A 270208-nucleotide genomic window follows, 5' to 3' on the forward strand; every position below is an offset into this window, starting at 1 on the left:
TATGCCAAAATAAAATGTTTACATATTACATAGGTTAGCTATTGTCATAGAATGTAGTGCAACAAAATACTTCAAAAATTAGTAGCTCAAAGCAACATTGATTCCCATTGATGCATCTTGGGGTCAGAAGATTTAGGCTGAGATCAGCCATGCTCCGCTTCAATATGTAGGTTGTGTCCAGTACTGTTCCACGTGTCTTTCATCATTCTTTTATCAATAGGCTATCCAGAGAATGTTCTTATGAAGGTAGCAGAAGAGCAAAAGGACAAGCCCAATTATGCAAGCACATTTCAAGGCACAACTTGCTTCACTCTGTGTATTAGTTTCCTTAGGGCTTCCATAAGAAATGACTACAAATTGAGCAGCTTAAAACAGTGGAATTTTATTCTCCTGCAGTTGTGGAGGCCAGACGTCCAAAATCAAGAAGTCAGCAGGGTTCCACTCCCCCTGAAGGCATAGAGGAAGATCCTTCCTTGACTCTACCAAGTTTCTGGTGGTTGTGGACAATCCTTGTAGCAGCATCAGTCCAACCTCTGTCTCTGTCATCATGTTGCCTTCTTCCCTATGTGTGTCCATGATTCTCCAAAATCTCTCTCCTTATAAGGACATCAGTCACTGGATTTGGGGCCCACCCTAATCAAGTTTGACTTCATTTTAATTTGATTACATTTGCTAAGACTCTGTTTCCAAATAAGGTCACATTCACAAGGACCAGTGGTTAGGATTTCAACATATCTTTCTGGGGGACAAATTCAACCCACAACACTCTTAACGTCCCATTGAGGGCCAAAATAACTCATATGGCCAACTCCAAAGTCAAGAGGTAGGGAAGTATAGTGAACCCGATGTAAAGTCAAAGCATATCATGCAGCTAAACTCAGCACCATTGGAGTGGAGAGGTATACATCTCCCATAAAAACTGAGGAAGAGATAACTATTTTTGAATAATGTATGTGCATATATATTATAATGTATTACATAATATAGTAATAGATAAATATGAAAAAGAAAGTATACAAATGTAGCAAAATTGATAAATCTAGGTGAAAGTAATATGGTCATTTATTATTATATTCAATGAAAACAAATCTGGATTTAGGTAAGGAGCAGCTTTATTCAAAAAAGACTATTACAGACCCTCTGACCACGGAAATCTTCAAATGTCTAAAAATCAAATTTAAAAAAAAGAGTTTAAAAAAGAAGACGTAAACAGGGCTAGCAGGAACTTTGTGTGGGAGCAGGGCAAAGGGGGTAGGATGAGCAGATGGCATGATCAGGGCACTTTAACTGGAGATATGATTTTCCCTCCTGTGGTTGGCCAGTTCTCAGAATAAACTGTTAAGTGGGAGATGTTCTGCTTTTTAGAGCTTGCTCAAGTTTTGGGGCCAGCTAAAGTTCAGGGACCTGTGGGGAGAAGAGAAGGCCTTATTAAAGTTTAGTAAGTCATAAGTGATTACAAACACTCTTGTAACTCTTCCAAAACTCTGAAATATTTCAAAATAAGATTTTTGAAGTTTAAAAGTTAGTACTAAGATACAGTTTTGAAATAAATTTTTGCTCTCCCAAAACTTCATGATATCCTACTAACTGTGGATTGTCCCTCTTCCCAACATGTAGGTTTTGATCCTGACTTTACAAGCTACGACGCTGTAGATTTAGTCTGTGGGCTCCCAATTCTACCTTCACCGGAAAGTATACAGGCTTTAAAAAAAAAAAAATTGCCACCAAGTTTAAAGGTCCTAACATTTTCCAAGGAAAAAGAAAATATTTTGGATTTTAATTCCATCTAGCAGATATTAATAAATCGCCTGGGGCTAACCAAACAGATTAAGATTCAGAGGAACTGAATTGAAAAGCAGCATTTCTGTGCCTGGCTTATTTCACTTAACATAACGTCCTTCATGTTCATCCATGTTGTGACAAATTGCAGGATTTCCTTCTTTGTGAAGGCTGAAGAATATTCCATTATGTACATATACTACATTTTCTTTATTCATTTACCCACCGATGGGCACTTAGGCTGATTCCATATCTCAGCTATTGTGAGTAATATTGCAATGAACATGGGAGTGCTGATATCTCTTCAACATACTGATTTCATTTCCTTTGAAAATATCCCCAGTAGTGGGATTGCTGGATTCTATGGTAGATCTATTTTTAATTTTTTGAGGACCTTCTATACTGTTTTTCATAATGGTGTGACCTCATTTATACATGGAATCTTAAAAAGTTGACCTCATAGAACTAGAGAGTAGAATGGTGGTTGCCAGGGGCTGGGATGAGGAAGGAGAGGTTGGAGAGCCAAAAGGATACAAAATTTCAGTTAGAAGAAATAAGTTCAAAAGATCTATTATTCAACATGGTGGCTATAGTTAATAACAATGTACCATATTCTTGAAAAATGCCCAAGACATGGATGGTAAGTATTCTCACCACAAAAATAATAACTACGTGAGGTAATATATATGTTAATTAGCTGAATTTAGTCATTCTACAATATAAATATGCTACAAAATACTATGTTGTCTATGATTAATTTTATCTGTCAGTTAAAAATAAACTAACAAAAAAAAGAAAATAAAAAAAGAAAAGCAGCATTGCTTAAACTTCACCTCATAAGAATTTTTTTTGTTTTGAGACAGATACTGACTCTGTCACCCAGGCTGGAGTGCAGTGGTACAGTCATAGCTCACTGTAACCTCAAGTTCCTGACCTCAAGCAATGCTCTCTCCTCAAGTAACTGGGACTACAGGCTTTGTCACCATGCCTTATGTATGTATGTATGTATGTAGAGACAAGGGTCTTGCTATGTTACCCAGGCTGATCTCAAACTCCTGGCCTCAAGTGATCTTCCTGCCTCAGCCTCCTAAAGTACTAGGATCACAAGCATGAGCCACCACACCCAGCCAAGAATGTATTTGTTAACTTACAATTTTTTTGATGAATTATTTTGAAATTGATTGTATTAAGACTTCCTAGGATGTGAGAAGCTTCTGCATAATTTGTGAATCACTAAATAAATATTTCCTTTTAAAAAAAACCTCCCCAATAGCCTTTTTGATGATGCTAAATAACATTAGTGGGTAGTATACTCCATTTTTTTTCTATTGAAATTGCTCAAGGCTATTCTCTGTTTATGTATATTGACTAAGCATAAACATCTTTTTTAATATATTCAGGACTCATAGAACATAAAGAAGTAATAGAAATTAATAGAAAAAAGGTAAACAATGCAATGTTAAAAAAAGGCAAGAGAACTGAACAAAAACTTCCCAAAAAATGATATTCCAATGACTACAAATATATTAAATAGTGTCTACTTCATCAATAATTAATGAGAAATGCAAATTAATCAATGAAATGTAAACACAGTCACTCACCAGAATGGTCAAAATTTTAAAAGACTAGTAATTCTAAGTGTTGGAAATAATTTGAGCAACTAGAAGTTGCACTGCTGATGACAGTGTAAATCAGTACAACTTTTTTTTTTTTTTTGAGATGGCGTCTCACTCTGTGGCTCAGGCTGGAGTGCAATGGCGCGATCTCTGCTCACTGCAACCTCCATCTCCTGGGTCGAAGTGATTCTCCTGCCTCAGCCTCCTGAGTAGCTGAGATAACAGGCACGCACAACCATGCCTGGCTAATTTTTGTATTTTCAGTAGAGACGGGGTTTCACCATGTTGGTCAGGCTCGTCTTGAACTCCTGACCTCATAATCAGTCTGCCTCGGCCTCTCAAAGTGTTGGGATTACAGGCGTGAGCCACCACGCCCAGCCAGTACAACTTCTTAGAAAGCAGTTTGGTGACATCACGTAAAGCTGAAAAGAACATATCCTATGATATCAATGCTACTTCTATGTATATATTACCCCCCCAAAATATGTGTATACATGTGCACAAAGTGACACGTACAATGATATGCTATGAGCAGCAGAATAATAAAATAGGTAAATGCATTTTGCTGCATTCATACTGAAAAAGACAAAAGCAGTCCATGAGAGCTAGGAGCTGGCCTGACACTCACAGCTAGGACATAGTGATCTTCTGTTGAACAAAAAATGATTTCATAGGACACCAGTATCAGACAAGGCCACACCATGACTATGATGGAGCAAGAGGAAAATGAGAGCACACCATAAGTGTGTCTAAATACAGACAAAAAAGAGTATTGTCCAATCCACAAAAATGCCCAAACATCTTCCTGTCCTGGCTAATACTAGTCACTACAGCTTACTTACCAATCACAGAGTTAGCCTCACCCCTTTCCTCTCACCTTCTACATAAGAATTATCAATATACTCATCATAGAATTAACTCCACTTATGATGACATCCAATCCAGAGCACTCTGCTTCAAACCTCCCCCAAATCATCTAACACAAGACCAAATATATGTTCTTTCTAACACCCTTTCACTGAGATGTTCCATGATTCTCTATGGTGTACAGCTTCCCTTGTTATAATAAGTCAGTAAATATAACTTTGTTCAACTACAGGTGTGTGTCTGATGGTCTCTAGCTAAAGGACATTGACAATATATTGGTATTTTATACGGTAATGGAAATAAATGAACTAGAGCTAAAGATAACACCAATCTTACACTGAGCTAAAAAATGAGGGAAAGAAACAAAATTCAAAGGATTACCTACTGTACACTTTACTTGATATATAGTTTTGTTTTATTTCTACTCATACTCAAGTAAGATATATAGTTTTCAAAAGAGGCAAAACTAAACTGTTTAAGGATGCACACTTAAGCCAGGTGTTAAAATAACTGACAGAGATTGAGAGATTCATTAATTCCCTCATGTCAGGATGTAATTAATGTTCTGTACACTTTCTACTTTCATTCTTTTTTTCCTATTGGAAAATATAGTTTAGATTTCTGTTAAGTGGCCATAATTTTATAGCACCTGGGACATAAAATATTGAGCACAAATGAGAAATCAAATGTTTTAGGTAATGAGCATGAGACAGCATCAGAAGACAAGTTCTAGTTCTTATACTGCCATGAGTAGCTGTATGAATTGGGCAAGTGACTTCATCACTTCGGGCCTTAGTTTCTTCATCTGTTTTTTTTTTTAAAAAGTGGAGGGTGGGTGAGAAGGAGACTGGATCTCATCTTTCTGAAATGTCTTATTAAACATTCTATTATCCTATGATCATAAAGGAAACTCTCAACAAATATCTCCTATATTTCTATTAGGTCATTTTCAATATGTGTAAGCAATCTTATTTTATTTGCTTTAAAATCCATAACCAAATATTTATCTTCATTTGATTTATTCATTATATTATCTGGGAAGCAGAGTAGTGTACTGCTTAAGAGCATAGACTTCGGAGTCAGACAAAATTAAATTGAGTTTTATTTCTAACATTTGCTAGGTAGGGGACCTTGACATAACCTCTCCCATCTCACTTTCTTTGTCTTTTTTTTTTTTAAATAATGTCTACTCCATATAGTTGTTGCAAGTATTAAATTAAATAATGCATGTAAATCACTTGTCATAGTCTCAGTACATGGAAATCATATCCAATAAATACTACTGCCATTATAATCATAAGTGACAAGCCAGTTGCTCCCTTTGTGCACGTGTATACAGATATTTGGGGGGGGGGCGGAGCGAATACGTAGAAGTAGCATGATGGCGTAGTGCAAATCAAGAGTCATTCTATCTGCTAGCTGTCTGGAGCTAGCCAACTGACCAGTTGGCTTAGTCCCCTGTCAGTGTACTTACTGGACCTCAAGTTTCTGAAGGAGAATGTCTGTTTGTTCCCTTTCCTTTTCCTACTGACCACTTCCTCCACATTCTCTAGCTCCCTGCCTCATATATTTGGTTCGGGCTTCGGAAGACTCTGCAGGATCCTTGTGCTTCTTTCTTGGTCTCTGGATGGACCGCAGAGTGTGCAGATGTAGCTTAAACTTGTTGCTGTTCGCCCACAGCTTCAGTGGCTCCAGACAGCTAGCAGATAGAATGACTTCAGCTTGAACGACTAATTTCATTGGCTTCTCAATTCCCAAGGACTTTTTTTCCTGAAAGGGAATTAACAGGTGAGTCTGTTGTTGCTTTGGCAACAAACTTTCAACCTCTACCTAACTCTCCGGAATGAGAACATATCTATTAATACATTCGCTAGACTGGGGAGTTGAGTCGCTCAATGCAAATTTTCTTTCAAGGGCAAAACAGTTTAATGGGCTCGGCTAGCCTTTGGTGGTGCTGCAGTTAGAGGCTAGTGAAGCGGGGAGCAGCTGTTGCAGTAACCTGTTGCAGAAAAGTGAAAGTATATCCCCAACAGTTGGCTCTGATTGCAGAGAGCGCGCTTGTGAGAACTGATGGCGGGTACGCGCAGAAAATCTTTGCAAAACAGGCAAGTGGGATCTCTTCTCATTTTTCTGTGCATATCTGTGGGGGGTGCGACAACTATCCGCTATTCAGTGGCAGAGGAAATGGAGAGCGGCTCGTTTGTGGCCAACGTAGCTAAGGACCTAGGACTGGAGGTAGGGAAGCTGGCTGCGCGCGGGGCGCGGCTGGTTTCCGAGGGCAACAAAATGCATTTCCGGCTCCACCGCAAGACGGGAGATTTGTTTGTGAAGGAGAAACTGGATCGGGAGTCACTTTGTGGCAAAGCCGACCCTTGTGTTCTGCACTTTGAAGTAGTCCTGGTGGAGCCGCTGCAGTCCTTCCGGGCCGAGGTCAGGGTATTCGATATCAATGACAATGCCCCAGTTTTCCTAAACAAGGAGCCGCTTTTAAAGATTCCGGAGAGCACCCCCTTGGGTTCACGTTTTCCTCTGCAGAGCGCCCAGGATCTGGACGTGGGCCTTAACGGTCTCCAGAATTACACCCTGAGTGCCAATGGGTATTTCCACCTGCACACCCGCTTCCGCAGCCACGGACCTAAATATGCTGAGCTGGTGCTGAACAAACCCCTGGACCGAGAGGAGCAGCCTGAAGTCAACTTGACAATTACGGCGGTGGACGGCGGGTCCCCGCCTAAGTCTGGCACAGCTCACATCCACGTGGTGGTTCTGGATGTCAACGACCACGTGCCCCAGTTCTCGCGACTGGTGTACAGAGCCCAGGTATCAGAGAACAGCCCCAATGGCTCTTTGGTGGCCACGGTGACTGCCGTGGACCTAGACGAGGGCACCAACAAAGCGATAACTTACTCTTTAGCTCAAAACCCAGAAGCAATTCTCAAGACGTTTCAGATTGACCCTCAAAATGGAGAGGTTCGACTAAGAGGACCCCTCGATTTTGAAGCCATTGAAACATACGACATTGACATTCAAGCTACAGATGGTGGAGGCCTCTCTGCCCACAGCAGAGTCCTGGTAGAAGTGGTGGATGTGAATGACAATCCTCCCGAAGTGATGGTCTCCTCTGTGTCCAGCCCACTCCCTGAAGACTCACCACCACAGACAGTAGTAGCCCTTTTCACTATCAGAGACCGGGACATTCGAGTGGGAGGAAAAGTCACCTGCTTCCTCAGAGAAGACCTTCCCTTCGTAATCAAACCTACATTTGGGAATTCTTACTCACTGGTCACTGACAGAAGCTTGGATCGGGAGGAGGTCTCAGGCTATAATATCACCCTTGTTGCCATGGATACTGGACCACCTAGCTTGTCCGCCGAGACTATGATAGAGGTGCTAATATCCGACGTTAATGACAATCCTCCAATATTTCGGGAAGATTCCTATATCTTGACTGTTCGAGAAAACAATAGTCCTGCGGTTTTTATTGGCAAAGTCCATGCTGAGGATCTTGATTTGGGTGAGAATGCCCAAATAACATATTCTCTGTTTCCTCCAAAAAACGGAGATCTTTCAGTCTTTGCTTACATATCCATAAATTCAGACAATGGGAAGCTCTACGCGCTGAGAACCATGGATTATGAGGCCATTCAAGATTTTCAATTTGTGGTAAAGGCAACTGATGGGGGCTTCCTGTCACTGAGTAGCCAAGTTACTGTCAGAGTGGTTGTCCTAGATGACAATGACAATCGTCCAATGATCTTATACCCACTGCAGAACGGCACCTTGCCCTGCAATGACCTGGTGCCCAGGTCTGCAGAGGCAGGCTACCTAGTGACCAAAGTGGTGGCTGTGGATGGTGACTCAGGTCAGAATTCTTGGCTTTCATATCATCTACTTAAGGCCACTGACCTTGGGTTATTTTCTGTTCAAAGACAAAATGGAGAAATCCATACATTAAGGCAGATATCTGAGAGAGACCCCATGATGCAGAAATTGATCATTCTTGTTCAGGATCACGGCCAACCAGTTCTTTCCACTACTGTCTCACTCAACATCCTGCTGGTAGATGGCTTTTCAGAGCCCTACCTGCAGTTCCAGGATCCAACCAAGCATTCTAGAAAGGTAAATCCATCCACTAAATATTTGGTCATTTCTCTGGTCATCCTTTCCTTTCTCTTTCTCCTCTCTGTCATAGTGATCTTCATTATACATGTCTACCAAAAGATTAAATATAGAGAAAAGTTCACAATTCAAGAGCATTTCTATGATGACTGTAATTTCTCTAACAACCTGGTACAAGGACAAGGCAATGGATCCTTATCTCGGCCTTGTCCATATGAAATGTGTTCAGCCACTGGCACTGGTAACAGTGAGTTTTGCTTTCTTAAGCGTTTTATGCCCAACTTCCCTTTCCCTCATGCCACTGGGGAGATAAAAATGGAGGCTGGCTCCAGTTTGCCCCCAAATTCTGATAGGAATAAGTCTCAGAGATTAGAGGGCCATGACCAGGTATCTGATGACTATATGTAGCTCCTATTTACAGGCTCAGTGAGAGAAGAGAAGCAAAATTTTATACTTGGTATGCAAAGATGTTACATCCTCATTAAAACAAAAACTGGTAGTAGATTGCAGCTTTAGTAAAGATAAGAGTACTTCGTTTGGTGAAAATGGGAAACCCAGAGTGAGGCTAGGCTTACTCAATACAAAGCAGTTATCCTGATCCCCAGATCATATATCTATAACCCTTTCTCCAGTTGGAATTCTGTTTAAAGAAATGTCACCCTCTATAAATGCATATGTGGTAGGAACTTCTGCTTTTCCATCTCTGTGCTAGCAAGTAATGAATAAGCCATTATTCACATTTTCCTTAGAAGTTCATTGGTCCTGGCCCAGGAAATACTTAGTTCCATAGAGAGATCCTTTTATTTGCCTCTAAATTATTTTCCAGTAGAAAGTTATGCACGCATAGGGAAGAGAACTACCTTCCCTTTTTGATATATTGGGAAGTGATTAGGTTTGACAAGCAGAGATATAGTTTATTATTCAGGAATCTCTAAATTCTTGTCCCTGATGAGTGATTATCTTTGATCAATACCTTGCCTGCAATCATTCATAATCATAATCATGGAAATGCCTGGTAAATGGTGATCTTCACAAATAATCATGGTGGGAGGAAGGGTGGAGAAAGAAAAGGATTTCACTTATTTGCAAATGTGAATAAGGGCAGACATAAGGATAAAGAGATTCAGTGTAGGAATGTTCTCCAAAATTAAATTAGATGTAGTTTTTTTTTTTTTTTTTTTTTTTTGAGACGGAGTTTTTCTCTTGTTGCCCAGACTGGAGTGCAATGGTACGATCTCGGCTCACTGCAACCTCTGCCTCCTGGGTTCAAGCGATTCTCCTGCCTCAGCCTCCTGAGTAGCTGGGATTACAGGCATGTGCCACCATGCCCAGCTAATTTTTTGGTATTTTTAGTAGAGACGGGGTTTCACCATGTTGGCCAGGCTGGTCATGAACTCCTGACCTCAGGTGATCCACCAGCCTCGGCCTCCCAAAGCACTGGGATTACAGGCATAAGCCACCACGCCCAGCCAGATTTGATTTCTTGATTGTTTGGAGCCATAGGCAAGTCTCAAATCTCCCTCTTTTATATCCAGATGTCTATCCTTGCAGTCCCAGAGAGAATCTATTTGAAAAAAGGGAAATGGAGGGTGGGTGAGGATAAAAATAAAGTATGACGGCTGGGCGCCGTGGCTCATGGCTGTAATCTCAGCACTCTGGGAGACGGAGGGAGGCAGATCACCTGAGGTCAGGAGTTCGAGATCACCCTGGCTAACATGGCAAAACCCTATCTCTACTAAAAATACAAAAATTAGTCAGTTGTGGTGGCACGCACCTGTAATCCCAGGTAGTCAAGAGGCTGAGGCTGGAGAATCGCTTGAACCTGGGAGGTGGAGGTTGCAGTGAGCTGAGATTGTGCCACTGCACTCCAGCCTGGGCAACAGAGTGAGACGCTGTCTCAAAAACATAAAAATAAATAAATACATAAATACATAAGGCCTGCTGTAGTTAATAAGTGTTACAGAACACTCTAAACTATTTTGTGCCATTAAGTGTATACAACATTTATTGTAAACCATTTTGTAGTTTGTAGAGCAAATACAAAATAAAAAGACATTAAAATTAAAAAGTTCATTAATACTAATTAAGTGGCATTAAGGAAAGACACATTTTCAGGTAGTACTAGATTTGATTGTAAGCCATTTTCCTCTCTGAGTATTCTGAAGTTAACACATGCAAACTGAGAAAAAGTGGCATTTCATAAAATGAAATGGAGTGGGGAGACAACTTAGGCTTCTCTTTGATCACCACTGTTTGCTTTCATAAGCTATTCTGAGCCCTCTCATTCTAAAATAAGCCAATTAACATATTTCAGGGATTCTCCCAATACTGCTAACTGTGCCTTGAAAGTCAAAAGTTTGCTTTAGAGAAGGGCATGGTGGCTCATACCTGTAGTCCCAGCTACTCAGGAGTCTGAAGGAGGAGGATTGCTCAAGCCCAGGAGTTCAGGGGTGCAGTAAGCTATGATTGCACTTCTGCACTCCAGCCTGGGCAAAAGAGTGAAACCTCATCTCAAAAAAAAAAAAAAGTGTGCTTTAATGAGGCTTTAATTATGTGCCTTATTTTATAAAAATGTGTGTAAATTCAGACTCACTAGAATACATCCTCTTGGTATTTTAAGGGTAGAGCATTATCTTTTAAAATACTTCTTAAATATACCAAATCATGTTTATTGATACAAACTTCATTCTTGGACTTAATGACTGATACCTAATGGCACCACCTGGCTGTTTACCTGTTGGCCAGGAATACACTAAAATTTAGTGCTGTTATTTTTTAGATGTTGGAGATGCTTAGGGCAGAACTGGTGTAACCTATGGCTGCCTTCAATGTTAAAATGTTAAAGAACAGATGAAGCAAATGCACTATATCAATGAATTGCTTTTATTTTTAATATTAAATATTTTACATACATTGAGTTATGATTCTGATTTAGAGTAAAGGTTTTCTTGCACAAAACATAGAATAAGTGTTCCAGTGTATTTGTGTTCCAATTGGTGAAGGCATGCTGAAATTTCTATTTCCTTTAAATGAAAAAGGAGACAGAATTTTTATTTATTTATTTATTTTTTGGAGACAAAGTCTTGCTCTGTCACCCAGGCTGGAGTACAGTGGCATGATCTCGGCTCACTGCAAACTCCGTCTCCTGGGTTCAAGTGATCTTCCTGCCTCAGCCTCCTGAGTAGCTGGGACTACAGGTATACATTACCACGCCCAGCTAAATTTCGTGTTTTTAGTAGAGACGGGGCTTCGCCATGTTGGCATTTCGCTATGTTGGCCAGGCTGGTCTCGAGCTCCTGATCTCAGGTGATCCACCTGCCTTGGCCTCCCAAAGTGCTAGGATTACAGCACCATGCCCAGCCTAGAATTAATTTTTATGGGTAAGCAATAATTAGTTAATAAAACATGCTTAAGTAAAAGCTACTGGATTAACTGTGTTTCATTACACTTAATGATGTGAACATAATCAATGGAACCTGGCTTAATGTCAAGGATAGGAAAAGAAAATAGTGTAGATTCATGATTTTAAGACTTTGATATTCAAATAGCAGTAAAGTTCATGAATACATATATACACACATACACAATGGTCAGAAGATGTAGATTTGTCAACTTTTTATTTTTTCACATTAAATGAGATAAAATCTACCACTTCACGCCACCATTTTTCCATAAACGAAATGGCATTTTAATATAAAAATGGTTAAGATAGGCTGGGCATCACCATGCCTGTAATCACACCTGTAATACCAGTACTTTGGGAGGCTGAGGCAGATGGATCACAAGGTCAAGAGATGGAGACCATCCTGGCCAACATGGTGAAACCATGTCTCTACTGAAAATACAAAAATTAGCTGGGTGTGGTGGTATGTGCCTGTAGTCCCAGCTACTTGGGAGGCTGAGGCAGGAGAATTGCTTGAACCCAGGAGGTGGAGGTTGCAGTGAGCTGAGATCATGCCGCTGCACTCCAGCCTGGCGACAAAGCAAGACTCTGTCTCAAAAAAAAAAAAAAAAAAAAAAGGTAAGATAACAATCTCATAAAAGAAACCATCCTTTAAATTTAAAAAAGTATCGATTTAATAAAAAATTATTTTGCCACCATTTTTCTTATTTTTGCCTTAGGTGAAAATTTTGTCACTCTAATTTTATTCAGACTTCAAGTTCGCAAGAAAATTCCAATCCTACCTGATAACTTAAAATAAGAATATATCAATTCACTGAATGTGAAGTAGGCCACTTGTTTTTGGAGAGAACTCTGTACACCAGCTGAGATTAAGTCCAGGTCTCTATCAGCAAATTAAGACAAAGAATGGAAATAATTAGGGCAATTACTCTCTCCAAAGTGTCAAGTGATATTAGAACTATTTCTATGTATTCAAAGCTATAACCTAAGAACCTTGAAAAGTGTCTTGTACAAAAAGGCTTTTTATTAGGAAATAATTCTAGACTCATAAAATTGCAAAAATACTACAGATAGTTCCTGTATATCCTTCACCAACTTCCCGGAATGCTAACATCTTATATAACCATAGTAGTTATCAAAATTAAGAAATTAACCTTGGTATAATTCTATGAAGTAAACTACAGATCTTATTCAAATTTAACAGTTTTCCCCCTAATGTCCTTTTTCTATTCAAGGATCCAATCCAGGATCCTGCAAAGCATTTGTTATGGCTCCTTAGTCTCTACCACCTGTGACAGTTCCTTACTCTTACCTTGTCTATCATGACTTGAGACTTTTGAAGAGTACTAGCCAGCTTTTTGTAGAATGCCCCTCAGTTTGGGATTCTTTGTTTTCTCATTATTAAACTGAGGTAATGCATTATTGGGAAAAGTACTGCAGAAATGATATTGTATCCTTTTCAGTGCATCACGTGAGCAGGTATGTGATGCCAATGTCACACTACTGGTGATATTAATCTTTTTTCTTTTATTGTGGTAAAGAACTTATAAAATGTACCATGTTAGCCATTTTTAAGTATGTTAGCCATTTTTTTTTTTTTTTTTTTTTTGAGACGGAGTCTCGCTCTGTCGCCCAGGCTGGAGTGCAGTGGCGCGATCTCGGCTCACTGCAAGCTCCGCCTCCTGGGTTCACGCCATTCTCCTGCCTCAGCCTCCCAGTAGCTGGGATTACAGGCGCCCGCCACCACGCCCAGCTAATTTTTTGTGTTTTTAGTAGAGACGGGGTTTCACCGTGTTAGCCAGGATGGTCTTGATCTCCTGACCTCGTGATCCACCCGCCTCGGCCTTATGTTAGCCATTTTAAAGTAATGTTAAGGTGATGTTAATTTTGATCGCTTGGTTAACATAATCTCTGCCATGTTTCTCTACCATAAAGTTACTTTTTTCTCTTTGTAATTAATAAACACTTAGGGGATATACTTTGAAACTATGCAAATATGACGTTTCTGCTTAAACCAATTTTAGTATCCATTGCTAGATATTTCCTGTGGCAATTAATATTGTGGCATTCTAATGGTGATTTTCTATTTCTCTATTTCCTTTTACATTAATTAAAATTCTTCTGGAAGGAAAACTTGTTACTTTCCCCCCCACTTATTTAGTTAGTTATTTCTTTACATAAGGATACCTGGATATCTCCTCTATTATTTGGGTTACAAACTAATCCTATCATTTACTTTGTTGTTCAGCAAACTCTTTTATCTGAGATGAAGAGCAGATTTTTAAGACTGGAATTATCCATATAGAATACATTTTTATCAAAATTAGTATTTCTTTGTAACTCTACATGTTAGATTATTTTAAACAATCATAAAGGAACCCCATTAAGGTTTATGCATAAAGTTTTAACTTTAAATGAAAATTATACAACATAATTTTAAATTAGTCATACATTTTAAAATAGATATAAACTGAAAATTTTAAAATTTGTTGTGCAGACATGTTTATATAGTTTAAGCTATATATACCTGAGATACTATTTAAAAATAGACTTATATGCTGAAATTAGACTTACAGATATACAAAAAATGGAATTGGTCTGTCTGATATTATGTAATTCTCCTAAAAATAAAGAATTTCTTTATCATGTTTGTGCATTTTGTGTTGTTTTCCATTTAGGGATGAATTTGTCTTATTCTTGGAAGCATAATTCATTCATATGATTATCCCATATAAATAGCTATTTTCTGTAGAGTTTAATATCTTCAAAGTATGTGACTAAGTGGACATTCATTCTTCAACCAAAAGTTTGACTTCATTTTCAAATATGTGTAACACTTTTAAAAAACATTATTAAAGTATTTGTTGTGTTTATATAACACTGAAACAGGCCGGGCATGGTGGCTCACGCCTGTAATCCCAACACTTTGGGAGGCCAAGGTGGGGAGATCACCTGAGGTCAGGAGTTCGAGACCAGCCTGGCCAACGCGGTGGAAACCCCTCTCTACTAAAAATACAAAAATTAGCCAGGCATGGTGGCTCACACCTGTAGTCCCAGCTACTTGGGAGGCTGAGGCACGAGAATTGCTTGAACCCAGGAGGCAGAGATTGCAGTGAGCTCACATCATGCCACTGCACTCTAGCCTGGGCAACAGAGTAAGACTCAGTCTCAAAAAAATAAACAAAAAAACCCCCAAAAACAAACAAACAAAAAAACCACTGAAACAGAATGTGAAAAAGTGAAAGTAACAAAAGTTTTCTGGTCAAGCTGGTGAAGTAAGTTTATGCTTCTGTGTACCACGCTCTGCTCTAAATACAGCAGTAACAGGTAAAAATTAAAAATTAAAAAAAAATGCGGCTGGGCGTGGTGGCTTGCACCTGTAATCCCAGAAGGCCAAGGCAGGCGGATCACCTGAGGTCAGGAGTTCGAGACCAGCCTGACTAATATGATGAAACCCCGTCTCTACTAAAAATACAAAAATTAGCCAGGTGTGGTGGCATGAACCTGTAATCCCAGCTACTTGGGAGGCTGAGACAGGAGAATCGCTTGAACCCAGGAGGCGGAGGTTGCAGTGAGCCGAGATCAGGCCATTGCACTCCAGCCTGGGCAACAAGAGCTAAACTCTGTCCCCCCCACTACCCGCCCCCGGCCAAAAAAAAAAAAAAATGCAAGGCCAGGCACGGTGGCTCATGCCTGTAATCCCAGCACTTTGGGAAGCTGAGGTGGGTGGCCAAGGTCAGGAGTTCGAGACCAGCTTGGCCAACATGGCAAAACCCTGTCTCTACTAAAAAATACAAAAATTAGCTGGGTGTGGTGGCATGCACCTGTAATCCCACCTACTCAGGAGGCTAAGGCATAAGAATCGCTTGAAGCCAGGAGGCAGAGGTTGCAGTGAGCCGAGATTACACCACTGCACTCCAGCCTGGGCGACAGAGTGAGACTCCAACTCAAAAAAAAAAAAAAAAAAAAAAACCAAAAAAAAGGAAAACCAGAAATGGAACAGACATAAAATGGTAAGTGGGGATAAAATCCTTGGATTTCCAAGCTATCAGGATGGGAAGTTGGCATAGGCTACCATTGGTTTGGCTCTTATGGGCTCTCAGGAACAAAATGTTCACCATGAAAAATGGAGAATAAAAGCCAGTGTCATTGGTTAGAGCCAAGAGGTAGGATGGGTCAAGGAAGGTTGAAAAGCCATTGCCAAAAAATTCCTGAAGCTATACATTATGGTATGTTGCAGGCCTATGAAGGCTGGAGGACACAGAAACAACATCCAGAATATGTACTGGGCTCTGTAGCCAACAGACTTAATGTAGTCTTCTGTACTATTTCCAGTACCTTGCTGGGTCAGAAGCCCAAATCATTACTATACAACCTGATTCTAGACCATGTCCAGGGTCTAGGAAATGGACATAAGAAGAGAAAGGAATGAAAAGGAAGACATTTTCAAAAAGTGTCATTCAAAATAAAACTGTTTAAGATGCTTGCAGAGATGAATTTAGAAGTTATACCCACCAAAGATAGTAAGTTATGAAATAAAAAAAAGACTGAAATAAAGTAAGAATGGATCCATATAAATATAGCCAACCAGAAATTTTAGAAATGAAACTTATTAATTGTAATAAAACCTCAATAGATAGTATAAACTTCAATCTGGAAGCTAATGAAGACTAAATTAGTAAATTGGTATGTAACTATGGAATTATATATGGACACATGGATATTTACTCTATTATTTAGGTTATAATTCAATTCTATCATTTATTTTGTTGTTCAGTAAACCCTTTCAACAACCCTTATTTTGTTGTTCAGTAAACCCTGTTTGTTCAGAACAACCCTTTGTTGTTCAGTAAACCCTTTTATCTGAGATAAAGGAAGATTTTTAAGATCTGCCCAATAACAGAACAAAAAGATACAAATTACGAAAGAGTATTTAAAGATGTTATCTACTGTGATAAACCACACTGAAACTTAAAGGCATAGAACAGACATATTATGCTCATGGACTCCATGGATCAGGGATTCAGATAAGACCCAATGGGGAGGAATTGTCTCTGCTCTGTGATGCCTGAGGCCTCAGGTAGAAAGGCTCAAAGGCTGGGAGTGACATAGTGGCAGCGAGCTAGTATCATTTGGAGGTGACCTCTCTTCCATGATTGATGCTGAAAGTGAACCATAATACCTGTCTATGTGGCCTGGGCTTCTTTAAAACATGGTAGCTGGGTTACAACAGCAAGTATCACTTTCACCATGCTTTCCATTGGTCAAGAGCAGTCACAGAGACCAAATTCAAGATAAGGGGACATATGTCCTACCTCTTGAATAAAGGAGTGGTAAAGAATTTGGAGAAAAGGTTTTAAAGCTGCCACAGGAGACACGGAAGACAGATGGAAAAACTCTAACATAGGTCCCAGAGACACTCCAGAAGAAGAATTGAGGAAATGGCAGAGAAGAGACATATATTGATTCTGGTTCTTGCCAAGACGGTAGAGTAGCATGGGTTACAGATACTACAAGAGCAGTCATGGAGGAACCATACATTGAAACATTATAGAACTTATGCGGTTGGGTGGTTGGCTTATGCCTGTAAGTCTAGCACTCTGGGAGGCCGAGGCAGGTGGATCACATGAGGCCAGAAGTTCGAGACCAGCCTGGCCAACGTGGCAAAACGTCATCTCTACTAAAAATACAAAAATTAGCCAGGTGTGGTGGTACATACCTGTAATCCCAGCTACTCAGGAGGCTGAGGTATGAGAATCACTTGAACCCGGGAGGTGGAGGTTGCAGTGAGCTGAGCTGAGACTGTGCCACTGCATTCCAGTGTAGGTGACAGAGAAAGACTCTGTTTCAAAAAAGAGAGAGAGAGAGAGAGACAGAGAACTTAGGAACTTAGGAAATAATGAAAAAACCCTAAGAAGCTTTTGAGGAGGATGGAGTCTGTTTAATACTGGTGTGTTAAGGCTTAGTGGTGGCCGCAGCCTGGGAAGGAGGGTAAGCCATCATGTTTGTGGTATGATATATTTAAAATAAATCTCCTATTCCCACCTTTGGACAGTAATTTCCTGCCTTCTCACTGGAAGTAAGTGGCAACGGTTCAGACTGCGGGTATAGTTTTCATCATGGGTAACAGTCAAGGCAATTTAAAAAATCTGCTTGGGTCAAAATTTATATTAATTAACTGTATACTGACTAGCCTTGGACATTCACCCTCCCCTTCCCCTCACCTCAAATCCCATTGTTGGTGAATTATAATTTACAGTAACTCTTTCATGTAATGCTTTTTTCTGGAAAAAGGTGAATGGAAGGTAAAATCCAAACCTGAAGAATTGTTTGATTAGGCGGCTATGAGACAGTAGTGATTAACTGGAATTCCCTGGCATTTAGGAAATTCCACCATAGACTGCACCCTCTCCATTCTTCTCTATCTCATCTTGGTTGACAAGGACTAGATCTGGTCCATGTCTCTTCTTCATACACATTATCAGAAAGAATAGCTGATAATATTGGCTCAAAATAAGTAGGTATATTTGAAAGTAAACCTACTTAGGTATAGTAGGTATATTTGAAAACATACGTACTTAAAAAGCAAAATAAACTTATACTGTTAATATCAGAACTGAGATATCATTACTGTAGAACCAAGAATTTAAAAGTAAGCATAATAAACTTATGAAAATAAGCTATACAAAAGAAGAACTATAAATAGTTTAAAGAATAAGGTGAAAATAGTATGCATAAAACTATAATTATTGAAGCAAAGTATATAATAGATGAGATAATAGAAAGGATATAGCTGAAGAACTACTTAGTGAGTTAGAAGATCACATTGAAAAATTCTCTCAGAAGGAAGTAGGGAAAGAAAAATAATTAGAAGATATATAATTAAAGTTAAGAGATATAGAGGCTAAAAGAAGTAGCAATGCACAAAAATTGGTGTCCCAGAAGAACAGAAATATAAAAATGGAGATAATGGTTTTTGAAGAAATTACAGAAACAAATGTCTAAGAATTAAAGAATAATGAAAGAAGGCCTCTGATTGGAAGGCTTGCAGAGTAGTAAACAAGACAAAGCCATGCCTAGACAAATTGTGGTGAAATTTATGAATAATAATGACAAAGAGAAAGAACACATTACATAAAATGAAACAAGATGAAACTGACAACAGACTTCTCACTAGCAACACTGGATGCAAGCAATACATGGTATTGGTTCTTGGAAAAGACTAAAAAAATAGAAAAAAAAAGCTGATGGCTGTGTGCCATTAACATCCAAGAGAACTACTGGGAAATTTCAGGGCTATGTGGCAAATACTCAGCCAATTTATAGTGTGGATATTTTCAGACATATGTTATTTTTCTTACACTTCTTCATGTGAAGGATGCTAGAGGAAAATTTCCTAGAACTGGTCATGTTGTCACTGCTTGCCTTATGCTGGAGCACTTCCTGAAACACATTTCACCTCTTTAAGGATCATAATCCCAGCATTCTGGGATCAAAGGAAAAATGCCTTGCAGATATTACACAAATAAATAAGACATAGGTAAGAAAAAGAAAGTTAGCATGGGTCTTAATAAGTTAGTAGTAACCACCAGAAAAATATAAATAGAATGCATGACTTTCCAGTTAGCAGAACAAAATCTTATCTAGCCAATAGGAATCAGGAAAGGGGTTAAAAACAATAAAGAAATATTGAAATGTGATGGCAGAGATATGTGCTAAAATAACAGTAACTAAAATAAACATACATAAGCTCACCCATCAGGAGTTAGAGAATTTCAGTTTGAATTAAAAATCAAGCCCTAGAAATGTGGAGCTTATAAGAAACAGATTCACGACTGTTGTTATAAAGAAAGGTTAAATGTAAATGGATGAGAAAAGAATTACATCCAAATATTAACCCAATAAAATATGGAATAATTTTAATAATATAAAAGACAAGTACAAAAAGAAATATAAATCAATAAGATATAATGATCATGAAAATATATACACTCAGTAATGGAGCCTCAAGATACATAAAAGAATACCCAAAAATGCTGAAAGAAATAGATAATCAGCAACTAACATGGAATTTTTAATACACTACGTTGAGAAACATCAAAGATAAGTAAAATTAAGGAACATTTGAAAATCATAATTGATGTACAGCAATATATTAAGAAATAATTCATCACAAGAACAAAAAATACATTCTTTTTGAGCACACAATAGAATGATCTTAAAAAATGGCTGAATACTAGTCTAGAAAGAAAGTGTCAAGAAATCTAGGTAAATCAAAGCAGATATATCTATCAAAATGCAAAAATATTTTTAAATAATTACCAAAAAATTTCTTTAAACATATCCTATTTTACTGAAACCTAAATAGCAAATTATTAAGTAATATTTGAGTTAAAGAGGAAATCTTAAAGAAAAGTACAATGTTCTTGGAACTTAACAACAGTGAAAATATAACTGGTCCACATTTTTGGGGCAGAGAAAAAGTAGAATTTAGATGGAAGTTTTTTATTTTAAATGCATGTGTCAGAAAAAAAAAGAAATATTTAAAGCAAATGAGTTCAAACATTTTTAAAAAGCAATAAGCAAACTCAAAGAGGAAAGCGGATGTAATAAAGGGCAGAAATCAATTAAAGTATAAATAAAGAATAGAGTGGCCAGGCGCGGTGGCTCACGCCTGTAATCCCAGCACTTTGGGGTGAGGAGATGGAGACCATCCTGGCTAAGGAGGTCAGGAGATGGAGACCATCCTGGCTAACACGGTGAAACCCCGTCTCTACTAAACATACAAAGAAAATTAGCCGGGCGTGGTGGCGGGTACCTGTAGTCCCAGCTACTCAAGAGGCTGAGGCACGAGAATGGCATGAACCCGGGAGCGGAGGTTGCAGTGAGCCGAGATTGCGCCACTGCACTCCAGCCTGGGGGACAGAGCAAGACTCCGGCTCAAAAAAAAAAAAAAGAATAGAAATTAGCCAAAGCAAATGAACTTATTTTGAAATATGTATATATATTTCAAATGTAATATATGTTATATTATATATGTATATATAAAATAGATTATCTATGTATATATAAAGTATAATTATATATGTATATATAAAACAGAAAAATTAGAGGAAAGCTGTCCAAAAAAGGAAAAGGTACAATAACTTAAAACACAGAATAAAAAAGAAGTAACTATAAAGACTATAGTAAATAAATAAGATGAGTGAAAAACTAAGTGCTTAGATAAATTTATATGAAAATAGAAATGACAAATTGGTACAAATGTCATAAAATTTTTGAATAGATAATAATTATTAAAATAATGGAAATGGTAATCACAGACCTGACACCCCCCAAAAAAAGAACTAGTCTGGATGGTTTTATAGTTTATCAAACTTCCAATAAACTGTTAATAGCAATAGAAAAAAATAAAGTTGAACACATATATAATAGATATATATGGAAACATTTATCTTTAAAAAGACTATATATCAAAAGTCTACTGTAAACATTATACTTAACGAGGAAACCTTAGAAACAGTCTCAATAAGATTAGGATGAAGAAAGGAATACCTACCAGAACCACTACTTCTCAGCAGAGTAAACAGACCCTGGCCACTACTACAAAACTTGAAAAAGGCTTAAGCAGTATAAGGTGTAGAAGAGACAAGATAAAAGCATTGGTATTTGCAGATGAAATAATCATCTATGAAGAAAAATCACTAAAATCTAGCACCTTTGCTAAAGTCATCTTTCTGAAGACTTTATCAAGGGTCCTACATATGGTATCAACCAACGGGGGAAAAAAGTGTTCCTCCATACCATAATAACCAACTAGAAAATACTATATAGGAAATGATTAAACAACAGCCAAAAAGTACATATTATAAAGCGAAAAGATTTATATATTTACTTCAATATTTATGATTTCTGCTCAAAGATGGGCAAAATAAAAAAATAAGAGGCAGATGGCATAATGCAGAAAATATTTCCAATGTCTAAAACCAACAAAAGATTGACATTTAGAACTCACAAAGAACCCATGCAAATAAATATTTAAAAGATAGTCAATGCTATAGAAAATAGAAAAGAGCATAGGAAGAAATGCCCAAACTCATGAGTAATCACATACATACAAATTAAAAATAAAATCACTTTTATATTCAGCAAAATGAAAAAGAAATACAAAGCTAGAAAATAGCAAGTGTTGGCAAGGATGTGAGGTAATGACAACTTATACACATCTGAAGGAAATAGCTACTAGTACAGTAACTTTGGAAAGCATTCTAGAGGTATTTAATGAAAATAAATGTATGTATTTATCCAGATTCTGTATAAATATATCAAAGAACTTCTTACACTGATTTGTAAGGAAACATATACAATGAGTCTATCATGGCCTTGTTTGTAATAGCTGGGTACTGAGTTAAATGTAGCTGTCCAACAACAGGAAAAATAAAGAGTAAAATGGTAATGGTAATGTACACTATTGAATGTCACACAGAGGTCATACGCAACAAACTTGATGTTCAAAAACAATGTGACTAGATCTCAAAAACACAATTCGAGTTTTGTAAAAAGCTAGAAATGGAATAAGAAACTTAAAATGAGTACCCGCATATTGACCATATTTTACAGGGACAAAAACAACAAAGCAATATTTTGTAAGCATAAACATACATATTTAAAGACACATATTAAACATATAGGCTAAGTATGTAAATAGAGAAACAGGAGTGCTGAAAGTTAGGGGAAAATGAAGTAATAAAATAAGGGGATTCCTGCACAGACCAAAGTTGATAATGTACTCTAAACTAAGAAATACAATTAACCATCTGCATCTGGGATTAAAAAGAAAAAGAATGTGTTACTTCCAAACAAGTGGAATAAAAAAGAAAGAAAACTTAATCCAGTAAAAAGCAGGAAAGTAGAGAAAAAGCCCCAGAAGATCGAAATTACAAAACAATATTAGAAAAATAAATCCAAATTTATCAGTAATCACAATAAGGACAAACAGTTTGTTTTATGTATGTATGTATGTATGTATGTATGTATGTATGTATGTATGTATGTATTTATAGAGAAATGGTCTTTTTATGTTCCCCAAGCTGGTCTTGACCTCCTGGCCTCAAGCAATACTCAGTCTCCCAAGTTCATTTATGAAAAGACAAAAATATCACATTGGATTAAAAATAATACAGCTAAATGCTTTTTACAAATGACATAACTAAAACTTTAAAACACTGTTTATCAGTTTTCTGCTTACTGTTTTAAAAAACTACTACAAATGTAGCAGCTTAAAACACCACATATGTATTATCTTACAGTTATGTAGGTCAGAAGTCTGACACAAGTCTCACAGGTCTAAAAACGTATCTGCAATACTACATTCCTTTCTGGAGGTTTTAGAAAAGAGTCTCTTTACTTGCTTTTCCAGCTTCTGGAGACCTCCTTCCTTCATCTTCAAAGCCACGAATGTTGCATCTCTCTACACCTTTCTTTCATATTCACATATCCACCTCACTCTGTCCCTTTCCTCTCTAGCCTCTCTTCCAATCTTAATGACCCTTGGGATTACATTGCACCTAGAAGGACAATTTAGGAAAATCTCCCTATTTTAAGGTCAGTTGATTAGTAACCTTAATTCCATGCACAACCTTAATTCCCTTTGCCATGTAACATAACATTCACAAGGTCCAAGGATTAGGATGGAGATGTCTTTGAGGGCTATTATTCTGCCCATCACCCAGTAAAATGAAAGCAAAGACATGGAAAACATACATGTACAATACTAAATATGAATACCAGTTATCAGAATATCAATATCTGAAAACCTGTATGAATATCAGAAAAAAAGTCCTAATGGCAAAAAGCATTATAGGACAATTCTGCAACTGAATGTATCTAATATAACCTCAAAATTTATAAAGCAAACAGCATTTTTTTTTGAGATGCTGTCTTGCTCTGTTGCCCAGGCTGGAGTGCAGTGGGGCCATCTTGGCTCACTGCAACCTCCACCTCCCAGGTTCAAGGGATTCTCCTGCCTCAGCCTCCTCAGTAACTGGGATTACAGGTGCTCGCCACCACACCTGGCTAATTTTTGCATTTTTAGTAGAGATGGGGTTTTGCCGTGTTAGTCAGGCTGGTCTCGAACTTCTGACCACAGGTGATCCATCCAACTCAGCCTCCTAAAGTGCTGGGATTATAGGTGTTAAGCCACTGCGCCTGGCAAACAGATTTAAAATAAAAATTGGTGAGTCCATAATCGTATGTGGGGTTTTAAACATACCTGTTCCTGTATTTGATAGATGAACCAAACAGAAAATAGCTAGGAAATCCAAATTTGGATTTGAAGAATTCAAGGAATGGGCTTGATCTAAAAGATACATATAGGGAGAGAACCCTATGCTCTATAGTTTAAATATCCCCATTATTTTAAAATACACATAAAATTTTTAAATAAGATGACAACATATTAGATCATAAATCTAACAGACACCAATAATTTATATTATAAGGACAACATCTTTTTTTTCTTTCTTTCTTTTCTTTTTTTTTTGAGACAAAGTCTCACTCTGTCACCCAGGCTGGAGTTCAGTGGCGCGATCTTAACTCACTGCAACCTCCACTTCCTGGGTTCAAGTGATTCTCCTGCCTCAGCCTCTCGAGTAGCTGGGATTACAGGCATGCACCAGGACACCCGGCTATTTTTAGTAGAGACGGGGTTTCACCATGTTGGCCAGGCTGGTCTCGAACTCCTGACCTCAAGTAATCCGCCTGCCTCGGCCTTCCAAAGTGTCAGGATTACAGATGTGAGCCATCACACCCGGCAAAGGTAACATCTTTTGACCTCAATTTAATTAAACTGGAAATCAATAATTAAAAATCATAAACCCCCCCATGTAAAGTTTTAAAGCTTAAACTTGAAGAAAATAGTTTATAATGAAAATCTGAAAATATTTCCTGAGTGATAATGAAAATGCTACATACCAAAACTTGGAGGATGCAACTAAAGTGCTACTTAGAAATACGTACTGTTAAATGCTTATATTATAAAGGAATCTTTATATAAGTAATCATGGCTGAAGCAGGGCTTATGCCTGTAATTCCAACACTTTGGGAGGCTGAGGAGGGCAGATGGCTTGAGCCCAGGAGTTCGAGACTAGCCTGAACAACATGGCAGATCTCTGGCTCTACAAAAGGTATGAAAATTATCCAGGCATGGTGGTGCATGTCTATAGTACCAGCTGTTCTGGAGGCTAAGGTGGGAGGATGGAGTGAGTCCAGGAGGTTAAGGCTGCAGCAAGTTGTGATCATGCCATTGCACTCCAGACTAGGTGACAGAGGAAGACCCTGTCTCAAAAAAAAAAAAAAAGATAATTATCTGATTGAGAAAAGAAAAAAAGGCATAAGTAAATAATATTTGGCATAGACAAAACTAAAGATATAGCAGAGATTGGCCTGGGCACAGTGGCTCATGCCTTTAATCCCAGCACTTTGGGAGGCTGAGGCGGGCAGATCATGAGGTCAGGAGTTCGAGACCAGCCTGGCCAACATGGTGAAACCCCATCTCTACTAAAAGTACAAAAATTAGCTGAGCATGGTGGTGCGTGCCTGTAATCCCAGCTACTCAGGAGGCTGAGGTAGGAAAATCACTTGAAACCAGAAGGCAGAGGTTGTAGTGAGCTGAGATGGCGCCATTGCACTCCAGCCTGGTTAACAAGAGTGAAACTCTGTCTCTCAAAAAAAAAAAAAAAAAAAAAAAGATATAGCAGAGATTAACAATTCAAAAGAAAAACCTATGAACAACTCTATGAGAATGAATATCCTGGAAAAACTGGTTGAAGAAAAATAGTAAAATTGAATAGACTTAATCCAATTAAAATAATTGAATCAGTAGTTAAGTATGTACCACACACATTTCCAGGGAGGAGAGTGGGCTCAAAAGGTTTCTGTCTTTTTTTTTTTTTTTTTTTAAAGACAGAGTCTCACTCTCATCCAGGCTGGAGACAGTGGTGCCATCTCGGCTCACTGCAACCTCCGCCTCCCGGGTTCAAACAATTCTCCTGCCTCAGCCTCCTGAGTAGCTGGGATTACAGGCACATGCCACCAGGCCTGGCTAATTTTTTTTGTATTTTTAGTAGAGACAGGGTTTCACCATGTGGGCCAGGCTGGTCTTGAACTCAAGTGATCCACCTGCCTCAGCTTCCCAAAGTGCTGGGATTACAGGCATGAACCACCATACCCAGCCTCAAAAGATTTCTCCAGCAAGGTGTGGTAGCTCACCCTGTAATCCCAGCACTTTGGGAGGCCAAGGTGGGAGGATTGTTTGCGGTTAGGAGTTCAAGACTTGCCTGGGCTGCACAGTGAGACTCCCTATCTCTACAAAAAAAAATTTTTTTTGATTAGCCAGGTATGGTGGTGCACACCTGTAGTCCTAGCTGTCCAACACGGTGAAACCCCATCTCTACTAAAAATACAGAAATTAGCCAGGTATGAAGGTGTGCACCTGTAATCCCAGCTACTCAGGAGGTTGAGGCACAAGAATCACTTGAACCCGGGAGGTGGAGGTTGCAGTGAGCCGAGATCACACCACTGCACTCCAGCCTGGGCAACAGAGCCAGACCCTGTCTCAAAAATAAAAATAAAAATAATAAAAATAAAAGTTGTATCATTTATAATAGTATTCAAAATACAAAGGTCCTGGGAATAACACTAGTAAAAGATGTGTGGCCTCCAAAAATAAAAATGTAAAACATTATTTAAAAATTGTATCATTTATAATAGTATTCAAAATATGAAGGATCCTGGGAATACTAGTAAAAGATGTGTGTGGCTTCCAAAAATAAAAATGTAAAACTTTTTAAAGAAAATTTAAAATTCTTGAATAAGTTGAGACATATAACACATGTAAGGATTAAAGACTTGATATCAATTCTCCCTGAATTTATCTATAGATTCTGTGCTGTCACAATCAAATCCCAACAGGTATTTTTGTTGTTGGTGGTGGTGGTCACATGTTGTCATGTTCAACAAGACTAAATTACACTAAATACTTGGAAATGCAAAGGACCAATAGCCAAGGCACCCTTGAATATGAAGAACAAAGTGAGAGGACTTGCCATTCCAAATATAAAAGTTTATTTAAATAAAGCTGCAGTAATTAATACAGTGTGGTACTGGTGGAGGAATAGAAAAATGAACTAATTAAGAGCCCCTAAAATAAACTAACATACATATGGACAGAGAGCACAGCTACGGGGAAAAGGCAGCATTCCCTTAAATGGGTGCTGGGACAATTAAGTATCTATATAAAAAATAAAATTTGGGTTCCTAATTCATACCATACAAAAGAATCAATTTTAGGCTATTTAGAAATCTGAAAGTGGGAAACAAAATGCAAACACTTAGAAGATAATATTGGACATCTATTCATGACTTTGGGGAAGAATGTTTCAAACAGGACACAAAAGCACAAATCAAGGAAAAGACTGATAAATTTCACTACCTTAAAAGTAAAAACTAGTCATCACAGAACACCATAAAAAGAGTGAAAAGAAAAGCCTCAGTTTGGAAAATGATATTTGTACCATGTATAAACCACAAAGTTCTAGTATTCAAAGCCTATAAATGGTATCTACAAATCAATAATAAAAAGGCACACAACCTAATAAAAAGCGTCAAAACTCTTAAAGAGGAAATCCAAGTGGTGTGGTTGATAAACATATGAAAGTTCTCAAATTCTTTAGTAACAGGAAAATGCATATTTTAACCAACGTGAACTACACACCCGGATTGGCAGCTATTAAAATAACAAGGGTTACAGAGCACATGAAACAAAAGCAGCTCTCATGCACTGCTAGTGTAAGTGTAAACTGGCTGAAAACAAAAATAAAAACACAGGAACACAGTCTGGCTTCATCTCATCAAGAAGAAATGCAGATATAATACTGTAATTAAACTTCTAGATGGAGCACCTCTGAAACTGAGTAGATGTCAACAAGATGAAATATATAAGGATATCTGAGCCAGGTGCAGGGGCTCACGCCTATAAACACTGTGGGAGAACAAGGCAGGAGGATCGCTTGAGGCCAGGAGTTCAAAACCAGCCTGGGCAATATAGGAAGACCCTGTCAGAAAGAAAAGAAAGGGAGGGAGGGAGGGAAGAAAGGAAGGAAGGAAGGAAGGAAGGGGAAAAAGAGGGAGAAAGAAAGAGAGAAAAAAGAAAGAGAGAAAAGAAAAAGAGAAAAGAAAGAAAAACGAGAGAAGGATAAGAAAAGGAAAAGAAAAGAAAAGAAAGAAAGGAAGGAAAGAAGGAAGGGAGGGAGGGAGGGAGGGAAGGAGGGAGGGAAAATCCAGGCATAGCAGTGCATGCCTATAGTCCTAGCTACTTAGGAGTCTGAGTTGGGAGGATTGCTTGAGCCCAAGAGGTCCAGGCTGCAGTGAGTTATGATTGCACTGATGCACTCCAGCCTGGGCAAGAGTGAGACCCGGTCTCAATATATATATATATATTATCTCTTTGTAAAGGGGGAAATAATATATTTTCAGGAGCCTTGAATACATCAACGTTTTATTTTCTAAAAGACCTGGAACAAGTAAAGCAGACATTAAAATTTCACAAAGCTGAACGGTGGTTAGGCTAGTCATTGTTATATTATTTTCTCTATGTATTTTATGTTTTTTTAAAAAACTCTACCAACACAATCAGTTTTACGGACATTTTCTTGACTTGACTGAAATAAGGTTTTTTGACATTGCCTACAGGTTTCCCAACAGCCAGATTTCTTAGTCAAAATGCTTGCCTGTTAAAAAAAAAAAAAGTACTTTAAAATAAAACAAATTTAAGTTGGAAACTTTTAAATTGAGTAACTTTAAGTGATTTATGCATAGAACCTTTTATGTGTGGCCAACAGAGGTACCATTGTAGGAACTATGGCTTTCTGCATTAATGTGAAATGATCATAGAATGAATCACTCCTCACTCAATTTTAATTAAATCAAAAATTACATAAAAAATGCAAAGTTTTAAAATCCACCTTATAAGCAAAATAATTTAATTTTAAAACTATAATAAACCCTAGAACTCATCTATACTATATTGGATCTAAGGAACCTTTTCAGGTATTCACTGAGAATTCCTCTCCAGGGTTAAATAAATGTACTGATGTCACCTATTAACCTCAAACTGAAATTATACTGATTGATCTGAATTTAATCGCATCTCTTTGAACACACTGATCATGAGTTATTAGGGAATTCATCCATCTGCTAAATCTTATCATTTCAATTTAAAGTGCACACTAAGTGAACTTGCTCACATTTCACTAATTTCAATGAACTCTCTGGGATTACTGGACAGGAGAAAGAAGAAATCCTATCAAAGGCTAATTCGTTCCTTAAATTTCACACACAGGTCTTATGAAATAATTGTATATTTTCTTCCAAAGGCCCACATAGAAAAAAATACATAAATCCAGCAGTCTATCAATAAATCCACTGAATTCACAGTAAACTACATAAACACACTGACATCTGTTAAGTTGCCAAATGCAATTTACATCATTTAAAAGTCACCCAGGATCTCAGTTTTAAGAATTAAATATTACTTGTAAAACATGCCATAGTGTTAATGTGTAGGATTCACTGACCTATATGTAAATGCAATATGCTTTCAGTACAAAATTTTGTGTGAATTTGATCCTAATTGCCAGAGATTTGATTGATCTAATTATACATAAATTTGAAAGGAATTTGAAAATTTAGTCTTGAAAATAAAATCCACAAATATACATTGCCACCTCTAAACAGTCACTAAATACATGAGGAACCATAAAGGAACTTCTAATTTCCCTCTAAAATTAACTTTCCCTGAACTTGCTATTTATATAAACAAATAGAAAAATAAAATTTAATACAAATAGAGAAAAAATGTCTTGCAAAACATCCAAATTTGAACTCAATGAAGTACTAGGACTTCAGTGACATTTGGTTGAAGCCTTTGCACTACCAGTGAACCCCGTAAAAACACATTTTCTCTAGTGCGTATACAAATTGGAGTTTCCCTTCTTCCTGACATTTCAGTTAACACTGCACTTCTTTGACCTCAAAATAGTTTCAGAGTGAAATATCCCTTGGCCTTAGGAGAATATGAGAAAAGCCTATTCCTAAACATTAAACTTAATTAGAATTCATTGCTCCCTTAGTAAATAAGCAGACTTCTTTTTTAATCAAATGAGCTCTCAGAGAACTCAATATAAAACCTCTTAACGTATTAGTCAATTGGACTTTCATTGACCTCTCAACATTTATAAATTGGGCTTCCATTCACCCCCCTTTTTTTCCTAGAAAAATCATAAAAAATACCACTATTGTGAATTTCAAGATGGTATTTTTACAAACACAAGAAAGCCTCATAATACTTTAAGGCCAATGGGGTGGCTCACCCTGTAATCCCAGCAGTTTGGGAGGCCTAGGTGGGTGGATCCCTTGAGAACAAGAGTTGGGGAACAGAGCGAGACCATGTCTCAAATTAATAAAAAAAATTTTTTGGAACAACTAAGCGGTAATAGAAAACCCCAGAACACTCAAAAGGCACACAGTCACAAATCTGTTTAATTAGATTATGCTTCATAAGCCCTGCAAAATCTTAAAAACCTCTATTTTGCTTCCAAATAAAACCTTTATTCATCTCACATAACAAGATATGAAGGAAAAAATTCAACTGATCTTCAATTGAATATTTGTCAATCTTAAATTGTGACTGACAAGGTGGCTTGAATTTTTTCTCTATATATTTGCATATTCAGTATGTGTGGCTTTATACAAGGGAAAACAGCAATACAATTTGAATAAGTAACGGAATAAAGGAACAGAAGAAGAAATTATACTGAACAGAATGTCAACATGCTTAATTAAACGTGCTGTTTTTGTCCAAATATACCTGGATTCTCTTCCATGAATTTACATTTAAGTAATCAATACACACCAAGTATTATGCTAGTATCTGGAGAACCTGAAACGTATTTTACTTGACCAAATCTGAACCCTGATTATGTTTAATTAGGAGAGAGAAGTGGCACTGTCAGACAATACCTCATGTTAAAAAAAAAATCAGCTCTAGAAAAAAGATGATTCTGAATTTACTTTAAGTAGGTATTTATTTTTAAATTGCTATTTCAATTTCTTGCTTTGGATGTCTTTTTAATATGGTCCTTTACATAATCTACCTAGTGAATTGCACCTATTCAGAAATATTTAATCTGCTTTTATCTTCAGTGTTAATAATTCTTACTCTACTATACTATTCTGCACTTCGTATTCACTAAATAAACTTGAATTAACTCCAACTTGTGTTGATTTATACAGTTCAATTGTAGCTATTTGTACTTGCTTCTTTATGGAAGACCATCTATATAAACAAATATATACACACAAATACTTTTGTAAATAAAACCCACCCTACTTCCTAAAATACCTTCTGATTGTGATATTATAGTGTATAGTTTAGGGGAAAATTATCTTGTTTTTATCTTAATAATCCAGTTTCCCTTTGTACATGGTTACATTCACTGGTGAGTTGCCAACTGAGCACTTTTTGTGTACTCAGTCACCTGACCTTACTCTATGCTGAAAATGGAGAAAGAATCAATGCAAAGTAGAAAACTGGGAGAAGCAGAGAGAATCCAAAAGAGAATGAAAAGCTGAGGAAAGAGTAGTTTGCTCTACCTACGCAAACTACTTTCCATAATTATTACTCAGAAAAATAATTTTCTGTACCAGCAGTTCAGCAAGTACACCTTCTTGAAAGTTTTCTGTTAAAACTTTCAATTAACCTGAACCAGCCTCAGGATAATTCTTCCTAGACGCTCCAGCCTGTCTGTTCAAACTACCCAGATTTACTCTTACTTTTTTCTCCAACCTGTGCCTATGCAGACAAACGCACCAGTTCTCAACATCTGGTTTTTTACCTTGCTGCTCCATATCACATGAAACACACGTAATACTTCCACTTCAGAAGCCAGAATTAGTATACTTTCAGATGTAACTAGCACAATCAGCCCACGTATAGTTACTAACCTACCCTTGCAAAGTAACCTACAGAAATAAATTAACTAGGTTGTGTAATTTCCTAACTCGTAGTATTTTAATTCCATTCAGAAAACTGCCTCAAATTACACTTTATATATGGAAGGAGGACTCCATTCTCAAATGTATGCATTTTAAAACGATCTTTATGCCACTTGAAGTTTAATCCCTATTCATGCCTTTTTTTTTTCTTAACATGATCAAAACGCTGTGATTCCAGCAAGCGAAAGAGCATTCAGATCAGCTGATGAGTGCACTGCAAAACAGTCGCAGGTATCCCATCCCCAGAATGTGCCAGAAATAGTAAAGAAATGTTCCAGCGGGGCGCGGTGCTCATGCCTGTAATCCCAGCACTTTGGGAGGCCGAGGCGGCCGGATCACAAGGTCAAGAGATCCAGATCATTCTGGCCAACATGGTGAAACCTCATCTCTACTAAAAATACAAAAATTAGCTGGGCGTGGTGGCGCCCGCCTGTAGGTAATCCCAGCTACTCGGGAGACTGAAACAGGAGAATCACTTGAACCCAGGAGGCGGGGGATGCAGTGAGCCGAGATCGCGCCGCTGCACTCCAGCCTGGCGCCAGAGCGAGACTCCATCTCGAAAAAAAAGAATAATTAGAAGAAATGTTCCAGCCTAAAGGGCGGAAAAATCCTAATAAAATCTTCACAAATCCCTTTTCCTCCTTTTCATCCTCTTTCAGTTCGACTTTGCTTACACAAGAAACAGCTGCCTCCCCTTGCGGAAGTCGGAAGCCAAGCGCATTTCAAAACAGCTTCTGTGGCCGCAATTTTTCTCAGGCTCTTACAGAATAGATTTCAAAACAGTTTTAATTAATTCAATAAAAAGATCAGCTAAACTTAGGTATCAATTGGTCGCTCAGTTAGTACAGTACGCAGAAAGACAAGAAAGTCCGCGGACTGCGCTAAGACCGAGACTACCTGAAGTCGCTGTGGCTAGCACTTCCGGTACCGGCCCTAAAAGCGGTCCTACCAGAAGGAAGAGGAAGTGAGTCCAGTAGACTGCCCAGGATTCCTAGAGTAGCTCCTTATAGAACAGGCTTTCTCTCCTGGATGTATAATTTAGGAGATGGGAATTTTTACAGCCTCCGAAATTACGCGTCGGCTCCAACAGATGTCTAACTGTGCGGACGAGGGTGACAGCCAGTGTTTTTTTGTTTGTTTGTTTGTTTGTTTGTTTTGGGACAGGGTCTCGCTCTGTCTCCCAGGCTGGAGTGCAGTTGTGCGATCTCGGCTCCCTGCAGCCTCCGCCTCTTGGGTTCAAACGGTTCTCCTGCCTCAACCTCCCGAGTAGCTGGGATTAAAGGCGCCCGCCACCACGGCCCGGCTAATTTTTGTATTTTTAGTAGAGACGGGGTTTCACCCTGTTGGTCAGGCTGGTCTCGAACTCCCGACCTCAGGTGATCCACCCGCCTCAGCCTCCCAAAGTGCTGGGATTACAGGCGTGAGCCACCGCGCCCGGCCTCCAGGCTTCTTGACTGCCATTAGTTGCAGCAACTCTGAAATGAGAATGAAAACCTTTATGAATTTAATACATGCTAGCACTGTATTTCTTCCTTTAATTTGAAGGTGACTCAAAAAAGCTCTTTTCCTACTAGCGTGGAAAATTCACATTGCAAGGAGCTACTTCCCTTTTCTGGTCCCAAGTACTATTTCCCCCTTTAGGAAGTTAGGAACAAATTTGGTCCTCACTGAAAATCTGGATGGGGGAATGTATATATTAAGACTTCATTGTCGGCCGGCAGTGGCTCACGCCTATAATCCCAGCACTTTGGGAGTCGGAGGCGGGTGGAACATGAGGTCAGGAGTTCAAGACCAGCCTGGCCAAGATGGTGAAACCCTGCCTCTACTAAAACTACAAAAATTAGCTGGGTGCGGTGGCAGGTGCCTGTAATCCCAACTACTTGGGAAACTAAGGCAGGAGAATTGCTTGAGCTCGGGGGGCAGAGGTTGCAGTAAGCTGAGATCACGCCACTGCACTCCAGCCTGGGCGGCAAAGTGAGGCTCTGTCTCAAAACAACAACAACAACAAAAAAAGACTTCAGTGTTTAGAGAAATCCACTATATTGTGCATGCTGTTCTCTCTGCATGAATTGCTGTTTCGCTCCTTCTTTGCCTATCTATCCTTGCCATTTATTCAGGGAAGCCTTTTTTGACTGCTCTGACTGGATAAAAATCTATTATAGGTTTTTATAGGTTCTCAGAGCCACCAGATCACTTATTTGTAGTATGTAGCCAAATTTCAGTCTTTCATCCATTTGTGGGATTATTTGATTAAAGTATTTCTTCCCCATCAGATCATGCTTCCTGAGGGTAGGGATAGTGTTTGGTTTTACTTACAGTTTGTATTCCTCAGAGATGATCTCAGTTTCTTGGAGTAGACCCTCAATACAATTTTGTTAAATAAATGGATGTTAGTAAACACTGAAATTTCTACAGGGAGACCAGAGACTATGAGTATAGATTATTGCAAAACCTAAATAGGGTTGAAAATGAGTTTGTAAATAAAAATTCAGAAGTAGGAAAGTGATACTCTTTATCAGATCTCTGTGGACCATATTTCTATAAATAAAATATAGTCTTTTTATCAGTTAATATCCAAGTCTGAGACTGAACTATGGTGATATTTAAATGAAAGAGGAAATAAATAAGGAATAAATAAGAGTCCCTGTCATCCAATTACTAAAAGTCTGGTGGGAGGATGTTAGTCGGCTTCATTCAACACAACCTGCCTTTCATTCCAAAATTCATATTCCTTGGGAAAAATAGCAGAGTATTGTTCAGAACATGCTTGTCACATTATACTCCAGTAATCTTTATTATTTTGGGAAGGAAAAAATATGAATGTCACATCAGATTTAGTCACTTAACAAATAAAGGAACCATTATGCTCCATGGAATACCATGCTGTCATGGCGCTTATAGTATCCTGGGAAAGACTATGTATCTAACATATATACATATGTGTGTAGAGATATATACCCTACTAGTGGAGTCAGAGAAGGCCTCATTGAGAGAGCTGGCATTTAAACTAGAATGCAAAGGAAAGCAAGGGCTAACCAACATGGGGATACAGAGAGAACATCACACGAAAAAAAAAGGAAGACTAGAAGGAATTTGGAAATCTTGGAGAATAGATAGGTCAGTGTGGCTGGAAGTCACTTATTAAGGAGAGGACTTTTAAAAATGAAGCCAGAAAAGTAGGCAGGGGCTGGGTCATTGCCAGATCTTTTAGTCCATACTGAGGATTTTAAACTTTGTTATTGAAGCAATGAAAAATCACTGCAGATATTTCAGCTGCAGAGTGACAGAATTTTACTTTGATTTTTACAGGGTCATTCTGACTGGTCTATGGAGAACTGGCTGAGTGGGTTTGAAAAAGACAAGAGACATATTTATAAGAGTCCAGTGAGCAAATGAAGATATTCCAGGTAAGGGTGTTGTAAGTGGGTGCAAATAGAAATGGAATAATTTGTCATAATAATTTGAAGAGAAAATACACCAAACTTGATGATGGGTTAGACAGGGCGGTGAAAGAGATGGAGATGTCAAAGATACTTCTGATTACCATCTTCAGAAGCCTAAAGATCTTCCTTTTTACGCTTTAGAAATTGAATCCTTCGTTCTCCCCTCAAAAGTGGCAAAACATATGACATTCATTATGATAGTACAGTATGGAAGGTGCATCCTGAATCTTGAAAGAATCTACCATATATGGGTTCCTCAAGAAACTTAGGTCATAGCAGTTCTTTGAGAAACATTCCATTGTCAACCGTGGAAAAGTAAAAAAGTTTTGAGACTTGCTAGTGTACTCACAACATGAATATGACATTCAAGATAGACTTCTTAGTTTAAAAGAATTAGATAGATTCATGGCAGGGCTACCAAACCATGTAGAATGGAGACCAGTACGAAAAAAAAATATTTTAGGCCATGTGCAGTTGCTCATGCCTGTAATCTCAGCACTTTGGGAGGCTGAGGCAGGAGGATCACTTGAGGTCAGGAGTCTGAGAGCAGCCTGGCCAACATGGTGAAACCCTGTCTCTACTAAAAATAGAAAAATTAGCCTGGTGTGATGGCAGACACCTGTAATCCCAGCTACTTGGGAGGCTGAGACACAAGAATCGCTTGAACCCGGGAGATGGAGGTTGCAGTGAGCCGAGATTGTGCCACTGCACTTGAGCCTGGGCGATAGAGTGAGACCCTGTCTCAAAAAATATATATATATATATTTTAATATGTCTCTCTACATCTTTGATCTCATTGTCTCTTAAGAATTTATTGCCAATTTCACAGATGAAGAAATTGAGTCTTGTAGAAATTGGGTATTGTATTAGTATAAAGAACACATTATACATTTTATAAATGAAGAATCGTAATAAGGTCAGGGAGGTTAAAGGGTCTTCCCACTATGGCACACTTAGTATGTAGCAATTGCTATATTAAAATTCCATGAAACAGAAGATAGAACAAGAAAAGAAAGTGTATAGGGGAAACAAAATTAAGAAGCCTTAATATATAAAGGATAAATAAGGAGTCCCCAAAGGGATTGAAAAGGAATGGGTAGAGAGAAAAAATTTCAAAAGAGTGTGCTGTCACAGGAGTCAGAAGAGAGTGTTTCAAGAAGGAGGGAATAGTGGACTATGTTTAATGTTACTGAAAGTTCAAATGAGAAGAGAATGAAAGTATCTACTGAATTTGACATTATGGAAGTGAATTAATGAACACTTTTAGTGTCGAATTGTAAAAGTTTAAGGAGAGACTGAGGAATTGAGGAAGTATTGTCAGTATGTGTATAAAATCTTTTCAAGAAGCTTGAATATTTAAGAAATTCATAGAAATGAGATGGTAGCTGAAAAGAAGTGTGGGACCCTGGTAAGTTTGTTTTCGTTTTATTTTGTTTTGTTTTGTTTTGTTTTGAGACAGTCTCACTCTGTTGCCCAGGCTGGAGTGCAGTGGCATGATCTCAGCTAACTGCAACCTCTGCCTCCTGGGTTCAAGCAATTCTCAAGCCTCAGCCTTCCGAGTAGCCGGGATTATAGGCGCGCCACCACGCCCAGCTGATTTTTTGTATTTTTAGTAGAGACAGGGTTTCACCTTGTTGCCCAGGCAAGTTTTGAACTCTTGAGCTCAGGCAGTTCGCCCACCTAAGCCTCCCAAAGTGCTAGGATTACAGGCGTGAGCCACCGTGCCCAGCTTCTGGCAAGATTTTTAAGGTGGATGATAAGATCAAATAATTCATTGAAAAGAGAGAGTTTGAATATGCAGGAATGAAAATAATTCATATTCAACAAGGGTGAAACTGTGAGTGAAATTCTCATAACTTATGCTATGCTTAAAGGTTCTAGATTTTTGCATAAATAAGAATGTGCTGCATGTTCCATTGAGGTAAGGGAGAAAGATAATAGAGTGCAGTGTAGGAGTCATTTAGACTTATATTTGTTTGTAGGAGTAAACCAGACAATGTAGAGAAGTTCTTGCTTTCATAGTATTACACTAATAACAGTAAACATTTATGAAGTACCATGATGTTCCATGCTCTGAGCTGAGCATTTCATAAGCGCTGTTTCTTTTTCTTTTCTTTTCTTTTTTCTTTCTTTCTTTCTTTTTTTTTTTTTTTTGCGATGGAATCTCGCTCTGCCACCAGCCTGGAGTGCAGTGGCGTGATCTCAGCTCCCTGCAATCTCGGCCTCCTGGGTACAAGTGATTCCCCCCTGCCTCAGCCTCCTGAGTAGCTGGGACTACAGGTGCGCACCACCACACCTGGCTAATTTTTTGTATTTTAGTAGAGACAGGGTTTCACCATGTTGGCCAGGAATGTCTGAATCTCCTGATCTCATGATCCGCCCACCTCAGCCTCCCAAAGTGCTGGGATTACAGGTGTGAGCCACTGCGCCTGGCCTGCACTGTTTCATCTGATTGTCACAACTTCATGAAGGAGATAACACCATTATATCCATAATTTTTTTCAGATGAGAAAGCAGAAGTTTGGAGAGATTAAATACTTTTCCTAATTTAATGTATGTGAAGAAGCAGAGCCAGGACTTGAATATGACTCTTAACATCATAAAGTCTTTTTTTTTTTTTTTTTTTGTGACAGAGTCTTGCTCTGTTCCCCAGGCTGAAGTGCAGTGGTGCGATCTCAGCTCACCGAAGCCTTCTCCCTTCTGGGTTCCAGCGATTCTCCTGCCTCAGCCTCCTGGGTAGCTGGGATTACAGGCGCATGCCACCACACCTTGCTAATTTTTGTATTTTTAGTAGAGACGGGGTTTCACCACGTTGGCCAGGCTGGTCTCAAACTCCTGATCTCAGGTGATCCGCCCACCTTGGCCTCCCAACGTGCTGGGATTACAGGCGTGAGACACCGTGCCCAGCCAACATCATAAAGTCTTAATCATCACTTTAAATATTTCCTTAAGATATTGTTAACTCAAGCTGCAGGATTTTCCTTTAAACTGGAGATGTGAGCCAAGTTCAAATAGAAAAAAGAGGCCTATCCCTATCCCTTTTTTTTTTTTTGAGACAGAGTCTTGCTGTGTTGGCCAGGCTGGAGTGCAGTGGCGTGATCTCGGCTCACTGCAACCTCCACCTCCTGGGTTCAAGCAGTTCTCCTTCCTCAGCCTCCCAAGTAGCTGGGACTACAAGCATGAGCCACCATACGCGGCTGTTTTGTATTTTTAGTAGAGACGGGGTTTCACCATGTGGGCCAGGCTGGTTTCAAACTCCTGACCTCAAGTGATCTGTCCGCCTTGGCCTCCCAAAGTGCTGGGATTACAGGCGTGAGCCACCACGCCCGGCCCTGTCCCTAGTCTTTTAGTTGTCATCCCTTGACACTTCATACAGGGCTCTGTGATGTTGACTGACTGAAAGACTGCAACCCCGCTATGGGCCATGATGTTCATTCACATCATTTGAGAAAAATCTTATTTCCTGCAAAATCAGAAATACTTCATCTGCAGTAGAAAATCATTTCAATGGGTTTGTGTTTAAGTTGGTACCATAAAATTAAACTTAGCTTAAACCTCACCTCCTCTGAGACTCTTCCTGATACCTCACTTCTGTTCTTACTTAAATATCCCTTTTTAGTACCTGATAGTGCCTATGCAAATCACCGAGTCACCTTTTTAATATTCTAACCTCCTGCGGTGTAGGCACCAGACTTTACTCAACTTTATATCCCCAATGTCTTTTACAGTGCTTGAATATAATCTGTGTGTAAAAAATACCTGCGAAGAATTAATCAGTTCAATGAATTTATGGCCAAATGACTGGTTTGATTGAAATGAAAGAAATCCAATTCGGTTCCTCTCAAGGAAATCTCACAGCTGATATTATGATAATAAACAATTAACCATTGTTTTTGTTCACATTAAGTAAACTAAATATTGAAGAAGTAATTAAAACTCAAGAGGTGAGAATTCCGCCCCTAGATGTGAATATGAACAGATTTTGACAGTTTCCGCAGGAAAGCGCTGTACAGCCCAGGTTTTCAGTTCGGACGCCTGGTGGCACTACAGGCTAAAAAGTAGGAGGAGGAGGAGCCCTGCATTTGCCTGCAGACTCCATCTTAGAAAAGACTAAATCTGAAAGGTGCTAGGAACAGATACGAGTTGGAAAACGTCCGCAGCGAGCTCAGATTTTAGAGCTTTCTTCAAACGAATGGGGACTACACAAATGTTTGGAAGTCTTACAGGACTTCCGAAGTCTTCATTTACTAAAGGCAATGCACTCAGAGGATATACAGGAAATTGTGCGAGAAAAAAATCTGGCAGAAAACGCAGGTGGTGGGTTTTCATTTTCTTCCCGGGCGTAGCGCAGGCGGCCCAGGAAAAGGAAAACTGCTTTTTTATGGTCAGGGTTTCTGGAGATTGGCGCTGGTGGCGGAAAGGGGAGCGGCGGGAGGACAGACTGGAGCAGGATAGTTTCCAAAGAGACCAAATAACATTTCAGATCGACCCACAGAAGAGTCCTTGCTCTCAAGTAGAAAATCGGACCTATAGGAGCCCTGCATTTCCAAGAATTACCTGTATTAAAAAAAAAAAAAATTTTTTTTGTCTTTTGAGAAAAATCTGTGTCTGAGATGTAACCGTTTCCTCCTTTGAAAAATTCTTCTGAATGTTCCAGAATGTGCACCAGGAACATGTATGAGGTTTGGGTAAATTTTCCATCATTGGAAACTACACACTCATTTTCAATTTCCATGTTCACAATAATGTGCTGTGCAATATTGGGGTAAGTAATTTGTCCATACGTGTGAAAAAAATCGCTGGATGAACCACAACCCAAGGTAAGTTTAACTCTCCCAGAGAAGAATGGTAGATATCTGAGACCTCCTAAGTCCAAGTCATGACAATCAATGACAATCTTTGAGATGCAGGTCTCACAGCAACCGGCTGAAGATTTAGTCTGAGTAAATAATTATGAATCGGCTCTCAGAATTCTCCAGGCTCACTGAATTCTGCAACCTCTGGAGAGCATTTTAAATGCTAGCAGAACATTTTAAATACCACTGATACCCCATGCATCATAAGCATCCACTGCAAGAGAATTACCAGGAAATTTCAGTGCCACGTGGCAAATACTCAGGCAATTACAAGCAGAAATAGTTTCAGAAATTGTTTCTTCATGTGAAGGACGGTGGAAGACCATGCCATTGGATGACAATTACATAGAATTGGTCATGTTGACACTTATCTGCCTCATCCTGGAGCACTTCTGGAAAGACTTCATCTGTTTAAGAACCATAATCTCAGCACCCTGAGATAAAACAACAACAACAACAAAAACAAAACAAAACAAGAAAAAGCTTTGATCCTTCCTACCAGAGTTTTCTTTTCATTGGATATTTAAAATATTCCATAATCTGACAACCTAATAATGCAAACCAGAAAAGAGAGCTACACGCAACATCACTGTATTTCCAATGAAATTAGGTTCCAGGAAGCTCAGAACAAGACAGTAGGTAGAGACAGCTATCATCCTTGGCGTTCTTCCTTTTGGATTCTGGATAAAAGGTAGAGGAATAACAGCACCGTTCTGAATGTTTTGGTTATTTTATGGCTCTAATTTCCATCGTGTTTTTTTTCTGAAGCATAGCTAATTGTTCATTAACAGTTAACAGATATTGATGGCTTAGCTATTTTTATCTTTGTATCTATTTCACAAAGGTCTATTTAGAAGCTAGTAGTGTATTTCCTCTTTATTGTTAAGCACAGAAAAGGAACCCATTTTTTTCTGCTCATGCCTAGTTTCCTTTGATCTTTCTCAAAGGTAAATTACCCCTAAAACTTTGAGTAGACTGTCCTAGCAGATATTCTGAAGCTTGACAAGGAAATTCATCCCACTTCAATCCATAAAATGATAGTCTTCGTAATTTCTCAAAGAAGGTCAAGCTATTTATTTTAAAGTCATCTTTTGCTTTTCTTGATATTTCGTAAATGATGGCTGATAAGTTGTGATAGTCTACTTTTCAGCAGGACTGGTCTCCATTTACTTAGTTTAAGTAACTATTTACTTGATTACTATTATTAATATATGGTTTTAACTTTTTATTTGAAATAGTCATTTGATGATTTTGGTGATATTGATGACCACGAAATCAAATGGAGATATACAACTACAAGAAAAAAAACTGTGGAAATAAATGTCTTTTTCATTATTTAAGACACAAATCAACTGAGTTGCTGTGTAGCTTATTTATGTCAATGTTAAATTTGTGTTTGTTAATTTTTACTAAGTTTCCTTATTAAACATCAAAAATGATTAATTCTTTGGCAATTAATATCATAGCATATCCAGTACATTAAATGTCATGTAAAATAGACCGACAAAACAATCTTATCTTTTTTTTCTTTATGTCAGTGTTTAATATTCTCCTGTATGGCTTAGGAAAATTAAAGAAGATACAACAGAATATGCCTCAAATAAGACCTATTTGTTGATATTTAATATATTTATGATAGTTGCTGAGAAAATGAAAACAGACATTATTCAATACACTGGATAATAATTACATAAATACAAAATGTTTGGTGTTTTCATTTGCCTTTCTCAAATACTTTTTTTCTTTCTAGAGAGTTTAATGCACTGACGGGGGGGGGGTCCTATAATGGCACTGCAGGCTCAAATGGTGGTTAAAGCAGATTGCAAATACAGTGCTGTATGTTTCATATTATATTACCCTGTCTGTGAAAGTTGTATTGGATGCCTAAGATTCTGGTGGCATAAGTAATAGAAACATTAGGGTGATCAGAGTTTGTGTAGGACCATATTTGCTGGAAGGTATTAGAAGAAGGAATAATGTAATACTTAAAGCCCAGTCTAAAACAAAGTGTGATTCTGTTTTACTAAGCATGTACCGTTCAGGATACTGAACTGCAGAATTCTGTTCCAGAGGTGCTGGAGAGTGGTTCCTTCATTGCTAATTTTGCAGAGATTTTGGGCCTTAGGATGGGGAACTTGAGAGGTATGGGGAGTGAGAGGGTAATTCATGTTTCTATAGATTTAAAAAACTGCATTTTCAAATCAAAAGACTCAGGAGTGGGTACTAAATAGAAATTGGATCCATCTGTGAGTCTCAAAGCACCTTGGAAAAATGTAACTCATTTGAGTTACTCATTTGCCTTGAGAAAGGTAACTTGGAAAAATGAGTTACATTTTTACAAGGTGCCTTGGACTCACAGATATAGCCATTCACTAGTGTGTATTACTGGATCTAGGAATGCTGCAAAAAATCAAGGAGAGCATCTTTTAGAGACCATATAGATGGCAGAACATGTAGACAGAGCAGTATTCATAAGTATATTTTGAATCCTAATTCCCATGTCTTCTCTTCTGTTTGCTTAGAGAATGGTGGCAGAAAATATCCTGAATGAAGATGGGCAATTTTCTCAGTGGAAAGAAATGGGGTGAGGTTAATTTAACTATCATGATATTGGATGGTGGGTCCCCACATAGATCCAAATCTGCATTGGTCTTCACCAAAGTTGTGAGTTATCAGTGATTTTACTCAGCTGTAATATATAGTAGTTCAGTACAGTAATCCCAGAAAAAAAGTTTTTCCTCCCTGGCTATCACTTTTCTATCAGGAATTTGGATACAAGGTATAATATAAAACTATCTTTAAGGTTTTACCGGGCTACTGAAGACTTAATGAAAACTTTAATAAAGCGTTTACATTGGTATAAAAGTACCAAAAGCAAACCCATCACTCAAACCCATAAATTCCAAGGCTATACTAATCTACAGTGTGGATTCTGAGATCATCAATAATTAAAGACTCTAGAAAATGTAACTTCTTGATGTAAAAGACAGTCCACTCCTAATCATCATGTCATCATTTATGAACTAGGTCCCAAGGAGCCATATCTGCTTTAAGACCATATCTGCTGTTTCCTGTGTTTCAGATCCAGACCACAGAAAAAAAAATAGATATTTGGGCTTCATAATACCACCCTCCCTTCACCCTAAAGCCTTCAATAGAGGTAGATTAAAGACAAGTACAATTCTATGATTACTGCCAGAGATCTGGAGTTACTGTAAGCTGAAAGGAAACAATATAACCAGGTCTTCATTTTCACCAAACTGCCTCTGCGCTTATCAAGTATGAAAACACAGCCCTAGAGTGTGCATTTTAGCAGCACACTGCCATAAACAGAGACTTAGAAAGACACCCAAGTAACTTATTTGCTTCTGGTTTCCCAGGATGTGCAGTACTCCATGACAGTGGACACAAAGAATCTGTTTGTAAGGCCCATAAGAGTCAAGTTCTGTATGAGAGAAACAGACACTACTACTACCATGAGCTAGCAGCATGGTGTTGGTGTGGTTGGTAATATTTGATGGCAATGGCAATTCTCCTTTGTGTTATATTTAATGCAGAACGGATTATGTGATGTTCAAGGTGGTGGCAGTAGGAGACTAGGTCTGGAAGGTCTTCATGTCCTATCAGTTACTCAAAGACTTGAGTCTCCATCTGTATAGCATGTTAGCCCAATACTGGGAAGTGTGCACACTAGGTTTGTGAGTGATGGTAATCTAGCCAATCATAGACTTCAGGTTATGGTCAAGGACACTGAGATGCCACCTATGTATTCCAGATTCAGACAACAACTGCTGCTGGTCAACTGTTTCTTTCAGCTCTACTGGCTACATCTTGACAGACCTCAGGAATATGGGGTCTGTCACTTAGATTCCTCACTTAGCATATACTATGGTTTTAGTATTCCTTTGTTTTCTTGTTGGCCTGCTTCTTTTCACAGTAGATGTTCAAATAATTACTCTGATATGAAAATATATATTATAATTTTCAATTATTTCCTTATATTTCTTTAGCATATCTAAATTGATTATTTATGCTTTGTATTTTGTAGTCAGAGTTTCAGGTTTCTTCCCCTCACCCCATATTCTTTGCCCTCTCTACACCTTTGGATTTCTTCATTATTTACTAATTTTCGATATTGTATTTAGCCATATTATTTTCTTTTTTCTTTTTTTTTTTTTTTTTGAGATGGAGTCTCGCTCTGTTGCCCAGGCTGGAGTGCAGTGGCGCCATCTCAGCTCACTGCAAGCTCTGCCTCCCGGGTTCACGCCATTCTCCTGCCTCAGCCTCCCGAGTAGCGGGGACTCCAGGCGCCTGCCACCACGCCTGGCTAATTTTTTGTATTTTTAGTAGAGACAGGGTTTCACCGTGTTAGCTAGGATGGTCTCGATGTCCTGACCTCGTGATCCACCTGCCTTGGCCTCCCAAAGTGCTGGGATTACAGGCATGAGCCACAGCACCCAGTCCATATTTTCTTTTAAAGTAAAATTTCAATAGTGATCTTAGTGAAAATTCAATCATCTACCAGATTACCTAAACCTGATTTAAGTTTTAACCTATTTTAATCATAAAAAAAAGTCTGAGATTTTTGGAAGAGGTCATACCTCTGTCTCTCTCATCTCTATTTCCATCTATATCTGTCTATCTAGCTTTATCTGCAGTCCTGGTCAAGATTTTTATTTTCAAGGGGACAGATTGTCCTAATAGACTCTGATGGTTCTCCTTAAACAAAACTGGGCAAGATTCTTGTGCAGGTATCATTTTAAAAACCTTTTCTTGCTTATTTGTACTGTGGGAAGAGAATAAACAACACCATTTCCCCTTTTTGAGTTATATTTATTTCTTGTTTCACTTGCTTGTTTGTTTGTTGTTGTTGTTGTTGTTGTTGTTTGAGACAGGGTGTCGCTCTGTCACCCAAGCTGGAGTGCAGTGGTGTGATCTCGGCTTACTGCAACCTCTGCCTCCAGGGCACAAGTGATGCTAACACCCCAGCCCCCTATGTAGCTGGGACTATGGGCGTGAGCCACCACACCTGGCTGATTTTTTTTTTTTTTTTGGTAGACATGGGGCTTTGCCACATTGCAGGCTGGTCTTCAAAACTCCTGGACTCAAGCAATCCACCCATCTTGGACTCCCAAAGTGCTGGGATTACAGGTGTGAGCCACCACGTGTAGCCGACCTTTATTTTGAAATCTTGTTTGCTTGAGCTTCATGAAATGTATGTCTTGATAGATTATGGGGAAACTTATTTGTATCCTCAATAAGGTAAAAGTAAATTAGTTGAATATGCCCCCAATTTTCACACTAGATTAGGGTAATAAACTATGCCAGAACACTCCCTTCTTGTCCTAGAATATTTCTCTTATATTTTCTGCAGAATCTTAGTGTTAGATCACTGAAAACCCCTCCTTCTTCTGCCATCTTATGGCTGAGTAAGTAAAGCCAGCTTGTGGGCAGAAGGCATTGAAAGGCTGAAGATCCCTCTCTATTGAAAGAGGGATACTAGTGGGGATAATATCTCCATATCATTTGGCATTATCTTTGATAGGAAAATGGTCATGTAAATCCCTTTGACTACCCTTTCTCCTAATTCTTGTAATTTTCATCTCATGGCAGTCAAAAGATCAAATCACCCTTTAGTCCAAAAAAGAGAGAGGCAAGCTTAATTATGACAGATACTCAAACAATGTGTTCTTATTTATTTTTTGAATGGCTGTACTTTTGTAATAAGACTGTAATGACTTGCTTTCATTTTTAGTATGTTTTTGAAAATATTTTTCTATTCCTGCATATGAAATTATTTGTGTAACATTTTAATATGTTAGATTTTATGAAATGAATCTTCAAAATTATGAAAGTGACTCCTAGGATAATGTCTCTGCCTGTGCAGCGTATGAAAAGTAAAGTGAAACCTAAGAAATTAAACCTACTGTAATAACATAATTTTTAAATTATGCAATAGATTCCCCTCATTACAATATAAATAATTACTATATGTAAACATATTTCATTCAGACATAAATATGCTATAAATTCTAATCTAATATATATGATTCCTTATTAAAGGAGATTAAGAAAATAAGAGCATTTGTAAAGAAGGAAGGTGTATTCTCATCAAGGTTTAAGAAAATAAATGATTTAAAATAGCATAGCGGATATAATGCATTTAAAGCTGGAAACCTATATACAAATATAAAATATTGGTGTTGGTTATATAATCTTTGAAAAAGAGAAACTTACTTTTATTTCTAGGTGTGTTAATAGCATTGAAATGAAGGATGGGTAAAACCTTCTGAATTGTGAGGACACATGACAACATGAGAGGTTTTAAATTTTTTTTCACAATAAAACCTAATGTGTTCTTGGTTATTGTATCCTCTGAAATATCTTAGATATTAAGTTTTCTATTCTCCAGCTTGTGAGAGGAGATTATGTTATTTTCTTCATATTACCTATTTTCCTCTCCTTTATGTTATCCCAAATTAACCATAACTGCTTTAGTTCAGAAAACCTGTCCAAAGGAAATAGCCATATACCTGGTTAAATGTAAAATTTCGAGTAACCTACCAGTTATAATCTGCCTGTATGATATAACTGATCTTCACTACATCTATTTCAGACCCTAATCAGGTTTTGCAGCTTCTATAAAAAGCTGTTTTTAAAGACTTGGACCTTGGGTGTTATTCACCTCAATGAATTTATTTAATGCTCAATGTCAATGAATTAACATATTTTGAATTATTATAACATCCATAATCATGGAAAGCAAAAAATAATATCAACAGGTAGAGATAGACATTTGTTTTCTAAATGTTAAGAAAAGGAACCTGTGATTATCCTTTTTTTAGCCAGTTACAAGATGATAAATGGAGCTTTTTAAAATATTATGCTATTGTTACATTTAATAAATCATCCAGTCCAGTTTTCTGAAAATACAGGGGATAGAAGAACAGGTTAAATGATACCACGAGGAAACAATCAAATTTGGAATGTAGGACATCCTACAAAACAACTAGTCTGGACACTTCAGAAATCTAATGTCATTAAAGATGGGGGAGTATTCTAGAGTAAATAGATCTAATACCCAAATACAATTATCAAAGTTGGTTGAAAAAGTTTCTAAGACATTCTTTATAACAAATAGTTAAAAAAGTAAGTGCATTTGTCAAAGGAACTTGAGTGAGTGTGAATTCTTATCAAAATTGAGGAAAAGATAATGGAAAGACAGTGAAATGTGATTGGGGCTGGATTTTAGATAACTGTAGAATTTTTTTAAATTTTCTTAGGTATGATAGTACCATTATGATTATATGAGATAATATTATAATTATGTGATACCTGCTGAAATATTTAGAGGTGAAATATGATGTCTGCAAGTTACTTTCATATGAGTCATCAGAAAAGTGGGTGTGTGTACAGAATAAGATAGAACAAATACGGTAAAATATAAACAATTGTTAAGTTTGGATGGAGGTTAGAGTTGTAGTTTATGTATAGTTCTTTTAACTGTTCTATATATTTAATTTTTTTCTTCATCCCCCAATTTTTTAACCCAATGGATCTTTTAGAGACACATCCTAATATTTATTATTATTATTTTGAGATGGAGTCTCGCTTTGTCACCAGGCTTGGAGTGCAATGGCGTGATCTCAGCTCACTGCAATCTCCGCCTCCCGGGTTCAAGTGATTCTCCTGCCTCAGCCTCCCAAGTAGCTGGGATTACAGACACCCATCACCATGCCTGGCTAATTTTTTTTCTATTTTTAGTAGAGATGGGGTTTCACCAGGTTGGCCAGGATGGTCTTGATCTCTTGACCTCGTGATCTGCCTGCCTCGGTCTCCCAAAGTAAAATTATTTTTTAAAGCAGCCTTAGATTTTACAGAAAATTGAGCAAATAGTACAAACAGTTCCCCTCACATACCGATTTTCTCCCACTCAAAGTTTCCCTGTTATCAAAATCTTGCATTACTGTGGTACATTTGTTACAATTGATGAGCCAATACTGGTAAATTATTAACTAAATTTCATAGTCTAGTGTTCACTCTTTGTGTTGTATAGTTCTGTGGATTTTGACAACGGCATAATGTCATGTATCTACCATTGTAGTATCGTGAAGTACCCCGTGTTTAACCTCTTCATTCCCCCTCCCTCTTCTTCCTAGCTATCACTTGTCTTTTAAATGTCTCTATAATTTGGCCTTTTTCAGAGTATCATGTAATTTGAATTATACAGTATCATTGCCTTTTCAGACTGGATTCTTTCACTGAGAAATATGCATTTAAGTTTCCTTCATGTCATTCTGTGGCTTGATAACTTATTTCTTTATATTAACATTAAAAAAGAAACAAAAAGACAAAATTAAAAAACCTAACAACAAACAATGACATATATACCTTGTTTGGAAGCAGATTGAAGAAACCATCACTGAAAAGACATTTTTAAAGATAATTGGGGAAACTGGAATATTTACTGGCTATTTAATATTATGAAATTGCTCTTTGCTAGATGTGGTAATTGAATTGAGGTTATGCTGAAAGTTCTCCTAGGCATTAGAAAGGAAAATAATATTGATACATTTACAATAAGGAAATATCTGGCTGCTCTTGGAGAGTTTCATGAGGCTCAGACACATCAAAGTTCAGGAAAATGTGAAGTGGGAGCAGTGCAAAGAAAGAAATATGAGTAAGGAGACTATTTCAGTGCCCATTAAAATACTCTTATTTGGATTCTGTGCTTTTCCTGGGTCTCTGTTTTTCAGCTGGGTTTGAGTGTGATGATGGTAATCTAACCACCACTGAGTTGCACACATGCCCAAACTCTGAATAAAAATAGAACTTTCTTAGTCTAAGCCTTCTTTCCGAAGCATGCTAGGACTGAGATCACTCCCTTCCAGGTTCTGAAATTTATTTTTCCTAGTTTGAAAAAAGAAAAAAAAAGCTTGGATTTGTGAGGGAAGTGAAGATTTATTTATTCTTGCTCTGTCTCTATGGGTGCAATGAAGAGCCTTTCGAAACGCCAATAAGACTTCGGTACACTGAGAGACACTACTTGAAAATACTGAATTTCGATTGCCATCAGCCTGAAAGAAAGCACTGGGATTTTCTTAAAGTTTAGGAGAAAATAAATACTCGGAAGAGACGCGGGGTGGCGCTGCAGCCTTAGAAGTAGCAGAAACAAAGCACCCAGCCGACGCTTCCTTACCCAGATACTCAGCTAAAGAAGCAGCAAGCAGGAAGAGGAGGCTTTCTAAGGCGGTCGCTCCGGGAAATCCGGGCCCTAGGATTGTCCACTCATCCCCGTATCAGCGAGATACGGGGAGATAGAGTCAGCGACAACGTGAGCCAGGGCTGGAGCACGTTTGGTGAGAGACCAGAAAGCAATGGAGGCCGGAGAGGGGAAGGAGCGCGTTCCGAAACAAAGGCAAGTCCTGATATTCTTTGTTTTGCTGGGCATAGCTCAGGCTAGTTGCCAGCCTAGGCACTATTCAGTGGCCGAGGAAACGGAGAGTGGCTTCTTTGTGGCCAATTTGTTAAAAGACCTGGGGCTGGAGATAGGAGAACTTGCTGTGAGGGGGGCCAGGGTCGTTTCCAAAGGAAAAAAAATGCATTTGCAGTTCGATAGGCAGACCGGGGATTTGTTGTTAAATGAGAAATTGGACCGGGAGGAGCTGTGCGGCCCCACAGAGCCCTGTGTCCTACCTTTCCAGGTGTTACTAGAAAATCCCTTGCAGTTTTTTCAGGCAGAGCTACGGATTAGGGACATAAATGATCATTCCCCAGTTTTCCTAGACAAAGAAATACTTTTGAAAATTCCAGAAAGTATCACTCCTGGAACTACTTTCTTAATAGAACGTGCCCAGGACTTGGATGTAGGAACCAACAGTCTCCAAAATTACACAATCAGTCCCAATTTCCACTTTCATCTTAATTTACAAGACAGTCTCGATGGCATAATATTACCACAGCTGGTGCTGAACAGAGCCCTGGATCGCGAGGAGCAGCCTGAGATCAGGTTAACCCTCACAGCGCTAGATGGCGGGAGTCCACCCAGGTCCGGCACGGCCCTGGTACGGATTGAAGTTGTGGACATCAATGACAACGTCCCAGAGTTTGCAAAGCTGCTCTATGAGGTGCAGATCCCGGAGGACAGCCCCGTTGGATCCCAGGTTGCCATCGTCTCTGCCAGGGATTTAGACATTGGAACTAATGGAGAAATATCTTATGCATTTTCCCAAGCATCTGAAGACATTCGCAAAACGTTTCGATTAAATGCAAAATCGGGAGAACTGCTTTTAAGACAGAAACTGGATTTCGAATCCATCCAGACGTACACAGTAAATATTCAGGCGACAGATGGTGGGGGCCTATCTGGAACTTGTGTGGTATTTGTCCAAGTGATGGATTTGAATGACAATCCTCCGGAACTGACTATGTCGACACTTATCAATCAGATCCCAGAAAACTTGCAGGACACCCTCATTGCTGTATTCAGCGTTTCAGATCCTGACTCCGGAGACAACGGAAGGATGATGTGCTCCATCCAAGATGATCTTCCTTTTTTCTTGAAACCTTCTGTTGAGAACTTTTACACTCTGGTGATAAGCACGGCCCTGGACCGGGAGACCAGATCCGAATACAACATCACCATCACCGTCACCGACTTCGGGACACCCAGGCTGAAAATCGAGTACAACATAACCGTGCTGGTCTCCGACGTCAATGACAACGCTCCCGCCTTCACCCAAACCTCCTACACCCTGTTCGTCCGCGAGAACAACAGCCCCGCCCTGCACATCGGCAGTGTCAGCGCCACAGACAGAGACTCAGGCACCAACGCCCAGGTCACCTACTCGCTGCTGCCGCCCCAGGACCTGCACCTGCCCCTCACCTCCCTGGTCTCCATCAACGCGGACAACGGCCACCTGTTCGCTCTCCAGTCGCTGGACTACGAGGCCCTGCAGGCGTTCGAGTTCCGCGTGGGCGCCGCTGACCGCGGCTCCCCGGCGTTGAGCAGCGAGGCGCTGGTGCGCGTGCTGGTGCTGGACGCCAACGACAACTCGCCCTTCGTGCTGTACCCGCTGCAGAACGGCTCCGCACCCTGCACCGAGCTGGTGCCCCGGGCGGCCGAGCCGGGCTACCTGGTGACCAAGGTGGTGGCGGTGGACGGCGACTCGGGCCAGAACGCCTGGCTGTCGTACCAGCTGCTCAAGGCCACGGAGCCCGGGCTGTTCGGCATGTGGGCGCACAATGGCGAGGTGCGCACCGCCAGGCTGCTGAGCGAGCGCGACGCGGCCAAGCACAGGCTGGTGGTGCTGGTCAAGGACAATGGCGAGCCTCCGCGCTCGGCCACCGCCACGCTGCACGTGCTCCTGGTGGACGGCTTCTCCCAGCCCTACCTGCCGCTCCCGGAGGCGGCCCCGGCCCAGGCCCAGGCCGACTTGCTCACCGTCTACCTTGTGGTGGCGTTGGCCTCGGTGTCTTCGCTCTTCCTCTTCTCGGTGCTCCTGTTCGTGGCGGTGCGGCTGTGCAGGAGGAGCAGGGCGGCCTCGGTGGGTCGCTGCTCGGTGCCCGAGGGCCCCTTTCCAGGGCATCTGGTGGACGTGAGCGGCACCGGGACCCTGTCCCAGAGCTACCAATACGAGGTGTGTCTGACTGGAGGCTCCGGGACAAATGAGTTCAAGTTCCTGAAGCCAATTATCCCCAACTTCGTTGCTCAGAGTGCAGAGAGGGTTAGCGAGGCAAATCCCAGTTTCAGGAAGAGCTTTGAATTCAGTTAAGTGTTAATAAGGATCTACTGAGCCTCGTCTTAGTTAATCTGTGGAAAGTCCTTTTTTACTGCTTTGCCCATTGGAGGTGTCTCCTTTTATTAGAAAGTAACCATCTTATTCCAATTCTATGCATGTTACTGGTATTTATAAATGTATGAGTTTTTTTGCGGTATAATGAATGTAAATTTTCTTTGTATTCTAATTGTTGGTTAGTTTCATTGCAATTTAATTGCATTTAAAGTGTAAAAGTAAATTTTGTATTTTCAGAAATCTTTAAGTTAGAGCATCTTTTCCAGACCTCACAGTCCATGGTCCTAGATAATTTTGAAGTCCTACATTTGAAAATATTTGTTATCATTACATGAGTTATATTTTCCAGCCCAGAATATTTGTGTTTTTTATATCCTCTTAGGCTAGTGTAAATTCTATCCTGTGAATTCACATTGGCTAACCCTTTAAATAGGTATATTTATGAATAATATAGCAAGCACCGTCCTTACGTTTTTCAATATATGTACTTTTTTTTTTTTGAGATGGAGTTTTGCACTTGTTGCTCAGGCTGTAGTGGAGTGCAATGGCGCAATCTCGGCTCGCCGCAACCTCTGCCTCCCGGGTTCAAGCGATTCTCCTGCCTCAGCCTCCCAAGTAGCTGGGATTACAGGCATGCATCATTATGCCCGGCTAATTTTGTATTTTTAGTAGAGACAGGGTTTCTCCATGTTGGTCAGGTTGGTCTTGAACTCCTGACCTTAGGTGATCTGCCCACCTCAGCCTCCCAAAGTGCTGGGATTACAGGCGTGAGCCACCGCTCCCCAGTCCAATATGTATACTTCTTTCAAGTGTTGACATATGAAAAGTATTAGTCTTTAGAGATTGTAAGAATTTTAACTGTTGGATTCTTCAAGGCATTAACATCATAAGTACTCTAATAAATTTTTGTCAAAAGTCAATCATTAATATTCGAAAATGTAGATAAATAATACATGTCTAGCAGTTTTCAAAGGCATGCTAATTCATCATGATTTCTCTTTCAAATAGTTTTTTTAAGAGCCCTCTGCTTATTCCAGTCCCCCCCTTTAAAATCTTTTTAAATTATTAATAACCTATTAACTTTGAGCACTTCATTAAAATCCAAAAAATTTGAGGGAGTACATGTCTTTGTCCTTGACCTTTAGAACTCTCAAACATAGCTTGGTATTGCTGTTTTTAAAATTTTCTGGAGCATTTAGGATTCACTTAGAAACAAGCCTTTAGGGAGAAAAATGTATCTAGCACCACTCACTCTATTTTTTTGCACTGACTACTTCTATTTTCCCCCTTTCATTTCCCTAGACTTTTCAATGCTTTTTTATAAAGGCGCTTGAGTTCTGTTTCTCAACAGCTCCCTCATTTATTGAATGATTCACACAGTCACTGGAACATTATAGGCTCTTAATAAAATTTTTGAATGACTGAAAGAGAGAAAAGTATTTTACCTGTGATATATTGATATTTAAATAAACTAGAACACTTAAAGGAAAACATTTTGCTGGAATCAAATACTCTTTGGTGTACAATGAATTATAATTTTGTTATTAATTGAATTGGTTACCATTGTTCGAACATGCAGTTATCATTCTGTTGTCGCTTTCCTTCAACATATTTTTACTTTTTCTCTTAATGCTTAAATTGAGCCTCCTTTCCTGTCCACTGGCTTAAGGAATACAGATGGCTTTTAATTTTATTACTTAAATTTCCTTCCATAGTTCCCTAAATGACTCACCCAACTGTTTTCATTTCTTGCAGTTTACTTTCTGATCCATACATTAAAACAAATCTTAATTCTTAATGTTCCTCAGTCTATCTTTATATTTTTATATCATTTTTACATACATTTGAATGAGCTATCCTATTAAAATTTTAATATTAACTTTGAAGGTCTTGTTTTGAGATTAGCAATGGTGTAGAGCGCTGTGTTGGTATCAAAAGTCTCTGATCAACCAACTCATTACCTGTAGGATTTTGGATGAGTCACAAAGTTTCTTTTCTTCTACCCAAATGATAGCAGGTATTTGAATAGCTTGCAGTTATACTCAATATAAAGACATAAAAGTGAAATTGCTGTTATTTTTAGTATCACTAGTATTAAGAGCAAACATTCTTGATAATTGTGTAGAAGTACAAAAGCGGCTACATTGAACACATATTTGCACTGTTTTATTTCTCTACCAACAACCTTGCAATGGCTTCCTTTTGTTCTTAGAATAAAATCCAAGCACCCATTATTTGGCCTTGGTTTACCTTTTCAGCCTTCCTTTCCACTTACTCTTGAGACATTAAGTTTTGTATTCACTGTCCTTCATTCATTATCTCTTAATAGCTATGCTTTGCTCTCTCAGGGCCTTCACACATTCTACAGTCTTAGCCTGGCACACTTCTCCTATTTCACGTTTCAGATTAAATGGTGCACCTTGGGGGAAACTTTCTTAATCACTCTCCATTAAGTTAGGTCCCCATATTGCATACTTTCAGTGCACTCAGTACCTTTTCTATGTAGCACTTTTCACACTGTTTAAACATCTGTTTAAAGACTGTACACCCACTAGATGGAAAATTGTTATAAGATATACAGACATTGTCTTGTTACCACCACTTGCCTAACTTCTACAAACTCAACAATTATCTGTGGAAATAAACTAATACAGATGAAATGAATAATTGTAAATTTGCTCTGAAATAAGAAGAGAAAGCACTTTAAGTGTTCCTTGAGCATGATAATGTGGAAGAAATTAGGTATTTGTAGCCCTCTGGATCCACCTCTGACATGATATATTTTCTTTTTTACTACCTTGCAGGAGGTGTCTTTTCCTTGTATTTTTCTGGTATATGCAATTCGGGCTCATTTCACAAAGTTTAGGAAAAAAAGAAAAACATAAATAGGATAGTGAAGCATGCTATCATCTAGAGCAAAAATCTTTTGAAGTTTGTGTGTAATTATTACAAAAGGGGAGGGGTAAACTAGTATGTGTACACTTCCGTTAAATCGTGTAAATGAGGACTGTACCAGGAAGAATCGCTGCTCGTAGATAAAAGTGCATTTTATTTCCCTAGATTGCATTTATTTAATTCATATAACATGAGAAACTCCTCCAGTAGCGTCAACTAGGGTTGATAAGAATAATCGATAAAGCAAAATAAAAACACCTTCTCCAAGATTTTGTAACTGCAAGCGAACGCATGGTGGCGCTGTTGACTAAGAAGGCGAATTAAACCACAGGCATTGTGCATGCTCGGTGACGCACGGATCCAGTGTGGTAAACCAGCGGTTGAGAGCCCAGGCAGATTTTTGAGCCAGCAAGTCTGAGCCTCTGGAAAGGCTTATTCACTAGGCCGTCTACAAAGGTTGTGGGGCAAAAGACTGTTTCCCAGCGCTGTCTGAGGTTCAGCTTGGCGACATTCCCTGGAAGAGCGTGACGGAAAGTGCAATGGAGGCGGGAGGAGAGCGATTTCTTAGACAAAGGCAAGTCTTGCTTCTCTTTGTTTTTCTGGGAGGGTCTCTGGCTGGGTCCGAGTCAAGACGCTATTCTGTGGCTGAGGAAAAAGAGAGGGGCTTTTTAATAGCCAACCTAGCAAAGGATCTGGGACTAAGGGTAGAGGAACTGGCCGCGAGGGGGGCCCAAGTTGTGTCCAAACGGAACAAACAGCATTTTCAGCTTAGTCATCAGACAGGTGATTTGCTCCTGAATGAGAAATTGGACCGGGAGGAGCTATGCGGCCCCACAGAACCATGCATACTGCATTTTCAGATATTACTGCAAAACCCTTTGCAGTTTGTTACAAACGAGCTCCGTATCATAGATGTAAATGACCATTCTCCGGTATTCTTTGAAAATGAAATGCATCTGAAAATCCTAGAAAGCACTCTGCCAGGAACAGTAATTCCTTTGGGAAATGCTGAGGACTTGGATGTGGGAAGAAACAGCCTCCAAAACTACACTATCACTCCGAATTCCCACTTCCACGTACTCACTCGCAGTCGTAGGGACGGAAGGAAGTACCCGGAACTAGTACTGGATAAAGCGCTCGATCGGGAGGAGCAGCCGGAACTCAGCTTAACGCTCACCGCGCTGGACGGCGGCGCTCCCCGTAGGTCTGGGACAGCCCAGATAAACATCCAGGTCTTAGATATAAACGACAATGCACCAGAATTTGCACAGCCGCTCTATGAGGTTGCAGTTCTAGAGAATACCCCCGTTAACTCTGTCATTGTCACTGTCTCGGCTTCTGACTTAGATACAGGAAGTTTTGGGACAATATCATATGCATTTTTTCATGCTTCTGAAGAAATTCGCAAAACTTTTCAGCTAAATCCAATTACTGGTGATATGCAACTGGTCAAATATTTGAATTTTGAAGCGATTAATAGTTATGAAGTCGACATCGAGGCCAAGGATGGCGGAGGCCTATCCGGAAAGTCTACAGTCATAGTCCAGGTGGTTGATGTCAACGACAACCCACCGGAACTGACCTTGTCTTCAGTAAACAGCCCTATTCCTGAGAACTCGGGAGAGACTGTACTGGCTGTTTTCAGTGTTTCTGATCTAGACTCTGGAGACAACGGAAGAGTGATGTGTTCCATTGAGAACAATCTCCCCTTCGTCCTGAAACCATCTGTCGAGAATTTTTACACCCTAGTGTCAGAAGGCGCGCTGGACAGAGAGACCAGATCCGAGTACAACATTACCATCACCATCACTGACTTGGGGACACCCAGGCTGAAAACCAAGTACAACATAACCGTGCTGGTCTCCGACGTCAATGACAACGCCCCCGCCTTCACCCAAACCTCCTACACCCTGTTCGTCCGCGAGAACAACAGCCCCGCCCTGCACATCGGCAGCGTCAGCGCCACAGACAGAGACTCGGGCACCAACGCCCAGGTCACCTACTCGCTGCTGCCGCCCCAGGACCTGCACCTGCCCCTCTCTTCTCTGGTCTCCATCAACGCGGACAACGGCCACCTGTTTGCCCTCAGGTCGCTGGACTACGAGGCCCTGCAGGCGTTCGAGTTCCGCGTGGGCGCCACAGACCGCGGCTCCCCGGCGCTGAGCAGCGAGGCGCTGGTGCGCGTGCTGGTGCTGGACGCCAACGACAACTCGCCCTTCGTGCTGTACCCACTGCAGAACGGCTCCGCGCCCTGCACCGAGCTGGTGCCCCGGGCGGCCGAGCCGGGCTACCTGGTGACCAAGGTGGTGGCGGTGGACGGCGACTCGGGCCAGAACGCCTGGCTGTCGTACCAGCTGCTCAAGGCCACGGAGCCCGGGCTGTTCGGCGTGTGGGCGCACAATGGCGAGGTGCGCACCGCCAGGCTGCTGAGCGAGCGCGACGCGGCCAAGCACAGGCTGGTGGTGCTGGTCAAGGACAATGGCGAGCCTCCGCGCTCGGCCACCGCCACGCTGCACGTGCTCCTGGTGGACGGCTTCTCCCAGCCCTACCTGCCTCTCCCGGAGGCGGCCCCGGCCCAGGCCCAGGCCGACTCGCTCACCGTCTACCTTGTGGTGGCGTTGGCCTCGGTGTCTTCGCTCTTCCTCTTCTCGGTGCTCCTGTTCGTGGCGGTGCGGCTGTGCAGGAGGAGCAGGGCGGCCTCGGTGGGTCGCTGCTCGGTGCCCGAGGGCCCCTTTCCAGGGCATCTGGTGGACGTGAGCGGCACCGGGACCCTGTCCCAGAGCTACCAATACGAGGTGTGTCTAACTGGAGGCTCCGGGACAAATGAGTTCAAGTTCCTGAAGCCAATTATCCCCAACTTCGTTGCTCAGAGTGCAGAGAGGGTTAGCGAGGCAAATCCCAGTTTCAGGAAGAGCTTTGAATTCAGTTAAGTGTTAATAAGGATCTACTGAGCCTCGTCTTAGTTAATCTGTGGAAAGTCCTTTTTTACTGCTTTGCCCATTGGAGAGGTCTTTTTTGGTCTGGTTCAAGGCAAGTAGCAAGAATAGAGCAAAATTTCAAATCCAGGGATGGCTTAGGTTTCATTAACAGTACTGGAAAGTAGTTGTGTGGCTCTGAATGTTTTGTATTTCAATCAAGAATCCTTAGTCGATAGAACATTTTGTTTATATATTGATTCTACTCTTTCTGTAGTTAATCCTTGCATATTCTCCTTTCATCCTGGCTTGCCAACGCAGTCTTAATTCCGCCTTTTTTTTTCTAATGGGGAGCAAAAAGAAATTCACTGTCTTTTAATAGTGATTTCAAATAGCTTATTAAAATAACTCCATTCAAATTTTACATTATAAAGCAATGTAGAGAGAGTTCCAAACCACTAATTTTATAATTTCCCTTGTTGAATATATTCATATAATGTGTTCTATAATATGCCCAAAGCAGCTTTGTCTATGGTTAACAAAGTTTTAAGGATAGACAAGAATGTGTTTTCTTTAATAAATAGTAATATATCATCTTTTTAGGGATATAGTACTCAAATGAAAGTAATTTAGTTCATTTTCTGTGTTGACATTTTCAATTAATATTTCAATATTTTATGTGCTTATATTGGCCAAAATATGGACACAAATATAGACTAATATGGGTAATTACCCTTTGGTTTATCTAAAGTGTGTTCATGATGACTGAGGAAAAAAATTAAACCTATGCCATTTTAAAAACTGACTGTTCTTTTCCATTTGACACAAAAACGTTGTTTAGTAAGACATCTGGTGGAATGACAACTATTTGTTTCATAAATTCTGAGATGTGTTATGAATCTGAGAGACAATTTTTAATTTCAAGAAAATACATCGGTATATGATATCTAAATGCTTCAAGGTAAAAGTGGTGTCCTATCCAGTCCTATTTTATTATCAATACCTACTTGCCACTTGTATGATGATATAGGAGAAAGATATTTTCTTTTTTTCCTGTCTTGGTTCCCTCCTTCAGATTTTAACCTGACATGATTTAGGATTATATATGGTCTTTCTGGGATAGAAACTGTCCATCCTTATCAGCATCCTACCTCCTACAATGTAATTAAAAGAAGATGTACAAGAATAGAAAGTTCTAAAAAGGAGAGGGCAATATCGTTGTGAAACTCTAAATTAGCTACAACTAAGAATAAAATATGGAAGCAACCAAAACATCGAATCTTATGGTTATCTTGAGTAAAATTAAAAAACTTATTTTAAGCGACAAAATATTTAGCTCCTAATTAGGGAAATGTATTAGGAAAAAATTAATTTTCTTCTTACAAGCATTTCCTCACCCACAGAACATCCATATAACTTTCTAGGAATTAAATACTCATGACTAGAGAACAGAGAATTTCTCAAAGATTTTAATAATTCCCCAAAAAGCAAGAGTTTAAGATTGACATGCTTTCAAACATATGTTAAAGTGTAGTTATTATCACACTTAAATGGTGTAATTTTATGTAACAGCATCAAATTCATAAATACTTTTTAAAAAAAATTTTTGAGACAGGGTCTTGCTCTGTTGCCCAGGCTGGAGTGCAGTGGTACAGTCATGGCTCACTGCAGTCTCAATCTCCTGGGCTCAAGGGATCTGACCACCTCAGCCTCCAGAGTAGCTGGGACCATAGGTGTGTGCCACCACACCCAGCTATTTAACAACAAAAAAAATTTATTTGTAGAAATGGGGTTTCCCCATGTTGCCCAGGCTGGTCTGGAACTCCTGTGCTCAAGGGATCCTCCTGCCTCCACTTCCCAAAGTGCTAGGATTAACAGGTATGAACCACCATGCCCAGCCAAATACGTGAATCTTTAATAGTCAGAGGAAAATTAATATAATATTTCCTTTCACTTTAAGTACTTTATAGAGATGTTTGAATCTGGCTGTTTTGGTCAGATATTTTTCTTCTTTGCATACATAGCTGATTTTCCATGAATATCAGGAAAAGGCATAGAATTCTGATCAAGATTTCTCTCTCTTTGATTACCTTAGTCCCAGGTGGTATCAGAGCCAGGGAAGTACTCAACTGTGGAAAATATAGAGGGCAGTTCTTTTGGGGACTAATATGGTATATGATCGGAGACTAAAGTTCAAAAGGCAATATGCTGAGTCATTTAGACACTGAAGATAGAAGAACAGATACCATTTGTAATTTAGTTTTTAGATGTACTGGACTTATACATTGTTGAGAAAATGAATAGAATTTAGCAAAGCCAGAAAAGATAATCTATACTAAATTTGAAGGGGGAAACAATCACATCTTACTCTTGGTTTAAAGCTGCTTCTCTTTCAGGGCAGTTAGAAACCTTTTACCCTTTTATTTAAAGACAACTTCCAAAAACATATTCATCTGGATATTTCATTAAATACAGAACAGAGAGAGTACCACATGTACAGTACTAACTAGTGTTGCCACGTTTTGGAATTCCACAAACTAAATGCCTGGCACAAGGTAAAAGGGTTATTAATAATTTTCTAGTAATTTTTCTTCTAGGCAGGCTAATTCATTATTGTAAAATATTTACAAATCGATCTCACCAGTATTCCAATTATCAAAAAGTAAGAGAAGGAAAAATTTTACTCCCTTCCCTCATTCTAGAATATATAAAATGACCTTACTAGACTCTAAACAACTTGAAGGTAGAGTCTGTTTCTGGTTTATTCACAGTGGTATTTCCAGCAAATAGCACAATGCCTCATTCATAGTAGACGCTCAGTTTATATTTGTTAAATAAATAAATTTTAAATTATTTGGGAAATAAAATAATGTTGTAAGGACTTACAAACTTGTTTATTTGGACCTGATCTACACATTGAATTTTAAAAGAACTATCTGTATTCAGAAAGGGGTGGAGTATGAAGAATAATTCCCTATAGAGCCAATTTTTTATTTAATGTCTCCCTTTGCATCTTGAGACTTGTGGAAACTTGGAGAACTGTAAAATTATGTGTTAATCTCCAAGTCGGTTCCAAATGGAGCTTATTTATATCTTTGATTTCAGGGACAAAGAAGAAATTAAATATAAGACTTTTTTGTACATCAAATTAACTTTCTGAAATTGGTACTTAAATTCTCTGGCCTCTAATTGGTACTTCTGTTGAACTTGGGTTAGTCTTAATGATATCAAGATTAAATAAAATTTGCAAGATCCCAAAGGCTTAAAAATTTTTTTAATAGCCAATCATTCATTTATTTTCAAAACATAATTCTCGATCACATGCACACTCCCTTCTTCTCTTTACAAATACATTAGTTCAGAAATAAATATTTCCTTGACATTCACAATCTAGTTTTTAGCACTGAAAATCAAAGAGATACAAATGAATTTTAAATTTTTATTTGGGGAGTTGTTATAAGACTAAGCTATATTCAAATATCAATCATTAAAACTAGTGAGGCCACTCACTATACCACCATACTTTTCATAAATCTTCGATGAATAAATTCTACTTCCTTACAAAAGAAGACTCTGTTTTAAAAAGGTACCAACTTTTCTATATATTCCCCTACTTTATTCTGGAAATGTCTTTTGCTTCTTAAAGTAATTGTTAGATTTTTTAAGCCAGAAATCTGTTAGTCCTAATTATGAATTATTTTAATGTCAAATATGCATATGGTTAATCAATAGTTTTCTTTATCATAGATTCAAAATTTTAAGCTTATTTTCCTTCCATTCTTTAGGCATTCAACACGTTGATGAAAAGTACAATGTCAGTCTACTTCTCGTTCTTTTATCCATAAACTTCTTTACTCTCTTTTAGATTTTTAAATTTATTCTTGCTGTTCTGATATATATGGTAGGCCCCAACCTGAGGTTCACATAACGTACTGCATTTTTTTCTTTGAGAAATTACAATTTTCTTTTGAAAACTTTCATTTGGCAAGTTTTCACAACTATTTGTTCTTGTTTTAAAATTGCTATTTCCTTCTTTGTTGTTTGAGTCTTTTACGTTTAAGTTCTTGTCATATTGTTTCGAATTTCAATTTCTTATAGTAGATAAAACAATTCTTTTATTTGTTGAGTCTCTTTTTCATGGTGTTAATCTTCATTTGCTTGGTGATATTTTATTGAGAACTTATCTCTTACTGGAAGCTTCGTTCACAGTAGTACTTGTTTTGACAATCCTGGGGAAGGGAAGAAGGAGAAGAGGGGTCTCAAGGTGGTTTCAGCCCTGGCCTCTGCAAACCCAAGCCTTAATTTAAAAGCTTAGCTCGCCGGGCGCGGTGGCTCACGCCTGTAATCCCAGCACTTTGGGAGCCCGAGGTGGGTGGATCACGAGGTCAAGAGATCAAGACCATCCTGGCTAACATGGTGAAACCCCGTCTCTACTAAAAAATACAAAACATTAGCCGGGCGTGGTGGCACGCGCCTGTAGTCCCAGCTTCTAGGGAGGCTGAGGCAGGAGAATGGCGTGAACCCGGGAGGCGGAGCTTGCAGTGAGCAGAGATCGCCCCACTGCACTCCAGCCTGGGCGAAAGAGCGAGACTCTGTCTCAAAAAAAAAAAAAAAAAAAAAAAAGAAAAGAAAAGAAAAAAAAAAAGAAAAGAAAAAAGCTTAGCTCAACTTTGCCACACCCAGGTAAAAGTTCTGGACCAAGCACTAAAAATATATTTGAGTTGGGACCCATGCTCTTTTGGGTGGTATTGTTCTGCATTTGCTCAATGAGGCAAAAATCTCAGGGAATGTCACTGCTTCTTGGTTGTCACGGTTTCTGCTAAGGCTATAGACATGGAAGCTAATGGAGAAATTTAAAATGTTTCAATCTTCAGAGTAAATAAGTTGATTTTTAGGAAAAGTGAACTGTAACTGAAGCAATTGACACATGGGGACTATATGGAAAACATCATGGTCTGGATTCAAGTTACAGCATTCATGGTAATGCTCAGAAAGATAATAACATACTCCAAGATTCCACTGAAATAGTGGTTGCTATTTTTTTTTTTTAGAAAATAGCTTGGGACTCTGGTGATAATGCAAAATGGGCTTGCTCCTTCCAAGACAATCTCCTCATGAAACCATTTGTCAAAAATTAGTGTTCTGGGACTGGGCACAGTGGCTCATGCCTTTAATCCCAGCACTTAGGGAGGCCGAGACAGGAGGATTGCTTGAGCCCAGGAGTTCAACAACAGCCTGGGAAACATAGTGAGACTCTGTCTCTACAAAAAATTTTAAAAATTGGCTGGGTGTGGTGGCATGCACCTGAGGTCCTAGCTACTGAAGAGGCTGAGGTGGGAGGATCCTCGAGCCCAGGAAGTTGAGGCTGCAGCAAGCCATGATCATGCTGTAGCCTGGGTAATACAGCCAGACTCTATCTCAAAAAATAAAATTATTTTGGCAACAGAGAAGTCAGGGCTCTGCACCATCTCTTACTAGGGTGGAATCTAACATGCAGAAATATAGCACAACATAATCACACTGTTCTTCAACACTGTCAACAATTCCCTGACCCAAACCTCATGTACCTTATTAATTCACAATAAAAAAAAAGTCCTACTCAGAATGATGATAGTATCACTGCCAAAAACAGAGACTATCTAGGGACTAATACCTAAGTCACTTTCCCACAGCTGCCCAAAGATGTATTCCTCAGCCCTCTCTTGGTATCCATCTGCATGGACAATGGAACCTGTGTGCTTTGATGTCCCTGGTTTTTGAGATTCTTGAAGAGTTTGAGTTCTAAATGTGTCTGGAGCTTTCTGGAGTTGAACATCAAGATGTGGAGATCCTGGATGACACACAACTATAATAGCTAGATAACAAACAAAATTTATTATAAAGCAATTCTATATTGTGTACTGAGCTGTCCAGGTAGAAAAAAAGTGGTAACCCAGTGATGACTTGGGCTAGAACTCATGACTATTTTATTGGTGATTCGAGGCCTCAGAGCCCTGGATGTTAGCATGTAGGCCCACAGCCTGGAAGTACAGAGTATGTGAAGCACATCTAGGCTTCTAAAAGACAACCACAACCAGGCATAAGCTGGTGCTGTTATTAAGGACAAGTGGAAGCCACCTTTATTTGCCATGATCATCCTACACCTGGTCTAGGACTTACCCCAGTCTTCTCTTCCATTCCTTTAACCACCCATAAAAGGATTTCCATTTTCTTGATCGCTGATTTGACTCATCTCTGTTCCTGTGCTACTCAGATGTGGAGGGTCAACTGGGAAACTTCAGTGCATTGCAGCTCAAAAGAAGGCCTCTTCCTGAGCATTTTGGGAGTATCAACACCACTGGGATTTAGTTCTAGAGCTTTCAGTGTGAGAAGTTTCTGGAATATCAGAAACAAATATCAAATTTCTGAAGCCAATTGTCTCTAATTAATGTGAGCTATCTATGAGGAAAGACTTTTAAAAGAAATTTAATTTCTAGAACAATGTGAGATTTATTTTTTAAAAATTGTATTCTCTAAATTGTATCTTTCTGAGGTTTTTTGTTTAAATTTATCTCTGAGGAAATGAATTTCTTCATCCCAAATGTTTCAATTCTATTTAATTTAAAGTAGGTAACTGGCAGTATTGAAGTTTCACTGTCTATGTTTGTTATTACGAAAAAGGGTATTGTATATTTTACTGCAATTTTAAAAAAGAATATATTCTGAACATCAGTGAAAATGGTAGCGAATGGACCTCTGAAAAATCTCTTCTCCAGGAAAGCACTGGGGAAACTGAGAAAAATTTTCACAATCTACTGCTTCAGAACTCTGAAATTTAAACAAAGATGTGCAGCAACTTAGGGAAAATTTATTGAGGAAAAAAGGTCTGACTCTTGGTTAAAAATAGTGGTTTTTGTGGCATTTTAACTGGCCTATTTCCATCTCCATCTCTCTAGCTTCTTAGTAGCCTTTAAAGTTAAAAATTTACAATCACAATGAAAATTAGCAGCTTGGCAGCCACCAGAGGAAACAGAACAGCACCACAAAGAATTGTCATTATTTGATCTGTTTGGTGGTTCCCTGGAGGACTCCACTTGCAAGGCTGTCTTTAATTGCCTGAATCAGAGCTTGTCTAGTACAAAAAGTCTGGGTGACAGAGCAAGACCCTGTCTCAAAAACAAACAAACAAACAGGGCCAGGCGCGGTGGCTCACTGCTGTAATCCCAGCACTTTGGGAGGCCGAGATGGGCGGATCACAGGGTCAGGAGATCGAGACCATCCTGGCTAACACGGTGAAACCCCGTCTCTACTAAAAATACAAAAAAAATAGCTGGGCGTGGTGGTGGGCGCCTGCAGTCCCAGCTACTCGGGAGGCTGAGGCAGGAGAATGGCGTGAACCCGGGAAGCTGAGCTTGCAGTGAGCCAAGATTGCGCCACTGCACTCCAGCCTGGGTGACAGTGCGAGACTCCGTCTCAAAAAAAAAAAAAACAAAAAACAAAACCCAGAAAGAAAAAGAAGGAAAGAAGGAAGGAAGGAAGAGAGAGAAAGAAAGAAAAAAGAAAGAAAAAAATAATAGATCAACTGAAATTATCCAGTCTTAGCAACAAAAAGATTTTCAAAAATGAAAATGAACAGAGACCTGTGGGACACCATGAAGCCTACTAACTACACATACTTGAAGTCCAAGAAGGAGAAGAAGGAGACAGAATAACAGAAAGAATAGCTGAAATAATGGCTGAAAATTTCTCAAATTTGATGAGAAACATTAACCTTCACATTCAAGGAGCCCAGCAAACTCCAACCAGGATAAAGTCAAAGAGATTCATGCCTTGACATCATGATCAAACTGTCAAAAGCTAAAGACAAGAAGAGAACCTCAAAAACAGCAAGAGAGAAGCAACTCATCACATTCCTTATCCTGAAAAATCTTATCCTCAATATGACTGACACTGATTTCTTACAGAAATAATGGAGGCCAAAGGGGAGTGGGATGACACATTCAAAGTGCTAAAAGGGACTATCTTTTTTTTTTATATATGCTTTAAGTTTAGGGTACATGTGCACAACGTGCAGGTTAGTTACATATGTATACATGTGCCATATTGGTGTGCTGCACCCATTAACTCGTCATTTAACATTAGGTATTTCTCCTAATGCTATCCCTCCCCTGTCCCACCACACAACAGGCCCTGGTGTGTGATGTTCCCCTTCCTGTGTCCATGTGTTCTCATTATTCAATTCCCACCTATGAATGAGAACATGCGGTGTTTGGTTTTTTGTCCTTGTAATAGTTTGCTGAGAATGATGGTTTCCAGCTTCATCATTTTTTATGGCTGCATAGTATTCCATGGTGTATATGTGCCACATTTTCTTAATCCAGTCTATCATTATTGGACATTTGGCTTGGTTCCAAGTCTTTGCTATTGTGAATAGTGCCGCAATAAACGTACGTGTGCATGTGTCTTCAAAGCAGCATGATTTATAATCCTTTGGGTATATACCCAGTATGGGATTGCTGGGTCAGATGGTATATCTAGTTCTAGATCCCTGAGGAATCACCACAGTGACATCCACAATGGTTGAACTAGTTTACAGTCCCACCAACAGTGTAAAAGTGTTCCTATTTCTCCACATCCTCTCCAGCACCTGTTGTTTCCTGACTTTTTAATGATCGCCATTCTAACTGGTGTGAGATGGTATCTCATTGTGGTTTTGATTTGCATTTCTCTGATGGCCAGTGATGATGAGCATTTTTTCATGTGTCTTTTGGCTGCATAAATGTCTTCTTTTGAGAAGTGTCTGTTCATATCCTTTGCCCACTTTTTGATGGGGTTGTTTGTTTTTTTCTTGTAAATTTGTTGGAGTTCCTTGTAGATTCTGGATATTAGCCCTTTGTCAGATGAGTAGACTGCAAAAATTTTCTCCCATTCTGTAGGTTGCCTGTTCCCTCTGATGGTAGTTTCTTTTGCTATGCAGAAGCTCTTTAGTTTAATTAGATCCCATTTGTCAATTTTGGCTTTGGTTGCCATTGCTTTTGGTGTTTTAGACATGAAGTCCTTGGCCATGCCTATGTCCTGAATGGTATTGCCTAGGTTTTCTTCTAGGGTTATTATGGTTTTAGGTCTAACATTTAAGTCTTTAATCCATCTTGAATTAATTTTTGTATAAGGTGTAAGGAAGGGATCCAGTTTCAGCTTTCTACATATGGCTAGCCAGTTTTCCCAGCACCCTTTATTAAATAGGGAATCGTTTCCCCATTTCTTGTTTTTGTCAGGTTTGTCAAAGATCAGATGGTTGTAGATGTATGGTATTATTTCTGAGGGCTCTGTTCTGTTCCATTGGTCTGTATCTCTGTTTTTGTACCAGTACCATGCTGTTTTGGTTACTGTAGACTTCTAGTATAGTTTCAAGTCAGGTGGCATGATGCCTCCAGCTTTGTTCTTTTGGCTTAGGATTGACTTGGCAATGCGGGCTCTTTTTTGGTTCCATATGAACTTTAAAGTAGTTTTTCCCAATTCTGTGAAGAAAGTCATTGGTAGCTTGATGGGGATGGCATTGAATCTGTAAATTACCTTGGGCAGTATGGCCATTTTCATGATATTGATTTTTCCTACCCATGAGCATGGAATGTTCTTCCATTTCTTTGTATCCTCTTTTATTTCATTGAGCAGTGGTTTGTAGTTCTCCTTGAAGAGGTTCACATCCCTTGTAAGTTGGATTCCTAAGTATTTTATTCTCTTTGAAGCAATTGTGAATGGGAGTTCACTCATGATTTGGCTCTCTGTTTGTCTGTTATTGGTGTATAAGAATGCTTGTGATTTTTGCACATTGATTTTGTATCCTGAGACTTTGCTGAAGTTGCCTATCAGCTTAAGGAGATTTTGGGCTGAGATGATGGGGTTTTCTAGATATACAGTCTTGTCATCTGCAAAGAGGGACAATATGACTTCCTCTTTTCCTAATTGAATACCCTTTATTCCCTTCTCCTGCCTGATTGCCCTGGCCAGAACTTCAACACTATGTTGAATAGGAGTGGTGAGAGAGGGCATCCCTGTCTTGTGCCGGTTTTCAAAGGGAATGCTTCCAGTTTTTGCCCATTCAGTATGATATTGGCTGTGGGTTTGTCATAGATAGCTCTTATTATTTTGAGATACGTCCCATCAATACCTAACTTATTGAAAGTTTTTAACATGAAGCGTTGTTGAATTTTGTCAAAGGCCTTTTCTGCATCTATTGAGATAATCATATGGTTTTTGTCGTTGGTTCTGTTTATATGCTGGATTACATTTATTGATTTGCGTATGTTGAACCAGCCTTGCATCCCAGGGATGAAGCCCACTTGATCATGGTGGATAAGCTTTTTGATGTGCTGCTGGATTCGGTTTGCCAGTATTTTACTGAGGATTTTTGCATCGATGTTTATCAGGGATATTGGTCTAAAATTCTCTTTTTTTTGTTGTATCTCTGCCAGGCTTTGGTATCAGCATGATGCTGGCCTCATAAAATGAGTTAGGGAGGATTCCCTCTTTTTCTGTTGATTGGAATAATTTCAGAAGGAATGGTACCAGCTCCTTCTTGTACCTCTGGTAGAATTCGGCTGTGAATCCATCTGGTCCTGGACTTTTTTTGGTTGGTAAGCTATTAATTATTGCCTCAATTTCAGAGCCTGTTATTGTTCTATTCAGAGATTCAACTTCTTCCTGGTTTAGTCTTGGGAGGGTGTATGTGTCGAGGAATTTATCCATTTCTTCTAGATTTTCTAGTTTATTTGCGTAGAGGTGTTTATAGTATTCTCTAATGGTAGTTTTATTTCTGTGGGATCGGTGGTGACATCCCCTTTGTCATTTTTTTATTGCGTCTATTTGATTCTTCTCTCTTTTCTTCTTTATTAGTCTTTCTAGCGGTCTATCAATTTTGTTGATCTTTTCAAAAAACCAGCTCCTGGATTCATTGATTTTTTGAAGGTTTTTTGTGTGTCTCTATTTCCTTCAATTCTGCTCTGATCTTAGTTATTTCTTGCCTTCTGCTAGCTTTTGAATGTGTTTGCTCTTGCTGCTCTGGTTCTTTTAATTGTGATGTTAGGGTGTCAACTTTAGATCTTTCCTGCTTTCTCTTGTGGGCATTTAGTGCTATAAATTTCCCTCTACACACTGCTTTGAATGTGTCTTAAAGGGACTACCAACCAATAATTCTATATCCACCAAAAGTATCTTTCAAAAATGAAAGAGAAATTAAGATATTACCAAAAAACAATAAGTGACTGATTACACTGGTAGCAAACCTACTCTACAAAGAAATATTAAAGGTAGTCATTTGGGCTAAAATAAAAGGACACCAATAAGTAACTTTAATCCACATCAAAAAATAAAAGCCTCATGAAGGGAAAGTAACTTATAGGCATATATATATATCTAGGGAACTATTAATGTGTTTTTATTTGTAAATTTTTTATTGAAAAGAACACTGCATAAAGCAATAATAATCAATCTATGTTCATAGGTATATAATTTGTAAAGATGTAATTTGTATGACAATGTAACACAAAGGAGGGGAGAGATAACATAGCTATATAGAAACAAAATTCTATATACTATTGAAATTTAATTGATATTAATCTGAACTAGATTGGTAAAAGATGTTCACTTTAATAATCAGAGAAACCACCAAGAAAATAACTAAAAAAGGTAAAAAAAATTGAGAAGTCAATTAAAATGGTACCCAAGAAAATATGTGTTTAACACAAAAGAGAACAATGAGGAAATAAAATAATAAGACGTAGAAAACAAAGCAAATTGCCAATATAAATCTACCTTATCAGCAACTATGTTAAATGTGAATGAATTACACACTCCAATTAAAAAGCAGAAGTTGGCAGAATGGATTTTTAGAAATGATCCAACTCTAGGCTGTCTACCAAGGGAAACTTTAGATTCAAAGACACACATACGTCGAAAGTAAAAAGATGGAAAAAGATACACTATGTAGATAGTAACCAAAAGAGCTAGAATGCCTACATTAATATCAAGCAAAATATACTATAAAACAAACACAAAAGTTACTAAAAATGAAAAGTTAAGGAGGGGAATTTTATAATAGTAAAAGGGTCAATCCATTAGGAAAACATAATAATCATAAACATATATGCACCTAATAAGAGAAACCGAAAATAAATGGAGCAAAAAGAGACGCAAATGAAAAGTTAGACAATTTGACAATAATAGCTGAAGACTTTAATACCACAATTTTCAATAAATGATAAAACAATGAAACAGTATCAACATGAGAAAAGAAGACTTGAATAATGTTATAAACCAGCAGTACTTAACAGAACACTCCATCTAACAACAGCAGAATACACATTATTTTCAAGTGCATATGAAACATTCTCCAGGATAGACTATATTTTAGGCCATAAAACAAGTCTTAATGAATTTGAAAGAGTTAAAATCATATAAAGTATGTTTTCCAGCTACAATGAAATGAAATTAGAAAGCATTGGCAGAAGAAAATTTGGGAAAGTCACAAATATGTGGAAATTAAACATTTAAAAAAACAATGAATCAAAGAAGAAATCACAAAGGACATTAAAAAATACTCTGAAATGAATAAAAATGAAAATGCAACATACCAAAACTTATGGGATACAATAAAAGTTGTGCTTAGAGGGAAAATAATAGCTGAAATACCTATATATTTTAAGAAGATCTCAAATCAGTAACCCAGACTTCCACCTTAAGAGGCTAGAAAAAGGAGAGCATACTAAAACCAATACAAGCTGAAGAAAGGAAATTATTAGAGTGGAAATAAATAAAACAGAATAGAAAAACAATGGAGAAAATAAACTAAAAGTTGGTGCTTTGAAAAGATCAATAAAATTGGCAAAGCTTTAGCTAGGCTGATGATGAAAAAAGAGGACTCAAATTACTAAAATTTAAAAAAAGGAGGAAAAAGTATGACCTATTTCACAGGTCTTAAGGGAATACTATAAACAATTTTAAGCCAACAAATTAGAAAACCTAGATGAAATGGAAAAAAAAAACCCTGGATTAAATGGAAAACACAAACTACCAAAATTGACTAAGGAGAAATAGAAAATGTGAATAGACCTGTAATTGCCAAAACTGACTAAGGAGAAATACTAGGTTGTTGCAAGAGTAGTTGTGGTTTTGCCATCACTTTCAATGGCAAAAAACACAATTACTTTTACACCAACCTAACAAAAAACCTGAATAGACCTGTAATAAGAGATCGAACCAGTAATCAAAAACTTTCCACAAAGAAAAGCCCAGAACCAGATGGCTTCACTGGTCAATTCTACCAAATGTTTAAAGAAGAATTAACACCAGTACTTAATATACTCATTCAAAAAATAGAGGAGCAGGGACCACTTTTCAACTCTATTCTGTAGAGGCCAGTATTAACATGATGACAAAACCAGACAGTGATAACACAAGGGAAAAAATACATACCAATTTCTCTTATGGATATAGATGCAAACATTCTCAACAGAATTTTGGCAAACTGACTCTAGTATCACATAAAAATGATTACATACCATGGCCAAGTAGGATTTATCTCAGGAATGCAAGGTTGGTTCAGCATGTTAAAATCAAACAATGAGCCAGTTGCAGTTGTTCATATCTGTAATCCCAGCATTTTGGAAGGCCAAGGTGGGAGGAATGCTCGAGGCCAGGAGTTCAAGACCAGGATGATCAACATAACAAGACCCCATCTCTACAAATTTTTTTAAATTAGCTGAATGTGGTGGCTTGCACCTGTAATCCCAGCTACTCAGGAGGCCAAGGCATGAAGATTGCTTGAGCCCAGGAGCTCGAGGCTGCAGTGAGCTATGATGGTGTCACTGCACTCCAGGGGCCTGTGTGACCTTGTCTCAAGAAAAAAAGATTTAAAAAGGGATTTGAATATACCTAGTCCTAAAGTTAAAAATGTTAAATTCATACTATTTTGAATAGTCTATTTTAAAAATGAAAGAGTATTTTTAAAACTTCACCATGACTTGAGGATGGTTTTGTTCTTACTTTGAAAGGGGAGAATAGAGGAAAATTAAACATTAATTTTTGAGAGAAAGAGATAAATTTGACTATTATTTCTTTAAATCATATTTCCAATAGCACTATTTCAAAATGTTAAGCTCTCAATAATAAGTGGTTACTATCAATGGTTTGTGGAATTTATTAGAAATTCTTATAAAAGGAATGATCTCCTGGAATGTTCTATTAAATGGGTACAATAGATACATCAGCTGACCATTTGAATGAAATAGCTGTAAAGCAAACAATAGTGCTCAGTGGTGAAAGCAAAGTAAATTTTACATTAGCTAACTTTCCAAACTTAAACCTATAAGATATTTTTAAAGTCACACTCACTGAAATGTACATGTAGGAAGGGGATACTTGAATAATTAGAGTTTGACTTGAGAAATTTGTGATGGAATCTAAGATAATTTCTAATAATTTTTTCTAGAATAAAAATAGCATTTATAAGTTTAATATATCAAAATATTCAAATATGTGATATATAACTTAGAATATATCTTTACAATCAGAAAGTGTGGGCTTTTCAACTTTGTTCCTCTTTTCCCAAGATTGTATTCTGGGTACCTCGCATTTTCATGTGAATTTTACGGTCACTTTACCAATTTCTGCAAAAAAGCCAACTGAAATTTTGATAGGGATTGCACTAAATCTGTAGAGCAATTTGGAGCATACCAATATTTTAACAGTCTTAAGTCTTCCAATCCATGAACACTTTTCATTTACTTAGATCTTCTTTAATTTCTTTCAATGATGTTTTGTAGTGCTCAGTGTTCAGTTCTCCCACTTCTTTTGTTAAATTTATTCCTAAGCATTTTATTCCTTTTGATGATATCTATTATAAATTCCATTGCCTTCTTGATTTCATTTTTGATTTGTTCAGTGCTACTGTATAGAAATACAATTGATTTCTGTATAGTGATCTTGTATTCTGCAACCTTGCTGAACTCATTTATTTATTTTAGTAGTTTTTGGTTTTATTTTTTTTAGAAAGAGTCTCACTCTGTCACCCAGGCTGGAGTGCAGTGGCACAGTCATGGCTCACTGAAGCCTCAATCTCCCAGGCTCAAGCAATCCTCCCACCTCAGCCTCCCAAGTAGCTGGGACTACAGGTGCATGCCACCACCTCTGGATATATTTTTTTTTTTTTGTAGAGACAGGATCTTGCTATGTTGCTCAGGCTGGTCTCAAACTCCTGACCTCAAGTGATCCTCCTGCTTGGCCTCCAAAAGTGCTGGGATTACAGGCACGAGCTGCCATGCCCAGCCTCAAATTTCTTTAAAATGATTTTTATCTTTCTTCAATGATAAGGTTCTTGCCTATATTTTACCAGAGAGCAACTAGTTTCCTGCGTATCCCTCTATTTTATCTTTCTTTGTATATTTAAAATGAAAAAAAAATTAAATATCATGCTTCAGATCTGGCAACCAATTATGTAAATAGTCATATGAATCCTTCAGAATGGATAACACAGCTTTTCTGACTGGTATGAAATAGTTTTCAGGTGCTCATTCTTTACTTCATTAGCTTATCTTATATCATTAGCTTATCCTCCATTCAGGTGTAACAGATCTTTTTTTTCTGATAAATATGGCAGTTTAGGGAAATAAACTATGGCATAATATGCTAGGCCATTCTTCTAGGCCACGCTTCTTGATTGTAACCTTAAACCCTTTATCAGAACCTAAACAACTTTTCAAAAGATCTATACATATTTTTATGCAATGTTTAAGGCTATGAGTAATTCATTATGTCACTCTTCATTTTTTTCACCTGATAATGATCTCGACAAAAATGTTGAGTATTAGTTTTCCTTCCAATGTGTAAGTTGTATAAACATCTCTCTTTACTGGTAACTAACTATCTCTAAAGGGAGACAAGTAATTTTTAAGTTTCTAATAATAATTGAAAATTTGAATATAAATATATTTCACCTATGATAACCATGTACCCAAGGCAAGGCTGAAGTTGGGATCTAAATTATCTGAAAAGTTGTTCACCTCTCCAGCTCTGCTTAGGTATAGAAAAGAATGGTTTCTGGAGTCACATAGTAACAGTTTAAATCCTGGCTCTGCCATTTCACATGCTGTATGACTTTGGACAGGTTATTTAAACTCTGTGTGCCACAATTCTTTGTCTTTAAAATGTGGCTAATAAGACTGCCCACCTCATAGGGTTGTTGGGGTGATAAAATGAGTCAACATATGCAAAATGCTTAGAAAAATATCTGGTGTATAGTGGATATATATGTTAATGTTATTGAGATTTCATTTACTTTTGGATTGCAAAAGGAACTGAAAAGACCCAATTCTTACTCTATGTCAACATGTAGGAATAAGTAAACAAAATATGGTTTGAATTTTGTCCTGAATGCATTAACTTGAATCTAACTAAAACCTGGTTACCATATTAGAAACAATTTTCTCTTTGATTTGCCCAGGAGATTTGTTTTCCAGTTATGTCTAAAATAATACTCTTTCTTTTTATTCTTTGCAGTATATATTTTTATTGTTTTTCATTTAATAGTGATGCATAGTGTATCTTTTCTGATTTACTTTAAATGTGAAAGAAAATTCTAAGATGTTAATATTATTACTGCCATTGATATATCCCTTATAGGAATTAATTAATAGAAATAGAATCAAAGTAAATTTAGTTATATAATGCTTAGCATGTATTATATTCTCAAAATTCTGTATTCAGTTTCAGACATGTTCAAGGCTGAATATATGATCTGACAATAATCTGCTTATATAGATAAAAACATCGTTTGAGTGGATTAATTTATTAATTCAACTGGTATTTACTAAATAAAATCCATGTATCTTTCAAAAATTTTTACTAATAACTTTCTATCACTATCAGAATCTGAAATCTCAGATTTCATGCTTTAAAAAGAATTAATTTAATATGAATTATAAATTATAATTACTTATATGAATTGGATAATTAAATAAAATAACAAGATATTTAAGGGGAGAAAATCTTATATGTTGCAAGATAAGTGGTGCTCCATTCAGTGTATTAATTGCAACCAATAAATTGGTTAACTGTGTCTCAGTGGTACCATTCTTTCTTATTGTTTGAGAGTAATCACAGTAGCTACACACTGTGGTGGGATCCATTTTATACACAAGTCTCTTTACTTCACCATATCTGAGTAGAGACAGCCTAAGTCACCCTTTGGTCACAGAATAAAATATTTTAAATCAGTGCTTCTTGTTTTCCCCAAAATTAGCTGGTCAAGGAATATGATATCTGGGATACAAAAGGTGAGTGTGGTAACAGGCAAACTCATTGTAAAATATAGATTACATCTATCTTGCTAAATAAGCTCAGCTTAAAGCCTTTAACTTCACAAAATTCTGTGACTGTTACTCACTTTTGTCTTGACATTATCCTCATAATAGTCACATAGAATAATCAAGTCCTGTTACCCTCTGAGCTTCAGTTTTAGTTTCCTTATCTTTTATTTCCTCTTTAGTTCTAAGAATCTGTGATTCTAATACTATTTGCCTTACTCCTAGGTTCAATGTAGGTTCACACTATAAATTACTTGATACAAAACAAGATACCTGTCTATTCATCTGTATTACTATTTGCACATTAAAGTAGGAAAATAGAACCTTTCGTTTCAAAGGTAGTCCCGCTTTAGACCATGTATAGAGAACATCTTAAACTTTTGCATCATCACAAAGTCCTCACATTCTTAGAAAAGAACATTTATAACTACTAAGAATTGAATTGAAAGTGTATAAAAATTTGTCTCCTGTGGTTGGATTATGTAAAGAAGAAATGGAGTTCTTTGAAGTTTCACTGATAAGCGTGTGGGGAGTCTGAGATATCTTCTTGATTTGTGCTCATGATTATTCTGGTTCGTGCACTGTAATGAAATAACCTTTTAAATTATGCAGTTTAATGTAACAAAGTTTGTAAAAATTCTATGCTCTTAAAAATGGCTTTTATTTTAAAACTTCCCAAATACGCTGTCTTGAAGTTGTTAATTTCTCAATCAAGACGCAGGGTGGCGCTGCAGGCTAAGTTGTGAATAATGAGCCCTAAAAAGCTCGCGCGTATTCTTTTGTGTCGCTAGACGCAATCAAAAACACACGGAAGAAGCGTTACAAGCAGTGCAGGTTTACCAACGGCTTGGGGCAGCGATATACTAAACAAATTTAGTATTAAAAGCAACTGTGTGACGATTCCTCCAAACAAGAAATTGGAATTGAATGTCTCAAGTCTCGTTGCGGTTGCTGAAGGGATTGGATATACGGACCTGGACTCCAACATGAAGAAGCTAGGGAGAATTCATCCAAACAGGCAAGTGTTGGCCTTTATTTTGATGGTGTTCTTGTCTCAGGTTCGCCTCGAGCCTATTCGTTATTCTGTGTTGGAGGAAACAGAGAGCGGCTCCTTTGTAGCCCATCTGGCCAAGGATCTGGGCCTGGGAATTGGGGAACTGGCCTCCCGGTCAGCCCGGGTGCTGTCTGACGATGACAAGCAGCGTTTGCAGCTGGATCGTCAGACTGGAGATTTGCTTCTGAGGGAGAAACTAGACCGGGAAGAGCTCTGTGGTCCTATTGAACCGTGTGTACTGCATTTCCAAGTGTTCCTGGAAATGCCGGTGCAATTTTTTCAAGGAGAATTATTGATCCAGGACATAAATGATCACTCTCCAGTATTCCCTGAAAGGGAAGTGCTCTTGAAAATACTAGAAAATAGCCAGCCGGGTACTCTATTTCCGTTGCTAATAGCTGAGGATTTGGATGTGGGCAGCAATGGTCTTCAAAAATACACAATCAGCCCCAATTCTCATTTTCACATTCTCACTCGAAATCATAGTGAGGGCAAGAAATACCCAGATTTGGTGCAGGACAAACCACTGGATCGAGAGGAGCAGCCTGAGTTCAGCTTAACCCTCGTGGCGCTGGATGGTGGGTCTCCACCTAGGTCTGGCACGGTCATGGTTCGAATCCTGATCATGGACATCAATGACAATGCTCCTGAGTTTGTGCACACTCCATATGGGGTGCAGGTCCTGGAAAACAGCCCCCTAGACTCTCCAATTGTTAGGGTCTTAGCTAGAGATATAGATGCTGGAAACTTCGGGAGTGTTTCTTATGGCTTATTCCAAGCATCAGATGAAATTAAACAAACTTTCTCAATAAATGAAGTCACGGGAGAAATACTGTTGAAAAAAAAATTGGATTTCGAAAAAATTAAATCTTACCATGTAGAAATTGAGGCCACAGATGGAGGAGGCCTTTCTGGAAAAGGCACTGTAGTCATAGAGGTGGTGGATGTGAATGACAATCCCCCAGAACTTATCATATCTTCACTCACCAGCTCCATCCCAGAAAATGCTCCTGAGACCGTAGTCTCTATCTTCCGAATTCGAGATAGAGATTCCGGAGAAAATGGAAAGATGATTTGCTCTATTCCAGATAATCTACCGTTTATTCTAAAACCAACTTTGAAGAGTTTTTACACCTTGGTAACAGAGAGACCACTGGACCGAGAGACCAGCGCTGAGTACAACATCACCATCACCGTCACTGATTTGGGGACGCCCAGGCTGAAAACCCAGCAGAGCATAACTGTGCAGGTCTCCGACGTCAATGACAACGCCCCCGCCTTCACCCAAACCTCCTACACCCTGTTCGTCCGCGAGAACAACAGCCCCGCCCTGCACATCGGCAGTGTCAGGGCCACAGACAGAGACTCAGGCACCAACGCTCAGGTCACCTACTCGCTGCTGCCGTCCCAGGACCCGCACCTGCCCCTCGCCTCCCTTGTCTCCATCAACGCAGACAACGGCCACCTGTTCGCCCTCAGGTCGCTAGACTACGAGGCCCTGCAGGCTTTCGAGTTCCGCGTGGGCGCCTCAGACCGCGGTTCTCCGGCTTTGAGCAGCGAGGCGCTGGTGCGCGTGCTGGTGCTGGACGCCAACGACAACTCGCCCTTCGTGCTGTACCCGCTGCAGAACGGCTCCGCACCCTGCACCGAGCTGGTGCCCCGGGCGGCCGAGCCGGGCTACCTGGTGACCAAGGTGGTGGCGGTGGACGGCGACTCGGGCCAGAACGCCTGGCTGTCGTACCAGCTGCTCAAGGCCACGGAGCCTGGGCTGTTCGCCGTGTGGGCGCACAATGGCGAGGTGCGCACCGCCAGGCTGCTGAGCGAGCGCGACGCAGCCAAGCAGAGGCTGGTGGTGCTTGTCAAGGACAATGGCGAGCCTCCGCGCTCGGCCACCGCCACGCTGCACGTGCTCCTGGTGGACGGCTTCTCCCAGCCCTACCTGCCTCTCCCGGAGGCGGCCCCGGCCCAGGCCCAGGCCGACTCGCTCACCGTCTACCTTGTGGTGGCGTTGGCCTCGGTGTCGTCGCTCTTCCTCTTCTCGGTGCTCCTGTTCGTGGCGGTGCGGCTGTGCAGGAGGAGCAGGGCGGCCTCAGCGGGTCGCTGCTCGGTGCCCGAGGGCCCCTTTCCAGGGCATCTGGTGGACGTAAGCGGCACCGGGACCCTGTCCCAGAGCTACCAGTACGAGGTGTGTCTGACAGGAGACTCTGGGACTGGTGAGTTCAAGTTCCTGAAGCCAATATTTCCTAATCTCTTGGTTCAGGACACCGGGAGGGAAGTTAAGGAAAACCCCAAGTTCAGAAATAGCTTGGTATTCAGTTAAGTATTGTATTTAGTTCAGTGAACCGCCCGTTAGTTTTGTCAAACTTCCCACTGCAATGCCTTTATTTAAAAAAATTGTCTACTTATCTAAATATTCATACCACAATTTCAAACCTACTCATGTCCCTGATAAAGCTAAATTTGTCCCTTTTTTATTGTTATTAATTGCACTTAACATTTTTAGTTATACTGGGTATTTAGTATGGATTTTCTCCATATTTGATCTATTGGTGATTAATCTTTTTGTAATCATAAATTACTCAATTAGGATAAAAATAAATTATGTCTTAATGAAATTCTTAAATTAACATCTTTTTAATGGAACATTTAAGTGAATATATGAATCTTGAATTTCTAAATATTTGTTGTGCCTGTCTTTACCATGTAACTTAATGTTTGCAAGGCCAGAGTGTTTGAAAGTTTTGAACTTAACTTTATAATTACCTTGTCCTTTCTGGTTGACTATACTAGGCTAAGCCCTCTTAATAGCCATGAGTGTAAAATTTAGTTTACTCATTTTTCACAAATTGTATATAAACATGCACTTCACTACATTGGTAATACACTAAAATTGTGGTCCTTTTCCTCTTGTGACCACCACATGTCTAGTGATTATTTTGTTTATTTGGTTGCTACTTACCTAGCACATTGTAATGTTCCATGAATGCTAATATTAAATTTTGTAAAAATAACTTATTTATAAATAATTTTTAAAGAGAAAAATCTCATATAATTTGTCATAATCTTTCAATAAATAAAACTGTTAAATCATGGCCTGATATCATCTTAAAAAAAAATCTCAGAATCTGAAATAAGCCCTAAATTTCTCCCCAAAATCAAGACTCTTGAGAGCATCATAGGTCTCCTTGTGCTCCCTTTTACTCCCTATAAATAGAAATCTAAGTATACTTTAATATGTATATATTTTTTGGTTTTCCTACAGCTTCTCCCCATCTTTCAAAAGAATCATGAAATTTCTTCTGCACCTTGGCTATTCTGTTTAAATCTGATAATCGGTTGATCTCAGGTTTTTAACTGTACATTACTTTGCAGATATGGACAGCCTTTACAAAAATAATTTTTAAATGCTTAATTATTTTTATCTGTTCTTTAAGGTAACCTTCAGTTATTTTGAATTAATTTAACTTCTCAATTATGCCAAAGTTGCACTTGCATGAAATAAATATTATTTTGTCCTTGTATAGACTGGAACAGTAATAAATTTATCTGAATTAAAATTGTTTTATGCTGTGATCAGTAAGCCCAGTAAGCTAGGTAAAGTTGTATGGATATAACTATAGGACACCTCTATTTTACTTTTGGCAGAATATGAGCAACTGAAGAACTTGCTTTATAATCTAACATTTATTTTTAAATCTCAAGTATCATCCTACTGGAGTTAAATTACTTGCACTTTTCCTTGAATTACTCTTTTTTTCTAAACGTGTAATGAAATAAAAAGGAAAATTGACTGTTATTCTTGAAACATATTTTTTAGCATTTATTCAATTTAAAAATAAAAGTGAAGAAGATATAAAGTGAGAACAGAATATAACATAAAAATATGTAAGACATAAATATGGTAGTCAACTTTAATGTCTTCTTCCATTTATTGTTAGCTATTTAAATGAAATAGCTTTGAGGCCGGGTGTGGTGGCTCATGCCTATAATCCCAGCACTTTGGGAGGCAGGCAGATCACCTGAGGCCAGGAATTCAAGACCAGTCTGGGCAAAATGGCAAAATCCTGTCTCTAAAAAAAACACAAAAATTAGCTGGATGTGGTGTTGCACACCTGTAATCCCAGCTACAGGAGTGGCTGAAGCAGGAGAATTGCTTGAACCCGGGAGGTGAAGGTTGTGGTGAGCCCCACCTCCAGCCACAGAGATCACACCACTGCACTCCAACCTGGGTGACAGAGTGAGACTCTGTCTCAAAAAAATTTTTTAAAAAAGAAATAGCTTTTATTTATGATGACAAGTAAGAAATCTGGTTGAAGTTTTCACCAACTATATATTGACATGATGAAAGTCCAAAATCATTTTTTTTGTTGTTTATGCAGGGTAAGTCCAATTCGTGTAATCACCCAAATGAGACGGTTCAAATAAACACCCCAAACCGACATCATCCTTGGAGGTATTCATAAAGCATGACTCATTCCTTACCAGCTAGGGGCTACTACCAGACTTTGGTGTAGTGTAGATCAACATTTAAAAATTCAATTATTAGAATTTAGTTGTAAACATGATCCAAATAACTTTCACAACATGCATACCTTATGAAAATAGGCCAGTTCTATTGTCACAGAACAAAATTAGAGAATGGAGGCCAAGAATCTTGATAATAACACCCATCCCAACAGGTATTTTCTCAAATTAATCTATTATATATGCATCTTTTACAGTTCCTTTGCTACTGTTATTTTTAGGCACAGCATATAGTGAATTTAACACACGCTGTTTTGGAGACAGAAATTCTGAAGGCAACATAGCCCATATCAATTTAGAATCCCCTCTCCTTGGCTGGGTGTGGTGGCTCACGCCTGTAATCCCAGCACTTTGGGAGGCCAAGTGGGGAGGATCGCTTGAGGCTAGGAGTTTGAGACCAGCCTGGGCAATATAGTGAGATCCCTGTTTCAACAACCACAACAAAAAGTTAGCTGGTCATGGTAGCACACATCTGTAGTCCCAGCTACTTGGGAGGCTGAGGCAGGAAAATTGCCTGAGTCTAAGAGTTTGAGGCTGTAGTGAGCTATGATCAGGCCACTGCACTCCAGCCTGGGAGACCCAGCAAGACCCTGTCTCAAAACAAAGCAAAACAAAACAAAACAGAACAGAACAAAATGATCCCCTCTTCTTTTACTATCAAAAGTTACAAAATATATTTTAAATAGTCTAAGGTTAAAACTATGCATATATTTGGTGAAATTCTGCTTCCAGAGTAGATGGATTATCTAGCCGCAGAAAGCAACTCTAAAAATTGGTTAAAATGTAAAATTATCTGTTTGAAGTAACTGAAAACATAATATAATAAGATCTGAATGGGCCAAGATTCCTGAGAAGGAAAATTCTTGGAGGTGAAAACTGACTCCTGACAGGAGTTTTACCCTGAGGAAATATGCTAAGTCTGAGAACAAACAAAAAGCTTTTGTTAGAGACAGAGTAACTTCAATAGCTGTTGGGGTTGACTGGAAGATTCAAGTTCATGGCCAAATTTTCCCCTCAGGACACTTGTCAAATTCAGGGAAGCCCAGGGAAAAAGACTAAAATCCTAACTGGAAAATTTCTGAAAAGGAAAGTGAAGTTTTAATAGTCTTGCTATTGAAACATTAGAGTTTAGGATCTGCCATGGGAAGGGGCTGTGGAGAATATACCAAGTTCTCAGCCGAAAATTCTGGAGAGCCAGGTGCTTATCAGGACTGCAAAAAACCTTGACAAAGCCCAGTGCCTGTTTCAGTTGAGATGATTTGTTTAGACAGAACTCTATCAAGTTAACAGTGGAAAAGGTGAACTCTTGTTGGAGGAAGATAATATCTTAACCTTGGATAGCTTTTTACGTAGATATTCAACATTCAATAAAAAATTCCTAAGTACACACACCAAAAACTGGATACATGAATAAAACCAAGAGAAAAAAAAAGACAATAAAAATTACCCATAGATGATTCAGATATTAAAATTAACTGAATGATGTTAAAATAAGTAAGACTAATATGTTAAAAATCAAGAACAATAGAGAAAATAAAGATATAATTTCACTGGAGAATTGAACTTTAAAAGTGAAAGTTAATTCTAGAACTGAAAAATTATATTATCTGAAATTAAAACTATTTAAATGGTTTAATGTCATAGTCATAAAATGATATAGGATTAGTGGATGCAAGACAATTCAATATTAACATCCAAATATAAGCACAGAGAATAAAATAATAAAATATACAGAAAAGAACATTAGTGATGTGTGGAATATAATTTTTTAAAACTCTTAACATACTGAGAGAACAAGCATGAGGCAATATTTGAAGAGATAATGATAAAGAATTTTCCAAAATTGGTGAAAATCCTTAATCCTTCAAGATATTCAAGAAATAAATAATAACAGGCTAAATAAAAACAAAGCCTACTTAGGCATATCATAGGAAAGCGTCTCAAGACCAAAGTCAAAGAGATAATTTAAGAACCAACCATGTAAGAAATAAAACATTCCTGTTAAAGGAGCATCAGTAAAATGGAGAGTTGACTTTTCAACATAAATCAGGAAATCAAAAGACAAAGGAATGACATCTTTAAAGTCCTGAAAGAAAATTACTACCAGGTTAGAATTCTATTGCCAGCAAACATATCCTTCAAAAATGAATGCAGTTTTCAGACAAAAATGAAGGGAATTAACGACAGTCACATCTGCACTAAAAGAAATACTTTTCTTTTTTTTTCAAGACAGAGTCTCACTCTGTTGTCTAGGCTGGAGTGCAGTGGCACAATCTTGGCTCACTGTAATCTCCACCTCCTGGGTCCAAGCTATTCTCCCCATCTCAGCCTCCTAAGTAGAGGGGATTACAGACATGTGCCACTACGCCTGGCTAATTTTTGTATTTTTAGTAGAGACAGGGTTTCACCATGTTAGCCAGGCTGGTCTCGAACTCCTGACCTCAAGGGATCCACCCGCCTTGGCCTCTGAAGGTGTTGGGATTACAGGCGTGAGCTACTGCATCTGGCGAAGAAATGCTTTTAATGAAATGCATTAGGCAGAAGGAAAACAATCCAAAAGAAATCACAGAATTGCAGGAATAAATGAAGAGCAATAAGAAAGGTCAATGTACATGAATGTTGATTGAATATTGATTATACAAGGCAATAATATTAATACTAGTTTCTTAAAGGATTTAAATTATATGTAAAATTTAAATTTATAACAACAATAATGTAAAAGGAAAAGGTATAAATAGAGTTAAAAAGTGTTAAGGCTGTAAGCATTATCATGGAAGTAGTAAAATTACTAACGTGCGTTAGATTCTTGTATATTGAAGATGCATGCTGTAATTTCTTGGATAATCCTCAAAGTAATAAAACAGTAATTGAAGGAAGAAAAATTAAAAATATTTGAATAATCAAAAAGAAAAATTAAACTTTAGTGACAAATAGAAAAGTAATTAGATGGTAAGCATAAATGGAAATATATCAGATATTGTATTAATTTTATTTGGATTAAATAATCCAATTAAACAACAAAAATTGTCAGACTAGATTAAAGAAAAACTCAACTCTATGCTATCAAATTGTGTGTGTGTGAACACAGAAAGAGTGAAGGTTTAAAAGAATTGGATAAGGTATATAGTAATATAAACACTAGCCAAAATAAATCTAGGTAGCTGTATTTACATAAGACAAAAGAGACTTTAAGGAAAGATACATTACTAGAGATAAAGAGAAGTTTTTTTATAATCATGAAGAAGTAAATATACCAGAAATATGTTAGTTTTAAGACTGAATACATCCCAATTAGATAACTACAAAATATATAAAGTTGATAGAATACAAATACAAAGTAGACAAACCCAATTACACAGGGAGATTGAATACAACTCTCTCAATTCCTATTAGAATAAGAAGAAAAAACACACACATACAAAAAATGTTGAAGATCCGAACCACACGAACATCATATTCAAATAAATTGACATGCATAGCACACTGGAGCATACACATTCTTCTTATATGCATGTGGGATATATAAAAATTGTCCATGTTCTTTGTCATGAATGAAGCCTCAAATATTTAAAAAAGAATTGAGGCCAGGCACAGTGGCTAACACCTGTAATCCCAGCAGTTCAGGAGGCAGAGACGGGCAGATCACAAGGTCAGGAGTTCGAGACCAGCCTGGCCAATATGGTGAAACACCGTCTCTACTAAAAATACAAAAATTAGCAGGGTGTGGTGGCAGGTACCTGTAATCCCAGCTACTCGGGAGGCTGAGGCAGGAAAATTGCTTGAAACCGGGAGGTGGAGGTTTCAGTGAGCTGAGATCGCACCACTGCACTCCAGCCTGGGCGACAGAGCAAACTCCGTCTCGGGGGGGTGGGGGGGGGGGAAATTGAAACTACTCAGAGTATGTTCTTTGACTACAGTGGAGTTAAGCCAGAAATAAAAATAGAATAAGAAATCTCCAAATATTTTAAAATCAAATTGCATAATCCATGAGTCAAAAAGAAATCACAACAGAAATTTCCAAATATTTTGAACGGGGAAAAATTAACACCTGGCATATCAAAACAGTACTTAGAGGGAAATTTAAAATCTTAAATGCACATGTTAGAAAAGAAAGGCTAAAAATCAATAATCTAAGCTTTCATCTCAAGAAGCTAGAAAAAGAACAGCAAATCAAATGCAAATAAAGATGGAAGACAAGTTTATACACACACACATAGGCAGAAACAAAATAAATGACAAGTATACAACAGAGGAAATCAGTGAAGCAAAAAGTTGGTTTCTACAATGATTAAAATTTAAAACTCTTAGACTAATCAAGAAAAAAAGAGGGAAAACACCAACTGCCAATATCAGGATTAAAAAAACACAACTACCAACCTACAGACATTTAAAAAATAAAAAAGAAATATTATGAACAATTTTATGCCAATAAACTTGACAATTTATGTAAAACAGAAACCATCCTTTAAAAACACAATTTTCCAAAACTGAAACAGGACAAAATTAAGATCTGATTAGTCATATCTATTATATTAATTAAAGTTGTTCATTAAAAACCTTCCCACTCTAATTCACAGCAGTGAATTCTCCCAAATACTTATGTCAAAATTATCACTAATTTGTACAAACTCCTTCAGAGAGTAGAAAAATAGACAACATTTTCCAAATCATTTGGGTGCCAACATAAATCTGAATAGGTTATAACATTCAAACCTGAATAGGATATTATAAGAAAAGAAAATTACTATTCTTTTTTATAAATATGTATGGAAAATTCATTTTTAAAAATATTAGCAAATAAAATTTTAAAATGTATAAAAGAAAAATAATAATTGGAAAATGGAGTTTATTTTAGGAATACAGAGGCAGTTTAATATTTGAAAATTGATCATTGTAATTTACCATATTAAAAGATAAAGAACAAAACATGATTATTTCAATGGATACAGAAAAAAGTCATGTGATAAAATTCAACACACAGTAGTGGTAAAATTATTAGCAAACTAAAATCAAAGGGAACTTTCAGAGTGACTTTAAAAACCTACAGGAAACATCATTAATGATAAATTTTCAAAAATTTTCCCCTGGAGATCAAGAATGAAACAAGGATACCTGTCTTTTCTTCTCCAATTTAGTATTCTATCACAGGTCTTAAACAGCAGAATAAAGCAAAGAAGGAATAAAAGGCACTATGATTCGAAGGGAAGAAATAAAAATGTCTTTTTAAGTGGACATACTTGTATACCTTGCAAGCCATGAAGAATCTACAGGCTACTGGAATTAATAAATGAAGTTAACAATGCCACTGGATACAAGGTCAACATACAAACATGAGTTCTATTTCTATACAGCAACAAAAAAGTGAAAAATTTAAACATTATGCACAATAATTTCAAAAATAGCAGCTATTTATAAACAAATCTAGTTGAATATGTATAAGACTTCTACATTGAAAACTAAAATATGAGAAAAATTAAAGATCTAAATAATTACAGGAAAATACAGTGTTCACTAATTGGAAGAATCAATGTTGGGAATATGTCAGTTCTCTCTTAGTCAATCTATAGATTCAATAAAATCTTAAACAAAATTTCAGCAGCTTTCTTTGTGAAAATTAATGAGCCGAGCATTAAGTTTATTTGAAAACACAAAAACAGTAATAACCAAAGGAACCTTGACGAAAAGGAACCAAACTAGAGATACCACACCAAAGTCACAATCCGCAGAATAAAGAGTTAATAAGCTGGACTTCATTAAAATTAAAACTTTCTGCTCTGCAAAAGATACTATGAAGAGACTGAAAAGACAAGACATAAACTAGGAGAAAATATTTGCAAAAGGCATATCTGATAAAGGACTGTTATTCAAAATATACAAAGAACGACTAAAACTCAGCAACAAGAACCCAATTTAAAAATAAGCCAAAGACCTTAACAGACACCTCACCAAGGAAGGTATACAGGTGGCAAATAAACATATGAAAAGATGCTCCATATCATATGTTAACAGGGAAATGCAAATTAAAATAACAGTGAAATACGACTACACACCTATTAGAATGACCAAACTTCAGGACACTGACAGTGCCAAATGCTGCTAATGAGAGCAACAGGAGCTCTCATTCATTGCTGGTGGGAATGCAAAATGGTACAGACACTTTGGAAGACAGTTTGGCAGTTTGATACAAAACAAAATATACTCTTACCATGTTATCTAGCACTCATGTTCCTTAGTATTTGCCCAAAGGAGTTGAAAATTTATGTTCACACAAAAACTTGCACAGGGACGTTTATAGCAGTTTCATTCATAATTGCCAAAACGTGGAAGCAACCAAGATGTTGTTTAGTAGGTGAATGGATAAACAAACTGCAGTTCATTCAACCCGTAGAATACTATTAAGCATCAAAAAGAAATGAGCTAACAACCCATGAAAAGACATTGAGGAAATCTAAATGGATATTACTAAGTGAAAGAAGCCAATCTGAAAAGACTACATACTGTGTGATTTCAACTACATGGTGCTCTAGAAAAAGCAAAACTGTGGAGACAGTAAAAAAATCCATTTGCATTGGGTTCTAGGGGAGGGAGGGAGGTATAAATAAGTGGAGCACAGGGGATTTTTAGAGCAGTGAAACTACTTTGTATGATATTATAAAGGTGAATACACATAATTTTAAATTTGTCCAAAGCCATAGGATATACAGCACCAAGAATGGGCCCTAATGTAAACTATGGACTCCAGGTTATAATGACGTGCCAATGAAGATTCATCAGCTGTAGCAAATGAACCACTCTGGTGGAGGATGTTGATAATGGGTGAGGCCGTGCTTGTGTGGGGACAGGGGCATATATGAAATCTCTGTACTTTACTCTCATTTTTGCTGTGAACCAAAAACCATTCTAAAAATTAAAGTCTACTTTTAAAAAACTGGAGAACTTACTTCTCAGATAACAAAACTCATGATAAAGCTATAATAATTAACACAATGAGTTATTGTAGGATAAACAAGATTGAATAAAACATCTTCAGAGCTGTGGTTACCTAATTTATAACAAAGATGACATTTCAAAAACAATGGAAAATGGATTGTCTTTTAAATAGATGGTGCAAAGGTTTAAAGCATTCAGATACTTATATTTTAAAACTTTTGACTCCAAACTCATTCACTTGAAAAGTTAATTTCAGGTTGATTATAGCTTTAAATATGAAAAGTGGAATAATTAATCTTTCAAAATACATCATACAAGAATATTTTCATGACCTTGGAGTATGTGAACATTTAAATAGAACACAAAAAAATGCTAATCATACATGAAAATTATTGACAAATCTGACTAAAGGTAAGAAATTTTATTCATCAAAGACACGTAATAGACTTGAAATAAAAACCATAGAGTGGGAAAAGATATTTGCAATACATATATCTGAAAAAGGACTTATACCCAGAATATATGAGAAACTTCTGCAGATCAATAAGCAAACAGGCAAATGCCTCCCCCCAAAAAAGTAAAAAGGTTTGCATAAGCCCTTCACAAGATTGTATCCTAATGGCTGATAAACATGAAAATGTGCTCAAATTGTTTAATCATCAGGGAAAATGCTAACTAAAATTACAATATGATATCACCACACACTAACCAGAGTGGTTTAAAATGGAAAAGATAGCATCAAATGTTGACAAGAATGTGGAGCAACTGGAACTCTCATACTTTGCTGGTATTAGTATGACTACTTGAGAAAACTTTCTCATTATCTGCTAAAGCAAAATATATGTGCACATCTTAATGCATAGCAATCCAACTCCTTTGAATATATTCAAACATAAACACAAAAGACTAGTACAAGGATGTTTATACCAGTACTACCCAAAATAGCTTAAACCTGGAAAACAATGTTCATCAACTGGAGAATGAATAAATAAATCATAGTATATTCATACAACAGAATAATATAAAGCAATGAGAATAAAACAAATAAGAACAAGATGCCGCAGATCAATTTGATGAACATAATATTGAGGAGAAGAAGCCAGACACATGAGAATAACAATCTATAACTCCATTTGTATAAAGTTAAAAAAACAAAAAAGCAAAAAAAACCTATGACAACAGAAGTCAGGACAGTGCTTATCTTTTGGGGAGAGGGTGGTAACCAGACAATAGCAGGTGGGGACTTGGGTTTGGGTAGTATTTTTAATCTAGGTTCTACTTACAGGAGTGTGTTCACTTTGCGAAAATTCATTGAGTTATACACCTATGATTTGTGCCATTTTCTGGGTGTTATTGGTGTTTACTTCAAAGTGAAAGTAATTTTTCTTAAACTTTAAATTTCTATAGATATTCCTGATCACTTATTTAATGAAATCAAATAAGAAACACCAAATAAAGTGTATTTGTGTACTCAAGGGTACTTTTATGGAGATTAATATATAATTTTAGTTTTTTTCTCAAAAGTATTTTCTCACTGAAAATTAACTCCACAACATTTATTTAGAACTTTCAGCAACTAAGAGCTGGAGATACCGTCGGGAGAGCTTCGGGAGAGCTTATGTGACAAATGGGTATGGATACACGTCAGAGTTAGAATTCAGGATGAAATGGCAAATACTATATGCAATAGTAAATTAGGACGCCTGGTGGCGCTGCAGGCTAAGAGTGTGGATAGTGGGCTCTGCGGATAACTCAGGCGCCATTAAGCTGGGGAATCCAAACTCTAAAAGAAGGGCGCATTTTAGGTAAGATCTAGTGGCTAGATCTTCAGGGTGGGCTTCGTTCTTGTGGAAATCAGTCAAGAAAGATCGGATTCGCGGTTATTTATGCAAATCATCTGGATGGATTGTGTACGGAGTTAAAGAAACTGCGCCTTCTGGACCGGGTCTGAACAATGGAGACTGCGCTAGCAAAAACGCCACAGAAAAGGCAAGTTATGTTTCTTGCTATATTGTTGCTTTTGTGGGAGGCTGGCTCTGAGGCAGTTAGGTATTCCATACCAGAAGAAACAGAAAGTGGCTATTCTGTGGCCAACCTGGCAAAAGACCTGGGTCTTGGGGTGGGGGAACTGGCCACTCGGGGCGCGCGAATGCATTACAAAGGAAACAAAGAGCTCTTGCAGCTTGATATAAAGACCGGCAATTTGCTTCTATACGAAAAACTAGACCGGGAGGTGATGTGCGGGGCGACAGAACCCTGTATATTGCATTTCCAGCTCTTACTAGAAAATCCAGTGCAGTTTTTTCAAACTGATCTGCAGCTCACAGATATAAATGACCATTCCCCAGAGTTCCCAGAGAAGGAAATGCTCCTAAAAATCCCAGAGAGCACCCAGCCAGGGACTGTGTTTCCTTTAAAAATAGCCCAGGACTTTGACATAGGTAGCAACACTGTTCAGAACTACACAATCAGCCCAAATTCCCACTTTCATGTTGCTACGCATAATCGCGGAGATGGCAGAAAATACCCAGAGCTGGTGCTGGACAAAGCGCTGGACCGGGAGGAGCGGCCTGAGTTCAGCTTAACACTCACTGCACTGGACGGTGGGGCTCCGCCCAGGTCCGGGACCACCACAGTTCGCATTGTCGTCTTGGATAATAATGACAACGCCCCTGAATTTTTACAATCACTCTATGAGGTACAGGTGCCCGAGAACAGCCCCCTTAACTCCTTAGTTGTCGTTGTCTCCGCTCGAGATTTAGATGCAGGAGCGTATGGGAGTGTAGCCTATGCTCTATTCCAAGGCGATGAAGTTACTCAACCATTTGTAATAGACGAAAAAACAGGAGAAATTCGCCTGAAAAGGGCATTGGATTTCGAGGCAACTCCATATTATAACGTGGAAATTGTAGCCACAGATGGTGGGGGCCTTTCAGGAAAATGCACTGTGGCTATAGAAGTGGTGGATGTGAATGACAACGCCCCTGAACTCACCATGTCTACGCTCTCCAGCCCTACCCCAGAAAATGCCCCGGAAACTGTAGTTGCTGTTTTCAGTGTTTCTGATCCAGACTCCGGGGACAACGGTAGGATGATTTGCTCCATCCAGAATGATCTCCCCTTTCTTTTGAAGCCCACATTAAAAAACTTTTACACCCTAGTGACACAGAGAACACTGGACAGAGAGAGCCAAGCCGAGTACAACATCACCATCACTGTCACCGACTTGGGGACACCCAGGCTGAAAACCGAGCACAACATAACGGTCCTGGTCTCCGACGTCAATGACAACGCCCCCGCCTTCACCCAAACCTCCTACACCCTGTTCGTCCGCGAGAACAACAGCCCCGCCCTGCAAATCGGCAGTGTCCGCGCCACAGACAGAGACTCAGGCACCAACGCCCAGGTCACCTACTCGCTGCTGCCGCCCCAGGACCCACACCTGCGCCTCGCCTCCCTGGTCTCCATCAACGCAGACAACGGCCACCTGTTCGCCCTCAGGTCGCTGGACTACGAGGCCCTGCAGGCGTTCGAGTTCCGCGTGGGCGCCACAGACCGCGGCTCCCCGGCGCTGAGCAGCGAGGCGCTGGTGCGCGTGCTGGTGCTGGACGCCAACGACAACTCGCCCTTCGTGCTGTACCCGCTGCAGAACGGCTCTGCGCCTTGCACCGAGCTGGTGCCCCGGGCGGCCGAGCCGGGCTACCTGGTGACCAAGGTGGTGGCGGTGGACGGCGACTCGGGCCAGAACGCCTGGCTGTCGTACCAGCTGCTCAAGGCCACGGAGCCCGGGCTATTCGGCGTGTGGGCGCACAATGGCGAGGTGCGCACCGCCAGGCTGCTGAGCGAGCGCGACGCAGCCAAGCACAGGCTGGTGGTGCTGGTCAAGGACAATGGCGAGCCTCCGCGCTCGGCCACCGCCACGCTGCACGTGCTCCTCGTGGACGGCTTCTCCCAGCCCTACCTGCCGCTCCCTGAGGCGGCCCCGGCCCAGGCCCAGGCCGACTCGCTCACCGTCTACCTGGTGGTGGCATTGGCCTCGGTGTCGTCGCTCTTCCTCTTTTCGGTGCTCCTGTTCGTGGCAGTGCGGCTGTGCAGGAGGAGCAGGGCGGCCCCGGTCGGTCGCTGCTCGGTGCCCGAGGGCCCCTTTCCAGGGCATCTGGTGGACGTGAGCGGCACCGGGACCCTATCCCAGAGCTACCAGTACGAGGTGTGTTTGACCGGAGACTCAGGGGCCGGCGAGTTCAAGTTCCTGAAGCCGATTATTCCTAACCTTTTGCCCCAGGGCGCTGGTGAAGAAATAGGGAAAACTGCTGCCTTCCGGAATAGCTTTGGATTAAATTAGAGATCTCGTGATGACGCGTTGTTTTCTGCCATTTATCCCAAACTTTTTCAGATCTAGAATTCGAGAGTGTCATGGACAAAAATTTCACCTTGAGATTTAGCTTTTATTTCCCTTTTTAATGGATTTGTCTGTTGAACTTCACGCTGTCCAAGTGTTGAAAACTCAATTTTATTTCATTGCATTTATTTACATAGTGTCATTCCAAATCCATGCATGCTGTTGATTTTCCTGAGATTTTTTTCTCTTCTTGTTGGTATTTGTTGTGATAAACCACCTTAATAAAATCAAGTATTAATTTTATTTTCTATATATTCTGCCCATTCTATTTCATCACACTCTTAAGTATTATATATTTGATGCTAAAATGCAAAAATTAAAAATGTTTCACATCATCATATTTTAATTGTTTAAAACAAAGACAAATACATACATATGCTAACAAATGAAATATGTGAAAAAATATGTAAAAGGCAACAATCTTCTATTTACTCTTTTTTGCAGCCCTGAGTCCTATTAGCAAACTTTTTAAAAACAGTTTAATTGAATTATTACTTACATGAAGAAAAATGAACAAATCCTTTATGTTCAACTCAATATATATTCACAAAGTAACATATTTATTACCAGCAGCTTGAAGAGAAAATGAAACATCACTGGCACCCCAGGTGCCACACAAATTACTCCTTACAATCACTACTACCCCAAGTATAGCAAATATGCTGACTTCCAATACCATAGTTTAATTTTGCCTCTTCTGAATTTATATAAATGGAGTAATAGAGTATGAACTGCTTGTGTCTGGCTTTTTTTGCTCAGCATTATGTTTATGAAATTTATCCATAATACAGCTTTTAAGTTTAGTCCTTTCATTCTCATTGCCGTATAATATTCCACTGTATGAATATACCACAATTTATTATCTATCCTTTAGATCAGTATTTGGGATGGGGCAAAGTTTGGCTGTTACGAATTATACTGCTATAAACATTCTTTTAACATGCCTTTTGGCAACCTGTATATGCAGTTTTGTTGGGTATATGCCTAGGAGTGGAATTGTTGCCCATCTTGCAAGTACATGTTGACTTTTAGCAGACATTTCCCAATAGTCTTCCAGTGGTTGTACTAATTTACATTGCTATTCCCAGTGTCTGGATGTACAAATTTTTCCACATTTCTGCCAACAAACTGGTATTGTCTGTTTTTCATTTTATCCCATTGGCAAGCACTTTATACAGTTTTTAAAGCTCTTATATTTACTTTCTTATCACTAAGGAATATGTTTGTAACCATTATGAGCTGAACTGTGTTCCTATATCCCCCTCAAATTCATATGTTGAAACCCTAACTCCCACTACCTCAGAATGTGACTATGTTTAAAGATAGGCCCTTAAAAAGAGGTAATCACATTAAAATGGGTCCTTAGGGCAGACCTTAATCCAATATAACTGCTGTACTTATAAGATGGGGAGATTAGAACATAGAGAAAGGGATGTCAGACATGTAAACACACAGAGGGATGATTATGTGAAGACACTAGAAGAAGATAGCCATCTACAAGCCAAAGAGAGAGGCCTCCAAATGAAACCAACCCTGCCAACACTTTGATCTTGGACTTCTAGATTTCAGAACTGGGAGGAAAGAAATGTCTGTTGTTTAAGCCACTCAGTCTGTGGTATTTGTTACAGCAGCCGTCACAAACTAATGTAGTAACTTTCACAAACTTTAGACAATTAATTTCCTATCATGATTGCTGAGTAACTAGCACACTTAAAACAACTTCAATCTTTTGTTTTTCAGAGGTATCTATATTACTATTTTTGGGTACTTCTCTGGTCAATCTGAAACCTTTCTTTATTGTTCCAGTAATAACAGTTTCATTAGATTTTTGTATGAAGAAAAGAATAGCATTCTTATTCTTCCTTTTATATCTGTTTCTCTCTTAACACTTTCCAACCTCTCTCAGTTGAACTTCTCCTCTTACATTTTATTTTTACAACCATAGCTAAGAATTCCTTGTCTTGTCTATAGATATATTTTATTTTATTTTATTTTGAGACGGAGTTTAGCTCTTGTTGCCCAGGCTGGAGTCCAGTGGCACGATCTCGGCTCACTGCAACCTCCGCCTTCCGGATTCAAGTGATTCTCCTGCCTCAGCCTCCCGAGTAGCTGGGATGACAGGCATGTGCCACCATGCCCAGCTAATTTTTGTATTTGTAGTAGAGATGGGGTTTCTCCATGTTGGTCAGGCTGGTCTCGAACTCCTGACCTCAGGGGATCCGCCCACCTCGGCCTCCCAAAGTGCTGGGATTACAGGTGTGAGCCACCACACCTGGCCATCTATAGATATATTTTAGAAGATAATATTTAAAATTTACTTTTAATGACTATAAAAATTATGAATGCCCTGCAGTCCCAAATCACCAAGAACACACCGAATCAGAACAAAGTTGGGTTTATTGACTTGTTGCAATGAGGGAGACTGCACACAACAGGAAACAGGGGTCACTTTAGTAACAGGGTCTTACAGAGTATAGGATTTGGTCTTCTGTTAGGTGGTTTTAACAGAGGTTCAAAAAGTAGAGGTTAGCTCTGGATTGGATGCTTTCAGAAAATTGGGTAATTCTATGTTATTTTAATGAATTTCATTTAAGAAGTGGGAAAAACACTGAAATTAAATCTATAATTGGTAAATAAGCAGCATTCACTCATACTAGCAAGGAAAAAGAGCTCTTTTGTCTTTTTTTTTTTTGTTTTAGACATTGTCTCCTCAAGCATGACGTCTGGCTCCATCCGGGTTATAAGGTTATTTTCTGGTCTTGGTGTTATATGAAATTATTTGCATTCAGTAGGAGAAGATTATGGCCAACCTGTGAGTGTCAGAACAGTTCCACGTTGTTGGGCTGATTCTCTTCTCAAAATATTGTTCATTGCAAAGCCATATTACTTGCTGAAACCTCTAAGTAGTCTGGGATTACTTATGGATCTAAGTAATCTTAGAGCTGAGATTACTTCATTTCTACTATTATTTTCTTGATAATGTATCCCTAAGTTTAATCTTGTTATTTCCATCTGAGATTTGTGCTTGTCTGTTATTAAATATTCTTAATAAAAATTTAAAAAAAACAAACAAAAAAGATATTGAATATTCTTATTTTTCTGTTTCTTATATTTCTCTTTTATTTTACATTTTTAGCTTTTCTTCTATGTCCTGATGTCTCTCACTTTATGTTTTAGTGATAGGGACTATCTTTCCTGCTCTTTGCATCCAATGTTGCACTTCCTGTACCATTGAAAACAGTATGTTCCTAAAATCAAGACCAAATAGATTCATCATTTTAGACTCCATTAGTTGGCTTTACCGCATTTTCAAAATCTCAATCAATAATTCACTTTACTATATTTCCTAACCTGAAGCCCTCTAGCGTTCTGCTTCCATCTGGACTAAGTGATCTTTAGGTCTGTACAAAACTGTCATCTTGTCTTCATACCTCTCTTGGTTGAGTCCATTATTTAACAGATCACTTGTCTCCCTTTTTATTCCCTCTCTTTGCTACAATATATCCTGAAATGTCTTCCTAAAGGAGGGTTCACAAAAAAGCCAATTTCTGTGTCTCTGCCTAAAATGCATTTAGTTTTCCTTCATATTTAATTGATGATTTGGCCAGACACAGAATTATTGCTTGGAAATTTAAAATCATTAATGTGTTGATTATTGATTCATAATTTTTGATAAAAATTTTATGCCAGTGTGATTGTTGATTTTTTGTACCCCCATCTCTCTCTCTCTCTCTCTCCATATTTCTGTAGAGAAAGGAATCTCCTGTGTCTCCTTCCCTCAGAATTTTCTCTCTTCTTTTTAGATGTCTTGAATTTCATAATAGTATTATAATTTTTTCATTCCTTTGACTGAACACTCAATGTACTTATGATTCTAACAATTTATACCTTTTTATCTCTGGGATTACTTCATTTCTATTATTATTATTATTTTGAGACAAATCTTGCTCTGTTGCCCAGGCTGGAGTGCAGTGGTGCAATCTGCAGTCTTGGCTCACTACAACCTCTGCCTCCCGGGCTCAAATGATTTTCCTGACTCAGCCTTCTGAGCAGCTGGGACTATAGGCGCACACCACCACTTCCAGCTAATTTTTTTTTTAAATAGAGTTGGGGTTTCACCATATTGGCTAGGCTGGTCTCAAACTCCTGGCCTCAAGTGATCCACCTGCATCAGCCTCCCAAAGTGCTGGGATTACAGGTGTGAGCCACTGTGCCTGGCCCATTTCTACTATTATTTTCTTAATAGTTGTATCCCTAAGTTTAATCTTGTTATTTCCTTCTGAAACTTGTGCTTGTCAGATATTGAATATTCTTAATTATTTCTGTTTCTCATATTCTTTTTTATTTTACATCTTTAGCTTTTCTTCTATGTTCTGAAGTCTCTCACTTTATTTTTGAGCATTTCTAATGAATTTTTAGTCTTAGTGGCATATTCAAGTTTCTACGAACTTTATTATTAAACATTATTATATATTATGTACTATTATTACTACTACATACTTTCAGTGTACTTGGCTATTTTCTAAATACTTTATACATACTCATTTAATCGTCAAAATAATGGTACAATTAGTGTCTATATTTTCAGGGTGAACAAACTGGAACACACAGAGGTAAAGCAATTTGCCCAAGGTCACTGTCCTAATCAGTTTGGGCTGCTGTAGCAAATACTATAGATTGAGTGGCTTATAAATAACAGAAAGTAATTTCTTACAGTGCTGGGGCTGGAAGTCTAAAATCAGGGTGCTAGCATGGTTGAGTTCTGGTGAGGGCCCTCTTCCAGGTTTCAGAGTGCAGACTTCTCCTTGTATCCTCACATGGCAGAAAAAAGGCAAGAGAGTTCTCTGGAATCACTTTTACAAATGCACTAATCTCATTCAGGGCTGCTTCTTCTCTGGAATCACTTTTATAAATGCACTAATCTCATTCAGGGCTGCTTCTTCGTGACCTAATTACCGCTCAAAGCCCTACTTCCTACCATCATGCTGGGGGTTAGGATTTCAACAGTCACCTAGCTAATAAGAGGCGGAAGTAGAATTTGAATCCAGGCAGCCTGACTCCAGAGAAATTGCTTCATTTTTATGAAAGAACTTTTTTTTTTTTTTTTTTTTTTTTTAGCGACAATGTCTTGCTATGTTACCCAGGCTGGTTTTCAACTTCTCAGCTCAAGTGATCCTCTTGCCTTGGCCTCTTGAGTAGCAGGCAGATGCTACCATGCCCAGCTCAGAAATTGCTGCTTGTTTGTTTTTACTTTTTTCTATTTTAAAATCTATCAAAATTCAAAAGAGTGTATACAACATGTATGTACAATAATAATAATAAACAATAATAACATGGTCACTCATCTACCCATTACCCAGCTTAAGAATTAGAACGATGCCAAGATGTTATGCCTCCACCATAACATCTTTCAACCCTATGAAAAAGAACCAGTTTTCTGAATTTTTACTTAATTGTTTGTTCTTCTTTATAGTTGCAATAGAAAAGCATTTATTCCTCAATGATTTACCATTTAGTTGTATCTGTCTTTGCAATTGATACAAATGAATTTATATAGTATGGATCCTCTGTGAACTTGCTCTTTTTAATCATTATGGTATTGAATTTATCCATGTTAATTCAGTTTATTCACTTAACTGTTCTATAGTATTCCATTATATAAATGGAATACTATGAACTTTAAATTTGTTTTACTAATGATTTACTTTTTGGTTGTTCTAAGAGTTTTGTTACTATAAACAATGCTGCTATAAGCATTCTTGAATATATTGCCTCATACATTTGGGCAAGGGTTCCTTTTGGATACAGGCACATCCAGGAAGGGACTATCTGGGTCATACCAAGAATCAGGAAAATATTAAAGTGAATGAAAATGACAACAAGGAGATGCTGACACCAAGATGACAGATGTTAGAATTATCTGACAAATTTTAAAAACAGAGCTCATCAAAATGTTTAAATGAGCAATTATGAACATATTTGAAACGAAAAACAGTCTCACCAAAGAAATGAAAGATATAAAGAAATGCCTATGGAAATTTTAGAAATTAAAGTTATAATAATGGGGCCGGTTGCAGTGGTTCACGCCTGTGATCCCAGCACTTTGAGAGGCCGAGACTGGTGGATCACCTGAGGTCAGGAATTCGAGACCAGCCTGGCCAACATGGTGAAACCCCGTCTCTACTAAAAATACAAAATTAGCCAGGTGTGGTGGTGCATGCCTGTTATCCCAACTACTTGGGAGGCTAGGGCAGGAGAATCACTTGAACCCAGGAAGTGGGGAGGTTGCAGTGAGCCAAGATTGCCTCGCTGCACTCTAGCCTGGGTGACAGAGCAAGACTCTGTCTCAAAAAAAAAAAAAAAAAAAAAAAGAAAAACCCAGATATAATAATTGAAATAAAAACTCAAGATATGGGCTCCACAGCAGAATGGAGGGAACAAAGAATCAATGAACCAGAAGATGGAACAATAGAAATTACCCATTCTGAACAGGACAGAGAAAATAGAGCATAAAAAATGAACAGAGGCTCAGGAACCTGTGGGGGCATACCAAAAGATCTAACCTTTGTGTCACTGGAGTCCCAGAAGGAGGCCAGAAGGAGGGTGGAGCTAAAAAAGTACTCAAAGAAATAATGGCTGGAAACTAAGCAAACTGGCAAAAGGCATAAACCAGAGATTCAAGAAGCTGAACAAATCCCAAACAGGATAAACCCAAAGGAATCCACACCGAGGCATCATAGTGAAATTTCTGCAAACTAAGGACAAAACATCTTTAAAGCAGTGAAGGAGAAATGACACCTTACCTACAGGGCAGTAACAATTTGAATGAGAGTAGATTCCTCATCAGAAACCATGGAGGATAGAAGGAAGTTGCACAATATTTTTCAAGTGCTGAAAGAAAACAACTGTCATCCCCAAATCCTATATCCAGTGAAACTATCCTTCAGGGAAAGAATTTGTTGCCAGTATACCTACCTTAAAATATTTGCTAATGCAAGTTCTCCAAACAGAAAGGAAACAATTTAAAAAGCAATCTTGGAACATCAAGAAGGAAGAAACAACACAGGAAACAAAAATATGAGTAAATACAATAGACTTTTCTTTTTCTCTTGAGGTTCCTAAATTATGTTTGGTGGTTGAATCCAAAATTATAACACTTTCTAAATGTGGTCCTAAGTGTATGTACAGGAAATATTTAAAACATATTATAAATGAAGGAGGGTAAAAGGACACACAGGGAGGTACATTTTCTATGCTTCATTTGAACTGGTAAAAATATCAGTTAGTGATATCAATCAGTAAACTGATAAGTTGCATATATATATTATAATACCTAGAGTAATCAGCAAAAAGCTATAAAAAGTGATACACTCAAAAAAACAACCCACTACAGCTAAATCAAAACAGAATTCTAAAAAAAGTTCCAATAACCCACAGGAAGTTAGAAAAATGAAAACAGAGAAACAAACAAAAAAACAGAGAAAACAAACAGGAAACAAAAATTGGCAGAGTTAATCTCTACTAATCAATACTTATGTTAATGTAAATGGTTTGAGCACATCAATTAAAACAAAAACATTGGGAGAATGGGTTTAAAAAATCATGACCCAAATATATGTCTCAAACTTAATTTCAAATATAATGATATATGCAGTTTGAAAGTAAAAAGACAAAAATGCATACAATTATTAATGAAAAAATAAAGCAGGAGCTGGGTGCAGTGGCTCATGCCTGTAATCCCAGCACTTTGGGAGGCTGAGGCAGGAGGATCACCTAAGGTCAGGAGTTTGAGACCAGCCTGGCCAATATGGTGAAACCCCATCTCTACTAAAAATACAAAATTAGCTGCTGTGGTGATGGGCGCCTGTAATCCCAGCTACTCCGGAGGCTGAGGCGGGAGAATTGCTCAAACCTGGGAGGTGGAGGTTGCTGTGATCGGAGATCGTACCATTGCACTCCAACCTGGGAGGTGGAGGTTGCTGTGAGCCGAGATCATACCATTGCACTCCAACCTGGGAGGTGGAGGTTGCTGTGAGCCGAGATCATACCATCGCACTCAAGCCTGGGAGACAAGAGCAAAACTCTGTCTCAAAAATAAATAAATAAATAAAAATAAGAATAAATAAATAACTAAATAGATAAATTAACTAATAAAGCAGGAGTAGCCATATGTCATATAAAGTAGACATGAGAGCAAAGAAAAGCATCAGAGACAGCATGGGACATATCAGAGACATAGTGGGATATTATATAATGATAAAAGAAGAAAACATAGCAATCCCAAATGTATATATACAAAACTGCAAAATGTGTGAAGCAAAAACCGACAGAAGGAGAAATAGAGAAATCCACAATTACAATTGGAGACTTCAATGACCTTCAACAATTGATAGACCAACAAGACAGAAAATCAGCGGAGATATAGAAGAACTCAATAACACCATCAACTAACAGCATCTGATTAATATTTATAAAACACTCCAATACCAGAATACACCAGAATAAAAAATACCAGAATATACCAGAATAAACAATACCAGAATACACATTATTTTCAAATGCTCACAGAACCTGTATAAGATAACCACAACCTCAGCCGTAAAACCAACCTCAACCAAATTAATAGTGAAATCATACAGAGTGGGTTCTCTACGCACAATGAAATTAAACTAAAAATGAATAATGGAAAGATAAGAGGAAAACCTTCAAGTGCATGGATATGTAGCAACATACTTCTAAATAATCTATGAATCAAAAAGAAGATCTCAAGGGAAATTTAAAAATACATTGACCTGAATTGAAAATGAAAATATGACACATCAAATTTTGTGAGACATAGCTAACACAGTGCAGAGAGGAAAATTTTATAGCACTAAATATGTAACATTAGAAAAGAGGAAAATTCTCAAATTGGTCACCCACCAGTTTATCAGTTTCAAGCTTCTACCTCGAGAATCTAGAAAAAGATGGGGAAAATAAACCCGAAGCATTCAGAAAGAAGGAAATAACAAAGATAATAGAAGAAATCAAGAAAATTCAAAGCAAATAGAGAAAGCAATAAAGAAACAAAGAACTGGTTCTTCGAAAAACATTTAAAAAAATGACAAACCTCTAGCAATACTGACAAAAAGTCTTACCCAATCATTTCAGATTTCAAATGTGATTTAGTATCAAATCCTTTATATTTTCAACTTCCTTGCAACATATCTCCTGTTAATTGAGTTTCTTTAAGTGATTGCTTATATATCATCTCTAACTTTTCCCTGTATTACTGTGTTTTTCTTTCTATATAACTAAAGAAGAGTTTTAAGAGATTCAGTTTGTCCTTGAAGGTCTTTTCCTTTCTGTTTTGATAAACTTGAATAATTTTTTAAAATTATAATGGGATTAACTGAAACATAAAATGGAAATCAGCTTGATCAGCTATGTAGTACAGGTACAGGTTGGGCATCCCTAATCCAAAAATCCAAAAATAGGAACTGCTCCAAAACCCGAAAATTTTTGAGCCAACCTGATGCCACAAGTAGAAAATTCCACACATAAGTACGTAATGCAAACTTTGTTTCATGCACAAAATTGTTTAAAAATATTAAGCAAAATTACCTTCAGGCTATTTGTATAAGATGCATATGAAACTTAAATGAATTTCATGTTTAGACTTGGTTTTCATTACCAAGATATCCCAGTATGTACATGCAAATATTCTAATATCTAAAAAATCTGAAATCTGAAACACTTCTGGTCTCAAGCATTTTGGACAAGGGCTGTTCAACCTGTCATTACAGGCTAACTAAATAAAATTAATTTTAACATACTTTACAATGTTCCGTCAGTTAAAATACTATTTCAGCTTGCTGGTAACAGTCCAGCTAAATTAATCTATCACTTCACTTTAGCATACATGAGCATAAAGAATATGGGGCATGGTGCTTTTTCACATTGTCTACTTTTCCATCATGTGTCCAGATGAGACCAAGGTTTTGCTCCCCAGTTAATAAAACTGAGCTTCAAAATATGATTAAGATGATTTCCAGTGAATGATGAGAAAGTTCCGTATCTTGAAAAAAGTGTGAGTTACACACATGAATCCATTTGTTAAAATGGTACAGTTAAGATTGGTGCATTTCAATTTCTGTAAACATTGCCTTAAGAAAAGAACTATACAAAAGTAATCATTAAGCAGGAAGCAGAGAATGGAGAGAAAGGTATAGACAAAACAAGACAACAGAATGTTGTGAAACTGATTGTGTACAGAGGCTTATTCTGTTTACTTTGTATATGTTAGAATTTTTCCATAATAACAATTTTAAGTTAATGAGTCCTTGTGAAAACATGTTTACGAATGCAAACTTAATTCAACTCTACTCTAGCCAATCAAATCAAAGCAAAAGAGGGCAACACAGAGAAACATTCTCCTGAAATAATCTAATGTAATCCATTTTCTATAAAAAGGCAGTTTCTTGATAGACCCAACTGACATCTTTTTGGGGTACTTTGAGCTATTATCCTCTTTCTATATAACTACCAATGTTATCAAAGACATTTCAAGGATCTAAATGGAGTTTGACAAATACTGTACTGCTGATAAATTTGCTCTGAAGTAAAAAAATAATTCAACAACCTATATTCGAGGATGCCTGGTGGTGCTTCAGAGAAACAGAGTGAATAAAAGACTTTGTGGATGCCGTTAAGCTGGAATCAGACCTCAGAATGCTCACTGAAAGAAGGAAGCATTTAAGATTGAGCAGGAAATAATGGCCTTGTTTCAGCAAAGAAATGACACCGGTCCAATATGTTTATTGTTGTTGGTTTTATTTCATAAGTTCATTTTGTTACATTCTCAAGGAACAGTGTGTTCTCAGTAGCATCTATCAAGTGAACCCTGGAGACTGGTCACATTCATAATCTTTTGTTTTTCTGGCTACATAGAGGTGATTTTGAACTACAAGATCATCTCAGCTATTCAGAGTTTAGATTTTATTTAGCCTTATTTGTTTTGCCTAGCGTTTATGTATTTGAAAATATCTTGATTTTTAATCTTCTATCACCTTGGCTCTTACCTGAAGTGAACTTTGTTTGAGCTCAATTGATTTCACCTCTCAATAGATATGAAATCAATCTGAAATGAATTGAATTGTTTGACATATTTTGCCTCTTCTATGTGCACTAATCTATTTCACACATTTTCAGTTTGTTTAGAGATACATGTTCCAATGTATCTGAGTAGAAACTAGTGAGGTGGGAATGGATATAGCCACAATATTCCATCATTGAATTCCATGGCATTCACTCAAATGTAATTCACCTTTTTTTACAGTACCTTAATTTGGCCTGTATTTATTGGACTTGGTGTTCTTTTTGCTGTGAGAAGATAGTGAAGGTGATTCTTGAATGTTTGTTTTCTGCATTGCATCATGTTTGTACAACAGGGTGATATATTTGGACCTTGATTAAATAATGTAAGAGGGGAACTTGATCAAAAAAGTTAGAATAAAATGCACAAGCCTGTTAAAACAATGTCTAATTCTATCCATGCAAAAATGGAGTAGAATCCTAAAATGCTTATGACAACTACTTGATCGCTTCTAGTCCCTCTTTTAAATACTTTAATTTACTTAGATACATGTATCATACGTACTTCTTGGCCTCAGTTTTCCTCCTAATAGCCTAATTGTTCTTTTTACTGTGCAGGTGTAACTATATAACAAAGTAGGTTTTTTGTTCATGCCATTTATGAGTCATATAATTTAGATAATTTATTGTTTATTTTACCATTATTTTTGCTAACAAACTTCGTTGTTTTGCATTGTTTGTTGGGACAATTAAATAGTGTACCTCTTGGACTCATAGATTAAATGGCTCATCAGAGATAAATTGCACTGCTGAAGCATCAGAGGAGAAAGATTGAAGTGTAGAATCTGCACTTCAATCTTTCTCCTTAATTAGCACCACCAGGGAATTTGATTCAAGTTCTAGAGGGGAGTGAACCCAGGAATTGGCTTAAAAACAAAAACATACACACAAAAAAACCAACGCTCGCAAGCAATTATTTATGCATGTGGTCCACACACTCAGTTTGAGAAACACTGACTCGACTTAAAAGTCTTTATAATGCTCAGATTTCTGAAATGCTATTGACCTGAAAACATCTCATGAAGTTATTAGTTTGAACGCGTGGTGGCGGTACAAGCTAAGAGAGTGAATGAAAGCTCTGCAGACTCGGTGGACTCCGTTTCACCCAGAAGCCAAGTAAAAATACAGACCACATTTACAGCTAAAGCTGAGACAGATGTGTCCGGGAAGGCAGTCGTCGCCAGGCAAGTTGTTAAGAACGAATTTAAAAATCTCTGCAAAGACATCCGAGAGGGTCGACGGTAGATGTGGTGATTGGGAGCTGAAAAGGATTTTTCTTCCGTATTCAGACATAACAGACATGATGCAAACTAAAGTACAGAACAAGAAAAGGCAAGTGGCGTTCTTCATTTTATTGATGCTTTGGGGAGAGGTGGGTTCTGAATCGATTCAGTATTCCGTATTGGAGGAGACAGAAAGTGGCACGTTTGTGGCCAACTTGACAAAGGACCTGGGACTGAGGGTGGCGGAGCTGGCTTCGCGGGGCGCTCGGGTTGTTTTCAAAGGGAACAGACAACATTTGCAGTTTGATCCACAGACCCATGATTTACTGCTAAATGAAAAACTGGACCGGGAGGAGCTGTGTGGCTCCACTGAGCCGTGTGTGCTACCGTTCCAAGTGTTACTGGAAAACCCCTTGCAGTTTTTTCAGGCTTCCTTGCGAGTCAGAGATATAAATGACCACGCCCCGGAATTCCCTGCCAGAGAAATGCTCCTGAAAATATCAGAAATTACTATGCCAGGAAAGATATTTCCTTTGAAAATGGCACACGATTTAGACACCGGCAGCAACGGCCTTCAGAGGTACACAATCAGCTCCAACCCTCACTTCCACGTTCTCACCCGCAATCGCAGCGAAGGCAGGAAGTTCCCGGAGCTGGTGCTGGACAAACCGTTGGACCGCGAGGAGCAGCCCCAACTCAGGCTAACGCTCATCGCGCTGGATGGCGGGTCTCCGCCCCGGTCAGGGACCTCCGAGATTCAGATCCAGGTTTTGGACATCAATGACAACGTCCCCGAGTTTGCTCAGGAGCTCTATGAGGCGCAAGTCCCTGAGAACAACCCCCTCGGCTCTCTGGTTATTACCGTCTCAGCCAGAGATTTAGATGCAGGATCGTTTGGGAAGGTATCTTACGCCCTGTTTCAAGTCGATGACGTCAACCAACCCTTCGAAATAAACGCAATCACAGGAGAAATTCGGCTGAGAAAGGCTTTGGATTTTGAGGAAATTCAGTCTTATGACGTGGATGTTGAGGCTACAGATGGTGGAGGCCTATCAGGAAAATGCTCTTTAGTCGTCAGGGTCCTGGACGTGAATGACAATGCCCCTGAACTCACCATGTCGTTCTTCATCAGCCCCATCCCAGAAAACTTGCCAGAGATCATAGTGGCAGTTTTCAGTGTTTCAGATGCAGACTCTGGACATAACCAACAGGTTATTTGTTCGATAGAGAACAATCTCCCCTTTCTACTAAGACCTTCCGTGGAGAATTTTTACACCCTGGTAACAGAAGGAGCGCTGGACAGAGAGAGCAGAGCCGAGTACAACATCACTATCACCGTCACTGATTTGGGGACACCAAGGCTGAAAACCCAGCAGAGCCTAACCGTGCAGGTCTCCGACTTCAATGACAACGCCCCCACCTTCACCCAAACCTCCTACACCCTGTTCGTCCGCGAGAACAACAGCCCCGCCCTGCACATCGGCAGTGTCAGCGCCACAGACAGAGACTCAGGCATCAACGCTCAGGTCACCTACTCGCTGCTGCCGTCCCAGGACCCGCACCTGCCCCTCGCCTCCCTTGTCTCCATCAACGCAGACAACGGCCACCTGTTTGCCCTCAGGTCGCTGGACTACGAGGCCCTGCAGGCGTTCGAGTTCCGCGTGGGCGCCACAGACCGCGGCTCCCCGGCGCTGAGCAGCGAGGCGCTGGTGCGAGTGCTGGTGCTGGACGCCAACGACAACTCGCCCTTCGTGCTGTACCCACTGCAGAACGGCTCCGCGCCCTGCACCGAGCTGGTGCCCCGGGCGGCCGAGCCGGGCTACCTGGTGACCAAGGTGGTGGCGGTGGACGGCGACTCGGGCCAGAACGCCTGGCTGTCGTACCAGCTGCTCAAGGCCACGGAGCTCGGTCTGTTCGGCGTGTGGGCGCACAATGGCGAGGTGCGCACCGCCAGGCTGCTGAGCGAGCGCGACGCGGCCAAGCACAGGCTGGTGGTGCTGGTCAAGGACAATGGCGAGCCTCCGCGCTCGGCCACCGCCACGCTGCATATGCTCCTGGTGGACGGCTTCTCCCAGCCCTACCTGCCTCTCCCTGAGGCGGCCCCGGCCCAGGCCCAGGCCGACTCGCTCACCGTCTACCTGGTGGTGGCGTTGGCCTCGGTGTCGTCGCTCTTCCTCTTCTCGGTGTTCCTGTTCGTGGCGGTGCGGCTGTGCAGGAGGAGCAGGGCGGCCTCGGTGGGTCGCTGCTCGGTGCCCGAGGGCCCCTTTCCAGGGCATCTGGTGGATGTGAGCGGCACCGGGACCCTATCCCAGAGCTACCAGTACAAGGTGTGTCTGACGGGAGGCTCAGAAACAAATGAGTTCAAGTTCCTGAAGCCGATTATGCCCAACTTCCCTCCTCAGGGCACTGAGAGAGAAATGGAAGAAACCCCCACCTCTCAGAATAGCTTCCCGTTCAGTTAAGTGTGGGATTATTTTACTAAATCTTACTTATGTTTGGAGATCTCTTTTAACTTAAAGTTACATGGTCTGTTTCTTGTTTATTTTACGTCTATTCTTTAGGTTGAAATTTTATATAAAGTAAGATACTGGTATCTTAGTATTTCCTGTTCATGCTTAGTAGTTTATTACTTCACTTGAGGGTACTTGACAATATGAACAAAAAGTAAATTTTTATTTGCATAATTTTAAACTTTTGAAATTAAATTATCTATTCTTCCCCCCCCAAAAAAAGTATTGTAAATCCTTAAGTAAAATTGTATTTCTAGCTATTGGTAAGAGTTGTTTCACTATTGCTATGTAGGACTGTTTGAAATGTGAGTATCTGATATTATTTAATCCTCCAATGTCTCATTTTGCAGTAACTCCTACAGTGTGTAACACTAAAAATAAGAATTAATGATGGCTAAACACTAAAGTAGCCATTCATACTTATGCATATTTTAGTATCCCGTAATAGTCAATCCAAAATTTTTGTGACTATAGACTTTACTGAAGTGTCAACACATTAGTTTGTGAGCCTCATGTAAGAACATGATGGTCTTTTTTAAAAAACAAAAAAGTCGTGCCAGTTATAAGTGCTTAATAAATATTTGCTGAATGTTACTAACATTCTAGTATTGATTTTTTAAAAAAACTATTGTATCTACAGCGAAATGCTAATATCCTCTCTACAATAAAATATCCTTACCAATGAGTGAAAGTATGAAATATCACTTCTTAGTCAAATCACTGTTGCTTTCCTTCAAAACAGAAAACAGCTTTGACTATTCTACTCACCCTACACACCGTTACAGAAAATAAAATGCTTAACAGCATATTTTATCTTTTTTTCTTTGCCTCACAATTTGAAACTTGAAAGCTTTCAAATTATATTTGCCAAACTCCTCCTCTCACTTTCTCAAGATGTTTGATATCTACCAAGATCTAAGTAAGGTATTAGTGGCAGGTTATTCGGTAACATCAGATTTTCCCTTCTAGTGTTGTGTAAGCATCATTTGCTTGTATTAACCATTAAACCATTTACCTTCACAGTTTAGCCCGTATCTAGTCTTATTTGTGTCAGCTGTATTTGTGATATTTCATTTAAAAATCCCTCTTTCAACTTTCTATCAAAGGCAAGCAATGTATATTAAAATAACAATTCAGTGACTATTTTATTTTATTTTGAGACGGAGTTTTGCTCTTGTTGCCCAGGTTGGAATGTAATGGTGCGATCTTCGCTCACTGCAACCTCCGCCTCCCTGGTTCAAGTGATTCTCCTGCCTCAGCCTCCTTAGTAGCTAAGATTACAGGCGCATGCCACCAAACCCGGCTAATTTTTGTATTTTTAGGAGAGACAGGGTTTCACCATCTTGACCAGGCTGGTCTCAAATTCCTGACCTCATGATCCACCCGCCTCAGCCTCCCAAAGCGCTGAGATTACAGGCGTGAGCCACCACACCTGGCCGACTATTTTATTTTTATCCTTAATTGAAGAGGAACTGGGCTGAACTAAATTACATTTGACTGTGTTTTGTGTCCAGATAAGTGAACTGACTGTCATGTATGATTACCAACTGATTAAATGAGTGTGGGGAACATTTACTGTTTTGTGTTCTCAGATATATACCCTATTCTCCTTAGAACAGCATTCTTCCTTGGTGAGATTCCTTCTTCCATTGTTCTCACTCCAGTCACTTGGCTTTAGTTGGAGCAGTAGTGTTTTTCAATATCCCCATCCCCCTAATCCTAGAGAATGTACACTGGGGTAGTATACTGTCCAATGCAGACAGGTCAATACCCTTCCCCAGACAGTGTATTTTTGACTTTGTCAACTTTGTTGTCTTCTTTACATCTGTAGAAAAGACATTGCCTAGATTCTGAGCTTATATTGATTTTTTTTTTTTTGAGACAGAGTCTTGCTCTGTCACCCGGGCTGAAATGCAGTGGCACAATCTCAGCTCACTGCAACATCCGCCTCCCAGGTTCAAGTGATTCTTCTGCCTCAGCCTCCTGAGTAGCAGGGACTACAGATGTGCACCACCACACCCGATTAATTTTTATATTTTTAGTAGAAACGAGGTTTCACCATATTGGCCAGGTTGGTCTCAAACTCTTGGCCTCCAGTGATCCACCCACCTCAGCCTCCCAAAGTGTTGGGATTACAGGCGTGAGCCACCACACCTGGCCTATATTGATTTTTAATAAGACAAACCACCATTTTCTCTAAATTTCACTGGGCATTGCACATAATAAATTTATGAAGGAAAAAAAGTCCTAAATGGTGGCCAGGTATGGTAGCTCATGTCTGTAATCCCAGCACTTTGGGAGGCCGAGGCAGGCAGATCACTTGAGGCCAGGAGTTCAAGACCATCCTGGCCAATATGGTGAAATGTCATGTCTACTAAAACTACAAAAATTAGCCTGGTGTGGTAGCACGCACCTGTAGTCCCAGCTTCTCAGGAGGCTGTCAGGAGAATCGCTTGAACCTGGGAGGTAGAGGTTGCAGTGGGCCAAGATTGAGGCCACTGCACTCCAGCCTGGGCAACAGAGTGAGACCATGTCTCAAAAAAACCAAAAAATTCCCAATGGTTATGTAGACCAGAGACTAACAAGAAACAATATTTTTATTTTCTTTCGGGAGTTACAGGCACATTACAATTTGAGAATGAAACTAGATTTTGAAAGTTCATGATTTCTTCCAGTAGAATAGAACAAATTAGCATTTTTGTAATAGAATGTAAATTCCCCAAGAGCAAGAATTTTTATGTTTCATTTACTGTATTATCCCAGGAAGCTACATGAATGTCCCTACAGGTAAATACTTGTTAATAAATGAATTTGCCTGGAGTAGAGTTTTGTGTACTGAACTTGCACCTTTATAAGGAAGATGAATATAGATACAGACATTACTTTTGCTGTAACAACCATTCTTATCTACCTGAACAAGGCCTCATGATAGCCGGGGGAAAAGGGAGTATATAACAGGCTATGACCTAAAAGGCCTGCTATATGTTTTAGCTATTACAGTATACAGTGTGCTTTGAAATGAAAATTATCTGAAGTTGTAAAGCAGAACGCTTGGTGGCGCTGCAGGCTAAGAGTGAAAAACTGCAGAATCAGTGTCTCCTTAAAAGCTGTGCGGGTTTTCTGGCAGCTCGAAAAGGAAACACTTTTTCACTACTGGGGATAGGTTTCAGAGAGGCAGCCATCCCATGTCGGTCAATGTTAAAAAGAACTAACTCAAGATATTTAAATCAAGATAGCTGAGTTGGCTGTAAAGCAATTATTTTGTGATTAAATACTGCATCTTTTGGACCCTGAGGAATGATGGAGACGCCGCTCCCCAAAGCACCAGAGAAAAGGCAAGTGACCGCCATTATTTTCTTATTACTACTGTGGGAGGCGGGCAGCGCTACGATTAAGTATTCAGTTCTAGAAGAGAGGAACAGCGGCTCTTTTGTGGCCAACTTAGCAAAAGATCTGGGGCTGGGTGTAGGGGAACTGGCCGCGAGAGGCGCCCGGATTCTTTCCAAAGGGAACAAACAGTATTTGCAGCTCGAACGGAAGAGTGGGAATTTGCTCCTAAAAGAAAAATTGGACCGGGAAGAGTTGTGCGGTGACATAGATCCATGTATACTGCATTTCCAGATGTTACTGAAAAATCCGGTGCAGTTTATTCAAGGTGAACTACAGCTCCAAGATGTAAATGACCATGCCCCAGAATTCTTGGAAAATGAAATCCTCCTGAAAATCTCTGAAGGCAGCCATCCAGGGACTTCATTTCCTTTGAAAATAGCTCAAGATTTGGACGTAGGTAGCAACACAGTTCAGAACTACTCAATTAGCACCAACTCCTATTTCCACCTTTTCACTCGCAATCACAGCGACGGCAAGAAATACCCAGAGCTCCTGCTGGATCAAGCGCTGGACCGCGAGGAGCAGCCCCAGCTCAGGTTAACCCTCACAGCGCTGGATGGTGGGTCACCGCCCAGAATTGGGACTTCCCAGGTTCTCATAGTGATTGTAGATATCAATGACAACGTCCCTGAATTTGCTCAGCGGCGCTACGAGGTGCAGGTCCCAGAGAACACCCCTATAGGTTCCCTTGTCACCACCGTCTCTGCCAGGGATTTAGATGCTGGGACCCACGGGGAGCTCTCCTACTCATTTTTTCAATACTCCAATCAAATCATTCAGGCCTTTGAAATAAACTCAATCACGGGAGAAATTAGATTAAAAAAGGCGTTGGATTTTGAGGAAATTCAATCTTATCACATGGAAGTTGAGGCCTCAGACGGTGGGGGTCTTTCAGGAAAATGCACCGTAGCCATAGAGGTAATGGATATAAACGACAACGCACCGGAACTTACTATGTCCTTACTCATCAGTGATATCCTAGAAAACTCCCCAGAAACAGTGGTCGCTGTTTTCGGAATTTTGGATCCGGACTCCGGGAACAATGGAAAAATGATGTGTTCCATCCAAGACCATCTCCCTTTCCTTCTAAAACCTACCTTAGAAAATTTCTACACTTTGTTAACAGAAGGAGCGCTAGACAGAGAGAGCAGGGCCGAGTACAACATCACCATTACTGTCACAGACTTGGGGACACCCAGGCTGAAAACCGACTACAACATAACCGTGCGGGTCTCCGACGTCAATGACAACGCCCCCGCCTTCACCCAAACCTCCTACACCCTGTTCGTCCGCGAGAACAACAGCCCCGCCCTGCACATCGGCAGCGTCAGCGCCACAGACAGAGACTCAGGCACCAACGCTCAGGTCACCTACTCGCTGCTGCCGCCCCAGAACCCGCACCTGCCCCTCGCCTCCCTGGTCTCCATCAACACAGACAACGGTCACCTGTTTGCCCTCAGGTCGCTGGACTACGAGGCCCTGCAGGCGTTCGAGTTCCGCGTGGGCGCCACAGACCGCGGCTCCCCGGCGCTGAGCAGCGAGGCGCTGGTGCGCGTGCTGGTGCTGGACGCCAACGACAACTCGCCCTTCGTGCTGTACCCGCTGCAGAACGGCTCCGCGCCCTGCACCGAGCTGGTGCCCCGGGCGGCCGAGCCGGGCTACCTGGTGACCAAGGTGGTGGCGGTGGACGGCGACTCGGGCCAGAACGCCTGGCTGTCGTACCAGCTGCTCAAGGCCACGGAACCCGGGCTGTTCGGCGTGTGGGCGCACAATGGCGAGGTGCGCACCGCCAGGCTGCTGAGCGAGCGCGACGCGGCCAAGCACAGGCTGGTGGTGCTGGTCAAGGACAATGGCGAGCCTCCGCGCTCGGCCACCGCCACGCTGCATGTGCTCCTGGTGGACGGCTTCTCCCAGCCCTACCTGCCTCTCCCTGAGGCGGCCCCGGCCCAGGTCCAGGCCGACTCGCTCACCGTCTACCTGGTGGTGGCGTTGGCCTCGGTGTCGTCGCTCTTCCTCTTCTCGGTGCTCCTGTTCGTGGCGGTGCGGCTGTGCAGGAGGAGCAGGGCGGCCTCGGTGGGTCGCTACTCGGTGCCCGAGGGCCCCTTTCCAGGGCATCTGGTGGACGTGAGTGGCACCAGGACCCTGTCCCAGAATTATCAGTATCAAGTTTACCTGGCAGAAAGCTCTGAGAGCCAGTTCAAGTTTCTTAAACCGGTACTTCCCAACTTCTTGGGTGAAGGGACTGGTGGGGACAGCGAGGCAAACTCCAACTCTAGGAATCATTTTGGGTTCAGTTAGGAATCTGACAACAGGTCGTGATAAATCATAGAATTCACTACTCATCTGTAAGTTCCCAATTCTCTCATTCACCTAGAGTCACATATTCACACATTAGTAATGGCTGTCATATTTATAGCTATTTCAACCTGCTGGACTATTTTCCATTCCCTTTAATTTTTGTTGTGGTGGTTGTCAGCTATGTTAGTTATAGCATGTGCACACAATAGCAGAGAAATGGTGTTTCCTATGGTTGTTGTTTTTGTTTGGTCAGATTTTGGAACTCACAGGTGTTTTCAGGTTCCCAGTATTTGAACTTGTTCATAGATATGTTATGATTAAGAGAATAGTGTTTCAAACTTTCTGGTTATCATCAGCATGACTCTAAGTCTATCGTAAATCACAGCTTTTAGCTTAAAAAATAATTTTCATTTATGCAAAAATTTTAGTAATCTTGTAAATTGTTGCATTTCTGTTGTGTTGTTTCAAAAACACTACTCTTCCCTCAAATGAACCAATATTTTACCTAGGTGATGTTTTCTCTCCTGAATTTCTTTTTTCAAAATTGATATTTATAGACCATCGGCTGTTATTCTAAAGGATTCAACTCCTGTTACATGAAAGAATAATAGAAAAAAGGTTGGTTGACTTGTGATTGCTTTTTTTTAATAATAAATGGCTTTGGTATGTAAATAATGATTCTCCTTCTTTTAAAATAATATATAGCAGTGGCTCACACCTGTAATCCTAGCACTTTGGGAGGCCAAGGTGGGTGGATCACCTGAGGTCAGGAGTTCGAGACCAGCCTGGCCAACATGTTGAAACCCCATCTCTACTAAAAATACAAAAATTAGCTGGGGGTGGTGGCAAGTGCCTGTAATCCCAGTTACTTGGGAGGCTGAGGCAGGAGAATCCCTTGTGCCTCGGAGGCGGAGGTTGCAGTGAGCTGAGATCATGCCACTGCAATCCAGCCTGGGTGACAGAGAGAGACTCCATCTCAAAAATAAATAAATAAATAAATAAATATAATCATATGATTCAAACATACAGTAAGTACAAAAGAGAAAGCAAATTAACATCATTATTCCACCATCAGAACTAATTTCATTAAGTCAACATCATTCTAAAATATTTCAATGAATGTATATAAGAATAAAGTAATAGACGAAAATAATTTTATAAAATGGATCTATAATAAATTGATAGCTTCTGATAAAAATGATTAGATTGAATACAATAAAATGAAGTGTGAAACTATAGAACTTTTTTAAGCTTTGATAAGTAGTCCCTATAAAGGTTAAAAAGCAAGATTAGATGCATATTAAGACATTAGCATTACTTAACTGCCTGCTTAAAAATGAGCAAATAAACATTTTATACCCGTTCTCTTCTTTCTTAACCTTACTTATCCTTTTTGCATTAAATATATATTACCTTATCAATATTTATAACATTTACAATGTATTTTGAAAGAATACTTGCCATAATTGTTTATGCATTTCATATATTTTTTTAGACGGAGTTTCACTCTTGTTGCCCAGGCTGGAGTGCAGTGGCGTGATCTCGGCTCATTGCAGCCTCCACCTCCCGGGTTCAAGCGATTCTTCTGCCTCAGCCTCCCAAGTACCTGGGATGACAGGCGTGCGCCACCATGCCTGGCTAATGCTGTATTTTTAGTAGAGATGGGGTTTCACCATGTTGGTCAGGCTGGTCTCGAACTCCTGACCTCAGGTGATCCACCTGCCTCGGCCTCCCAAAGTGCTGGGATTACAGGTGTGAGCCACTGCACCTGGCCAGCATTTCATATTTTTTAAATTTTAATTTAAAAGTCATATAATGCTAGTTTTTTCCAATTTTATTCAAGTCTGACTGCCCAGGGTAACCACTTTTGATGCTCTTATGTGTTTTCCCATATTTACTTCCCTGTTTTTAAAATCACATATGCTTATAAAGTGCTTTTTCTCAAATCTCAGTTTTAGATATCCAGTTTTTAAGGGGTACACACACAGACGCACACACAACTCGCACATTTCCTCTACCTAGCAATATCAAAATTCTGTTTAGATAATGTTTATATGATTGTCACCATAAAAATGTTACTTACACCTAAGCCTGAAGAGTAAAAACAAAAAGCCTCTTTTTTTACCTTTAAGGTCATAATTGCCTTCTTTTTCAACTACTTTTCTATGTACATCTTTTAAAATTATCCACAAATTTTGTAAAGCCTGAAGCTCCTAACTTAGGTTAAACTCATAAAGAAATTTATCGATTCCATTCTTTTCTCCTGGAGCCATCCTGGAGCTATTCAGAGTCTTGTTCCATTGTACATTGTTTGCTCTCTAGACCTACTGCACAGCTGACAGTTTGCTTTTCCCACTAACTTGGGAGTTTATTTTCCTCTTCCATTTGATTTCCTCTTCTGGATTTTACATCTTCCTCTTGTTTGGTTTTCTCCCTTAACTGTCAGAAGAATATTTGGTAATAAATCTTTTGATCACTTGAATATAAAAATTTCAGATGTCAGAAACTCAAATGTCTATTTGAAGATTTTGTTGGGTGTGGAATTATAGGTTAGGAATTATTTGCTGCTGGTATTTTGAAGACATTCCTCTGTTGTCTTCTAACCACCAAAGTTGAGATATTACCCATTCTTTTCTGAGAAACTTTGTTTTCCTTCTAGATCCCTGATTCTCAACCAATGGCAATTTTGCCACCTTTGGTAAATGTCTGGCAATTATCAAACATTTGGCAATGTCTGGAAACATTTTTGATGGTCACAGCTGCCAACAGTGCTGAGGCTGAGAAACCCTAATCCAGATAAATTGAGGTTCTTGTATGTACCTCCAGTGTTCTAGAATTTCGTCACTGTGTCATACTGTAAGAATTTTGGTCATTTATTGCCCTAGTTACTCAATGAGACTTGACAATCTTGAGACATGTTCTTCAGACTAGAACAGGATTGTTAGGGTTTTTTTTCAATTAAAAAATTATTTCCCCTACTAAATGGTTTTTGGTTTTTTATTCTGCAATTTCTGTTAATTGTATACTGACCTGGTTTGATATTTAATTTTTCTTATCCTTGTTCTATCTTCTGTCTTTATTTTCCTGGATTCCAGTAAATTTCCTCTATGGCTGAATTTTAAGCTTTTGCTATCATAGTTTTACTTTCAAAAAGCTTTTTCTTGGTCTCTGCATATTTCTTTCTATAGTAGTCTTGCAGTTTTAAAATTCTTTGGTGAGCTATAATTCACATACCATAATATTCACTTTTTTAAAAATTGAGTTTGGTGGTTTTTAGTATATTCCAAGGGCTGTACAATTATTACCACCATCTAATTCTAGAACATTTTTCACATTTTCATCAGCACAAAGAAGAAACCTGGTACCCTTAAGCAGTCACTCCCCATTCCGTCCTCCTTCCAGCCCCTGGAAACCACTAATCAACTTTATGTTTCTTTGGATTTGCCTGTTCTAGACATTTCATGTAAATTGAATCATAGAATATGTCTGGCTTCTTACACTTAACATAATGTTTTCAAGGTTCATTCATGTTACAGCATGCATCAGCACTTCATTCTTTTCTATGGCTAAATAATATCCCATTGTAGGAATGTACCACATTTTGTTTGTTCATCAATTGGTGGGCATTTGGGTTTGTTTCCACTATTTGCTATTATGAATAATGCTGCTAGGAACATTCATGTATGAGTTTTTGTGTGAACATGTTTTCATTTCTCTTGGGTGTATACCTAGGAATGGAATTAGTGGGTCACATACTGACTCTATATAACTTTTTGAGGAATTGTCAAACGTTTTCCAAAGTGACTATACCATTTTACATTCCTCTCAACAGTGTACGAGGGTTCCAATTTGTCTACATCCTCACCAACACTTATTTTTTGTTATTATAGCCATCTTAGAAGGTGTGAAGTAGTATCCTATTATGGTTTGAATTGCATTTCCCAAATGACTAATCATGTTATATTTCTTTTCATATGCTTATTGTTCATTTGAGTATCTTCTTTAAAGAAATGTATACTCAAATTCTTTGCCAGTTATCTAATCTAATTTTTTAATATTTTAATTGTTGAATGTTTGTAGTTCTTTATATGTTCTGGATACTAGACTCTTATCAGATACATGATTTACAAATACTTTCTGCCATTCTGTGAGTTGTGTTTTCACTTTATTGGTAGTGTCCTCTGAAGTAAAAAAGATTTTTTAAAATTTTGATGAAGCCCAATTATGTATTGTTTTCTTTTTTTGAGACAGAATCTCGCTCTGTCACCCAGACTGGAGTGCAGTGGTGCAATCTCAGCTCACTGCAACCTCTGCCTCTTGGGTTCAAGTGATTCTCCTGCCTCAGCCTCCTGAGTAGCTGGGATTACAGGCGCCTGCCACCACGCCTGGCTGATTTTTTTGTATTTTTAGTAGAGATGAGGTTTCACCATGTTGGCCAGGCTGGTCTCAAACTCCTGACCTCAGGTGATCCACCCGTCTCAGCCTTCCAAAGTGCTGGGATTACAGGCGTGAGCCACCGTGCCCGGCATATTTTTTCCTTTAATAAAATAAGGCACTTAAAGGCTGATAAACATTGTATGTTTGGGTGGGATTAGTTGAGTGGTGGACCTCACCTTAGGGTAATGAAACAGGAAACATTTTATTTGGAGACAAAACGTCAATATCTGTAAGTCTTCTCTCTTGGGCTCACATTGTTCTTCAGAGAGAAATTCAATAAGGATGGGTAGGATGGAAGTTATTATAAACTTGACACCTAGCACTTTGTAAGCTCCTTGGTTTGAGAGCAAGTGTCTTAATTTTTTTTAACCCACTTTCTCACTAAGATCTCAGTACTGCCCTAAGTTGTGCTCGTGTCCTTCAATCCAGAGCCCTTCCTATTAAACCACTATGGATATTACACCTCCTATTTTCCGCCATGATGAGAAAAGGGAAAGTGCCTTGTTTCACTGAGTAGGAAAGGAATTCTCAGATATAAGTACTCCTTATATAGATCTTCAGCCAATGTTATTTTTAGCCTCTCCCTGGGTCCTCAGTCTGGATTATTACTTTGGCTAGATTTGATTTTCTTATTAATTTTCCTCCTTTTCATTTGAGAGCAAAAAGAAAAAAAAAGAAAACTGTCAGTTACCAATTGTCTGTGTGCTTTGCATCTTCCAAAATTTTTGTGACTTCTCTCCCCTGCGGTTTATTCTTCTCCCATTATTTTTGTCTTTATAGCTTTGTTTATTTTAAACTCTTGCCCTGTATCATTTACATAAGGTTTCAGGAAAAAATTGAGAAAAACTAGTGTGCCCAAACTAGAGTAAAATACAGTCCTTACTGTCAGTCATATTGTGCTAGTTTTCCTGTACCTGAATCATTTATGTTGTTTTATCTCTATTTGCTTGATTTCATCAGATGTCAGTCTTTAGATACGAGTTCATAGGTGCTGTATTTTTTCACATGCTTGAGAAATACAATTTAGCTGGGTGTAAAATTTTTCAATGGACTTTCTTTTTGTCAAAGATTTGTTGACATTAAACATAACATTAGTTCTTCTATCATAGTTTCTACAGTCATCTATAAGTCACTTGATTTTTATCCTTAAGTAGTATTTTTTTCAAAAAGAATTCATCAGTACTAGCACAAGGGTTAATGAATTCTTTCCTGTTTGCTGCATTGTTGTCTTTGTACTTGAGCAACAGCTTGGCTATGTGTAAAGTAGTTGAGCCATAATTTATTTCCCTCAGAATCTTGTAGACATTTCCATTCTGTTTTGGTATTAAATGTTGCTCAGGGAAATTCTGAAGCCTGTTTGCTTCACCTGTAGGTAACTTGTTTTCTATCCTTGAAATTCATTATCTTTATCAGATTATGTCTTGATTATGGTAATTACACATTACTTTTCCCTGGAACTCAGCGTGCCTTTTCAATCTGTTCATGCAGATATTTTCAAGTATATCATTTATTTATTTATATATGGTAAGTATATTTTGTTTTAAAATCTGCCTTATAGTTCTAATATCTGAAGTTTGTGTGGGCCTATGCCTACTCTATTTTGTTTCTGCTCCTTCTCATTCATGATGTCTTTGTTTCTTTGTAGGATGTGCATGGTTGATTGCCCTTGAAAATTTATTTGTAGGGTATCTACAAAGCCTAGGTTGCACATGTTCCAACTCTCAAAATGGATTTTCATTTGTTTCAGCCAGGATATTGGAAACACTATCAATAGTGGACTATCACAAATTAATTAAATGGCTTGAGGTTCCTTGCATCTCAACCTATGTATATTCAAAATACAAATACACAAGAGGGCCACGTGCAGTGGTGTGGGCCTGTAGTCCCAGCTACTCAGGAGGTTGAGGTGGGAAGATCACTTGAGCTCAGGAGTTCTATACCCACCTAGGCAGTAGGGTAAGACCCCATCTCAATACACACACACACACACACACACACACACACACACACCCCAATATGTAGGTACAACTTCCCAGGCATGTTTTTTTTTCTTTTTCTTCTTCTCTGCTTAACATCAGGGAGACTTCTATATAATTCCCTGGAGTTAGAGGCTGAGGGCAGGTTTAGATTTGCTGGTGTTTACACTGTATTTACATTATGCATGTATCCCTGAGTGGTCCCTTAATATGAAGAGGATCTTTCTATAATATGCTGCAACTGTGGTTACACCTGAGCCTTGATTTATATTTCTTTAATCCCACACAGCTTCAGATCAAAGCCTGAGTACAAATATTTTTAAATGCCCTGAGAGCATAAGAAGTTCTGTTGTTCTGATACTCTGTTTACCCCTCTCTTACAGGGTTCCATAAAAATTGGGCTTTTTCTGCCATTTTCTACTATGTTTTTGACTCTTCATTAGTTTTGAAGTTTTTTCTTAAGTTTTGTCCATTATATTTTGTTTTCCTTAGGAGGGTCATATGAATTATTGATACTATCATTTTCAGAAATGACAAGCTCTGTCTAATGTTTATTCAACCTGAAGATTCAGTTTTTCCACCATTTCAATTATATATTAATTAGGCTATTTTTCCTTTGAATCCATTGAATCCAATGTTTCATCAACTGAGTACTCTGCTCAGACAAATCAATAATCTCCCCTCTCCACTAGACAGTACTCTCTTCACAAAGAGGGCTCTTTATCTTATGGGCTTAGACAAATATATACACAGCCATTCATTGCTTAATAGCAGAAATACATTCTGAAAGCTGTGTCATTAGGCAATTTCATTATTGCTCCAACATCATAGAGTGTACTTACACAAATCCAGATAACGTAGCCTACTATACACACCTGGGATACCCAGTATAGCCTATTGTTCCTAGGCTGCAAACCTGTATATCATGTTACTCTACTGAGTACTGTAGACAATTATAACACAATGGTTAGTGTTTGTGTATCTAAACATAGAACAGATAATGCATTGCACTATGACATTACTATAGGTATGGCATCACTAGGCAATAAAAATTTTTCAGCTCCATTATGATCTTACAGGACCACCATTGTATATGCCATCCATGGTTGACCAAATGTCGTTATGCAGCACGTGGCTGTATTGAAATAAATATAGGTGAATAAGTGTTGAATAAAGTAATAAATAAATTTCAGTCTGTTATTTTATCTGGCTTAGTAAGCCTAAACATGATAACAAAATATTTTATTTTTTTTATAAAATGCCCATTTATTATTTACAGTATTTGATACTTGCTTTGTTCACATAACAATATGTCATTTAAAATATGTGACCCAGCTTTCATTTTTTAAAATTTATAACATGATGTTGAGCCCTTTCTTATTTCTTTACAAATAATACATTTTTAAAACAAATTTTGACTTATTGTGTTACACATGAAGGGAGGATGAAAGATTTTTATTCACCTTCAGACCATGTTCTGCTTTTTAAAAAAGATATACATCAAATTTATCAAACACTTTTATCCTTAGTCTCTCAGGAGTACATCTGAAATTTTTTATTCTCCCCTATTCTTAAACTAAGTTGTGTTAGATTAAGGGACTAGTGCCTTAAAGCCTTGATGATTTTATGTTTTACAGTTTTTTTCTTTTACAAACTCTAATCGAGAGGCTCCTATTACTTATAATTTGAGTGAAGGAATAAAATTTTGAATTTGGATGAATTATTCAGAGTTCAGGACAAAAAACCAACAACCACTCTGTGTGTCCCTAACCAAAACCAAAAAAGATATCAGCTACAAGGACTTAGATGCTTATATAAAATCACTGGAAGAACTGGACAAGCAGAAGTAAGAGAGTCAGCACTGAAGTGGTTTTGAAGGCATATGACCACAGCTGCAGCACAGGAATCAGGAAGCTGATGCTACTACTACTACCAAAACTGTTGCTCCCACAGTGCCCTCTCCCACCTCCAAAACTGATGGCTGCACACTGGCACAGAGTGTCTGGATGCCACAGTGGTCTCCAGTTCCCTAAGAAGGTGATGGCTAGACAGAGGAATGCTGACTTGGCTGCAAGCATTCATATCTTTCTGACCTTATTGGTGAACAGTGGAAGACCACCTTTGCCTGTATTCTAAGGCTCACGTGAAGGAATCTCATTGGTAAAACCTAATTTACATTCAGAATAATAATTCTAAGAAGTCTGGAAAATGGAGTTTTAAGCTTTCTAGACCCTGAATTTTTAAAAAATTTATAAAATGAAGTAGGAATGGATGGCATATTACAATAGCACACTGGGGAAACATTGTTCAAAAGGCCTTGTCCTAGCACTTGAATTAATTTCTCTATTGCTTCCTGGGCTTAGCTTTCAGTGGAACAATAATTCTTTTGGCTACAAGCCACACTGCCAATATGGAGAGAGACAGTCCTATGTTCCTTTAATAACTGCTCTGAATTGGATAACTTTTTTGACCCTATCTGTTCCTAGTGGGCAGTTGGGGCAATAGGTCAGGTCTAAGTGGGTATGATATAGATGGCTACTTTAACCCAAATATACATTCTCCCCTTATTTATACATCTGATTTTAGCTGCTTATGTACATATGTGAGCTATAGATTATATTCTTCAACCTCTCTTGCAGCCAGGTGTCATCTTGTAACTAAATTGTAGACGGTGAGATAAAAGCACAAGTGCCATGGAGTACCTTATGGAAATAATCTTTTTAAAAAATGAAAGCACACCCTTTCCTTCCTCTTTTTGTTGGCATGAATGCAGATGTAATGACTGCTTATTAGGCAGCTACATTGGACAATGAAGTAAAGGCCATGTCCTGAAGACAGCAAATCAATGATGGAATGAGACTGTGTCCCAGATATCATGGAGTGCATTTTCAGCCACTAGCCTTCTTTTATATTTTGTTTAAGTCACTGTTATTATCGCTTTATCTGTAACTTCAAGCTAAATTGACATAGAACATAGATCTATAAGTTATATAGAATATAAAATTCTAGCTGATATAAGAAGTTTCTTTAATAAAGTGATATTTAAGGTAAGAGTATAAGGGTAAATAGAGAAAAATGTAAGACTTACATGCATATTTTAGAAATCAAGGTTTATTGAGAAAAAAGGGACAAAGTAAATGACTCAAGAATCAAAACAAGAATTTTTAAAAATAAGAAAATAAGAGGAATGAATTAAAAATATAAAAGCAAAAATTGATTAAATAGAATAAAACCACATAACATTTGACCAATTAAACTAAAAGTGATTTCTTTGAAAAAGCCAAGGATATTTTAGGTTCTATATATAATTGATGTATGAGACATGCACCTTTCATTTGGCTCCCTCTAAAAATGCACTAAGAAAACATGAACATATATTTTCAGAAACATAAACTTAATAAGGATGAAGAGAATAATGTAGAAGACAACAGGGAAAACTCTTAGAAGCTGGAAAACGGATGAATGATTTAGTAGACCTGACAAATCAACTACCAGTCGTGAAGTGGGAAGAGCTGAGAATCGATCCTGTTCAGACTGTGGGACTAGAATAAATTCTGTTTAGATGGTGGGACATATAGAGGCATCTGAAATGTCAATCCTAGTTCCTCATGCCAAATAAGAAGGATTGTGTTAAAGATCCCTGTAAAGCAGTTAAATCTCTAGCAGTTAGATCACATTTCCCCATTCCAGTCACTGAGTAACCTACCTACCCCCTTGACCCTAACATAAGTCTGGAGTTTTATTTTCTGAAGAGTGCAAAAAGGAGGGTTATTATATGAGAGGTTCTGCCAACAAAATGGAGGTCATGGGTAATATGGGTAGCAAAAGTAAGTAACCATCTAAATATTGAATTCTAAAATGCTGTGATAGTCATTTGAACCAATCACAAATATTTTGGTTCTCCCCTTCTTGGACATATGGTAGAATTTCAATTCTATTTCTGTTTAAAATTATGTGTAGCCATGTAATTTCCTTTGGCTAATAAAATGTGAGAAGTGACATATATCCATTCTGGGCTGAAGTTTTTGGAGGCACGGTTTAACACATTTTCTTTTCCCACTACAGTGATCACGGAAGTATATGTGAAGATGGAATCTCCACAAGTTTAGATCCTTGACTGACTGCTGTGAGGAGGGCCCCAGGCTGAACTATATAGGATATATAGTATAAGAAAGAAATCAACTTTCTTTCTTTTTTTTTTTTTTTGAGACGGAGTCTCGCTCCGTCCAGGCTGGAGTGCAGTGGCACGATCTCGGCTCACTGCAAGCTCCACCTCCCCGGTTCACACCATTCTCCAGCCTCAGCCTCCCGAGTAGCTGAGACTACAGGCGCCCGCCACCACACCCGGCTAGTTTTTTGTATTTTTAGTAGAGACGGGATTTCACTGTGTTAGCCAGGATGGAAGAAATCAACTTTCATTGTGTTAAGCTGTTGAGATTTGGGCAAGTTGTTTGGTATTGAAGCATAATTTAGCCTATCCTGATGCAAAACTGTACTCCTCTTCACCCACTGAATCCTTCACCTTTTTCAATCTATATCTTTTCCTTTTGGATAGGGGATTTCAAAGAGTGTGTTAATCTGGCCAGTCCAACCGGAAAGACCTAATCACACTGACACTGAGGTTTCCCCATCCATCAGTGCTCCCAGTTCACTTTAGAATGAAAAATCAAGGTGTACAAACATTATCAAACTACTGAGAGCCATCACTCAGCTCTGTAGTCTCCCAAACTAAATTAAGAATAAACACATGAAGAAAGTTTCTGAAAGGGCATACAGAAGTTAAAGAAAAGCAAAGAGTAAAAAGGTAACTTGGAGAAAATGGAAAGTCTGCAGCAAGAAGAAAACTTGGGGGGAAAAGCGATTATTAATATCATCAGATGAAAAAAGAAGTTATTGCATTTAAGAAATAAGCCCAAAAGAGAGCTCTTTAAATAGAAGAGACAGGTCTAGGAAAATACTAACCTAATAAAGAAATAAAAATCTCAATATAAGGGCTTGAAGATAAAGTTCAGAAAATGTTCTAGAAAATACTGCAAAAATATTTTAAAATGGCAAGTAGGAGAGAAAAAAATAAAGAAATTAGAGAACCATACCAGAGGTCTAACATCTGAATTACAGAAATTCTAAAAATGGAATGGGAGTTGGATTATAAATGAAATAATTTAAAGAGATTTCTAAGAGCGGGAGGAAATTTGTTTCCTAGATGAAATGTCTCACCAATTATACTGTGCAATGGATGGAAAATAACCCCAAACCAAAACATATAATTGTTTAATTTTAAAGTGCTTGGGACAATGACAAAACACTATAACAAAAAATAAAAATATAGGTCACATATAGAAGATAAGAAATAAGATTAGCTTTAGACTTCTTTGCAAACAGATTGGTTTGGAAAGCTCATTGACAAAACAAAAATTCAGAAGAAAAATTATTTTCAACCTAAAACTCTATATTTAGTCAAACTACTAATCAAGTTTGAGGGTAGAATAAAGACATCTTAGTACATTTAAGATCACAAAAACGTTTAACTCTGAAACACCCTTCCCCGAAAACTACTGGAAGGTATCTATCAAAATGAGAACCTAATTCAAGACAGGAGAAGACAGAAGAAACAGAAACTAGAAGATCGAAAACAGGACAGAAGTGAAATGAATCTCCAGGTGATGCTGAAGGATGATCCAAGGATGACAACTGAGCATAATGAACAACTAGTCCAGTAAGGAGCTGTTTGACTCAAGAGACAGAGATTTTGAAGGATATTATTAGCAATCCTCTTAACATTGTATCATCTTTTCAATCATATGAACCTATTGGAGGATGTGTTCTAGTAATGCCATAGAGTAAACTGAAAAAGGGCAAGTTATAAAATCCCAGAAATAGCAAACACATCCAGAATAAAAGGCAAAGAATTCCAAGAATGACAGCAAAGAAAAAAATCCAGAATGATAGCTGTGCAGTAGGCACAGAAAGCAACCACCCAATTTAAAGAAAAATTGAAGTCTCAGGAGGAATGGAAATGACTATGGGGAAAATTGTACTGACAGGCAATTGTATCTGTGGGATGAATAAGTGATAGGGATAAAAAAAATCAAGTAAATGAAAAGGCAAGACAATTATTAACTTCACAAAAAAATTGAAAAAGAAAACATAATTAATACACAATAATGTTCCCAATATATGGTAAGTAAAAGAAAATCTAAAATACCTAAAATGTAATCTAACATAATAAACAGTCAATTGATAATTTCTAAAATTAATTAATCAAAATATATCAGAAAACAGATTAGTGACCGAAGAGATAACTAAAAGTTTTAAAATGGCTACCTCTTAGGAGGGGAACTAAGAAAAGTGAGGAGGAAAAGGGCAGAACAAGCCTCTTAGTGCTATTTAATTTTGGACCAAGGTCATATATTATTTTGAAAAAAACGCATTTCAAAATATCAGTAAAGTAGAGCTCTTGCAAGTCTCACCAAGAATAAAAAGGAGTTAAAATGCTAAACATCACTAACAAAAATAGGGATACAATTAAAGGTAAATAAGGCAATGAAAACAATGCCAAGAAATTTGCAAACTAGATAAAATGATTTTCAAAATAAAATGCAAGTTACTTAAAAATACAAAACCTGAACAGATTAATAACCAAAGGTAAAATGTAAATGGTAGTCACTGATCTACAGCAAGTGAAGTCACCAAACCCAACCAGTTTAAAAGACAAGCTGGAATTAAGCATGTAGAAACATATAATAATATAATTATTAAAACTATTGTATAAAATAGATAAAAAGCTCCTTAACACATTCTCTGATGCCAGTATAATAGTTTCATACCAAAGCCATAAAAGGCAAACACGCACTAGGTAAACAACATTAACTAGAAAAATCCTAAAACCATGTCGACACATCATATCTATCTGTGCGCTAAAACAATAATACATTATAGTTAAATGTCATTTATATCAATAACTCAGTAATTTAGAAACTAAAGAATAAATGTATTATTTCAACAGCTATCAAAAATCACTTCAAAATATGAAAGAATAAAAAGAAAACTTTCTTGATTCAAAAAAGGAATATTTACCCCAAATTGAGATCAACCATCATAGTTGAAGATGAAATGCTAGAAGCACTTCCACAAATGCAAGATTGACCAACTTGCTACTACTAATTTTAAGAGTATTCATTGGACATTGGAGATTCTAGTCACTGAAATTATAGAGGAACAATAATTTCTATGTAATACTTAAATCAGGTGAAGAATGAAGGTTGGGTTTGGGGGAGGCAGAAAGTGTTCCAAGAAATATCACGGGTAAAGAGTTAAGACCTGGAAAGTGGAATAATTGTTTAATTCACAAGAAATTGGAAAAAGGTCAATTATTCTGCCATATTCACATTATTATTGTTAAATACTTTACAAATAAATAAAATGTCCCCAACCAATATTTGTTGACTTCAAGGAGGAGGTTTCATTTTCTCATATATATTTTTACTATCCATTTTTAAAATAGGAGGTTTTCTTAGGATTTCGATGGGGAGTCAGAGTTTAGTTTCATGCCCCTAGATTTAAGAAGGCTATAAATTAATTCTTCTACGAATCCAGATTATCACAGGGGAAAACGACATCAGCTATTACTTACTAGCATTACTGTGACCATTTGAGGATAAAGATGGAATGAAACAGCAAAGACACCGGGGACAAATCATTCTTGTTGCAGAATTCCTTCAATCCTCCATCTTTTTGTTCCAGTCTTGATAACGGGAATAACATCCACAAAACGCAAGGTGGCGCTGCTGGCTAAAAAGAGAGAGAGAAAAATAATTTCACAAAGAAAGGATGTTACAGATTCCAGAGTAAAGAGGCAATCTGAAGAGAAAAGCACAGGAAAGGAAACGGTGGTAATAGGAATTGGGGTAAAATGAGGATCCTTCCCCGCAAACATTGCTATTATTCAGTTCATTTCAAAGGATTCCGCTGCTGCCATTTGTGAGAGCCGCTGGAGGCTGAGTGAAAGTCATTTTGAAAGACTGATCCATAGAAGAATGGAGGCCAGAGTGGAGCGTGCTGTGCAGAAAAGGCAAGTCTTATTTCTTTGTGTATTTCTGGGAATGTCTTGGGCTGGCGCCGAACCGCTTCGGTATTTTGTGGCGGAGGAAACCGAGAGAGGCACCTTTCTTACCAACTTGGCAAAAGACCTAGGGTTAGGGGTAGAGGAACTGAGAGCCCGGGGAACTAGAATTGTTTCAGACCAGAACATGCAATTTTTTGTGCTCAGTTCGCTTACTGGTGATCTACTTCTAAATGAGAAATTGGACCGAGAGGAACTGTGTGGCCCCAGAGAGCCCTGTGTGCTGCCTTTCCAGTTGTTATTGGAAAAACCTTTTCAGATTTTCCGTGCTGAACTATGGGTCAGAGACATCAATGATCACGCTCCAGTATTTCTAGACAGAGAGATTTCCTTGAAAATATTAGAAAGTACCACTCCAGGGGCGGCATTTCTCCTAGAGAGTGCACAGGATTCAGATGTTGGAACCAACAGCCTGAGTAACTACACCATCAGCCCCAATGCCTACTTCCATATTAATGTCCATGATAGCGGGGAGGGGAATATCTATCCCGAATTGGTGCTGAATCAAGTGCTGGATCGGGAAGAGATACCAGAGTTCAGTTTAACCCTCACCGCTTTAGACGGCGGCTCTCCTCCCAGATCAGGGACCACCCTCGTGCGCATTCTGGTTCTAGACATAAATGACAACGCCCCTGATTTTGTGCGGTCGCTCTACAAGGTGCAGGTGCCCGAAAATAGCCCCGTTGGTTCCATGGTCGTCTCCGTGTCAGCCAGAGATTTAGATACCGGAAGTAATGGGGAAATAGCCTATGCATTTTCTTATGCCACTGAAAGAATTCTCAAAACGTTTCAAATCAATCCAACATCTGGCAATCTTCATCTTAAAGCGCAATTGGACTATGAGGCAATTCAAACTTACACATTAACTATTCAGGCCAAAGACGGCGGCGGGCTTTCTGGAAAATGCACTGTAGTGGTCGATGTAACAGATATAAATGATAATCGACCCGAGCTGCTCCTGTCTTCACTTACTAGCCCAATTGCAGAAAACTCACCCGAGACAGTTGTGGCTGTTTTTAGGATTAGAGACAGAGATTCCGGGAACAATGGAAAGACAGTGTGCTCCATCCAGGACGATCTCCCCTTCATCCTGAAGCCATCTGTAGAAAACTTCTATACTCTGGTAACAGAGAAACCTTTGGATCGAGAGAGGAACACTGAGTACAACATCACCATCACCGTCACCGACTTGGGGACACCCAGGCTGAAAACCGAGTACAACATAACCGTGCTGGTCTCCGACGTCAATGACAACGCTCCCGCCTTCACCCAAACCTCCTACACCCTGTTCGTCCGTGAGAACAACAGCCCCGCCCTGCCCATCGGCAGTGTCAGCGCCACAGACAGAGACTCAGGCACCAACGCCCAGGTCACCTACTCGCTGCTGCTGTCCCAGGACCCGCACCTGCCCCTCGCCTCCCTGGTCTCCATCAACGCGGACAATGGCCACCTGTTTGCCCTCAGGTCCCTGGACTACGAGGTCCTGCAGGAGTTCGAGTTCCGCGTGGGCGCCACAGACCGCGGCTCCCCGGCGCTGAGCAGCGAGGCGCTGGTGCGCGTGCTGGTGTTGGACGCCAACGACAACTCGCCCTTCGTGCTGTACCCACTGCAGAACGGCTCCGCGCCCTGCACCGAGCTGGTGCCCCGGGCGGCCGAGCCGGGCTACCTGGTGACCAAGGTGGTGGCGGTGGACGGCGACTCGGGCCAGAACGCCTGGCTGTCGTACCAGCTGCTCAAGGCCACGGAGCCCGGGCTGTTCGGCGTGTGGGCGCACAATGGCGAGGTGCGTACCGCCAGGCTGCTGAGCGAGCGCGACGCAGCCAAGCAGAGGCTGGTGGTGCTGGTCAAGGACAATGGCGAGCCTCCGCGCTCGGCCACCGCCACGTTGCACGTGCTCCTGGTGGACGGCTTCTCCCAGCCCTACCTGCGGCTCCCGGAGGCGGCCCCGGACCAGGCCAACTCGCTCACCGTCTACCTGGTGGTGGCGTTGGCCTCGGTGTCGTCGCTCTTCCTCCTCTCGGTGCTCCTGTTCGTGGCGGTGCAGCTGTGCAGGAGGAGCAGGGCGGCCCCGATGGGTCGCTGCTCGGTGCCTGAGGGCCCCTTTCCACGACATCTGGTGGACTTGAGCGGCACCGGGACCCTATCCCAGAGCTACCAGTATGAGGTGTGTCTGACTGGAGGCTCCGGGACAAATGAGTTCAAGTTTCTGAAACCAATTATCACCAACCTGCTACCCCAGAGCACAGGCAGGGAAGTGGAAGAAAATCGCCCATTTCAGAATAATTTGGGTTTCTGATAAAGAATGAAAACCAAATCAGCGTCTGCGAATACATTTCTGATTAGGAACTTATTGCGAGGTGCCCTTAAGGGAGTGTCTTTACATCATTTCAAATATGTACTCTTGAAGTCAAGCAATAAATTTCTATACATAGAATAGGATCCTGATTTAGTATCAAGAACCCTTCACAAAGCATGAAATGTATATGTGTAATGTTTTATGTCAAACAATTATGCTTAATATACAGTCTATTAAATGTAAGTCTTGTTTGAGATATTTTAAATTGCTTTCCATTGTTTTCAATCTCTACTGAGACTTCCTGAGTTGATTAGAAAGCTGTATGAGTGTACCTACCCTAGTCTCAGAAGCACAGACTGTAGAGTATCTTTTTAAGCATTTTTAAAAAATGTTTTTAATGCATCATACACTATTTTAACACTTTTAATTTGAGAAGAAGCATATGAGGCATGGTATTTTAGGAATGAACAAATAGATGGTCTTAGAGATTCAGTAAGTTCACTAAGGTCCACTAACTAATAAGTGACAAAACTGAGCATCCATCCCAGATCTGTCTGACTCTGGGTCAGTGACCCTGCTCCGATTCCATACTGTTTTCTGTCATTAGATATCACCTGGCAAGTTTCTGCCTAATTAAGGAGAAGTCTTTTATCATATTTATACTGCTGTTCAATCTTTTCTATATTCAGAAATAATAATGTACATATTTATCTATGGTTTTATTTTCTTATACACCAAAAGTCCTGCTTTTCTGGGTCAATTTTCAACTATTATTACTAATGTTCTGATCTGTCCAAACTCAAGCGGAAAACAAAATTGAAAGGGCAACCTGTGCCTTCTCCTTTCTTCAGAACATATGACTTTCATTTCCCAGAAAAAAGATTAATGGTCCTGAGTAGGAATATTACATAATTTTGATTGCATCATTAGTTAATTATTTTCTTCATATTGTAGATTTTCTGCAGTCACCCATACTTAACATTTGTAATACATTTTCCTGATTTGAAAGTTTGTTTTTAAAAGTTTTCTATTAATTATAGTGCACTATTGAATCAGGAAAATTTAAGAAAAAGAATAGTTAGTTTTAAATGCATAATATCAAAGAGAATCATAGATGATCATTAAATTTTTAGAAATTCTCTGAAGTTAAGGAGAAGCACTGTTTTTTATAAAAATTTACAACTGATTTTTATTTTTAAAATATCTAGATAATTTTTGCATGGTTGTGTTCTGAAAATATTATAAACTAGTGCTGGTAACTCTAATAAAGGTAGTATTACTATATATCACTGGTGGGATAGAATCTAGAGGCAAAAAACCTCACAGCAGTAAAATCTTAAAATGCTTTCATGGTCTTAGGGTAAAATTATCTAATTTCTCCAACAAATAAATAGCATGAAAAACAGGAGGAGAGAAGTCTACAGTAGGAAAGATCTTACGAGATCTACCAATCAAACGTAATGTGTGGATCTTGTCTGGATCTTCATTCAAACATCAGCAATGACTTTGAAACACTTGGAAGAGTTTGAATATAGATGGGTATTAAGTAATATTAACTTAATTTTTTAGGTATAATAATGGCATTGTACTTAAGGGTATTTTTAGAGTCACTTAAAGTTATTATGCATTTAAAGAAATGTACAATGAAATATTTGTGGGTGAAAATTCAGTTTGTCTGGAACGTAAAGATGTTGGAGGGATAGCGTCAAGAATTATGGCAAGACATTGATAATAGTTGATGCTAGTACTGAGTAATTGCAGGTTAATTTTACTCCTCTCCTTTTATGAGATATGAAAAATATCAAAATAAAAGCTTTTTAAAATTGATGCTATTAGAAGAGAAATAGAGGTAACAAAAAAGGACACACTTCCCCAGAAATAAAATCATCACTGCTGTTACACATTTTGTCTCTATTTAGACAAGCTCTCCAGCCTTTCCTTGTTTACCTTCACTGTTTGACATAACTTCTCTACCTGAGATATTCATGTTCCTGTACTATTCTACCATGTAATTTTGAGGTGTTTTTCTAGTTATAGCAATGGATTTATGCAGAGTCACCTACCTGGTGGTATCAAATTGCCATATACCGGGTACACAGTTTATTTTTAAGCTTAATCTCTCTTTGAATCAGTTTCCTCATGTGTAAGGTGGGGAATTCACAACAGCCCTATGTGGTAGGTGCTATTATTATCCTCATTTTACAGATGAGGAAACTAAAGCAGAGAGATTAAATAAGTTGTTCGAGGTCACAGCTACTAATTATTCCTATGGTTCATGGAAATAAAACTATAAAGATCTAAATGTTGCCCATGATAACTACAATTATATTTGAAATTCTTTTTGCCAAGCTAGACTGTTACCTAAATATTTCCTTTTTGCCCAAAACTCAGTTAGCATTGTTGAAAGACTAACGCAACTTCTCCTTCGGACAGTTGTCTGCTCAGTAACGTCCGGCGATATTAACGGTGGTGTTGTAACTTTACATAGTCCCAGGGTACACACAGGCAGAGTTGGGAATATTACATCTGTTATCATCCCACAAAATGTAAGATCCTGTGAGGACGCGTGGTGGCGCTGCAGGATAAGAAGGTACAAACCAGAACCGCAGCTGCAGCTCCATTAACCGGCAAAAAGCAGCAGAACCTGGAAGTCCACGGGGAGCTTGGATGCCAAAGGGAGGACGGCTGGGTCCTCTGAGATGACTACTCACTGGCATATTTCTGAGATATCTGTAGAATAACCACAGCCTCAGATACTGGGGACTTTACAGTCCCACAGAACCGTCCTCCCAGGAAGCTGAATCCAGCAAGAATAATGGAGGCCAGCGGGAAGCTCATTTGCAGACAAAGGCAAGTCCTTTTTTCCTTTCTCCTTTTGGGCTTATCTCTGGCGGGCGCGGCGGAACCTAGAAGCTATTCTGTGGTGGAGGAAACTGAGGGCAGCTCCTTTGTCACCAATTTAGCAAAGGACCTGGGTCTGGAGCAGAGGGAATTCTCCAGGCGGGGGGTTAGGGTTGTTTCCAGAGGGAACAAACTACATTTGCAGCTCAATCAGGAGACCGGGGATTTGTTGCTAAATGAGAAATTGGACCGTGAGGATCTGTGCGGTCACACAGAGCCCTGTGTGCTACGTTTCCAAGTGTTGCTAGAGAGTCCCTTCGAGTTTTTTCAAGCTGAGCTGCAAGTAATAGACATAAACGACCACTCTCCAGTATTTCTGGACAAACAAATGTTGGTGAAAGTGTCAGAGAGCAGTCCTCCTGGGACTGCGTTTCCTCTGAAGAATGCCGAAGACTTAGATGTAGGCCAAAACAATATTGAGAACTATATAATCAGCCCCAACTCCTATTTTCGGGTCCTCACCCGCAAACGCAGTGATGGCAGGAAATACCCACAGCTGGTGCTGGACAAAGCGCTGGACCGAGAGGAAGAAGCTGAGCTCAGGTTAACACTCACAGCACTGGATGGTGGCTCTCCGCCCAGATCTGGCACTGCTCAGGTCTACATTGAAGTTGTGGATGTCAACGATAATGCCCCTGAATTTGAGCAGCCTTTCTATAGGGTGCAGATCTCTGAGGACAGTCCGGTAGGCTTCCTGGTTGTGAAGGTCTCTGCCACGGATGTAGACACAGGAGTCAACGGAGAGATTTCCTATTCACTTTTCCAAGCTTCAGATGAGGTAAGCAAAACTTTTAAGGTCGATTTCTTGACAGGAGAAATTCGACTAAAGAAACAACTTGATTTCGAAAAATTTCAGTCCTATGAAGTCAATATCGAGGCGAGAGATGCTGGAGGCTTTTCTGGAAAATGCACCGTTCTGATTCAAGTGATAGATGTGAACGACCATGCCCCAGAAGTTACCATGTCTGCATTTACCAGCCCAATACCTGAGAACGCGCCTGAAACTGTGGTTGCACTTTTCAGTGTTTCAGACCTTGATTCAGAAGAAAATGGGAAAATAATTTGCTCCATTCAGGAGGATCTACCCTTCCTCCTGAAATCTTCTGTGGGGAACTTTTACACTCTACTAACAGAGACACCACTAGACAGAGAAAGCAGAGCCGAGTACAACGTCAGTATCACCGTCACTGACTTAGGGACACCCAGGCTGACAACACACCTCAATATGACCGTGCTGGTGTCGGACGTCAATGACAACGCCCCCGCCTTCACCCAAACCTCCTACACCCTGTTCGTTCGCGAGAACAATAGCCCCGCCATGCACATTGGCAGCGTCAGCGCCACAGACAGAGACTCAGGCACTAACGCTCAGGTCACCTACTCGCTGCTGCCGCCCCAGAACCCGCACCTGCCCCTCACCTCCCTGGTCTCCATCAACGCAGACAACGGCCACCTGTTCGCCCTCAGGTCCCTGGACTACGAGGCCCTGCAGGCGTTCGAGTTCCGGGTGGGCGCTTCAGACCGCGGCTCCCCGGCTTTGAGCAGCGAGGCGCTGGTGCGCGTGCTGGTGCTGGACGCCAACGACAACTCGCCCTTCGTGCTGTACCCGCTGCAGAACGGCTCCGCGCCCTGCACCGAGCTGGTGCCCCGGGCGGCCGAGCCGGGCTACCTGGTGACCAAGGTGGTGGCTGTGGACGGCGACTCGGGCCAGAACGCCTGGCTGTCGTACCAGCTGCTGAAGGCCACGGAGCCCGGGCTGTTCGGCGTGTGGGCGCACAATGGCGAGGTGCGCACTGCCAGGCTGCTGAGCGAGCGCGACGCAGCCAAGCACAGGCTGGTGGTGCTGGTCAAGGACAACGGAGAGCCTCCGCGCTCGGCCACCGCCACGCTGCACGTGCTCCTAGTGGACGGCTTCTCCCAGCCCTTCCTGCCGCTTCCGGAGGCTGCCCCAGCCCAGGGCCAGGGCGACTCTCTCACCGTCTACTTGGTGGTGGCGTTGGCCTCGGTGTCTTCGCTCTTCCTCTTCTCGGTGCTCCTGTTCGTGGCGGTGCGGCTGTGCAGGAGGAGCAGGGCGGCCTCTGTGGGTCGCTGCTCAGTGCCCGAGGGCCCCTTTCCAGGGCATCTGGTGGACGTGAGGGGCACCGGGAGCCTGTCTCAGAACTATCAGTACGAGGTGTGCCTGGCAGCAGGCTCAGGGACGAATGAGTTCCAGTTCCTGAAACCAGTATTACCTAATATTCAGGGCCATTCTTTTGGGCCAGAAATGGAAGAAAACTCTAACTTTAGGAATGGCTTTGGTTTCAGCCTTCAGTTAAAGTAATTGTTTTCATATTATATATTTTAATTTTTATGATCAATTCAAAGTAATGGTTTTCTGTCAACATAGCATGAATTTTAAATTACACTACATTTGCCAATAGTATTTGTCTTGTTTTCACTGTTTTAAAATATGATATCTCATCTTCATTAGTATATCCAGTGGACTCTAATCATAATTCTTTAACAGTGCAATTTTCATTAAAATGTACATAGTAAAATGCACAGATCTGAAGTGAAGAAATTAATGTAACTGATCTTTTTAAGCCTTTATTTTTTGATTTCTAATCTAGCTAAAATTTAGTTAAAAGTGGTGTAGAGAATGTTTTACATTTATTGCCTTTTAAATGTTTCCCCATATCCTAAGGGAGTTGACATATTATCCCCTTTTTTAAATATGAGAAAAGTGAGGCTTAGAAAGGTAACTTGGCTGTGATCTGTGGCTCACACCTGTAATCATAACACTTTGAGAGGCTGAGGCAAGCTGAACCCTTTGAGCTCAGTAGTTCGAGACCAGCCTGGGCAATGGGGCAAAACACTGACACTAACAAAAATACAAAAATTAGCCAGGTGTGATTGTGAACCTGTAGTCTCAGCTACTCAGGAGGCTGAGGTAAGAGGATCCCCTGAGCCCAGGAGACAGAGACTGCAGTGAGCCAAGATTGTGCCATTGCACTCCAGGCTGGGTGACAGAGTGAGACCTCATCCCCCCCACAAAAAACGATTAACTTTCTTATAATTCTGAAGTAATAAAGGTAAAAATTTAAAAGATAATCTAAGTCTAACCAATATGCTATATGGTCAGGCATTAACTGATAGCATTGTTTTTCTAACTAAGGAAGTGAAATTTATGTTATTTCTACTACTACTCCATGAACTAAGCTCTCATGTGAAAATATAAGTTTTAGTTTATAGTTTGTTTATACTACTCTGCACAAATATACCCATGTTCTGATCGAAGCTCTAAGTATGCTGGGACAGATACTACAAATGAACTTTATGATGAGCGAATTAACCTGATTTATAGTCCTGTACTTTCTCTGCATGCCATATCCATTATTAAAGAAATGAGTCTAAGTAGGAAGTAGAGTTAACCTATAGTTGCATTTCTTGAATTTCTTATTCTCTTTCTTCAGTCTTTTTCGGTTAACCTACACACACACACGCACACACACACACACACACAAACATATGTTTATAAGTGGGATGGGAGATGGGTACGGTGATAATTAAAAGAGGTAAGGTTTCTCTTGAGATGAAAATGTTCTAAAATTGTGATGGCAGATGCACACCTCTGAATATATTAAAAGCCATTGAAATGAAAAAAGGGTGGGGGGAATCCAAAAGTGCAGCAGACCCAACCTTGAGATTTGCTTGTTTGGGAATGAATTTTCCAATAACTTGAAAGTTGTAAAAACTCACAGTTCTCAGGGTTAGGTGTCAGAAAGAAAACGAAGTAATTTATTCTTTAATAAAGCAATTGTTAAATACTCTTTAGAACTACCACTGATTGCAATTTTGCAGTGTCTACTCATAGTGTCTATAAAGGTACCATGAAAAAGATGTACTTGTGAAACTGTTCTCATGTTACTTCAGAAACATTTTGCTTCTAAGTGTGTATTCTATCTCTGGTTAAATGTTCATTGAATTTTATTTAATCATTAATCTCAACAGCATTAAACAGTCAATAACATAAATGACAGTCTTCTCTTTGTACTCCTCCCTGTACAACATCACAGAGCTCCATCTGTATACACGAAAGTCACATGAAAATAGAACTCAGTGTTTTGTATTACATAGTGTATTCAGTACATTTAGAAGTGCTTTGCCTCCAATATTCAACCACAGTAAAAGACTCAGTGAGAACGCGTGGTGGCGCTGCAGGTTAAGATGACGGAAAATAGAACTGCTTACGCAGCTCCAGGATCCAGCAAACCGTTTCCTAAAGCCTGGAAGCAAAAGAATAGCTGAGCCAGAGCGAACGCGAGTGTGAAACCTTTTTAAGACACCATTGGGCTGCTTGGTTCTGACATTCTGGACTGCAAAACCGTGCTACTACGATCCTGGGGTTACATGAAGCTTCTGTGAACCAACTTTTCAAGAAAAAGCAATGGAGATTGGATGGATGCACAATCGGAGACAAAGGCAAGTCCTTGTTTTCTTTGTTTTGCTGAGCTTGTCTGGGGCGGGCGCCGAGTTGGGGTCCTATTCCGTAGTGGAAGAAACGGAGAGAGGCTCTTTTGTGGCAAATCTAGGAAAAGACCTGGGGTTGGGGTTGACAGAGATGTCCACCCGCAAGGCCAGGATCATTTCCCAGGGGAACAAACAGCATTTGCAGCTCAAGGCTCAAACTGGGGATTTGCTCATAAATGAGAAGCTAGATCGAGAGGAGCTATGCGGTCCCACTGAGCCTTGCATACTACATTTCCAAGTGTTAATGGAAAACCCTTTAGAAATATTTCAGGCTGAACTGAGGGTGATAGATATAAATGACCATTCTCCCATGTTCACTGAAAAGGAAATGATTCTAAAAATACCGGAAAACAGTCCTCTAGGAACTGAGTTCCCACTGTCTCATGCTTTGGACTTGGACGTAGGAAGCAATAATGTTCAAAACTATAAAATCAGTCCAAGCTCTCATTTCCGGGTTCTAATCCATGAACTCAGAGATGGCAGGAAATATCCTGAGCTAGTGTTGGATAAAGAGCTGGATCGGGAGGAGGAGCCTCAACTAAGATTAACCCTGACAGCGCTGGATGGTGGCTCTCCACCGCGATCTGGAACTGCTCAGGTCCGCATTGAAGTGGTGGACATCAATGATAACGCTCCTGAGTTTGAGCAGCCCATCTACAAAGTGCAGATTCCAGAGAACAGCCCTCTTGGCTCCCTGGTTGCCACCGTCTCCGCCAGGGATTTAGACGGCGGAGCCAATGGAAAAATATCATACACACTCTTTCAGCCTTCGGAGGATATTAGTAAAACTTTGGAGGTAAATCCTATGACAGGGGAAATTCGACTGAGAGAACAAGTAGATTTCGAAACGGTTACGTCTTATGAAGTGGACATCAAAGCCACAGATGGGGGAGGTCTTTCAGGAAAGTGCACTCTTCTCCTGCAGGTGGTGGACGTGAATGACAACCCCCCACAGGTGACCATGTCTGCACTCACCAGCCCCATCCCAGAGAACTCGCCTGAGATAGTAGTTGCTGTTTTCAGCGTTTCAGATCCTGACTCCGGAAACAATGGGAAGACGATTTCCTCCATCCAGGAAGACCTTCCCTTTCTTCTAAAACCTTCAGTCAAGAATTTTTACACCTTGGTAACGGAGAGAGCACTCGACAGAGAAGCAAGAGCTGAATATAATATCACCCTCACCGTCACAGATATGGGGACTGCAAGGCTGAAAACGCAGCACAACGTAACAGTGCAGATATCGGATGTCAATGATAACGCCCCCACTTTCACCCAAACCTCCTACACCCTGTTCGTCCGCGAGAACAACAGCCCCGCCCTGCACATCGGCAGCGTCAGCGCCACAGACAGAGACTCAGGCACCAACGCCCAGGTCACCTACTCGCTGCTGCCGTCCCAGGACGCGCACCTGCCCCTCGCCTCCCTGGTCTCCATCAACGCAGACAACGGCCACCTATTCGCCCTCAGGTCGCTGGACTACGAGGCCCTGCAGGAGTTCGAGTTCCGCGTGGGCGCTACAGACCGCGGCTCCCCGGCGCTGAGCAGCGAGGCGCTGGTGCGCGTGCTGGTGCTGGACGCCAACGACAACTCGCCCTTCGTGCTGTACCCGCTGCAGAACAGCTCCGCACCCTGCACCGAGCTGGTGCCCCGGGCGGCCGAGCCGGGCTACCTGGTGACCAAGGTGGTGGCGGTGGACGGCGACTCGGGCCAGAACGCCTGGCTGTCGTACCAGCTGCTCAAGGCCACGGAGCCCGGGCTATTCGGTGTGTGGGCGCACAATGGCGAGGTGCGCACCGCCAGGCTGCTGAGCGAGCGCGACGCGGCCAAGCACAGGCTGGTGGTGCTGGTCAAGGACAACGGCGAGCCTCCGCGCTCGGCCACCGCCACGCTGCACGTGCTCCTGGTGGACGGCTTCTCCCAGCCCTTCCTGCCGCTCCCAGAGGCGGCCCCCGGCCAGACCCAGGCCAGCTCTCTCACTGTCTACCTGGTGGTGGCGTTGGCCTCGGTGTCGTCGCTCTTCCTCTTTTCGGTGCTCCTGTTCGTGGCGGTGCGGCTGTGCAGGAGGAGCAAGGCGGCCTCGGTGGGCCGCTGCTCGGTGCCTGAGGGCCCCTTTCCAGGGCGTCTGGTGGACGTGAGCGGCACCGGGACCCTGTCCCAGAGCTACCAATACGAGGTGTGTCTGACAGGAGGCTCAGAAACAAGTGAGTTCAAGTTCCTGAAGCCGATTATCCCCAACTTCTCTCCTTAGGGCACTAGGAAAGAAATAGATTAAAATTCCACCCTTCACAATAGCTTTGGATTTAATTATTGATAGGAACCCATTTGATAAATTCCTTAACTTCTTATGATTGTCTTGTTGATTAAATTGTTCATGCTCACCACCACCAATAAGGTATTTTTCTCTGATTGTTAGTTCAAATTATATTGTTAATTCCAGTTTCCCTTTTCCTCATATTTACCCCGAAGAGGTGTTGCATATAGAATCCCAATTAACAAAATAGACTTTATCTTCAAAGTTGATGTCATTTAAAATTTTTCCGTCTTTATATTTTATTTACTTCCTATTCATTTTTTGCTCCATTTTTCATGTTACTTCTCAGTTTCCTAGAACTTCAAGTATTAAAATAACCTGTTGCATGTATTAGGCATATTTCCTATGTTACATTTCTTTTGTCTATTTTCCTTTCAAAATTGGTATTTTTGTTGGGCTCAATTTTCATTATAATACTTTTCTTAAAGTTTCTTTCTTTCTTTCTTTTCTTTTCTTTTCTTTTTTTTTTTTTCCTTTTTGAGACAGGGTCTTACTCTTGTCACCCAGGCTGGAGTGCAGTGGCACAATCTTGGCTCACTGCAACCTCTGCCTCCTGGGCTCAACGGATCCTTCCACCTCAGCCTCCCAAGTAGCTTGGACTATAGGTGCATGCCACCATGCCTGGCTAATCTTTTGCAGCGATGGGATTTTGCCAAGTTGCCCAGGCTGATCTTGAACTCCTGGGCTCAAGCCATCCTCCCTCCTCAGCCTCCCAAAATTCTGGGATTACAGGCATAAGCCAATGTGCCCATCCAAAGTTTTATTTATTTATTTTTTTGAGATGGAGTCTCGTAAAGTTACCTTTAAAAAAAAAAGTTCTATTTTCCCTGTATTGGTATCTCCTTAAATAAAATAAAATATTCCTATTGTAAGTGATATGAGAAATCTTTAACCAGCCTTATCTAAAAATAAAAAGAGAAGCCATTGTAAGACATTCAGTATGTGTAAATGTGTTTGTGTTTGTAGACAAAAGGCAAAGGTATTATGTAAAAATATTTAATAATTTATTCTTTCTATTACTGAATTAAAAAATCAGAGGTCCCTGTTATATTTTTAATGGCTAACAACTCAATCTCATTAAGTTGGAAAAAAACTTATCAAGGAGACATTTACATGGTTTGGCTCTTATATTCATCATAGTATACATTGGCGGTATCTAGCCCTTTCTCTGTAAAATATCCGTATGTTTAATCTGTATTTCTTGCTTATTATGTGTAAAGTTGAGCTTCTTTCTAGATATTAGGCCTTTGAATAAAATTCTATGTGAGTCAGATTTAATAATTTGTTTTCACTTTCAATAGTGTTAGGATAGGTGTTAGTTTGATCTGTTCTTTACCTCCGCTTATTTGGTTCAGAGAAATTAGGGCCTACTAGATTTCCACTAAAAGGGACTTGAAAATAAAGGTCAGTCCCTTCTTTAATTCTGCAAGTTACTTTAAAGCTAATCTAAGAAAAAAAAACAAATTGCAAAGTATGAGTAAATTAAAGAAAACAATTTTCAAATAGCAGAGATCGAAAGGCACTGAATTTTGTTTCATGTCCTACTCACTAGTTTATTTATGCATGCCTTAATATAGCCAGCATTTAGTGAGTGGCTAATTTGCCAACCAAAGATGACTAAGACATAGTTGTTCTCAAGTAGTTCACACATTGATGAAGGGGCAAACTGGCCTGAAACAAGAAGCAATAACATTTATAGAGTAAACATAGTTGTATGCATAAGTTTTAGAGAAACACAATGGAAAGACAGCCTAAATGCTTGGTTCTGGACTACAGAGCGGTGATTCTAGTTAGGCAATCTGAGATCTTGAAGAAATTTGTTGAAGAAGATGTGAAACAAGTTTTTTTTATTGTTGTTAATTTTTGGTGTTCCTATGCCCAAAACTTTTGAGACAGTGAAATTGATTATTTTGGTGGTTCCAGAAGGCACCCACGATTTTCCCTTTGTTTGCATAAGAGTTGTGTCAGAGGCGAAAGGCCTAGTACACAGCTAAATCTAACACAGAGTTGAACAGGGTTACTGCTAGAAACATTTTTTCAATTGTTCAATTTTTAACTTTTCTCATGAAGCAATGAAGAATTTTTATATAAACACAAAAATTGGGCACAGCCATTTGACTGTGTTGGAAGCCACAAGGTGGCGCTGCAGACTGAAGAGACGGAGGAACAAAATTGACCAGAATGCTACGGAAGTCCTTGACAAAAAGGAAACACTGAGACAGATGGGCTGAGAAGAAGAGCTGTCGAGTCCCTGATTGGGAAAGGAAAAATTAAAAACCCTAGATCTCTGGTACACATAAGTCTGGGTTTGCGATTGCTATTTGTGCTGGGGCAGTGTGATTGAGACTGACATTGAGGAAAGAAGCAGCTATGAAGACCAGGGGGTTCAGCTTTCCAAGACAAAGGCAAGTCCTGTTTCTTTTTCTTTTTTGGGGAGTGTCCTTGGCAGGTTCTGGGTTTGGACGTTATTCGGTGACTGAGGAAACAGAGAAAGGATCCTTTGTGGTCAATCTGGCAAAGGATCTGGGACTAGCAGAGGGGGAGCTGGCTGCAAGGGGAACCAGGGTGGTTTCCGATGATAACAAACAATACCTGCTCCTGGATTCACATACTGGGAATTTGCTCACAAATGAGAAACTGGACCGAGAGAAGCTGTGTGGCCCTAAAGAGCCCTGTATGCTGTATTTCCAAATTTTAATGGATGATCCCTTTCAGATTTACCGGGCTGAGCTGAGAGTCAGGGATATAAATGATCACTCGCCAGTGTTTCGGCACAAAGAGATGGTCTTAAAAATATCAGAAAATACAGCTGAAGGGACAGCATTTAGACTAGAAAGAGCACAGGATCCAGATGAAGGTCATAACCGTATCCAAAACTACACGATCAGCCCCAACTCTTTTTTCCATATTAAAATTAGTGGCAGTGATGAAGGCATGGTATATCCAGAGCTAATGTTGGACAAAGCACTAGATCGGGAGGAGCAGGGAGAGCTCAGCTTAACCCTCACAGCGCTGGATGGTGGGTCTCCATCCAGGTCTGGGACCTCCACTATACGCATTGTGGTCTTGGACGTCAATGACAATGCCCCACAGTTTGCCCAGGCTCTGTATGAGACCCAGGCTCCAGAAAACAGTCCAGTAGGGTCCCTTATTGTTAAAGTGTCTGCAGGAGATGCAGACTCAGGAGTCAATGCAGAAGTATCCTATTCATTTTTTGATGCTTCTGAAGATATTTTAACAACCTTTCAAATCAATCCTTTTTCTGGGGAAATCTTTCTCAGAGAATTGCTTGATTATGAGTTAGTAAATTCTTACAAAATAAATATACAGGCTATGGATGGTGGAGGCCTTTCTGCAAGATGTACAGTTTTGATAAAAGTATTAGATACCAATGACAATCCTCCTGAACTGATCATATCATCACTTTCCAACTCTGTTGCTGAAAACTCTCCTGGGATAGTATTGGCTGTTTTTAAGATTAAAGATAGAGACTCCGGAGAAAATGGAAAGACAATTTGCTATGTTCAAGATAATCTGCCTTTTTTTCTGAAACCGTCTGTTGACAATTTTTACATCCTAATGACTGAAGGTGCACTGGACAGAGAGAGCAAAGCTGAGTACAACATCACCATCACCGTCACTGATTTGGGGACACCAAGGCTGAAAACCGAGCACAGCATAACCCTGCAGGTCTCCGACGTCAATGACAACGCCCCCGCCTTCACCCAAACCTCCTACACCCTGTTCGTCCGCGAGAACAACAGCCCCGCCCTGCACATCGGCAGTGTCAGCGCCACAGACAGAGACTCAGGCACCAACGCTCAGGTCACCTACTCGCTGCTGCCGCCCCAGGACCCGCACCTGCCCCTCGCCTCCCTGGTCTCCATCAACGCGGACAACGGCCACCTGTTCGCTCTCAGGTCTTTGGACTACGAAGCCCTGCAGGCTTTCGAGTTCCGCGTGAGCGCCACAGACCGCGGCTCCCCGGCTTTGAGCAGCGAGGCGCTGGTGCGCGTGCTGGTGCTGGACGCCAACGACAACTCGCCCTTCGTGCTGTACCCGCTGCAGAACGGCTCTGCACCCTGCACCGAGCTGGTGCCCCGGGCGGCCGAGTCGGGCTACCTGGTGACCAAGGTGGTGGCTGTGGACGGCGACTCGGGCCAGAACGCCTGGCTGTCGTACCAGCTGCTCAAGGCCACGGAGCCCGGGCTATTCGGCGTGTGGGCGCACAATGGCGAGGTGCGCACCGCCAGGCTGCTGAGCGAGCGCGACGCGGCCAAGCAGAGGCTGGTGGTGCTGGTCAAGGACAATGGCGAGCCTCCGCGCTCGGCCACCGCCACGCTGCACGTGCTCCTGGTGGATGGCTTCTCCCAGCCCTACCTGCGGCTCCCGGAGGCGGCCCCGGCCCAGGCCCAGGCTGACTTGCTCACAGTCTACCTTGTGGTGGCGTTGGCCTCGGTGTCGTCTCTCTTCCTCCTCGCGGTGCTCCTGTTCGTGGCGGTGCGGCTGTGCAGGAGGAGCAGGGCGGCCTCGGTGGGTCGCTGCTCGGTGCCGGAGGGTCCTTTTCCAGGGCATCTGGTGGAAGTGAGCGGCACCGGGACCCTGTTCCAGAGCTCCCAGTACGAGGTGTGTCTGACTGGAGGTTCAGAGACCGGCGAGTTTAAGTTCTTGAAGCCGATTACCCCCCACCTCCCGCCCCATAGGGGTGGGAAAGAAATAGAGGAAAATTCTACTCTCCACAATAGCTTTGGATTTAATTATTGAAAGGAACCCACTTAATAAAGACATTTACTTCTTTAATATATTCTTGTTGGCTAACTAAATTGTGTATGTCCACCACAAAGAAGGTACTATTTTTTGTTTGATTCATCTTCAGCTTTGCGTATTATGCTTAACTTCACAAATTAACTTTTTCTTATTTTGTGTCCTGATGAGGCATTTCTTACTAGAATCCCATAAGTGAAATATAATATTTTTCAAAGTTGATATCATTTAAAATTTTTTGCTCGTTTTAAATGTCTTTATTGACTTTAAATTCATTGCCTTTACATTATTCATTAGTTCTTCTTTTCCTAAAACTTTTTACTTGTTAAAATAGTCTGCTGCATGTAATATGTGCTTTTACTATTTGATATTTCTTGTATTTTTCTTTTGAAACCGATGTTCTTATTGGTTTGCTATCCTTGTTCATTACAACTCTTCTTTTTGGTTTGTTTGTTTTTTGGGTTTTGTTTTTTGTTTTTTGTTTTTTTTTTTTGAGACGGAGTCTCGCTCTGTCGCCCAGGCTGGAGTGCAGTGGCGCGATCTCAGCTCACTGCAACCTCCGCCTCCCAGGTTCAAGCGATTCTCCTGCCTCAGCCTCCAGAGTATCTGGGACTACAGTTGCATGTCACCAAGTCCGGCTAATTTTTGTATTTTCAGTAGAGACGGGTTTCACCATGGTGGCCAGGATGGTCTATCTCTTGACCTCGTGATCCACCCCACTCAGCCTCCCAAATTGTTGGGATTACAGGCGTGAGCCACCGCACCCAGCCTACAATAATTTTCTTAAACTTTACCTTTTATTTTAAAGTTCTACTTTCCCGGCATTGATAGTTCCCTATTTGAAATATAATGTTTCTCTTGTAAACGATATGATAAATAAACCTCTAATTAGCCTTAGAAGAAAAGCCACTGCAAGATATTGAGCGTGTGTAAATGGGCTTTAGTTTGGAAACCAAAAAAAAAATTTAGTCATTGTATAGGATCATGTGAAAATATTTAATTTGCTCCTTTTAATTCTGTATAAACAAATCAGAGGTTCCTGAGGTTCCTGTTAAATTTTTAATGGCTAATAGCCCAGTGCCATCCAGTTGAAAAAACAATAGCAATCACAAAGTAGAGGTTTATATTGTGCGGCTTTTATATTCAGCTATTAGAGTGTTATTGGTAGCGTCTAGCCTTTTCCTCCACGACATTCCTTGACTTAATCTGTTTGGGCCTATTATAGAAAAAATAGAGCTTCTTTCTAGATATAAGGTCTTTGAGGCAGGGCTCAGTGGCTCATTCCTGTAATCCCAGCACTTTGGGAGGCCAAGGCGGGCAGATCACCTTAGGTCGCGAGTTCGAGACCAGCCTGACAAACATTAAGTAACCCCGTATTTACTAAAAATACAAAATTAGCCAGGCATGGTGGCACATGCTTGTAATCCCAGCTACTTGGGAGGCTGAGGCAGGAGAATCGCTTGAACCCAGGAGGTGGAAGTTGCTTTGAGCCGAGATTGCACCATTGTACTCCAGCCTGGGCAATAAGAGCAAAACTCCATCAAAATAAAATAAAATAAAATATAAAATAATTTAAAAAGACCTTTGAATAAAATTCTATGAAAAAAGACACTATAATGCTGTTCTTAATTTTAATAGTGTTAAGATAGCTGTTAGTGTGGTCTATTCTTTACCTCCCTTTATTTGGTGCAGAGAAGTTAGATCCTGCTAAATTTCAATTAAGAGGGGACCTTAAAATAAGGATCAATCTCTTATTTAACCCTGGAAGTTACTTTAAAGCTAATACAAGAAAAACAAAGACAAGTGAAAGTAAGGAAACAGAAATTGCAAAGAGTAAATGAAAGAAAAAAACTTTCAAGTGGTCGGAATTGAAAGGCACTGGAAAACGTTTCAGGTTCTACCCATCTGAGTTTATTTATGCATGTCCTAATACAGGCAGTATTTATTGCTTGTCTGATTTGTCACTCACAGATGATTAGGACATAGTTCCTATCCTTAAGTAGCCCACACATTGAAGAAGAAATAGATTTGCATGAATTAAGAAGCAATAATATTTGCAGGGCAATCATAGTTGTATACACAAGTTTTTATGAGAGAATAGAGGAGGGACAGCTTAAATGCATTATACAAGATTACAGAGTGATGATTCTCCTTAATCAGTGTGATGAGATTTTGAAGAAGTTTGTTGAGGAAGGTGTGAAACATATTTTCTTTGTCTGTTTTGGTGTTCTTATCCCGATGTTTCTGGAAAAGTAAAATCTTCTGTTACTTTGGTGATCCCAGATGTCAGCAACATTTTCCCTTTGATTCTTGACATTGTATGAGAGTTGTGTCTGAGATGAAAGGACTAGTAGAGAGCTAAATTTAGCACAGTGAGGTGGACAGAGTTATTGCTAGAAACATATTTTCAAGTGTTGAATTTTTAACTTTTCCCAAAAAGAATTGGAGAATCTCAACAATGTGACTATTTCTCTGTCTCAACATTAATTTTTACAAGACAAACGAAAATAAACATGAAAAATTTAAATGAGGCACTAAAGGAAATTGTCTGAATACACACACCCAAATGGGTACAACTACTGAAATCTGGTGGAGGCCACACGGTGGCGCTGCAGGCTAAAGAGACGGTTTGGGAATTGCTCTGAGGATGCTATGCAAGTCACTAATAAAGGAAGACACGGACAGATGAACTTAAAAGAGAAGCTTTAGTTGCCAAAGATTGGGAAAGGGAAAGGACAAAAAAGACCCCTGGGCTACACGGCGTAGGTGCAGGGTTTCCTACTGCTGTTCTTTTATGCTGGGAGCTGTGGCTGTAACCAACTAGGAAATAACGTATGCAGCGGCTATGGCTGTCAGAGAGTTGTGCTTCCCAAGACAAAGGCAAGTCCTGTTTCTTTTTCTTTTTTGGGGAGTGTCCTTGGCAGGTTCTGGGTTTGGACGTTATTCGGTGACTGAGGAAACAGAGAAAGGATCCTTTGTGGTCAATCTGGCAAAGGATCTGGGACTAGCAGAGGCGGAGCTGGCTGCAAGGGGAACCAGGGTGGTTTCCGATGATAACAAACAATACCTGCTCCTGGATTCACATACCGGGAATTTGCTCACAAATGAGAAACTGGACCGAGAGAAGCTGTGTGGCCCTAAAGAGCCCTGTATGCTGTATTTCCAAATTTTAATGGATGATCCCTTTCAGATTTACCGGGCTGAGCTGAGAGTCAGGGATATAAATGATCACGTGCCAGTATTTCAGGACAAAGAAACAGTCTTAAAAATATCAGAAAATACAGCTGAAGGGACAGCATTTAGACTAGAAAGAGCACAGGATCCAGATGGAGGACTTAACGGTATCCAAAACTACACGATCAGCCCCAACTCTTTTTTCCATATTAATATTAGTGGCGGTGATGAAGGCATGATATATCCAGAGCTAGTGTTGGACAAAGCACTGGATCGGGAGGAGCAGGCAGAGCTCAGCTTAACCCTCACAGCGCTGGATGGTGGGTCTCCATCCAGGTCTGGGACCTCTACTGTACGCATCGTTGTCTTGGACGTCAATGACAATGCCCCACAGTTTGCCCAGGCTCTGTATGAGACCCAGGCTCCAGAAAACAGCCCCATTGGGTTCCTTATTGTTAAGGTATCGGCAGAAGATGTAGACTCTGGAGTCAACGCGGAAGTATCCTATTCATTTTTTGATGCCTCAGAAAATATTCGAACAACCTTTCAAATCAATCCTTTTTCTGGGGAAATCTTTCTCAGAGAATTGCTTGATTATGAGTTAGTAAATTCTTACAAAATAAATATACAGGCAATGGACGGTGGAGGCCTTTCTGCAAGATGTAGGGTTTTAGTGGAAGTATTGGACACCAATGACAATCCCCCTGAACTGATCGTATCATCATTTTCCAACTCTGTTGCTGAGAATTCTCCTGAGACGCCGCTGGCTGTTTTTAAGATTAATGACAGAGACTCTGGAGAAAATGGAAAGATGGTTTGCTACATTCAAGAGAATCTGCCATTCCTACTAAAACCTTCTGTGGAGAATTTTTACATCCTAATTACAGAAGGCGCGCTGGACAGAGAGATCAGAGCCGAGTACAACATCACTATCACCGTCACTGACTTGGGGACACCCAGGCTGAAAACCGAGCACAACATAACCGTGCTGGTCTCCGACGTCAATGACAACGCTCCCGCCTTCACCCAAACCTTCTACACTCTGTTCGTCCGTGAGAACAACAGCCCCGCCCTGCACATCGGCAGCGTCAGCGCCACAGACAGAGACTCAGGCACCAACGCCCAGGTCACCTACTCGCTGCTGCCGCCCCAAGACCTGCATCTGCCCCTCGCCTCCCTGGTCTCCATCAACGCGGACAACGGCCACCTGTTCGCCCTCAGGTCGCTGGACTACGAAGCCCTGCAGGCGTTCGAGTTCCGCGTGGGCGCCACAGACCGCGGCTCCCCCGCGCTGAGCAGCGAGGCGCTGGTGCGTGTGCTGGTGCTGGACGCCAACGACAACTCGCCCTTCGTGCTGTACCCGCTGCAGAACGGCTCCGCACCCTGCACCGAGCTGGTGCCCCGGGCGGCCGAGCCGGGCTACCTGGTGACCAAGGTGGTGGCGGTGGACGGCGACTCGGGCCAGAACGCCTGGCTGTCGTACCAGCTGCTCAAGGCCACGGAGCCCGGGCTGTTCGGTGTATGGGCGCACAATGGCGAGGTGCGCACCGCCAGGCTGCTGAGCGAGCGCGACGCAGCCAAGCAGAGGCTGGTGGTGCTGGTCAAGGACAATGGCGAGCCTCCGCGCTCGGCCACCGCCACGCTGCACTTGCTCCTGGTGGACGGCTTCTCCCAGCCCTACCTGCCTCTCCCGGAGGCGGCCCCGGCCCAGGCCCAGGCCGACTTGCTCACCGTCTACCTGGTGGTGGCGTTGGCCTCGGTGTCTTCGCTCTTCCTCCTCTCGGTGCTCCTGTTCGTGGCGGTGCGGCTGTGCAGGAGGAGCAGGGCGGCCTCGGTGGGTCGCTGCTCGGTGCCCGAGGGCCCCTTTCCAGGGCATCTGGTGGACGTGAGCGGCGCTGAGACCCTGTCCCAGAGCTACCAGTATGAGGTGTGTCTGACGGGAGGCCCCGGGACCAGTGAGTTCAAGTTCTTGAAACCAGTTATTTCAGATATTCAGGCGCAGGGCCCTGGGAGGAAGGGTGAAGAAAATTCCACCTTCCGAAATAGCTTTGGATTTAATATTCAGTAAAGTCTGTTTTTAGTTTCATATACTTTTGGTGTGTTACATAGCCATGTTTCTATTAGTTTACTTTTAAATCTCAAATTTAAGTTATTATGCAACTTCAAGCATTATTTTCAAGTAGTATACCCCTGTGGTTTTACAATGTTTCATCGTTTTTTTGCATTAATAACAACTGGGTTTAATTTAATGAGTATTTTTTTCTAAATGATAGTGTTAAGATTTTAATTCTTTCCAACTGCCCAAGGAATTAATTACTATTATATCTCATTACAGAAATCTGAGGTTTTGATTCATTTCAGAGCTTGCATCTCATGATTCTAATCACTTCTGTCTATAGTGTACTTGCTCTATTTAAGAAGGCATATCTACATTTCCAAACTCATTCTAACATTCTATATATTCGTGTTTGAAAACCATGTCATTTATTTCTACATCGTGTATTTAAAAAGAAATATTTCTCTACTACTATGCTCGTGACAAAATGAAACAAAGCATATTGTGAGCAATACTGAACATCAATAATACCCTTAATTTATATACTTATTATTTTATCTTTAAGCATGCTACTTTTACTTGGCCAATATTTTCTTATGTTAACTTTTGCTGATGTATAAAACAGACTATGCCTTATAATTGAAATAAAATTATAATCTGCCTGAAAATGAATAAAAATAAAACATTTTGAAATTTGTGGTTGAGATTGCTGGAGATATTCATTTATATGTTGCAAATTTATTTTAAATACCAAATTTTTAATAAGAAAGAGGATCTAAAGGTTAGAATGAAAAACAAGTTTCATTAGTTTTTTTATATTACTATATATAAAATATATACTATATATAACTAACATTTTATAGTTTTTTAAGTTAGCTGTTCTGCCAGTCCCTTACCACAGTGTGGTTTCTTCTTGAATTGATCTCAATATTTGTAAATAATATGTTTATAATACTATATCTTGATATTGTTTTGTATTTGAACCATTTCTTTCTATAATAGAAAAGCATTTTAGCTTTATTTCCAAACTAACAAACATATACAAACATTGCAAATTCTTTTTCTCCTATTCTCCAATACAGATGTCACAGTTTCTTAGTTAAATTAGTGGTTATTATCTATATTGCTACGTACTTCAGAATATGCATTTGTATACTGTACTAGAATTACATTTCCATACTTGAAAAGTATGGTTCCTAGAGTTCGTAATTGTTATTTCATACTTGCATTATTTTCTATGTACCTCTATTGTTTTTTTCCGTATCTTTCATTTGAATGTATTTTCTCCTTAAAAATATTCCAATTTTTAAGATACTCTGTCAATGACATTTATTTTCAGGAGCTCTTTCATCGTGAGTTTCCTGTTTCATTTAGACTGGTTAACCTATAGACTGTTACCCTGGGACTTTTTCCCTTCAATACTTTCCTGTATGAGTCTACTTTTCCAAGGTCCAGTATACTCTTTTTTCTAGTTTACTCTCTTATTCAGCTGGCACACATCTCTCAAGACCTTCATATAAATGAATGCAGAAGAGATTTTTAAAAAATTGTCTCCTTACATTGTGAAGACATCTTTTTTGTTTGTTTTCATTTGCTTGATAGTTTGACTGGGTATAAAATTCTAGTTTGAAAATAATTTTCCCTCAAATTTTGAAAGCTGAAGCTGTCTCTTTTACTCATTGCATGTCGAGTTTCTTCAGAAGACTGACTTGATTTTGATTCCACCTCTCTTTGTGTCCTTCTCTCTTACCTCCTTTCCTGGAAGCATTGAAAAACTTTTTCCTGGTAATCTGAAAAGACCTTAATACAGGCATTTTATTTATTAATCTGGCCATGCAGGCATACCCTGTTAACATATAGACTCTTACTGTAAGTTCTGAGAAATTTTCTTGTTATGTTTTAGTAATAATTTATCCATTGAGTTTTCTACAGTCTCACTTTAACCAGAATCTCATTAAATATTGCACCTCCTGTGTTGATTTTCTGAGACTCTAAATTATAATTTTTTTCTTCTTTTCCATCTCTTGTTCTACTTATTAGACAATTTATTTAATCATCCAATCTCCATATTTAAGTTTTTCTTTTTGGATAGCAAATATTTATTTTTAAGAGCTCTTGGTTTTTCATAACATCCTATTACAAATTTGCAAATGTAAATCTTCTTTCATCTATAATTAATCTATTTATTCTTTAAAAATGCATTATATAGTAAGAGTTATTATTATACCTATTTTAAACTTGCAAGTGAATCAAAGGGAACTTAAGAATTTGCCTAAGGCTATATAGCTAGTAAGGGGCACTTAAGCCCTAAGCTATTCTTTGTCTTCCAGATATAAATACGTACTTGATAGGGTTACTGTTAACATCAACTAGGTAAATCCATATGAGGCACTAGAATAATGAACTTAGAATAAGTCAATAAGTGTTAGCTCTTATTACATTTTGTTTCTCTGGGGATACTAATCAGACATTTTAAAAGGCTTTCTTTTGTTTTCTGAATTATATCTATTCCCTCCTGTTGCTTTTTGTGCGTGGCGGTAGTATTACAGTTTTGGCCTTTCTATTTCATGTTATAGGCATTTTCTCAAATGTCTTGTTATCTTTGACTGTCTTATTATATATATGAATGATGACACAGCAAATGCTGACAGTCAACACTTCATGAGTATTGATGACAGGGCTTCACTCTAATGTAACCATGCTAGGATAGAGCTACTACCTTGGGAAACCCCCACATATCAGTACATGTAAGTCTTTATCTGCGCCTTTCATATTCCCCAGGATAGAATTCTACAATATTCAATGTTTTGGGTGCGATGGGGAAGATGTCAGGCATATATCTTGTGTCCTACAATCTGAGAGTATCATGGCTAGGAGTCTCACAATACAGAAGGCAGTGTTTTGCCTAATCTCCCTGTCTTTAGTTTCATACCTCCTACTTTCACTCAGCTCTGCCTGGGGTTTCCAAGACTGGAGATGGTATAATTTCTCCAGAATATAATCTAATTTCTCCAGAGTATAAGCTTTCCATTCTCTGGATCTCAGTTATTTTCTTGTCTCTGTATGATGGTGAAAAGACCAGAGAATTCAACTATCCTATATACATACTTTCAACTAATAACTTCTTTTTTAAGCCCTTACTTGACTTCAGCCTTCTTATACACCTGGTTCCTCCAAGTCTGGTACCTACTAGGATTATGTAGGGAAAACCCAGTAGTTTATTTTTAGTATCTCCAATGAAGGAACTTTATTTTAGACATTTCTTGGAACTATTGTCAATTGCTCTTTCATCTGCTTTCTATCATCAAATAATTTGTGTATTTACTTATGTATTCTTAGTCTTTGTGAATTCATACCTTTTATTACTTTTCTGTCATTTTAGAGAGGGGTTAAGAAGAAGGAAGAATAATTGTATAGTCAATCCACATACTATTCAATTTCTACTCTTCTGCACTGATAATTTTTCAACCATGTATCTAGTTCACATTTTTGTGAATGTAATTTGAAATTAGAATTTTTAAAAGCAGACTTCTTAGATGTCCTCCATTATTGAGAGTACTTTGAGATGTCTAATAGTGGATACCATTGGTAGTTTCCAAGCACCTATTCCAACTATCTCCCTCATTATGCCATGCACTTTGGCTAGGACTGAAACCACCTCAAGTTTAAGGGGCAATCTCTGCCTGGATTAAAACAAAGGGTCAAAGATGGAGTCTTTAGATTCTGGGACTATAATCTCTACCTTTAATCCTATATGTCTTGAGACACTGATTTCTTCAGTAACAGGCTGAAGTGCTCTCAGTTGTTCTAATCAGAATGAAGGCTAAGATTTTGTTCTATTATTGAGGAAGAAAATATGTCTCATTCTGTCTTCTTGAGCTGAAAAACAAAGCAGATAGCCATAGATGTTGCTGGAATAAATCTTGGGAAACTGAGGGAGGGCAGTCTTAGAAATAAGCCTGCTTTAAATGAAACTAACATGCTTGTGCTTGTGTATTTATTATTTTTTGAGAAGCTGGAACTAAATCAAGGATTCTCATAATGTGTTCTACTCCCAATATCTTACTTTACTTTCTAGCAGTTCACAATTCCTTGCTACCAAGGAAATCTATATAAATGCCTTCTTGTGCTTTCATAACTATCAAAGTATGTCCCATCTCATGGTTAATCCAGTTTCATATCCTCTGAGAGGACTTCTAAAATGACCCATGTATAGTTTGCCTTTTCATTACCACCTAAGGAAAGTCAAGTAGTGATAGAATTTTGTACAGCTTAAAAATATTATGGTTGTTTTATGTTTCCAATCTTCTCAGAAAGATTACAAACCACTGGGAGCCAGGAATCACATCTTGTATTTCTGTATTCACCACAACTAAGCACGTTTGGTTGTGTGGAGAAGGGGGAAAGATAAATGCTTTAAGATGAATATTAACAGCATATCAAACTAAAGAGAATATGAAATAATTATTACAGAACGTGCAATATATTTGTAATCACTTGAACACAATGAATAAAACAATATTTGTTTCCGGAGGACATATAAGTGAATGGAATTTAGGTAGCTTTCACCAAACTGTGAAAATCTATGGAGACACTTGGTGGCGCTGCAGGATAACATCGTGAAAAATATATTCACTGGATGGCGTTGTGAACACTGATATCCAGTGCACACAGAGAATCAGAAGACAGAAACAACAAGCCTTCAAGAGGGTGACCTGGAAACCATTCAACAGGGTTAAAATCCTTAGACCACAGAGGATTTGGTGGACAAGTTAGAGACGCGTTCCGCAGAGCTGAAGCCTTTCTTCAAGAAGCCTACAAGAAAGGAACTATGGAGAACGGAGGGACACGCACTCAGCAGATAAGGCAAGTCCTGCTTCTCTTTGTTTTGCTGGGAATGTCTCAGGCGGGCTCTGAAACCTGGAGCTTTTCCGTGGCAGAAGAAATGCAGAGCGGGAGTTTTGTAGGCAATCTGGCAAAGGACCTGGGGCTGAAGGTGAGAGAACTGTCCTCACGGGGGGCTCGGGTGGTCTCTAATGATAAGAAACAGCGTTTGCAGCTGGACATAAACACTGGGGATTTGCTCTTAAGTGAAACACTAGACAGGGAGGAGCTCTGCGGTTCCATCGAGCCTTGCGTGCTACATTTCCAGGTGTTAATGCAAAACCCCACGCAGTTTTTACAAATTGAGCTTCAGGTCAGCGATATAAATGATCACTCTCCCATCTTCTTGGAAAAACAAATGCTCCTAGAAATCCCAGAGAACAGTCCTGTTGGTGCTGTGTTCTTACTAGAAAGCGCGAAGGATTTAGATGTAGGAATCAATGCTGTAAAAAGCTACACAATAAGCCCCAACTCTCATTTTCACATTAAAATGAGAGTCATTCCAGACAATAGGAAATACCCCGAGTTAGTTCTGGACAAGTCGCTGGATTATGAAGAGCTCCCGGAGCTCAGTTTCATCCTCACTGCTCTGGATGGTGGGTCCCCTCCCAGGTCTGGAACTGCCTTGGTCAGGGTGGTGGTTGTGGACATTAATGACAACTCCCCTGAATTTGAGCAGGCTTTTTATGAGGTGAAGATTCGGGAGAATAGCATCCTTGGCTCGCTGATTTTGATTGTCTCAGCTTGGGATTTAGACTCTGGAACAAATGGTGAAATATGCTATACCTTATCCCATGCCTCAGAAGATATTCGCAAGACATTTGAAATTCATCAAAAGTCTGGAGAAATTACTTTAACAGCACCTCTGGATTTTGAAACGATTGAGTCATACTCAATAATCATTCAAGCCACAGATGGGGGAGGACTTTTTGGAAAATCTACAGTCATAATTCAGGTGATAGATGTAAATGACAATGCTCCTGAAATCACTGTGTCATCAATTACCAGTCCAATCCCAGAAAATACGCCAGAGACCGTGGTTATGGTTTTTAGTATCCAAGATATAGACTCTGGGGACAACGGAAGAATTGTTTGTTCCATTCCGGAAGACCTCCCATTCGTGCTAAAATCTTCAGTTGAGAATTACTACACGTTGGAAACAGAGAGACCACTGGACAGAGAGAGCACAGCCGAGTACAATATCACCATCACCGTCACTGACTTGGGGATACCCAGGCTGAAAACCGAGCACAACACAACTGTGTTGGTCTCTGACGTCAATGACAACGCCCCCACCTTCACCCAAACCTCCTACACCCTGTTCGTCCGCGAGAACAACAGCCCCGCCCTGCACATCGGCAGTGTCAGCGCCACAGACAGAGACTCAGGCACCAACGCCCAGGTCAACTACTCGCTACTCCCGCCCCAGGACCTGCACCTGCCCCTCGCCTCCCTGGTCTCCATCAACGCAGACAACGGCCACCTGTTCGCCCTCAGGTCGCTGGACTACGAGGCCCTACGGGAGTTCGAGTTTCGCGTGGGCGCCACAGACCGCGGCTCCCCGGCGCTGAGCAGCGAGGCGCTGGTGCGCGTGCTGGTGCTGGACGCCAACGACAACTCGCCCTTCGTGCTGTACCCGCTGCAGAACGGCTCCGCGCCCTGCACCGAGCTGGTGCCCCGGGCGGCCGAGCTGGGCTACCTGGTGACCAAGGTGGTGGCGGTGGACGGCGACTCGGGCCAGAACGCCTGGCTGTCGTACCAGCTGCTCAAGGCCACGGAGCCCGGGCTGTTCGGCGTGTGGGCGCACAATGGCGAGGTGCGCACCGCCAGGCTGCTGAACGAGCGCGACGCGGCCAAGCAGAGGCTGGTGGTGCTGGTCAAGGACAATGGCGAGCCTCCGCGCTCGGCCACCGCCACGCTGCACGTGCTCCTGGTGGACGGCTTCTCCCAGCCCTACCTGCCGCTCCCTGAGGCGGCACCGGCCCAGGCCCAGGCCGACTCGCTCACCGTCTACTTGGTGGTGGCGTTGGCCTCGGTGTCGTCGCTCTTCCTCTTCTCGGTACTCCTGTTCGTGGCGGTGCGGCTGTGCAGGAGGAGCAGGGCGGCCTCGGTGGGTCGCTGCTCGGTGCCTAAGGGCCCCTTTCCAGGGCATCTGGTGGACGTGAGCGGCACCGGGACCCTTTCCCAGAGCTACCAGTACGAGGTGTGTCTGACGGGAGGTTCCGAGACAAATGAATTCAAGTTCCTAAAACCGGTTATCCCTAATATCCAGGCAAAAGGTCTTGGGAAGAATAGTGAAGAAAACTCCACCTTTCGAAATAGCTTTGGATTTAATTTTTAGTAAGAATGCTATTTACATTTTCATGTACTTTTTTAGTTTTATGTAACCATATCAATATTATTTAGTCTTAAACTAGTTACGTTATTATGCAATACGAGTAATTGTATTTTTAATTTTTTCTTTTCTCCCCCAACTTTTTTTTTTTTTTTTTTGAGACCGAGTCTCGTTCTGTCGCCCTGGCTGGAGTGCAATGGTGTGATCTCAGCTCACTGCACCCTCCGCCTCTCGGGTTCAAGCAATTCTCCTGCATCAGCCTCCCGAGTAGCTGGCATTACAGGCGCCCACCACCACGCCCGGCTAAATTTTTTTTTTTTTTAATCTTTAGTAGAGACGGGGTTTCACCACGTTGGCCAGGCAGGTCTTAAACTCTTGACCTCATGTTCCACCCGCCACGGCCTCCCAAAGTGCTGGGATTACAGGTGTGAGCCACTGCGCCCGGCCTTTTCTTTTCTTTTCGTTTTTTTGATACAGAGTCTTAGTCACCCAGACTGGAGGTCAGTGGCAGGATCTCAGCTCACTGCAACCTCTGCCTCCTGGGCTCAAGAGACCAGCCCACCTCCGCCTCCAAGTAGCTGGGACTACAGGCGTGTGCCACCATGCCCGGCTACTTCTTGTATTTTTTGTAGAGATGGATCGTCACCATATTTCTTAGGCTGGTCTTTAACTTTTGAGCTCAAGGGATGCACTCCCCTCAGCCTCCCAAAGTGCTGGGATTACAGGCAGCCAGGCCTATTTTCAATTTTCAAGTATTGCATATCATTGTGAATAACATTGTAAATCCTTTTTATATTAAGTAACAGGTAGTTAATCCATTTCTAATGAATAATTTTAAGGTTTTAATCCTTTCCAAGTGTACAATAATTTACTGATTATTATTTCTTATTCTAGAAAACTGACTTTGATTTTTCTCTTAGGTTTTTTTGTTTTGTTTTGTTTTTTTGAGACGATGTTTCACTCTTGTCGCCCAGGCTGGAGTGCAATGGCGTGATCTCAGCTCACTGCAATCTCTGCCTCCCGGGTTCTCCTGCCTCAGCCTCCCGAGTAGCTGGGATTACAGGTGTACCACCACACCCAGCTAATTTTGCATTTTTAGTAGAGACGGGGTTTCACCATGTTGGTCAGGCTGGTCTCTAACTCTTGATATCAGTGATCCTTCCGCCTCAGCCTCCCAAAAAGCTGGGATTACAGGCGTGAGCCACCGTGCCCAGGCTCCCCTAGTATTTTTCACTGTCTGCATCCTATGATCCTAACCACCTGTGTATTGTAGTTTCTTCATGGGAGAAGTCATATCTGCCCTTCCAACCTTATTCTAACATTCTATTTATTCATTTAAAAAGCCACATCATCTAGTTCTAAATCACAGCATTTAAAGAGAAACATTTCATTATTAATGTGCTCATGGTAAATTAAATATTATTTTGTGATCAATATTATACTTCAATACTAACTTTGTGCTTGTATTATTTTCTTAAATACACTACACTTACTTGGCTAATATTTTTAATGCTTTTGTGTGTGTGTGTATATATATAGAGAGAGAGAGAGAGAGATCATGGCTTATAATCCAAACAAAATGTAATAAACTGCATGAAAATAAATAGGAATACTAAAACATTTTGATAATTTTGGGATGAGGATATTGGTGGACTGTTGGAAAGATATTCACTTTTCCTTTTATTTTGTAAATTTATTTCATTATTTTCAAATGTGAAAATCAAGATGAACTAAAGGTTGAAAGAAAAACAAGGCCTGGCTCAGTGGCTTGGCTGGGTGGGTTAGATCACACCTGTAATCTCAGCACTTTGGAAGGCTGAGGCGGGCGGGTCACCTGAGGTCGGGAGTTCAAGACCAGCCTGGCCAACACAGTGAAACCCCATCTAAACTAAAAAATACAAGAAGTAGCTGGGTGTGGTTGTGCGTGCCTATAATCCCAGCTACTCAGGAGGCTGAGACAGGAGAATCACTTGAACCCAGGAGGCAGAGGTTGCAGTGAGCCAAGATCTTGCCACTGCACTCCAGCCTGGGTGACAGAGCGATACTCCGTCTCAAAAAAAAAAAAAAAAAAAAGAAAAAGAAAAAGAAAAAAGAAAGAAAGAAAAGAAAAGAACAGAACAATATTTTCTTTAATTTCCAGTCCCCTTCTATTGAGTGGCTTCTTCTAGAATTACCTCAATACTTCTAAATGATATGTTTTTGCTGTTAAATCTTGCTACTTCATTTTACATTTTAATCACTTCTTGCTATGTATTTTTTTAAAAAGATTTAACTTTCTTTCCAACTAATGTAAACCAATATAAGCACTGCACATTCCCTTTCTCCTATTCTCCCAATAAAATTGTTACAGTTTTTTTTTTTTTTTGACAGAGTCTTACTCTGTCGCCCAGGTTGGAGTACAGTAGTGTGATCTCAGCTCACTGTAACCTCTGCTTCCCAGGTTCAAGTGATTCTCCTGCCTCAGCCTCCTGAATAGCTGGGATTACAGGCACCCACCACCACACCTGGCTAGTTTTGTAGCTTTAGTAGAGATGGGGTTTCACCATGTTGGCCAGGCTCATCTTGAACTCCTGACCCCAGCTGATCCTCCTGCCTCAGCCTCCCAAAGTGTTGAGATTACAGGCGTGAGCCACAGTGCCCAGCCTACAGTTTTTTTTAAGTTAAACTAATAGTGTCCATATTGCTAAGCTTTCTTCAAAATACACATTAGTGTAGTGTGATTAAATTTCCTTTCTTGAGAAACATTTTTCCTAGAACTGAAAATTGTTTTGTACTTACATAATTTTCCATTTACTAATATTAGTTTCTTTACATTCTCTAATTTGAATCTCTTTCTTCTCAAAATATTCAAATATATCAGATACCTGTCAATTATGTTTATTTCTTGGTGATCTTGCACCCAGATCTCTACTTCATTCATACTGGTTGCTCTATAGGCTGTCACCCTAGGACTTTAAAAAATATTTTTCTTTGTTGATCCTCTTTTATAAGATCCAGTACATTCTTCTTTCTTAGTTTACTCTCTTATTTTGTTGATGCACATCTCTCAGTACCTTCATAAAAATGGATACAGAGGAAGTAAAACTTTTTGAGAGCTTGCTTTGTTATTTTCTTTTTTTTTATTTGATTGATAGTTTGGGCATAACATTCTAGGTTGAAAATAATTTTCCCTCAGATTTCAAAAGCGCTGCTCCTTTTATTGCCTGCATATAGAATTGCTGTTCAGAAGACTGATTCCATTCTGATTCCTGTGTCTTTTTATGTGATTCCCCCCCTTTTTTTCTTTCTTTCTGTGAGCATTGAAAAAAATTCCCCTGGTCTTCTGAAAATACCTTAGTACTGGCTCTTTGTTGATTAATCTGGTTATATCGCTATGCCCTGTTCATGTTTATCTTTTTTTTTTTTTTTTTTTAAGATGATGTCTCACTGTGTTACCCAGGCTGGAGTGCAGTGGCTATTCATAGGCTCAATCACAGCACCCTGCAGGCTCTAACTCGAGAGCTACTTCTGCCTCAGCCTTGCAAGTCGCTGGGACTACAGGCATGTGCTAGACCCCTTGGCTAATGTTCAGACTATCAATTTTATTTCTGAGAAATTTTGGTTGGGTGTGGTGACTCACACCTGCAATCCCAGTACTTTGGGAAGCTGAGGCAGGATTATTTGAGGCCCCGAGTTTGAGACCACCCTGGGCAACATAGTGGGAACCTATCTCTACACAAAAACAATTTTTTAAAAGGAATTTCCTTGGTATGTTTTACTCATAATTTCTCCTCTGAGTTTTCTGGATTCTCACTTCAACGAAAATCTCAGTTAAATATTAGACCTCCTAGATTGACTCTATAAGACTACAAGCCATTTTTCCTTTCTTATTTTCTCTTTGCCTCTCATTCCATTTTTTGGACAATTTATTTAATCACTCAATGTTTTATGTATAAGTTTTTCTTTATGACTGAAAAATATTTACTTTTAAGAGTTGTTTTTGGTTCTCCGAATGTTTTTCATGGCATCCTGTCATAGATTTATAAATGTAATATTTTCTCTCATTTATAATTAATCTTTTCTTTAAAAATGCATTAGGCAGTATCATTATTATATATCCATTTTAAAAGTGAAAGTGAGTCTAAGGGGAGTTAAGAACTTGTCCAAGGTAATATAGCTAGTAAAAAGCACTGAAGTCCTAATCTAGTCTTCATCTTACAATAGGAATATGTACTTCATATAGTTACTATTTAGATTAAATGGATAAATACATACTTCATACAGTTACTATTTAGATTAAATGGATAAATGCATTATGAGGCACTTAGAACAATGAGTAGCATAGAGTAAATACTAAATAAGTATTAGCTTTTATTAGATTTTCTTTCTCTGGGAATATTAACCAGACATTTTCAAAGGCTTTCTTCTGCTTTCTATATTATTGTTCCTTTTTTTTTTCTTGATGATAGCGATGGTGGTAGTTTTGGTCTTTCTATGTTATGTTGCAGGCATTTCCTCAAATGCCTTGGCTATCTTCTTGTATTTTAGAAGGATGATATATCAAAATGCTGACAATCAACTCTATGAGCGAACAGTACCTGTTGATGGCAGGGCTTCATTCTAATATAACCATGCTAGGATAAGTCTATTACCTTATGAGATGCCAAATGTTAATATGTGTCTTCATTCGGGCTTTCATATTCTCCAGGTTAGAATTCTACAATATACACTATGGGGATAGACTAGGGGTCAGGCATACACTTTGTGTCCTACAGTCTAAGAGCATTGCATGAAAAGGAGGGATTAGAAGTCTCACCATGCAAAATGCAAAGGTTTGCTTACTCTCCCTATTTTCAGTTTGACACCTCACACTTGTGCTCAGCTGTGCCTAGATCCCCAAGACTAGAGAAAGTCCCATTAAATTTCTCCAGAGAATAAACTTTCTATTTTCTGGCTGTGAGTTATGTTTCCGTCTATGTAGGGTGATGAGAAGAACAGAGAATTCAATTATCCTCTACACATACTTCCAACTAATAACTTTTTTCCATCCTTTACTGACTTCAGTCTTCTTAAACATCTGGTTCCTCCAGATCTTGCGCTTAAAAGAGATTATGTTTCTTGTGAGTATCTTCAATGCAGGAACTTTACTTTAGGGGCATTTTTTGGAACTGCTAAGTTAATTGCTCTTCCACCTGCTTTCTGTCATAGAAAAATGTATGTTTTCACTTGTGTATTCTTAATCTTTGTTAGTTCCTACCATTTTAATTACTTTTCTGCCATTTTAGTGCATTTTTTTTAAAAAGAGAGGTTAATTGTGTGTGCTCAATTCATCTACTTTTCAAGTTTTACCCTTCTGTACCAATTACTATTTCAACCATGTATCCAGCTTACATTTTTAAGAATATTAATTGAATTTAACATTTTAAAATGCAGACTTGTTGGATTCTTCTCCCATCCATTCTTAGTGCACTTTAAGACTTTCTATAGTGAATATCACTGATGAGCCCTTAGCATCTGTTGCAAACAGTCTCCCTCATTATGTACCAATGAGGTACTTCGGCTAGGACTGAAACCTTCCCAAGCTTAAGAGGTGGTCCCAGACAGGATTAAAACACAGTAATGGCCAGAGACAGGTCTTTAGATTCTAGGACTAAAATCTCCAACTATAATTCTATACCTCTTGAAACAATGATTGCTTCAGTGGCAGACACATGATCTTACTTGGTCTAATCAGAGTGAAAGTTAGGTTTTTGTTCTATGTTTAGGGATAGACTCTTACTTTCTCTTCCTGGGCTGAAAGAGAAAACAGATAGCTACAGTTGTGGCTACAATAAATTTTGGGAACCTAAGGCAAGCCAGCTTTAGGAATAAGAGTCTGCTTTAAATTAAACTAACTTGCTCATGCTTGTGTACTTATGAATTTTTTTTGTAAATTATGAAAAACTGGACCTAAATGATGGGTTTACATAACATGTTCCACCCCAATCTCTTGCTTCATTTTCTGCCTGTTCACAATTCATTGCTATTAAGGAAATCTACAGAAGTGCCTTTTTATGCTGTTGTGATGACCTATATATGCCTCATCTCATGGTTAATCCAGTTTCATAACTTCAGAAAGGATTTCTGAGATGACCTTTCCTTTACCTTATCACGTAAGGAAAGCCAAGTAGTAATAGAATTTCATTCAGCTCAACAATCACTTATACCCTGCTTGTTTCAGGCTTACAATTGTCTCAGAAACACTATGAATTCCTGGGAGCCAGGGATCACATCTTGTATCTGTGTTTACCACAACTGAGCACATTTGGTTGTGAGAAGAGTGGGGAAAGACACTGAATAAATGCTTTAAAACAAAATCATCATCACAAACTATAAAGAATATAAAACGATTATTATGGAAGATAAAATATATTTTTAATTACTTCAACAGAAGGAATTATTTAAACGCAATATTTATTTGCTTCTGGAGGACATTTATGTAAATAAAATTTAGGTAGTGTTCATCAAACTGTGAAAATCTGTGGAGACGCGTGGTGGCGCTGCAGGATAATATCAAGAAAAAAATTACCCTGGAGGATGTTGTAGACCCTGTTATCCAGTACACGCGGAGAACTGGGAAGACAGAAAGAACAATCCTTTAAGGGAGAACCTAGAAGCCATTCAACAAGGTTAAAATCTTTAGGCTTCCGAGGATTTGGTAGACAGATCAGAGGCACGTTTCCCACAACTGCGAAGAGGCGCTGAGGCAATTCTGCAAGAAGATTTTGGGGTTTTGGAAAAGAAGCTATGGAAAACGGAGGGGCAGGCACTCTGCAGATAAGGCAAGTCCTGCTTTTCTTTGTTTTGCTGGGAATGTCTCAGGCGGGCTCTGAAACTGGGAACTTTTTGGTGATGGAGGAATTGCAGAGCGGGAGCTTTGTAGGAAATTTGGCAAAGACCCTGGGACTCGAGGTGAGTGAGCTGTCTTCGCGGGGGGCTCGGGTGGTTTCTAATGATAACAAAGAGTGTTTGCAGCTGGACAGAAACACTGGGGATTTGCTCCTGAGCGAAATGCTAGACAGGGAGGAGCTCTGTGGCTCCAATGAGCCTTGTGTGCTGTATTTCCAAGTGTTAATGAAAAACCCCACGCAGTTTTTACAAATTGAGCTCCAGGTCAGGGATATAAATGATCACTCTCCCGTCTTCTTGGAAAAAGAAATGCTCTTAGAAATCCCAGAGAACAGTCCTGTTGGTGCTGTGTTCTTGCTTGAAAGTGCAAAGGATTTAGATGTAGGAATCAATGCTGTAAAAAGCTACACAGTAAATCCGAACTCTCATTTCCACGTTAAAATAAGAGTCAATCCAGACAATAGGAAATACCCTGAGTTAGTTCTGGACAAGGCGCTGGATTATGAAGAGCTCCCGGAGCTCAGTTTCATCCTCACTGCTCTGGATGGCGGGTCCCCTCCCAGGTCTGGAACTGCCTTGGTCAGGGTGGTGGTTGTAGATATTAATGACAACTCCCCTGAGTTTGAGCAGGCTTTTTACGAGGTGAAGATTCTGGAGAATAGCATCCTTGGCTCCCTGGTTGTGACCGTCTCAGCCTCAGATTTAGACTCTGGAACAAACAGTGAAATATCCTATACCTTTTCCCATGCCTCAGAAGATATTCGCAAGACATTTGAAATTAATCAAAAGTCTGGAGACATTACTTTAACAGCACCTTTGGATTTTGAAGCAATTGAGTCATACTCAATAATCATTCAAGCCACAGATGGGGGAGGACTTTTTGGAAAATCTACAGTCAGAATTCAGGTGATGGATGTAAATGACAATGCTCCTGAAATCACTGTGTCATCAATTACCAGTCCAATCCCAGAAAACACTCCAGAGACCGTGGTTATGGTTTTCAGGATACGAGACAGAGACTCTGGGGACAACGGAAAAATGGTTTGTTCTATCCCGGAAGACATCCCATTCGTGCTAAAATCTTCGGTAAATAATTACTACACTTTGGAAACAGAGAGACCGCTGGACAGAGAGAGCAGAGCCGAGTACAACATTACCATCACCGTCACCGACCTGGGGACCCCCAGGCTAAAAACCGAGCACAACATAACCGTGCTGGTCTCCGACGTCAATGACAATGCCCCCGCCTTCACCCAAACTTCCTACACCCTGTTCGTCCGCGAGAACAACAGCCCCGCCCTGCACATCGGCAGCATCAGCGCCACAGACAGAGACTCAGGCACCAACGCCCAGGTCACCTACTCGCTGCTGCCATCCCAGGACCCGCACCTGCCCCTCGCCTCCCTGGTCTCCATCAACGCGGACAACGGCCACCTGTTCGCCCTCAGGTCGCTGGACTACGAGGCCCTGCAGGGGTTCGAGTTCCGCGTGGGCGCCACAGACCGCGGCTCCCCGGCGCTGAGCAGCGAGGCGCTGGTGCGCGTGCTGGTGCTGGACGCCAACGACAACTCGCCCTTCGTGCTGTACCCGCTGCAGAACGGCTCCGCGCCCTGCACCGAGCTGGTGCCCCGGGCGGCCGAGCCGGGCTATCTGGTGACCAAGGTGGTGGCGGTGGACGGCGACTCGGGCCAGAACGCCTGGCTGTCGTACCAGCTGCTCAAGGCCACGGAACCCGGGCTATTCGGCATGTGGGCGCACAATGGCGAGGTGCGCACCGCCAGGCTGCTGAGCGAGCGCGACGCGGCCAAGCAGAGGCTGGTGGTGCTGGTCAAGGACAATGGCGAGCCTCCGCGCTCGGCCACCGCCACGCTGCACGTGCTCCTGGTGGACGGCTTCTCCCAGCCCTACCTGCCGCTCCCTGAGGCGGCCCCGGCCCAGGCCCAGGCCGACTCGCTCACTGTCTACCTGGTCGTGGCGTTGGCCTCGGTGTCGTCGCTCTTCCTCTTCTCGGTGCTCCTGTTCGTGGCGGTACGGCTGTGCAGGAGGAGCAGGGCGGCCTCGGTGGGTCGCTGCTCGGTGCCCGAGGGCCCCTTTCCAGGACATCTGGTGGACGTGAGTGGCACCGGGACCCTGTCCCAGAGCTACCAGTATGAGGTGTGTGTGACTGGAGGCTCCAGGTCAAATGAGTTCAAATTTCTGAAACCGATTATCCCCAACTTCCTACCCCAGAGCACAGGTAGTGAAGTCGAAGAAAATCCCCCATTTCAGAATAATTTGGGTTTCTGATAAAGAATGAAAAATAAATCCTGTGTTTATGAATACATTTATAATTAGGAACTTATCGTGAGGTGCCTGTAAAGTAGTATTTTTGATCACTTCAAATACATACTCTTCAAGTCAAGAAATAAATTTCTTTACATAGAAAAGGATACAAATTTAGTACCAAGAACACTTCACAAAGCAGGAAATGTGCATGTGTAATGTTTTATGTCAAACAATTATGCTTAATATAAAGTCTATTAAGTGGTAAGTCTTGTTTGAGATATTTTAAATTGCTTTCCGTTGTTTTCAATATTTACTGTGACTTTCATTTTCTGAGTTGATTAGAATGCTGTTCGAGTATACCTACCCTAGTTTCAGAACCATAGATTGTAGTGTACCTTTTTAAACTTTATTTTAAAAAAAAAGTGGTTTTATGAATCATACACTATTTTCACACTTTTAATCTCAGAAGAAACATATGTGGCATGGTATTTTAGTAATGACCAAATAGACAGCCTTAGAGATTCAGTAAGTTCACTAAGGTCCACTAACTAATAAGTGACAAAACTGAGCATCCATCCTAGATCTGCCTGACTCTGAGTCAGTGACTTTGCTCCCATTCCATACAGTTTTCGTCATTGGATATCACCTGGCAAGTTTCTGCCTAACTAAAGAGAAGAAAAGTTTTTATCGTATTCATACTACTGTTCAATCTTTATTTAGAAATAATCTTTATCTATGTTTTCATTTTCTTATAAACCAGTAATCTTGCTTTTCTGGGTAAATTTTCCGCTATTATTACTAATGCTCTGATCTGTCCAAATCTTAAGTAAAAAACAAAATTGAAAGAGCAACCTGTGCCTTCTCATTGTCTCCTGAACATATAACTTTCATTTCACAGAAAAGATTAATGGTCCTGATTAGGAATAGTACATAATTTTGATTGCATTATTAGTTAATTATTTTCTTTACATTGTAGTATATTTCCAGAGTCACCCATGCTTACATTTGTAATATATTTTCCTGATTTGAGAGTTTGTTTTTAGCAGTTTTTCTTACCTATACTGCACTGCTGAATCAGGAAAATTTAAGAAAAAGAATAGATTTAAATGTGTAATATCAAAGAGAAATATAGATGATCATTAAATTTTTAGAAATTTTGGGGAGTTAAGGAGAAGCATTGTTTGTTAAAAATATATAACCGATTCTTATTTTTAAAATAGGTAATTTTTGCACAGTTGTGTTCTAAATATATTATAAACTAGTGCTGGTAACACTAATAAAGCTAGTATTACTGCATATCACTGGTGGGATAGAATCTAAGGACAAAAACTCACAGTAGTAAAATCTAAAATTGCTTTCATGGTCTCAGGGTAAAATTATCCAATTTCTCTGACAAATAAATGGCACAAAAAATAAGAGGAGTGAAGTTTACACAAGGAAAAATCTTAAGAGGTCTACCACTCAAATACAATGTGTGGATCTTTTTTGGATCTTGATTGAAACAACAGCAATGACTTTGAAAAACTTGGAAGAATTTGAATATAGATGAGTATTAAATAATGTTAACTTGATTTTTAGGTATGATAATGGCATTGTACTTAAGCATATTTTTAGAGTCATTTAAAGTCATGATGCTTTTAAAGAAATGTATAATGACGTATTTGTGGGAGAAAATTCAGTTTGTCTGGGATGTGAAAATGTTGAAGGGATAGAGTCAAGAATTATGGCAAAACATTGATAATAGTTGAAGCTAGTACTGAGTCCTTGGAGGATCATTATACTCCTCTCTTTTATGAGATTTGAAAAATTTCAAAATAGTGTCTTTTAATTGATGCTGTTAGAAGTGGAGGTAATAAAAAAGGACATCCTTCCCAGAAACAAAATCACCACTGCTGTTACAGATATTGTCTCTATTTAGACAAACTCTCCAGCCTTTCCTTGTTCATTTCCTTTCATTATTGGACATAACCTCTCTACCTGAGATAGTCATGCTCCTGTATTCTTCTACCGTTTGAATTTTGAGGTGTTTTTCTAGTTATAGTAATGGATTTATGCTAGACTTATGATGGATTTATGCCATCAAGACTCAGTTACTTGATGGCATCAAATTGCTTTATACTTGGTATATAGCTTATTTTTAAGGTTAATACCTATTTGCATTAGATTCCTCATGTGTAAGGTGGGGAATTCACAACAGCCCTATGTGGTAGGTACTGTTCTTATCCTCACTTTACAGAGGAGCAAACTAAAGCAGAGAGATTAAATAATTTGTTCGAGGTTCACAGCTACTAATTATTCCTATGGTTCATGGAAATAAAACTATAAAGATCTAAATGTTGCCCATGATAACTACAATTATATTTGAAATTCTTTTTGCCAAGCTAGACTATTACCTAAATATTTCCTTTTTGCCCAAAACTCAGTTAGCATTGTTGAAAGACTAATGTGATTTCTCCTTTGGGCAGTTGTCTGCTCACTAACGTCCGGCGATATTAACGGTGTTGTTGTAACCTTACATAGTCTCGGGGTGCATACAGGCAGAGTTGGGAATATTACATCCATTATCATTCCACAAAATGTAAGATCCTGTGAGGACGCGTGGTGGCGCTGCAGGATAAGAAGGCACAAACCAGAACCGCAGCTGCAGCTCCATTAACCGGCAAAAAGCAGCAGAACCTGGAAGTCCACGGGGAGCTTGGATGCCAAAGAGAGAACAGCTGGGTCCTCTGGAGAGGACTATTCACTGGAATATTTCTGAGGTATCTGTGGAATAACCACAGCCTCAGATACTGGGGACTTTACAGTCCCACAGAACCGTCCTCCCAGGAAGCTGAATCCAGCAAGAACAATGGAGGCCAGCGGGAAGCTCATTTGCAGACAAAGGCAAGTCCTTTTTTCCTTTCTCCTTTTGGGCTTATCTCTGGCGGGCGCGGCGGAACCTAGAAGCTATTCTGTGGTGGAGGAAACTGAGGGCAGCTCCTTTGTCACCAATTTAGCAAAGGACCTGGGTCTGGAGCAGAGGGAATTCTCCAGGCGGGGGGTTAGGGTTGTTTCCAGAGGGAACAAACTACATTTGCAGCTCAATCAGGAGACCGGGGATTTGTTGCTAAATGAGAAATTGGACCGTGAGGATCTGTGCGGTCACACAGAGCCCTGTGTGCTACGTTTCCAAGTGTTGCTAGAGAGTCCCTTCGAGTTTTTTCAAGCTGAGCTGCAAGTAATAGACATAAACGACCACTCTCCAGTATTTCTGGACAAACAAATGTTGGTGAAAGTGTCAGAGAGCAGTCCTCCTGGGACTGCGTTTCCTCTGAAGAATGCCGAAGACTTAGATGTAGGCCAAAACAATATTGAGAACTATATAATCAGCCCCAACTCCTATTTTCGGGTCCTCACCCGCAAACGCAGTGATGGCAGGAAATACCCACAGCTGGTGCTGGACAAAGCGCTGGACCGAGAGGAAGAAGCTGAGCTCAGGTTAACACTCACAGCACTGGATGGTGGCTCTCCGCCCAGATCTGGCACTGCTCAGGTCTACATCGAAGTCCTGGATGTCAACGATAATGCCCCTGAATTTGAGCAGCCTTTCTATAGAGTGCAGATCTCTGAGGACAGTCCGGTAGGCTTCCTGGTTGTGAAGGTCTCTGCCACGGATGTAGACATAGGAGTCAACGGAGAGATTTCCTATTCACTTTTCCAAGCTTCAGAAGAGATTGGCAAAACCTTTAAGATCAATCCCTTGACAGGAGAAATTGAACTAAAAAAACAACTCGATTTCGAAAAACTTCAGTCCTATGAAGTCAATATTGAGGCAAGAGATGCTGGAACCTTTTCTGGAAAATGCACCGTTCTGATTCAAGTGATAGATGTGAACGACCATGCCCCAGAAGTTACCATGTCTGCATTTACCAGCCCAATACCTGAGAACGCGCCTGAAACTGTGGTTGCGCTTTTCAGTGTTTCAGATCTTGATTCAGGAGAAAATGGGAAAATTAGTTGCTCCATTCAGGAGGACCTACCCTTCCTCCTGAAATCCGCGGAAAACTTTTACACCCTACTAACGGAGAGACCACTAGACAGAGAAAGCAGAGCGGAATACAACATCACTATCACTGTCACTGACTTGGGGACCCCTATGCTGATAACACAGCTCAATATGACCGTGCTGATCGCCGATGTCAATGACAACGCTCCCGCCTTCACCCAAACCTCCTACACCCTGTTCGTCCGCGAGAACAACAGCCCCGCCCTGCACATCGGCAGTGTCAGCGCCACAGACAGAGACTCAGGCACCAACGCCCAGGTCACCTACTCGCTGCTGCCGCCCCAGGACCCGCACCTGCCCCTCACCTCCCTGGTCTCCATCAACGCGGACAACGGCCACCTGTTCGCCCTCCGGTCTCTGGACTACGAGGCCCTGCAGGGGTTCCAGTTCCGCGTGGGCGCTTCAGACCACGGATCCCCGGCGCTGAGCAGCGAGGCGCTGGTGCGCGTGCTGGTGCTGGACGCCAACGACAACTCGCCCTTCGTGCTGTACCCGCTGCAGAACGGCTCCGCGCCCTGCACCGAGCTGGTGCCCCGGGCGGCCGAGCCGGGCTACCTGGTGACCAAGGTGGTGGCGGTGGACGGCGACTCGGGCCAGAACGCCTGGCTGTCGTACCAGCTGCTCAAGGCCACGGAGCCCGGACTGTTCGGCGTGTGGGCGCACAATGGCGAGGTGCGCACCGCCAGGCTGCTGAGCGAGCGCGACGCGGCCAAGCACAGGCTGGTGGTGCTGGTCAAGGACAATGGCGAGCCTCCGCGCTCGGCCACCGCCACGCTGCAAGTGCTCCTGGTGGATGGCTTCTCCCAGCCCTACCTGCCTCTCCCGGAGGCGGCCCCGACCCAGGCCCAGGCCGACTCTCTCACCGTCTACCTGGTGGTGGCGTTGGCCTCGGTGTCTTCGCTCTTCCTCTTTTCGGTGCTCCTGTTCATGGCGGTGCGGCTGTGCAGGAGGAGCAGTGCGGCCTCGGTGGGTCGCTGCTTGGTGCCCGAGGGCCCCCTTCCAGGGCATCTGGTGGACATGAGCGGCACCGGGACCCTATCCCAGAGCTACCAGTATGAGGTGTGTCTGGCAGGAGGCTCAGGGACTAATGAGTTCAAGTTCCTGAAGCCGATTATCCCCAACTTCCCTCCCCAGTGCCCTGGGAAAGAAATACAAGGAAATTCTACCTTCCCCAATAACTTTGGGTTCAATATTCAGTGACCATAGTCGACTTTTATATTCCATAGGTATTTTATTTTGTGGCATTTCCATGCCAATGTTTATTTCCCCCAATTTGTGTGTATGTAATATTGTACGGATTTACTCTTGATTTTTCTCATGTTCTTTCTCCCTTTGTTTTAAAGTGAACATTTACCTTTATTCCTGGTTCTTAAAAGATGACAATTCATTCTTTAACCCAGATGGTCTTAATTTGTAATTAATTTGCCTCCCTAAAGAGCAATACCAAATCACATTTTTTTCATGCCCCTATCTTTAGCTGAACTTCACCCACTATTATGCTTATGGTAAAATTAAATAGAGCAATTTCGAAGTGATTCCAATTTTCCAGCATTTCTTCATTTGATTCTCTTTTTTTCAGTCTTAAAATAATGACTCATATTCAGACATATCATTTTTCTTTTTTGTAAATCCAGTGCGTTTTTAGTTAACCTTTAAATATGCTTTTTGCTTTCAAAAATAAACCAGAAAACCTATATCCTATGATACAACTCTAAGTGTTATCACTTGATTTGAAAGGGTCAGAAGACCAGTTTTTTAGTATCCTTTCCTCATTCATCCTGGAGAGGATTGTGCAGGCACGTTAATATTGCGGCCAATCACAGAATCTGGGAATATGAAGCTATAATTTTTTAATTAATGTCACAAAGCTCTAGTGCAATCTAGTTGAATGCAGATGCCTGTGCCCAAATAATAATTCGTATAGCATAAATTGGAGTTGTGTGTTAATGTGTAAAAATTTTTGCCTGTACTATCATATAATTTAATGTATATACACCAGAAACTATTTTTCAAACTTTTTTTACTGCAACCAATAGTTAAGATTATATTTTACATATTTTGAAACACACAAGCTTAATAGAAAGAAATGCTTGTGAACAATGCTTAGTCTTTTTATGACATAATTTGAAATTACCTATATATTTCATTCTATTCAATTTTCAAATGTGGTCATGATCCACTAAATTTATTTCATGGTATACTAGTGGGTAGTAACCCAAAGTTTGAAAACCACTTTTCTCAGACATATAAAAGCATACCAGATGTTGAACATTGATAGTATCAAAAGATAGTCCCTTAGGGTTCTAATTTTAAACAGATTTTCAAACCATTGTAGGGGAGTAGCTTTGTCTCATGTTAAACCACTCTTACCTTTAAGGATCTGACACACTATGTAAGAAAAAGACTTCAAGGTTGGAGGAGGAGATTTTCCATGACTTTTATCAAAGTCTACAGTCTATGTTGTGGGAGAAAAATGTAGAATAACAAAATGAGTAAAAGTATAGAGGCAAAACAAGCATGTGTATGAGAGAGAGAGAGAAAGCATGGAAAAGAGGAAATTCATGAGGATGAGCAAAATGACTACTTCCAGTGCCACAGACTAGACTCAGTTGCTTCTCTTATTTTATTTTTTGAGACAAGGTCCTGTTCTGTCACCCAGGCTGGAGTGCAGTGGTGTGATCTCCACTCACTGCAACCTCCACCTCCTGGGCTCAAGTGATCCTCCCACCTCAGCCTCCCTAGTACCCAGGACTACAGGCCCAGGCCACCACACCCACTAATTTTTGCATATTTAGTAGAGATGAGGTTTCATCATATTGCCCAGACTGGTCTCGAACTCCTGAGCTCAAGCAGTCTGCCAGCCTCAGCCTCCCAAAGTGCTATAATTACAGGTATGAGCACCTGGCCTCAACTACTTCTTGAAGATATTTTAAAACTTTATCTTAACATTGTAGAGGGACTGGGTATTAGTCAGTTGATAATGCCAAGAAGTGCAATCTCTTTTAATAGCATATCTAAGACAACCTAATGTTTATACTTCTGACTAAGATTTCACTACCGGTTCTGTTGAGCTTTGTCAACTGAGTAATTATTCTTTTCTTTTTTCTTTCTTTGTTTATTTTTTAGAGACAGGGTCTTAGTCACCTACGCTGGAGTGCAGTGGTGCAATCATAGCTCACTGAAGCCTTGACCTCCTGGGCTCAAGCAATCCTCCTGCCGCAGCATCCCAAGTAGCCGGGACCACAGGCACATGCCACCACCCCCAGCTATTTTTGTTTGTTTGTTTATTTTTTGTTTTGTTTTGTTTTTGAGGCAGAGTCTCACTCTGTCACCCAGGCTGGAGTGCAGTGGCGCGATCTCGGCTCACTGCAAGCTCCGCCTCCTGGGTTCCCGCCATTCTCCTGCCTCAGTCTCCCGAGTAGCACCCCCAGCTATTTTAAAAAAAATTTTGTAGAGATGGGTTCTCATCATGTCGCCCAGGCTGTTGAACTTCTGGCCTCCAAAGGTGGGAGTTATTCTAGCAGTTTCCCTGTGATCTTCTCATATCTACTGGTGGAGTGGGAAAGAGTAGTTCAAACAACTCAGACAGAAAATCTCGCTGGTGCAACAGTGGAGAGAAGGGCCAAGTACTTGTCCTGTTACTTCCAGTTTTTCTAGATATATGAGCAGCAGGACTCCTCTCTTCATAAAAAGAACTATGAGTTTCCTGGCTCTAATGAAGAGTGACCAGGCATTCAGGAGCTCAAATGCCCAGATACATATAACCAACCAATTCTCCTAGAATGCATTGCTAAAAACGAATTTTGCTTATATGCTTCAAAGACCTCATTTATAGTTATACTTAAAACATTGCATAGGAATCAAGCTGTATCAGCCAATTTTATATGAAAGAACTATAGGTTGTAAGTAACTTAGAACATAATTTTATATCTAGCGGGGGTTAAAGGACACTTAGAAAATAGAGACACAAGAGATGGCCCAGCCTTACAGAATGGATTCTCCTGAAAATGCTTACAATAAAAACCAAATAACAGTACTTTTTTTTTGATTTAGGCAATAGTATGGGAGGGAAAAGGGACATAGGACATTTTATCTTACGAACACATTGTTCTCTTTATCTTTCTGTTTCAAGTTCTACCACCACTCCTGGGTCCACTGATTAATCTAACAACATGGCCTCTCAGTCCCTAAGTCTTTACCTCTACTCCTGTTATTCAGTCATTAATGCCCTGGCTACATATTGTACTTTTTCCCCACCAAGAAACTGTTCTATGATATAATAATTTCAGCTATCTCCCTCTGAGTGCACAATTGTCTATGCCTATAACTTTCTCATTCTGCTGTTTCTATCACATCTTGTCTTTGACCTTATCAGAGCTCCATTCCATGATGCTGTTACTACCTATCAAACGCTCCTGTTTTAATTTCCTTCCTATTCAGCTGATTACCTGGTTTACCACTCCCAGTTGCTCTCATGCCCATATTCTCAATTCCCTTGTTCAATTTTCCTTCACTAAAACCACCTGATGAAACTCCAGCCCAGATGAATATAGTCCTCCTCCTCTCTTACACATGGGGTGTTGCACTCTATAAGACCAAACTTACAAAATTAGCAATACCACTGCCACTATAAATGTATAATATTCAAACCTAATTGGGCTTCTGAGACCAATAACTCATTTTATAATTTTTCTAACGAGCTTTCTCTTCTACACTCCACAACAACTATTTTAAACCTACGTATCTTACTTTAAACTTCTTACCCTACCACTTAGATACCTCCTTTTATCCGATGAACTTGCCTGATACCTTATTGAGAAAATAGAATCCATCAGCTAGAAATTCATTTTCCTGTCCCCTACTCCACAGCTTTAACAGCATCTGTATCTATACTTTTCACCTGCTGAGGTCCGTTCCACTGGTCTAAATCCAAACCCTTCATACATTGCCTGGATCCCATCTTTAACAACCTTTCTAGGGGACTTGCATTATCCCTTCTGTATCTTAATTTTCTCCTTCCCTACTGAACATTACACATTGGCATTTTAAATATATTCAAGTTTCTCTAGTCTTTAAAATACTCTCTGAGTCTGAATTCTTCTCCAGATACCAATGTATTTCTTATTCCTTTTACAGCCTTTTCATTCTTTACAAATTTCTTGAGAGCCTGGATGCAGTGAGCCAGTGAGCCTGGGTGACAGACTGAGACCCTGTCTCAAAAAAAAAAAATTGTTGAAAGAGCGGTTTACCTCATTTTTGCTTCCTCATCCGTCTCACTTTGCACCGAAGTACAATCTAATTTTCATCACAACCATTCTACTGAAACTGCTATTGCAAATGTTATCAAATATTTCCATATAAGTTAAGATTATACTGTGGAACCAATGTGATGCAATGACACAGTGGCTTGTAAACATGTCTCTCTTTTTCACATGACAGTACCAATGTAAAAATTATTAGGTAGGTAGGGCAGCTTTCATCCTCACAGTCCTTCTGAAACCAAATTTTCTTTCAAGTAATTTCTTCAACATTCCCTATGGCAATATAATCTGCATGGCTGTAGCTGGGTCACTGTCACATCTGGGTTCTAGCTCGCTTGGAAGAAAGAGGCATATCCAGATGATTTCTGTTCTATAACTGGAAGGGGAAGACAGAAATTCTGCTCACAATCCATCTGTGAGAACTTAATTCACTTGGCCACACTCAAATACAAGCGAGGCTGGGATGGGCAATCTACCTTCATGGCCACATACCTGGATACAGTTCTATTTCTATAGAAGCAAAGGAAAACAGATTTTGTCAGACATCTATCAGAATCCTCCACAATGACCATCTTTTTAAGCCCATTGGATAATTGTCATACTTATTTTTCTTGATTTTTCTGAAGCATTTGCAGCCATTGATCTTCCTTATCTCCTTCAAATACTCTTTGCTTTTGATTTCATGATTTTGAACTCTGAGCCTTCTTTATCTTTTCAAATATACTTCTTGCCCTGTCTCCTCTAAATGAAGATGTTTCTCAGAGTTCTGTGCCAAGCCTCTTTTATACTTATTTGACACACTTTTGCTTGGTTATCCTAGAGCATTCATGGTATATATATATATATATATATATATATATATATATATATATATATATATATATGGTGATTGAAACCATGAATGCTATATATATGCTCTCTATATATGCTCTCTCTATATATATGCTATATATATGCTCTCTCTATATATATATATGCTATATATATGCTCTCTCTCTCTGTCTCTCTCTGTCTCTCTCTATATATATACATATATACACACCACAGTTCATATTGCCAGCTCAGATTTATTTCCTATGCTTTGGTTATATGCAAACACACACACACACACACCCCACCACCACGCAAACACACATCCTACAGGCACTTACCTCAATATCAGCATGTTCAAAATTGAACGCTTCATCTTTTTCCACCCCAATCATGTTTTTTTAGCATTCCCTGTCCTAGTGAATGACACCACTAGTCATCCAGTTGCCCAGTCCAGAGGTGTGATATCATCTCTGAGTCTTTCCCGTTTTTCTCCCCACGCAACCTATCAACCAACAGTTGAAAACATTTCATCTCCTCATACCTTTCTATTCATCCCTCTTCTCTCCATCCACACTGGCATTATCCTCATCCAGATCATCATCTCTTATCTGATCTCCTTGATTCTCCAGTCATTCCCCCTGAAATTAATTCTCCATACTGCAGCCAAACTGATTTTTTAAAATGCAGATGTAATCATGTTAATCAGATATTTAAAACCCATCTTTGTACTTGAGTTACCTTTAGGATAGATTCAAGAATGCATGATATGACCTGTATAATGATTCATGTTCTCAACATGCTTTTAACCCTAATTGCATTGTTAGATCCTCCCCTTCCATAGTTTTTAAAGTCCAAGGCATACTTCATTTCTCTGTGTTCCTCAAAATGCCCATCTGAAATATTCCTCCTTCTCCTGGCTAGTTCCTTCAGATCACAATGTATTGTTCATTACCTCAGGAAAGCTTTCACTGATGTCCCAAGTCCGACTTTGATCTTAATTATTTTATTTTTGACAGACACTTAACCAGCACTTACAAACCACTTTGTAAATATTAATTCATTAGATGCCTACGATAATAATCATAGGAGACAAATATTATTATTACCCCATTTTACAGGTGAGGAAACAAAGGTATCTATAACTTGCCCAAGCTTATAGATAGTGAGTCACATAACCAGGATTCTAATATTGATAATTTGGTTCCAGATCCCATATTCCTAAGCACTAAGGTATGCAGCCTCCTAGGTACAAGAGGTCTTTTCTAGGTATTTCTATATTACTTTTTATAAATGCATACATTATGACATACTTCATTTACTTGTCTGCCAATTTTTCTAGCTTGTGAGCTCCGTAAGAGCAAGAATTGTCTCTAACTTATTTGTGCCATGTCCTTCTTTATATTTTTAAAATATAAAAGTGAAAAAAGTAACGACATTACCAACTATAGCTGACAACAAGTATTTACAAGAGTGGAGAGAATATATTTGTAATTACTCGAGAAATGACTTAAATAAAAAATTATTTCTTCAGTTCAGAATATTTTAACAGATCCTTTAGTGCCGAGCATTCAAAACAGTGACAATGCAGTGTATGGACTTTTCTGGATTCAAATTCAAACAAACCAACAGCAAAGGACATTTTGGAGAGAACTGGGGAAAACCAAATGCAGTATAAATTACACCGAGGAATTATTGCTCAAGTTGTTGATTGTGAACGTTATATTACAATTATCTTTTAGAAGGCCTTACCTATTAAAAATACTTAGTGAAGTATTTAAAGGTAAAAAAAATGATGTCTGGGATTTGTTTCGAATGTTCCGGATGTATTTATGAATTACTTTTTCAAAGAGGAAAACTTTTTTAATGAAAAAAAAAAACATGGAGACACATGGTGGCGCTACAGGATAAGACGAAAACGGTACATAGGCTGGCACGGTGAGCTTCGCTATTCAGGAGAACAGAAAGCATCCAACCCACTGAAAAGACAGGCATTAAAGGAGCTTCGCCTACAGAGCTGCTGGAGGATACACTCTCCAGGGGGTTCCTGTTAAAAACCAGAGCTTCAGCTTCCAAAATTACGGCTGAGCTTCAATTTTTCCACAAGAGATTGCCTAAAGGAACCATGGAGATCAGAGGGGCACTCGATCTGCGAAAAAGGCAAGTTCTAATATTCCTTGTTTTGCTGGGATTGTCTCGGGCAGGTACTGAATCTGCACGCTATTCTGTGGCAGAGGAAACAGAAATTGGCTCTTTTGTGGCTAATCTAGCGAGGGACCTAGGGCTGGGGGTGGAGGAGCTGTCTTCACGTGAAGCCCGGGTAGTGTCTGATGATAATAAAAAGTATTTGCACCTTGATTTGCTGACTGGGAATTTGCTCCTAAATGAGAAACTAGACCGAGACGAGCTGTGTGGCTCCACCGAGCCCTGTGTGCTGCATTTTCAGGTAGTTTTGGAAAACCCTTTACAGTTTTTTCGGGTTGAGCTGCGTGTCAAAGACATAAATGATCACTCCCCTACATTCCTAGACAAGGAAATACTTATTAAAATATCAGAAGGTACCACTGTTGGAGCTACATTTCTAATGGAGAGTGCTCAAGATTTGGATGTCGGAAGCAACAGTCTCCAAAACTACACAATTAGCCCCAATTCTCACTTCTACATTAAAATTCCAGACAGTAGTGACAGAAAGATATACCCAGAGCTGGTCCTAGATAGAGCTTTAGATTATGAACAGGAAGCTGAACTCAGATTAACACTCACAGCAGTGGATGGTGGATCCCCGCCTAAGTCTGGGACAACTTTGGTTCTCATCAAGGTGTTGGACATCAATGATAATGCTCCTGAGTTTCCTCAGAGTCTCTATGAGGTGCAAGTCCCCGAGGACAGACCCCTTGGCTCTTGGATTGCCACCATCTCAGCTAAGGATCTGGATGCAGGAAACTATGGAAAAATATCTTACACATTTTTCCATGCATCAGAAGATATTCGTAAAACATTTGAAATTAATCCAATATCTGGGGAAGTTAATTTGAGATCACCCCTGGATTTTGAAGTAATACAGTCCTACACTATAAATATTCAGGCAACAGATGGTGGGGGTCTTTCAGGAAAATGCACCCTTCTAGTTAAAGTTATGGATATAAACGACAACCCACCAGAAGTGACCATATCGTCGATTACAAAGAGAATTCCAGAGAATGCCTCAGAGACCCTAGTAGCTCTTTTTAGTATCCTAGACCAAGACTCTGGAGACAATGGGAGGATGATTTGCTCTATTCAAGATAACCTACCTTTTTTCCTGAAACCGACCTTCAAGAACTTTTTCACTCTAGTTTCTGAAAAAGCACTGGACAGAGAGAGCCAAGCCGAGTACAACATCACGATCACCGTCACAGACTTGGGGACACCCAGGCTGAAAACCGAGTACAACATAACCGTACTGGTCTCTGACGTCAATGACAACGCCCCCATCTTCACCCAAACCTCCTACACCCTGTTCGTCCGCGAGAACAACAGCCCCGCCCTGCACATCGGCAGCGTCAGCGCCACAGACAGAGACTCAGGCACCAACGCTCAGGTCACCTACTCGCTGCTGCCGCCCCAGGACCCTCACCTGCCCCTCGCCTCCTTGGTCTCCATCAACGCGGACAACGGCCACCTGTTCGCCCTCAGGTCGCTGGACTACGAGGCCCTACAGGAGTTCGAGTTTCGCGTGGGCGCCACAGACCGCGGCTCCCCGGCGCTGAGCAGCGAGGCGCTGGTGCGCGTGCTGGTGCTGGACGCCAACGACAACTCGCCCTTCGTGCTGTACCCGCTGCAGAACGGCTCCGCGCCCTGCACCGAGCTGATGCCCCGGGCGGCCGAGCCGGGCTACCTGGTGACCAAGGTGGTGGCGGTGGACGGCGACTCGGGCCAGAACGCCTGGCTGTCGTACCAGCTGCTCAAGGCCACGGAGCCCGGGCTGTTCGGCGTGTGGGCGCACAATGGCGAGGTGCGCACCGCCAGGCTGCTGAGCGAGCGCGACGCGGCCAAGCACAGGCTGGTGGTGCTGGTCAAGGACAATGGCGAGCCTCCGCGCTCGGCCACCGCCACGCTGCACGTGCTCCTGGTGGACGGCTTCTCCCAGCCCTACCTGCCGCTCCCTGAGGCGGCCCCGGCCCAGGCCCAGGCCGACTCCCTCACCGTCTACCTGGTCGTGGCGTTGGCCTCGGTGTCTTCGCTCTTCCTCCTCTCGGTGCTCCTGTTCGTGGCGGTGCGGCTGTGCAGGAGGAGCAGGGCGGCCTCGGTGGGTCGCTGCTCGGTGCCCGAGGGTCCCTTTCCAGGGCATCTGGTGGACGTGAGCGGCACCGGGACCCTGTCCCAGAGCTACCAATACGAGGTGTGTCTGACGGGAGGTTCCGGGACAAATGAGTTCAAATTTCTGAAGCCGATTATCCCCAATTTTCAAGTTCATGACACTGGTAAGAATATGGGGGAAATCGAGAACTTTCGAAATAGCTTTGGACTTAACATTCAATAAAACAATTTATTTTAAATTTCTAATTTTTGGTTATTCTTGGCAAGCTGATGGTACTTTTTGCATAATCTTTCCTGGATTCTTGGTTGTACTGTAGTTGCATGCATGATTATAGCTATTGTTTTTCTCACAGTTTCTTTAAAAATCTTTATTAGTGGCTATAATGAGGTGGAAATGTAATCTGTGTTTTCCGGTTTTTCATTTATTTGGTCAAAATGTTATATTAATTGAGTTATTGCTATTTTTGCTGTGATAATGGTATTATGCAAGACAATATTCTGAATTATTTGGATATGCAAACTAAAGTATTAAGAGCTAATGTCATTATATATGTAACTTAAATCTAGACACCATCAAAGCATAAAATAAAAATAAAAAGCGTTGCTGAATCTGGGTCGAAAATGTAGTGCATTTATCCTACCATTCTCTCTGAAAATGTTCTTTAAAAAGGGTAAAAAAGATGCTATCCCTCCATTTTCAGTTCTGGAGAACCTTATTAGTTTTTCAAATATTTACTTTATGATGAAACTTAAGTGGTCACCTTGGAAATTATTAATTTCTTAAGTAATTTTTTCTGTAACTACTTTTGTTGATAATCCTGTTGTGGAGGAAGAGTCTTATAATGCTCTGGGCTTTGCTGTCGCTCTTTAGTTTTCTTAATTTAATCCTATTTATTTATGTTTTTTGAGACAGGGTCTCATTCCATTGACCTCGTTGGAATGCAGTGGCACCATCATGGCTCACTGCAGCCTTGACTTCCTGGGTTCAGGTGATTCTCCTGCCTCAGCCTCCTGAGTAGCTGGACCACCAGCACAGGCCACCACGGCCTGGCTAATTCTTTTGTATTTTTTTTGTACAGATGGAATCTTGCCATGTTTCCCAGTCTGGTCTGGAACTCCTTGGCTCAAGTGATCTGCCCGCCTTAGCTAGTTTTTTGTTTTTGTTTTTTGAGACAAAGTCTCACTTTGTTGTCCAGGCTAGAGTGCAGTGGCAGGATCTTGGCTCACTGCAGCCTCGACACCCTGGGCTCAGGCAATCCTCCTGCTTCGGCCTACTAAATAGCTCAAATTACAGGCACCTGCCACGATGCCTAGCTAAATTTTTGTATATGTGGTAGAGATGGAGTTTTGCCATGTGGCCCAGGCTAGTCTCGAACTCCTGAACTCAAGTGATCCACCTGCTTTGACCTCCCAACGTGCTAGGATTACAGGCATGAGCCATTACGCCCGGCCTAGTTTTCTTTAAATACACCGTGTTTACTGGCTTAAATTTTGTGTTATTACTAAAGCAGAAAATAATTTAGGGTCTTATCCTGGGTAAAATAGCCTTCCATCAGATGAGTACAAAGAAAGAACTTCATAAGAAATTGAAATGAAGATTCGAACTGTTAAAGAAATGATTTAGTTTCACTTTCCTATTAATTATTGAGTAAATATAAAACATCATTAATACTTTGTGGCCTCTCTCAGATGCCTACAAAGAAGGAATGGGTAGGCATTTATGGTTTATAGTTGCCTCATCATGTAACATATTTACTCTAAAAGAAAGTTCTATAGAAGATTATAGATAGAGATTTTGATAACTGGAATGTAGTATGGATATAGGGCTAGTGTACACATACATTTTGAAATTGCTCTTACAAGATTAAATACTATTATAGACCAGATGATGTAGTAAAATGGAATTTCACTTGCCATTGTGAAATAGGGGAAACAAATTCCAGTTTCCTTAGATTTCTTCCCTCTACTTCATGCAATTATCACTGATTTTATTTTTCATTGTAACAAGTAATTATTTGTTGTGTGGATTTCTTAAAATTGACATTTAAACAATAAAATCCTGAAAAGAATATTTGGGTCCCCTTTTTCCCTCAGAGTCATAAGAGGCAAAACTGTGCTCTTAAGTCACTGCTAATGTAAAAGCTGAAGTAACTAAAAACTAAAGAAAGAGAGAAGAAAGACTAGAATAAGGTAGAAAAAAGTGAAAAGGAAAGAGAAATAAAACTGTATTTTTAACCTCAGTATTATCAATTATAAATGAAAATTTAAAATAGTATTGAAACTATAATGTTTCTAGAAACTAGGCTAACAAAGAAGTCAGAAAACCTTTGTGGAAAAGTGAATGATGTCAATAAAACATTAAACGAAATAATTAAATGTCTGAGTTAATTGAGACAGATGCTAGTTCCTTGATAGAACAACTTAATAAAGATCTATGCTTCCCAAAATAATTTATAAATTCAATGCAATTCCAGTGAAATCCATCATAAGTAGTTAAGGATCTAAAAATGGTTTCTAATATTAATATAGAAGAACAAGTTGCATGAAGAGCTAGGATAATTTTTAAAAAGAAAAATGAGGGAATGCCTTACGTTATAGATATTAGTACATATTACAAATATGAAGTAAGTAAATCTATCTGAATGATTCAGGAACAGACTCATAGACTACCAGATAGAATAGAACCCAGGGTCAGATCCTCTTATATAAGACAACTTGGTCACAGGAGGTATCATAATAACTGGGGTTGGTGGAGAAGTGAGATTATTTAGCAAACGTTATTGGGGAGATTGGCTCACTATATACAGAAACAAAATCCCTATCTCATGTCATATAAAAACAACCTTCATATGTATGTAATAGGTGAATTTGAAATATTTGAATTGGAAGAGATGAAATAAATCTAGGTAAAAATATTCATATCATCTTAGTTTGGGTTTGGATTTCTTAACAAGGCTTTAAAGCACAAAAAAGAAAAATACAAACTGACGAATATTACTGCCTCAAAATTAAAGGATAGCACAGACAAACTAACAGATGACAGTGAGAAGCCACCTGCAGTATTTTAACTGACAAGATTAATATTTGCATTATTCAAATAACTCTTGCAAATCAACAACAACAAAGCCAGGAGAGACAATAGGATTTTTTAAGACAAAGGAAATGGAAATTCAAAAAAAGGGAAAACAGCCTGAAAATAGCTTTAAATGAAGTTCAACCCTTTTAGTTGGTGAAACATACACTAAAATTAGTAAAGATGAGAGATTTGGGTAATATCAAGTGGAATAATAGGAAATCACATGTACAGCCTATTTAGAGAGCTTTGTGATAGTATTTAGTAAAATTTAATATATATGTACTCTATAATTCAGCAATTCTATTGGAGTGTGTAAGCCAGAAAACTCTTAAAGAGCTTTACAAAATGATGTATATAAGAATATTCATCCTGGGAAAGTGAAGAATAGGACTCCACTTACATATCCATCAGTAAAGCAATTGATAAAATGTGTAACATGTTAGTGAAGGATTATTATGCAGTGATCAAAAGGAGTAAGCTCGACATGCAATCACATAAATAAATCTCAAATGTTTTAAAAGAAAAAAGACAAAGATTTATAGTACGGTGATATACACAATATCTTATATTTATAGAAATATGCAAATATATAAATACACATTGTGAAGGGAGAGAAGAGAGAATATAGGAAAGCTATTTGTGCACATATAGGGGAATAAGGGGTATAGAAAGAAGTGAGAATGAATACCAATTAAATGGCAGTTGTCTCTTCCAAGAGATTGTTTCAATTCATTATGTCATTATAGAATTGATTTAGCATTGAACAGTTGAAGTTGTTTAAAAATACTATTATTTCTTAGCCTTCCAAAATAATCAGTTGCCCATAGAATATGAAAGCTAAGAGTTTACTTGTAATTTTGAGTTGCAACAATATCCCTGAGACTTTACATTTTTAATAAGGTTGGTAAAAATTATGTAGCACAATGATTTCACTGAAAACAATTAGCTATTAAGATATTAATATATTGTCAGGTTAAAGTTAATGTTAAAAGGAAACCCAGAGAGATAAGCAAGACCAAAATCTACTTTTTCCTTGGGAATCCTGGAAAACTTGAACCTCTATTAATAAGCATGGATCCCTAAGAGCCACACCCTTGGAGTGAGAGTAAACTGGAAATGGATGAACCCTTGTGGGGAATTTCAGCCTTGAACTTGATATTTAGCCTTAAAGTTGATTTAAAGTGATCATTGACAGTTCTCCCAGGAACTGATAGAATCAAATGCAGATCTTTTATGAAATCTAACTTCTTTTTTTTTCGAGACAGAGTTTCGCTCTTGTTGCCCAGGCTGGAGTGCAATGGCACAATCTCTGCCCACTACAATCTCCACCTCCTGGGTTTAAGCGATTCTCCTGCCTCAGCCTCCCTAGTAGCTGGGATTACAGGCATGCACCACCATGCCCGGCTATTTTTTCTTTTTTTAAGTAGACATGGGGTTTCTCCATGTTGGTCAGGCTGGTCTTGAACTCCCTACCTCAGGTGATCCGCCTGCCTCAGCCTCCCAAAGTGCTGGGATTACAGGCATGAGCCACCGCACCCAGTCAAAATCTGACTTCTTATAGTGAATGTGAATGTGACCTTACAGCTTTTTTTTTTTTTTGAGACGGAGTCTCGCTCTGTCGCCCAGTTTCTGAATGTTTGAAAGATTATTCACTCTAAGCCTCAAATCATTCATACAACTAATTTTTTACGTTCTTAACATAAACAGTCAAAGATAAGTGCATACACAAGAGAACGTGACACTATGAGTGAGAGCCAGCAGAAAAAAGGAACATAAAAATAAACTTGCAAGCATTTCAAATATTGTAATTATGAGACACAGTCTACAATATGCTAGGCACTTTAATTGAAATAAAAGTTAAACTTGAAGGTGTACAGGGAAAAATACTATAAAATTTGACAGATTAGAAAACAAAATAGAACTCCTAGAAATGAAAAACTATAATAATCAAAATTTTAAACCGACTAGAAAATTTAATAGAAGATTAGATATAACTAAACAAATAATTACTGAAAAGAAAGATGAGGATATAATTTATCCAATATGTAGGTCAGAAAGTTGATAAGATGAAAAATACAGAAGAGAATATTAGAAACAGAGGACAAAGTAAAAAAGTTTAACATATGTTTAACCAGAACCCAAGGAGATAAGAGAAAAATTGTATCAGAAGCAATAGTTAAAGAAACAACAACTTGAATTCTTCAGAATTGATGAAAACTTCAACAAGCAGATTTAAGAGACCTAAATAAACCTAACAGGATAAATTTAAAAAGATATCCATATCTAGAAACATTATATTGAAAGCTCAGAAAACCAAAGAAAAAGAGAAATCTTTTTTTTCAAAAGCCATGGGAAAAGGACATTGAACCCTCAAACACATGACAGACTGACAGCTATGCTCCATGTTTCTCAACAGTAGCAATAGAAAAAAATAGAAAGTAAGATATCTTTAATGTACTGAAGGAAGGTGGCAAACATTTCTACCTAAATGGTCTTTGCATGTAAGAGTCATCAAATGAGAGCATGAACTCAACTTGATATCAGTTTAATTTTAAATTATTCCAGATGACAAGAAAGAAGTAGCGTAAAGACATTTTATCTCTTAAATGTGACTTCTTATAGTTTTACTCTTTGCCCATCCCTTGCAACAATTCTGGGTCCAAGAGTTTGACCTATCTCTGTTTCTAGCCTTCTTCATCTCTAATGACATTCACTTCTACTCTAGCTTAGTCACCTATAACCATGGCCTCTCTCTGGAGATGGTAATCTCTGAAAACTACATCAAGTCTGAAGTCACAAATTCAAATATACTTCTTTTAATCTGCAACTTATTATCTTTCCTGAAGAGCTTTAATCACCATTTATGCCAAATGTGATTCTATAGCCCAAACTTCTTTCCTCAACTGCATTTATGTAATAGAAGCTAATTTATATAACTGTCTATATGGATGCTCAAACTCATCCATTTAAAATTAAAACTGTTCCCTTCCTCAAAACTAAATATACCTTCACCAGCTCCATATCTATTCCTCTTTCTTCTGCTCTTCCTGTGTTTATCAGTTAATAGAACCAACAGTCACTTAGTTCCCTAAGCCTGAAGACAAAGTACATTTACCTTCATGCCTTTCTACCCCACTCCTTCTATGTTTATCACCACACCCCTATTGTTTTATCATTGTAATACAACCCCTTCACTGCATTTCTAGTTGAGGCCAATGTTTCCTCTTACTTGTATTATTGCAACCATTTGTAATCAATCTCTCACCTTTAATCTTATTCCTCTCTAATTTATTCTCAACTCTGAAACAGGATAATCTTTTTAAAAAGTAGAAACATAATCATGCCACTTTCCTGTTTTAATTATAATCCCTTTAATAACCCTGCATTTCTACTGGCATAAAGTCCAAATGCTTTGACATGGTTAAAAAATATATGCTTATCTTTCCAATTTCAACTCTTACCACTTCTCTTCTCTTGCTCTATGTCTTAGCCATATTGATTTTATTTCCTCCAAATACTTCTCTTTATTTGCATTTGCACAATCTTGTTTTTAGTTTTCCTGAACAATTTTACCCCATACCCAATTTTTGTTTAAAGTACTCCTATTAGTTTTTAATGTATCAACTTAGAGAATACTTTCTCCAGAAAAATCTGTCTTGTATTTCCAAATTCTGGTTAGATGACCATCATCTATGCCCTTGTAGTAGCATGAACTTCCTTTATCATGACATTCATTGTGCTCTATTTAAAACACATGGTCATTTTTCTGTCTCCCTCTTGCATGGCAGGAACTATGTCTGTTTACCATTCTATCCCTAACACTTATGACCATTCCTTGCACAAAGTATATTCTCAATAACTATCTGCTAAACTAATTAATTAATAGATATATAAACATATTTAGAATTGTGCCTCTGGAAAGCCTGGGTCTGCAAATGATGAAATTCAGTTTCACAACTAAACTGAGGTCTAATTTGTTCACATTTTAAAAAATGTTTAACTGGACTTGCTTTTAGATTAAAAACCAGAAATGTTTTATTTTACTCACTACTTCTGAGCATTTATTTTCTACTCCTGCCAGCTAAGTCTCCTACTGAGTATCCCTAAATAAATCGTACCATTTATGCAGCTCAAAATGTCCAACCTTTCCAAAGCAACTGTTTTCATATACCAGGTTCATTTTCAAGTACATGATCTCATTCCTCTTTTCTAAGAGTAGTTGTGGAGAGAGCTAAGACCTCTAATTCTCGTTTCCAATTTTCCTAAAAATCTCTTGCCTACTAAGTCAATTACATGTAAGAGTATTCTTCACTATCTTTAGTTGTTTAATATATTGTCTTCACAGAGAGATCATAACTCGTTTGAGGCAGGGGCTACATCTTAAATATGCTTCTTATATCTACTACAGCTATAGCAGATTGTGGCTGATGATGGAAAGGTAATAGCATCACATATTACAAAAATGCCACTCGGAAAATAGGCATATAGAAGGAGCATATAATTGAAATTTATAGACAAACACACAAGAAAAATTAATATTTTGTCTGAAACGTATTGGAATTTATCTAAAACCTGAAAATCTGCAGAGTCGCATGGTGGCGCTGCAGGATAAGACGGTGAAATTTTTGTAACCGAAGATGCTCTGGTTTTCCTTAACCATGGGAACTGAAAGCGCTGGAATACCAGGAGAAAATAGTCTTTCAAAAGGTAGGGCACAATCAACACCTTCGCGACAGGATTACGAGTTTCTAGATTCCCAAAGGTCCAGGCTGATAGGTGAGAGGAGCAACTTTAAGAGCTGCTAGAGACTGAGTTGAAACGTTTACGCCAGAAAGACGTTTGGCTAAGGAGCCATGGAGCCGGGAAAGGGAAGAGCTCAGCAGACAAGGCAAGTGCTGCTTTTCTTTGTTTTCCTGGGAGGGTCTTTGGTGTGTTCTGAGACCTGGAGCTATTCCATAGCAGAGGAAATGGAGGTGGGCACCTTTATAGCCAACGTGGTGAAAGACACGGGTTTGGATGTGGAAGACCTGGCTGCACGGGGGGCCAGAGTCATCTTTGACGACTATAAACCTTATTTGCGATTGGATCCACAGAATGGCGACTTGCTCTTAAACGAGCAGCTGGACCGGGAGGCACTTTGTGATCTCACAGAGCCATGTATATTGCATTTCCAGGTGTTATTTGAAAATCCGTTGCAATTTTTTCGGGCTGAGCTTTTGGTCAAAGACATAAATGATCACACTCCCACGTTCCTAAGCAATCATATACTTCTAAAAATCTCCGAAGGTGCTACTCTAGGAACCTTATTCCAAATAGATAGTGCGCAGGACTTGGATGTGGGAAAGAATGGTGTTCAAAACTATACAATAAGTCCCAATCCCCATTTCCACCTTAAATTACGGGACGGCGATGAGGGCAGAAAATACCCAGAGTTGGTACTGGACCAATCCCTGGATCGAGAAAAGGAGTCTGAGCTTAGTTTAACGCTAACAGCCGTGGATGGCGGGTCTCCGCCCAGGTCTGGGACTACACTGATTAACGTTGTGGTCCTGGACATCAATGACAACGCCCCTGAATTTGAGAAGCCAGTCTATGAAGTTCATGTACCTGAGAGCAGCCCTCTGGACTCCTTGATCATCAAAGCGTCTGCTACAGATTTAGATGCAGGAATAAATGGAGAACTGTCTTATTCATTTTCCCACGTCTCCAGAGATGTACGGAAAACATTTGAAATCCATCCAATTTCTGGCGAAGTCTATTTAAAAGCCCCTCTAGATTTCGAGATTATTCAATCTTATATCATAAATATTCAGGCCATTGACGGTGGGAGCCTTTCTGGAAAATCAAGCATTTTAGTTCGGGTTGTAGATGTGAATGACAACCCGCCAGAAATAGCCATGACATCTCTTACCAGCCCCATACCGGAAAACTCTTCACCTGAGATGGTGGTCGCTGTTTTCAGCATACGAGACCAAGACGCTGGAGACAATGGGAGAATGGTTTGCTCAATTCAGGACAACCTCCCCTTTGTCTTGAAGCCTACCTTCAAGAATTTTTACGCTCTGGTAACAGAGCACCCACTGGACAGAGAGGTCAGAAATGAATATAACATCACCATCACCGTGACCGACTTGGGGACACCCAGGCTGAAAACCGAGCACAACATAACCGTGCTGGTCTCCGACGTCAATGACAACGCCCCCATCTTCACCCAAACCTCCTACACCCTGTTCGTCCGCGAGAACAACAGCCCCGCCCTGCACATCGGCAGTGTCAGCGCCACAGACAGAGACTCAGGCACCAACGCCCAGGTCACCTACTCGCTGCTGCCGCCCCAGGACCCTCACCTGCCCCTCGCCTCCCTGGTCTCCATCAACGCGGACAACGGCCACCTGTTCGCCCTCAGGTCGCTGGACTACGAGGCCCTGCAGGAGTTCGAGTTTCGCGTGGGCGCCGCAGACCACGGCTCCCCGGCGCTGAGCAGCGAGGTGCTGGTGCGCGTGCTGGTGCTGGACGCCAACGACAACTCGCCCTTCGTGCTGTACCCGCTGCAGAACGGCTCCGCGCCCTGCACCGAGCTGGTACCTCGGGCGGCCGAGCCGGGCTATCTGGTGACCAAGGTGGTGGCGGTGGACGGCGACTCGGGCCAGAACGCCTGGCTGTCGTACCAGCTGCTCAAGGCCACGGAGCCCGGGCTGTTCGGCGTGTGGGCGCACAATGGCGAGGTGCGCACCGCCAGGCTGCTGAGCGAGCGCGACGCGGCCAAGCACAGGCTGGTGGTGCTGGTCAAGGACAATGGCGAGCCTCCGCGCTCGGCCACCGCCACGCTGCACGTGCTCCTGGTGGACGGCTTCTCCCAGCCCTACCTGCCTCTCCCTGAGGCGGCCCCCTCCCAGGCCCAGGCCGACTCGCTCACCGTCTACCTGGTGGTGGCGTTGGCCTCGGTGTCGTCGCTCTTCCTCTTTTCGGTGTTCCTGTTCGTGGCGGTGCGGCTGTGCAGGAGGAGCAGGGCGGCCTCGATGGGTCGCTGCTCGGTGCCCGAGGGTCCCTTTCCAGGGCATCTGGTGGACATGAGTGGCACCGGGACCCTATCCCAGAGCTACCAGTACGAGGTGTGTCTGACGGGAGGCTCAGGCGCAAATGAGTTCAAGTTCCTGAAGCCGGTGATTCCCAGTCTCCTGTCCCGCGACAGCGAAATGGAGAAAGCCCCACCTTTCTGAATGGCATGGAATGCAGTTAGGGATCTGATTATGATGCAGAACTTTTAGAATGAGTCTATTTCTTTGAAATCTTATTCATTGTTATGCAGAGTTTTTCATTTTGGGTAACTGCATTTTACTCAAGAGTTTTCAGAAGTTACAAGAATTTAAGTCTATTTTTTGTTGTTGTTTTAACCCTGAAAAAAATTGAGAGAGCCAGAATTTGCTTAGTCATTGTTTTGAAATACAACCTCCAATAATATATTCACAAACACATTATTTTCCCTTCAAGTTTAATCGCACACTGGGCTCATTCATATTTTCTGAGTGTTCTTACTGTGGATCCTCTATCCAAAGCAGTTTTTATATAATTGAGAATATTATTATAGAGGTAAATGCATGATATGAATAAAAACATAATTGCTTGTTATCTGGTTAGGTTGGTTTCTGAGATGTTATCTAATTTAGGTTTCTTTCTTAAAAACCTATAATCTTTTCATTCTACTTTTCTGGCAAACATTACAGAGAATTTTTCCTGTACTTAGGGTTTTTTTTCCATAATTATTTGTGAACCATATATATGTTAGTAGAAGTTGTTTTATTTAAATAAATTCAAAACCTTGTTTGGATTAAGATGTATATATCCAGCTCATGCTCATTTCTTGTCTGAGAACTTATCTATACTACCTAAGAGAGGTGATCACTAGTGTGATGCTTATTCCATTGCAGGCCTTCTTTTCTTACATACACACACACACACACACACACACACACACTCCGTTTGTTTTTTTGTTTTGTTTTGTTTTGTTTTTTAAGAGATGAGGTCTTGCCATGTCACACGGGCTAGTCTTGAACTCCTGGCCTCCGGTGATCGTACCGCATCAGCTTCCCAAATTGTTGGGATTACAGGCATGAGCCCTGATCATTTTTTATTGGTCCTGTGATAGATTCCTGATTTAAGCTGGAATAGCTACATTCTCCAAACCCATAAATTTGTGATTGAGATATAGTTCATCTACTTTTTCCTCTTGAACAAGTGTTGAACGTGGGCTGAGGTAGCCATGTTTATAAGTTCCTAGATAGAGAGAAAAAGAGGGAGAGAAAATGGAAGGAAAGAGTAAAAGTGAAAAGGAATAAGAGTGGAGGAGGCAGAAGCCTAGAAAACAGTAGAGACTAAAACAGCTACTTAGTTCTAGACCTGTCCACCTAAGTTCAGTTCCTCCTAAGTCTCCAATGTCTAATTGCCCTTGGGTTCTACAGTAAGACTCATTGGTAATAGTAAAATTCCTTTGTTTAACCTATCTTGAAGGGGGATTTCTTGAAATCAAAAGAGACTTGAAAGGTATGTACAACCTTGAGTACTCAATTAGACTATCTACCATGAAACCCTGGTCTTTTATTGCATGCTTCTAATATTAACTTAATGAATGAAATACAGGATGTACAAGCCTAGAGATAACAAATCTATACTAGAGGCTTATGTAACAAAATTTAAATTTGTAAATAATTTACGAGGTCTTTCAACAGATAAATGCTACAAAGGGCTTTATGAAATGTCTCATTAACTTTACCTCCATTATTTTATATGTCCCATGATTACTTTTTAAATAATACTTTTTGTTTAAAAAATAATAATAACACTGAAATTGTAAGTTTTGGGTGTCTGTACCTTTTCTCAGGATCATCATACCCTCCTTAGCAGACTCGTTCTTTTAAAAATTACTTGCTAAGCTCAGTGTGAACAAAATTATTTTTGTCATGTAATGTAAAATATTCTTGCTCCATAAATAATCCCAATTTATCGATCATATGGATTGATTCATGATTTCAGTTATAGTAATAAATATTTAATTAATATACTCTATTGCTAGAAAGCCTCGTGAAAGAAATTTAAGTTTCTGCCAAGCCTAGGAGCTAAGATCTTAGAAAGAGGAAACTTTATCCAAGAGATGAAAGATGGGAATGAAAAACTAACTTTGATTCATTGGGTTACTGACATAGGTACAAGCTTCTATCCCATTAATATTAAAAAATGCATAGACATTCAGGACACATTTTCTTGGACATGTAAATCCATAATAGTGAATTTGGACCCATGACCAAAATATTTCTATAAGGAAATTTGTCCATCAGATTTTGCCCATGACTGGCATGTTCTCATATTTTGAAAGTTTAATTAATCGAACTTGTTTGTATAGAAGAAAACATTCTAAAGTAGAATGTTGATTTGAGTTATTTATACCTTAAGAGAAACCAATATGAACCACAATTCTTACACTTGGCTCATCCTTAGTTTTCTCAGTTAGCTAGATAATTAGAATGCCACAACACATAATAGTGTCTATTATTTAAACATTGTGAGTAAAACATTGGCTAAAGTTGGTACAGTTGGGAAGAACCCCAAGTCTCCTCCCCCAAAATGTTTTCTCTTTCCTTAGAAGTAAAAATTTCCGTTCCATGCTAGGGTTTCAGTATTCCAATGAATCCACAAGCGATACATAATTGCTTACTAAAAATGAGTTGAGATCTTCTCCAGTTGGGAATATGCTTAACCTGCTATTTCAGGTGAACTTAACATATTTTCTTCTGCATTTTACTTTTTACTTTAACTTCAGCCTTTATATCCACGATCTTGGCTGTCTCCCTCTTCAAGGTCTCAGTGACTCTCAGCTTCAACATGTGTGTATCTCAGTATTAACAATAGATGGTGATGCTCTTTATAAATTATTTTAGATACTGTAACAAGTCAACATAACAAGCCCACAGTCCTTAGGCAATGTTCACAAATAAGTTATCCACAACTCCTTAGGCTACCTATTGAGTTTGCATAATAAACCAGATTTAGCTAGTATATCACTTAAGTTTACACTCCTGAAATGTTAGAATGAATCTCTTCAACTACTGTGCTAGCAGTCATTAGATCCATCAAAGAGAAGAGGCTTTCTTAACCGAAAATTGCGTTGCTGCAAGGATTGATTCCCAGAGCAGATTGCCTACCGACCCAACATAGGCATCCGGACCCTGAATGCTGTTGGTGTTGGAGAAATGGAGGCTGAAAAGGAGCCCTTTCCTAGAATAAGGCAAGTGCTGCTTCTCTTTGTTATGCTGTCTCAGACTTGTGCCGAGTGGAATATACTGTGCGGAGTGGAATATACTGTAGCAGAAGAAACAAAAAGTGGTTCTTTTGTGGCCAATCTAACAAAGGACCTGGGGCTAGAAGTAAGAGAAATATACCAGTGGAGGGCTTGGGTCATTTTTAACAATAACCAAAAATATTTTCAGCTAAACCTTCAGACTGGAGACCTGCAAGTAAATGAGACATTGGATCGGGAAGAATTGTGTAGACTCACTGAGCCTTGTGTGCTGCAATTCCAAGTGTTACTGGAAGAACCTTTGGAGGTTTAAACTTTTGGTCAGTGACATAAACACAATTCCCCTGTATTCCCAGAAGCAGAAATTATTTTGAAATCATGGAAAATACTCCTTCAGGAACTGTGTTTCCTCTGAAAAATACACAAGATTTGGATGTGGGCATCAATAACATCCAAAACTACACCATCTACCCCAACTCCCATGTCCACGCTCTCACCCAAAATGGCAGTGAAGGCAGAAAATACCCAGAGCTGGTTCTGGACAAAGCCCTGGATCGGGAGGAGCAGGCTGAGCTCAGGTTAACTCTCATGGCAGTAGATGGCGGGACTCCTCCCAGAACTGAGACTGCTCTGGTCCTCATTGAAATCTTGGACATCAATGACAATGCACCTGAGTTTGTGTAGCCACTCTATCAGGTGCAGATATCAGAAAACAGCCCCCTGGAATCCCTTGTTGCCACTGTTTCCGCTAGAGATTCAGACATAGGAATTAATGGTGAGATATTCTACTCATTTTTTTATGGTGATGAAGAGATTTCTAAGACGTTTGCACTTAATGAACGAAGGGGAGAAATTAAAATAATCAGAAAACTAGATTTTGAAAAAATTGTGTCATATCAGGTGGATATTAAAGCCTCTGATGGGGCAGGTCTTTCTGGAAAATGCACTGTCATAATACAGGTGGTAGATATCAACGATAACGCTCCGGAACTGACCATGGCTTCATTCACAAGCCCCATCCGCGAAAATTCTCCCGAGACCGTTGCAGCTCTTTTCAGCATTCAAGACCGCGATTCTGGGGCAAATGGAAGAATAGTTTGCTCAATTCAAAATGATGTTCCTTTCATGCTGAAACCTTCCGTTGAGAATTTATACTGGCTGTTAACAGAAGGACCACTGGACAAAGAGATTAGAGCCGAGTACAACATCACCAACACAGCCACGGACCTGGGGACTCCTAGGCTGAAAACCGAGTACAACATAACCGTGCTGGTCTCCTACGTCAATGACAACGCCCCCGCCTTCACCTAAACCTCCTACACCCTGTTCGTCCGCGAGAACAACAGCCCCGCCCTGCATATTGGCAGCGTCAGCACCGCAGAGACTCGGGCACCAATGTCCAGGTCACCTACTCGCTGCTGCCGCCCCGGAACCCGCACCTGCCCCTCGCCTCCCTGGTCTCCATCAACACAGACAACGGCCACCTGTTCGCCCTCAGGTCGCTGGACTACGAGGCCCTACAGGAGTTCGAGTTCCGCGTGGGCGCTTCAGACCGCGGCTCCCCGGCGCTGAGCAGCGAGGCGCTGGTGCGCGTGCTGGTGCTGGACGCCAACGACAACTCGCCCTTCGTGCTGTACCCACTGCAGAACGGCTCCGCGCCCTGCACCGAGCTGGTACCTCGGGCGGCCGAGCCGGGCTACCTGGTGACCAAGGTGGTGGCGGTGGACGGCGACTCGGGCCAGAACGCCTGGCTGTCGTACCAGCTGCTGAAGGCCACGGAGCCCGGGCTGTTCGGCTTCTGGGCGTACGATGCACTGCCAGGCTGCTGAGCAAGCGTGACACAGCCAAGCACAGGCTGATGGTCCTGGTCAAGGACAATGGCGAGCCTCCGCGCTCGGCCACCGCCACGCTGCAAGTGCTCCTGGTGGATGGCTTCTCCCTGCCCTACTTGCCGCTCCCTGAGGCGGCCCCGGCCCAGGCCCAGGCCAACTTGCTCACCGTCTACCTGGTGGTGGCGTTGGCCTCGGTGTCGTCTTTCTTCCTCTTCTCGGTGTTCCTGTTCGTGGCGGTGCGGCTGTGCAGGAGGAGCAGGGAGACCTCATTGGGTCGCTGCTCGGTGCCCGAGGACCCCTTTCCAGGCATCTGGTGGACATGAGCGGCACCAGGACCCTATCCCAGAGGTACAAGTATGAAGTGTTTCTGACGCGAGGCTCCGGGACAAATGAATTCAAATTCCTGAAGTCTGTTATCCCTAAGCATCCGGGCGCTGTGAATGATGGGAGGAAAAGTCCAACTTTGTAAATGGTTTTGGATTCAATTAAGAATCTGTAGATTTTTCAGAGCATTTAGGATAAAGGTTAGTCCTTTATCAATATATTAAGTCTCTGTTACGTTTTTTGTGCTATATAGATTTTCTAAGATTTTCCTGATTTCATTTTCCTACTTAAGATTAGACATTTTCTTTGATTATTTGTTCATACTTAGTCTCCTTTTATCATGTCCATTTTGATGAATACAACTTTCAGGTTTACTCATTAATGAAAAGTAATATTTGTTCAATTTATCAACTTTTCAAAATCACAGGCTGTTGACTTGAAGACTCCAGCTCCATTCCGTTTCATTAAAGAAAGCTTTTCTAAACTTTTGATGCTTAGAAGACAGGAACGATGATATAGTGATTATTAGTACATATTCTATTGATTCTGTCTTATGCTTACCTGTCTTGAATTTTTAAATGGAGAAGCGTCTGCAAAAATTGCATCGTTTTATTTCACAATAGCTTGAAGTGGGAAAGACTACATTTTTCCCCAAACTTAAAGACTTTTCTGCTCTTTTTATAACCTTCACTCCATAACATATATAAGCATTATTATTACTATTATTGAGACAGAGTTTCACTCTTGTCGCCCAGGCGGGAGTGCAATGGTGCGATCTGGGCTCACTGCAAACTCGCCTCCCCGGTTCAAGCGATTCTCCTGCCTCAGCCTCCCGAGTAGCTGGGATTACAGGCTCCTTGTTTTAGTAGAGATGGTGTTTCACCATGTTGGCCAAACTCAAACTGGCTCCTGAGGTCAGGAGTTTGGCTGGTCTCAAACTCCTGACCTCAGATGATACACTCGCCTCTGCCTCCCAAAGTGTGGCATTACAGGTGTGAGCCACCTTGCCCGGCCATACGAGCATCTTTAGTGATTATTAGATTATCTCAAGATTTTAAAATCATAGCTCCCTTTTGTAGTGTCTATCTAGCCCACCTGATCTTTTTCTGGAAAATTCTCCCTGTCTTTGGCTGAAGTGTAATGTTGCAGCCACACTTATTTTATATGACCCACCTCCCTCTGTGATTTCAAACACAAAAATAAGATGATCCTAGCTGGCCTAATCTGATTCTCTGTGTTAAAAAAAAAATGGCTTTAAGAACCAGATACAACATAGTCTCTTTGTTAGGAACATAAGCAGAAAGTGGTGGCATATTTGGCTAAACACTTGCAAAGAAATACAGAACATCAATCTATTGAGAGACAAGAAAAAATAAGGTACCAAAAGAATGACCTTGTCATAGATTTTCCTGTTTTAGATTTTCCAGTCCCTCCCAAGTCTTTTTCCCTTAGGTTGCTGGAGACAAATATGTGCTCTTTAATAAATTTCCCTCTAATTAAGAGACCTAAGTGAGGTTTTTGTTGTCAAGAGCATGTTTAGATATTCTTGCATTGTTGGTAAGTTAGACCTTTCTTCCTATTGAGTTTTTATTGTGGCTTTTCATATTAGTATGACAACATTTGGGATTAAGGAGGTTGTAAAATATTAGTAGTCTATAAGGGACATGCACTAGCTTTTGTCAGAATATACAATTTTGAGAAAAACTGAAGGATCTTTCCAATGGTACAGTCTTTGAAGTGTTTAATAGAAATTCTTAGAAAATTTTATTATATAAGAGTTTTGAGTATCGTAAGTGTCACTGTGAAAAAAACCTTGACAATGAAAAATGTGTGTCTAAAAGAGACATAATCCTTATCTTTAGGGTCATCATAATCTTGTTATGTTCTTTCTTTCTATCATATAATATATCCCTTGCTTATGGGTAGCTAAGTTATTTTGCCACTTAATGAAATGACATTTTAGGTCATTCTGAGTTATTTCACATTACTATTTAAAGGGCATAGGAAATAGCTACCTTATGAACATGCTGTCTTTGTTTATCCATCTTATATAATGAACTTGAATCCCAGCAGAAGAGGGGACCTCTACAGTAGGAGGAGAACCTATCTGTCAGAATGTTTAAATTAATTGTGATTTATTAATGGATCCATTTAACAAATATTTATTGAGCACCTACCATGTACCGGGGATTATTTTAGATATTGGGGTTGCAGCAGTGAACAAAATGAAGTTCTAACATGTGAGGTTGAAACAGAAAGGAAACAACTAAATAAGTACATCTATACCACGTCAGATAATAAATACGAGAGAGACAAGGCAGGGCTGGGTACGGCAGCTCATGCCTATAACCTCAGCACTTTGGGAGGCTGAGGCAGGAGGATTGCTTGAGCTCAGAAATTTGAGACCAGCCTGGGCAACATAGCAAGACCTCATCTTTACAAATAATTAAAACATTAGCCAGGCATAGTGATGCGCAACTGTGGTCCCAGCTACAGTTGCTGAGGTGGGGGGATTGCTTGAGCCTGGGCAGTCAAGGCTGCAATGAGCAGTGATTGTGCCACTGCACTCCCTCCTGGACAACAGAGCAAGACCACATCTCAAAAAAAAAAAAAAAAGGAAAAATGAAAAGAAAAAAAAGAAAAAGCAAAGTAAGAGATATAGGAAGTGCCTTCATATGTATTTTTCCACAGTTTAAAATTTTCATAAAATCATAACTGTCTGACTTTATGTAGAAAGGATATCACACTGGAATGAACGTGTAGCTTTTTCTTGATATAATTCAACCAATCAGAGCACAATTCTGGTACATAGGATGTCTAGAATTTGAAAGAAATCAAAGAATTCATTTTGTTTTGTTGAGAAATTTTTAAGAAATCACGTGGCTGTGTGTTATTATTATTACAAGATGACTGATCACTATTATGTCTTCTTTCACTTCTCAATTTCCCTCAGAACACTACACCCAGACTACAGACTCTGGAGGGTGGGGACCATGTCTGGGTTGTTTACTGATGTATTTCATAATTTGGCACATAGAGACCAATAATACTCCTTTAAATGAAGAAATTAATAATTACCATTGCGTGATACTGTGATTACATCATTTCCTCCCAATTTCCAAACTCCTAATAGAATAGAGAATAGATCAATTGTAGCAATTCGTTTCGAAGTAAAGACAACGCATGGTGGCGCTGCATGCTAAGGCTTCAAAAAAAAGGAAAAGGAAAAAGCCCATGAAATGCTACCAGCTACTTCAGACCTCTTTCAGCCTAAGAGGAAAGCCTGTTAGAGCACGGACCAGTGTCTCCGGAGAATGCTATTCTCCTACATTTCCGGGCAGGTTATCAACGCACAGATCGATCACTGCCTCTGTCCCATCGCTCCCTGAAGTAGCTCTGACTCCGGTTCCTTGAAAGGGGCGTGTACAGAAGTAAAGATGGAGCCTGCAGGGGAGCGCTTTCCCGAACAAAGGCAAGTCCTGATTCTCCTTCTTTTACTGGAAGTGACTCTGGCAGGCTGGGAACCCCGTCGCTATTCTGTGATGGAGGAAACAGAGAGAGGTTCTTTTGTAGCCAACCTGGCCAATGACCTAGGGCTGGGAGTGGGGGAGCTAGCCGAGCGGGGAGCCCGGGTAGTTTCTGAGGATAACGAACAAGGCTTGCAGCTTGATCTGCAGACCGGGCAGTTGATATTAAATGAGAAGCTGGACCGGGAGAAGCTGTGTGGCTCTACGGAGCCCTGTGTAATGCATTTCCAAGTGTTACTGAAAAAACCTTTGGAAGTATTTCGAGCTGAACTACTAGTGACAGACATAAACGATCATTCTCCTGAGTTTCCTGAAAGAGAAATGACCCTGAAAATCCCAGAAACTAGCTCCCTTGGGACAGTGTTTCCTCTGAAAAAAGCTCGGGACTTGGACGTGGGCAGCAATAATGTTCAAAACTACAATATTTCTCCCAATTCTCATTTCCATGTTTCTACTCGCACCCGAGGGGATGGCAGGAAATACCCAGAGCTGGTGCTGGACACAGAACTGGATCGCGAGGAGCAGGCCCAGCTCAGATTAACCTTGACAGCGGTGGACGGTGGCTCTCCACCCCGATCTGGCACCGTCCAGATCCTCATCTTGGTCTTGGACGCCAATGACAATGCCCCGGAGTTTGTGCAGGCGCTCTATGAGGTGCAGGTCCCAGAGAACAGCCCAGTAGGCTCCCTAGTTGTCAAGGTCTCTGCTAGGGATTTAGACACTGGGACAAATGGAGAGATATCATACTCCCTTTATTACAGCTCTCAGGAGATAAACAAACCTTTTGAGCTAAGCAGCCTTTCAGGAGAAATTCGACTAATTAAAAAACTAGATTTTGAGACAATGTCTTCGTATGATCTAGATATAGAGGCATCTGATGGCGGGGGACTTTCTGGAAAATGCTCTGTCTCTGTTAAGGTGCTGGATGTTAACGATAACTTCCCGGAACTAAGTATTTCATCACTTACCAGCCCTATTCCCGAGAATTCTCCAGAGACAGAAGTGGCCCTGTTTAGGATTAGAGACCGAGACTCTGGGGAAAATGGAAAAATGATTTGCTCAATTCAGGATGATGTTCCTTTTAAGCTAAAACCTTCTGTTGAGAATTTCTACAGGCTGGTAACAGAAGGGGCGCTGGACAGAGAGACCAGAGCCGAGTACAACATCACCATCACCATCACAGACTTGGGGACTCCAAGGCTGAAAACCGAGCAGAGCATAACCGTGCTGGTCTCTGACGTCAATGACAACGCCCCCGCCTTCACCCAAACCTCCTACACCCTGTTCGTCGGCGAGAACAACAGCCCCGCCCTGCACATCGGCAGCGTCAGCGCCACAGACAGAGACTCAGGCACCAACGCCCAGGTCACCTACTCGCTGCTGCCATCCCAGGACCCGCACCTGCCCCTCACTTCCCTGGTCTCCATTAACACAGACAACGGCCACCTGTTCGCCCTCAGGTCGCTGGACTACGAGGCCCTGCAGGCTTTCGAGTTCCGCGTGGGCGCCACAGACCGCGGCTCCCCGGCGCTGAGCAGCGAGGCGCTGGTGCGCGTGCTGGTGCTGGACGCCAATGACAACTCGCCCTTCGTGCTGTACCCGCTGCAGAACGGCTCCGCGCCCTGCACCGAGCTGGTGCCCCGGGCGGCCGAGCCGGGCTACCTGGTGACCAAGGTGGTGGCGGTGGACGGCGACTCGGGCCAGAACGCCTGGCTGTCGTACCAGCTGCTCAAGGCCACGGAGCCCGGGCTGTTCGGCGTGTGGGCGCACAATGGCGAGGTGCGCACCGCCAGGCTGCTGAGCGAGCGCGACGCGGCCAAGCACAGGCTGGTGGTGCTGGTCAAGGACAATGGCGAGCCTCCGCGCTCGGCCACCGCCACGCTGCACGTGCTCCTGGTGGACGGCTTCTCCCAGCCCTACCTGCCGCTCCCAGAGGCGGCCCCGGCCCAAGCCCAGGCCGACTCGCTTACCGTCTACCTGGTGGTGGCGTTGGCCTCGGTGTCGTCGCTCTTCCTCTTCTCGGTGCTCCTGTTCGTGGCAGTGCGGCTGTGCAGGAGGAGCAGTGCGGCCTCGGTGGGTCGCTGCTCAGTGCCTGAGGGCCCCTTTCCAGGGCATCTGGTGAACGTGAGCGGCACCGGGACCCTGTCCCAGAGCTACCAGTACGAGGTGTGTCTGACGGGAGGCTCTGAAAGTAATGATTTCAAGTTCTTGAAGCCTATATTCCCCAACATTGTAAGCCAGGACTCTAGGAGGAAATCAGAATTTCTAGAATAATGTAGGTATCTGTAGCTTTCCTACTGTCTGTTAATTTTGTCTTCCTCACTTTTCACCTTAGTTTTTTTTAACCCTTTAGTAATCTTGAATTCTACTTTTTAAAAAATTTCTACTGTTGTCTTTAGTAATGTTACTCATTTCCTTGGTCTGATTGTTAGTTTTCAAATTATTGTATTATTATAAATATTTCATGTCAGGAAAGTTCATATTTCTGAATAAATTAATAGTATTCATTACTGAAGGGTGATATGAAAGTTAACCCCACCTAATAAACATAACTCTAATTCTGAAAGTAGCTTTCACACTGTATGACACTACATAAGAATGTATGATTTCTGAAGTCATATTTTAAGGTTTTTTTATAGTTTTTCTTATTCACACAGCTCTGACTTTTTGACAAAAGTTTGGGGTGTAATCATTTCATATTTATCCATGTGTAATTTCTTCCAAGCTTCATATTTGGAGTTTTGTTTTTTCCAATAAGGAGCAACATGGATAAGTTTAAGCTACTCTTTTCAAAGTCACACTTGAAAGCATTAGATTTTCATTCTAAAACACATATGTCATCTCATAAAAATATATCTGCGTAATGTATTCTGTCTCATGTAAATTAACATAGAAAAGATTAATGGGTTCTTCCTTATCTCTATCTAATGTTATGATCCTATGGGGGGACTGGACAGGCTTCCTAATACCCAGATTTACTGTGTTTAAGGTGTTCGTATAAGGCCGATAGACACTAGGACCAAGTAATGCATCTCCTGCAATTTCCTCTTTCCACAGCAGGAAAATCTTAACTGAGTTCCAAATTCTGGGCTTAGAGGAGCTTCTGATGGTACAGTATGCCAACATCTACTTGTCTTTGGATGGCAACATTGTTCTGATTCATAAGGAATTTGAAAGAAAATACATTGTAGAATTAATATTAGTTAACCAAACAAAATTTATTAAAGGATATGTTGGTGAAGGAGTTGAATTATTTGAGGAAAAAACATCTGCTCTCTTGTCAGGACTTTTCTGTCTCCAGGAGCTTCTCAACTTTGCAGATACTCTAGAATGGTATTGCATGCAAAATAATGACCGCCAAGATGTTCCTGCCCTAATCCCCAGAACCTATGAATATGTTATATTGCAAAGAAATTAAGGTTCAAACAGAATTAAGGTTGCCAATCAGCTAAACTTAAAATAGGGAGACTCTCCTAGATAATCTGGGTGGGTCTATTTCAATCAGTGGAAAGGCCATAAAAGCAGAGTTGAGTCTTCGTGAGATGAAAAAGAAATTTTGTTTAAGGACAGCAGCTTCAGCTTATGCCCCAGAATTCCAGCCTGCCCCTCCTAACTGCCTGCCGTACAGATTTTGGACTTGTCCAGCCACGTTTCAAAACTGAATAAGTCACTTCCTTGCAATAAATTGATTACTACACATCTGCTGCCTGTTTCTCTGGCTGAACTCCAACTAACACCGATTTTGATACCTGGAAGTGGGGTGCTACTGTAATAAACACTTAAAATGTGCAGATGGCTTCTGAATTGGACAGTGGGCAGAGGCTGGAAGAACTTTGACAGGCATGACAGAAAAAGCCTCGCTTGCTTTGGACAGAGTGTTAGCAGAAATATGGTGTTAACAAATCTGCTAGTAAGGACTCAGAATGAAGTGAGGAGCATGTTGGAGAAACATGTTGTCTTAGAGAATACCCACATCACTTTAAATAGATTGTGAGTAGAAAGATGGATGTTAAAGTCTCTGCTGGTGAGGGTGCAGAAATGAGGAAAATATTATTGGAAACTGAAGAAAAGGGAATCCTTTTATATGGTGGAAGAAAAATTAGCTGAATTGTGTCCTGTAGTTACGTAGAAAGAATTTTTAAGCAATGAACTTGGGAGATTTCACTGAGATTTTCAGGCAAAGGGTTAAATGTACAGCCTGTTTTTTTCTTGCTGCTCATAGTAAAATGTGAGAGGGAAAAGAATGAGAGGAATTAGATTGAGAGAAGAACTGTGAAGCAAAAACGAACCCAGACTTGATGGTTGGGGAAATTCTCACCCTATTCAGACTGCAACAGATGTTAAGATCAGGAGATTCACTGCTAAGGATGCATGTTTTGGAGAGAAAGCCACAGACATATCAGGACAACCTTTTACTAGTGCGTTGAAAGAATCAGGTAGTCAATCATACAGAAGGCTCTTTGAAGAGACTAGGTACATGACATGGATATCTTCAGCCGCATCAGCAGAAGCCAGGAATATAGACATAATTACTCAGGAAATAACTTGGAAGGAGTCTCTTGTTTAATAAATTGAATCCCTGTGAAATGCACAGGAAATAAGGTTATTGAGAATGTTTAATCAGCAGAAACACTGCCAGCTTGAATTGAAAGGGATAGAGAGAACTAATTAAAGGAGGATGTGGTACTCCCCTCCCCAAACTCTGTAAGCTAGAAATAGACTGATAAAACTGCTTAGCTAAAAACATGTGCCAATTCCAATGAAAAAGGAAGGATGCATCAGAGGATGGAGCCTGAAGTCCAGAGAGTACAGCTCTCAAAACACAGAGGATTAGTCCCAAGCCTTGAAAGCAGGAGTTTCCCTGGATGTATTGCCACGTTCATTGGTGCAGGTAATTTTTTTTTTTTACTTTTACTTTTTTACACAGTTGCCAGACTAGGTTCCAAGTTGTCTAGTTAAAATGTATGAGGCATTTGTCAGAGAAGTAGTGAGGTAGGAGATCAGCAGGACTTATTTCCCTATCAGAACAGGACAAAATGAAGAAATTGACAGGAACCAGCAGGTGGTACACAACTAAAGTGAAAAACCCTGCAGGAAGTAGCAGCTGGTGTTGAAGGCAACCTCTAATTGCCCTCACTGCTCATTAGCATAAGAGATTCCCACCAGCCCCATGACAATTTACAAATATCATGGCAACCCAGAAGTTACTGCCCTTTTCCATGGCAACAACCTGGAAGTTACTGCCCCTTTTTCTAGAAAGTTCTGAATAACCAGCTCCTCAATTTGCATTAACTCACCTCTTAATTTGCATGTAAGTGAAAATAGGTATAAGTGAGTATAAATACAGTTGCCAACAACCCATAAGCTGCTACTGCCAAATCTGGGTGCACTGCAAAATAGTTAGTCCTGTTCAGCAAGGAGCAGTCCCTTTTAATAAAAGATTGCTGTCTAATAACACCTGATTGCCCTTGAATTCTTTTATGTGTGAAGCCAAAAGGCCTCCTGGGATAAGCCCTAATTTGGGGCCTTGCCTGTCTTGAATCAGTCATATTGTTTTCCCTGGGGTGTTATCAAGGGACAGTACTCTGAACTACTGCAATTAAATTTATGCCATCATTCAATCATCTCACAGCTGGCAAACATATGCAAATAACTGAATTTTCAAGAAATATTCCTGGCTAGTAGCATCTCCAAAAGCTGACTTTGGAGAACAGAATCAGAAAGTGAACGGATAAATGCGAGGCACGCTTTTAAATCTGGACTTAACGGTATCCTGAGCAAGATGACTAAGATGTTTATGCAGCAATCCAGAATACCCTGCCCCCATCACAGGCAATAAGTAGCAAGGCTAAAAATTTTACTTAGTAAAATTGACTAAATATGGATCCTGAAAATATTCATAAGCAGATCAGCAGTCCATGTGTTTTTGTGGATTATGGCTATTTGAAGGATAAGTACCAATTCTCCTCTATGTCATGCATAGCACCTAGAACAATTTTGAACATGAGTGACAAGTCATTGTTTCTTAGTGAATAAAAAAATTAAGGACAGTGAAATAAGTTTTTTGGAAACTAGCAGAATAGAGACTCTCATCAACATAAACAGAGCCATTCATTTTACCTATTTTCTCTTTCAGATTTTGTAGACTTCTTTTGAGATTTCTGTAAGTCTCACCTTGCCTTTTATGATGTTAATCTAAGGCCATTGACCGTCTTGCTTTATTTCCCTTCCTTGCTTTTATTTTCTTCCTAAATGGCAATTGGAATACATAGGTAGTTGTGGTCATATGACAGCATTCACAAGGTGGGAGCTACCTTATTCCAACAATTGGAAAGTGGAGAAGAATTTTAATTTCTTCCACAAATGAATTTAAATGGGAGCAACAGTTTTCTGAGAAACCCATTAGCTATATTTTTGGTATAATAAAAATAAGCTGCAGTGTCTCTTCACTATCCTCCAAACCACTACTTAAAAGAGCAACGTGGAACTTCTATTTCTAGTTTGATTACTGTAAACATGGAAATTATGTATAATTTTAGACAATTTAGTTAATATGACTATTTAAATGTATATAAAATTATCCCTTTTGGCTGATGGCTGAATTTTTAGAAAAGATTTCCTTAAAAGTTGAAAGCTTGGCGGTACTAGCAGAGGTCTCTCTGGATATTTTGAAGTCGTAATGGAGTGTTATGAGTTATCTTTGGGATAATCCCCTAAGCGTTTTATAATCTTAGATAAACACTGTGATGATGTATTTTCTTCACAAAAGAACAAAGGAAACATAAACATAAAGAATATTTTTTGTTAATCCAATGCCTATTCCTGTAAAAATGGATTCCTTTCCTGTAAAATCAATAGAATATAGGCTCTAATATAGCAAGCTCATTTCATACGTATTTCCAATCTATTAAGGGAGAGGCTTGTGTCTTTTTTCCCAAGCAAAGCCAAATAGCATTCAATGAGAGTTCACTTTGGTGATGTTTAATGAAAATCTAACTCAGAGGCCTCACTGGAATACTCCATGAACAGAAATGTAATCTGGGCAAAACCCTGCAGGCTTTATCCTGGGAAATGTAATAAAAAAAAAATCAGAATATTGTCTCTTGCTGAATCAGTAGCCTGGAAATCACTGCAGAAGTTTTACCTGTGGGAGGCTATGGGAACCCTCTTGTGTCATGTGCTCTCCAATGTGAATGAGCAGGCCAAGAACTAAGAATATTCAAAAGATTTTAAATGTCCAAATAGGCAGTTCTGGAAATACCTCAACATTGTTTGGATATTACATTTGACATGAAATAAAAAGGCATATGAAATACTTTGACCAAGTTCTGTTCCAAGTTCTCTTTCTGATCAGAAATTTTCATCTGATCATTGTTAAAAGTCTGATCCATGCCAGGGAAGTCAGGCATTCCACATTTTCCAGATCCAAAGAATGGAGGTTAAAGATATTCCTGAGCATGCTCCTTGAAGGAATCTTGTGTCACTCAACTAGCCTGTCCCTACATGTTACTCCTCAAATTGTCACTACTGCCATCAACATTCAGAATCATGTTTGAAAAGTGTATGCTCTTCTACATATCTCTTATATTCTGCATTGAAAATGACTTTTAGAAATTCATAATTCATAGTAACAAAAAATGTACTAACCAGGAAGATCTTTTGCCAAATTAATACTTCTGTTAGTCTAAATTCTTTTAGTATTAATCAACAGAAACCCAATTCAAATTAACTCTCAAGATAAAATACAGAATTTATTGAGAAGATATTAGGGTATATAAAGTAATTTAGGATATGTTTGGAAATAAAACTGATTGAAGGGTAGGGCCATAACAACTAGAAACAAGGACTTGACCATTTTTTCTATCCTGCTGGTTTCATTCCCTTTTACTGCAGACCAGCTTCCTTTACATGGAGAAAAATGCGCTTATATTTCAAGAGCCTAAAAGTTATTTTAAAACTATTATAAGTTGACTCATGCCTTTTCTGGTACCAAGTTTGGAAATACTGGTGGGCTGATATCAATTCCAAACTAGGGCTAGGAAGCAGGAGATTTGTGTTTGTTGGTTTAATAATATGACTGCTCCCATTTGTTTTACAAGAGTCCAATGGGGTGGAGATATATGCACTCCCTGGAAAAGGGGAGGCAAACACATATCTGCGTGTGTCAGTATTCACCAACACCAATGATTAGAAATTAAGGGAATCACAGTGAACATTTTCTTCATAATTCTTGTATTTTATGTGTCTGCAAATATTAAAGAAATTTTACTTCACAATCAGGGCAACAGATAGATGGTAGCTCAATTACTTTGAACATCCAGGCATTTGTCTGTGGAATGGTCATAGGTGACAATGGCAAATCAACATTGATGCTGAATTTCTGTATACTGCTCAGCTCACTAAAGAAAACTGATGCCCAGTAGGAAGGGCAAAGTAGACTATCTGGAGTGGTGGCAATTGAGGGTGGTTCCTCTTAAAATGGGAATTAAAATCAGTGAGGCCTGTGACATCTATTTCTTCATCGAAATCTTCTGCAGAACATTCATTTTAGCTAGCACAGTAGCTATTAGCATCTTTTTAAGTGGATTTTTTCTTACACACCTAGATGCCCCCTTAATGATATGTCAAAGGAAGAGATGTAATAGCAAAATGACTTAAATACATGAATTTGTTCTTGACCTTTCTATGTTTCTGACTGCAGTAATCATTATCTAACTGACTGGGGCTTTTGATAACTGCATTACTTCTGGTTATCAGCATAGTCATAAAAAAATTAAAAATTCTCGTGAATTCTAGGACTTTCAGAAGTTGGCACCATATTTACAGCCCCCATTATGAATATTAATGGCTGGAGAACAGCAAATGCCATTTCCTCTAGGGTATTACCATTAGTACCCAATCATCAGTAGTCCCTGTCACTTGTGGCAATGATGGTCATTTTCAAGATAATATTAAGTTGTATACCAAATGAGAGAAGAAAGCTCATTACTACTACTTTTAGATTTGGTCTTTCTCTTACCTTTTCTGAAAAACGTATTTGATTAATTCCTGACAACCTTCTTACATATAGAAATGCATGTTTTGAAACAGGCCTAGAGATCCGAATGTGTACTACTTCCTTTGTATCTTAATTTACAAATGTTTTATGGGTAAAGTCTAGAATTTAAAGGCATCTCTAAAGGATTAATAATTTTGTCTTTCTTAGACTGATCTGGAATACCTTGAGAAGAGCATTACTTCCATTTATCAGCATAGTCGCCAAAAAGTCGAGAAAAATCTATCATGATACATAAATGATGATGCCTCAAACAATTTTAGAAATCTACAGCTACAAATACACAAAACCCCATAGTGGTTTGTGTATTTGTGTGTGTGCATTTGTGCCTGTATATGTGTGTGTCTCTGGTGGGTGGCTTTAGTAGACAGTGGCAATAAAATGCAGAGATAAATACCAGAATAACATTGCTTTTCCAAAACTTTTCCACATTAAGATTTTTTCTTTAATCTATGAATGTATTTAATAAAGTTGGCGTTAGTAATGTATTGTAGAAGAGTTTATATTTTCAAATGAAAGGAAGTTATTTCTTGCAAATGGAACAATCCCAACATTATTGAATTTAGAATTTTTGTGACCTTTTTGGCCTTGAAGGAGTAGCCTAGGAGAAGGAGCTGTGAAGTAGACATGGTAAATTTTCCCCCAGTGAGATCAGGAAACAATAAAGTTGACAATAGGATCTGACAGGATGAGGGTGAGGTTAGTGTGGCAAATGTGTGCAAGGGCAGGGTGGTTCCTGTCCTTACTTAAAATTTCATATTTTGTTTCTCATGGGTGTTTACATTAAATTTTAATTTTTACAATATTGCAACAAATAGTATTTATCTCCAAGTTTTGGGATAATGACTTAAAATTTGCATCTGAGTTACTTGCTTTGCCCTTGTCCCAGTTGTTCGTTGTTTCCAACTTGCAAGTTCAAATGTTACTATGGTAACAGTGATGGCTACAACTGGAATTCAAGCAAAGAAATCTGAAGCAAGTCCTATTCCAAATATGGAGTGGCAGGAGCAATGATGGAAGAATCCAAAGACATCCAAGCAGATCTCATGAGCTGGAGTCATGCAGAGTGGGAATGGAACAGCACCTGTGTGATCATGATCGTCTAGGAAAATTGTTTGTAAGTTTTTCTTCCAGGTGACATGCAGCCAAGTCAGTGTGCTAATTTTGTTGAGAATTTGTGCATCTATATTCATGAGAGATGTTGATCTACAATTTTTTTTTCTTGTAATACCCTTGTCAGGATTTAGTTTCAGGGTTCTCCTGGTCTCATCAAATGACTTGCCAATTGTTTCCTCCACTTCTTCTTTTATGAAAGAGTTTATGTAAGATAGTTATTATTTCTACTTTATGTATTTGATAGAATTTACTGCTGAACCCAACCATGAATGACATTTTCTTTGTGGGAAGATTTTGAATTGCACACTCAATTTCTTAAATAAATATGCTGCAATTTTAATTTTCTGTTTCCTCTTCTGTCAGCAGCTGGCAGCTTGTGTTTTTTAAGCAAATTTATCTATTTTATCAAAGATGTTGAAGTTATTGTCATGAAGCTATTGATAATATTTCTTTCTCATCTTTCAATATATTTAGAATCTGCAGTGAGGCCCTCCCCCTTTCACTATGGATATTGGTAATTTATGTTTTCCCTCTTTTTGTCTTTATTGGTATTTCTGTCAATGTACCAATTTTATTAATTTTGAAAAACAAGACAATCATTGGTTTCACTACTTTTCCTATTACTTTCTGTTTTCTTCCTTTTCTCAGAGAAAAAAGGCTGCAGTGCAGTGATGCAATATAGCTCACTGTGACATCAAACCGCTAGCCTCAAGAGACCCTCCTAAAGCTAGGCATGGTGGCTCACACCTGTAATCCTAGCACTTTGGGAGGCCCAGGCAGATGGATCACCTGAGGTCAGGAGTTTGAGACCAGCCTGGCAAACATGGTGAAACGCCATCTCTACTGACAATATAAAAATTAGCCAGGCATGGTGGCGGGCACCTGTAATCCCAGCTACTAAGGAGGCTGAGGCAGGAGAATCGCTTGAACCCCGGGGGTCAGAGGTTGCAGTAAGCCAAGATCGCGCCACTTCACTCCAGCCTGTGCGAAACAGCAAAATTCCATCACTCACACACACACACACGAGAGAGAGAGAGATCCTCCTGCCTCAACCTCATGAACAGCTAGGACTACAGGTGCATGCCACCAAATCCAGCTAATTATTTTTATTTTTATTTTTGTAGAGACAGTGCCTCACTATGTTGCCTAAGTTGGCCTCAAACTTCTGGGCTTAAGCAATCCTCCCACCTCAACCTTCAAAAATGCTGGGATTACACGTGTGAGCTACCTTTTCTAGCCTCCTTTTTGTTTCCTATTTTATTGATTTCTGCTCTTCTGTTTTTATTTCTTTTATTCCATGTATTTTGAGTTTAGTTTTCTCTTTTTCTAGCTTCTCTGAAAGCTCAGATCATTGATTCTAAGCCTTTCTTTTCTAACACACTTGAAAATATATAAAAGTATGAAGTTATAAATTTCTTCCTGTATATTACTTAAGTTGCATTTCATGAACTTGACTAGTTTGTGTTTTTATTACCATTCAGTTTGAACTATTCTTCTTTGATCCATTGCTTGACTATAATTGTGTTGCTTAATTTCCAACTATCCAAAGGTAACATTTTTGATTTCCAAAATAATTATTTTTTGGTCTGGGAGCATACTCTGTAAAATTTCAACCCTTTGAGATTTATGAAGTCATTAAAAATTATTCAGCATGTAAGTTATCATGGTGAGTTCCCCATGTATACTTGAAAGAAATGTGTAACCTACAGTTGTTGGTTGAGTATTCTGTAAATATCAATTAAATCAAGTCACTTGATAATGTTTTTAGATCTTCTTTATTCTTAACATTGTTTCTACATGTTCTGCCAGTTATTAGGAGAAGAGTGTTAAATTCTTCACCTGTGATTGTGAGTTTTTATTTTTTAATTATACTTTAAGTTATAGGGTACATGTGCACAACATGCAAGTTTGTTACATAGTTATACATGTGCCATGTTGGTTTGCTACACCCATTAGCTCGTCATTTACATTAGATATTTCTCCCAATGCCCACCCTGCCCCCCACCCCATGACAGGCCCCTGTGTGTGATGTTCCCCACCCTGTGTCCAAGTGTTCTCATTGTTCAATTCCCACCTATGAGTGACAATATGCGGTGTTTGGTTTTCTGTCCTGGTGATAGTTTGCTCAGATTGATGGTTTCCAGCTGCATCCATGTCCCTGCAAAGGACATGAACTCATCCTTTTTTATGGCTGCATAGTCTTCCATGGTGTATATGTGCCACATTTTCTTAATCCAGTCTATCACTGATGGACATTTGGGTTGGTTCCAAGTTTTTGCTATTGTAAATAGTGCTGCAATAAACATACATGTGTCTTTATAGTAGCATGATTTATAATCCTTTGGGTATATGCCCAGTAATGGGATCGCTGGGTCAAATGGTATTTCTAGTTCTAGATCCTTGAGGAGTAGCCACACTGTCTTCCACAATGGTTGAACTAGTTTATACTCCCACTAACAGTGTAAAAGCGTTCCTTTTTCTCCACATCCTCTCCAGCATCTGTTTGTTGTGAATTTTTTATTTATTTTCAGTTCTATCATTTGTTAATCTCATGTACTTTAAAGCTCTGTTATTACATGCACAATGGATAGCTGCTTGATGAACTGACGCTCATTATTATAAAATGTCTCATTTAGTCTCTAGTTACTCTGATATTAATATAGTCAGTCTACATGTCTTATGCTTAAGGTTTGCATGATATATTTTTTCATTCTTTACTTTCAACCTGTATTTATATTTAAAAAGCATCTTTTTAAAACAACATAGCATTAAATCTTGCATTTTATCCAGTGTTAATATGTTTGCTTTTTAATTGGAGAGTTTATTCCATTTATATGTAATGTAATTATTTATAACATGATTGTCTCTATTGCAATTTTATTCATACCCTCCATTTTCATTCCTATGTTCCCCATTTTCTGTTTTCCTTTGAAATCCTTTGTTCCTCATTTTCTGTTTTCTTTTGACTTGATTAAATATTTTTCATATTCCATTTTATATCCTTATTTGAATTTTTAGCTACAACAGTTTCAGGAGTATTTCTTCTACGGATGACAATATACTGCCTTTTCTTATCATGGTCTACCTTCAATTAGTATTATACTACTTAAGTTACAATATAAAAAACCTCCAATTATGCAATCCTCATTCTCTTGCCATGACATAGATGGATCAGCACAAGACACAGGACCTATATTTGAGAATTCATATGGTGGAAAACCTCTATGAATATAATCAAATTTGAAAATCTCTCAAAAAGATCTTGATGTCTACTCTGTAGAAAATACTCCAAATTGGATACAAATATAATGAGAGTAATAAACATGAAAAGATCTCAGCCAGATTTCAAATCTAAATGTGCACTAGAGAACTCATGCTGCAGGGAAATTATGTGAATTCAGTGAATGCAAGAAAGTCTTCACTGATCTTTCACTTGTTAAAAACACACATGGCATCACACACTGAACACATACCCTATCGAAGTAAGGAATAGAGGAAATCCTTTATGTGTTCCTTGTATTTTAGGAATCATGAAAAATTTCACACTGGAGAAGAATTCTATGAATAGACATGTAAGCAAGCCTTTGTTCATTCTTCATTTATTGATGTACATGTAAGAACTCACAGTGGGCTGGGCATGGTGGCTCATGCCTGTAATTCCAGCACTTTGGGAGGCCAAGGCGGGTAGATCACCTGAGGTTAGGAGTTCAAGACCAGCCTTACCAATATGGTGAAACCCCATCTCTACTAAAAATACAAAAATTAGCCAGGTGTGGTGACGTGCACCTGTAATCCCAGCTACTCGGGAGGCTGAGACAGGAGAATTGCTTGAACCCAGGAGGTAGAGGTTGTAGTGAGCCAGGATCATGCCACTGCACTCCAGCCTGGGTGACAGAGCGAGACTCCATCTCACAAAAAAAACAAAAAAAAACAAACAAAAAAAAAACGAACTCACAGTAGACAGTGGAGATAAGCCTTATGAGTACAAGAAATGTGAAAAAGCTTTCAATTTTCTTTAATCTTTTAGAAAACATGTGAAAACTCTCACTGAAGAGAAATCTTATTAACATAAAAATGTAGAAAAACCTTGAGTTGCCCCTAATCCTTTAGGGCATATGTGATAACTCATATTGTAATTTACCCTATGGATATAAAAGAATGTGAGATAGGCTTGATTTCTTCCACATCTCTTGCTGTACATGTAAGAACTAACATTGGAGAGAGGATTTATCAATATAGAGAATGAAGAAAAGCCTTCATTTATTCCTCAAAACTTCCTGTTCAAATGAAAATAAACCAAAAAGGAACTTTATGCATGTAAGAAAGACGGGCAAGTATACAGTTTGCCCTCCTCTTTCAATAGAAATGTGAGAACAAACACCGAAGACAGCCTCTATAATTGTAAACAATATGAAAAATCCTTCATTTATTCTTCATATTTTACCACTCATGTGATAATACACATTGGAGAAACACTGTGTGATGGTTAACTTTATGGGTCAATTTGACTGGGTTAAGGATACTCAGGTAGCTGGTAAAGCATTAATTTTGGATATATCTGTGAGGGTAGTCCAGAACAGATTGACATTGGAATCCGTAGGTTGAATAAGGAAGATCAGGCCTCATCCAGCGTGGCTGGGCACCATTTAATCAATCGAGGGCCTAGATAGAACAAAAGGGGATAGGAAAGGTGAATTTGCTCTCCCTTCTGGTCCTGATACACCCACCTTTTCTTGCCCTTGGATATAAGAAGTCCAGGTTCTCTGGTCTTTGGGACTTATACTAGTGGCCCTCCAGGTTCTTGGGCCTTCAGACTTGGACTGAGCTATGCCACCAGCTTCCCTGGTTCTCCAGTTAGCAGATGGCATATTATGGGACTTCTCAGCCTCCATAATCATGTGAGCTGATTCTCATAATAAATTCTCTCTATCTATCCATCTATCTATCTTCTAATGGTTCTGTTTCTCTGGAGAACCCTGACTAGTAAACACACTGAATGTATGAAATGCAGAAATATCTTCAGCTATTCCTCATCCTTTACAAAACAGTGTGAGAACTCACACTGGAGAGAAACTCTATTAGTATAAGGAGTGTAGGAAAATCTTATCTTGGGTCTAATTTTTTCAAATTGAGGTAAAATTCACATTAAAGAGGAACCACACAAGTGGAAGAAACGTAGGAAAGTGTAATCCCTCACACTTTAGAAAACATGTGAGAACACATACTGAAAAAAAATAAATGCCTAGAATGTGAGAAAACTTTCAAGTCTTTTTCATGCCTTAGTCAGCAAGTGAGAACTCATACTGGGAGATACGACTGTAAAGAATGTGGAAAATCCCTTAGTTTCTTTCCTCGTATTTTCAAAGACATGTGAAAACTCACATTGGAAAGAAACCCAATGAATGTAATTCATGTGGGAAGGTGTTCAGATATATCTCTTCTTATACATAAAATTGACACCAGAAGACAAATCTTTAAAATCTTGTAAATATGAAAATGTTTTATTAGTATCTCATCCTTGAAGTGGAACCCAGCTCATAATTTATAGTTTTTATTTTCCAATAAAAACTTTTATGATGACAACTATTGCTCCCAGTACCCTTTCAGCTATCTCACATAACTTTTGATATATATTATTTTTATTATCGTTTACTAAGTGTCTAATTTCCATTGTGAAGTCTCCTTGGACCTATAAAGCTGAAATAAAATAATTTAAAATTTATTTTCTTGTTGTTTCTAATTCAATTTCATTATAGTTAATGCAAGTGGTCATTGTGCTATTGAGTTTGGTACTTTGGAGGTTTCTTTTTTCTGGCTTACCATAGCAGATCTTAGGATTTGCTTAGCTGATATCTACCCTGCCCTTCTTCCTTACTAAGAAAACTTAGAATTTTTCAACTTCACTGGTGAAAGAGGTATCTTCAGCAAAGTTTTGCAGAGTGTACTCTACAACTAATTGTCTTGGTCAATATAGTTGATAGAAATTTAAAAATATGCAGTTATTGAAAAAGGACAGTTTCATCTGACCTCTGACCTGATTATTTAACCTTCTGTATTTTGCTACTGCTTCAAGTTGAACACAGCCCTTCAAGTTGAAAAGAGGAATCTTGCAGCCATGTCGATGAAAGTTACGGGTAATGATGATTGTGCTGGACTGTGTTATATGGCTTAGAAATACATTTTCCAGAATCCTCTTTGTCTATGGTTTATAGGTTAGAGTTGAACAAAAGAGGAAACTGAGTGAGATTTGGAATGAAGAAATAAAATGGAAGCCATAAATCTCAAAAGGATGTGGCAGTAGCAGATTGACAAACAGATCTAGAAGTACCCATTAGTTCCAAACTTTAAGCATGTCTTTTCGATTACTGGCTCTGTTGAACAACATTAGCATTCAGCCAATCACCTAAGCACTTAACTTCAATTCCCTCAGAAGTGGTAGCTTCCAGGCTGGGCACAGTGGCTCACACCTGTAGTCCCAGCACTTTGGGAGGCTGAGGCAGGTGGATCACTTGAAGCCAGGAGTTCGAGACCAGCCTGGCCAACATGGTGAAACCCCATCTCTACTAAAAATACAAAAATCAGCATGCCTGTAATCCCAGCTACTCAGGAGGCTGAGGCAGGAGAATTGCTTGAACCTGGGAGATGGAGGTTGCAGTGAGCCGAGATCCTGCTACTGCACTCCAGCCTGGGTGACAGAGTGAGACCCTGTCTCCAAAAAAACAAAAAAACAAGTGATAGCTTCCACAAACATCTCTATGAGCTTGTCATCTTTCATGACCTCACTTTGGTGACCAGACAGGCATAGCTGCCTGAATTTCCTTGCAAGCTTAAACCTGCTTATTCATACCACTGTTGCAGAATTTCAGGATTAAAGGCTTTCTTTAATATTCTGACTCCATTTTCTTGACATTTATCAAAAGTCTAATTTTTATGGTGAGCATGTTGTTCCCATAATACTTCTCAAGGCCCTGTTTCTCCAACTCATACACTATTTCAGGAAAAATGAACAAATAAGTACCTTATTCCCCTACTGTATTGTTCAGTAGCTACACCATCCTTGCCCTATTTCTGGACTCTCCTAGGAGAAAAATCAGCACCTTGTTGATTTGTGGAGCATATCTTGGGAGTTTTCTGTTATTCAAGACCAAAAAAAACCCCTAAATAATAAATGTAGTATGTGTTAAATTAAAACAATCAATGTAAGTAATTCATCATATTAACAAAAAAAGGAGCAAATTTGAATTTAGATACATAATAGATATATAGAAAGTCTTTAAAACAATTCTGAATGGGCCAGGCACAGTGGCTCACACTTGTAATCCCAGAACTTTGAGACACCAAGGTGGGAGGATTGCTCCAGGCTGGGAATTCAAGACCAGCCTGGGCAACATGGCAACAAAAAATTTATGCATCGTAAAAGATTTTTCATGTGTGTACCATTAATTGTTAAAGTGACCTTGTTCATTCTGTCACATAAGTTTAATGTTTAGTTTGAGGCAGGAAGAAGAAAAGGTTTTCCATTCTTCAGCATAAGCCTGTCAGGTATTTGTTTAAGAAAAATGAAATGAAGGAAATATTGTGCAATGTTTTTTGTTTTGTGAACATATCAGTGCTTTACTGTCAGCCACAGCTGTGAATGTCTTGCCATTTCAGACTTGGGAGACTAGATGGCTGTTGTCATTGCTGATCCTGTGAGAATGTGAAACTGGATAACATACGAAATGCAAAATAAAACAAAATAAAAATAAAAATATACGAATGCCCCTTCATTAGTATATCCCTATTTGCATGAATGAAGTAAATGTATGGACCAAGCACGGTGGCTCATGCCTGTAATCCCATCACTTTGGGAGGCCGAGGCAGGCGGATCACCTGAGGTCAGGAGTTCAAGACCAGCCTGGCCAACATGATGAAACCCCGTCTCTACTAAAAATACAAAAATTAGCTGGGCATGATGGCGGGCACCTGTAATCCCAGTTACTCAGGAGGCTGAGGCAGAAGAATTGGTTGAATTCAGGAGGGAGAGGTTGCAGTGAGCTGAGATCATGCCATTGCATTCCAGCCTGGACGACAGTGTGAGACTCCATCTCAAAATAAATAAATAGATACAAATGTATGAAAATCTATGGACTCTCCCAAAGAAAAGACTCTGCAGACGACTTTTCTAGTGTCATCTAATAAATCCACTCTAATATGTTTGACGCTTCTGACCCCTTCAGTACTCTCCAAGGTAGTTCTGGTAACTCCAACTCGTTTATTGTAGTCCATCATTATGCCCAAGCTTCAAGAGGCCAACCCAGCAATGTATTAGTTCTTATCATAGGTGTCATTGCCAGGAGGCAATTCTGAAGTACAAATCTGAAGTCAAGAGAGAGTACCTTCGTACCTTAAACACTCGTCTATCCAGCAGCGTATTACACACACACACACACACACATTTATGTTCAATATTAATTTCCAAGCATAATCCCCATGTTTCTGCTGGTACATATTAGCCATGCCTTGTAGTTTCTTTAGTGAATATAATTTTTTTAAATTTTCTTTTCTTTTCTTTTCTTTTTTTTTGATGGAGTCTCGCTCTTTCACCAGGCTGGAGTACAGTGGCGCGATCTCAGCTCACTGCAACCTCCACCTCCCGGGTTCAAGCAATTCTCCTGCCTCAGCCTCCTGAGTAGCTGGGACTACAGGCGCATGCCACCATGCTCAGCTAACTTTTTTGTATTTTTAGTAGAGACAGGGTTTCACCATGTTGGCCAGGATGGTCTCGATCTCCAGACCTTGTGAGCTGCCTGCCTCGGCTTCCCAAAGTGATGGGATTACAGGCATAAGCCACTGTGCCTGGCCTAAATTTTATTTTCTAATGAATAGGATTTATTTTTCTCATGAGCAGGAACTGTACTTTCCAGCTCACATCATTATTTAACCTTAGTTATAGATATAAAAGCAGTGGGGACAGGTCTTGAATAGGGTAAGTTTCATCTTGCAAGGCATTAATATCAGATGAAGGCATTACATTATCTCCAAGCAATGAAAGGCTTTATTTCCCTAGAAAGGAGGAGGATCCATGGCTAGAAAGAGTTCAAGGGAATCTGAGAATATAAGTATCTCAAGTACATCCAACCAAATGTCCTCATCCCAGGACTCAGAGTATGTGGAATATTTCTTTCCTATCAGGATTCTAACTTTAACAAAGAAAACTTAGATCATTGTGTTTTCAGTCTGCTTTGTAGCTCTGGCACTAATACATTCAAATACTGAGCCTGATTTTCAGTACATCTAGCCCTCCAGCTGTAGAAAAGAGATGTCTTTTAAAATTTTTCCATGGAAAGCCTTTGGCTTTCACAGTGTTCTCTAAATTGATAGGTGGATAATTTGAGCTAATCATGCTATATATTCAAGGCTTACGGTCAGCAGAAAAAAGAAGCAAACTTCACAATCCTTTCAATTACAATTTTTTCCATTTGTGTCATGTGCAGAAGCTATTGCATAAGCCAGTAGTTATACCTGTTGCTCATTTCAATCCTCCACAGGTGAGAATCTTAGTAAGTGTGATGCTACAGCATGACAGGGATTATCACAACCCCACTTTCTACCAGAACTGGATTGCTGCCATGTGACCAGCAAGTAATTCAAGTTCAGAATCCCATCCTTAGAATTTGCTTTCTAAGTTGCTATCTTTGTTGAGTTCTCCCAAAAGCAGACCTAGAGACAAGGACTTAGGTGCAATTAATTTATTTAAAAAGTTGTCAGCACGCTAGTGGGATCATGCTGATTGTACCTCTTCAATAGCAAGTAACATGTGCCCTAGATGCCTTCGTAAGACATATGTATGGCAGAAGAGGAGATAAGTAAGCCCCACAACAATTTAAGGAACTGTCCTCTCTGAAGTTTTGGGGGATTCAAAAATCTAGGGCATGTTAAGATATTTCCAAGAAAGTGAAAAACAAGTTGCTGCTGCCCTTCCTACACTCCCTACCATGAAGAAAAAGGCAAACTTGGTGAGCCTCTTGATTTTGGAGGCAACATGTTATCTTTTGGCATCCTTCTCTGATCTTTTTGCTGAGTCACTGTTAAGGCTGCCAGCTTTAAACTGAACTCCAAATCAAAGAAGGCTCTACAGGTACTCCAGAATGCATTAAGAACAGGAACACCACTTGGGAGTTATGACTCGGCAGATAAAATTATGTTTAACGCTGGGCGCAGTGGCTCATGCCTGTAATCCCAGCACTTTCGGAGGCCGAGGCAGGTGGATCACTTGAGGTCAGGAGTTTGAGAATAGCCTGGCCAACATAGTGAAACCCCATCTCTACTAAAAATAAAAAAAATTAGACAGGTGTGGTGGCACAGGCCTGTAATCCCAGCAACTCGGAAGGCTGAAGCACGAGAATTGCTTGAACCCAGGAGGCAGAGGTTGCAGTGAGCCGGTATCACACCACTGAACTCCAACCTGGGCGACAGAGCAAGACGCTGTCTGAAAAAATAAATTATGTTTAAAGTGTCTACTATAGCAGAATGTTATATGAAGCCCAAGACATTCCCTAACAAGAGAATTATAGCGTGGGCCTCTGGGATTTGGAACATAGTCCTACCTTTTCAGTAAATAACTATTATCCTGTTAAGAAATAGATCATTCTCCAAGCAGTTCCTCATATGATACTTGTTAATTACAAAGATATTATTATAATATTTATTAATTACAGATGGCAAACAGTAACTTTACAGTGGAGACAAACTCTTTATCAAATAACCAAAGTTAACATCTCCAGTATGAAACATTAACCTGACATATCTCCTGATATGACGACTGCACATCATTTCTGTATCATTCTTGCCAAAAATGTACAACCAAAATTTAGTCATAAGGAAATATCAGACAAACCCAAATTAAGACACATTTAACCAATAGCTTGCCAGCACTCTTAAAAAGTGTTAAGGTCATAGAAGCTAAAGAAAGACTGGAAAATTGTCCTAGATTGGAAGAAGTTAAGGAGAAGTTAATGACCGATTCCTAGACCGGAAAAAGGACATTAGTGGAACAATTGGCAAAATTTGAATAAAGTCTACAGGTTAGTTAATTGTATCAATGATAATTTCTTACATTGAGGATAAGATGTTAACTTTTGAGGAAGCTGTGAGGGAAGGACAAATGGAAACTCATACTATTTTTAAAAATGTTTTGGGTCTTAAATTATTTTAAAATTTAAAACATTTTTAATGTTTTTGGAGCTTCTAGATAGCTTCACATGTGGAGGCTTCTAGAGGGTAGTGCTCCCACAAAGGTCATGGAAGCTCCTCACCCCTTCCCCCATACCTCTATGCATCTCTTCATCTGTATCCTTTGTAATATTCTTCATAACACATTGGTAAAATTTATTTGGCTTTAAATGCTTCAGAGTGGAAGGGCATATTTGGGTCGATGCAGGGCACACAACTCACTATTGAACAACTGCAGATGGCTATATGTGATCCAGGCACATAGGAGTGTTCCTGAGGGAACAGTCAGCCTAGTGAACTAGATAAAAGCCACTGTAAGTACTGACTATAAAACTGAGGAGCTGCTGGGTTCTGTCAACACTTGCACAGTGCCCTATAAACAGCTCTCAACTAACCACCCAACAACTGCTGAGTTTGTGGATGACAGCTCCAAGATTCCAAGGTGAGTGGGCAACCTCCTGTTTGGAAGGCTGCTCCTCTGATCAAAAAAGTGGTTCTAGGACCAGAGCTGTAACTACAAGTACTGGAAGCAGGGATGATTTCTAAACAAGAAACTGTAAATACGTTTTTAAGCCTCATGTCAGAATTGCTAAGGGCCTGATGGGAGTGGGTTGTGCAAAACTGGGGTTAACAGTGAATGCAGCTATACTGCCTGGTGGTAAAAATGGTGCAATAATTTGGCACCTACATAACCTTAGCCTATCTGAATGGAAATGGACTGAGGAGAAGGTGATTACCAGTAGTGATGCCTACAATCTAGACCAGCACAGTGTTGATTCTAATGTCCTTTGCAAAGCTTATTAATGAAGTGAAGAAAGAAGAGCAGCTGAGAATAAAGGAATAAATGGGTTATGAATTCAGATAAATCTAGTATCACATTACATTAACACCTTGAAAAAGGCTCAGAGCAAGAGATGACATTGTCTCTTAGTTCAATTATACCAGGTGTCTTACAGGGTGAAGCCAAGACCACTGCTGCTTTTAGAACCTGATAAGATCAATGAAAATCCTGCAACCTTGAGTGGCCTCACCCTGGGATACAAATTCATACAATATGATAATGGACTGAACTAATTATTAATAATTGAATAAGATTCTAGTAATGTGGCAGTGTCTTTTGAGTTGTACGTCTTTTTAAGTAAGGAATTACACATTGGAGGTAGACTGTGATATCATGAATTATGTATTTGGCCCTTGAACTCATTTCCTAGCATACAACTATTAAAATCCTTAGAAACTCCAGAGTGATGTCTTTGTATCCTAATGAGATGACTGGTGGCTGGAAGCCCCTGGGCAGCTTCAGAATTGGGGGCTGGTCACAGAAAAGACTAAGACAGGGTTAAAGGGTTAGGACTTTCCCACCCTGCAACCTCCAGGAAGAGGAGAGGTGCTGAAGGTTAAGTTGATCACCAATGATCAATGGTTTAATCAATCATGCCTATGTAGTGAAGCCTCTGTTAACACTCCCAAAGGACAGGGTTTGGGGAGCTTTTGAATAGCTGCAAACCTGGCAAACCAGGAGGTTCCTGGAAGGTGGTGTGCCTTGGTAGGGTATTGAAGTTCTGCTCCCCTCCTCTCCTATACCTTGCCCTATGCATCGCTTCTGTATCCTTTGGAACATCCTTTATAACAAACCAGTAAACATAAGTAAATGTTTCCCTGAGCTCTGTGGGGAAAAACAAAGGCTTTTTTTCCCATTTTATTTTGTTTGGTTTTTTTGAGACAGAGACACCCAGGCTGGAGTGCAGTGGTGTGATCATGGCTCACTGCAGCCTCCACCTCCAGGGCTCAAGTGATCCTCCCACCTCAGCCTCCTGAGTAGCTAGGATCACAGGTGCGTGCCACCATGCCTGACTAATTTTTTGATTTTATTTTGTAGAGATGGGGGTCTCACTATATTACCCAGGCTGGCCTTGTACTCCTGGGCTCAAGTGATCCTCCTGCCTCGGCCTCCCAAAATGCTGGGATTACAGGTGTAAGCCTCTGCACCCAGCCTAAAAAATGTTTTTAATGGACATGGAGATGTACCACCCCATCCATCTTCAAGGAGGTCCTTTTGCCTAAGTGCTAGGAGTGTTATCAGTAGACAGAGTTTAGCTGTCAGAATCCTCAGGGATGTCCTCAGTTACACACATCTGCCTCATCTAAGGTCATGCCCTTCCTGGGGCATCCTGCATTTAATGGCAGATCAAGACAAAGGTATGAAGTTCCAGCCATGTTGGCTCAATGTGGAACAACTCTAAAGGTTCATTTTGGCTTCTGAGCTCCTGGTGGGGTTAGCAAGGCTATAGTAGGAACTGCATCATAGTTGGACTTTTCCCTCTGCCTACTTCCTTCCCCTTTTCTTCAACTGGTGGTAATCCCAAGGGTACACCCTAATAAACATCTTTTTCAATAAACTCCATCTCGTAGCCTGCTTCCCAGGGAATTATGTAACTATTGGTAATGGGAGTTGTCTTAGAAAGCAGGCAATAAGATGGGGGTTTCAAGCTGAATCATTTCTCAGCTGGCAGATAAGGGCCCTATAACTAGTAGTAGGTGGAACACAGCTCCTGCCACAAGGTGGCAGTCCAGTTGTTAAAATTTTCACTGGTGGTGAACTGGGATAGTGAATTCCGCTAGTGGAAGAGAATGCATTAACTGTTTCAATCTACAGGGCATTTGAGAAACAGTCAGCAAAAAGTAGCCATATGGACAATGGGAATGTGTGTCTATGGCCAAATTCAATTGACTTGAGAGTAACAGAAATTGAAAGCCAGATGTAAAAGCCAGCATGATTCCTAGGTGGAGTAAAAAGAGGCTTCTATTTCCTGCAGAAGGAGGGCAGAGAAAGCTGAGGACAAGGCCAGGATATATAACTGTCAGATTAGCTAAGTTCCTGATAAGGTTAACTCCCAGACAAGTCTACTGTGCCAGACTGAGGGCTCCATTTGGGAAAAGATGGTATCCTGAGTCATAAGATGAGAATATAGGGATCAATATCCCCTGCATCTTTAATTTCAAGATTTTCCTTGACCCTGTGAGCCTGCAGAAGTGGTCCACTCCTCCTTATTAAAAGATAGCCCTTTCCTCAAAGATATGCAGAGGCTTCTTCCCTATAAGACAATATATATTACCCTCAAAATCTGCCTCTACCTCTCCTTTCGGCCACTAAACTCACGTAGAGTTAGCTCACAGCATAACCCTGGAGACATGCTAAGCCTAATGAGGGAGTAAAAGAGCTCTACCCTAAAAGAGCTACAAGTCCTAGATAGCATATACCAGCAGGAGCCAGGGGAATGCTCCTGGTACTGGATTCTGAGGTTGCTCAATTAAGGCAGTTGGAGAATAAGATTAGATAAGGGTTTATTGATTTGGGAGACATAGGAATTAACACTCTGACAAGCATTTATATGGAATAAACACTATTAGTATGACTTCTAGAAGCATCAAAAAGTGATGGCACACACTAAGTTAAATCAAAATAACCAGAATTCTCATGGCAGACAGTAGAGGAAGAGATTAGAAAGCCTAGGAAAATTTGCATTCTTAAGTTTGGGGTCTTAGAAAAACAGAACCTACGATAGGGGGAAGTGTGTTGGGGGGGTGGCTGTGCGATTTATTATGAAAATCAGCTCACACAACTATGGAGACTGAGAAGTCTCACTACCTGCTGACTGCAAACTTCAGGGCCAGGGAAGTCAGTGACATAAGTCCCAGAGTCCCAGGGCCCAAGAACTAGTAGCCCCATTATCCGAAGGTGGGAGAAGATGGATGTCCCAGCTCAAAAAGAGAAGGAGAGAATTCGCTCCCCCTTAGCCTGTTTGTCTTATGCAGGGCTTCAAGAGATTGGATGACGCCTGCCCACATTGGTGAAGATGGATCTTGTTTACTCGGTCTACTGATTCAAATGCTGATCTCTTCTACAAATGACCTCAAACACACTCAGAAATAATGTTTTACCAGCTATCTGGAAATCCCTTAGCCCAGTCAAGTTAACACATAAAATTAGCCATCACAACTATGTAAGGCCAGAAAATCCACTAGATAATTATGACCCATGAGAAGTCCTAGAGTTTACACCATTTACCAAAGCAATAAGTAAGGCACCAAGGAGAATGGCACAAACATCATTAAGAAATTAAGTGAGGCCGGGCGTGGTGGCTCACGCCTGTAATTCCAGCACTTTGGGAGGCCGAGGTGGGTGGATCACGAGGTCAGGAGATCGAGACCATCCTGGCTAACATGGTGAAACCCCGTCTCTACTAAAAATACAAAAAATTAGCTGGGCATGGTGGCGGGCACCTGTAGTCCCAGCTATTCGGGAGGCTGAGGCAGGAGAATGGCATGAACCCAGGAGGCGGAGCTTGCAGTGAGCCGAGATCGCACCACTGCACTCCAGCCTGGGCGACAGAGCGAACTCCATCTCAAAAAAGAAAGAAAGAAAGAAAGAAATTCAGTGATGGCTACTCTCTGTGGATCATGACTGACAACAGGAGACACCATTATAGAACCAGGCTTACTGATAGCCATGGGAATGACAGTAGTATGAAAAAAAAATAAAGGTCAGGTAGCAGCATTTAACTATCAAAATTTAGTGGGATGCAACTGAGTGGCAAATGTGAGGTGGTAGCCAAGGGTTCTTGATCCACAGAGAGCTGTGGAGATAGTAGAACATGGCTTCCCTTACAGGCATGATAGATGGACAGCTGATAAGGCTATTATTCAACTTAAACTGTCAGAAGGGATAAAGGATGGATGATTCATTGGTTAAGGGCAGCTGTTCCAATAAAAGCCACAATCTCTTGCCCAATTTCTTGATCTCAGCCAGTTTCAGAACAGAACCCTTTGATTGGCCGGGCACGGTGGCTCACGCCTGTAATCCCAGCACTTTGGGAGGCCAAGGTGGGCGGATCACCTGAGGTCAGGAGTTCGAGACCAGCCTGACCAACATGGAGAAACCCTGTCTCTACTAAAAATACAAAAAAACATTAGCCAGGCATGGTGGCGCATGCCTGTAATCCCAGCTACTCTGGAGGCTGAGGCAGGAGAATCGTTTGAACCTGGGAGGCAGAGGTTGCGGTGTCAGCCTGGGCAACAAGAGCAAAAAACTCCATCTCAGAACCCTTTGATTGAAGAGGAGACTGGGCTGCTAGGACAAAGGACTCTACAACATATGGCAAGGGTACACTGTAATGATTCCCCCTGTCCTCCCCCAAATGTACCTACAGCCATTTACTTGTAAAACTGTTCACAGGCCGGGCGCGGTGGCTCACACCTGTAATCCCAGCCCTTTGGGAGGCCGAGGTGGGCGGATCATGAGGTCAGGAGATCGAGACCATCCTGGCTAATGCGGTGAAACCCCATCTCTACTAAAAATACAAAAAAAAAAAACTGTTCACAGGGAAAAGTAGTATATCCAAACACCTCAAGGACTGTTAGACACAGGGCCAAACTGACAATAAGATAGAGATCCAAAGTGTCATGGGCCCATTTAGAATGGAGCCATCTATGGATAAGGTAATAAATGAATTCCTCATCAAAGTGCAGTTCATAGTGGACCTACTGGGTCTACAGACCCGCACAGTAGTCATTTGCCTCATCTCCAAATATATAATTGGGGTAAACATTCTTAAGACACAACCTCACATAGGTCCTTGCTGTATTGTAAGAACTATCATAACAGGGAATTCTCCCAATCCTGGAAAGATAGTATATCAAAACTGATATTATATCCTGAGGCATGGCAAAAATTAGTGCCATCTTTAGGTATCTAATGGATATAGTTTCCATTGTGTCATCACTTAATTCATTGGTCTGTTTCCTCCAAAAACCAGATAAATCCTGTAGGATGACAATAAACTACCACAAACTTAACTAAGTAGTATCTCCAATAGCAACCTTCATATCAGATGTATCTTTGCTTGCTATGTGGTATGTAGCCATTGATTTGGCAAATGAATTCTTTTCCTATAAGAGGATCAAAATCAATTCACATTCACATGAAATGGACAATAGTACACAATTACAATCTTGCGCCAGGCCTATGTTATTTCTTCTGCCCTCTATCAAGTGCAGTCCAAAGAGATCTGGATTATTTGAGTATTCTAAAGATTTTCACATTGATCTATCAATGACATCATGCCAATTTGGCTGGGTAAGCAAAAATGGTTAGCATAGTGGAGGTCTTGATATCACACATGAACTTTAGAGGTTGGGAGACACGTCCTATGAATTTTCAGGTGCATTTCAAATCAGTAACATTTTTAGGGGTCTAGTGGCCAAGAGTATCCCATCCAAGGTAAAAGATAAATTATTGCATTTTGCACTTCAGCCACAAAAAATAGAAACAACACGTGGTAGAATTGTGCCACACCTGGGAATACTGCCTCTGTCTGTAGACTAAATGATACAAAAGGCTGCCTGCTTTGGGTGTATCCCATGAAGGAAGGGGTGCTGCAGCAGGTCCAGGTTGCAATCCAAGTGTCCTTACCCTTCGAGGACGAGGAGGATTGCATTAAAGCTACAAGTAGTGAGAAAAAATGCTATATGGGATTTATGGCAAGTCAGAGAAGAAGACCTACAATTCAGGTCCTGATGTACTAGAGCAAGGCCATATCACAGGCAAGAGAGAAATACTCACCTTAAAAACAAACTGATAAGGTTTGGATATTTGTCCCACCCAAATCTCATGTTGAAATGTAATCCCCAGGATTGGAGATGGGGCCTGGTGGGAGGTGTTTGGATCATGGAAGCAGATCCCTTTTGGCTTGGTGCTTTCCTTGTGATAATTAGTGAGTTCTTGTGAGATCTGGTTGTTTAAAAGTGTATGGCACCTGCCCTACTCTCTTTCTCTTGCTCACACTCTGGCCATGTGGTGTGCCTGCTCCCACTTCACCTTCTGCCATGAGTAAAAGCTTCCTGAGGCCTCCTGAGAAGTGAGCAGATCCCAGCACCATGCTTCCTATATGGCCTGCAGAACCATGAGTCAATTAATCCTCTTTTCTTTATAAATTACCCAGTCTCAGATATTTCTTTATAGCAATGTAAGAAAGGCCTAACACACAAGCAAAAAAACTGGTATGCTATTTGGCCTAGTAGAGACTAAATACCTGATCAGGGAATACCAAGTTACTATGTAAATGGAACTACCTATCATGATCGGGGTTCTGTCAGACCTGTCAAGTCATAAGGTTGAATGGATCCAGCAACAATATAATGTAAAGATGGAAATGGTAACTATGGGATTGAATATAAGAAGAAACAGCATAAGCAAGCTGTATAGCTCTATTGAGTAGGTAGCATGGACACCCACCTCATCCACCCCTGTGGCAGAGGAACCCCTCCCTCAGCTCCCACCTGTGGCCATAAGGAGGAACCCTTACAACTGACTGACAGGGAAATTCATGAATAGGTCAGTTTGGTATGTGGGTGCAAACTGCACATTAGTATCAGCTGCACTATTGCCTCACTTAGGGGTTGCCTGGAAATTTGGTGATAAGGGAAAATCCTCCTTAAAGCTGGGCAGAGCTTCCAGTGTTGCACTTGGTCATCCACTTTGCGTAGATAGAAAAGCAGCCTAAGGCTGGAATATAAGTAGATTTATGTTTAGTGGCAAATGATCTGGTTGCCTGGTAAGAGTCCTGAAAGCTTAGAAGATTGGGTATAAAGAGTTCTGGGTTAGAATCATGTTGATGGGCATAGGGGAGTGAATACAAAAGTGTGATGACATTGTGTGACAAGTCAATGGTCATCAGTGGGCATCCTACCATGGAAGAGGCACTAAACAATGAAGTAAACAAGATGACTTATCCCATTGACATAAGACAGCCTCTCTCATCAGCCAGACCACTGCTGCAGTGATGAGCACTTAAACAGAGGCCACAGAGGCAAAGATGAAGGCTATGCATGTGACTCACTTACCAATTCTGATCTAGCTGCTTCCTGTGTTGTAAGCGGGAGTGTAAGTCCCTATCGTGGGGTATTTAAGGACCACTCCAATGTGACTGTGGAAATTATACTGGGAAAGGCACATGAAATTAACATATTTATCATACACACAGGTGTCCTAGAGAGGGAAATGCAGCACGCCACGCGGGGGGCCCACAGGAAAGCCAAGGGAACACATTCAACAAGCAGGTGGGGAACCAAGAGAGTGACCCCTGGGCAAATGCCTTTATTGGCACTCAGAGTGGAGTGCACAGGCAAAAGGTGTGAGGGGATTTCATTGGTGTGTTTGACTGGAGTTATATCACAGTAGTCAGGGGAGGGCAAGAAGGGGAACTTGTGGCAGGGACCAACCTTGTTATACTTTTGCACCTAGTCACCTGGGCAGGGTGTTCACTGCCTGTTTGTGAGGATATTGGGCACCAGAACAACATGAAGTCTTAAAAATTTACTTAATAAACTTGCACAGCCAAATCTTCAACCTGCCAGCAATAGAGATCAGCGAGTGACCCAGTTACCATTGTTCCCAATGACCTACTTAGGGAATTTGTGATTTCCATTTCTGCAACTCTGCTCTGCAGGGTTAGAAGTCCCAGTCCCTGAAGGGAAACATTTCTACCAGGGGACACAGCAAGAATCTCAATATATTTTAAGCCAAATCGGTGACCTCAATTCTTTGAGTTCCATGTGCTCAGAGTTCAGCAGGCAAGAAAAGAAGTCACCATCGCAGCACGGGTACCTGACACTGATCATCAGATAGAAATAGGGCTGCTGTTACACAGTAGGAGCTAGGAAAAATATGTTTGGCACATAGATGACCCACTTGGGTGCCTCCTGGTACACCCCTGCCCAATTATTTGGTAAGTGAATAAATGCAACAATCCCAGATAAGAAGGGAATGGTGACCAGGGCTCAGGTCTCTCAGGGATGAAGGTGTGGATTACACCACCAGATAAGCCACTCTGACCAGCAGACCAGCTAGTGGAGGATGAGGGAAAACTCAAATGGATAGTAGAGAAGACAGATTATGATTATCAGCTGTAACCTGAGACCAGCTTCAGTGGTGGGAACTGCAGTTCATCCCATTAAACTTTCTCGTCTAAGTTTCCTCCAGGAGGAGAGGCCCACTAGAATCAGAAGGAGCTGCTCTCTGAACATATATGAAGATATGAAAAGGATCTGAACAGCACAGAGGGTGGACTGTAAGAACATGGAGATGTACCACTCAGATCCCCCTTCCATGAAAGACCTGTTTTCAAGAGTGCTGCTGGGAGTGCCAGGAGTGCTGTCAGTAGGCACCCTTCAGCAGTCAATCCTTTGTGGGATCATCTCAGATCACACTTTTCCCAGGGTGGGCCACATCCAATGGCTAATAGAGATGGGACTGTAAAGACCTGGCCTTGGCTAGGCGTGATGGCTCACACCTGTAATCCCAGCACTTTGGGAGCACGAGGTGGGAGGATCACTTGAGCCCAGGAGTTCATACCAGCCTGGGCAACATGGCAAGACCCTGTTTCTACAAAACATCTTTTTAAAAATAGGCTGAGCATGGTGGTGTGAGCCTGTGGTCCTAGCTACTCAGGAGGCTAAGGTGGGAGGATCACTTGAGCCCAGGAGGTCGAGGCTGCAGTGAGCCGTGATCATGCTACTGGACTCCAGCCTGGGCAACAAAGCAAGCCCCTCTCCCCCACCCCCCCCCAAAAAAAAACACACACACACACACAAAATAACCTGGCCTTTTTAGCTGAGTGCAGCACAACTCTAATGGGCCATTTTAGCTCCAGAGCTCCCACTGCTCTTTCTGTTGAATCCTGCCTCTGTCACCTCCATCCTACAGATGCTAAATCCCAACGGAACTCCCTAGAAACCACCCTACACACTAATTCCATCTCAGAGTCTGCTTCCCAGAGATCCCAACCCTGTAACAATGTTCCTGACTTACTATTGAACCATGGTAGAGATTGAACATCTGACTATGGGAAACTAAGTGAACATCTGATCCAAGCTGCCTATAGTGTACTAGATGTTACCTAATTTATCAAAACCTGGGCATAAGTAGCAGCACTCTATCTTTTTTCTTTTTTGAGATGGGGTCTTGCTATGTTGCCCAGGCTGGTCTTGAACTCCTTGAACCCAAGCCATTCTCCCATCTCAGCATCCCAAGTAACTGGGAATATAGGTGTGTGCTATGACACCAGGCAGCACTCCATATTCAAGTGGAAGTGGTAACGCTAGATCATATATGAGCAGGTCTGGAATGCACAAGTATATTTCATGAGTAGGTAGTTTATACTAGCAAAGCACCTAGCTGCATTACTAGTATAAAGACAGGTCTCTTTCAGCCTACATCTATGGCCTCATTAGGACTTTTTGGTGGTTAGATACTACAGAAAGAAAAATTTGAGCCCGATTTAGAAATACTGTCATGCAAAAATCTGGCACAAGCCAGAAAGAGACTTCTAGAGTATAACATCCCACAAGACTGGCTCAGAAAGAGGGAAGAGTTCCTCCTGAAAGGAAATATATCTGTTCATTTTTCCTGAAATATATCTGTTCAACTTCACTAAAAGGACAGTTGGCAAGAAGTATGGGTTTGCATTTGTATCAGTTTGCTAGGGTTGCCTTAACAAACTACCACAAAAGGAGTAACTTAAACAGAAATGTATTGTCTCACTGTTCCAGAGATTATAAATCCAAACTCAAGGTGTCAGCATGGTTGGTTCCTTCTGAGGGCTGTGAGGAAGAATGTGTTAGGCCTCTCAACTTGGCTTGCAGACAGCTGTCTTCTCCCTGTATTTCTTTATATTTATTTATTTACTTAGAGACAGAGTCTCATTCTGTCACCCAAGCTGGAATGTAGTGGCACAATCTTGGCTCACTACAGCCTTGACCTGCTGAGATCAGTGATCCTCCCACCTCAGCCTCCTGAATAGCTGGGACCACAGGTGCGCACCACCATGCCAGGCTAATTTTTTTTTTTGAAGTTTTACCATGTTTCCCTGGCTGGTCTAGAACTCCTGAGCTCAAGGGATCCACCTGCCTCGGCTTCCCAAAGTGCTGGGATTACAGGTGTGAGCCACTGTGCCCAGCCTCTTGTCTCTTTATATGATCTTTCCTGTATACATATCTGTCTCTGTGTCCAAATTGTCCCTTTTTATAAGGACACCAGTTTTAATGAATTAGGGCCCACCCTAATTATCTCAATAATAATCTTGATTACTTTTGTTAAGACCCTATTCCCAAATAATATCATATTCTGAGGTACTGGGGGTTAGGACTCCAGGATTTCTTCTTTAGGGAAGACACAATTCAACCAATAACATCATGTATTCATGAGCAGCGGCTAATGCTTTGGCCTCCTGGTCATGGAATTAAAAGGAATAAGATTAGACTATTGGTTATAAGAAAGCCTGGATACATCAGGATATGTTTATGGAACTCTATCAAAAGGAACACAGAGTACGTGGATATACATGCCTCATATGAATGCCTATTAAATGTTCCACATTGCAGTTGTAGATTTTAATACTGAGGTAGAAAAGAAGGTTCACTACATGGATTTTTATTTAGCAAAACACTTACATAGTGCTTACTATGTGCCAGGCATAGTTCTTAGTACTCGAAAAAAATTAACTAATTTAATCCATAAAATATCAGATAACCCTTTCCTAAGCCACAACAGTATTTGTTCAATGGGCCATCAGCAAAGTGGCCATGGCATTATGCATAGGTTCAACAAAATGATCATCTCTTTATCAAGGCTGATGTGGTTACCACCACTGCTGCATGCCAATCTGTTATCATCAAAGAAAAATGCCAAAGTCTAGACCCTCATGAGATAGCCAGCCACTGAACTTATGGACAAGACAGGGATTTGACCTTACTGGCATAGACACGTTTTCTAGATATGGATATGCCTTCCTGCCGTCAGTGCTTCTGCCAGCACCACCTCCATGAAATTAGTTCCATCCATATTGCTGCAAATGAGAGAATTTTGTTCTTTTTTATGGCTGAATGGTATTCTATTGTGTATATATACACCACATTTTCGTTATCCATTTATCCATTGATGGATACTTAGGTTGATTCTGTATTTTGGCTATTGTAAATAGTGCTGCAGTAAACATGGAGTGCAGGTATCTCTTCTTTATATTTATTTTCTTTCTTTTGGATATATACCCAGTAGTGAAATTGCTGGATAATATGGTAGTTCTATTTTTAGTTTTTTGAGGAACCTCCATACTGTTTTCCAGAGTGGCTGTGCTAATTTACATTCCAACCAGTAATGTATGAATTTTCCCCTTTCTCCACATCCTTGCCAGAATCTGTTATTCCCTGAAATCATTGCCTTTAAATACAAATTTATACATATTATAATACGTTGTAGTTTAAAATGGCAAACAAAGGCCCAACATAAATAACAAACAAATTTTTTAATTGTCTGAATTTTCATTTCTATTTCTTCTGCTATGTATTGATCAGACTCCTAATTTCTTCTCAGAGGAGTATGATTACATTTAAAAAAAGTTCTTTGGAGACAGATTTGGCCACTTTTTTCCTTTAAGAATCTTGACCTGTAGTATCTTAGATTACTTAATAAGTCCCTAAGACTCATCAATCAACATTTCTACAAGCATGTTCTTATTTCTTCAGACTGATTAAAATAAGAATTTCATTAGGATTGGAGAATTTACTGCCTCAAGGATACATCTAAGATGTAAACTATGGGTAATGAATTCATTTTCATTAAGAGTCTATAGTCCTCATATGCACATTAAATACCCTAATATTCAAGGCATTGCCTAGCTTCCATACTTTAATTCAAACAAGAATTATTTATATTTTCCAGCCTGGGTTCACCCTGAGTGAATTTGGGCTCAGTTGGCCGGTGCTTTCCCTTTACTGAGTCTTTATACTTAAGAACTAGGTGCTCTTGCTGGCTTGCAGGTGCCTCCTTGAATAGAAATTCAGAATTTCTGCCTAAACCAATACACATATCTGAGACTGTTTCTTCAAAGGCTTTACACAGAAATTATCTAGACTTCACTACAAACAAGTTGATAGAATATTTATTCTTAAGTCCAGACATTCTATCCATTTCTTTTCTTCCTTTTCTTTTCTAAGAGTGAGTTTATTTTACCCCTTAGCAAAAGGCTGAGTGGCATAATTCTAACCCAGAGATGGAAAAATAGGCAGCTCTTCAATGGAAGTCCCCAAAAGAGATTTCAAAAAGCCTCTTGCCTCGGGGTTTGATTTCAAGAAAATCAGTGTGGGAAGTCTGTCTTATAATTTCTGGAGTAGAATCAATCTTAAGTCACAGAAACAATAATTGACAAAGGAACCAGTCCTTAAGTTATCTCTTCATTTAGATATGGTAGAGGCCTTCTATTGGACAATACTCCAATAATTCTTGGGACAAGTCTGAAAAAAAAAAGTTTCTCAACCTCAAAACGAAATAGATTTTTAATAAAGAAACAGGTCAGATAAAAAAGTAGAACTGTGGGGCCAGGTGTCATGGCTCACACTTGTAATCCCACACTTTGGGAGACTGAGGTGGGTGGATTCCTTGAGGCCAGGAGTTAGAGACCAACCTGGGCAGCATAGTGAGACCTTATCTCTACAAAAAAATTTAAAAATAGCTGAGTGTGAGGCCGGGCACGGTGGCTCACGCCTGTAATCCCAGCACTTTGAGAGGCCAAGGCGGGCGGATCACAAGGTCAGGAGATCGAGACTATCCTAGTTAACACAGTGAAACCCTGTCTCTACTAAAAGTATAAAAATTAGCTGGGCATGGTGGCAGGCACCTGTAGTCCCAGCTACTCGGGAGGCTGAGGCAGGAGAATCGCTTGAACCCAGGAGGCAGAGGTTGCAGTGAGCCGAGATCGCGCCACTGCACTCCAGCCTGGGCAACTGACAGAGCAAGACTCCGTCTCAAAAAAAAAAAAATTAATTAATTAAAAAAAAAATTAGCTGAGTGTGGTGGCACATGCCTGTAGTCCCACCTACTCCGGTGTCTGAGGCAGGATAATCACTTGAGCCCAGGAGTTCAAAAAAAGGTAGAACTGTGATAATTTTTATGAGTGTTCAAAACTTATGGTGATCTCATATAAGCATATAAAGCATGTGGCTAAATATTCTGCAGAAGTCCCTGCTCCTCCATCTTCTAAAATGGTGTACAAAAAGACACTCCCACTGTAAACTGGGTTCCCAAAGGAAGGGTGACCCAGAGAACAAGGGTGGACCTACTTTTGCATGGAATTTCCACGAGTTAAAAACACCTGGATCTTCTAGAGAACTTCAAGTTTTGAATTTGGTTTACAAAAGTCCTCAATCAGTGCTCCCATATATTTGGAAGCTGCAAATGCAGATCCTCTCTAGAGAAGGTACCTTCACCACCGGTCTCAAATTATTTTGCAAATAAAACTATAACACAAAAAGAGTCAGGGAAACACTAGTGAGAAGCAGCTAAAATAATAGGCAAAACAAACAGACCAACAAAAATTGGAATTATTAGACACAGAATACAAAACAACAGTTTTTTTACCTTTTTATATTGTAAAATATGACAGACATATAGAAAAATAACCAAAAATGTCCAGCTCAATAATTTTTCACAAAACAAGCAGTCATGTAACCACCACTACATCAAAAAATAAAACCCTGGGCTGGGCTTGGTGGCTCATGCCTGTAATCCCAGCACTTTGGGAGGCTGAGGTGGGAGGATCACTTGAGGTCAGGAGTTCAAGATGAGCCTGGCCAACATGATGAAACCCCGTCTCTACTAAAAATACAAAAATTAGCCGGGAGTGGTGGCAGGAGGCTGAGGCAGGAGAACTGATTGAACCGTGGAGACAGAGGTTGCAGTAAGCCAAGATCGCACCAATGCACTCCAGCCTGGGCAACAAAGTCAGACTCCATCTCAAAAAAATAAAAAATAAAAAAATAAAATATTGCCAATGTTTTAGCCACTCTCATGGCTCTTCTGAATTGCTACTTCCTCTCTCCTGCTCAGATAATCACCCTTCATGATAATCACTCCACTGTCTTTATTAACTTTTACCAGCTAAGTATTAGTTTTGCATATTTTTAAAACTTTCTATAAGTGGAATAATAATTATGTGTTCTTTTGTGCCTGACTTCTTTCATTAAACATTGTATTTGTGAGATTTATCCATGTTGCTGTGTGTAACTCAACTTTGTTCCTTTCTCTGCTGCATAAAAATAACAAATTATTTTAAATTGAATTTAAATTTATATTTAAGTTTATATTCTAAAATTAAAGGATATGAGGATTGTTTCCAGTTTTTAGCTGTTATGAATAATGCTGTCATGAGTATTTGCTATTCCTGCATTTTCACATTTCTATATTAATTTTAGAATCATCTTGTCAAGTTCTAAAATAGAAATAAGGACTTTGAATGAGACTGAATATATATATGAATTCTATATATTGTCTATATATGAATATATATGAATTCTTTTCAAACTTATATATAACATATATATTATGTTATACACTATACCTCAAATTTATATATATCCAACTGAGAGACATAAAAATCAGTTTGGAGAGAAATTATAGCCTTATACTATTGAGTCCTGCTTTTGGTAAGGGCCTCAGGCTTCTTCCACTCATGGTGAAAGGTGAAGGGGAGCCATTGTGTGCAGCGATCATACGATGAGAAAGGAGGCAAGAGGGCCGGGACTTCTTTTAACAACCAGCTCTCTCCAAAACGAGTAGAGTAAGAACTCCCTCCCTCCCTCAAGGGAGGACACTAATCTATTTATGAGAGATCCACCCCATGCTCCAAACACCTCCCAGTAGGTCGCCCCTCCAACACTGGGGATCAAATTTCAATATGAGATTTGCAGGGGACAAACATCCAAACTATACCACAGTTCCTCACACTGTTTTTAGATCTAAGTCAGATCACCACACCAGACCCCATTGTTTGAAGGGGAAGCTGACTGCTTTTGAGGAAGGAAAATGCTTCTGCAACTATAGACTCCTGATGGTCCCTTCTGTCCTTTCTATCAGAGATCTGCAGCCATATGCCTGGGTAACCACACTTGGGAAAGTGGATTATCCAGACTTCTCAATGAAGGCTACATATAGTTCTTGAGCTGCCTCTAATCCAAGGTGTCCTAAAACACCATCATGGTCCTCCAGTTACAGTGGAGGCTTATAGATATCAAGAGATGCATGGAATTTGGGCCCAAATTTATCTCTCAGTGGGTCCAAAGGATCAACAGACCTACCAAGTGGTTATTTCTCAGGCCTGTAAGTGTGTAATTGGAGCAGATATTAGCTAGAAAAAGCTAGTGCAGCCGGGCGCAGTGGCTCACACCTGTAATTCCAGCACTTTGGGAGGCCAAGGAGGGTGGATCACCTAAGGTCAGGAGTTCGAGACCAGCCTGACCAACATGGAGAAACCCCATCTCTACTAAAAATACGAAATTAGCCAGGCATGGTGGTGCATGCCTGTAATCCCAGCTGAGGCAGGAGAATCGCTTGAACCCAGGAGGCGGAGGTTGCAGTGAGCCGAGATCACAACATTGCACTCCAGGCTAGGCAACAAGAGCGAAACTCTATCTCAAAAAACAAAAACAAAAAACAAACAAACAAACAAACAAAAAAACACTAGTGCAGAAAAGAGCCAACACAGTAGGCCTAATACTGCGATCCTTAGAAAGCTCTTCTTGTAAGGTTGGCTTTTGGCTGGCATCTGGGAACTGGGACTTTGAGAGTGTTCTCAGCATCCCTTCTTACTGACTTTTTGGAATCCTGAATTCACATATCTTAATTGCCTGGACCTGACTCTAAGCTAAAATCTGACTATCTTCTGATGGACCATTTCAGTCTCAGAATGAGCTGTGCTAAACTGAAAGCAGGCATAGGCTCAATAAACAGAACATAGATTCTGCAACTGTTGCAGATTTAAGATACCTCTTTGTGGGGCCTTAATGAAAACGTCATAAATACTGGCTGGACCATCTATGGTGGTCAGATGCCCATGGGAAAGGGGTTATTCTCTGATGGAGCCATCTAAAATTGAGGTGCTGATTGGCTCTATATTTCTGATACAGAGAGATATACAGAGACTGGTTGCATTCCTAATTGCACTTTAGGACTGGGCACATCACAGTGACTGTAACCCCTCTCCCCATTACTGACAGATCAGACTCTGGACCTCCTCTGGAGAAAGTCCCACTGCTGTAGATTTGTGTTTAGATTTCTGGATTGGTTGCAACTTGCAACAATTGACTTACAGCCTGAATCTACTTCCTTCACCTTTTTACTGGAATATTAAGACAATTTGATTGTTAAATGCAGCTGTCCCCAAAAAGGAACTGCTCTTCTCTGGGATGGTAGGCTGGCCACTGGATAAATGATTGTGACTAAAGGGATAAGAGTCTGTGTAAACTTAATTTGAAAAATCTTAGAAAATTCAGGTCATTGTGACCAATTCCTTACCATGATGTGTCTTTCTGCTTAAGTTGTGTAAAAATGTTTTTCTGTGAAAATGCTTTTTTCCCTCTTGCCTATAACCCTTCTGGATGAAAGGCCCTAGTGAGTAGGAGATGATTGAAAATGTAAAGTTATAATTGTGAATGGGACACACTGATTTTGTAACAATGGAGAAACCACACCCAGCCCCTGGGAGGCACAGGGAGAAGTTAGGGTGTTAATGATTTTTGTTTTTCAGAACTGCTCCTGGAAGCTTTACCCCTTCTTGAAGGAGAAGTCCCCATGCTGGCTTTCCAAGCTGCTGCGAGCACTCTGAATTCAAACAGATTGCTGAGCCCATGGTCACAGGTGACTATGAGACGGCAGAGGAACACTTCCAGATGTCACCCACACTTATGAAATGGATGAAGTCATATTATGCATGAACAAAACTGTTTGGAACTGACTGCCTCAGGCAGTCGTTATGAATCTAAGGACTGACCTGTGTTATTTGGGCTGCACTGAGAATCCCGGAGCAGGAGGGCCCACAGTGGAAGGTTACATTAGAGGTCTTCTTAACCTTATTGCCTGACTAATGTATGTCCTGCTTGGGGTGTCCTAACAACTGTAAACTTATTGTTTCCAGGGGTACTGTGTGTGCCCTCTGGGCTTATATTTCTTTTGTGGGTACCCTGACTATCATGACACTGTCTCAGCCCTACAAGGCATTCAGATTAACTTTAACTTACTGGTCAGAGATGTGCTGTGCCTGAGTTGATGCCTTGGGCCAGATTAAAAGAAAAAAAAAAGGTTAATATAAAAACTAAAGGAGAAAGACACCTGGCTTTCTAAGATAGACCTTTATGGTTAATGGGATTTTTTGTTTTGTTTTGTTTTTTTGAGACAGAGTTTCACTCTTGTTGCCCAGGCTGGAGTGCAATGGCACAATCTTGGCTCACTGCAACCTCTGCCTCCTGGGTTCAAGCGATTCTCCTGCCTCAGCCTCCCGAGTAGCTGGGATTACAGGCATGTGCCACCACACCCGGCTAATTTTTTGTATTTAGTAGAGACGGGGTTTCACCATGTTGGTCAGGCTAGTCTTGAACTCCTGACCTCAGGTGATCCACTCACCTTGGCCTCCCAAAGTGCTGCGATTACAGGCGTGAACCACTGTGCCTGTTCCCAGGATTTGTTTTATTTGGCCAAATCTAGAAGCCATGGAGGACATAACTGAGGCCAATAATGTAGGTTGATCTCACCCTGCCATGTGGGATCCTATTGATAATAATCTTTTTGTAAAAAATGCCTTGGACAATGACCAAGTGGGTAGAAGAAAAGAGTTAATATAACAGACCTGAGACTACTAAGCCTTCGAAGGCCCTGCTTACAAGGTAGGCCCTTGGCTTGCATTTGGGACTTGGATTTTGAGAGTGTCTGCATCATTTCATAACTGATAAAAGTGGTTTGCTGTGCCTAAACTGTATATACAAACAACGTGGCTTATGCTGAACACCTGCTTTCCTTCTGGGAATCTGGGATTTTGCTACCTACTAGGCAGAAGATGCCCACATGACCAGTTCCCAATAAAAACCCTGGATTCCTAGGTTTAGGCAAGCTTGCCTGGTAGATAACACTTTACACCTGTTGGTGCAATTTGATGCTGGAGGATTTAATCATATTCTGTGTGACTCCAATGGGAGAGGATTTTATACCTAGTTTCCTCCAGACTTTATCTGATATACCTTTTCCCCTAGCTGAGTTTGCCTTGTATCCCTTTACTGTAACAAATCATAGCCATGAGTATGACTACATGCTGAGTTTTTTGAGTCTTAGAAAATTACCAAACCTGGGGTCTTGGGACCCTCTGACGCCAAACCTTTGTATTTATTCTCTGACAAGAGAGTAAGACACATTATAATGGAAACCCTGAAATGTCCCTTTCCCTAGCCAAGATAGTAAATCATAAGTAATGCTGCATCCTAGGAGGATTTTTAGAGATTAACACTACCTCCTGAGGCTTAAAGTGCACAGAGGTGATAGTCCTCATCAAATTCTCATTTAATTCATTTGTTCACCCTCTGCAAAAACTAGATAGATTGTTGTGATGACAATGGACTGCAATATACTTACTTAACCAAACGGTAGCTCAAATTGCAGCTGTCATGCCAGATGTGGTATCTTTATTGGAGTAGATCAATATAACTTTGGCAACTTGGTAGGTGGCTATTTTTCTGGTGAATGCACTTGTCTTAAATTCCACCAGGGAATAAAATCAAAAGCAGTTCATCTTCTCATAACAAGAAAACAGAACACATTCAACTGTCTTATTACAAAGCTATGTTAACTCTCTTGCTTTCTTTCATAATGTACTCCACAAATATTTCAACATTGAACATTCCATAGAACATAATGCTAGATCACTGCATAGATGACATGATTCTAATTGGACCTAGTGAGTAGTGAGTAGTAAGTAACAAGGACCCTAGATGGTCTAGCATGTCAAAGAGTAAAAGATTAACCCTATGAATATTCAGGTGACTGTCATATCAGTAATGATTCTAGGGTTCTTGGGCATGCAAAGAAATGCCCTCTGAGATAAAATATAAGTCATTATCACTTGCATTTCTTACCATTAAGAAAGAGGCACAGTCTCTTTGGATTTTAGAGGTAACATATACCACATCTGGAACTCAAAATGCTATCAGGTTTGAGAAGACTCTGGAGTAAGAGGTCCAGGCTATGATACTAGCCATCTGACACAAACCAGCCACTCCAATGTTGCTAGTAATGCCCATGATGGATAACAATGCTGTGTGGAATTTCTGGCATGGCACAGTAGGAAAGCTAAAGTGCAAATCTTTCAATGGTATAGACAGTAAATCTAAATGGGGTAGATCCATGCCTTCTACAGTAGGAAATTTCTCAGTGCTTATAAATAGATACTATCATGCTCCTTAGCCCTATTAGAGACTGAGTAGATGACAATGGGACACTGTGTTAGGTTGTTCTTGCACTGCTAGAAGTAGAAATAAAAGAAATACCTGAGACTGGGTAATTTATAAAGAAAAGAGGTTTAATTGGCTCATGATTCTACAGGCTATATAATCATGGTGCCAGGATCTGCTTGGTTTCTGGGGAGGCCTCAGGGAGCTTTAACTCATGGCAGAGGGTAAAGACAGATCTTGCATATCATATAGCAAGAGCAGGAGAAAGAGAGTGAAGGAAGTGCCACACACTTTAAACAACGAGATCTCACAGGAACTCACTACTGCGAGGACAGCACTAAGCCATGAAGGATCCACCCCCATGATCCAAACACCTCCCACCAGGCCCCATCTCCAACACTGGAAATTACAATTCAACAAGAGGTTTTGGTGGGGACAAATGTCCAAACTATATCAGACACCAAATGATTATGCCACCAGAGCTGCCAACAAGAACTTGGTATCAACAGATTTACTAAATTGTAAGGTTAGATAGGTATAAGAGAAACCCTTTGTATAAGAGAAATAGTAAATTCAGGATTAGCTCCAACCAAGTCCAGAAGGAATTTCATAAACACATGACCTAGACTCCTGTTTCACCAATCTCTACTGTGCCAAAGCAATTCACAATTCATACCTATATTTTCACTGGAAAATTCCCTATGACCAACTGACAGAGGAGAAAAGATACTGGTCCCAGTTTACAGGTGCTTGGTACATATGTTGGTGCAAGCCAAAAATGCTTAACTACTAAGTTACTTAAGGGGAACCCTAAAGGACAGTGGTAAAGAAAAACCTTCTGTATAAGCAGAGCTGTAAGAAATATACTTGGCCATTCATTTTTAATGAAAAGAGAAGTGGTCTGATGTGTGGCTATATGTAGACAGCTGAGCAGTGGCAAAGGGATTGGCTGGCTGGTCTAGCAGATAGCTGAGCAGTGGCAAAGGGATTGGCTGGCTGGTCTAGCATCTGGAGGATACACAATTATTATATTAAAGACAAGAAAACTGTGGAAAATGTATAGGGAAGGGTTAGGAATTGGGCCAAAAAACAGCATAAAAAATCTTTGCATCTCACATTAATGCTCACAAGATAATTCTACCATAGGAGAGGTCTTCAACAACCAGGTGAATTGGATGACTTATTCTGTAGATATCAGTCAGCCTCTTTCCTCAGCCATCCCACTACTGGGACAATAAGTTGGTAAGCAGGGAGGCCATGGGGGTAGATGGAGATTTTGTACGGGGATAGCAGCAGGGGCTCCCTCTCACTATGGCTGATCTATTACCCCTTCTGGGTTTTTTTTTTCATTTCTTTTTATCTTAATTATTTGAGCTTTTCCTTTGCAGAATATTACCACTTCTGAATGCCAGCAGAAGAATGCTGAGCCTTCAGTATCATTCCTTGAGGAAACCAGCCTGCCACTTAATGGCAAGTTGATTTTATCAGACTCCCCTCACTCTGGATAGGGCAGTAATTCATCACACCTACTCTAGAAAGTGGTGGGTTTTTTTCTCTCCTCTCTTCACAATTCTTCTGACAGCAATATTATTCAAAGGCTTACAGAATGATGTATCAACAAGGTATCCTATAAACCCTGTCTTAGACTGAGGGACCCATTTGTGGCAAATTAAATAGATAGATATAGGACATTGGATACATGACCAAGAGATTCACGAATTTTACAATGTATGTCTTTACCTCCCACCACCATCAAACAATGAGCCAATAAATCAAGGCAAGATCTATTAAAAATCTTTACTAAGGCACTAGCTTTGGAGATCACTCTAAAAGATTCGAATGCTGTCCTCTAAAATGTAGAAGAGGAGCTGAACCAACAATTCCATCCCAAGTAGCTAGAATACATGAGTCCATGAACCAAGTGGTGAAATAGGATTAACTCCTCCCACCAATGCTTCCAGTGATCTGATTGCATTTTTGCTTCCCATCCATGGAATCTCTAGGCTCTGCTGCATTTCAGTTGAATTTGAACCTGGTTACCGCCTGGTCATGTTGAGCTGTTCATACCAGTGGACAAACAAGCCAAAAAAGAGCTAATGGTGATTATGGTGGTAAGTGACTTTGATTACCATGAGAAGCTTGGGTTGCTCCAACATAATTCGTTCAGTAAATCATATGTCTGGAATTCAGGAGATTCACTAGGGTATCTCTTGGTGTCTCCATTGCCAGTGTCAATGGTAAATGAGCAACTGCAGCAACCATGACATAGACAAGGCATTAAGCTCTTAAACTCCTCAGAGGTAAATGTCTCATCTCCAAGCAGGTCCAGAAGGAACCGTAGCTTGTTTCACTAACTCTTAAGTCTCTTCAGAAATCATGCTTGGTTATACCTTAAAGGAAAATCTTTTGTGGACTGGACTTACTCCTCTGCTGTCAGATAAGAAGTGAGGGCATACTCTCTCTCTCTCTCTCTCTCTCTCTCTCTCTCTCTCTGTCTCTCTCTCTCTCTTTCACACACACACATATGCATGCACACGCGCACACACACACAAATGGAGGCCCCATATTGAATAATAGCATGGAAGCTGGATACAACGGAGAATATGAGCAGGCCCATAGTGATACAGTGGATGGACTATATCAGATACTTCTTATGCTCCATTTCAGATGGCCTCAGCCTTGCCTATCTTGTGTTCCAGACATGGCTACTGGAAGCCAGCTCCGTGTGGGCACAGACTTCATATAGGTGCAACCTTAACAGTACTTTCTCCCTCATAACTATGTCACACGTCATTTGGCTCTCACCCAAAGGCTTTCCTGTTGAAACCAATTTAAGAGGATTGGAACCTTGCTCACCATGGAAACTTGCTCAGCACCCACATAGACACAATTCAGAAGTGTGGGGTAGTTCACATCTGTGTGCTGAAACTTTGACCAGAGGGAGGTGAGGATAAAAAAATAAATTTTCCCCCATCACCACTCCTCCAACTAGCTCCTCTCAGACACAATATATATGACTTCTTGGAGAACTGGATTTAAGAAATCAGTTGCAATTAATAACAGCCAATTCAATAATGCACCCTCAAATTGGCTCTTCATCCTTTCTGGCTTCACTCTCCTGGCCCCTCATTTGTTTCCTAGGATTGCACTTCCTAATATATTAGTGGTATAAAAGCCCTTTGACATATTTTTTCTTTTTCGAGAGAGGGTCTCACTCTGTCGCCCAGGCTGGTGTGCAGTAGCACAATCATGACACACAGTAGCCTCAATCTCCCCAGGCTGAAACAATCCTCCTATCTCAGCCTCCCAAGTAGCTAGGACTATAGGCTAATTATTTTTCTATTTTGTAGAGACGGGGTTTTGCCATCTTGCTCAGGCTGGTCTTGAACTCTTGGGCTCAAGCAATCCATCCGCCTCAGCCTCCCAAAGTGCTAGGATTATAGATGAGAGCCACTGCACCTGGCCTAGCCCCTTGTCTTCTACTCTGCTTTTGGGAGGACTCAGGCTAAAATAGCTACATTTTCTGTTACAAAACGAGACATAGAACATATATTCATATTTGCATATTTGTGCATAAAAACACTATCATGATAGCCGGGCACAGTGGCTCACATCTGCAACCCCAGCACTTTGGGTGACAGAGGCAGGCAAATCTCTTGAGGCCAGGAGTTCGAGACCAGCCTGGCCAACATAACAAGACCCCATCTCTACTAAAAATACAAAAAATTATCTGAGCATGGTGGTATGGGCCTGTAATCCCAGCTACTTAGGAGGCTGAGGCAGGAGAATCGCTTGAACCTAGGAGGCAGAGGTTGCAGTGAGCCCAGTTCACACCACTGTGCTCTGGCCTGGGCAACAGAGCAAGACTCTGTCTCAAAAACAAACAACAACAACAACAAACACTACCATGATAAAAACGAAAAAATTATTTATCTATAGGAAATGAAGTGTAAAGGGGTAATGTGGGTGGGGTGGGAATAGGACTTCTCAGAGTAAGTTTTATATAGTTGTTTGAATTGTGTAACTTATTATCTAATCAAAACGAAAACATTATGCCAAGCGAAATAAGCCAAACACAAAAAGATATTGTATGATTCTATTTGTATGAAATGTCTAAAAGAGGCAAATTCAAAGGGACAGAAAGCAGATTAGAGCTTACCAGGGATGGGATGAATGGGAAATGGGGAATTATTGCTTAATGGGTACCAAATTTCTGTTGGGTGGTGAAAATGTTGGGAATAGGTAGTGGTGATGGTAGCACAACACTGCGAATGTAATTAATGTCACTCAATTGTACATTTAAAAGTGATTAAAATGACAAATTTTATGTTTTATATATCTATTTTACCACAAAAACAAAAGAAGTCAGGGAAAAGTGGACTCTTGTTTTTTTGAGACAGGGTCTCACTCTGTCGCCTAGCCTGGAGTCCAATGGCATGATCTTGGCTCACTACAGCCTCAACCTCCTGAGCCCAAACAATCTTCCCACCTCAGCCTCCCAAGTAGCTGGAGCCACAGGCATGCACCACCACACTCAGCTAAATTTTAAAATTTTTTTAGAGATGAGGTCTCCCTATGTTGCCCAGGCTGGGTGAACTCATTTTTTAAAAAAGAACCATAAACAGCTGAGCAACACCCTGAAAAATATTCATCCTCAATAGTAATTAAAAAATGCAAAACTAGAAAAAATTAATTTAAAAGAATGAAAGTGAAATAAAGACAATCTAAAACAAAAATGAAGACTCTTTGTCACTAGTAGACCCACATTAAAGGAAATTCTAAAGAATTTATTTTGGGTATAAGGCAAAGGATCATAGATGGAAACCCAGAGATAATATAAAAGCCAACACGTACACAGTTTACCAGACACCAGGCACCGCGTTAACTAGTCTGCATATATTAACTCATTTATTTCTCACACAGCTCTATGAGGTAATAATCCTCATTTTACTGTTGAAGAAACCAATACACAGAGTTAGAAAACGTGACTAAGGTCACACACCTAGTACAGGACAGAGCCAGAGATATGACACCAAGTATTGAGGATTTTAAATCTGACACTGGCTAGGTAAGTAAATAAATAAAGCAGGCCATGCATGGACTAATGATGACAGTCTATCATAATCCAATTCTGTGAATCTGAGGTCCAACAGGATTTGTTTTTAAAAAATTCTATATGTGGGCTGGGTGTGGTGGCTCACGCCTGTAATCCCAGCACTTTGGGAGGCCAAGGCAGGCAGATCACCTGAGATCGGGAGTTCGAGCCCAGCCTGACCAACATGGTGAAACCCCATCTCTACTAAAAATGCAAAAATTAGCCGGGCGTAGTGGCGGGCGCCTGTAATCCCAGCTACTTGGGAGGCTGAGGCAGGAGAATCACTTGAACCCAGGAGGCGGAGGTTGCAGCGAGCTGAGATCGTGCCATTGCACTCCAGCCTGGGTGACAGAGTGAGACTCCATCTCAAAAATAAAAATAAAAATAAATAACAATAAAATCCTATATGTGATAGAATATAAAGCACAGAAAATCACCAATGATGTATTCTTGCCAAACATGTTTAACTTCTCCCAGGCCTTTAGATCTTTTCTCCAGCATGGAAAACGCAGAACCTAGGAGCCTTCCTGCCCAGCTCTACTGCAGGCACAGAACAGAATCAACCTGGAGAATCACTAGTGCTTGGACATAGAGCTAGGGTCTTATCGACTTGGATCAGCTTTGACTCCAGATGGCAAAGAGAAGAGGGGAGGCAAACAAAGAAACAGAAGCAGAAAGTAGAAAAATAAATCCCAGCTGGGCGCAGTGGCTCACGCCTGTAATCCCAGCACTTTGGGAGGGCAAGGCAGGCTGATCACGAGGTCAAGATATCGAGACCATCCTGGCCAACATGGTGAAACCCTGTCTCTACTAAAAATACAAAAATTAGCTGGGTGTGGTGGTGCGTGGCTGTAGTCCTAGCTACTTGGGAGGCTGAGGCAGGAGAATCACTTGAACCTGGGAGACGGAGGTTGCAGTGAGCCAAGATCGTGCCAATGCACTCCAGCCCGGCAATAAAGTGAGACTCCGTCTGAAAAAATAATAATAATAAATAAATCCCATAATGCATTCACCAGAAGACAGTCATGGTGCCGCAGCAGGCTGCAGACACAAGGGAAGACTAACTAACCTCCTGAGCTGCCTGTGCCTGTCTAAATAAGCATCTGAGTCCAGTACCAAGGAGTTGAAGAAGGCTTTTTTGTGGGCAACGTCGTGGAGAACCTAGATGAGAAACCCTGAGCACTGGCTAGAGGTGAGTCCACTATTTCTCCAAAGTCAGAAAAGCACACTTCTTCCAAATGCACAAAAGATCTGTTTGTAAATCAATGATTAAAGAAGATATGTAGAGAGATGCCCTAGTTCATGTCTGCTGAGAGACCAGGTTGTTGAGAAGGACCCAGTGAAACTTCTTCAGGCTGCAGTAGAAATACTCGCTATATACATAATTATCTGGCTTCCCAGTGGAAGAAATAATAATGCCCTTTCTGGGGACATTATTTTCACATGCAGAATGTGCATGATTAAGAGACATCAATTATCTATAAAGCTACTTACCCACTTGTGATATTTTTTCTTCTCAACATGCAGACTAAAGCCAGCCTGAACTGATTTTGAAAAATCTACTAAGCCTCATGTAAGGAATAGAGCATCACTACTGGTGATGCTACCAACCTTGAAGAGGTTGGGGAAACAGGAAGATAGCAGTCCACCTTTTAAACATCATTAACAAGAAGTCTGTATATAAGTGTTGGCATTAGGAGGAAGCCAAGAACAGTGTAGACAGTGGAGCTCAGAAAGCAGGCCACAGACCCTGATGATAGTTTTGTTGTAGTCTCAGCAATGCACCAAGATGTAACAGTCTCTCCTTGTCTGAGATAACACCCAGAGTTCTTTGTCCTACCTCCAAGAAGACACAAAGGTGAGGTTGGAGCGAAAGTTTAATAAGCGAAACAAGAAAGTTCTCTGTCAGCAGAGAGGGGGGCCTAAACGGGGTGCCCCGTGTGAGGCTGGGGTCCAGGGTTTTCAGGGGCTGGGAAGAGGAAGGAATGTGCTTAGTCCCTGGGCTGTCTGGAGAACATGTGACTCAGCTTGACCTGACATCAACCAGAAAGGTTTGCCCGGGACCTTGGGTTGGGAACAATCAGGGGCTGAAGTGATGATTCATAGAGCCCAGACTTACGGTCCAAAAAAGAAAGAAAAGTGCCCACTGGAACCCACTAGAGCCCACTGTGCCCCTGCCCACAAAAGGAGAAGAAACTTTTTCCTGGGAGCCTGCTGACTATACAAAGGACAAAGGCATTTCTATGCCAGGCCTTGTTCCTTTATCTGAGTGGGCCGGAGGTTTATGTACATTTTTATTTCTATGCCAGGCCTTGTTCCCTTATCTGAGTGGGCCGGAGGTCTATGCAAGTTTTTATCCAAATGGGCCGGAGGTTTTTCTATCTGTGCAGCTGTGGGCATGTCTCCAGGCACAACACCCTGTGCTAGTTCCTTATCGGTGCCTGCAGCTTGAATTTTTTTCCCAGGCTCCTTTTTATGTTATATGGGGATGAGACACTGACCCATGGGCTGGGGGCTCTCCAGGGACCCTTCCCTTGCTGTCTACCTAAGGCAAGCTAACTAACTCCTTTCAGTTTCAACACTGAAATAATTTGCTTTCTAAAATGAATCTCAGGGAAGACTTCTGGCCTATTTCACATGAATAAATGAATCTCAGAGAAGATGTCTGGCCTATTTCACACGAATCTAGAGAGATCAGAGAGAGTAGAGAATTATAGACTTTGAAAACAGGGATTTTAAAGTTAAGGAGCTGCTCAAGTTGGAAGTACAGGCCCTGGACAGAGGGATACTTTCTGGTCTTGAGCAAAAATCTCCAGTAGTTTCAGTCACACAACAACTTCCTGGAAATAATTATCACCCTCCTTAGAGGTCTGGGCCAGAAGAAAGAGAATCTACACTTCTTCTGAGTTCAGCAACAAGATCATGAAGAAAATGAGCAGCTTTGATACTCCATTGCCAGATATGATCCTTCTGAGATATCACATATACTTAACTACTACAGCTTAGCATCCAGTGAATGCTAGGACACAGAAAGAATTTCTAACTACAATGTCTTTCAGCAATGCAAGATGCAGACCCTTTGGCCTTGACAATAGACCAAAAGGTATAATAAACTACAGAAAAGATTTTTCAAAATTAAGGGGCAAATTATGTTATGTGGAAGTGAAGAAAATTTTAAAATAAGGCTAGGCATCAGAAAAATGATTTGATCAATTTAAATCTTAGAAACAAATACCATGGCACTAATTTAAAGAATACAAAAAGCCACAATACAAAAACACAATTAAGAGAAGGGGACAATCCCAGCACTTTGGGAGGCCGAGGTGGGTGAATCACTTGAGGTCAGGAGTTCGAGACCAGCCTGGCCAACATGGTGAAACCCCCGTCTCTACTAAAAATACAAAAATTAGCCAGGTGTGGTGGCACAGGCCTGTAATCCCAGCTACTAGGGAGGCTAAGGCAAGAGAATTGCTTGAGCCCGGGAGGTAGAGGTTGCAGTGAGCCGAGATCGTGCCACTGCACTCTGGGAGACAGAGTGAGACTCCATCTCAAAAAACAAACAAACAAACAAAAACAAAGAGAAGGGGACTGTTCGTTAAATTCAGAGATTCCATCACTGATTACACACACACAATATAAAATTTGGATTCCACTTTTTTCTTCTAAATTTTATTCTAAAATATCACTCTTCTAACTATAGAACAAACATCTAGACTGTCAGATCCTTGAAGTCAGAAACCAGATACCATTAGTGTCTGAATAGCCACAGTTCAATACAATACATTGTAAATGGTGTGAGTTAAATAAGTATTATGTAGATAAATAATTTGGCAATAGAACCCTCAAATGTCTTTAAACACAGTATTTCAAATTACTATATTTTTGCTTAGAGATCTGAAATGATACAAGTTGTACCCAAATATTGAACACTGAATTAAGCAAATAGGACAGGAAAAAAATTCTCCTGACTTAGATTTCTATTCCTCACTCCCACTATCCTTACTTGCCTCATACTATTTTTGTTGAAGGTATTGAGTTAAATCTTTAATGGATGACACGTAAGAAGGTATGCTGACAACAAAGCTAACTTAGACTACCTCATGAGTGCCAGGCAGCGGGATGGTGGACTCTGAAATGATCCACTTCCTGTTAAACGCCAGTCCCGTTTTATATTTAATACAGGCCTGCTCCGATGAAGCACCACTCCATAGCTACTGACCATTTAAGTATGGAATATATAACTTAAATCTATAAATAACTTTAAAGTATAAACATGATTTTCTTTTAAAGTAAAAGTAAATAAATGGAAGATCAGCCATAGCTCTGGGGCACACCAGGCCTGACACTGAGCCTCCCCTCCCCTAAATGTCCGCAGCAACCCTTACTGGTCAGTATCTCATTTCCCTGACCATCTTGCTTCTGACACTAAGGCTAGAGTTACCACAGAGATTTCATAGATAGCAAAAAGCTTAAGGAAACAAAGTTTCCCACAGGAATTACATTCTGTCAAATAATAAACCCACATGGTACAGACTATTATTAAGACTGGTAGCCTGCTTCTTTTCAGCTTTAGAGGCTGCTTAAGAAAACTTGTTACTGAAAGAGACCCTGCTGGTGGTCTTGGAGCAACACAGAATGATGGGGCTTACTTTAGTGGTGACAAGAATGACATGGCCAAAGAACAGTTGCTTATCTCCAAGTCTGTGGGGATCAGATAAATGAACTACGTTTTGGGGTTGGGGGTTGTTCTTTGTTTTGGAGGGGTTTTGACAGTGTACATATACATACATATGGTATATAGTTCAATAAAATTACTTTTCTTCTGTTTCATTCCTTAGTCACACCCCATATGTAGTTATCATTAAAATTTACTGATGAACAGTACCAAATTTAGAAGACTCTAGCACTGTAAAGGCATGGGAAGGTATTATGGACCCCAAGGTAAACTTCAAGAAAGGGTTGTCCCTAACATGACTCATTGTGGAGCAAAAGCACTAAGTTCTGTCTAGTTCTATCTGAGAGTAGATGACTTTTACCCACAAGTATTATTAGCAAACAGGGAACAAAAGCTTCTCTTAGCTTTGTCACTTTCTGTTCCCCAGGAAGGTTTCTGGCTGATGGAGGCAGAAAGGACAGTGAGTGACCCAAAATGAATCAACAACCTCTAAATGGGCCAATAGAACACCCTTGAGTCCTACCCAGGCCGGGACCCAGAGACTGGAAGCTAAGAACTGTTATCAGCCACATGGGTCTTCATCAAAGCATAGGTGCACAGCTCCTTCCTCGAACTAAAGCCCAGCTCCTTTGAGGGGGAGAACGGAAGCTGGTGCAGGAAGGCTGTGTGGATTCCCCAAGGCCTGATGATACTCTAGATCATCCCTAACCATATAGGCAGAGTGCAGAATATAATCCCGCTTTGAAAATGGATAACACTATATTAAGGGTATTGTTTCTTGGGAAAATCCACAATGCTTACTCTGAAACTTTTAACTCAAGAATGTCAAAGCCACACTGGTATGCAGGTACCTTCTCCTCTTAAAAATATAGATGAGGCCAGGCGCAGCGGCTCACACCTGTAATCCCAGAACTTTGGGAGGCCTAGGCGGGTGGATCACCCAAGGTTAGGAGTTCATGACGAGCCTGGCCAACATGGCAAAGCCCCATCTCTACTAAAAACACAAAAGTTAGCCGGGCGTGATGGCGTGCACCTGTAGTCCCAGCTACTTGGGAGGCTGAGGTAGAAGAATCACTTGAACCTGGGAGGCGGAGGTTGCAGTGAGCCAAGATCGTGCCACTGCACTCCAGCCTGGGCAACAAGAGTGAGACTGCATCTCAAAAAAAAAAAAAAAGTGTATATATATATACTTTTTCTCATATATATATATATATATATATATGAGAGAGAGAGAGAGAGGAGTATTTTGGTATCAAGCACCACATGAAGATGTTTCAAAACTTGAACCGCCTAATGTAGTGCACATGTTAAGCAGACTTTAAAAGAGATCCTGGCCGGGTGCGGTGTCTCATGCCTATAATCCCAGCACTTTGGGAGGCCAAGCTGGGTGGATCACCTGAGGTCAGGAGTTCGAGACCAGCCTGGCTAACATGGTGAAACCCCATCCCTACTAAAAATACAAAAATTAGCTGGGCGTGGTGGCGGGCACCTGTAATCCCAGCAACTCGGGAGGCTGAGGCAGGAGAATCGCTTGAACCAGGCAGGCAGAGGTTGCAGTGAGCCAAGATCATGCCACAGCACTGCAGCCTGGGCGACAGAGTGAGACTCTGTCTCCAAAAAAAAAAGAAAAAAAGAGAAAGTGATCCTAAGTAATCATTCATACCTATCTTCACAAAATATGGTCAATTCTGGGTTTGGGGGGCTGATATTTGAGATTATATATAGAACTAAATTGTTTCACTCACGACATAGAATCATCCAAACTGCATGTACACACATATGGCTTTATGCAAAGGCCCTGACAGAATGATATTTAGTTTTTCAGATTAGGTACATAGGGCCAACCAGCCCACCCTGTACATTCCAGCAAGTGCAAGAGCAGCAACTTTCCTATTTCAATACAATTATGGGCAGAAATTATATGATGTAAAATAGAGGCCCTTCCATAAAGTTAAGATTTAGGGTAGAAGAAGGGAAGATGAAACCAAAATTCCCATGAAGTCAAAATTAGACAGTGGTCTTGTACTCTGCTGAACCCTGTGATGAACTGTAGTCCTCAAACTCATGGACTCGGATCCAGGTTCACCAAGACACTTCAGTATGCTTCCAACTGGTTCATCATCATCTTCCTGCTGTATTCGTAGGCCACAAACAGTGCCCCATTGGCAGGGATTGCTCGAATCATAGTAGCTTTCAGTCCAGAATATAAGGCTACTATTCCTTCATTTCTCACAACACTTAAGAGGGTACCAATAAATCCTGCCTGTTTCCCATACATGGAAAGAACTTGAATTCTGGATTTAATACAATCCACTGGGAACACGACAAGCCACAGGCAAATTCCAGCAACTCCACCACTTAACATCAAATGGACAGGGCCTAGTTCATCTTTTGATCTCCCTGACGCAAAAAACGATCGGCTCAGTTCATAGCCACCAAAGAAAAAGAAATAACCCGGTACTTCTTGAAGTAGAGTACTCGAGAGTCCATGGTAGAAGCCCAAGGGGCCCTCCTTTTTAAGGGTACCCTTCACGACAGACCAAATTGTATTATGGCTTTTTGCTATCTTCCCTGACATCTCCATTTCATACATGGTCTGTAGCCGGCACTTCACAAGCTCAGTGGGGCAGAGAGCCAGTGCAGCAAATGCAGAGGCGAAGGACCCCGCGGCTGCAGTCTGGAGATCACTCAGCTTTGCCTGCTTGTCCATTCCAGCCACTTCCCTGACAAACTGCTGGCAGAACCCGTAGCACATGAAGAGGACCGAGTTTTCGGCGACGTAGGCCATAAGTGCCGGGCCGGTGCCCTTGTAGAAGCCCCGGAGACCCACTTGGGCGTATGTCTTCAGGAAGCAGTCGGTGAGGCCCTTGTACAGGTCAGGGAACGTCTGCATCTTCACTTTCATTGTGTCGAAGGGCTGCCCAGTCATTACACACGCTGTCCCCCCTGCGGCCCCCGCTGTGAGGTCGATGGCGGCTTGGATGCCAGGACCAGACTTCATGTTCGCTCACTCGTCTGGGAGTCCCAGTGGCAGGCGACTAACTCCCCAGAGCGTGAGACCGGCTTTTCACGTCCAGCCGCAGCGAGCGCGGGGATTGGGGTTGGGGGTTGTGGGGTGGCTCTGCCGCCTGTTCTGGGCTCTCACCCCAGTGCGGGGGAAGCCGCTCAACCCCACGCTCCGCCGCGGGCCGCCCCCTTCCCGCGCACTAAAATAACCCCCAGCTGCCGGCCCCGCGCGCGGCTCACTAGCGTTCCTGCGGCTCCTGGAGCACTGGCCGGGCCCCCAGCCGCCTCCAGCCTAGAGCCGCCATCCCTGCACCCGCAGACGGGGAACGCGGACCGAATAAATACTTTTAGTGTACTGCGACTGGGCGCGGTGGCTCACTCCTGTATCCCAGCACTTTGGGAGGCCGAGGCGGGAGGATCGCTTGAGCCCAGGAGATTGAGACCAGCCTGGGCAATATGGCAAGACTCCATATATACAAAAACGAAAAAATACCCGGGCGCGATGGCGCGCGCCTGTGGTCCCAGCAATTCAGGAGAATGAAGCGAGGATCGCTTGAACCCGGGAGGTCGATGCTGCAGTGAGCTATGATCGCACACTGCACTCCAGGGTGGGCGAAAGGGTGAGGCTCTGTCTCAAAACAAAACCAAAACCAAGAAAACATGTAAAGCTTTTCGATAAATTCTTGCAATTATGGCCGGGAACTCTAGACGCCGCAGTTGGCGGCAAAAGAAATGCTGTCCTAATCAGTCAGCCCTGCTTCTTTTCTTTTCTCTTTTTTTGTTTGTTTTTTTTTTTTTTTTGAGTTAGGGTCTCACTCGGCCGCCTAAGCTGGAGTTCAGTGGCGCGATCCTGGCTTACTGCAGCCCCAGTCTCCTGGCCTCAGGCGATCCTCTCACCTCAGCTTCCTGAGTAGCTGAGACTAGAGGGACTACAGGCGCAAGCCACCATATCTGGCTAAATTTTGTATTGTACAGACGGGGTTTCGCCATGTTGCCCAGGCTAGTCTCGAACTCCTGAACTCAAGCAATCCACCCACTGGCCTCCCAAAGTGTTGGGGCTTACAAGCATGAACCACCAAACCCGGCCTATCCCACGCTTCTTACCATGCAAAAAACAAAAACAAACAACCCGAAGATGCCCTCACTTGAATAGAGCCTGAATTCAGAGGGTCGATCTACAAGAAAACTGCTTTAAAGTAGATAAGACAGGCCAGGTGTGGTGGCTTATGCCTGTAATCCCAACACTTGGAGAGGCTGCGGAGGGAGGCTCATTTGAGCCTAGGAGTTCAAGGCTAGCTTGGGCAGCAAAATGAGACACCCCTTACCCCCTACAAAAAATAAAGTAGAGAAGACAAAATGTCAGAGGTGCTGGAACCACAGCAACTCCATCTTGACTAGGGACTGAGTAAAATAAGGCCGAGACCTACTGGACTGCATTCCCAGGAAGACAGGCATTCTAAGTCACAGGATGAGATAGGAGGCCGGCACAAGATACGGGTCACAAAGACCTTGCTGATAAAACAGGTTTCAGTAAAGAAGCCAGCCAAATCCCACCAGAATCAAGATGGCATAATAAGTGACCTCTGGTCGTCCTTACTGCTCATTATACGCCAATTATAATACATTAGCATGCTAAAAGACACGCCCACCAGCGCCGTGACCACTTACAGATGCCATGGCAACAATAAGAAGTGACCCTATGTGGTCTAAAAAGGGGGAGGAATCCTCAGTTCCGGTAACTTTGGACCCCTTTCCCAGAAACCTCATGAATAATCCACCCCTTGTTTAGCTTACATTCAATAAAAAACTGTAAGTATCCTTAGTCAAGCCGCCCAGGCCGCTGCTGTGCCTATGGAGTAGACATTCTTTTGCTTCTTTACTTCTCTAATAAACTTGCTTTCACTTGACTCTATGAACTTGCCCCAAATTATGTCTTGCATGAGATCCAAGAACAATCTCTTGGGTCTGGATCGGGACCCCTGTCCGGTAACGAAACGATCTGAGGGTTGCTACATGAGAAACAGTGACTGCTTTTGATCAGAAAACCCTCAGCGATCTGCCCATGCTCCTCACTTTCCTGGGGGGCAAGGAGGGGAGTAGGGCACTGTGGGAATCCTTAGCCCTGGAGATGTGCTACTGCTTTCCTGCAGAGCTGGAGAAATGCTATCACATGGCAACATCCCCAAGGATCTGGGGTTGCAGCCCTGGGAACTGGTGGAACGTGGAGTCCTTATCATTTTTGAAGATAGAACACAGCACTATAAAATCAACTTGGAAAATGGATAGTATTTATATACTGCATTGCTAAGAAACTTGATAGAAAAGAGCTGGGTGGCTCAGCACTACGCTTTCTAAGTTTTGAGATTCTCTTTGAGGACCCACACAGCCTCATGCAGAAGTAGAAATTTGTCGTTTATACACTGTTGGTGGGAATGTAAAATAGTTCAACCCCTATGGAAAGCAGTATGGAGATTTCTCAAAGAACTAAAAATAGAACACCCATTCAACCCAGCAATCCCACTATTGGGTATCTACCCAAAGGAAAAGAAATCATTTTATCAAAAAGACACCTGTGCTGGGGACAGTGACTTACACCTGTAATCCCAGAATTTTGGGAGCCCAAGCCAGGTAGATCGCTTGAGCCCAGGAGCTCCAGACCAGCCTGGACAACATGGCAAAATGCCATCTCTGCAAAAAAATACAAAAAGTAGCCATGCATGGTGGCATGCCCCTGTAGTGGCAGCTACACAGGAGGCGGAGATGGGAGGATTGACTAAGCTGAGTTGGAGGCTGCAGTGAGTTATGATCCAGCCTGGGTGGCAAAACAAGACCCTGTCTCCAAAAAAAACCCCAGAAAACATCTACACTCATATGTTTATGGAAGCACTATTCACAACAGGAAAGTCACGGAATCAATGTAAGTGTTCATCAATAGTTGATTGGATAAAGAAAATGTGGTATATGTATACCACGGAATACTATGCAGCCATAAAAAGAATGAAATTATGTCCTTCACAACATGGATGGAGCTGGAGGCTGTTATTCTAGGTGAAATATCTTAGAACCAGAAAATCAAATACTGCATGTTCTCACTTATATAAGTGGGAGCTAAACAATGGGTACACAAAGACATAAAGATGGGAATAACAGACACTGGGGAATCCAAAAGTGGGGAGGGTGGGAGGGATTGAGGGTTGAAAACCTACCTGTTGGGTACTACATTCACTATGTGGGTGACGGGTTCACTAGAAGCCCAAACCTCAGCATTACACAACATACCCATGTAACACACCTGCACGTGTACTCCTTGAATCTAAAATGAAATTCAATTTAAAAAGAAGTAGAAGTTCGGGATATAAATGACATGTCTAGCTTTCAAGGCAAGATGTTTTTTGGACATTAGTGAGGATACCACTGTCAGGACACACTTTTTCCTCCCAGATATTTATAATCCCAGCATTGGAATGAATTCTCTCCAGGCTTACATTCCAAGCTGTAGTCGGCCATGGGTAGTAAAAACAAAATCTGGGGGGAAGAAAGTATGCTGAAAGCATTCTCTCTTTCATTTAGAAAACTTTCCTTGTCTAATTATCCTTGGCTGTCAATTAAAAGTGAGGTACTTCAGAACAAAGGTCTCTGAGAAAATTTAAAAAAAAATTTTTTAATGAGGTACTAAAAAGCAAATTGTGCATGGATAATTTGTCACCAGGTAGTCTTCACTGTAGTAAATAGTAATCTGGGCTTTTCTTTGGGAAATGCCCAAATGTCAGCAGTTGCAGTTCTTTTCTCTGGTACCACATAGTTTCCTCAGAGAATGCTCTACCAGCCTTGACTCTGTGTGTGTAGGGTGTGGTGGGGGAGAGGTAGGTTATAAACCTAGATACTGATTTAAAGAGAACAAGAGAGGGGAAGAGGGGTGACACACCTGGAGTAAATATATAGACTTTCACATAATTTTTTCCTTATTTGACACTGTGCCTACTTTCTCTGAGTTTGGGCCTTCTTTGGTTCAATTTATCCAGAAAATAAAATTTCCATCTTCTGTGGGATGGAAAGAGTTATCTGGCTTCATAGAGTGGGATAGAGATCCTGGACACCCAACAACTCTGAACATAGACTTTAATGAATCTCACATCTCTAACCCTACACCTTCCCACCTTCCCTGGAATCTTCTGCTTGCAAAAATTTTGCATCTTACAAGGCTCTATCAAGTGGGTTTGTCTCTCTTTGGTATAACTACTTGCAGACATTTAGCATGTAACTTTTTCTGATCTATGAATTCATTTATCATTTCTCTGTTTTGGCCTTCAGATAATGGGTTGACATCTCTCATCCACTGTTGTCTCATTTCCTATTCTCTTTGTCCTTAGAAGTTAACATCTTTTAAAAATCCTTTCTGTTGTTTTATTTAGCAGCCTCTTAGGTAAAGCAGAAAGGATGAGAACAATCTGCAATTTGAAAATAGAAAACTTCATTAGGATTTTTAAATCCTTCATGTCATATTTGAGGAATTTTTTTCTATGTTTTGATTTCACTTTCAGGAAAGGGAAGGGGGGAAAAGGGTTTTGTTTTGGTTTGTCTTGCTCTGCTGCCCAGGCCAGAATGCAGTGGCACAATCATGGCTCACTGTAACCTCAACCTCTCAGGCTGAAGCAATCCTTTCACTTTAGCCTCCCATGTAGCTGGGCCAGAGGTGTGCACCATCACACCCAGCTAATTTTTAAATTTTTTGTAGAGACAGAATCTCACTATGTTGCCCAGGCTGGTCTCAAATTCCTGGGCTTAAGTGATCCTCCCATCTCAGCCTTCCAAAGTGCTGGGATTACAGGAATAAGGCACTGCACTCAGCCCAGAAATTATTTAAATAATAACATATTATGTAGATTTTGCAAGGTCATCTAATATAAATTAGAAATTTGCCTTCGAAGCCTCCTGTAGTCTAAAAATAAACATAGAATGGCAAATGAAACAGATATTTGGAAATGGTTTAGCCATTAGATGTAGACCTTAAGACAAAGGGAGCTCATTATATGTGTAATAAATATAAGCAAGTCCAAGGCATTCCAAGTCTAGTGACATGGCATATAGTCTGCATTACTATTTCATTATGGAGAGAGCCTAAAACATATAATTAAGGTTATTTACTGTAAAGGTGTTATCTGAGTGAGATTTAAAAAATATTTTATATATTTTATCTTTCATTGCAAATAAATGGATTAAGTTCTACATTGCTATTTTATCTTCTTTTGCTGTATGAACAGCCATGCTAGGCTATTTTTGCCTCCATAAAAAGCATTTCACTGCATTCCAGCCTGGGTGACAGAGCAAGACAAAACAAAACCTTTTTTCCCCCCTTCCCTTTTCTGAGAATGAAATCAAAATATATGGATCTCACTGGGCTACAGTTCATGATGCACACATATTGCCAGTCTTTAAGCACTGTTTCTGTGAGTGGAAAAATGCACTCAAGATGTTTTGCATCTGCTCACACCACAACAATCAACACAGCAGACTTCTGTGACCAAATGGGTCGGGGTTTCTCCCCACACACCAAGCAAGCAATCAGTTCTACAGCAGACACCAGCTGGGTGTTTTCCAATCCAATTCCAACACTATCTACCTGGAGAAAGCATCAGATCCCACAGGGTAAGTGCTCAGTATCCAAGACTGCACCCCACCCCACTCCCACCTCAGACACTAGTCGTAAGTCCGGGGCTCCAGAACTTCTGACAGACCAGCTTCATGTTGAGGTTGCTATGGCCCCTCTTTGGGTTTAATTCACTAGAGCTGCTCACAGGACTCAGGGAAACACGTTTACTGGTTTACTATAAAAAATATTACAAAAGGATACAGATGAAACAATGCATAAGGTGAGACATAGGGAAAGAAGCCCAGAAATTCCATGCCTTCCCCAGGGCTCCATCCTCCAAGAACCTCCATGTGTTTAGCTATCAGATAGCTCGCTGAACCCAGGGTTTTTATGGAAGCTTCATTACATAGGAGTGGTTGATTGAATCATTTGCCAGTGGTGATCAGCTTAACCTTCAGCCCCTCTCCCCTTCTCTAGAGGTTGATCCTAATCCTGCCTTGGTCTTTCTGGCCACCAGACCCCATCCTAAGGCTACCTAGGGACTGCCAGCCTTCAAGTCAATCATTAGCATAGAAAAAGACATCACTTTGGAGTTTCTAAGGATTTTAGCAGTTGTATACCAGGAAATGAGTCAAAGATCAAATACATATTTCACAATATCACACTTTTCTTCACTTTGTCTCTCAGATCAAGAACACGCAGAAGGCCGGGCGTGGTGGCTCACGCCTGTAATTCCAGCACTCTGGGAGGCCGAGGCAGGCGGATCACCTGAGGCTGGCAGTTCAAGACCAGCCTGACCAACATGGTGAAACCCCATCTCTACTAAAAATACAAAATTAGCCGGGTGTGGTGGCACATGCCTGTAATCCCAGCTACTTGGGAGACTGAGGCAGGAGAATCACTTGAACCTGGGAGGTGGAGGTTGCGGAGAGCTGAGATCACGCCGTTGCTGTCCAGTCTGGGCAGTAAAAGGGAAACTCCGTCTCAAAAAAAAAAAAAAAAAAAAAAAAAGAACACACAGAAATAACAATTGCTCCCAACTGATACCAACACCCAATATTATATCTTTTTTTTTCTAAACACTTGTACCAGGGGACCAATATTAGATCTTGAATTTAAGAGTTGAAGGCTCTCCATGTACTAATTCCATCTACTCTTCTAATGAACTCTGCTTATTTTTTCAAATGACATTTATGTACAAGCATTACTTATATACTTATGTACAATAAATCACTCCCAAAACTTAGTGGCATTAAAAAGCAATAAACATTTGTTATATCCCATAATTTCTGTGTGTCCAAAACTCCAGAGCGGTTTCTCTCCATGTGCAGACCTGATTTCTTTTTGTTTTTTTATACTTTAAGTTCTAGGGTACATGTGCACAACGTGCAGGTTTGTTACATATGTATGGATGTGCCATGTTGGTGTGCTGCACCCATTAACTCATCATTTACATTAGGTATATCTCCTAATGCTATCCCTCCCCCCTCCCCCCACCCCACAACAGGCCCTGGTGTGTGATGTTCCCCTTCCTGTGTCCAAGTGTTCTCATTGTTCAATTCCCACTTATGAGAGAATATGCGGTGTTTGGTTTTTTGTCCTCGTGATAGTTTGCTGAGAATGATGGTTTCCAGCTTCATTCATGTCCCTACAAAGGACATGAACTCATCCTTTCTTATGGCTGCATAGTATTCCATGGTGTATATGTGTGCCACATTTTCTTAATCCAGTCTATCATTGACGGGTTGGTTCCAAGTCTTTGCTATTGTGAATAGTGCTGCAATAAACATATGTGTGCATGTGTCTTTATAGCAGCATGATTTATAGTACTTTGGGTATATACCCAGTAATGGGATGGCTGGGTCAAATGGTATTTCTAGTTCTAGATCCTTGAGGAATAGCCACACTGTCTTCCACAATGGTTGAACTAGTTTAGAGTCCCACCAACAGTGTAAAAGTGTTCCTATTTCTCCAAATCCTCTCCAGCACCTGTTGCTTCCTGACTTTTTAATGATCGCCATTCTAACTGGTGTGAGATGGTATCTCATTGTGGTTTTGATTTGCATTTCTCTGATGGCCAGTGATGATGAGTATTTTTTCATGTGTCTGTTGGCTGCATAAATGTCTTCTTTTGAGAAGTGTGTACAGACCTGATTTCAAAGCCACTCTCACACTTTATATTTTTATGGCAACACCTCACTTCTAGGTAGGTAGCAAAAATTTGTACTGGTTATCTGCTGCTGCATCAGAAATTACTCCAAAATGAAGTGAAATAAATGAGCTACAAACATTTATATGTCATATAGTTTCTGTGGATCAGGAATTTAGGAGCAGCTTAGCTGGGTATTTCTCACTTAGGGGTCTCTCATGAGGTTTCTGTCAAGATGTCAGTTACAGTTTCAGTCATCTGAAGCCTTGACCAGGGGCTGGAAAATCTGATTCAAAGATGGATCACTCACATGACTGGCAAGTTCTGCTGGCTGTTCACAAGAAGGCCTCAGTTTGTCACCACTTGGACCTCTCTAAAGAGTGTCCCCACAATATTGTGGCTGATTTCCCTTGGAGTGAGTGATCCAAGAGAGAGGAAGCAAAAGTCACATGTCTTTTATGACCTCGCCTTGCAAGTCACAAATCATTATTTCTGCAATAGCTTATCATTTACTCAGGACATTCCCATTCAATGTAGGAGGGGACTATACAAGATTAATACCAGGAGGTAAGAATCAATGGGAGTCATCTTGGAGGCTAGCTATCACAGTACCTGTGAGAAAAAAAAAAAAAATCTAAGAAAAGATTGTAGAGAGAATGTGGGAGATAATTTCCATGGAAGGGTCACTCTCAGGCTTCAGGTGAATAGGAAGGGTGGGCATTGAGTTCAGGACATGTAGGAAATGGAAGTAAATCCAGGAAATGTAGCTCTTGCCTAGAAAAGAATATCCCAGTGATAAGGATACCCATGAAAAATTACTTTTTCTGCTTAGGAGTATGTTTTATTTATAAGAAAAAATGTTAGGATTGTATAAAAATATATCATAAATATTGATAGGGGACATGAGAGTTTTGATGGGGCCAAGTGAATAAATTCATGAAGAGAAGAGCAGGAAATAAGCAAGAAAGGAGAAATGTTTTACTGGGTAAGTGCTCCTTTCTTGCTTATTTCTTGCTCTCCTCTTGATGCGTTTATTGTCTGGTACTGACTTGGAATGCGTGCACTTGGAAAGTCAATACTGGACTATAATTGTTTTATTTTCAATTTTCTCTCATGTTAGTATAGTACCTTACTTTGTATTCTGAATTTAGCTGCTCATTTATGAAGGAGAGAAAAGAGAGACATCTAACCTTTCCCCTTTTGCTCTTCTATAAGGAGATACAATATAGAAACTGCATATGGCAACAGAAAGAACAGGATTTTTAAAAATGAATATGCTACATTAACCATATGCCTGCTATTAATGGGAGTCAATGTACTAGCTACTATAAGAAAAAGAAACTGAAGCACAGATGTTAGGGAAATTTGAGGAATTAGAAGTACTAGAAAATGGCTGAACTGCGACACTGCCCCTGCAGTGGGCTTATTCTGGTGAGCTTTTTTTTTTTTTTTTTCCCGAGACAGGGTCTCGCTCTGTTGCCCAGGCTGGAGTGCAATGGCCAGATCTTGGCTCATTGCAACCTCTGCCTCCCAGGTTTAAGCTATTCTTCCGCCTCAGCCTCCTGAGTAGCTGAGATTACAGGCACCCACCACGATGCCCAGCTAATTTTTTGTATTTTTAGTAGAGACAGGGTTTCACCATGTTGGCCAGGCTGGTCTTAAACTCCTGGCCTCAAGATCTGCCTGCCTCGGCCTCCCAAAGTGCTGGGATTACAGGAGTGAGCCACTGCGCCCAGCCCTGCTGAGCATTCTTCATAAAATGTACCTGAAATGAGACAAGTCTTTCTCATGAATAACAACCAAGGACTTCAGAATAGTGCTCTCTCGGGACATTGTCTCTTAAGGTAGAACACATTTCATGTGAAGCTTACAGAATGGGGTCATATGTTTCAATAGCAACAGTAATTAGGAAGAGATACATGATGAGAAAAGCCAAGGCCTTATACATTTTGAAAAACAAAACCCATGCTGATATTGAAAATACCTGCAGATGTTGAAAAACCAGATAGTGAAATTCTAGTTATGAGAGACAATTCATGGGTATTCTTTTGTTGTTTTTTTTTTTGTTCTTGTTGTTGTTTTTTATTGAGATGGAGTCTCGCTCTGTCACCCAGGCTGGAGCGCGGTGGCACGATCTCGGCTCACTGCACTATCCACCTCCCAGGTTCAAGCAATTCTCCTGTCTCAGCCTCCTAAGTAGCTGGGACTACAGGTGCTTGCCATCACAGCTGGCTAATTTTTGTATTTTTAGTAGAGATGGGGTTTCACCATGTTGGTCAGGCTGGTCTTGAACTCCTGACCTCAGGCGATCCATCTGCCTTGGCCTCCCAAATTGCTGGGATTACAGGCGTAAGCCACCATGCCCAGCCGGGTGTTCTTTTACAAGTAGAAAGACATCTATTAAAATTAGTGTAAGACTATTGCCTGACATGAGTTTCCAGTTAAGGGGTACCTGAAACTTCAACATGAGAATATGTTGTCTGCAAACTAGAATTTGAAAAGCAATGCTTATTTTTCCCTAGATATTAAAATTAGAACAAAAAAAGACACCACCATGTAGCTGATCTTACAGAACGATTTAGAAAAGAAAGAGGAAGTCTTTCATCATCTCATTATGACCACCAGAGTTGAAACAGTGAGAGGAACCCACATACCCATAACTAAAGATAAATGTAAATGACAGTGTCCCAGTATGCCCCAGTTCCATTAAACAAAACTATTTGGAGGAAAATGTCACATTGGAAACCATACTCCATAACACTAAGGCCAGGGATCAGTACAAGAACATTAATACCTTCAATGAATTGTCAGGCATAATAACACAAGTAACAGAGGCAGATTCCCTGAGGTCAAGTTCTATGAAATACATTTGACCATACAGTTGGACTTGGAGAAAACAGAGCCAAGCATATACAGTAACATTGCCCAAGATAATAGGCAATCTTAAGCAATTAAAACCATTTCCCTGATTCCAACTAACCAAAATGATGCTACTTCTGTTTTTAAGCACATATCCTCCAGAACACATATATTAGAAAATAGTAGCAAAGAAGCTTCCAACTTTTTAATGAAGACCACTGCGCTTGACATAGCACTGACATGATGAAACATCTAAATCACATGCTTCTTAAGAATTAGATTGAATGGCCAGATAGGGTTACCAGAGAAAATAAGGGTTGAGTTGGGCCTTCAGTGACAAAAAGCTATCCATGAGAATATCTGGTGACTATTCCAAGAAAAGAGAACTGTAAGTGCTAAACTGTAGGAGGAAAGAGCTGAGTAAATCTGTTTATGCTGCAGATAAATTTGAAGCAAACTGTTTTTGCTGTAACCTAATTTATAAGCTTTCATTTAGAATTTTTTTTCCCATCTGAATTTGGTTGAAACTGATCTCTAAAATTTCTTAAATTTGAAAACAATTACATTTAGAATAGTTGTTTCCCTATAAACACTTTTTCTAACATTTCAGTCACTCTTTAATTATTTAGTATCTGTTATGGTCCATACCTTAATGGGTTGTAATAGTGGTAAATTTACTTCTGTTGTTTACTTACTATGTTCCAGGCATTGTTCTAAGTAAGTCATTTATATGATTCAGCAGCCAGCAGCCAACAGCCCAATAACCCTATGAGGTAGGTAGTATTATTGCCTCCACTTTGGAGATGAGAAAATTGAGGTAAACAGATTGCTACCTGTGCAAGGTCACACAACTAATAGGTAACTGAGCTAGGATACGAACCATGCATGACATGTCTTGATGTTAAGATTTTGATCTACTATTCTTCAGTAAGTTTACAGTCACTAATGTAGCAAAATATCTCAGTAAATTTAAAGCCAAGCAGGAGATACGAACAAAGGTTAATTTACACGTTAGTTATAACAGATACTCATCCCAGTAGACCGTGCAGTGTATGCGTTTATAGACACTAAATGCTTTGTTCATCACTGCATATCCAGTAGCTTGTAGTTTGGTGCGTGCGCGCACGCACACACACACACACACACACCTTGTAGTTTGGCACACACACACACAAAATGTTTGTCAAATAAATGAGAGAGGGAAGCACAAAGTGCAAAGCCATAATAGGGTTGCTTAACCTAGAGGGAGAAAAGGGTCAGGAAAGCCTTGCTGAAGTCACTTAGGTTGAGACCTGAGGGTTAAGTAGGACTCAGACAAAGGGTAAAGTCATCTAGGTGGAGTGAACAGCTTGTTAAAAGGATCTATGGCCCAGGAGTGGGAGAATGAGTAAGCTCCTTGAAAAAAATATAAGTTCAGAGTGGACTGACCATATACTGAATGCGGAGCTGAGGCTGAAAAGGTAAATGGAGCACTCATAATCTTGTGCATCTTTTTGAGAAATACAAACCTAGCCCTGAGAGCAATGAGATGTCACTGAAGGGTTTTCAGCATGGTAGTAACACAATCAAATATGTCTCAGAAAAATCAGTTTGGTGGCAGTGAAAACTAAATTGGATGGTAAAGAAGCTATTGCCATTTGATAGATAATAATAATGGCTTGAAATAGGACAGTGGCTGTAAGGATGAAGTAGAGTGAGTGAAGAACTTCTTAAGTAAAATCAAAAGTAAGAACTTCTTAAGTAAAATCAAAAGTAGCAAGGGAAAGGGAGAAATGTAAAGTTATGGCTCTAGTGTCCAGCTTCCACAGTTGGGATGTGTGGTGGTGCCATTTATTTTTACTGGAACCCAGAAGGAAAAGCAAATTTTCGAGGAAGAGGAAAAGTTCCATTTTGAACCTGTTTTTTTTTTTGAGATGGAGTTTTGTTCTGTTGCCCAGGCTGGAGCACAGTAGCATGATCTCGGCTAACTGCAACATCTGCCTCCCAGGTTCAAGCTATTCTCCCGCCTCACCCTCCCAAGTAGCTGGGATTACAGGTGCCCACCACCATGCCCAGCTAATTTGTTTTGTATTTTTAATAGAGATGGGTTTTGCCATGTTGGCCAGGCTGGTCTTGAACTCCTGACCTCAGGTGATCCACCTGCCTCAGCCTCCCAAGTTGTTGAGATATAGGCATGAGCCACTGCACCCGGCCATTTTGAACATTTACACTTGAGTTGCCTGAGAGATACTTTCAAGTATGTTTCTAGTACACATCTGGCTAAACTAAACCTGAAGCACAGAAGAATCAAGGTTGGAAATGTGGATTTTAGAATCCACTTAGAACTCATAACTGAAACAGGAATAGTGAGATCAATATACTATTTTGTTATTGTATCCAGAATCTTTCCTTTCTGTTATTGATGGAACTGCCACCATTGGTGTTGAGATCTTGGTAAGAATAAACTACTTGATAAATGATCCACTGTAAAGCCAAATATGGTGGGAGCTTTTCAGGTGTCAATCTTCTAAGTGTAGCAAAATACCTAGATTACAAAAACAGGAAATTTTGTCACCTAGCATCCTAAACTGTTTTTTTGTTGTTGTTTAATATATATTATTTGGAAACCTCAAGAAATAATACAAAACCTAGATATTGAGGGAAACCTTGCTTAAGCTTACATATTCTGTGCTAAAATCCTAGTCACGGCCAGGCACGGTGGCCCACGCCTGTAATCCCAGCACTTTGGGAGGCCGAGGCGGGTGGATCACAAGGTCAAGAGATCAAGACCATCCTGGCCAACATGGTGAAACCCCATCTCTACTAAAATTACAAAAATTAGCTGGGCTTGGTGGCATATGCCTGTAGTCCCAGCTACTCCGGAGGCTGAGGCAGGAGAATCGCTTGAACCTGGGAGGCAGAGGTTGCAATGAGCCAAGATAACGCCACTGCACTCCAGCCTGGCAACACAGCAAGACTCCATCTAAAAAAAAAAAAAAAAAACTTACTCATAAAAACGTTTCACTTAAAAAGATAAATTAGCCTTCTGAAGTCTGCAAATGTCAGCATATTTAATTATAGACCTGAGGACTAGGTAACTGACTTTTTTTTTTTTAAACATTTTAATACTGTTTCTTGTCAGATAGAAGTAAAATGGACTTTAGGCCGGGTGTGGTGGCTCACACCTGTAATCCCACCACTTTGGGAGTCCAGGGTGGGCAGATCACCTGAGGTCATGAGTTCAAGACCAGCCTGACCAACATGGTGAAACCCTGTCTCTACTAAAACTACAAAATTAGCCAGGTGTGGTGGCACATGCCTGTAATCCCGGCTACTCGGGAGGCTGAGGCAGGAAAATCGCTTGAACCCAGGAGGCAGAGGTTGCAGTGAGCCGAGATCACACCATTGCACTCCAGCCTGGGCAACAATAGCAAAACTTTGTCTTAAAAAGAAAAAGAGGCCGGGCGCGCTGGCTCATGCCTGTAATCCCAACACTCTGGGAGGCCAAGGCAGGCAGATCATGAGGTCGAGATCCAGATCATCCTGGCTAACACAGTGAAACCCCGTCTCTACTAAAAATACAAAAAAAATTAGCTGGGCATGGTGGCGGGCACCTGAGTAGTCCCAGCTACTCAGGAGGCTGAGGCAGGAGAATGGTGTGAACCCAGGAGGCGGGGCTTGCAGTGAGCCGAGATGGTGCCACTGCACTCCAGCCTGGGTGACACAGCGAGACTCCGTCTCAAAAAAAAAAAGACTTTAAATATTTTCAAACCCAAGCTTCTCATAAACCAACCTGTCAAACAAATTGCATACAACTCTGCCTCTTTTATCAGTAACTGATTTTTCAAAAATAGCTTATGTTGTGAGGCATTAGATTATCTTTAGAGCATGAGAAATTTGGTACCAACTTCCTTTATCAGCAATTTTGATGAAATGACATTGATAAATGACCTCAGTTCTCAGAATATTAATTATAGGAACTCAACTGAAGAAAATTAGAAATATTAATCCAAACCAATGGAATGGTTCATTGGACTGCACTTGATAACCACTGCTTTGTTTCCAACATTTTATGCAGGTAGATTTAGCGCTTTTTAAAAAAGGCACAAAGGCCTTCATCTACAAAAATTAGGGTACTTTAAGAAAGCTCTGTATCTAATGTTTCCCAGCTTTTAAGTAGATCAAATAGAATTGGAATCTTAATATGATGCAAACATGACCATTCCCAATTTCTTTACCCCTGCTGTGTTCCTTTTTTTCATAAACCATACTGCCTCTACCTGCAGAACAGGATCAAATTGCTTAGTCACTAAACTCCACCATGAAACCACCTCACAAGAGGACCTGACTCCCACCAACCATGAAAGAACAAGATACACTATAAAGTGAAAAACAGATGCTTTTATTTATTGTATTGGAAACAACTTAATAATTTGCATCTCTACATATAGAAAGCTGCTTTGAATAACTGGGAAACAACTATTGCATGGGAAAACATATGCAAACTAGCATCATTGTCTCTAGACTAGGTTCTTCTTATTGATCTCACGTCATCACAAAGCAGCAGCAACAGCAGCTTCTAGAAAATGGAGAAACAGTAAAGTCCTGCAATGAAGCTATAATTAAGATTGAACCATACATTCCACTAATCCTGCAACTTTCCTACAATCATTTTTCTGCCTATACAATCCTGCTTCTTATATGATGAACACCTAGCAAAACAATATAAATTTGCTGAAAAACAAAATTACAAACAAATGAAAGAACTTAACAGAACACACAGCATTAAAAGGACTAGGAAGCACAAGGTCTTAATACCCAGTACAATAAAGCCAAGAATTTTCTAATGCTGACCAGTCTGAAGACTGAAATTAAATATCAGTTCTTTTTACTTCTCTAGGAGTGATTCTAGCTCCTCTTGCAAAGAGCTGAGTTGCTCCTTTTCTCGGTCTTCCTTTTGTTTGAGCTCATCCAGTACAGCCTGAAATCTGTTCTTGAGAGCCAGATTTTCCACTTTCATGATGAGATCCTCTTGTCGTTTTGCCCTGTCCTGGGTCTCTTGGAGCTTGCCTTTCATGTTGTCAATCTGCTTCTGAATTCCCATAACCAGCTGATTGGTTCCTTCATTTTCCTGGTGCTGTTCATCTGATTCATTTAGCTTGTCCTGTAGCTGTCTCTCCAGATCTTCCTCCGTGTCAATGATGTTTATATCTTCTTCATCTTGATGCTGGGTCTCATCTTCATCCTCACTGCTGCTGCTGAGGTCATTGAATATCTCCCGAAGCTCATCATGTTCTAATGAGTCATGGCCCTGCCTGTGACCAGACATTCCTGGAGAAGAGATATCCAGGCCTTGATTTTCTGCCTCCTTTGTTTCATCTTCGGCAATTATTTCCCACCGAGTACTAACAGCTTCAGCATCTGTACTCAGCAATCGTTTCACTTCTTTTTCAACATCTGGAGATTCAATATATTTCTTCTTTGCTGTCTTCCGGAACCTTCTCTTCCTGACATTCTTTAGAGGCAGAGTAATTCCGTGGTTCCAGATAAACTTTTTCTCTTTGTCCTTATCCTTTTTCTTGCTTGCTTTAGGATCAGTGCTAGCAACTGGCTCCTCCACAGGAGGATAGAGATCACCATCAACTGTGGATACAAGCATCTGACAGATATCAGCTGTCTTGTAAAAAGTTTTCTTATCAATGGTTTTCAAGCTTTCCATAACACAGGGCAGGTCTACTAATTTTGAGGCCAAGGGAACACGGTCCACTCTGACGATTCCATGACGCCCATCAGGATGTAACTCAATTGTCAGTCTGTCCTTGAGGTTGACATGACCAGACTGTACTGCCCTTCTCACAGTAGAGGCATATTCTGGAGGCAGACGTAAGATAAACTGGCTCTCCAGTTCGTGAGGAGCATCATCTTTGCTTTTACTCATCTTTATTTCCTTGTGATTCACTTCTCCAATAAATGCTGGTTACACTAAAAAGTTCCAGCTACTGCAATAGTTTAAAACACCAGTTTGCTATGAATTGAAATCTTTTAATTACAAGAAGTTCTCTGTAGATCAGCAGCTAAGCGTCTATTTTGCCTTAGTTTTTATTTAAGCTCCAAGTCTTTTCTCTAAATATGCTGTGACCGAATACCAGCCGTTAACACACAGGCTTATTCACAGACTTAAGTTCATTAAAT

The 270208-nt window shown here is 40.4% G+C and overlaps 20 protein-coding genes and 1 long non-coding RNA gene across 23 annotated transcripts in view; 18 read left to right on the top strand and 3 right to left on the bottom strand.

Moving 5' to 3' along the window:
* Positions 1-1042: 1042 nt before the first annotated feature.
* On the bottom strand, positions 1043-32806 carry LOC109026931 (uncharacterized). The gene is made up of 4 exons (XR_010133950.1): positions 32571-32806; positions 17504-17626; positions 12567-12667; positions 1043-1404 (listed from the first exon to the last, which is right to left on the bottom strand). It is a non-coding gene; the product is annotated as an uncharacterized lncRNA (long non-coding RNA).
* On the top strand, positions 6333-8789 carry PCDHB1 (protocadherin beta 1). Its single transcript, XM_004042675.5, has one exon. The coding sequence runs from the start codon at positions 6333-6335 to the stop codon at positions 8787-8789; it is 2457 nt and encodes an 818-aa protein (XP_004042723.4).
* Positions 32807-48750: 15944 nt separating the features above from the next.
* On the top strand, positions 48751-53788 carry PCDHB2 (protocadherin beta 2). Its single transcript, XM_055389224.2, has one exon. The coding sequence runs from the start codon at positions 49573-49575 to the stop codon at positions 51967-51969; it is 2397 nt and encodes a 798-aa protein (XP_055245199.2). The 5' UTR covers positions 48751-49572; the 3' UTR covers positions 51970-53788.
* Positions 53789-53903: 115 nt separating this feature from the next.
* On the top strand, positions 53904-62847 carry LOC101125684 (protocadherin beta-3). The gene has a single exon (XM_063706821.1). It carries the CDS (start codon positions 55425-55427, stop codon positions 57813-57815), a length of 2391 nt encoding a protein of 796 aa, XP_063562891.1. The 5' UTR covers positions 53904-55424; the 3' UTR covers positions 57816-62847.
* A 3699-nt stretch (positions 62848-66546) lies between these two features.
* On the top strand, positions 66547-79986 carry LOC101126280 (protocadherin beta-4). The gene has a single exon (XM_031010855.3). The coding sequence runs from the start codon at positions 76123-76125 to the stop codon at positions 78508-78510; it is 2388 nt and encodes a 795-aa protein (XP_030866715.1). The 5' UTR covers positions 66547-76122; the 3' UTR covers positions 78511-79986.
* A 9161-nt stretch (positions 79987-89147) lies between these two features.
* Positions 89148-95120, top strand: PCDHB5 (protocadherin beta 5). The gene has a single exon (XM_019026999.4). It carries the CDS (start codon positions 89599-89601, stop codon positions 91984-91986), a length of 2388 nt encoding a protein of 795 aa, XP_018882544.2. The 5' UTR covers positions 89148-89598; the 3' UTR covers positions 91987-95120.
* An 8869-nt stretch (positions 95121-103989) lies between these two features.
* On the top strand, positions 103990-107936 carry LOC101125318 (protocadherin beta-6). The gene has a single exon (XM_004042671.5). The coding sequence runs from the start codon at positions 104333-104335 to the stop codon at positions 106859-106861; it is 2529 nt and encodes an 842-aa protein (XP_004042719.5). The 5' UTR covers positions 103990-104332; the 3' UTR covers positions 106862-107936.
* A 2027-nt stretch (positions 107937-109963) lies between these two features.
* Positions 109964-113969, top strand: LOC101126997 (protocadherin beta-17). The gene has a single exon (XM_019027000.4). It carries the CDS (start codon positions 110207-110209, stop codon positions 112595-112597), a length of 2391 nt encoding a protein of 796 aa, XP_018882545.4. The 5' UTR covers positions 109964-110206; the 3' UTR covers positions 112598-113969.
* A 12549-nt stretch (positions 113970-126518) lies between these two features.
* Positions 126519-129693, top strand: LOC101145202 (protocadherin beta-7). The gene has a single exon (XM_019027004.3). It carries the CDS (start codon positions 127047-127049, stop codon positions 129426-129428), a length of 2382 nt encoding a protein of 793 aa, XP_018882549.2. The 5' UTR covers positions 126519-127046; the 3' UTR covers positions 129429-129693.
* Positions 129694-129770: 77 nt separating this feature from the next.
* Positions 129771-136342, top strand: PCDHB8 (protocadherin beta 8). The gene has a single exon (XM_031010856.3). It carries the CDS (start codon positions 132244-132246, stop codon positions 134647-134649), a length of 2406 nt encoding a protein of 801 aa, XP_030866716.3. The 5' UTR covers positions 129771-132243; the 3' UTR covers positions 134650-136342.
* A 75-nt stretch (positions 136343-136417) lies between these two features.
* On the top strand, positions 136418-149847 carry PCDHB16 (protocadherin beta 16). Of its 2 annotated transcripts, XM_063706819.1 has the most exons (2): positions 136418-137862; positions 147866-149836. In XM_063706819.1, exons 1-2 carry the CDS (start codon positions 136756-136758, stop codon positions 149153-149155), a joined length of 2397 nt encoding a protein of 798 aa, XP_063562889.1. In that variant the 5' UTR covers positions 136418-136755; the 3' UTR covers positions 149156-149836. The 2 variants fall into 2 exon arrangements, with proteins under 2 accessions (XP_063562889.1, XP_018882548.4); XM_019027003.4 differs by lacking the exon at positions 136418-137862 and having other exon boundaries at positions 146177-149847.
* On the top strand, positions 139087-143949 carry PCDHB9 (protocadherin beta 9). Its single transcript, XM_063706820.1, has one exon. It carries the CDS (start codon positions 141520-141522, stop codon positions 143911-143913), a length of 2394 nt encoding a protein of 797 aa, XP_063562890.1. The 5' UTR covers positions 139087-141519; the 3' UTR covers positions 143914-143949.
* Positions 149848-153770: 3923 nt separating the features above from the next.
* Positions 153771-157982, top strand: PCDHB11 (protocadherin beta 11). The gene has a single exon (XM_031010858.3). The coding sequence runs from the start codon at positions 153975-153977 to the stop codon at positions 156366-156368; it is 2394 nt and encodes a 797-aa protein (XP_030866718.2). The 5' UTR covers positions 153771-153974; the 3' UTR covers positions 156369-157982.
* Positions 157983-163127: 5145 nt separating this feature from the next.
* On the top strand, positions 163128-166345 carry PCDHB12 (protocadherin beta 12). The gene has a single exon (XM_055389228.2). The coding sequence runs from the start codon at positions 163128-163130 to the stop codon at positions 165513-165515; it is 2388 nt and encodes a 795-aa protein (XP_055245203.2). The 3' UTR covers positions 165516-166345.
* Positions 166346-167550: 1205 nt separating this feature from the next.
* LOC115934657 (protocadherin beta-13) lies at positions 167551-175613 on the top strand. 2 transcript variants are annotated; one of them, XM_031011421.3, is made up of 2 exons: positions 167551-170598; positions 172666-175613. In XM_031011421.3, the coding sequence occupies exons 1-2, from the start codon at positions 168343-168345 to the stop codon at positions 172711-172713; spliced, it is 2304 nt and encodes a 767-aa protein (XP_030867281.3). In that variant the 5' UTR covers positions 167551-168342; the 3' UTR covers positions 172714-175613. The 2 variants fall into 2 exon arrangements, with proteins under 2 accessions (XP_030867281.3, XP_063562888.1); XM_063706818.1 differs by having other exon boundaries at positions 167555-170505; positions 172666-175612.
* A 156-nt stretch (positions 175614-175769) lies between these two features.
* On the top strand, positions 175770-180518 carry PCDHB14 (protocadherin beta 14). The gene has a single exon (XM_031011422.3). The coding sequence runs from the start codon at positions 177736-177738 to the stop codon at positions 180130-180132; it is 2397 nt and encodes a 798-aa protein (XP_030867282.3). The 5' UTR covers positions 175770-177735; the 3' UTR covers positions 180133-180518.
* Positions 180519-187580: 7062 nt separating this feature from the next.
* On the top strand, positions 187581-190821 carry LOC101127374 (protocadherin beta-18). The gene has a single exon (XM_031011782.3). It carries the CDS (start codon positions 187839-187841, stop codon positions 190203-190205), a length of 2367 nt encoding a protein of 788 aa, XP_030867642.3. The 5' UTR covers positions 187581-187838; the 3' UTR covers positions 190206-190821.
* A 1838-nt stretch (positions 190822-192659) lies between these two features.
* Positions 192660-195875, top strand: LOC101146984 (protocadherin beta-15). The gene is given in 6 exon segments (XM_004065284.5): positions 192660-193582; positions 193584-193644; positions 193646-194651; positions 194654-195085; positions 195088-195411; positions 195414-195875. Coding segments are annotated over 6 exon segments (2340 nt in total). The 5' UTR covers positions 192660-193229; the 3' UTR covers positions 195578-195875.
* Positions 195876-197394: 1519 nt separating this feature from the next.
* On the top strand, positions 197395-202658 carry PCDHB15 (protocadherin beta 15). The gene has a single exon (XM_055389229.2). It carries the CDS (start codon positions 198870-198872, stop codon positions 201231-201233), a length of 2364 nt encoding a protein of 787 aa, XP_055245204.2. The 5' UTR covers positions 197395-198869; the 3' UTR covers positions 201234-202658.
* Positions 202659-252203: 49545 nt separating this feature from the next.
* On the bottom strand, positions 252204-253685 carry SLC25A2 (solute carrier family 25 member 2). The gene has a single exon (XM_004042699.5). The coding sequence runs from the start codon at positions 253432-253434 to the stop codon at positions 252529-252531; it is 906 nt and encodes a 301-aa protein (XP_004042747.3). The 5' UTR covers positions 253435-253685; the 3' UTR covers positions 252204-252528.
* A 14712-nt stretch (positions 253686-268397) lies between these two features.
* TAF7 (TATA-box binding protein associated factor 7) overlaps positions 268398-270208 on the bottom strand; it is a 4250-nt gene continuing 2439 nt past the window's right edge. The window contains exon 1 of the mRNA XM_019028046.3: positions 268398-270208. This exon is cut by the window's right edge and continues 2439 nt beyond it. Coding sequence (XP_018883591.1) covers positions 268905-269954 — 1050 coding nt within the window. The 5' untranslated portion in view covers positions 269955-270208 and the 3' untranslated portion in view covers positions 268398-268904.

Source organism: Gorilla gorilla, chromosome 4 (assembly GCF_029281585.2).
Source record: "Gorilla gorilla gorilla isolate KB3781 chromosome 4, NHGRI_mGorGor1-v2.1_pri, whole genome shotgun sequence".
In the NCBI taxonomy this organism is placed as follows: Eukaryota; Metazoa; Chordata; class Mammalia; order Primates; family Hominidae; genus Gorilla; species Gorilla gorilla.

What these genes read in the sequence shown, in the direction of transcription:
- PCDHB2 (XM_055389224.2), top strand. Translation starts at nt 49,573, where the DNA reads ATGGAGGCCGGAGAGGGGAAGGAGCGCGTTCCGAAACAAAGGCAAGTC.
- LOC101126997 (XM_019027000.4), top strand. Translation starts at nt 110,207, where the DNA reads ATGATGGAGACGCCGCTCCCCAAAGCACCAGAGAAAAGGCAAGTGACC.
- LOC101127374 (XM_031011782.3), top strand. Translation starts at nt 187,839, where the DNA reads ATGGAGCCGGGAAAGGGAAGAGCTCAGCAGACAAGGCAAGTGCTGCTT.
- SLC25A2 (XM_004042699.5), bottom strand. Translation starts at nt 253,434, where the DNA reads ATGAAGTCTGGTCCTGGCATCCAAGCCGCCATCGACCTCACAGCGGGG.
- PCDHB5 (XM_019026999.4), top strand. Translation starts at nt 89,599, where the DNA reads ATGGAGACTGCGCTAGCAAAAACGCCACAGAAAAGGCAAGTTATGTTT.
- PCDHB11 (XM_031010858.3), top strand. Translation starts at nt 153,975, where the DNA reads ATGGAGAACGGAGGGACACGCACTCAGCAGATAAGGCAAGTCCTGCTT.
- LOC101126280 (XM_031010855.3), top strand. Translation starts at nt 76,123, where the DNA reads ATGAAGAAGCTAGGGAGAATTCATCCAAACAGGCAAGTGTTGGCCTTT.
- PCDHB1 (XM_004042675.5), top strand. Translation starts at nt 6,333, where the DNA reads ATGGCGGGTACGCGCAGAAAATCTTTGCAAAACAGGCAAGTGGGATCT.
- PCDHB12 (XM_055389228.2), top strand. Translation starts at nt 163,128, where the DNA reads ATGGAAAACGGAGGGGCAGGCACTCTGCAGATAAGGCAAGTCCTGCTT.
- PCDHB8 (XM_031010856.3), top strand. Translation starts at nt 132,244, where the DNA reads ATGGAGGCCAGCGGGAAGCTCATTTGCAGACAAAGGCAAGTCCTTTTT.
- PCDHB15 (XM_055389229.2), top strand. Translation starts at nt 198,870, where the DNA reads ATGGAGCCTGCAGGGGAGCGCTTTCCCGAACAAAGGCAAGTCCTGATT.
- LOC101125318 (XM_004042671.5), top strand. Translation starts at nt 104,333, where the DNA reads ATGTGTCCGGGAAGGCAGTCGTCGCCAGGCAAGTTGTTAAGAACGAAT.
- PCDHB9 (XM_063706820.1), top strand. Translation starts at nt 141,520, where the DNA reads ATGAAGACCAGGGGGTTCAGCTTTCCAAGACAAAGGCAAGTCCTGTTT.
- PCDHB16 (XM_063706819.1), top strand. Translation starts at nt 136,756, where the DNA reads ATGGAGATTGGATGGATGCACAATCGGAGACAAAGGCAAGTCCTTGTT. An exon ending in TAGTAGTTGCTGTTTTCAGC is followed by an intron (nt 137,863 to 147,865) that starts GTTTCAGATCCT and finishes GCTGTTTTTAAG; the next exon opens with ATTAATGACAGAGACTCTGG.
- PCDHB14 (XM_031011422.3), top strand. Translation starts at nt 177,736, where the DNA reads ATGGAGATCAGAGGGGCACTCGATCTGCGAAAAAGGCAAGTTCTAATA.
- LOC115934657 (XM_031011421.3), top strand. Translation starts at nt 168,343, where the DNA reads ATGGAGGCCAGCGGGAAGCTCATTTGCAGACAAAGGCAAGTCCTTTTT. An exon ending in CCCAGAGCTACCAGTATGAG is followed by an intron (nt 170,599 to 172,665) that starts GTGTGTCTGGCA and finishes TTTATTTTTTAG; the next exon opens with AGACAGGGTCTTAGTCACCT.
- LOC101125684 (XM_063706821.1), top strand. Translation starts at nt 55,425, where the DNA reads ATGGAGGCGGGAGGAGAGCGATTTCTTAGACAAAGGCAAGTCTTGCTT.
- LOC101145202 (XM_019027004.3), top strand. Translation starts at nt 127,047, where the DNA reads ATGGAGGCCAGAGTGGAGCGTGCTGTGCAGAAAAGGCAAGTCTTATTT.